The sequence below is a fragment of the Oryzias latipes genome, chromosome 6, assembly GCF_002234675.1.
Source record: "Oryzias latipes chromosome 6, ASM223467v1".
Taxonomy (NCBI): domain Eukaryota; kingdom Metazoa; phylum Chordata; class Actinopteri; order Beloniformes; family Adrianichthyidae; genus Oryzias; species Oryzias latipes.
This window is the reverse complement of record NC_019864.2, coordinates 9,038,091-9,326,448: the sequence shown is the minus strand read 5'-3', so window position 1 is coordinate 9,326,448 and position 288,358 is coordinate 9,038,091. Positions and strand designations below refer to the sequence as shown.

Here is a 288,358-nt window from a genome sequence, read left to right as displayed (position 1 = left end):
CCCTCGTTTACCGAGTAGTCTGGAAAACCACTTTGTTTTTTACAGCTGCTTTACAGTTTGGAGACACCATAATCCACAACAGTTCTGGTCAGAATGCAAAAAAATAAATAAACAAATGCAAAGAAGGAAGTCGCTGGGATCTAACTATCAAATAACAAATAATAAGTGGCTGCACATACTCAAAACACTTGTTTACAGACACTTTTCTATTATTTTTCTGATTCCTTCTTCAGATTTGAGCTATTACCCTACTCCTATGACACCATTCTTATGCCATTTACATGCACAGAAACTCTGTGTGCTTTTACACCAATGCAAACTGCACCGTAGTTTACTGGCAATTAAACCAAGACCCTTGTTCTGTCAAGTTTTGGCTCCATTGTCAACAAATTTAAAGCCACCAAGTTAATCTGTCAGTAGGCCTAAATCTTTTCTTTTTTGGGTTATAGTGTTGATGGATCATTTTACTGCGGAGCGAGCTGTTACTCTATAAACTGACCTGGTTCCCTTTACTTTCTTCTTTTCTTTCCCATTTTTTTTTTCCTTTTAAAGCAAGAACTCCACATTTTAGGTCAAAGGATTGCACCTTGGCAGAGGCAACATAATGACTAACAGAGAACCTTAAACAGGATCTTCAATCAAATCTCGAATAAAATCTAATGGATGTTTTATCTACATTTCCAACAGTCTATGGCAGAAAAAAGCTACTGGTGGATTAAAACTGGGAGACTACTTAGATAGCTTTCCTTACTGGTTGAAACTCTTGATGAGTGGTTTAGCTTTTATTATTTTATTATTTAAATACATCTGTTGTCTAAAAAAAACAGTAGTTTTACAATACCATATAAGTCCATCATACAACATTTTTCTTTCCAGTCAAGATTTTTTGCTATCTTTACATGTTTAAGCATGATTCCCAAGAATTTGCTGTTCTGAATGTTAAACTTGGAGCGCTTAGTTAACATGGGAAAAAGGGGGTGGCCAGTAACCTGTGATAGGACCTCCCTTTGGATCCTGGCTTATGTTGATGAAAACATTGACGGACGTTGAATTAATCCCACTCTATATACTCTGTGGCTGTAACGTGGAAAATCCAGCATCTGTCTGAGCTTTAATTAGAAGAGCCTGGGGCATGGGAAACCTGCCGTGATTCGAATGGCACGAGGCACTGAGCCTGAAATACAACACTTCCCCTGGAGTATGGATCTCCCCGGGTCTCCTTTGTCTTTCTCTTCCCCTCTCAAAATCTCTGCTTAATTATACTTCCTGTCCAATTTCCTCATTTGCTGTCTCTCATGCTCTCGTGGTTTCTCAGGTCCTGCAGTTTTTCATCTCCCTCTTACGAACCCAACAGCCTTTGCTGTTCCAGCCCAAATCCATCCTTTCATCCTCCCCTCTCTGCTGTCACTTGCTCTCTTGCCTTGTCCATCCGCCATGTCTGCTCCTTTAACGAGGACTCGGGTGGATGCATAGCTCTCTGAGGGGGTTTCAGAGCAGCCTAACATTAATAATTAAAGCTGTTATATTTATTGAGTGTATGGAATTATATCTGGAGGGCTTAATTGATTTCATTTTTTTTTATGTTTATAAGCAATAAAATTCAAGCAGTTTTAAAACAAGTGCACATTTTTCTGATTTTTAGTTAAAAAGATCAGAAGCTCTCTATATACATTCAATTGATAAACTTTGGACTAAGAAAGGTCAACATATATATTATGGTATTAATAAGAAGTTCGTTGTCAGTATTTTTTGGATTGCCTCGAGAAGTGTTCCTACTGTTTTTATAAGTGCTAAAAGGAAAACACTCTGGGCCTGTTTATTGTTTTTTTTAACTTAATAATTTGAGGTTGAAAAAAATCCGCCCTGCTGGTGTAAAAGTAATGGTTGGAAGACAGTTATAATAAAAAACTTAATAAAGCTTCATTTTTTAGTAGTATTTTGATTTTTATCAATCAGTATTTTGACATTTTATCAATGTCTCAAATTGAAATGAAAACACCTCAAAATGAGGCTCTTTACAGCAATTATTTGGTTAGAATAAAAATAGATTAATTCAATTATTTTTTACAGGGTCTCGATGAATTAATGGCACAAAAGAATCAATCACATGACAGAACAAGATGTTTGAAACTTTGCTGCTCGGCTGTACCACGTTACTGACTTAGTGCTCACAGGTTTAGGCAGCAACATGAATCCTTCAGGCTCCATTCAAAATGTGGGTGTTTGATGGCGAGTTGTGGTCGGTGGGAGTTAGGAGATAATTTGGAGAGAGTCTGGAGATTTAGTAGAAACTGTTGCTTTAAAAGAAAAAACAATAATGTGTCCCCTAAACAATAATCACGGGCTATAATGCTATTCCCAAAGCAAGATCATTGTCCATAACCCAACCACACTCATCTCATTGTAAATGAACAATGTACATTTTTATTTCTTTTTCTGACAATTTTATTCACAAGCTCTCCGGAAAATGCCACACACTTTAGATAAATACCAACAGATTTTTTTGGTTAGTTTTCCTACTAGAGCAAATCAAACTCAAAGAAGCACTGCGCTACATTAAACCAATTGGATGAAAGGCTTCAATGCTTCATGAAGCTTCATTTGCCTATCATTACTCATTTCCATGACCGGTGTTGCTAAGGTAATTCTGTCATGGTATGTTCTAACTTGACAGACCCAGATGTTGGAACCCGGAAGAAACTGAGGAGGCGAGAGGTAAGTATGAAAGATTTAATTGAAGGTTGGTAATGTTGTTTGTAGGCTTAAATGGATGCATCCGAGGGAATGAGTTTGAATCCTTGGCTTGAAGGTTCGGCGTGGCTGGAGGGATTCGGCAGGAAGATTTCCAGAACGGCGAGGCAGTTGCAGGCAGCTAGACATGGAACCAGAGCTGACCGTGGAGACCAGGTGGGTACCTGAGGACGAGTGACCCTGTGGGCGAGGCTTAGCGAGATTAGCGAAGGCAAAATACATGAAACAAGATCACAAACGAGACCAGACTATGCACCGCTGAGGAACAACGAACTGGCGTTGAATACTGGCGATGGATCTCCTTAAGAAGCAGCGGCTGATGAGATGAGTGGAGTCAGCGTCCGGAGGGAGAAGAGGAGGGAGGGGGGAGGAGTCTGACAGAGGCACCATGACAAATTCATTTGTGCTTGCAGTGGCGTCAGTTTTAGCTTAACCTGACTGCTCGCTGTAGATTTTGAACTTATTGTCATTAGAAAATAAACTAGATTTAGACAAAAGATCCACAAGAGCAAAATGCTTAAACTGAGCCTTTTATTTTATTTTTTTGAAACATGTCACTTTTGCTTTAGGCAACTGTTAAGGGTTAGAGAAAAGCCAATTTTCATTTTAAATTGACTGTCACTGCATTGCAGTCCTCACACAAAGAATCCAACCACAGTGTATGCTCACGGTCATTACTGGGCAAATTTAGACTCCAATTAAACCAAAAGGCCAAAGGTCACTGCCCTGTGGAAGAAAACTGCAGAGGGAAAACATCCGCGGAGGACATTACTATGAGGGGCCGTATAAGACATTATTTATTCTGAACCATTCACATTCATACATTCTTGCTCTCACAGTCATATATACTCTCTTTCGCATACATATATTCTCTTACGCATCCATATATTCTCTCTCTCACATTCATACATTCTTGCTCTCACAGTCATATATACTCTCTTTCGCATACATATATTCTCACTTGCACATCCATATATTCTGTCTCTCGCATGCATATATATTCTCTTACGCATTCATATATTCTCACTTGCACATCCATATATTCTCTCTCTCGCATGCATATATATTACTTTACACATACATACATTCTCACTCTCATTGTCACTCTTAAAAAAGAATGTATGTATGTGAAAGACAAGTATATATGAACGTGTGAGGAAGAGTTTATATGTGTGTGTGAGAGAGGAGTATGCATGAAACGGAAGTTACTTTGCATGAAAAGGAAGGCACTTTGAATGAAACGGAAGGCAGATGATTTCTCGTGCTCTGATTGGACGAGAGGCCGCCACCTCCCATTTTGAACAGACGCTAACACGAACCAATAAGAAGGCCATCGGAACCTTAAGAAATATTTTATCTTCACCTCAAGTGGTCACAAATCTGTCTGCATCTCTAGAGACACAAAGGAATGTCTCAAATACCAATAATGGTAATAGAAGTGCCACCGAAACAGAAAATCCGTATCCACCTTATTCCTAGCCCCCATGAGCCTTTGCGTGAATTATGGGCGACACTTCCTGTAGACGCTGGAACACGCATTTACATTAAAACAAATTCCTCTTGTTTTCGATCCATAACTACATATAAATGTGGGAAAACCAGCTGTCATTTCTTAAAAAAGGCAACGGTGAGGTGGAGATGAAATATTTGTTAAGGTTCCGATGGCTGCAGGATCCCCGTGGCTACTTCTTGCCGGTTCGTTTTTTTAAAAAAATAAACTTTATTAACAATATCTTGCACATACAAAATACCAAACACAAAACTCCACTGTGTGCAAAATACAATCTTCACGTTCGCCATGAGAATGAACAAAAAAACATAATGATAACCATGTAAAACAGGTTATGCAAAAAGAAAACAAAAATAATAAGGCAAAGGAATCTGTTAAAGTTTCAGGAGAGACCATGTTTCAACTGTTCTGACAGCTTTTTTGTTAGTGGAAGATTTAATACTGTTCACATACAAAACCATTTCTTTCTGAAAAACATAAAACACGGTTTTTTTGTTGGCATATTTACACTTGTGTATAAAGTATTTAGCCATAATTATAAGTAAATTAACTACATATATTTTTTCTGCATTAAGTCTTTCTTGTGTAAAATATCCAAAAATAATATGCTCGTAAAATAATCTATAATCTTCACATAGATGAGTTCTTATAAAATGTATCACATCTTTCCAAAATAGTTGAGTGAAAGAGCAAAACCAAAAAAGATGAGGCACAGTTTCTGGTGAGGAATGACAGAATGAACAGTTTATGTCCAGATCTTTTTTAAACTTAGTAAAGAAATGTTTCACTGGATAAAATTTGTGAAGAATTTTGAAAGAAATTTCTCTGATTTTATTGGTGATGAAATACTTTTGTGGCAGGGTCCAAACCTTTTCCCACTGAATTCTACATCCAAAGCTGTTCCAGTATGAGATAACATACGGTTTTGTGGCAATCTCATTTTGAAACAGAGAACGGATACTTTGATTATTACTGCTAGCTAAAAAACATACCTTTCCACAACACAAGTCTGTTAATTTGGGATTTCTTGCTTGTTCATGTTAGCGTCTGCACTGTAATCCCTAGCGAGTTGACTGAACTTAAAAATTATTTTGTAACAGATTACGCAACAGTTAAGTTATATTATTAAAACTTTTAAGTTAACATTTATTAAAATTCATATTGTCAGTTGGCTTACATTTGTATTATTTCATATAAAAAATATTAAGATTCCTCAACTTATAAGAGAGAGATTATTTACTTAAAGTTTTTAATATTTTCCAACTAAAAAACGCTTTAACTAACTATATTTTTATATTACTCAACTCATAAAATATGTAAAATTCACTCAAATGCTTTATAAATTCTTTAACTCATTAAATGTGTAGCATTGAAAATATTTAAAATTCTTCAGCTTAAAATGTATTCTAAACAGAGATATTGATACTGCCCCACTACATTTTAAAGGCTAACATTGATAAAAACCAACAAACGTGAAGGCCACACAATAGTGATTGCTTAATACACTTTTTTTAATTGCTCTTTAAAAAAAAGCACAAATATCAAGAGGATGAAGAAACAATAAGTGCAATAAAACTGCATTATAAGAGTGCCACACAACATATTGACAAAAAGAGTTGGTTTTGTATTTTACGGCAGAAAAAGCAAATGATCACAACAAAACACATTGGTTACATAACACTTAAACCAACAAATAGTCCATTCTGGAAGACTCACTCAACGAAACATTCTTCAGCGTCAATAAATGTCCTTTCAGTGGTTTGCTGTCCTCAAGGCTCAAGACAGCATTCTGAATAAATATGAAGGCAAGTTCAAGTTTTTTGGGGTGCTGTAGGTCCAGAGCATAGATGTCCCCGAAGAGTTAGAAGAGATTAGTCAGCCAGATCTGTGGGACCACTGACGGCAGCATCCGGAGCGTCACCACGACAACTGAGAAGATACCCACAGCAGTGTCTGTGAGGTCTGGTATTCTGGAAAATACAAAACAAAAAACACAGATGAGTTCAGACCCTCAAAGATATTCATCACACTAATGTCCAAAACTGACATTCCTGCCATCTGTCAATAGGAATCTTTTCATGCTAACATTCTGTTAGCTTTTAATCAACTGGCTATGATGTTTTAAGGACCAACTCCAATTAAAATTGTGTTTTTAAAAAGTTCTTTAGCATTTTTCTGAAGGAGGACATTTATAAAATAATTTAAGACTAAAGCTTCATTTTTCTTTATTCAAATAATGATGGATCAGGAGCAGAAAAGGTAAACGAAACTCCACTCCTTCCAATCAGGAGTCCCTGATGTTCGCCTTTCATCTTCCGTCTCAGTTTTAAAACCATTTAAAAATATCACTCAGTTTACAAACTACAAACAATTGCCCTATTTATTATGTCACTCAATAAAATCTCAATCAATATTAAAGGATTAGTGAAAACCATTGACAGGGAGTCGTGTGCACTTACTGTACAGGTCTTGAAGAAGTTGGAGGCATCTTCATGCAGATAAACAGGAAGTGCAAGGAGGACAAGTGCCCGTCTCATGTTCACGTCACGCTGGTCCTAAAAGAATAAAAAGAAATATCCATTACCTTTGAAGCAAATGCAGAGCAAACACTTCCAATATTTACTTAAGGAACTTTAAGAAATAATAAAATGATACCTTTTCTAGATGTCTATTTCTAGTAAGAGGACAATACAGTGTTTATGTCATGATCCACTTCAGGTCAAAGACCCAAAGTCATTTGAAGGCAAGTTACACCGTGGCTTCTTACAGCTGTTTACAAATGATTTGTTATCCGTTTTTGAATTATGCACATTAGAAATTCACCTGGAGGTCATAAATCCTAACCAAGCTGGCCAGTTCCTGTCTGTTTTGGTGGACTTAGTCTCAGAAAAGGGCAGCTTTAAGTTACACAAACATGTAAAAACTGCACAATTTCCTCTGACTGCATCTACTCTACATAAATCCATTTCAGATCTTGACAGATGAGTTTTCATGGTTTCAAATGATGGAATGGTGCTAATGCAACATCATTTTATTATTGTAATATACTGTCATAAAGACATGACAATATTCCAAAGTGTCTCCACATACATGGCAGTGGAAACACTTTGGAATATTGGCTATGTAGTACTGCAGTATTATATGTAGTACTGCATAGTGCCAAAGTAACAGAACACAACTTGCACCTCCATTCCATTGTGCCACCTTCAGCCTGCAATCTAAATATGTTTAGTTAAATTGTAAATAATTTCAGCTCTATTTAGACCTTTGGCTAGTTAAAATGTGCATAAATGTTTCCATGCTGCCGTATAAATCTAATAATGGTAATAGTTCAGGATGAATGTATTAAATAAGTATAAAACTCACCCACTGACAGGTCTTTTCTGGTGAAATGGTGACTTTCTGGTGAACTTTCTGAAGTTCAGTATCTGAAAAAGTCCAAGAGAGATTTTTCAATGTTAAAAAATGTTTCAATTATATTCTGATCAAAAAACATTTATTGCACTACACAACCTATTGCATTTTTTGTTTTTTTAAAATAGCTCTAGACAAATAACTGAGACAAGTTACCTCGCTGGCCTTGGCGTCTATCTGGAGGTGAAACACTGAACACTCTGTAGTTCGGTACCTGAACACAACACGAGCACGTTGATTAATTTATTTTTACAAAAACCTTTTTTATAACGGAGATCAGTGATTTATAAAAGCTTAAAGCTGCATTCAAAACCCAATGCTTCCATGTAGCAACCAGGCTTAAAACTGTTGGCGGTAGCTCCTCCCACACAACCGTTAGAGGCTTTGAGTGACATTTTTGGACAAATGTCCAGCAGCAAACTTTAGCCACAGACAGAGGCCTCCAACGCGAATTTCACACGCGGATCATGTTTAGTGTGATTGCAGCTTAACAGATCATTTCTACCTCTGAAAAAAAAAAAAACCTCACTGTCGTAACTTACGGGCAGAAATGCATTTTGGGTTTGGCTCGCCATACGTCTGCTATGACAAACTAATCATGTATACATTTCCACATTAATCTCTAAAACAATCATAACACACATATGTTTAAACAACAGTAAACCACATTTACGGTAGTATAAGAGCATTTTTAAAGCATTCATTCATAAACCATGAACGATACTTACCAAATTAAATCAGGGCTGAAGACAAGACGGCACCATCAGCGATGAGGCGGATGAAAAAAAAACCGAGGTTGGGGCGTCTTGAAGCGGGACGAAATCACAATGCATTGCAGAATAATAAAATGCTCGACTTTCAATTTCAAACGTCGCATACTCGCATTCGGCAAATCCAACATGGCCACCTGAGCTAACGTAGAGAAAACGAAAGACCCTCCCACCAGTACGTGATGACGTCATGACGCTACTTCACGGATCTTAAAATTTTTGAGTGCCAGATACAAATAAGCTTTAAAATATTTAGCACTGTTAAGTTAAATTTGAAAAAATCTTGATAGAGCTTAATACTTTATAGTTGAATCAACTACAAAATGACATTTAAGTTGTGTAACCTTAATAGTTATGAGTCAGTACAAGTGATAGGGTTTAGAGGGTGTTCAAAATGGGAGGTGGCGGCCTCTCGTCCAATCAGAGCACGAGAAATCATCTGCCTTCCGTTTCATTCAAAGTGCCTTCCTTTTCATTCAAAGTGCCTTCCTTTTCATGCAAAGTAACTTCCGTTTCATGCATACTCCTCTCTCACACACACATATAAACTCTTCCTCACACGTTCATATATACTTGTCTTTCACATACATACATTCTTTTTTAAGAGCGACAATGAGAGTGAAAATGTATGTATGTGTAAAGTAATATATATGCATGCGAGAGAGAGAATATATGGATGTGCAAGTGAGAATATATGAATGCGTAAGAGAATATATATGCATGCGAGAGAGAGAATATATGGATGTGCAAGTGAGAATATATGTATGCGAAAGAGAGTATATATGACTGTGAGAGCAAGAATGTATGAATGTGAGAGAGAGAATATATGGATGCGTAAGAGAATATATGTATGCGAAAGAGAGTATATATGACTGTGAGAGCAAGAATGTATGAATGTGAGAGAGAGAATATATGGATGCGTAAGAGAATATATGTATGCGAAAGAGAGTATATATGACTGCGAGAGCAAGAATGTATGAATGTGAATGGTTCAGAATAAATAATGTCTTATACGGCCCCTCATACATTACTGCTCCTAAGGAAAAACATTTAACAATGAGCTGTTATAAGTGTGAGGCCCTTGGCGGCATAAAAAAGAGAAAATCGGAAAAGTTAGGAGATTTTTACATTTTCTTAGTATTATTGTCAGGAGTTGCCTAGGAAATGAACATCATAACCCTAATTCCAGACATGAAAGCGCAGCTAAACCTTTGTATGCACTTGATTTCCTTAGGACGTTTTTAATTTTCAAAGGAAAAAATGACAAAATGTGTCTTGCATGCATTCAAAATAAAACTCTGTATTTGAAACATTTTAAAATGATAAATAGCGTATTCTTATGCATCGCTTTTCTACCTTCTTAGAAGACTTATAGCGCTTTGCAGTCACAGTCCCATTCACTCACGCACACACACACACACACTGTTCCCGAACACTGGCACCAACCTAGAACCACCAGGAGCAATGTGGGGTTCAGTGACTTGCCCAAGGGCACTGTGCCACATGGGCAGGCAGGGCGAGAAATGAACCTACAATCTTCTAATCAGAGCTCAACGGCCGCACTGTGGAGCAGCAGTAACAAGAGAATGGATGCAGTAAAGAAAATATGTGCAACTTGTGATTGTTCAAATACTGTTTCCTAATTAATTACTCAATAGGAAGAAACACTAAAAATAAAAGAAAAATTCACATAAATTGCATCTCTTTCAAATATGTAAGAGCTTTATTGACATTTTTCTGTTCAAATATCACAGATCCCCTGTCCAACATGAGAGGTTCTCCGCTTCTGTTAACCAGCTGCAGAAGAAGAGAAAAACTTTTTTTTAAAGTAAAGAGACACTAAGGGTTTCTTTAAAAGCTCATGCCTGCATTTTCAGCAGGGATGAAATATTAGCAGTATTTATGGTTGTTCAATCTGTGAAAGGGAATCAATCTGCTTTAACAGTCTGTCAGAAAGAAGAAGTGAAGAAATGTTAGCCACACTATAAAACTATTATTTTTTATTTTTTTTAAAAGTATGGTGTAATTATGGTGTAAGTATTGGGCGATTCTTTACATTTGAATTTGTATATATTTTAAAGAAAACATTTTAAAGGATGTTTTCAAAAACTCCACCGGCACTTTCTTCCGGACTACTTTATAGAACCGTCTGCAGCTCTGAGTACAGTTTAAGTCCCTTTATGGAAATCTTGCTGCTCATTTATGCATGCAACCTCGCCTTTTCAACAAACTACATGACATTCCTTCACAAAAATACTACAGCTGAATAATTAAATAGGCAGAATTTGTGTTAATGCGTTTAATTATCATGTTGTGATGATGGCATAAATAATTCATCCCAGTTTTTGCTTTATCACGAGTATCTACAATTCAAATGCAGTTATTTTCTTTTATCCTTCACACTCTCAGTTCACGCAGAGTTTTTCATGACCGTGGGGGGAAAAAAGTCCTTAAATGACTATTGTTCTAGAAGCTACATTAAAACTAACCATGTTTATTTGATTGCTTCTAGGAACTCCTAAGTAGGGGAATGAAAAGACACCAAGGATGTGTCTGGGGCTGTTCCATAAAACAGCTCCCCTTCTCCTCAGCTGACTGCAGGGCTCAGAACGCATAAATGTTTAACTAAAGTCATGAAATAACAATTCTTTCTTGACAATTAGGAGGCCACCTTTGTGCCACTTCTCTTGCCTTCATGCCCCCGCAAAGTTTTTCCGTGACATTTGTCCAGAGATTCCATGGCAGTAGGTTTGATTGGTTCTAAGGCAGAGAAATTCGAAGATATAGAAAGAACGTATATTTATATAGTTTTTTTTCCTTAACTTGTTTGTGGAAGTAGAGCATGTTTCAATGAATGGTCCAAAAACAACAACAATGTGAATGTCCCAAGGGACATTATTTATGGATAAAAATGCTCAAAAGCCCATCAGCTAAACCAAAGCCTTAAATCAAAAGTTCTGCTTGATGTTTTGTGAGCTCTTAACAAAGTTTTGTCAAAATGTCAAAAATGTTTTGGCACAATGCTTTTTTGTGAGCATGTAATATTATGACAAAAAGCTGAACAATTTAAACCCGAAAATGTCAAAATAATTAATTAAAAACGTTGATGAAAGACAAACTTTAGGATATAATATTAAAAATTATCCAGTCAATAACCTTAAAAGTTGTAAATAAACATGTGAAAACATTGTTATATAAATTTAAACTATCATAATATTTTCGGGTGGTTTTTATTATTCCCGCGTCAGAGGCAATGCTCCGTGGTACGGCTGCTGTATTTTTGTCTAAAATATTACAATCACAAAATAAAGTGCCATAAAAAATGTAAATGTTTTAAAAACAGTTATTGGAGAACAGAAGGATTAATTTGGGAGTCAAGGTCCCAAAACAGGGATGGACAAACTATGGCCTTTAAACAATTTAATTGTTTAAAGGCCCGCCAAACTGGAATAAATTATATTGATAATCCTAAATGTTTTATCATCCCTGTAATTCCTTTTTTTTCATACAGAGATGGTGCACTTCAAATACATTGACCTTTCTGTAGGTGCACAAAGTTAGGTGTTGGAAGATATGTTGCTTTTCTGACATTTGTGTGTTTTTTCATAGTCGGACATTCATTTTCCTGATCATTCCAGCACCAAATGAACGCAGCATTTGCGCCTTTTACACTGGGGGGACACCAACCCAATGGTGCCATTGGCACTAAACTGAGAACAAAAACCACAGTTTTGAAATCAAAACTCCAAAATGTTCTGTTTTAAATTATTTTTCCATTTAAATTAAGCATGTTTTCATCAAAATTCCATTTTATGTCTTTTACTTACAGGGTGGATTACCAAAACACACACATCTGCTCCTGGTCTGGCCTTTCTGTCAAGTTTTAGAACCCTTTGTGGCCCACAAGTCCAAAAAGTTTCCCCATTCCTGGTCCAGAGTTTGGAGTGAGAATACAAAAGCACAGAATCCATGTAGCTGTAACCCTTGTGCTATCCTAGACACTTTAACATTGGGAGTTGGGTCATCTAGACCCACTAGACAGTGCTCTGAACCTTTTTTCTTCAATGTTTTGTGATCTTCACTGGTGTCCATGGATGACATGAAATCTTTCCACCTTTATCCACCTTTGTCATGGTAGGGAGAACACGTCAGTGTAAGGGTAGGGTCATCTAAGATAGCACAAGGGTTAAGCCTGTGGTGAAGTTTCCTCTAATGGTATTGTTTGCTTCTCATTTCCAGATGTTGGTCCGCTGTGATTTCTGAAGTTTCCAGTCCATGTGTAATTCATTTCACGGTGTCCTCTATGAAGTTGCTGGTTTTATTTTCTTTTCAAGCCTTGGCACCTGTACACACTGCCAAATGTGCCAAAAGATGGTTCAATGAACATAATGTCACTGTTTTTGATTGGCTTGCCGGCTGACCCAAAGCTGATGGAAAATCTATTGACAGTTTGTCTGGAGGAGGATGAGAGACACGAGACCCGACAATTCAGATGACCCAAAGGCAACTGCCAAAGCACCCGTGGTTTACATAACCCCTACACAGAGCCACAAGCTGATTGCCCTCGTGCCATTACACACTGACGCAACAACTCAAGCAAAAGAGGCCCAACAGACTACTGGGTGCATTGAAAATGCTGTTGCTTTAGTTGCCAGGCATTTGTGCTGAAAAAGCCCATTTTATAGAAGATCGGTTTGATGTAATATCTTAATTTCCTGTGATACACAAATTTACGTTTCTAACATTCATAGGGTAAAATCCCCCAAATGACAAAACATTGCTTGAAATACTGAATAGTTCGTTTGAAAGTTAAAGTTTTGTGTTGTTTTTTTTTTAATGACTAACAACGTATTTGAATATTTGAGATGCACTGCCTCTGTTTGGATTAATCAATTGTTAAGTGGAATCTTCAGAAAAGAAGAGAAACCAACACAAATGTGTTTACTCAAGAATCAAAAAAGCTGATGAGACGAAGGACAAATACAGAGTCATGCAGTTGAGACGGATGTCACACAAGTAGTCTTTCTAATCAAACATCTGAAGAGGGGAAAAGAAATATAACAATCGACATCTTTCAGAAGCTTTAACACTGTCTCGTACATCCAGCAATAAAAGCAGTTCATTAAACGCTTTTATAACCTCTATGGAACAAATAACCCAATACCCTGCTGAGAGAGATGATGAGCAGTAAATTAGTCCCAAAAAATGTGACTGTGGAGAGGACAATGTGTGAGTTTCATCAGTATATGCTCATTTGCATTTATGCTATTTACTGTAGAAAAAAAGGCTCATGCATGTGATCTCCAAGTTAGACTAGTCTTGTTAATTAGCTTATTGGTAGATTTCATCTAAGCTCCTCTGCCGTTCTCATTTACAGTCGATGCTTCAGATGCAATGTACACAATCATTTGTCTTGTTGTGTTCTGTTTTATGTGACACTTAAGCACAAAAACCAGAAGAATATGTTTTTTAGTTTCCATTTATGTTAATTCATGAAAACAACGGAAATGACTGGAATCCATTCATTCGTTGTGTTCAGCTCAAGAAAAAACAATAAAAAGAAAGAAAAATGCCAGCCAGCCTTCAAAAAGAAAACACTTACTAATGCGTGCTAAGTGTGAAATAACTTGCATACTGTATCTCAATTGTGAACTCAACTATACAAGTATATTTTACTTATGTGATTGATAAAGTAAAATAAATGATTTTTTTTCTTGTGTTTGTATGCAGACTGAGGCGGGGCTGGAAAGGGGGTAATGTTGGGGTGAGGTTCCCGTCCAGTGTTTCCCCCAGGGCGTCAAACAAGCCAGGACCGTCTCTGCCAGCGACGCATGAATAAGACACGCTCTTTCAAGTGCCGTTAATCTTTTACGTCAGTGGTCTGCAACCTTCAACATTTGAAGGGCCATTTCAGTTGATAAAGCATGTAAATGTACGTTTTAGGATTCTGAATTCAATTCTTAGTGTTTCCATGAAGCTATAGACATTTCTAAGACCGTTTTTGGTCAATACATACATAACACACGCATCCACTGAACACAGTGAAAATCACGAGTGAACAGTATCTAAATGCACATGCCCAGTGTGTCCATAGCTTCCACATCTGAGCTTTAGCTCCAGATAACTGTAACTCTTCAACTGTTTACGCTATGAACGTAATCCCGGCGGATTCTGAAGAGGAGAGTCGTAAAGTGCTGACGCAATCCTCGTAATCAGCTCATTCCACCATCACACAACACTTTACGTTAGTAATGTGTTGTGTGCAAAGCCGACGTAAAAAGCCGTATTTTTCCGCATCAGCTGATTCAAGTTGATCACACAACCATCTAAAGATTAATAGTATGTCAAAAAGTGTGTGTTGGTGTGTAAGGGTTAATGGATAAAATATTTAATTGTGCAGCAGTTTTACTCTGTTAATCACCCATGTATGTATGAAGTGAATTTTTGTTTCAGTGCATGAATAAACTCTACATCATTTAGTTTAGTAAGGCATGTTCACACATATACACAAAAACCAGCAAAGGTTTTAAGCTTCCATCCACTTTTCTGTACCGACTAGAGAGAAACAGATAGGAACTTCCTGTATTTCAGGCTTTTCTCTCATCTTTTAGCCTCCTGCTCTCCTCCAGAGCAGTAGCTTAGGTGAGAACTTCCCCCATACACCTACCTTCAGCACTTCCTCAAAGTCCCAATCCAAATCCCGAGCAGGATAATCTCATCCCTCCACTCTGATGTACTTCCATTTATCCCAGCCTTGTACTGCTGCCAGCTCAGTCCCGTGTTAGGGAAAAGCAGAAAGAGGATTTCTTCTGCTTTCGCCTTGCTGGGGCACTTCACTGAAGTTGTAAGTCTCTTTTGCCTCAGAGCTCCAAAGAGGCAGCTGAGTGTCACCCCTGCAGCACATCAGGACACAATAGCCACTTGCTAGTTATCAAGCTACTTCCAGCTGCAGCTTCACCTGAATAACTTAAAGAAAACTGCTGAGAAACATCAGCAGCTCCAGAGAAGCTGTAGTCTTAATGGAGTTTCAATGACCCTTGAATTAGTGAAGATTATACTGAAGTGCTTTTACTGTGAAAGGCTAAGAAAATGGCAGGAACAATAAAAGGAGAGACTATAGAAAACTTCAAACGATTTCTGCACTGATCATTAAAACAGAGACTTGGACAGGATTTACACTGACGTGAATTGATTAGTATTTCAGACTTACAGAGAACCGTCAAATACACACATGATTTGTACTGACTCACAAAAAGTTTTATAAGCAGGAGACTTTCTAACCAATGTGTTTTCCAACAAAAATCTCACTTGTAAACAGGCGTAATTACTGCAGCTCTAAAGGTCCCACTAAGGCGACTTAGTAGATAAAGATAACAAGGAACGATGAAGTGGACAGAGACAGTTTGAGAGATGTGACGAAAAAAACATTCGAAGGTGTAAAAATGATAAACAATGCAGAATAAGCTGCTGTGACTGTTAAAGACCACTTTGAGGTTAGGTGAAAATGGAACATGAAATTGTCATGAAAATGGGAGGTTTTTCATGAAGGATTTGTAAGGCGATTGAGTTGCATGGACTTATGATGCAAGGGGGAAGTTGTACAGTGCCCTAACGCCCCCCTCTAGTCATTAGGAAAGCATTAGTCCCAACTCACCTTATGGTTAGATAAGGGCAAAAAATTGGCAAACTTGAACAGGGCTTTGAGAATGGAAAAAATGAAAACAATGAACAGCATGCCTGCACCTTACTTACATGTTGTAAAAGTGCTGTCTATGACTTGTTGTCCACACTATTGCCTTAAACTAGATTATTGTTTGTCTTTTGATTGACAATACTCAGATATAACAAGTACATTGTATAGTTGTTTTTTTTTTTTCCAAAATCCAACCATTTCTGCTAAAACCTAAGAGATGTACATTTTTAATGTTATCTGGCAAAGATTTTGAATCAAGAATTTGCTTAACCAAGATGGATGATTTCCCCCAAACAAAAGACAGCAACTACACTCCCTAAATTAGACTAAGTATGATTATAAGGAGTCCTAATTTGAATTTCAGAGTAAAACATATTCTGGGATTATTCTGAATGTCATTTGAAGCGTCAGCTTCACTGGAAATTGAAAGCAACATCCAACCACATTAATATGTGAGCCATCTGGCAGGAGCAGCTTGATCCATTAGGGTCTAATGCAACATATGCTTCTTGCAGTTTGTAAGGTTATAGAATGCCTCCGGCCTAAAACGGTAAAAAAAAAAAAAAAACGTTTTGTTTTTTTACTGCTATGTAAATGAAAGTTAATTTAAATTGAACAAAAAGGCATCCCCTCCACTGAAGAGATGAAATGTCTGCATTTAAATAGTACTTTAAGGTTGTCTAAGTGCAGTTGGTCACATCTTCTGGGTCATTTACTAATAAAGAGGTGGGAAAATCAAAGACCGTTGGGGTTTGAAGTTGCGTCAGCTCAGGCCTGTGTTTAGCTGTAAATGACCTGATATAGTAATAATAAAAGGCTAACAAAAGTTCAAGGACAATCAACCAGGTTTTCATGGCTGTGGTGGCACCAGATTATTGGACGTTTCTGGATATGCAGAGGAGCAGAGACGGGCTTCGAGACATCATGAAGACATTGACAAATTCCCTGAGACTTAACCGACAAAGTTCTGAACCAGAAAAAACACAAAGAAAATCCTAACAAAAACTAAAAAACATGAACTGAAATACCAAATAATACCACTAGTTACATTTTTAAACAACGCACAACAAGAGCACAAAATAACAAAGCCCTTAATTGGGTCCAGCATGCACTTGCTTCTGTTTAAAATATACATAAACACCATTATAAAAATAAGGTGAATTAATGTGATACTAGCCTTACTGACGCATTTCATCAACTATGATTTCAGCTGTTGAGGGAGGGGGCCAGAGTGGGAGGGGCAAGCATCTTTCAGACAAAGACTATGAAGGAAAAAAAGACTAAAGACGTTTCTATTTTTGCACTAAGATTTTTCCAAAAATTGCTAAAGCTTCTGTTGATTGATACGTTCATTCTTGCAATAATTATGTGTGACATAAATGCACACACACAGACAGAGGTAGCTTTGCAACAATCTTTTTTTTTTGGTTGGTTTTTAAATATAATAACTCAATGTGTTAAATATTGTTTTTCTTACATTTCTGGCCTTTACCAAAATGTAACAATGAAATATGTGGCTGTCAATGTTAAGATCTTTCATAGACTCCAGAGGCAGATGTTAGTAAAAAGGTCGGTTTATGGGGTTAGAACTAAGATCCAAAGCACCAACTTTCTCTTTGCTTGATCATTTATCTCTTCCGTGTGCAAGACAACTTAGACTTTGTATCTATCTTAAGTCCAGTTTGGCATGGCCCTGCATCTCGACCCACATAAAAACTGTGATATGTCCGGTGCAAGTGGCATATTCTATGCCCTGCAGCCATGATATTACTGTTTTTCTTTACTTCCAGGATTCTCAGTTGATGCTTTTTCATATTTGCTTTTGAGATTACTCACACATTTGTTCACTGGACCCTGAAATCTAACAGGGGGGTTAATACATTTACTCCAACAGTGGCTGTCAAAATCATGCATCAGAAAATATCTTCTGTAAAATGAGCTTCCACCTTAAATAACTCCTACTTTTTACTTGAAAACATATCCAGTCCATTCATTTTGACCAAATATTTAGTTTGGAACATGAAGAAATCTGTTTATTTTGTTCTGTCGCAGAAACATTAAGTTCACATTGACGCAGATACTCTTTTTTTCTTCTTCTTCTTATTTCCCTTTCTGGTTAATAAACTAGAACATTCTGTTCAACATTTCTAAATGAAAAAAAAACTCAATTGTAGAAGAGAGTGTGTGTTTGTAGGGGTCAAAACAAGACAGTCTGAATAAAAATGTCATGTTGTTTCAGTCAAAAAAGAAGTATTTTTGGCAAAACAATTATGTCCCCAAATGACCTACTTTGCTCTTGACACAGTCTGTCAGTTTCCTTTAGTTTTTGAACTCAGTCTTCTGTGCAGCTTGGCTGTGGCTCCTGGAAGACTCGGCCCCTTTACTTATCTGTACCTGGTCGTGGCGCACAGCTGCCTACACTTGAGATAATTTGTTGTGTTCTATTTAAGCTCCCCTGTTTCTGTACTCTGTGTTGCAGTGTGGATTTCTGTTTGGTAATTTTGGCCTTCTTGTTATGTGCTAAGGGCCTGTGGTTGTTATTATGCTTTTGGAGTTTTCTTCTCATTTGGAGAGGGGCCTGTTGTTAATTATTCTCCTCACTCCACTTTGCCTCTTCGTTCCTCCATGTGGGTCATCCTGGAGCTCCGTAACAGCTCTCTGTTCTACTGTGGCAGTGGCATAAAGATCACAACCCAAAATAAAAACAAAGGCAAATTATTAAAAATTTCATTTTAGAAATTGAAACAAAATTCCACAAATGAAAACACAAATCCAAAAAATAAAAATAAAATGTTTCGGAAAACAAAAGTAATTTCCAGAACTCAAAATAGAATGTTAAAAAACGAAACACATTGAGAAACAATAAATCGTAGTTTACTATGGGACATCACTGATTAGATTACAATGTTTGATTTTTGAATTTCCTCTTCCATTTCCACATACTAATAAAAGTTTTATGATTAGTGCGGAGCATATCTAGCCCTTGTGCTATCCTAGGCACTTTAACATTGGGAGTTGGGTCATCTAGACCCACTAGACAGTGCGCTGAACCTTTTTTCTTCAATGATTTGTGATCTTCACTGGTGTCCAAGGATTACATGAAATCTTTTCACCTTTATCCACCTTTGTCATGGTAGGGAGAACATGTCAATGTAAGGGTGGGGTCATCCAAGATGACACAAGGGCTAGTATCCCTTCACGCCAAATACGTTTTTGTTTAACATCATCAAAACATCATCAACCAATCAGCGATGTCCCATTGTACGTTTCTGGTTTGTGTTTTCGCTTCATGTTTTAACATTTCCATTTGACTTCTGGAAATTAATTTCGTCTTCTGAAACGTTTCTATTTTATTTAGTTAAATTTTGTTTGGATTTGTGTTTTGATTTCTAAAATATAGTGTTTGTTCTTTTCTTTTGTATTTGTTTTGCTTTTTTAACTGTTTCAGGGCCACCGTAGTTCCATCTTCTAGCCATTTAGCTGACTCAAGAAGAACATGGCTTTGGACACTGGTCGGAAACTCCTCACAGCATTTCCTAAAGTTGTACTATTGGATCCTAAAGTGGTTTACAGCAAACAGAACAAACTTGTGAAGTCACAGAAACTTTTCCTTCCTGCGGGCTGATCACCTTGGCACTGACCTCACCTTCCTTCATCTGGCTCTGTTTACCCTGAAGGTTCACAGGGTCAAACCAATTGAACATGCTGCAAAACACATTGTGTGCAGCTCCCTAACAGTGATGTTAAATTGCAGACCAAGGTAATTGGAAAAACTTGAAAGCTGCTAACAGCCAAAAGTGTAATGCTGGGGTCTGGCTGAGAGCTTTAAAGGCAACCTCAGGTATCAATTTCTAGCAGCTCAAGACACTTTCAGTGGCACTGATTAGCCTTGCTGTTTCTTTGCGCCTGGTGGAAACTCCTTTTCCATTAAAAGATGACTGTGGGTGCTCGGGATCGAGGCACACTGATGAACAGGCAGCTGAGAGGTGAGAAAAATGATCTTTGTGCCAGACCAATATATTCATATGTTTACTTTTGAGTCTTTCCCTTTTAAAGCCGAAAATCAGAGGAGAGGTTAACTGAGAAGACACTCAAAGGGGGCATTAGATATACCAAAAAGTATGAAAACAATATTCTTTGTTCCTTGAGTTTGACATAGAAATTTACATCTTTGCACTTAATAAATGCTTTTTAATATGTTCGGTTCTAACGTATTTTCTTACACGCAATTTTTTTACCCGCTAATAGGGAACTTGAGCTGGGATCAGACCGTCGTGAGACAGGTTAGATTTACCCCACAGATGATGTTTGTTGCAATGGTAATGCAACAACATTACGTGAAAAAACAGAAAAAAAATCCTCTGGACATGGGGATTAAGAACAGCTTCCGGTTTTTATGACGCAGCCGTGGTGCAGTGGTAGGGCGGTCGACCCATCATCACAGGTTACATTCCCGCCTTGCACGCCCATGTGTCAAAGTGTCCTTGGGAAAGACACTGAACCACAACTTGCCTCTGGTGGGAGGTTGGCGCCAGTGTTCGGCAGCGGAGCCGCCATCAGTGTGTGAATGTGTGTGTGACTGGTTGAATGGGACTGCGACTTTAAAGCGCTTTGGGCCTTCGAAAGAAGGTAGAAAGCGCTATATAAGTACGCCATTTACCATTTTTCCTACATCGATGGTTAAGTATTTATGTCCCTTATGATACATTTTTAATGTTGTTGTTTTTGTCATCAGGAAGGAATTTCTTTCACGTCTAATGCACAGGAACGTTAAAACAAATGTGGTTAAACAGCAGAATATGTGAGGACATACATTGTTCATAAAGCAAGAGTGACGGGTTCACCAAGGACCCAAAAGCAGGACGGTCAGTTTGTTGGCCATAATGCAGATTCAAAAGGTTTTTTTGTAAAAAGAAATAGGCAAGAGAGCTTCTTTTTTAGAATCTAAACGTTCGGTTAAAACTGGTTTTCATGCTGGAACCCAAGAACAAAGGATCAAACAGACAGATCTGTCATTCCTCTATGTTACCTGAAATATTCCCAGATTTAGGACCTCAGAATGACTGATGAGACATTTTAGCACTTCAAATCCTGCTACAATCGTTTATTTATTTTTTGCTCATCTAATTCACTCCATGAGGTGTGTTCAATAATAAGAGTTATTATTATTATTAATAACCAGCACAAACTAGAAGTGTAAACAGAAGCGAGTTGAATGAATATAGCAGAAAAACCAAAGATTGCATTTCTGCATGTAGGGATGTGCGGCACAGCCAAATACTTTTCTTTTATAATTATCTGAGCCAAAGGGAGCACTTTCCGTTTTTGAAGTAAATGCATAAAAAATAATGATTATAAAATATGTGTTCAAGCAAACAATATGAACTGAATGTTCAAGAACTAGAATTTCAGCGCAGTGTAGAAGACTCACTGGACCAGGGGTTGTCCTTGTTTTTCCTATGTCCCTGACCTACTTTCTGAGAGGCAGCAAGGGTAGATTGAGAAGAAGTCCTCAAGGAATGGGATTGAACGCCCACCAGTCCATGCTATTGAGCCTCATGTCACCTTTCTCCTGGTAATCCACCTGGGACTTAACGGAATCCCCATTTTTGAAAGTGAAGGGTCCTTACTGAGGGAAATGGCTGGTAAGTAACTGTCCCCTTTGAAAAAGATGTTTGGTATCAGTAAATGAGCAAGAGAAGCAGGTCCAGGGCTTACTTAATTGTTGCCTTTGCAGAACTGAACCATCTTTTGTGGAAGGAGGGAGGATAATCTACGTATGAGGATAATTGATTTTCTACAATTAAAGCTCAAAAGCATGGAAGCATCAAAGGCATTGACTTCTATCTTGCTTTTGTGCTGCAAAATCATGTTCTGTAAGCCAGCAGTGTACAATAAATGAACTAGGCAGTTATTATAGACTGTTTGACGGACAAGAATTTAGTGCAAACCTGTCTCTTTTTCAGATCTTAGTAAAATTGGCATATTCTATGCCCTGGAGCCATGATATTACTGTTTTTCTTTAGTTCCAGGATTCTCAGTTGATGCTTTTTCAGATTTGCTTGTGAGATTACTCACACATTTGTTCACTGGACCCTGAAATCTAACAGAGGGGTTACTACATTTACTCCAACAATGGCTGTCAAAATCATCATCAGAAAATATCTTCTGTAAACACAACACATTAACTCACAACACAACACAATAACTCACAACACAACACATTACCTCGCAACACCATAACTTACAACACAACACATTAACTCCCAATGGAAGTAAAGCTGTAATGGAAGCGCTTTTATTCTGAAATTTCCACTGAGCAGAGCGGTTAACTACCTAACAGAAAGTAACATCACAGTGACCTCACAGGGAGCACGTTTTTTCTACAAGAGAAGCTAGCAGTAGTGTTGCCAGATGGGGCGGTTTTGGTTCTAAATTAGCGGGTAAAAATGGCTTTGGGCGGGTTTGCATAATTTGGGTGGTCTTAGGGTCGGTTCCGCAGGTTTTTTCCCTCGTGAATATATAATAGCGGACTAGGCCGTGTGGCTGTTGGTGTTCTACGTACTAAAGCTCCGTGAACGGCAGAGACGCTTAATGGACCAAGCTCTGTCATCTAACCTGTTGTTGGGAGTGTGCAACGCCCCGCCTCTTAGAAATTGTGTTCTTAGCTTGATACCTCGGCCGCGTGTGGGAGGAGCTACCAGCTAAAGTAATCGTCTGATCGCTACATGGAGCGGTGTCTGAGTGTCATGGCAGACACGGAGAATGAATAGTTCTATCATGTTTCCATGTTTGAGTTCATAAAATCATCCCAGAGAGAGTCTCTGCTTCAACTCCAGCAGTGAAAGCTGCGTCTTAATCTGACGCCCGTGTTTCCATCTCTCTGAAAGAGTTTAAAGCCAAAGCCCCTCCCCCGCCTCTCTTTTCCTCGCTACCTGTTCACCTGTTCATATCCTCTGCAGCTGAGAGTTATTTTCCCCCCCCGCTCCTCAGTGTATTCTACACAGAGAGCGCACAATACCATCAATACGGTAAGTTATTGTGTTGTGTTGTGACCCTCCTGGGCCACTGTAGGATCATGAGTACATAGAATTCAACAAGATAATAAAATACTAAATTGAACTAACTGAACAGACTAAACTAAACTTGGTATTCCTGCCCTTAGACCCTCCTTCGCGCTAAAGAAAACTCGTAAAAACAACGGATTCCGGAAAAAACGAAGAAACCCCAGGGGTGTCCACATGAAGGAGGGATCCTCCCCCAGGACGGACAGGCGATGTACCAGAACTCTCAGAGAAGAATGAACTTATCTAACGCTACAACTACATATTTAAAGTCCAGCAGATGAACTTCATCCAGATGGAGTTGGGGGGACGGCTGGGGGCGCGAGACGAGCCAGAGGCAGAATCCACAGCCAAGAGTAGGTGCAATGGTAAATACGGGCCTACTTGTCATATGATTTTGTTTACAAGTTTTAGTCTGGAACAGTAAAGTCTCCTTGACGGCAGTCTGAAGACAGACTATACTCAAGGTTCAGGACACGATCAGGACCAAATTAGGCAGACTGGACTAAATGGTGTTCCCAGTCTGAATACACCCTCAGGTTTTAGGTAGAGTGCATCAAATCCACCCATTGCTTAGTCACTGTAGAAAAAATTTAGTTCCGCAAACACAAATACCTCCTTATTTCTTTTCTTTGAAACCTTATTTTCCTTTGATCCATGAAGTTTGCCTGGATTTTGAAGAAAAAAAAAAATGCATTGCAAAAAAGTCACTGTCAGGTAGGAAGGGCTGGTGAGCATGAAGGACCCAAAATGCAGAGACGGGAGGCACACAGTTCCAGGGCAAGGGGTTTAATAACTAACAAAAAGCGCAGAGAGCAGGAAAACTAAACTTACTTTGGGCAAAACATGAAAACATAGCAGAAGACAGCACGGCAGAGACTTTAATGGACCAGCACAACAGGAAGGCAGAGACAAGACTTATATACAGATATGACTGACAAGACACAGGTGACAACGATCAGGAGAGATTGGAACCAGAGAAGTAAAACTCAAAAACATGACATGCAGGAAACCTTCAAAATAAAACAGGAAACAGAACTCAAACATGACAGAAACAAAACGGAAAGCAAAAGCCAATACAAAGAAACCCAAAGCATGACAAGTCACAATAATTCAATAAGTGGTTCCTTCTTTTCTGAATCAGACCTTTCATAAAAGGAAAAATTGTAGTGGGTTAAATAAGTCAGGTTGTGTTAGTGGTGTAGTAATGTGTTTATAATTTCCTTCTAATATGAGAAATACTCTCCTATTAGGCTGTGGTAATTAATAATACACACAACAAACTTGCTACAAGAAGCACAACATATAGGGGTTTGCATGCCTAATGAGCCTAAGGTATGGATTTATGCTGATGTATTCCAGTGACAGAGGCACTGAGGTACAGTCATTGGTCTCAGTGCTGCACATTATGAGTGCTTCAACATCAAAACACATCATTAAACCCTTAAAGTTTTTTTTCTAAAAAGCATCTTTTGTTTACTTTTGTGCAAAACCCTTTGCTGTTTAGTCATCTGTGTCTGCACATTATTTATCATACAGAATGCAAGTGACATGGAATTTATGGTTAAAGGTTCAGCTTCTTTCTTCTCTGCATTTTTTGGGCTGTGGATCTACTGTATATGTCAGACGTACCGTATTTCCTAGACTATAGGTCGCATAGGAATATGAGGTGCACCAAATGCATGTGAAAGCATTTGTAAGCTGCAACAAACTATCATATTTTCATGATCATAAGGTGCACTTAATACATTTCGTAAATTTTGGAGAAAATTTGTGGTGCGGTGCGCCTAATGTGTTGTTGCGTGACTTCGGTAAAGAGGACGTTGGAGAGGACAGCATGAGAACGGTAGGGATGGAAGTGGGGGCGTGAAAGAAAATGCTGTAAAGAGACATGATTATGAAGCACAGTTTAAACTGCAAACTATCAGCTATGACGAGGAACATGGGAATCGAGCAGCTGCGAGAGAATTCAAGATGAATGAATCCATGGTTCGCAAGTGGAGGAACCATGGATTCATGGAAAACAAACTCCGACAGAAGAAGCAGCTGAGTATCCGTGGAAACAAGGCGAGGTTGCCCAAGTTCTAAGACAGACTCGAGCGACCCATCTCCCAGCCCAACAAGTAAAGCAAATTAACTCGGAGCTTGCTGTCACTCTGGGAGGCTTGACGAAGGAACTCCAACCGCTGGACATCGGTTTGAACAGGGCATTCAAACTAAGGTTGCGAACAGCGTGGGAGCAGTAGATGACTTATGGCAAACACAGCTTTACTAAGACTGGGAGGCAGCACCGGGCGAGTTATGCCACACTTTGTGAATAGATTGTAGATGCTTGGGCTAACGTGTCTGCTTGCACTGTTCTTCGAGCTTTGGCAAAAGCCGGCATCATCGCACGGCACGGCAACAAGATGGACTCTGACAATGACAAAAGGCAACCTGGCGTGTTTGATAGAAATTTAGCCCAGCTCTTCATTTCATATACAGAAGATGAGGACTTTGATGGATTTTTGGTTGCTGATTGATGACTGAAAAAAATGAAAAAAATCACAATCAACTCAGTTTTGCTCCTGCTGTCTTTTTTAAAACACACACTAGCATGCATGTTTTACCGGTATATGTTAACGTGTCCACGCCTTAAAACCCGGTGTGTCTTTTGTATGTGTCAAATACAGAAAAAGCACCTATAACTGAAACTGCGCCCTATGTTCGTGAAAATACAGTATAAGGTGCATTGAGTGAGCCAGAAGAGTCAGATAAAAGTTCGTCAGTCAGACCTAATAACTGTGTTTGCCGTAATTCTGGAACTTATTTGTAACATGCTACATATTAGCCGCTTTAGCATTTTAATAAAAATGCCCAACCTTGTTTGCATTACTTAAAAAAACAGACTGATACCACTGAAACGAAGGCAACTGAGACTACGTTAACTGTCAATCTTAGTAGCATGCACAAAAGTACAATCTGCCACTGGTAAATGTTAGCTGCGTTATGGTATTTACAATAACACCCAACCTTGTTTGCACCTTGTTGAAGACCCACACCAATGAAAATTGTGTTTTTACAATTTGGATTTGGAATTGGTTTGTTTCTAGCAATCGAAGCAGAAATAAAGCAAAAAAAGACAAACGACAGAAATGTGTATCTATACAAAAGTGCACCACGTGGATAATTAGACATAAAAAAAACTGATTGGAAAAATGTACATTTTAAGATAATTCTTTACTCTTAATTACAAATAAACCATGTATGTGTTTAAATCCATGTACCTCCCAAAATTACTTCCACACCAGTAAACAACCAGAATGCATCAATATAAAAGGTGCTCCAGATCTATTTTTTTTTCCAAATAAAGTCTATCAGCTGTGCCTTTTCAGTGCATAAAATACAGTAATCCTTGAGGTTGATTGGTAGAATGCAGCAAGCACACAGCTTGCACTATGCATCATGTCCATATGTGTCTGCAATGCATACATTCATCTGCCGGGGGCCTCCCATGTCAGCATGGGGGTCTGTGTGAGCACGACAGCTGAGAGTGTCCTGAGTCACTGGCAGCTTGTGCCGCTGCTGATGTCACCTTAAACAGTACTAACTCCATGACAAACAAGGCTCTGACAGCAATCTAGATGATGAGATGTACGACATGAATCGTTTTTTAAGGAGCGTTCTGCATTAGCATTAGTGCAACAAGCCAGAGTTCTGTGATGCTGGACGTCATAAACGACAACATTTTTGCCAGCAGTCTATTTTAAAAACCAAAATTTAGGAACCCGTATCATGCAAAACCAGCTTTTTTGAGCTTTTAAGTTTACTAAAATGTTCATTCCTTGCAAAAAACAACCTCAAAGCGGTATTTTGAAAAGCTTTGTCTTCTGTCATTGCCAACAAAGGATATATACAGTATATATAACAAAATGTCGAGTTGAACTTTTGTTATTGTTATTGACCAAATACCGTACTTATTTTCCACCATAATTTACAAATAAATTCTTCAAAAAGCAGGCCATGGATATTTCTCTCTCATTTTGTGTCTTACAGTTGAGATGTACCTATAATAAAAATTACAGGCCTCTCTCATCTTTTTTAAGTGAGAAAACTTGCACAATTGGTGGCTGAGTAAATTTGTGCCCCATTGGAGGTATATAAACTGTCTATATGCAGTTTGAGTAATACTCTGCTCTGCAGCCATGGCCTCACCCAACAACAACTTCTTCGCCCTTTTTGTGTGCTTTGCTCTTCTCCTAGGGTTATTGCAGCAAGCACAATGCTCCGTCTTCTTCGTTTTCTTCTCAGCATCAACCCCGATTCACAAACATGCAGGTCTCTGAGTCGCTGTGGTGCTGTCAACGCCACGATGAGTTTTGTGCAGCATCAATGCTGTCCTCCCATTTTTGTGCAGGACCTAGATTGGGTCGCCAGACTGAAGTCCGGTCATTGCTGGGCCTCGGCCCATCTCAACAGCGATGGTTGAGTGCTACCAATCAATTTCTACCCTTGATGGTGGCAGTGGGATGGCAGCACAGCGGCAAGGCAAGTTTATTTGTATAGCACAATACGTACACAAAGTAATTCAAGGTGCTTCACAAAACAGAAAAATGCATTAAAATCACAATACATCATAGAAATAATCAACATAAAATTTACTTTAAAAGAAAAGAAAAAATTTGAAAATTGATTCAAAAATAAAGGAAGGAAAGGAAAGAAAAGTGCAGATAGGACCTTTCAGTCATATCCACGGCTGAACAGAAATGTTTTAAGTCTAGATTTGAACATGAGCACAAAAGAGGCCTGTCTTACGACTTCAGGGAGGCTGTTCCAGATTTTAGCTGCAGAATATTGAAACGCTGATTCCCCTTGTTTAGTTCTGACTCTGGGAATCAACAGGAGGCCGGCCCCTGAGGTCCTCAGAGTACGAGATGGTTCATATGGCACTAACATGTCCGAGATGTACTTTGGTGCTCGGCCATGGAGAGACTTGTACACAAGCAGAGCTGCTTTGAAGTCTATTCTTTCAGATACAGGGAGCCAGTGCAGAGACCTGAGCACAGGACTAATGTGATCATACTTTCTGGTTCTGGTCAGGACTCGAGCAGCAGCATTCTGGATGTACTGAAGCTGTTTTACAGTTTGTTTGGAGAGGCCGGTGAGCAGGCCGTTACAGTAGTCTAACCTACTGGAGACAAATGCATGAATAAGTATCTCCAGGTCTGGCTTTGACACTATGTTTTTGATTTTGGCAATGTTTTTCAGATGGTAAAATGCCGCTGATGTTACTGACTTGATATGGCTGTTAAAGTTCAGGTCAGAGTCCATGATTACCCCTAGATTTCTGACTTGATTTGAGGGTTTAAGAGACAGAGAATGAAGTTAGCTGCTGAGACTTTCTCTTTGTTTCTGTGGGCCAAAAATAATAACTTCGGTCTTGTTTGAGTTTAGCTGGAGAAAGTTGTTCTGCATCCACGCACTGATCTGTTGGAGGCAGTGGCTGAGTGAATCCACCGGCCCATATTCACCTGTTGTCAGTGACACATAGATCTGAGTATCATCTGCATAGTTGTGATAAGATATGTTATTACTGCGTATTAACTGCCCTAGTGGCAGCATGTAGAGGTTGAACAGAAGGGGTCCCAGGATCGATCCCTGGGGCACACCACAAGTCAAGGCCATGTAGTCTGAGACACAACTCCCAATTTCAACAAAATATTTCCTGTCTTCTAGATAAGACTTGAGCCAACTTAGGGCAGATCCAGAGATGCCAACCCAGTCTTGGAGTCTGTGCATAAGGATCCCATGATCAACAGTATCAAAGGCAGCACTCAGGTCTAGCAGGATTAAGACAGTGACTTTGCCATCATCAGTGTTCAGGCGGATGTCGTTGGTTACCTTGATAAGAGCAGTTTCTGTGCTATGATGGGGTCTAAAACCTGACTGGAAAACATCAAATGTTCATTCATCATTCATTCATTTTCTTAACCGTTTTATCCCTTTCGGGGTCACGGGGCTGCCGGAGCCTATCCCGGCCACTTGTGGGCGAAGGCAGGGGGGACACCCTGAACAAGTCGCCAGTTTGTTGCAGGGTAGAATGTCCTCACTCACACACCCATTCACTCCTGCACTCACACCTATGGTCAATTTAGAGTTGCCAATCAACCTATGAAGCATGTTTTTGGATGGTGGGTGGGAGGAAGCCGGAGACCCCGGAGAGAATCCACGCATGCACGGGGAGAACATGCAAACTCCACACAGAAAGGTCCCCCACTGATGTTCTGTTTTTCATGTCCCCCAGCCGGGACTTGAACCAGGGGCCTTCTTGCTGTGAGGCAAGAGCGCTAACCACTGCGCCACCGTGCAGCCCAAAACATCAAATGAATTGTTTAATAAGAGAAAATCAGTGAGCTGTTGGTAGACAACTTTTTCAAGGACTTTTCCTAAAAATGGCAGATTAGAGATAGGTCTGTAATTATTCAGTACAGTGGGATCAAGACCGCTTTTCTTCAGGAGAGGTTTAATAACTGCAGTTTTTAAGGCCTCGGGAAATATTCCAGATTGAAGAGACATGTTAACTATTTGAGTAATTGATGGCAACACACTGTTCAGGACAGACTTTAGAAATCTAGTGGGTAACACATCAAGGCAGAGTGTAGACGAGCTCAGACGGGTGATGGTCTCTTGGACAGTTTGGTCAGTGACAGGTATAAAGTGAGTCAGCTTAGAGTGAGTAGGTGGCCGTTCGATAGTTATATATGTTGTGGAGTTGATGGCTTTTTTAATGCCCTGAACCTTGTCATTAAAAAATACAGCAAACTGATTACATTTAGGTGTGCAAACCAGTTCTATTGGTAGCTGGGTTGGAGGGTTAGTTAATCTGTTTACTGTTCTGAACAGGACCCGAGAGTTGCTGCTACAACTTCCAATGATTTCAGAGAAGTACCTTTCCCTTGTTCTGCATAAGATCTGGTTGTAAGCGTACAACCCTCCCTTACACATGCTGAATTTGCTGAAAAACCTGTCTGTGTTTAGGCCTCCATGCAGTGGCATTTTGGAATTTGTGACCGTAGTTTTAACTCTCCTTTTTTAGTCCACTGGATGTGTGTTTACACTGTAGTGTGGCACTTAAAGATTTTCCTTGTTCAGGTTAGCTCACACCAGAATTCAGGTTAATTCTCACACCTGGCAATTATAGCCAGCCATCTGAGAACACAAGCTGATTTAAAACTCCACATTTGATCATGGACATAAAAATGTTTGCTGTATTTTGGTTTAAAGCTCCGTTATCTGTTTCCTGGTTGGATGACCAAAGCTGCTCATGAGTGTTTGCACATTCATTTTTCATTAACCTGGAACTTCAATGGAAATATGAGGGTGGCGTGTCAAAGGACAAAAACACACATATATACAGATAATTATACATTTTCTCCCGATTTATATATATATATATATATATATGTGTCTTTACATATTTATTCATTTATTGTATTTAATTTATTTATGTTTAGGACACCCCCACCCCTCGCGCGCTACCAAATCCCAGGCTTCTTGGTGGGGTGTTAGGTGCAAAGAGGGAGACTGGTCATGCTCCCAAACTTGTTACTATCACATAAAAAAACACACGGCCACGTTACTGTATTTCGCGTATTCACAATAACACCTAACTTTTTTGCAACTTGTTAAAAAAACAGACTTACATTTTGACAGAGCGCCGTGTACCTTTCAAAATCGCTTTGACATCAGTAAATACACAGAATTCCTTCACATCCTCCATACCCCAGATATATATATGCCCTAGATTATAAGACGCAATGTTGTTTAATTGAAAAAAAATAAGGCTTCAAAGTGTACCATTAGTGTGAAAAATACAGTAAACACCATTTCATTAGGAAATATTGACTGCTGCACACACCACCTATTGATATTGAATCAAATCCAAAGACTTTAAAAAAACATTTTAATTTGTTTTTTTTATATTTGAATCAGAAAGTTAGGGGCTAAAGAGCTGCATGCGGTCCTTCAAATGCCGGTTCCCGCCTGCCGTTCTACCACCACTAAAATGTATTAATGCGCAATAAATGTAGTTTATGGCCTTCAATTACTTGTGACTGGGGTTGAGGGCCCTCACCATGTAGGCTTAAAGGGGAATGAGAAAGGAAAGCACGACTAAAATCCTTCCTTTCTCAAAACGCCTGCATTGCATTATATAATATAAATCATCAGCAACACTTTTTTTTAAGACCAAAAACCTGCTGGTTTTGTGCTTTAACAATACAGTTTAATTTTCAGAGGTTTTGAAATACGGGGGGAAGCAAGGACCTAAATAAAACCATCACAAAATAAGTAACAAAAACCCCGTACGAAAACTGGAACACAAAGTGAGGTTAAAAAGACAGGATGTTTTGGACTGACAGTGGAAATGATGACATGGATATATCCAGCTACAACAGGAAGCAGACTAATACAGAGGGAATGCTGAAACAACCAGCAGCAGCTGTGGTCATTCTTACTGACCCCAGGTGGGAGCAATCAGCTGAACAAGGTGCAGAGCGAAGCACAGCAGGAGAACACAAACCCGCTAACAAGACCAACAGCAATGAAATGGCACCGCCAAAGCCAAAACACATGGGCATAATCACATGGCGAAAGTCTTTAAAGGACGTCAAAACTGACAGGTAACATGACATGAGGTGCTACACTCTGATAAATCACTCAAACTAATGAGACATGATGGATTACTGAGGTGCACTCCCCGGTTGAACTGAAAACCAGCAATCAAGTTACCGTATTTTCCTCACTGTAGGAACACTTGACAGGCTTTTTTATTTTATTTTTAATGATAGGGCGGTTTATAATCTGGAGCGCCTTGTATACAGATTAATTCTGGTTGTGCTTATTGCTATCAACGCAATTTTAAGAGTTACACAGAGTGCTAGCAAAATGCTTAAATTGATGTTTTTGTAAATACACTAACTCAGCTAATGTGTAGCGGTGTGCGACTGTTCTTAATTTGGTTGGGAGTTAGCGTTGTCACAGTAACGTTTTAGCTTTATCGGTCTGTTTTTTTTACATGTGGCAAAAAACATTGGAAGTCACAGGTATCGCGATGCGCTATTGAGGCTAACACTTGTAACGTGACTAACATGTAGCGTGTTACAAACAAGTTCTAGAGTTGCTGTGATTGCAGTTACTAAAGTCTGACTGACTGACTTACCATAGGTGTCACTTAATGCCCCTATGGGAGTTCGGTGTGACTGAAATATGACATATTTTCAAAAACTGTCCAATGCGCTGTGCAGTGCAGAAAATAGGTAGCTTAGTTATATAAATGATTGATCAGTTCTGCTTTGAAAGAATTCTACAAGAAAGCTAAACGGCCTGTTTTGTTTACTATCTTATTAAAAGAGAGGGTAAAAGAACAAAAGTTTAAAAAGGCTGATATTGTTTGCTCTGATTTCTATTTTCTTTTAGAAAAGTGGAAACGTTGATATTGGGCCACATGAGAAAAAAATACAACCTACATGTTTCCATTTTATTTATAATCTGATTGGGATGGAATAATTACTGCAGAATATTCAGCAATTTAAAGTTACGTGGATGCTGCTTATAAAGTAGTACTAATGGTGGACTTAGAAAATAACAATTTAAGTGATTTTTTTTTATACCAGTGCACCTTAAAAGTTGAATGAGGTTGAAGTTGGCATACAATTTCTTTGGGACAGATATGGGTTAAGAGAAAATCGATTTCACATTTTCATAAATACCACACCAAATCTAGAGGACAACTAAAGTTAGAAAAAAAGGGTGCACGCTTCAGCCTCACACAGAATGGTTCGTGAAAATATTGTGTGACAAACTCTTTGGTTAGCTGTTTGACATAAAAAAAGACTTCTTGCACATTGTCTTGTTTTATTTTCAAGCATTCATCCACATTTTTTCTTTGCGATTAAAAAACGCTTTTATGAGACTAGATTTAGACTTTGATTACTGAAGAAAGGCCTATTTTAGGCTCTTTAGGGGCTGAATTTGGCCTTTAATAAACGTCAAAGTCAAATCTATTAAGATATTATTATCAAAGAGATCTAATAAAAATTTTCTTGGGCCACTTATTCAAAATCAGATACTTAGATTGATCTGAATATATTAAATGTGCTCATGAGTCAAAATCAATTTGTAATGTGGAGATCAGGAAATTGCAGAAGAAAAACATCCGTTTCTTTCATGGACCATGTCATCATCCTAATATGTATGCCACATCTTCTAGACCATCTTCGAGTTCAAATTGGGATCATATTAAGGAAGAAAATTGTGCATAATTTGGACAAATTATTTTTTTTCTTACACCTTGGGAAAGAAGAAACATTTTAAAGCTGCTGTCAAATTTGGATCACAGCTGCTCATTTCTGAACACAGAATCCAAAAGGAAAAAAAAATCCCCACAAAATGTTGCTTGCATGAATGAATTAATGGTAAGAGGATTACGTTCAAAGTCGCTAACTGTAACTTTAACTGACATGGTATATTCAGCAAAATGTGGCTTACCTAACACATCTGCCAAATGATTCACTATCTGTTTCGAGAAGGTAAAAACTCTAAATTATTGAATAAGAGTTTATTTTAAAACTAATATGGATAACCAAAATCAAGCTTTCAAATGTTAAAAAGCAGCCCGGTGCTGTAAGTAAGTAAAAAAGTGGCAAATAAATAGAAAAATATCTGCTTCCTCTTGCTCCTAGAAACATCACAGTATTAAAGATCCACTGTGAAGAAAATGTTGGTTTTTGGTATTTTTAACATCTTGTGGCATTTTTCTGATGACGGAGGGTATACATAAAAAAAATTAGGCTTTTAACACTGGATTTCTGAGTATTTCTGTGAATCAGGAGCTGACAAAAAAAATTCTGTTTGTAAAAGAGTTGATTTGTGACGTCACAAATCAACTCTTTTACAAAAATCCAGTGGCTGGGCCACAAGCTCCCTGTTCCACTCTGCAACAGGGAGGTCAAAGGAGGGGTGGGGTTGCTCTAACTCTACCATCCAAAACTCAGAGGTGAAATTATAATGAACAACTGCCACTCTGCAGAAACTATGTCCTAGAAAACCGGTGAGTGCATGATAATCAGCCCCCTGTTTTATCAGATGACATGTTTTGTTAGTTGATTTTCCCATGAAATTTATGCTGTTTTGTGCTGGCCCAGGCTTCTCCCTGAAGTTCCACCCACTCACTCATGGTTTCTATGGAGCAGTGTATATCTGCCTTTACTAAGGCGCCTTACCTGTATGTAGTATTGGCTTGTTTTAGATGTTTCCCTCATTAGTGTTCCAGCATTTTGAGTTTTGGGTTTCAGAGTTCTACTTCTAGTTAGTGTCTTTTCCGCTTTTTTTTGTACTGCTTTTGGTGATGTTTTTTTTCCCTTCTTGTTTTCCAACTCTATTCATCCATTTTCTTCTGCTCATCCGGAAGCAGCAGTCTAAGTGATGCCCAGACTGTCCTCCTCCAGCCCCTTCAGGGGAGTCTGGAGGCGTTCCCAGGCCAGTCTCTAACTGCATGTCGGGGGGGGGGGGGGGGGGGGGGGGGGTCCCAGTGTCTCTGCCTGGTGGGACATGACCGGAAAAAAACTTCCCAAGGGAGGTGTCTTGGAGGCATCTGTACCAGCCACCTCAGCTGGCTCCTCTCAATGTGGAGGAGCAGCAATGACCTCCCTTAGGGGTAATGGGCCTCCTCACCCAATCTAGCCAACCTTGCTCCTCTGTGATCCACTACCTTAATGTGGTGGAGACATTTGGCCGCTAAGGTAGTGCTTGAAGCTAACTCCCTGAACTCTGCCGTGACAGAGTGTTCCAGGAAGGACAGGTCAAAGGTGACAAGCCAAACAAAGAGTGGTTCAGAATCCCCTTGTGACTGCACCACCAACAGGGTTTTATAACATAGCTGCACCACCAGGGCTGAATTTTGGATCCAGGCCTGGGGTTGGAGATTGCAGGTGAGCTGGGTTTTGGACCATGCCAGGCCCAGGCTGAAGGGATGATGTGGGATCACTCCATTGTAGGAATACCACCTGCTGGGAAGCTTAAAAGGGCCCAGTGCAATGCAGGTTGGGCATGACAGCCCATCATGAAGTACAACCCTATCACTTCGGGGTCAGTGGTGCTTCACTGAAAATAACGTGGACTCTGCTGCTTTTATGCTCACTCAGAAAAGATGAAAAAAGAAATACAAAAGAAATACAGTCAGCAAAACGCTAATCACACTGATAGAAAAAATATTATTCAGCTATAACCAAATAAATAAACTCTGATATCATTCAGAGACTCAACTTGGACTTGTAGAAAGTGTTTGCAAATATCTCTGCTTTGCATTCCTTGATGAGTCCCGGGGTCTGATTATGTCTTTCTTTGAAATTACTGAAGGCTCAAAGTGGTGTTTAGTCTTTTTTGGGTCGTATGCATTCATCAAAGAAAGGCTTGAGCCAAATTGGTCTTTCATCTTTGAACAAAATTAAAAAAGGAAAATGATAAAAGCAAACAAAGAGTTGTTTCTTGTTTCCCGTCTGTGGTCCTGAATCTGCTTTGCTGTTTGATGGTAGGACTCCTTTGTACCCCATCTGTGGGTTGACCCTAAACCTGACTGACACATCTAATGACGACTGTGATATTGTTGGAGGGATCCATAGGCAGGAGACTGTGGCTGGAAACTTAGACAACAAAGACAGGAAGTAAGACAAACCAAAACAGACAAAATCAGAAAAGAAAATGGAAATTCAACAACACAGGACGGCTTTATGGGCTGCAGGGTGACCTGGCATGCTCTGAAATGCCACAATGCACTCAACAGCAATGAACAAAGCAACAAAGACTACTGCAAAAACCATACAGATAGCTGGAAGACCGAAATTAAGACCAACCAAAAAAGAAACTTAAGGAATTTAACAGATTAAAAGACTATATGAACAAAAAGAATGAATGAGCTTCAAAGCATTGAGGGGATCAAATTACAGAATCAGAAACATCGGTGAAGGAAGATGGAACTTAAGAGGAAAAAAATGAATCGATCAAAAGTTAAACAAACCAAAAGATGAAACCAAAAGCTCAAATTCTTTGAGCACGCCGTTTGAAAACATGACAGCCAAAAATCATATTTTTGTCTTTCAGTCGAGGTTTATGTGGAAAAGATGCTTGAAACAAACAGCAAGATCTGGTTGGAAATAGAAATACAAATGTTCCTATCGTGTCAAATTAGCGCCTAAAGTATTGCGCATCAAAAACAGTAAAACCGCGCATCAAAACCCCAAATCTGCGAATCAAAATGCATAAATTGAGAACCAAAACCCACAATTTGCAACCAAAAGCTATAACCCAAAGCACAATCCTATTTCTCAGCTGGCGATTTGTTTTCTCGCCATTCCTGTTTTTGAGTTGCAGTTTTATTTTGAAATTGTCTTTTTGAGTTGCGCTTTTATTTTTTGAGTTGCGCTTTTATTTTTTGCGGTTTTGATTCTAAAACCTGTCGACACGTAAAAACAGCGACATGTCAGTCAAGGGGAGGGGAGGCGGGACATCCCTGAAATCCAGAAGCTCATTGGCTGCCGAATAACACCGAGTCTTACGTCAACAGACCAGTTTAGAATGTGCCGGTAAGTTTTTCATGTTTTTCAAATCTTTTACTATATTAAACGATCAAACTTGTACTTTATTTAACCAAAGGACACCAGCACAGTCAGATGAGAAGCTCCACCAGTAGCTGCTAGTGAAAAAAGATGTTGGAAATTTAGATGTTGCATGAAAAACTATCAGCATTGTTCTCTCGTGTTAGCATGCTAGCTAGCTCAATGCTAGCGGGGTATGTATGCGTCTGCACTATGCAGACTGGCAGACTTCTGGTTCAGTGAATCAGAGCAGAGTAAATTGTAGCAGACCAGCAAAAACGTGCTTTATTCCCCATAAAATTATTCCAGTATTAGACATCAATAGAATTATTAGTTTCTTTTTAATTAGGTGGTGGTTTTAAAATGGACTATTGCTGTATGTCTGTTGTTTTCTATAAGGGCCGTTGTTATGCATGCCATAACAAAAAAGGCAGGAATACTGAGGTAGCAACGAAGTGGATGTCCACAACTTCTTTAAGGTAAAGAAAACAATTTTAATCTTATTTTTTCTCTTCTTTTTTTGGTTAATTGACTTTGCTGGTTTTGTTTCTTTCCAGATGCAGGCTCCAAAGACGTCCCTGGTGTGATGCAAAGGCTGTCCAGCAGGCTCACAGACATCTCCTGTTAACTGAAAGAGAAGCATTTAAAATAGTTGTCCATTTTGACCATGATTGCATTGACAACATGCCCAGGCACACTGTCTGCTTCCCATTTCTCAGTGCCACCTGCACGAAAACAGTGACTTTTCCACCTCAAGTCTTTTGAGGAGTTTTAAAAACAGTTATTTTAATTTCTCTGAATTGTGGTTCAGAATTTCACAGAATCTAAAACACTTGACTCTGTGTTTCAAAGATCTTTGCAAAACCATCAGTCTTTTGTACAAAACACATTTAATGGTCAAAGATTAAAAAATGAAGCATTACAAAATACCAGTGGTGATTATTAGCCATTTCTTTTCTTAAGGGGTGCAGTATTTTTTAAGGCAGATGAGATCTGTTCACATTGTTAGTTTTTGTTACATCCTGCTGAGATGACATGCATAGATCAGTACATAAATGTTAATGTCTTGGCCATGGTTTTCCGATGTCCCACAAGGGTTGAACAATAGTGACAGGTCTGAGAGGAGAGAGGACAAGCCACAGAGGGAACAACAACTCCAACAGTTTCCAGGGGCCTGTTTCATAAGGAGGTTAAGTGTAAACTCTGAGTGTGTTAACCCTGAAATCAGGGAAACTCTGGGTTTTCCGTTTCAGAATGGGAGGTTTGTTAAACCAGAGAAAGCAGAGTAAGTCAAACCCGTTTCTGAAAGAGAGTTAACTTACTCGGAGTCAGTGTCCATGGTTACTTACGCTGTGAACCTAACCTGGTCGGGAGCAGGTTTTATTCTCTAAACTCAAGGTTTCTGCCGGTCCCCTCCCCTTTTTCTACAGAACTCAGCGGCACGAGTTCTGACGAGAACCAGAGGGCGGGAACACATTACACCGGTTTTAAAATTGCTGCATTGGCTCCCTGTGCGTTTCAGGATTGATTTTAAAATTCTTTTAATGGTTTATAAATGTTTTTATGGTCTTGGGCCTTCTTATTTAAATGATATTCTTTTAAAATATGAGCCCTCGCGGACCTTGAGGTCTTCCAGTGCTGGCCTCTTAGTTGTTCCTAAGGTGAGGACCTAAACTTATGGTGAGGCTTAGTTCTGCCATTATGGTCCTCGCCTGTGGAACGGCCTTCCGGAGAACCTCAGGGCCGCAGAGACTGTAGAGGTTTTTAAGAAGAGGCTCAAGACTCACCTTTTTAATTTAGCTTTTAGTTGATTTTAACTGCTAATTTATTCTATTAGTTTTAATATACGCTATTTTTTGTATTTATTTTAATTTTATGCATCTTATTCTCAATTTTATGTTTTTTTTTTTCTTCTTTTTTATGTTCATTGCCCAAATTTCCGTCACACAGAGACAAGTGACAAGAATGGCTTGTCTTTTTTTGGAGGACCCAATAGACGAGGAGGCTGCATTAATTCATAGAGAATTACATTTACGTCGTGCGAGGATTTTGAGACCTAGACTTGATTTTCTGTCATTTCCCCATACGTTTTTGTTTGAGCGTTACCGTTTTTCGTTGCAGTCAATTACATATATACAATGAAAACAACATTAGATATGTATTGCTATGTAGATGTTTCATATGTCAAATATTGTCAACAAAGCCTACATCCATGACATGCTCAAATTTGACCTGATTGAATTATGTTTTTATACTTCATTTTTAGCTGCTGCCATGTTCTTTTAATTCCTGCAGGATTGCATCTACATGAAAATGAAATCAGGGACATTGAATTAGATTAATGTAACAATTGCTTTTTGGAAACACAATTTGCTAGTACTGCTTACTTTCTTAATCCCATATAAACCTATACCACTTGATCAATACAAGGGTAAACAAAAGTTCACTTTTAAAAACACAATTGCATGTATTAATATTAAACTGACCAACGTTTGCAAGAGGGGAAGGTTAACAAGAAAGTCCTCTAAACATTACCGACGTTAAATGCATTTTCCCCCAGATTGGTTCTGTACACTATGCAGCATTTCATGCAATTACACCAGGAATAACACTTCAAAAGTACACCTAAATATCGCCATTTTTTTATTTCACACCTTACTCTATTTAAAAAGTTATTACAGTCAATATTTTATAACAATGATTTAAATGCAAACTTAGGCATTAACTTGAGCAGCTATGTTTTCCCACGCTAACTGTCTCTGTTTTGCAGATGCAGCGGTGTTGCTTTTCTTCCGGAATATGTGCTCATATTCACTGTAACTCTGCAGCAGCACGTCAAGTTTAGCTGGCGAAAAATACGCAGACCTCTTTTTTTCACGGTTGCCATGGTGACTCGTAATATCTGCACTCCATTGATAATGGCTTCTTATAGTCGCGGTGCGCACGCTTACCTCCGAATCAGTCCACTCAGAATTGATTGATCTTACTCGGATCAGCTTCTCTGAAACAGAAAACTCAGAGTTGTTAATCTCTCGATTGACCAACTCAGAGTTTAAGTTTAACCTCAGAGTTGGTTGAACCTCCTTTCTGAAACAGGCCCCTGGGGCCAGGGGCCTGTTTCAGAAAGGAGGTTCAACAAGGAGGTTCACAAGACTCCTCCTTTTCTTTTCTCTCGTCTTTCCGACCGTGGTCAGAAGTGCAGAGGAGATTTCCTTCAGGGCCGAAGGGAATTCTCCCTCGGGGTTCACTTCCCGTTCGAAACCCTCAACCTCCAGAGCGGATTAAGAATGACTCCAAAACAGTTATTCTGGGAATGACACCTTCTCTTTATCTAACTAAGTGCTCCGTCCTCCGAACACACAATATATACCAAGCACACACCTCTGCTCCGTGCTCACCCCCCCCCATCTGCACCTGCACTCGCCCCTCCCCTTCTCTCTCGTGGATCGCACCCCGCTCAGCACACACACGCTGCAACACTACCCTTGTATTGATCGAGTGGTATAGGTTTATACGGGATTAAGAAAGTAAGCAGTACTAGAAAATTGTGTTTCCAAAAAGTAATTGTTACATTAATCTAATTCAATGTCCCTGATTTCATTTTCATGTAGATGCAATCCTGCAGGAATTAAAAGAACATGGCAGCAGCTAAAAGTGAAAAAAAAAAATCGAGTCTTCTCAAAATCCTCGTAAATGTAATTCTCTACGAATTAATGCAGCCTCCTCGTCTATTGGGTCCTCCAAAAAAGGACAAGCCATTCTTGTCACTTAGACCGTCTCTGTGTGACGGACATTTGGGCAATGAAGGTTAAAGCGAAAAATACGTCGTTCGTCTTTAAAAAGGGGAGGGGACCAGCAGAAACTTCGAGTTTGGAGAATAAAACCTGCTCCCGACCAGGTTAGGTTCACAGCATAAGTAACCATGGATACTGACTCCGAGTAAAAGTTACCTCTCTTTCAGAAACAGGTTTGACTTACTCTGCTTTCTCTGGTTTAACAAACCTCCCATTCTGAAACGGAAAACCCAGGGTTTCCCTGATTTCAGGGTTAATGCACTCAGAGTTTACACTTAACCTCCTTTCTGAAACAGGCCCCTGCTCTGCCTGGTTTAAGTTAGTCTGTCGTCCAATGTCCACAGCATCCTGCACACAAAGAAAAATGTATTTAAGACAGTTAAAATCAGAATATATATATATATATATATATATATATATATATATATATATATATATATATATATATACACACACACACACACACACACACACACATTAAATGATACTCAGTAGCTGCATATTGTGAAAGTTAACTTCCTTTGTGAACCTGCAATCTTTAAGGTTGAGAATAAAATGGTTTGGGAATACAGTTCAGAATCAGAAAAACTTTATTGATCACACATGTGGGAGATTTGTTCTGGTACCTCAAATAAATAATGTGTTTCTGAATCATAAATTTACTTTTCTTTTTTTTTTAAATAGGGATGAACTTGATCCCAAACTAGGAAAGGTGGCACTTTTCTTACAGAAATATGTTGCTTTGTTCAATCAATCTGTAATCCCTAAAGATATATTGAGAAACCTTATAAATTATACATGAATGTACTTCTTGAAAAAAATCTTTGATTAATCCTAGTGACAATTCACGGGCAATTATTCCCAGGTTTACAAGACTGATCCTGACACTGTGGTAAAAAATGGACTTTGTTTAATCCATAAAAGTCATGAAAAGAGCTGGAAAGCCGCTAGCATTGAGCTAGCTAGCATGCTAACACAGGAGAACAATGATGATAGTTTTTCATGCAACATCTAACTTTCCAACATCTTTTTTCACTAGCAGCTACTGGTGGAGCTCCTCATCTGACTGTGCTGGCGTCCTCTGGTTAAATAAAGTACAACTTTGATCGTTTAATATAGTAAAAGATATGAAAAACATGAAAAACTTACCGGCACATTCTAAACTGTACTGTTGACGTAAGACTCGGTGTTATTCGGCAGCCAATGAGCTTCTGGATTTCAGGGATGTCCCGCCTCCCCTCCCCTTGACTGACATGTCGCTGTTTTTACGTGTCGACAGGTTTTAGAATCAAAACCGCAAAAAATAAAAGCGCAACTCAAAAAATAAAAGCGCAACTCAAAAAGACAATTTCAAAATAAAACTGCAACTCAAAAACAGGATTTCAGAATGGCGAGAAAACAAATCAGCAGCTGAGAAATAGGATTGTGCTTTGGGTTATAGCTTTTGGTTGCAAATTGTGGGTTTTGGTTCTCAATTATGCATTTTGATTCGCAGATTTGGGGTTTTGATGCGCAATACTAAACAAATCAGCAGCTGAGAAATAGGATTGTGCTTTGGGTTATAGCTTTTGGTTGCAAATTGTGGGTTTTGGTTCTCAATTTATGCATTTTGATTCGCAGATTTGGGGTTTTGATGCGCAATACTTTAGGCGCTAATTTGACACCATATGTTCCTTGCCATCCTTGGTAGTAGCGTGATTCAGAGTGAGCTGGACGGATCGTGTCGAAATTTCTGTAGTCACACTACTATGAGTCAAAGGTACGCAACCGATCTACACCCTGCATGAGACATGATGCTCCAACTTTGAGTGGAAACGCTCACTTGAATTTCCTGGACCATTTTAAACTGGACTGTACAGCTCAGTGGAAACTAGGCTTTATTGTCCTTTTCCCTTGTTTGTGTGGAAATTGCTTTAAAATAGCTTGAACAGGCAGCAACTAACTTGTAAAATGATCAAGTAATGAAGAGGCACAAACACTAAATGGAAAAATTGTAATTTACCAAAATTTCTACACATTTAAATATATTTAGTACACAATTTGCCGTTTAGTATCTAAAAACCTGACTTTTTCCGACTTTGGTCTTTTTAAGACCGACTTGAAGATTATTGTGAATACGTTCTGACTATCTTTGAACGAAAGCAGTCATGATCTCAAACTTAACCTGCCAAAAAAAAACTAATAATCCAATGTCAGTTTTTGATCAAACTACCACTGGTACTCCACCTAGCCCTTCTTTCATTAAGCAAATGGTGTTTTGTAATCACTGTGTTCTATCAAGTTTGCTCAGCAAAGCCTGTGTCTTACTCTGCCAGAATAACTGAGTCAGTGATGACTGTCCATCTTAAAAAGGGGTAATTTTTTTCTGTTGAAGTGCTCCCTTAAAACGGCAGGAGAGAGATGTGTTTTACCAGTATCTGAAATCCATCCTTTTTCAGGCTCAGATCACCAGGAACGTTCAGTGTTTTCAATCAGCAGTGACAGTTGGTGAGTAGGCGTATTCCATCAGTACAATGACCAATTCCTGAAGCCTGTATGGTGCAGTCTATGTTCTTTATTTTTATCTGTATTCAATGAACTTTGTGGCACATCCTGTGGGGGGAAAAACAGTTCACACAATTTTGTCCTTGAAGTGGTCACGGCTGGAAATGGAAAGAGAAAGATTTATCCGATTCAACACACTGAGCAAGTGCCGTTCAGACAGAAACTCTATGGAAGGCATTTGAATTTCAGATTTTTCTGTAGCATGCAGCAACCTGTCTTAAGAGATAACATAAGAAGAAACCAGTGAAAGCTATCCAAATAGACTTTTTCTGCATCTGCCGGGCTGATTGAAAGACCAAGACTTCTGGAAAATTGAACATAAAATGGTCACTCGAGATTTATGCTTCTGCGAACATTGGATAATGTGATGTAAATGCACTCTGCCCTGAATTGATTTGTCTCAAGACTGAAATTCTGAGTGAGCACGAAATCAGAATACGTTTCTCCTGAAGTAAGCCACGCTGTCAGTCTGCTTCTGAGACGGAGCCTTTTGCTGTGGAGAAGGTCGCCGCATTTGCACGCATTAATACATGCACTTGTGAGTGAGCAACACCTTGCTTTGGGTTGTGGGTATAATGTCTCGTTCCATTGGTTTGATGGGGCTGAAGGGTGCACTTAAAAGCTTCCTGTTTTGTGTCCCAACAGCTGACAACAGACACTGCATTTTACATGTCAAAGAAGCCTGGGTTGATTCCAATCTGTGAGTTGCTCATGAGATATTAATAACTCACCTGTGTGTGCTGGAGTCCATGCGTGGGTGTGTGTGTGTTGCCAGAGACTAGGAGAGAGAGTCTGTGTGTGGGTCAGAAACACCCACAGCTCCCTCTAGCTTCCCCACTCTGAATAGCTCACTGCTCCTGCAGATGCAAAGGGGTTGAGCTGTGTAGGTGTTCATAGATCCAGCTTTAACCAGCTCATTTGTCATGATTTCCAACTGAAATGGTTGTTTTGCTCTGGAGCAGGGCTGCGGCGAAAGCACCACTTTGCTCAACAACTCCGCCTGCTGCTGTCTCACTATTAAATCGCCAAATTTCGAATAATTCAAATTGCCTCTTATCTCAAACCACATGGTTGAATATTTTCCTGCATTCTTAACAGTTTTTTTGTTTTTTTTAGGCAAAAGCTCCACAGCTGCAGTGGAGGACGAAATGTCTCCGGGAGCTGGACCATTTTAGAGAAGGACCCGATGGAGTGAGACAAAACTTTGACTCACACAGAGAGCCTGCAGGAGAGCTGCTGTTTGGAATGTTGGTCTGTTTTTTATTGTAATGTACTGTAATTCATTTTTACACATTTCAGACATACGTTTGAAACCTATTAGAGTTTATTCATTTTAAAATGTAAGTTTTACGAACCAAAGTTATTAATAACAAAAAAAAACATCTAGAAATAAGACAAAATCCATTCAAAGAGCCACTCCAATCAGTGTTTCCTCAATTGTAAAAGCGTTCCTTGTGGTCTTTAAATTAGGATTACGTCGTTTTTAGCTAAATCAAAAAACCTGTCATTTTCCAGGACATAGTTTTGGCAGAGCAGCAGGAGTTCATTAGAAATTCACCTCTGACATAAACACTCACTTGAGCACAGGTGTTAGCTCACCTTTGCACAAATAGTTTACGTGATTGAATGAAATATTTCACACTAGTTGGTTTGAAGGCATAAGTATGCGTGTGTGAACATTATTTGTATTGTGTACATGTTGACATGTGAACATTTTTGGAGTCAACAGGTATGTTTATAACATTTAAGTGTGTGTGTAGATAGGCCCCGCCCTTATAGACTGAACCTCACTGTAATGATTATAACCATCCACAAACTTGTTGCTTTATGCTGCTTCATGGTTTTACACCCCTCCCCCCCATAATCACCCTCCTATCCCCCCCTCTTTCTAACATCACTCTCTCTTTTTCCCTTCTTTCCTTTTCCGTCCGGTCCACCACAAAAGAAAACGAATAAAGTTTGGCCTCGATTACAAAATGGGTTTATTCAGACATACCTCTGGTTTGTCAGTAGATTTATAACCCCTATTGTTAAAGTAAAATATGTCCAACACAAGAGGCCTTCAGCTCTCATCTGTCTGCCGAGCTGTTGGACAGGACAAGTTAAAAAAAATTTTAAAAAAATAAATAAAATTCACCTCTGAATTGTGGGCAGGACCCTTGGCACTGTAGCAACACCAACCCCCTTCCCCTTCTCATTGCTGAGAGTTCTCTGTTTACATGCGCTCCTACTTTTTCACAGCCCCTCACACCCCCAACCTGACATTACCGGTGCAGCAAAAATGGTGAGCACTATTAGAGCTATCCAGCCGTAGAGTTTTGAGCCAGATTCCAGCTCAGACAAGGAAAATATAGACATAGGGTTCATGGATCTAGTCCTCCCCAGTGGATGCATCAGAATGGGGTGGAGCAGGAAGCTTGTGGCTTGCACGACTTATTTTCTAGGCCACAAACACGGTGTTTTTCAAAAGGCTTTTTTTTTTATTTGAAATACTTGGAAATGGAGTTTTAACCTTAATTTGATTTAAACATGTCCTCTATAATCAGAAAATTCCACAAGAACATGTAAAAAGCACCAACAACACTATTTTCATCAGAGTAATTCGTTAAAGACTTGTACACATAAAACATTCAAAGAGAAGAGTTGGGACTTGACTAGTCAGCAATATAGGAAAAATGAGGATTTTTTGAAAACACGTCTGCATTGTGACATGAGCATCCTGCAACTCCAGAAAAAAAAAATAATAATAATTTTGCTTAAAATAATTTATTAATAGTATATTTCCACTGAATAACCTTCCACATATATATAATATATAAAAACGTACGAATATAAATATGTGTTTGTGTGTATATAATTTGTACTTATGTGCTGAAATCTTAAGAACAGCCCACTATATTGTTGTGTATGTATTGCTATTGTCAGATATTTCAGTCATTGTTAGTTCATATCTATATCTATTTTTATGGATTCATCCCTTCCTGCAGGTGACATACTGTCATACAGAAAGATCTTGTTTTCCTCTGCAACTACACAGCCATTGTTCTGCAGCCAACATCCATAGTGACCAGAAAACAATAAGTAGTGACCTAACCCTGGACAGCTGATATCCTGTGTTGGGCAGCTGATGTCTTGTGATTATTGTTGAATCCCATAAAAGCAGGCCAGCAGAGATGAAACATCACTCCTCCCTCAATGCAGTCTGTTGCATGGCAGATTAACTCTTTTAAGAGAAACAGAAACTACATTATTAAAAACTACATTTTCATGTATCATTATAGTCAACTTGAAGTATCCTGATCTATTATTTTTGCATAACACCAAACACTTAATAATTTTTGATTGCCATTAGCTAGTTACCCGCTGCTATAAATGCATGCAGATGATTTAAATTTACAATAACAATCAATCAGTTTCAAAACACAAATGCATTGGAACACAGTTAGAAAAATAAATACACATAAAATTTATAAAATACCATTGGCATTAAACACTAAAGAAAGCCTATAAAAAAGAAATTGGGATACTGTAAAAAAAAAAGAAGGTAAAACTGAACAATAAGGGTACATTTTTTACGTTAATAATGCATAATTAAGCGTTGATTAACTATGGAAATAAAGTGTAAATAGCCGCTTTATTGCGTTAATATCCATTACTAAGAAGATTACTTAATGCATTAGCTAGCAGTTAAGGGTTCATTTTTCAACCTTACCTAATGCATTACAAACATAATTGTAATGCATTTCAATTGAATTGAAATTACATCAGACAGTAAATGCTGTCTGGTGCAATTTTGTAGCATTATGTATTCAATAACTACATTCTATGTATTATGTTTGTAAAGGCTTATTAATGTCTAAACTTATCATTTACCATTTTTTTAAAGTTATGTAGTAATAAATACGGTTTAACGCTATCTTTTTTCCAACCCTTTATGCATGCTGAAAAGTCTCATAACCATCATTTAAGCATTAATTAATCTTAGTTAATAATATGAATTGATTATTGGAACTCTATTATAAAAGTGAATTGTAAAGTACAATTATCCCTTCGGGAATAAAAAAAGTCTGACAACCTCTTTTAATAATTATATTACATTTAGAGTCTTTTTCAAACTCTTTAGAAGTATATAATGGTGGTAAATAAGCCTTCCCTAATCACTATCATTTTAAGAAATCACACAAATCAGGCATTTCAACTCCAAACAAAGATACTGTTTACAGGTCACCTTGAATCTTAATTGTTTAAATTATCAATTATTTTTAATTGAGATAACCAACATATTAAATAACTAGAATGCTAATAATTTTGGTCATCTTCAGTTCAATTTCATTGCTGGTGTACCTGTCTGTTTATTTAACTAAGATATTAGTCTCTTTATGACAGCATGGGTTAGCGTAAATTAAAATTATTATTACATTTGCTGATACTATTGTGCCCTGCAAAAACAGCCCCATTGGAAACCAGGGAAAAATTCTTACCGCATTGGCAGATTTTCTTTAAAACAAGAGAACAAAATTTAAGCAAAAAAAAATCTGCTTAAATTTTTTTTTTTTACCATCTTAAGGTTTAGTTTTTGCAGTGTGTGCACTTTTCTTGTGGAAAAGACCTAAACAAATGTGCATCATCAATGTAGAATAGTGTTTAAAAATGTACCTCAGAGATGTGTTGTTCCAAAAGAGTAAGGGGGCTAAAACTACAACCTTGTGGAACACCATCAGAGAGTGAATGAGAACTGTGAGACTCAATAATAATAATAATAATAATAATAATAATAATAATAATAATAATTTAAACCAGTAGGCTACAGATTTGTATAAGAGGTTATCAGATAAAAATACAAAGATTCTGTGCAAAATATTGTGATTATGCCAATTTCCATTACTTTAAAATGATAAAAGTGTCCCTATGGAGAATAAATGAGTCACAGTGTGAGGCAAAAATCCAATTACAGCCCAAATGAGAGATTATGCAGTTTATTTTTCTTTAACATTTTATGTGGAAGTTTACACACTTTCAGATGCAGAATTCATGATTAGGAACTCATTCTGTAACCTGCTGCTGTGTTTCAATGTGGTTTCCTCACAGCTATTTCAGGTGGTTAAAAAAAAACCATTTATATATGTTTGGAAGCCATTTTGACAGAAAAGACTATATGCTTTTATTTCTGCTTTTTTTTAAGAATATTGGCCTCCATCATCTTTTTCTATTCCATAAAATTCTATTTATTTCTTAACCTGCACCTCTTAAAACTGCAATAAATTCTACTTAAATGAACCTCCTGGTAGGTATTGATACAAATATGCATTAAATGACCTCAGCTCCAAAATTACCCTAATTTAGCATCTACATTAAAACCAAATACATAAGTGACTTAGTTTTTTTTTTTTTTTTTCATAGCTGGAAATAAATTCAGGCGTCAAAGGAAAAAGTAGATGAACATTTAACCTTCTGAAAGTGAAAAACACAAACTACCTTGTTACATTTTTTTCCTTAAGTTGTGACATTTGTTCTCCACTTTTAGTCTGATTCTTTTCCGTGGAACTTCCAAAGCGTCTCTGCGCTCCAGTGAAGATCTGAGGTTGGAGTCGCATTTATCATCACAGATATATTACTCCCCTGCCTCACACACAGTGCTTAGGCTGTGCCCAATTAATTTGCACAAAAAATTTGTACTTTTCCCTTCCACAAAAGCTACTGTAGTGGTGCCCTTAAATATCTTGCTGTTAACCCCCGACTTGGTGCATTGGCAGTGGAACTTCCAGCTCTGCAGGGTAACCTGTCATCTTAAGTCAGACTCTGTGGAGGATGTTTTTTTTCTGAAAAAGTGCATGTGCGGGGAAAAAAAAGAAGAAACAATGGTTCAAAGAGAGATTTCCCCTCTGAGCCAGTGACACCATGACCTGCTGAGGTTTGACTTTTGCCGGCGTGGGCATCATGGCACTGCACAGCCAAATGGGGAGCGCATTATTCTGTAAATTGAGTCCCTCGAAAACCCAAATTATTTTAAATTATCACTGGAATTAATGGAAAAAAATCCACTGGGATTCTTGTTCTTTTAAAGTTTTATTTATTTATTTATTTTTTGACAAAGCTGTTCACATTAGTAAACAGCAATTTGACAAGATCACACATGGATGCCTCTTTTACAGAATTTCAGACGTGTGTGCACACAGATCGGGTGAGCCTCGGAGTGTCAAACAGGTAGAGAAAAGCTTTGCTTTTAACCTCTCACTTTGGTTTTGTGGCTTCTTCACACATAATGAGGTGCAAAGCTTGTGAGAGAAGCTGTCAAGCTGATTGGCTTGTGGCGCTCATGGTGGCCTGTCAGTGGAACGCAGGACGCAGACAAAACAAAAAGCAACAAACTTGCAAGTGTCGTGCGTGATCAGATCACAAGTGGGCAGCGGCGAGTACAGGTGTGACCAGACTCAGGGTGCATTTAGACGCCATCGCTCAGGCTACGTTTTGGGACACCTGCGGCCCCATTCTCATAACCACCTGAATACAGATGAGCGGTGGGTCACAGTGAAGGACTAATGTGTCTCTGCACGAGCTGCTGCTGTCCCACAGCAACATTTTCTCACTCTTCAAGTTTATGCGTGTGTTGGGGGGGGAGTGCATTTAATAAGAAACTCGCAAGATTTAATATTCACAGAAAAACCTCCTGCTCGCTTTTTATGTAAATTTTTTAAGAGAACAAAGAAGCTGCAAATGCAAAACCAGAGATCCATGCCATCGGTCGTGAAAACTGCCTTTTAATGGGCCTTAAATCTACAGAACTAAACTGCCCTTTTTTCTGCTTCTCATGGTTAGTGTTTTAATGAAAGAAAGCAGAAGTGAGAGGAAATGTGCTGTTCAGCAGCTCTAGCCCTTTGACGAATCAGAGACAGTAAAGTTATTTATCTGAAAAAGTCTTTTAGACTAACGTTCAAATCTTCTTTCTCTTTCGGCTTTTCCCATCAGGGGTCGCCACAGCGAATCATCCTTTTCCACCTCACTCTATCATGGACATCTTCTACCCTAACATTAGCCAACTTCATGTCCTCTGTTAAGACATCCATGTATCTCCTCTTTGGTCGTCCTCTTGCCCTCCTGCCAGGCAGCTCCATCTCCAACATCCTTCTACCAATATATCCACTATCCCTCCTCTGAACATGTCCAAACCATCTCAGTCTGGCTTCTCTGACTTTGTCGCTAACACAGGCAACATGAGCCGTCCCTCTGATGTACTCGTTCCTTATCCTGTCTAACCTGGTCACTCCTAAGGAGAACCTCAACATCTTCATCTCCGCTACCTCCATCTCAGCCTCTTGTCTCTGTCTCACTGCTACCGTCTCTAACCCATAGAGCAGAGCTGGTCTCACCACTGTCTTGTACACCTTTCCTTTGAGTCTTGCTGGCACTCTTCTGTCACACAACACTCCTGACACTTTCCTCCACCCGCTCCAACCTGCCTGCACTCGCCTCTTCACCTCTTTTCCACAATCCCCATCACACTGAACTGTTGACCCCAAGTACTTAAACTCCTGCACCTTCTTCACCTCAGCCCCCTGTAACCTAACGCTTCTACCTTGATCCCTCTCGTTCAGACACATGTATTCTGTCTTACTACGACTGACCTTCATGCCTCTTCTTTCCAGAGCAAACCTCCACCTCTCTAGCTGTTCCTCCACCTGCTCTCTACTCTCACTGCAAATTACAATGTCATCCGCAAACATCATTGTCCAGGGAGATTCCTGTCTTACCTCGTCTGTCAGCCTGTCCATCAGCATAGCAAACAAAAAAGGACTCAAAGCTGATCCTTGGTGTAGTCCCACCTCCACCTTGAACTCCTCTGTCTGACCTACAGCACATCTCACCACCGTCATACTTCTCTCATACATGTCCTGAACTACTCTGACATACTTCTCTGCCACTCCAGACGACCTCATACAGTACCACAGCTCCTCCCTCGGCACCCTGTCATACGCCTTCTCTAAATCTACGAACACACAATGCAGCTCCTTCTGACCTTCTCTGTACTTTTCCATCAACATTCTCAAAGCAAAAATGGCATCAGTGGTGCTCTTACGGGGCATGAAACCATACTGCTGCTCACAGATCTCCACCTTCTTCCTAAGCCTGGCTTCCACTACTCTTTCCCACAGCTTCATTGTGTGGCTCATCAACTTTATTCCTCTATAGTTGCTGCAGTTCTGCGTGTCACCCTTGTTCTTAAAGATCGGGACCAGAACGCTTCTCCTCCATTCCTCAGGCATCTTCTCACTCTCTAAAATCCTATTGAACAACCTTGTTAGAAATTCCACTGCTGTCTCTCCTAAGCACTTCCATACTTCCACAGGTACGTCATCAGGACCAACGGCCTTTCCGCTCTTCATCCTTTTCAGAGCCTTCCTAACCTCATCCTTTCCAATCTCTGCTACTTCCTGCTCCACAACAACCACATCTTCCTCCCTTCTTTCCCTGTCATTTTCCACGTTCATCAGCTCCTCAAAATACTCCTTCCATCTTTTCTGTACACTCTCCTGGGTTGTTAGCACCTTTCCATCTCTGTCCTTAATCACCCTTATCTGTTGCACGTCCTTCCCATCTCTGTCTCTCTGTCTGGCTAGCCTGTACAAGTCCTTCTCTCCTTCCTTTGTGTCTAACCTGTCATATAGCTCATCGTAAGCTTTCTGTTTGGCCTTTGCCACCTCTCTCTTCACTCTACGCTGCGCTTCCTTGTACTCCTGTCTACCTTCCTCAGTCCTTTCTACATCCCACTTCTTTTTAGCCAACCTCTTCCTCTGGACGCATTCCTGTACTTCCTCATTCCACCACCAAGTCTCTTTACCGTCTTTCCTCTTTCCAGATGACACACCTAGCACCTTCCTACCTGTTTCCCTGATAATTTCTGCTGTAGTTTCCCAGTCATCTGGAAGCTCATCCTGACCACCCAGGACCTGCCTCAACTTCTGCCTAAATTCCTCACAAGTTTCTTCATTCTGTAGCTTCCACCACTTGGTCTTCTTTTCTGTTTTCCCTCTCTTCTTCTTCCTGACCTCCAGAGTCATCTTACACACCACCATGCGGTGCTGTCTGGCTACACTCTCTCCTACCACCACTTTGCAGTCAATAACCTCTCTCAAATGACCTCGTCTACATAGGATGTAGTCCACCTGGGTACTCCTACCTCCACTTCTGTATGTCACTCTATGTTCCTCTCTCTTCTGGAAGTAAGTGTTGACTACAGCCATTTCCATCCTCTTCGCAAAGTCCACCACCATCTGTCCCTCCAGATTCCTTTCCTTCACACCAAACCTGCCCATCACCTCCTCATCACCTCTATTGCCCTCACCAACATGCCCATTAAAGTCTGCTCCAATAACAACTCTCTCTCCTCTGGGGAAACTCTGTATGACCTCATCCAACTCACTCCAGAATCTCTCCTTCACTTCTAACTCACAGCCAACCTGTGGCGCATACCCACTGACTACATTCACCATCACCCCTTCAATTTCTAACTTTAGGCTCATCATCCTGTCTGAGACTCTTTTCACCTCTAGAACACTGTTTACAAACTCCCCCTTCAGAATCACTCCTACCCCGTTTCTCTTCCTATCAACACCATGATAGAACAGTTTGTATCCTCCTCCAATACTACGTGCCTTGCTGCCCTTCCACCTTGTCTCCTGCACACACAGTACATCTACCTTCCTTCTCTCCATCATGTCTGCCAGCTCTCTGCCTTTCCCTGTCATTGTGCCAACGTTAAGAGTCCCTATTCTCAAACCTATGTTCCTGCCTTTTCCCTTCTCTCTCTGGCCACGGGCCCTTCTGCCTCCCCTCTTTCTTCGACCAACAGTAGTCAAATTTCCACCGACACCCTGTAGGTTAACAGCATCGGTGGCGGTCGTTGTTAACCCGGGCCTCGACCGATCCGGTATGTCTAAAGTGTTGTGGATGATTCGCATGGTTATTTTGGCAATTTTTACGCCGGATGCCCTTCCTGACGCAACCCTCTCTATTTATCCGGGCTTGGGACCGGCACAGAGGCAACTGGCTTGCAACCCCTGTGGCTAGATTTAGACTAACGTTCAAATAATGTTTATTAATTCTTCAATTTAAAATTTCTGTTTTGAAAAACAAAAAACAAAAAAAAACAGTATTTTCTTCAAAATTTTAGCAATTTATAAATTTGTTTAAAGACCCAATTTGATTGGAAATGTGTTTTTAACAGGTTCTTGTGTCGTTTTACTGATGATGGAGGACATTTGTCAAGAAAATTAAGAATTAAGAAAATGAAAATTGCATTTCTGGGTATTTCTTTATTCAATCGTTGGAAATGATGAAAAATACTGTTTGTAAAAGATTATTTTTGTTACACATAGAAAATATGCTTGGGGGGGCCACAAGCTCCAATATTGCTCACCATTTTTGTTGCACCACTAATGATAGGTTTGGGTGTGAGGGGCTGTAAGCTAGTGGGAGAGCATGTAAACAGAAAGCTTTTAGCAATAGGGAGTGGCAGGAAGTCTTGTCCACAACTCCCACAAGAATACGACACAGGTAAATTTAGGCTAAAAATGGCATAATCATAATCAAAAGTGCACTTTGAAAATAGGCTTGAGGATGATCGGAGTTGATATTTGACTGCAGCAAACAAATAATCAGACTCAAGACTCCTTCAGCATGCGTTCTTAATAGAACTTTAGAACTTTTTCAAACGTTGTCAAATATATATATTAAATATAATTTAACAAATATTTAACCAGAAAAGATTCATTAAGAGCCACAAATATCTTTTTCAAGGGCGTCCAAGAGACAAATTACAACACAACTTAAGACATTACATACAACTAAAAAACTCAAAAGACAACATTGTAACCCTGGATCTGCTGTTTTTCACAATGTTATAGTAACAAGGTATTTTCTTCTTGTGGAATCATTTAACCCTTGTGCTTTCCTAGGCACTTTAACTTAGGGAGTTGGGTCATCTAGACCCCACTAGACATTGCTCTGAACCTTTTTTCTTCAATGATTTGTGATCCTCACTGGTGTCCATGGATTCCATGAAATCTTTCCACCTTTATCCACCTTTGTCATGGTAGGGAGAACACGTCAATGCAAGGGTGGGGTCATCTAAGATAGCACCAGGGTTAAGTTTTATTCTATCCTATTAATTGTTTAATGTCCTTTTTTATATATTTATTTTTTATCAGAACTCATTTGCATGCTTTTCACTTTAACATTTGAATTTAAAGCTTTTTCACATAATTTACACATATATTAAAACACAACATTGTTTTATTTTTTCTTTGCTTGTTGACTTTATTTTATCTATCAAATAAAACAATTACTGACAATTGTTTTCAACAATATTAATAATGCATTGGATTTATCTGCACTTTTCCAGACACTCAAAGCGCTTACATTGTGTCCATTATTTATTCACTCCTCATTCATAATTGGTGATGGTAAACTACTGTTGTAGCCACAGCTGCCCTGGGGTAGACTGACAGAGGCGTGGCTGCCAGTTCGCACCTGTGGACCCATTGACCATCACTGGGATCATTCATACACATTCACAGGTGTGTATGAAGGGTCTTGCCCAAGGGCCCTCACTGGGTGGTGTTAAGTGCTCACCATTGTTACAGTAATTGCACCATACCATTTCTTGCTCATCCCCACTGAGAATTGATTCCTGGATTCCTGCGTGGCAATCCTTCACCTAACCAACTGAGCTACCAAGCCACCAATTGGTTTTTGGCTTACATTGGTCGCTACATTCAGATTAGAGAGATCTTCATCCCACGTGTCCACTTTCACTAAAATGGGGAGATATTACAAAACTCTTAATGATTGCTGCACAGATTGTGTGTGTGTGTGTGTGGGGGGGGGGGGGGGGGTATGTTTGATCTTAAGAGAAACGGAACATTTCAGAAGATTTCCCACAGAACTGACTTTTTATCTTTTAGCCCCTCCTGAATCACCTGACTCTGTTTAACTTTATCCTCTTCATATTCGTCTTTCACATTACTATTCAACCCTCACAAACTCTATAGACCATGCAAAGGGATTAATGGATGCACGTTTTTTCCCCCTGATATGTAGAACAAATGTGATTTTTTTGTTTGTTTCCCTCCTTCTTCACTTTTCAGTCCTGAGTTTTCAGTCTCGGGAGTGTTTTGCTATGTCCTTTTGAATCGGTCCTGATAGTGAACTCTAACATGGGACAGGAAAACCAAAAGAGAGGAGGTCATGGATGAGCAAGTGACTAAAGAGAGGAAATAAGATGGAAGCAGGAATGGATGAGTCATGGACTGTCCGGGGTGTTTTCTGCTTTTGCCCAAGTTTGGAAGATTTAGGACCATGACACTGTAAAAAAAAAGGGGGTCTAGGTGACGTTGGTTTGGTGTCAAGTTGTAATGAAGATGATCAGGTCAGGTGATCAGAGGGTGAGGCGTGGTCCCACTCCCCCGAACTCTGAAAAACACATTAACTGGCAATCCCCAACGTCCTTTTTTGCAATTGTGGTGAAATCTAAAACCCTCATGCTTTAGTTTGACCTGCATGCATTAAATTATTGTTGTTTTTTCTTAAATAGTACTCTTAATATTGCAGTTTGCATTAAGGCTGCAGACACAACAGGAAATCCTATAGGTTAAAAACAGAAACAAGTTAAAGCTACCTCCTCCTTTCGACCGGCCCTCACTGGCTGAGTGGCTGCTACACGCCCCTAACTCTTCCCCGTCTGCTTCTGCCACTCTGGTCAGAGCTGCAAGTGAAAAATGTATTTAAAAAAATACAAAACACTCGTTCCTCCGCATGGTGGCTAGGAGCTCACTTATAGATAGGGCAAGGAGCTCGGTCGCCCAGACAAAACACAGAGTAGAGCCACTTCTCCTCCACATTGAGAAGATCTAGCTGAGGTGGCTCTGTCATCTGGTCCGGATGCCTCCTGGACGCCTCCCTAGGGAGGTGTTTCAAGCATGTCCCACTGGGCGGGGGCCTCGGGGAAGACCCAGGGCACGTTGGAGAGACTATGTCTCTCGTCTCTCTCCTCTCGAGGTCCCCCCAGAGGAGCTGGAGGAAGTGACCGGGGAGAGGGAAGTCTGGGCATCTTTGCTTAGACTGCTGCCACCCCGACCCAGTCCTGGATGAACGGAAGAAGATGAACGGATGGCCGGACAAAACATTTTCTTTCTTTTGGTTCAAAGGTACACAATCTACTACAATCAGCCTTATAGGAGCAGATATTAACTGTTATTGGGGGTGTAACGAATCAATTTCTATTCCTACGATTGAACCAGATTGATGAGTCTTAGGCAAGTTGTTAATCAAATCTAATCCTCTTAAACCATTAAAAAATCTTTTTGAAAATATATAAATCAATATTCGATGTTGTAAAATACCATTTTGATTGAGGCATGTTCTGGATCAGTTTTAGGTCAGTGAATCGATTTGTTCAAAATGAACCAATATTGACTATGAGTCGTATTGGCAACCACAAATTATGGGATATGGTTTTAAAACGAATCGTTACACCCCTAATTGTTACCCATGATGATGCTGATGATTGGTCATATGACAGGCAACCTAGTGACATATCATAGCTTCTCATGTATAGATCACATTGGTTCCCAAAGACTTGTGGGGCCACACATTTAATGCCAGGTGCAAACATCAAGAGTGATGCTCTTGTGATGGAATCAGCCTGTGAGCATGATAATGCTCAATCTGACCAGCCTCTGACTGATTGTGAGGAGGTGCGTTGAATGACTAAAGGCCTCCTGCAGATCCCCTTGTCCATATATAGAAGGGAGGCGTTTTCAGCATTCCCTCACACACATTCATTTCTTTCATCTGGAGAATGTCAGGATGATCATGAGAATGTGATTCACGTTTTACCCCCCATGCCCTTCACACCCATTGATACGTGTCTTCATCTCCTGCTGCTCAGTTAAGTAAAAGGTGAATCCGTCTGGAGTTTGATTCTGTGTCTGCTGAGTTGCATGCAAGTTGCAAGCTGTTGCCTCAGCAGGGTTTCATGCAACGACACAAAACAAAAACCCAAGAAAGGTTGGCATTATGAGTTATTCATTCCTACACAATAACTCCAGCAAGTATGGCATAAACAGTTTGTACTGATATCTGCTCAGCCTAAGCCGATCATGACAGAATATGCTATTAGAAAGCATTCATGCTGGGACCTTTCTGTATGGAGTTTGCCTGTTCTCCCTGTGCATGCATGAGTTTCCTCCATGTGATTTAGCTTCCTCCCACAGTCTAAAAAAAGCTGCTTAGTTGAATTGGTTTGACTAAATAGCAGTAAGAGTGTGTAGATTGTTTGGTGTCCATTGCAGGACAACAGAAACGCACAAAGCCAAGGTGAACCCAGCTTTTGCCCAACAGTTGCTGGGTAGACTCCCGCTACCCCGTGACCTGGACCAGGAATAAATTAGGTTTAGAAAATGGAGGGATGGACGGATGGAAAGCATTAAAGACGACTGTTAAAGTCCAAGCAGATTCACCTTTGTATTTGATGCAAACCTCCATCTCCTGTATGTGGTCAAATCAGTATCAGCTTAAAGTTAACATAAAAAACATTGAATAGACATTGTAAATTGAAACAATAAATTACAATAAAATTCATTTAAAAATTACATTGTAAACTTACAAGAATTCTGTTTGCTGAAATATTTAAAAGTAAATTTAAAAAGCCATCCTCCTAATTTTCCTTGGGGGTGGGGTTTTAACCCTATTGGACCTGGGGCATGATTGCCACTGGGAGACTAGGTTTTGGTGACATAATTTAAGCTGAAGAACAGCATCTGCTGTTTCATCCCTCCTCTGAAGTTTCACACTTTGGTAGAAAACATTCTCACTTCTGTACGCCAACAAAACCAAAAAGTCTGAATTCAGTCAATAAAGTGAGGACTGAAAGTAAAGAGAGAGGGAAATGAAAAAACAGCAACAGTTGAAAATAAAAAAACAGCAGCTGTTCCACATCCACTTTTTCTTTCTAGGTTTGTAGCTTTATTTGATTCTCGTTTTTAGTAATTCTTGATATTCAAAATGCTTCAAAATTACATTTTTTTCTTTTTAAATGTTTATTTTGGTCTACAATGTGTGCTGTCAAGTTTACATTTCAAATTTAGAATCTGTTTTTATCTTTAAGCTGATGCCAACTTTTCACCAAACTTCGGTTTCCAAATGTGATGCAAACCCGGTTGTAAATAACTCAGCCCACCAGAGGCTTGTTTTATTATTTCTACAATAAATTTGCAGAAAATCAGATTCCTGTTGCCTTATTGAAGATTTTTTCATCTATCATTTTGATTTAGGTTGGAGCTCAAATTATTGTTTTTTTATTTACCGGTATTTGTTTATTTATTTGTTTTTTGGAGGCAGATGAACCCAACAAAGGTCTCACTTCATTCTGTCCTTTCCAATTGCCTATTATTGCAGCGCTGTTGAGGTGGGAGGAGCAAACTCCTGTCAGTGTGCCAGTCACATTTCTGGCTTTGAGTTCACTGTTCCGAATATGTTTATTACTATTGGTCCAGTGTATAAATGTGCATGGTATGTGGCCAGCAGTGGTATTGATTTGCAAAGTTGTGTCTGGTGGACTTAAAAATAGTCCAAAAGTCTGAAAAGACATCTGGTTCTTAATTTATGGGTTCAATCAGAACAAATGTTATCATTTGGAATTTGACAAAGTGGGATAAAAACAGACGAGATATGGGAAATTTAGAAACTACCCCGAGTGCAAAGAAATGTCGATCCAATGTGGAGATGGAAGCAGAAATGTGAGCAGAACGTTTGTTCTCTGTCTGTTTGGAAGTTTTCTTTGAACAAATCTTCCTGTTGAGAAAAGTGTCTGCCTGTTATGAGACACAGCTGTCGGTTCATTACACTTTCCCCTGCTTCCCTTTGACTTTACCTCCTCGGCCATTGATTTCCATGTGGGAGGGGAATCAATCGTAAATGTCTGAACCTGACATCATTCTAAGAGATCAAATTTCATGCCCACCACTTTTTCAAAGAGGAAACACCGATCCATGCCTTCACGTGTTTTCGAGCCTCAGCCATGTTCTGCAGCAGGATCATGCAGGAAATAGTGCCACTGTCTCCGTCTAACAGGTTAAAAAGGTAAAAAAGGCTCGTTTTCCCTTTTTTTTTTTAATGGTGGAGTGACCGTGATTCAGATGATTATCATGGAGATAATGGCGAAGATGAGAATAGTAATTATGACATTTTCTCCCGTTTTTGAGAGATCAAACTGTTTTGTGTTAGCTTTAGCACACAGCCATGGTAGGATTGGTTTATAAATGGTTGATGAAAGCCCAATAAGATGAACCATGCTGGGTTTATTATTAATCTGGTGGGAAGTTATCTATTTTTGACCACAATCCACCTATTTGGTTTCTTGGTCATATTCTTTGGTAAAATCTATGGACTTACTGAAGAATGTAATTTACTTGGGTAAAAACCATCTTATGCAGGGATGCATATAATATCATCGGGAGGCTGATCCGCATCTCGCTTGTGGCGTGGAGGGGAAACGCAATTCTTCACGTGCGTGTGCCCTGAAGCACAGAAGTCTATATTTTAATATAAGTAATAACTTTTAGTTTTAGCATGACTTTTTAAAGTTATAAAACTGATGTTGTTACGTATTTTCCGAGTGCTGATGTCGATGACCGGTGACTATTGATGATGTCATCGACTGGGAGTGACGTCCGAATTTGAAGACACACTATTTTTCCATAAATCTCCCCTTGGACGGTTAACCCTTGTGCTATCTTAGATGACCCCACCCTTACTTTCTAGTGCTCTCCCTACCATGACAAAGGTGGATAAAGGTGGAAAGATTTCATGTAATCCATGGACATCAGTGAAGATCACAAATCATTGAAGAAAAAAGTATCAGAACACTGTCTAGTGGGTCTAGATGACCCAACTCCCAACGTTAAAGTGCCTAGGATAGCACAAGAGTAACATAGGGGTAGAGAGAAGCCGTAGAGTTAGGGGATAAATCTAGATCTGGCTTAAATGTCTGATATTGAAAATTCTTGATTTCATATAGCATGACTGTATAAGAATCAGAAATTAAATACTATTAATTCTGTCAATACCAACTGAATTAAAGAACAACCATAACAGGGTTAAGTTTTTTAAAACACAGAATTTTTTATCTCTCTAAAACGTCATTGTGTTCACTAATATTTTATACAGAAGGTCATGTTTTTGTCAACCAGATTGGGATTTTCATGGCATGATCTGATGCAAATTATTTATTTAAAGCCAGATGATCTCCTGCAGCCACTTGTCCAAAAGCATGTGTTTCTTTTGCGATTCAGACTCTTCTGTGAGGGTGGAGGAGCACCAAAACAATTGCTCAAGGGAGCTTGCTTCTTCAACAGCTTTGATGTTTGGAGAAAAAAAATCTTAAGTGCGTAAATGCGTGCAACAACTTTTCATCTGTTGCACTTTTTTTTCAGCCTGCACATCACCTAAGTGCATCCCTGATCTAATGTTGCCTTCTTTTTTCCAGAAAAAAGCAAAACCTACCATCACTTTGGTCGTTTCTTTCAAATTAAATACTTGAACCTTCAGATCTTCTGCTGTGTGAACATTACCTCCTCCTTTTTTTGAGCGGCATGTGAATATACCTGTGGGTGTGTGCATGCAAAATTGTGAGAGCACATGTGTTTGTGTTCACTAGCACATGGGACTTCTATCCTGCCTGTACAGGTTGCTATAGAAACTGTTTTTTTCTCTCTGCAATAAAGCTTTTATCAGCGGGTAACATTTAATCTTTACATGAATAGATGTTCAACTTTAATCGGTGCTAAACTGTATGTTGCATACTTTTTAAAGTCTTTTTTGGTGAGATGACTTAATTGAGGATTTTCTGCTGGCACAGCAGGAGGGAGGTCTGATCTTTTTCTAAAATTATGCTTATTTTTTGCTGCATTTTCATGTCTTATCCCTTTTTGAATGCTGCCTTTCCAAATGTGCTGTTTCGTGCCACCGATGAGCTAAAATAATTTGTTAAAAACGAAAGAAACAGAAAAAAGGAAAATCTACTGCAAACAACTATAATGTCATGTAAGAAGGTCCAGAAGGTTTATGAATTATGGAGCACTCCTGACTAGGTGCAAAATAATCAAACCCTGATGAAAATAATGTAACAAAATAAGCTAAAGTGGAGCCACAAAATGGGTATTTTAGAAAGAAGATAAAAAAGATCACAGGGACTCCAAAAAAATGAAAATCAGACAGTACGATTACACAAAAAGGCCAGCATCAGAAAAATGAAAACTAACATGGAACAGCCATAAAAGAATGGCTAGAAAGAGATACCAAGCATAAACGGATCATTAATAGTTGTGCAGGCAAAAAATGGGCAAATCTTTCTGTGGGCAGGTGCAGCGCATGGATTTTTGAGATGGCAGACAACCCAGTAAGCTGGCAGAGCGCATAGGTTCCTTTTTTTTTTTACGGGCATGCTTTTACAACATGTACGGGTAAGTAAGGGTGAAATAGGTGAGGCGCAGGGGTATTGTATAGTTTTTGAATTTCTTCAACCACCCCCTGCTGTTCAAGTTATAATAGTTATGCGTTCTCCTTTTTTTTTTCTCTTTTCTTTTTTTTCTTTAACTTGTTCTGTCCAACAGCTGAGCAAACAGATTAGAGCTGAAGGCTTTTTGTGTTGGACAGGTTTTACTATCACAAAAAGAGGTTGTATAGCTTCGAGAAACCAGAGTGTAGATTTGTATAAACCCCTTTTTGTCATATTTCTTTTTGTTTTATTTATTTGTTACATTTTGTGTTTGTGGGGAGGGAAAGGGGAAGAATGTGAAGGGGGGGGGGGGGGTGGAAGAGAGTAAAAGGAAGAAAGGTGAAAAGGTGGGGGATACAAGCACCACAATACATCAATACACTGTAGGTAAGGAGGAGGGATGAAGCAGACAGGGAGCAGTGTGGCAGTGTGCACGTGCACGTGGGGGTGGAGATACATGCATGCTGCCGACGTGAACCGTATGTTCATAAGGGGAACCAGATCCTACCCAGCCAGACCAGGAGAGGGGAGGAGAGCCCCCCAGGCCAGGAGTCCCCCCAGCATCCGGACCCAGGCAGCCCGGGATGGGGGGGGGAGGGGATCGCCCACCCCACCAGCCAGGCACAGAGAAGGCCCCCCTACAGGGCCCCCCCCCAATGCCCAGAGGCATAAGCGAACCCAGTGTCCGGCCCCCAGGCCACAGAACAGGAGCGCTTAGCCGTACCAGGCGGCAGCCATGGGGGCCACCGTGCGCCGGACACCGAGACAAAGGCCAGGGACGAAGCCAGGGCCCCCAGAACCCATGAGCCGCCCACCACCCGACCGGCGCCCCCTCACCGCAAGCCCAGGCACGCGACCCGAGCAACCCAGGGATCGCCACGCACTCACAGCCACCCCCCATAACCCTACGACCCTACACCCTCCCCCCCCCCCCCCGCCATTATATCTGCCCTCCCCTCTCTGTGATGGGGAGGGAAAGCCCCAGAGGGTCCCAGCGAGCCAGCCCCCAGGTCTTTCCCAAACATGCACTCACGCACACATACTCACAATCATCTGGTTATCCTCCCCACCCCCCGCCACCACGCAGGAACACCCCCCCCCCCCCCCCCCCCAGCCGGCCGACCCCCAGCGCCGTATGCCCGACCATTCCCGCAGCCGACAGGATACCCATAAGCCCGGCCGCCCCGAGAGGACCAGGCGGGTGAAGACCGGCCGCCCCCCCCCCGACCTGACCCATGTATGGAGGTGTGGGAGTGCTGTGTGTGTGCTGCAGGTAAAATAGGAGGTCTCCAGTATGGGGGGCCCCACCGCTGCCAAGCCGCAGAGCCCCCCACTCCGGGATCCCTCTGTGAGTGGTGTGTATTTGCTGTGTGTGTGCTGCTAACATGCGGTGTGTGTGTCTACAGAGGAAGTTAAAATTGTGGGGGGGGCCAGTGAAAGGTGAACATGGATGTTTCACCGTGCCCCCCTCCCCCAGACCCTCCCCACAAGGCCCTAGATGAATCAGAGTGTCTAATATGCAAGTAAAAAGCGGGGTGGAGGGCGGGTGCCAACGCGAACCCAGAGAGGGGCATCCCCAGTGAGCCCCGCCAGCATACCCCTCCCATCCAGTTCCCGAAGCCCTATGTGCCTGTGTGCAATATTTGTTTGGGTGAGAGCGGGGAGGAGCAGGCGGATAAGCACAACCGGGGGAGAAGGCTCCCCCGAGCGACCGGCCCCCCAGCCGGCTGCGGTAGGCGCCCCCCCTCCCAGGGCGGCCAGGCAGCCAGGAAGCGGCAAGCCAGCCGCAGTCGGAGGCCAGAGCCTCGTAGCGCCGAGAGACAGCCAGCAAGGAAGGGTCCCGGCGCCAGAACGGAGGGGCAAGGGGTCCAGCCCCACCATTCATACCCTGGCCTCCCCAAGGACTAGCACACCGCCCCCCCCAGCCCCCCCCCAAAAAATTAAATAATTATAATAAAATTAATAATAATAATATTAATAATAATAAAATAAACCCACCCAAGTGAACCCCTTAACCCCTGCTGTGAATGCGGCGTCGACCCCCGGGGGGCCAGGCCAATGCGTGCTCCTGGACTGTAGCCTGATTGTTACAATTGAGGAAATTTGACAATCAGAGCGTAGTTTGTGTGGACATCCTATAGGCAATTACATATCATTGTGTGCAGCATTTGCCAGGACTAACAACTAGAGTGTGGCATAAAGACACCGTACAAAGGTACAAATGTATCTTTTTCTTTGCAAATACATCACAATACATTTACCACTGACCACAATGGTACATTCTATTGTCATGTTGACCCTTTAGGCGGCTGCACGAGCCTCAAAGAACTGCAAGACACACCCGTGCGCCCTTTGAGATACAGCCCTTAATCTCTATGACCCTTTATGGTCCAAGCAACCCAGAAACCCGCATCAACCGTACAGGTAAACCCCCAAGTGGGTGCATGTGATTAAGGCATAGGCTGAATTAGATTTTTGATAAATGACATAAAACACAAATCGACAATAATCAGAAAACCAGACACAACAACATTGGCTCTGACAGGATCCCAAAAAAAAAAGTGGATTGTAAATGGACTCCAGCCATCTTTTACAGGTGAACGTGTAACATGTATGTTTGATGGAATCATACTTTACGGCCACAAATCACACGGTGGCAAGACATTTGTTTTCCTTGAAACAACGTCCCCTCAAGATGAATGCAACTTCAGTCTGTGAATTTACAATACCCAAGTCATACAACCTGCACCCATTTTTTTCCTGTTTTGTCACATTGGAATCCCAGACATTCATGAGTGACAGAAAAGCAGAGGGGGATGAGACCAAGCGAAGCAGAAAAGTGAGAGGACACTGGAACGCAAGGCGGTGAACTCCCCCCTTACTTCTTTCTTGATAAGAAATGAAAGAAACCGTGTGACTGCGCGTGCCGTCCCTCAGCTGCACACTTCTGTTAAAAATCGAATGCTTAAAGAAGGTGATGCAGTAAAATCTGGGGAAATAATAGAAACGTGATTAGTGTGACTTATGAGAACAGAGAAGCTGGTCGTTTTGTACAGTTGATGGACAACGATGAGAATACTCGGTTCCTTATGATTGTGTACATTTTTCTAATCGGTCATCTTTAACAGCTATAAAACTAAATCACTGACAATGTTTTTATGATTATAGATAATTATTATTTTGACAGGGATAAACAGAAGTTCTGTTTAAGTATAGTAAACAAAAACATGTATTGTTAATGTACATGAGGACTAAGACAAATAACACAAACTGGACTCTATGATCAGTCTAATTACTTTTATTAATATTCAATAATTACTTACATGAATGAGCTTTAGAGCACAAACTTTCACTCTGCAATGGTTTTTATCTTTTCATAGTTTGCTTTCTCCTTCCTTCAATGAATGGATGAAAAATGATTTAATTTCCAAATGATGATTAATAAATGTAATTTGGTACTTAAAGATCTGTTTGCTAAATCCGTTGATGACACATCAGTCCTTCTGTTTTTCTAATTTATTTATGGTTACGGGTTTGTAAAAACTTTTTTCACTTCATTTTAGTTCCTCGTTGACAGTTTACAGCTACCTGTCTTTTAGTTCACCGGCATTTTATAGCTTAGATTTTTATATTTATTGTTTATGACTTTCATAATGTTTACACCTGAAGGCGACTTAGCCAGAAAACCGTGTCTGTCTCCACACTTAAAGAAAATGAGGGAAACAGTGGCTGTATGGTGGAGTCTTCTATGCTTCAATAATGAGGTTTTGGATCATAAATCTGTACATCAATAAAAGATATTAAGAGTTTGTAGGTGTTTACCTCAGCGGACCCCCCCCCCCCCCCCCCATCCATCTTTACAGTTTTTATTCTCTTCTCTGTTGAGACATTTTGGCTTCTAATCAGACATTTTGCTCAGATTAGCAACACTTTGCAGTATTTTCCACAATACAAGGTGCACTTAAAAGACTTATTTTTTATACATTCATTCTGGTTGTGTTTACTGATGTTGACACAATTTTGAGAGGTACACTCTTAATGTCAGTCTGTTTTTTCTTTTCTTTTTTTACAAGTTGCAATCAAGGTTAGGTGTTATTGTGAATATGCTAATGGAGCGAACATCTAGTGCTGTCGTACTGTGTTTTTTATTTCGTGTTAATAACAAGGTTGGGTTTGTCTGAAGATTCATAACCCCTGTTGTTAAAGTAAAATATGTCCAACAATAGAGGCCTTCAGCTCTCATCTGCCTGCCCAGCTGTTGGACAGGACAAGTTGAAAAAAATAAAAATTGAAAAAATATAACAAGGTTGGGCATCAGAGTATAGTCACAGTACAGTTTGTTTTAGTGGATTACGTGTGGCAAACAAGGTTGGGTGTTGTTGTGAATATCCTAATGTGACTTACGTGATGTGGCGTCAGACTGTTGTTCTCCTTTCGGTTTATCCCATCAGGGGTCGCCACAGTTGTGGAGTTACTGTGAATGAAGTTAATAAAGTCTGACTGAATTCATATCTGACTTTTCCGTCTCTTGTAATGCGCCTTATAGTTCAGTGGGCCTTATATATGACCTAGTTTAAAAAAAACACAAAAACAATAATAACTGACGGTACACCTTATAATCCAGAGCGTCCTAGACTGAAGTGTGGAAAATATGGTCATTCTCCATACGGTTTGGTCTGTAAATATTCCAAACTTTCTTTAAAGTCACCCGAATTAGAAATTAATTTAAAAACCTTTTCTGCAGAATTCTTTTTGCAAGTGTTGGAACCATTTTTGTGTCCATCCTAGCAAACGCTGCAATCTATAAGCAACATGTGTTGATGCTGTCACTTTGCTCGACTTCATCTGTTGTCCCACTGGCTTCATGAAACAGGTAATCACGTTAGCCGAGCTATTGTCTGGGAGCTGCAGCAACCTGCCTGGTAATTGAAAATGAGTGAGTGCGGCGCAGAGAGACTGTGGCAACGTTTTAAATTTGGTGAGAGAAAAAGTTGGAAGACAGTAAGGGAGGGTGTGCGAGGTGTGTGTTTGTGTGTTTTCAGCTAGATTGTCAGGGACGTTGTCCCCTAAGATTCCCCTGCAGTGATGGCTACCGGTGTCTCTCCTCCTTGGAGACCCGCTGCTTTGTCATCCCACGCGCTCACAGCCTCCTGCCTCCCTCATTTTAGGTGTGTTTTAGAGGACACACACAAACATGCAAGCACACAATCCCACAATCCTTCACAGCTGCAGACGCACTACCACATGTGTGAATTTGTTTTGGCAGACATTCACAGAATACTGTATACACACATATGTAATGGCTTTTTGGGTTCAGCTGTTGGCACACCGTGGCATCCATTATTGCTCAGCACGAAGGAAGCAAGGTCAGTCCCTCAAGGAGATCTGCATTTTTCCTAAAGTGACACCGTTCCGCTGCCCCTCTGCCCAGGATTGATGATTCTCTCGCCAGTTGCTCATTCGTGACATTTTCAGCTCAGTAGGTGGCTGGAAATCTTTTCAGCATAACAATGTTGTTTTGAAAGCAGATCATCAATTGATGTTTTTTTTCTGGTGTTGCTGTCTGTTACCTGCAGATGGAGAATGCAGGAGAAAACTCGACGTGATGTGAAATGTATGAACCGGATTTGTAGCACATCCAAAGATGGAGGTGCCACTTGACCTTTAAAACCAAAAGAAACTTTCGGTGATGTTCTATTCAATTTAAAAATCATGCAGTGGTTGAAATTGGTCCTCTATAACCATCAAATCCCGTCTTCTAACACCATCAATCATTCCTTCCATCCTTTTTCACAACCCAGCTATATCTCTTTCAGGGATGTGGGGCTGCTGGAGCCTTTCCCAGCTATGAAGGCGGGTACACCCTGCACAGATTGCTAGTCTGTTCCAGGGCTATACATGCACACGTAGGGCTGATTTAGAGACACCGATCAATCTATTACGCTTGTTTTTGGACTGCTGGAGTGCCCAGAGAAAACCCACACATGCACAGGGCGAACATGCAAACTCCACAAAGAAAGGTCCCAACAGAGATTTGACAGGACCTTCGCGCTGTGAGGCGATCAAAACAGATTTTTCTTGTCTTTAGAAAGGCATTTGTGTTGTCTGACCTTGTCACCCGACAATGACTGTAAATGAAGAGCTTGACAACCCTATTAGTGTGGATAATGAAAGAGGACAGGAATTAGAGGGAATGTCAAAACAACAATGGTGAGCAGTGAGAAAGAGAGTGAGGACCCTGAGCATTAGAATAGGAGGAGAGATTAGTAGAGCCGTTGAGAACACAACATTCTACATAATTGTTTCCCATTGGTCTCTAACCTAAGTCCTGATGAATCTGGCCAGTCTACTCTCTGCAGCAAAAATGAATGGGAAACGTGAAATTAGGTCCTTGGAGGTCAGTTTTAGTTTATAATCTGTAAAAAAAAACTATGTGGATTTGCAGTTGTTTTTATCTAAGTAGCAAATGCTGCAAATATTGCAATGTTTGTGCCTCCAGGACAAAGTGGGTAGAGGGCTCTCAACATTAACCCTTTAGCTCCAGAGTTTACATTCTTTTGACTACTGTAACTCTTTAACCATTGACATAATCAATGAAATTCTGGTGGTAGTGAAAAAAGCAGCTTTGCGCTGATATGCAACACTTTACAGTAGTGACGTGTTCACGCAATTAATGTAAATCAGCTGATTCTGTCGCAGAGAACAGCGGCTTTGTGCCATTAAGCAATGGTGTAATGCAGAATCGGTGCAAAGCCAATGTGAGCGAAGCCGCATCGCATAAGATTTATAGTATGTCAAAGAGTGTCATTTAGGTGTTGCCAGCGACCCATTTGGTGTTAAACGGTTAAAGGTGAGGACAAGTTGACGGCTGGGTCCTGCATGACTCTGTCAACCCAGTGGTCTATTTTCAGAACTGACAGACAGATGGGTGTAGTAAAGTCTGATCGCCATTGCTGCCCTGATCCAGTTTTCAATCATGTGACTCCTATGGGTGGCATCAGAGATCATGAGTCCAGTTACTGTGTGCCTACAGAAGAACTACGGCATTGGCGAAGTCAAAGTCACTGCGTTAAAAAAGTGCACGGCAAAAAAGTCATGGTCCACTGCCGTACCCTTTTTGGGTCTCAAGTATGAACTGTTAAGAATGGACCATTGACGGTAAGAAATTGGTTTTAAATCTATGTTAATTAAGGCCAACAATGTATGTCAGTAATCATCACACGTTGATATGTACAAGGGAAAACTCGACAGCTGGTGAGACGGCTCATCACGAGGACTTGGCGTCTTCCCGCCATTTCCCTCTTTTCCTCAGTCCAGCTAAGTCCCACAAAAACAAAGCAGTGTTTTGGATCGGGAAAGAGAAGGGGCTTTAAAGGAGAGACAGGGGAAAAGAGAAGTCCAGGAAGGGATGAGTGCCAGCTCCGCCTCCAGCATCCATCTGAGATCCCTCAGTATTTCTCTTCATCGTGTCTCTTCATCCTCTCCCTCCTTCCCCTTTTCCAGCAGCTGGCCAGTGAAAGACCTCTCTGATGGGGCAAACTGAGACATCAGAGTGTGTGCCAGCAAAGAACAGAGACTCTCACTAAACTCTCCATGAATTTGTCTGCTCCCTTCTCCTCCCCTTCTACCACATCGCCATCTCAGTCCCCCGTTCCCTCACTTCCCCTCGTCTCTACATGGTCTCCGTTTCATCCTTCAATCCCTCTCATCCCCCCCTTCTATACTCCCAACTTCTCCTTATCTTGTCTCTGTGTTTCTCCACAAATCTCTATCCAACTTTTCTCTCCCTGTTGTACCCCAGCTGTCACTCCACTCCCCACTTTCTTTGGACCAGGCTTTCAGTCTAGTTATAATTGACTTGGAGTGGCATGATGCTGAGCCCAAAGCAGCAGTCCTAGTGGGGAGGTCATTATGTACTGATATGAAGCGCCAGCTCCACACCACTGAGTCAACAGCAGCTTGCAGAGGCTCACTAAGCTAAGGTGTCTTTCCATAGAGCTTTTCTATTTCCAAGACCTGCTGCAGTACTAAGACTGGGAACAAGAACAGGTGCCTTCTACTTTCCAATATTGATCAGAACCCTTAAAGTCCCACTCAGATCACCTTTTGATCTATTTTCAAATCGTTCCCAATGGTCTTTTAGTAATAATGATGCCATTTTTAGCCAAAGCCTGTATCATTTTCTGGAACATAGGTTCTGCAGAGTGGCAGTAGTTCATTAGAAACTTGCCACTGGACCCATAATGGAGTAGACGGTGGCAGAACTTAAGCTTTGCAACAGTTCTTCAATGGAACTATCAGAAAACTGACTGAAAATGCTTCTTGCTTGTACCAAAACTTAAACATTGATGCAAGCTACCATTGTTAGACCTTCCTACATAACTAAACTGAAAATTAGCTCATCCACCTGACTGTGTTTGATGTGAAAGCAGCAAAGTCTAAAAATAAAACAAATTTAAACAATATTTTTTTCAGTGTTGATGTGGAGCAAATCTAGGTGCTCAGCAGGTGTTAAAAAACAAAACGCTGACAAGCGTGAACAACTTTGTCACACTTTTCCCAACACAGAGCTTGGAGAGACGCCTGTTTGAAGGGAACTCTAGAAAACTGTGATAGAAAACATCAGGTGGTCTGGTCATAGAAAGCCAAATTTGAAGCGGCGTTTGAAGGCTTTGTGGGCTTCCTCTGTGAATGCTACTGCAACAAGTCCCCAAATCAGTCACTAATATGATACTGTACTGGGATTTCCAGCTGTGGGGCTTCCTCACTGTGCGTTTTGAAGACTGTAACTAACTGAGGCTCAAACAAAGACAAAAGAAGAATTCTAAAAATGATTTAATTCAACTTGCATTTACCTGTTAACAAATGCTGACTCGCTTAAGCCACATAGACACGTTGTGCCTAATTGTGTGACAAGAACAAACTCCAAAAATGAGTATTATTTCTATTTGAGTTTTTTACTTTTCTTATTTCAGTGCATCTTTTTTTTCCTTGTGTCATGGATATAAAATGATTGTGAAGCTACAATCATTTAATCAACTAAAACCACTTTAAATTTAACGCCACAAGTAGTATTATGTGTCCTGCAGGTGCTATTTGCCCCTCCAAACCGGCCCTCACTGGCTGAGTGTCTGCTAAGCTCCCCTTATTCTCCCCTTCTGCCTCTGCCACTCAGGCCATACATGTCACAAATTCATGCAAATCAAAAAAAAAAAGGTGGCTTTTCTATGGGTTTATCTCCATAGCAACAATTTATGTCTTCGATCTCCTGAAGTTGACAAACCTGTTTATGTAATTTTTAGAACAATTAGCGAAAAGAAAATTTTGGATTTCCTTGGCAATGGATGTTTTTGTTAACCACGCCCACATTCCTAATATGTTCATATTGTATGTCATATTTTTTTCATTCAGCTTGAGTCAGAGGTTCATGTGTTAAATGTTTACGATATTCCGGTAGAAAGTGTCAGAGCCACAGGGCCACATCTCGCCACACTAACGCCATTAAAGATCTGCAACGCAGGTGTAAAAAGATATTGTTACAATTTTGTGAATGTATTTCTGGTTGTGCTCCAAATAGTTCATCAATAAGAACTCATGTTTAGCTTTAAAGTCCTTTTAAATTCTTCTTTGGAGAAAAAATGTTGGTAAAACCTGACTTTTCAGGAGGTGGGTTAGTAGATAATGAGAGAGCTTTAATTTACTTTGTATTTAATATATTTTTTGTATCTTTTTTATCTTTTATAATTCTGTATTTTGTTTAAATATTTCAAAAAGTTTTTAATACTGCTACCCCAATTTAAATGCTGTTCTGATGATGGTGCTGCCCAAATAAAGTGTAAAGCATTTACATTTTAGTATGTTTTTACTTTTACTGTATATCAGTGGTCTCCCATCCTGGTCCTTGAGGGCCATCGTCCTGGATGTTTTAGCTGTTTTCCTGCTCCAACAGATCTGCTGCAGTGGTTGAATTGCCTCCTCAAGTTCTGCAGGAGGTGGTTAATCACCTGTTGATTCAAATCTGGGGAGCAAAGAAACATCTAAACCCTGCAGGATGGTGGCCCTTGAGGACCAGGATTGGTGACCACTGCTATAAAACTACATTCTCTTTTCTTTCTCAAATATATCTCAAATATTCTCATTAATAGCTTTGGTAAGACAGTCAAGACAAATTATTTAGACATGAAAGAGACATCAGACAGACAATGATGAGATGTCTTTTAGGACTCATTCTTCTCAGATTTGTCTCATAAGCGTCTCAGGTTCGTCTCTCCCAATTCTTAATTTTTACTCAAACATTTATGTCAACTCAACCTCATTTGTCTCAGTGATGTCTTTTCTCATTCTAGCTGATCTCTTGCTCTTAAGGGACCTTTAAGAGCAAGAGATCAGAAGCAAATGATCACAGAATGATACGAACATGAGACGCTCAAACTGATCTCAAGAGATGAGATTAAGCAACATGTGAGCAACAGATTTTTCCAATGGGAATTCCATTTCTAGCATTTTACCCAAGTAGCTTCCCAATGATGCTCCAGGATTTAAGAGGCAATGGATTGAAATTACTAGGAGTTTAAATTTGTAGCTGGTACTAAAGGTCAACAAAACTTCATTTGTTGTTGTGGACTTAATCTGGTTGTATGTGTATGAATTGTGAAGATTGCTCAACAATTTTTTTCCCCTTATTGTGGGGAAATGTGAAAAACACCTACATTTCACACTATGCCATAATATGACTGCCAAGCCATTACTCCTGTGGAAATCCCATTATAATTTCAAAAAGTCCTTTGGATATCCCAAACACATGTTTTGTTTGTTTTTTGTTTTTTGGATTAAAGAAAAAAAATTGAGCCCCCTAAGAGATTTTGGCCCCATTCATTTTTTTGATAGTTTTGTCCCCTGAGAATTAAGACCTGCAAAAACAATCTGGTCCTTGCAATCAGGACTGCTGTAGGCCATAATTAATATACCGCACATAGTTTTAAATGCTAATTTTTGTCTTTAAAAAAATATTAATGAGTAAAATGCAAACAAACGGTCTACAGTCTGCATCAACAACCATAATACTTAAATAAGAACATCTTAATATTCTGAAAAGCTCCAGATCATTTTATTTCAGATGCTTCACTCACAACTGCTTTTTCATTGAGAGAATACATGGCCAGAAGAGAAAAAGGAAAACTGTTACCTCAAGGGGAGGTCAAATGTTGCAAATACAATATAATATACATTAAAAAAAGGAAATATTGACATGATACCAGGCTTTCAATGACTGTTGCTTGAATGAGGCAAAGTTAAGCATTAACCGAAATAAAAAAGTGTTATTAGGAAGTGGCACAAGGCACCCGAGGCCATCTCCTATAGGAAAGTCCAGCACTGAACCTATTTACAAGGCCACAGCTTTTCTATAACGAATGAAAATTGACTACCTTCAACTTTTCAACCTTTATTTTATGGCCCTCTATATGAACTCAGATTATCCAAGATTCTTTTACTTCACTTCAGTTCATGTCTGTGTTTCAGATCATAAGATTGAAGGTTTATGTCCTTCACTGTAACCCGTGTTTTGGCATCCAGTCCCCAACATTACAATTTTGAAAATTAGGATTTGCTTATGTGTCTATTTTATGAAACTTTTGATGGAAAATACTTGGTATTTAAGACCATTTGAATTGATTTTGAGATAGGATTTTGGTCAGTACCTGCAGTCACCAATGCCCCAGTTTATGTAATCAAGCTTCATGGCATTCACCAACTCTGGTGAATGCACTATGAGTCGCTACGGTGTATGAGTTGCAGCCTTTAAAAAAAATGCATAATAAAGAAGAAAAAAACGGAAACAAGTGGCACTTTTGCAAGAAAGGTTTTTAACAAAATACGCAAACAAGAACTGACATTTCATTGTGAAAGGTAAAATCATAACGGAATAGATAACATTAATAGACGATTAGATGCACACTTCACTGCCGTAACTGTATTTATCTCCATGAAACATGAGAGAAATCTGGTATTTAAGTGCAACATGTGATCAATTCTTCAGGTAACCATAGCACATATGTCGCACCTGAATATAAGCCGCACCCCTAGCCAAACTATGCAAAAGAACGGAACTAAAGCTATGTACACACCAGGCATGTTTGTACATGCATTTTAGCACACAGTGTTCACACTGGTCTGTCACCACCCAATACTAGTGCGTATACTCACAGTTGGAAGAGGCTTGGTGCAAAATATCGAAGTGGTACGAATCTTGCAAATCTTGTGCCAGTATTTTATTTTTTTCCACAGCTCTATTCTGATATTTTAAAGTCTTAGTTTCATTTAGTTTCAGCCTGGGCACAAACCAAAATTATTAATCTCTCATTCGTGATCGATTTGAACTGGTTGCCAATTCTATGTTTTGAAAAGGAAGTCACTACCAAATCCAAGTCCCTGGTCAAAGTTCAACTTATTTAATTTTTTAGGGCGCGTTCAATTGTTGCACGTTTTGTGTGTAGAGCCCAAACACATGGAATCCTGAAACATGCACATATGCATTTTTACATAGACTTTTCACTGGAAGAGGTCGTTCAAACGGGCGTTTCTGAGCTAAGTGTGTACTTAGCTTTATGCTTCAAAAATATATGCTCCAGCCTTTTTTCACATTTATGTGGTTAGTTTGGCATTTTCTGTGATAACCAAGCTTTTTTTATTTATTTGTGCTGTCAAAAAATAATAAATTGCAGCCATACATAAAGTATTTGGACCTTTTGTGCCCGTAACAAGCTATTTTTTGTTTCAGTGTTGTCCTCAGAGTTGTCATCAGAAGCACACCAGTCTAAGGGATCATTTCCTCACACAACTTTCTGAGTTAAGCCTTTGGTTTGCATTGTTTTAACCTGTATCCTCAATTTTCTTCATGTGCAACCAAAAAAAAAAAGATAAAAGGCAAGCCTAATTTCAGGTAAGTGTCACAAAATGCTGCACATTTAGTAGCGCTGGTGTCTCTCAATCTCTGATTTCAGGCTGTAATCCCACTCTGCAGGCAGGCAGAGAGCCATCTCAGGCGAAGCGGGAAGCTTGAAATGCTTGTGTCTGCACGTTAGATTACTGCTCCCTTCTGTTCGTCTCCTCTTCCGTGTGCACCTTCTGTTTATTTTAGTGCAGCTACTGCATCCAAAGCTTTCGTCAGAAACGACTTCCCTCACTTTAGCGTTGGATTCGGAGCTTGATCCCTTTAGCCGTCCAGATGTTTAGCTGTTTACACAAATATCAGCAAACATAAAATAATAATAAACTGAAAATGTGTGTGCATGCATGCTTTTGCATCTTTGCAGAGATTAATTAACTCAGTTCAACTCATTAACCTCTGAGTGTGTTTTCTTTATCAGGAGGGCTTGTGAGTCCTTCCATATATTGCATCCGCATGCCGTGATCCATATGGAGCAACTCATCTAAAAGAATATCTAATTAAATAATCAGGTTGCTCGTGATTCTGCGGGCTATTTGAAACTTAGTCATGCGTGCACTCGCTGGTGCTGGAGGAAATGATTCCAGAATTAAAGATATGCTTCTTTTTGTTGCTGATATGCTTCTTTTTTATAGTTTCAAGGCAAACAAAAGCAACCCAGTCTTTATGTCACTGTAAGCAGCACAGACTTAGGTACGTTAATCATTTTGGTTCTGCTTGGTGCACTTTCTTTCTCTTGTGATTCCTATTTGCACCTTGTTTAGCGTTTCACGGTTTTTTGCCTTCCTTGGTTTGATGCTCAAGCCGCTCCCTGAGTGCATTTTCCTGGAGCTGGGTTCTTGTAAACAAAGCACATGTTCTGTTCTCCTAACCTGCCTCCTGTGCCTGAATTAAGGTCACGTTTTGAAGTGAACAAACAGCACAAACCACATGTTGCAATCCTGTCACCTCCTCTTACGTCTGATAGAATTCGGCTCTCTGTGGCTTAAGCGAAAGCTGCGCTTTGATTTGCTCGTGGAAGTTTTGTTTCAAAACCCTAAGCTGTAACATACCCTTAAAATCATGTAAAATGATGTTCCTTAAATAGACAATATTCGTTTCATAACTATGCAGTGCAAGTGAATGAGTCCTGTTTTCCAGTAATGATGGAGGAATGTTGGGAAGCAGCGGTTGTAGGCACTAATATGCCAGAATACTTTTAATGTGATTTATTTTGACTAATGAATCTGCTTTCTTCTGTTTAGTGCTGAATGGCTGCACACACTCACATGGGCCAATATAAAGCCAGAGGGAAGCAGTTCATTGGTCTCTCCCCAGTAACGGCGTTTTGTTGTTTTCTTTTCCATTATTAATTAGTTGGGTTGAGACTTACCAGCGGTTCTGTTTTCGATTTTGGCTTCATTAATTTTGTTTCATAGGGACTGAGTTAAAGGGAGCGGCAACAATGTAGTGGTCCACTGCATGGCCTCTTTGAGCTTCTCTAGTGGTGCTTTTTTTTTTAGGACTGTTACATGTTTCCTTAAGCCAACGTTGGAATTTAGGGACTATAACAGTCGCTTATTTGGCTGTAATGGCACCTATTGGTGTGTTTTAAAAAGGGGACTTAATACTTATTGTACAGGGGAAAATAGTTCTGTCAGCGTGGGGGTGGTGGTGGTGGGGGGGCTTAATGAATTAAGTCGAGACATTTTACTCATCGACTGTGTAAGAGAACTGAACCAGTGATGTGCGGTGAGGTTGATGGCTGGTGAGGCACTGACTCCTCTGGAGTGAGATTTAAAATTGCACGAACTGAATATTTCACCATTCATCAAACGGCAGCTAACAGCTTATAAAATACACACAAGAACATATTTGTCCTACAGAGAATATATTTTTTTTGACATGGATAGAACACTCTTCTTGTGTATAAATTATTCATATATACTGTAAACAAATTAAAGTATACAGATGTGTTCAGCACACATTTGACCCTCAGTAACTATTTCTGGTATTTTTCCAACTGCAAATTCTGAAGCTGTAATCAGTTATCACATGTTGTCTGTGAAAATGATCATAAAATAAAATAAATTATATTAGTTAAATTTTTTTTATACCTACTCCCATGTTATTTAAAAAAAAACTAAAATTGAAAAACATGTTTGGCCTTACTTTTTGAGTCCGTGCACTGATCCTTCTCCACAAAAAGCTTGATGATCTGTTGGAAAAGTCTTCTTTATTTTCCTTTAGTTTATTGATTCTCTTCCTCTCAATGGAGACAGACGTCCGTGGTCTGTTCTGTTTCTACGGCACCAGTGTAGCTACAAAGCAGCTGTCAGCTCGTGTCTGCCCCCTGCTGTTGAGGTACATGTAGTACCTTGCAGGTACATGGGCACATGTAGTACCTTGCAGGTACTACATGGGCCCCTCCTTGGTACTACAGGCACATGCAAGGTATTCATGTAACAAACTGACCAGATCAGATGCCTTAATAAAAGTGTGTGGTCTCACGTTGAACGCTTAAAACGTTAGACAGATTGTCCCAAGCCCACTCTTAAGTAGTAGGAAAGCGGACTTCCAACAAGCTTACTCCTGATTGGCTGAGTAGGACTGTTTATTTCTCACTAGAAGGCTATGGGATTTTGGTTTGTACAGCCGTGCAGGCACTTCCTGTTTGGAACGTGAAGGGGGCGGAGTCATTTTGTATGGTTCTCATACACACTCAATGGTTTTACTGCACCGAAACTCGATCAAAGCTCATATTCTTTTCAGTCTTTTTCAAATTCTTAACATTAATGCCAATAATCAAAGTAGGATTTCTTTCCCCTTAGATTTAATCCCTAAAGGATTAAAGAAAGGGAACAAATTAGCCTTTCATCAAAAAAAAAAAAAGAATTATTTGATTTACCAAAAGCAGCGAATCTAAATGTCAGGTACAAAGGTAATCGGAGAAAATTTCATGCAGAACCAATCAAGATAAGCTATTCAGGTAGTCAGGAATGAAGTGGTATCCATGACAACTGCAACAGATGGTCAGCTGAGCTTAGCGTGTGAGTAAGAGAAAGAGTGTGGCAGCTCGATGAGTAAGCCCCACTGAGTGTTGGAAAGTTTGTGCAGCATTCAGTAACCTTCAGTAGATATCAGACCCATTCAATAATATGTCAGGCTGACATTCAGACGCCGCTTGTCGCTGCTGGAATCTCATTACCTCCGTTGGATTATGTTTCTTTCCACACATTATTGGATACGAGATTGTGATGGTTTCTCATATTGTCTCATGCAACAAAGCGCCCTCTGAAGCCCGTGTTTTTTTTTTTTTCATGTAAGACCTGGAGGCCAAATTCAGCCTGACACAAAAGTCCTGCCATCCTCCAGAGAGCTGATGTGTTAGAGGCCAGCCAGGAAGATGGTTCGTTTCATGCATGAAATAGTAAATGTAACCAACATGTCAGACAGCCTCCTAACTCTGTCCAGTTTGAGCATCCTCACATACATGAGGATGGTAGTTCTAACCCTTGTGCTATCCTAGGTACTTTAACATTGGGAGTTGGGTCATCTAGACCCACTAGACAGTGCTCTGAACCTTTTTTCTTCAATGATTTGTGATCCTCACTGGTGTCCATGGATCACATGAAATCTTTCCACCTTTATCCACCTTTGTCATGGTAGGGAGAACACGTCAATGTAAGGGTGGGGTCATCTAAGATAGCACAAGGGTTAAAAAGTGAGACAAGATGAGACAAAAGCTTCTCCCTCAAGCAAAAGGGTTGGTGAATTTTATTTGAATCATACCTTCAAATTGTGAATATTAACGTTCAACATTTGGAATTATCAATATTTTCATTTCTAGCCAAGTCGATTCAGTTGAGTTTGGAAGCATGACGACTACCAGGCTCTGGTAGTCAAGAGAAACTAGCTCTGCACTGTGGAAAGGACAAATGCTACAAAAGACCCAGAATTCAGTCTCCAAATGTCTTGAAACATTCTGGGGGTCTTAGTCGCCTCACCTGAGCTGCAGGGCTTTACTCTCATGTGGTTTAAATTTTTCATTTTTTTGTGAATAAATCGTCGGTAGTCGTAGACACCATGAATGTAAGTATTTTATATATTTACAATAGAAAATGTTGATCACTTTAAACTGGAGTGAACTATTGTTGCTTATTTAGTCATCTTTTTTTTCCTTTCTTTGCCCTTAGCCTACTGTGTTTTTGTTTGTCTGTGACTCCGCCTCCCACTCCATAACCCTTTAAACACCCATTCTGGTTAAATTGGTGTTTTTGGTGCTTTTAACATTTTCTTGTGTCATGTTTCTGAGAGGACACTTTTTAAAATTGCATTTCTGAGTATTTCTTTATTGTTGTGAATCGGGAACAGAGGGGGTAAAATGCCAATAGAAAAGAGTGTATTTTATAAAGAAAATACATTGGACAAAGGTTCCTTGCTCCACTCCATTCTGATTCATCCACTTGTAGACGACTAGATCCATGTACTTCTTTGTTTTCCTCGTCTGAGCTGGTATCTGGATCAAAACAGCACAGCTGGACAGCTCTAATATTGCTCATCATTATTGTTGCACCACCAATACTAGTATAAACCAATTGATGATGAGAAGTAGGGGCTGCATTACTGACCGCAAAACAGTCCTGCCCACAATTTAGACATCTAAAAACTTCCTGCCGCACTGCAGAAACTATAACAATTTTTTTGGTCTAAAAATGGCTTAATCACAATTAAAAGACCACTGGGAACATTTTTTACAATAGATCAAAAGATGAATGGAGTGGGGTTTTAACAGTGGAGATGTCGTCAGCGACACCTAAATAATCAAATTCTGATTCTGACACAATATTATATCGACTTTCTGTTGATATGTAATTGTTGCAAACGGCGAGAAGCACTTCAATGCTGTAAAGTGTTGCATATTAGTGCAAGGCTGCTTTCCCTCGCTTCAGAATCTTCTGGAATTACATCAATTAAGTAAACGGTTAAAGAGGTATGATAGTTGAAATAATTAAAACGCTGAGATGTCGCCAGGGAAATGTCGTAACTCTTCGACCGTTTACGCAATTTCTGTAATTCTGAATTTGAAAAAAAACAAATGTTTTGCTCCGATATGCAACGCTTTAAAGTAAAGAGTTGCATAACAGCGTAAAGTCGCTTTTCTCCGTTTCACAATTCGTTGGTTAAACAGAAATTGCAAAACGGTTGATGAGTTTTGCAGTTTAATCAACATTTATTCAAATAATGTTAATGATTGAAGCAGGTTTTAAAGAGTTAGGTTCCTTCCCAGTTTTTCCCCACATTCCTCTCAACATCTTCCAAGTTTAAACCTCTATTTTCTCCTCAATCCAGTTTGGAACTGAAAGACGGAAAAAAAACAGAATCAAGTCAAACATAAAAGGCATTTAAACAAAAATCTATTTTTTGTGTTATCTTTGGAGCAAATGACAAAATCCTGAGACACAATTCAAATGTGTGATTTTATGATAATAAACAACTTTGTTTTGCAAAAATATTTCCAACCTTGCCTAACTAAATCTTGCTATCTTGAGAGCCAAATATTTTTGCTTTGAATAAAAATTAAATGTTTGCATTGTTTTTTTTTTTCTCACACACGTTCCTGGTTTCTTTATTATCAACAATCGCAATTTCAACAAACTTTTTTAGAGAAATCGTGAAATGTGTTTGGAGCATTTCTCCAACATGATGGTGTTGGCGGCAGCATCCCACAATGAACATCAGAAACTACAACCATCAAATAAGATAAATCACACCAATACCAGGCACAATCAATTATTAATTCTTTTTCTTGGAAAAGTGGAGGCTGCGCTGCACAACAAGCATTGGAAGATAGGCCGCTGCGGGGTTTGTGTGTACGCCGCTCCTCATCTGCATAAGAATTACTGTTCTCTCCTCATCACGTTGTGTGGAAAACATGTTGCTGCCTCCAGCCATGCCCAAAGATGAGGTGTAACATAAACTCACAAGGAGGCCACTCTCAGCCCTGTGATTTCCTCTTCTCATGCTGAGAGAAAAGACTCAAAGGCGATTTGCTGTACAAATAGCACAAAGGCCCAGAGATTCACTTTTATGCAGAACTGAGACAAAGCACTCATTAGAGTGAATCAATTTTGTATTACCCATTGTGTCCCTGTATTTCTAAATATGGGTGGCTATTGTGCTTTAAACCCCATCCTATGGTATCTTTGTCCTGATGCTTCTGTGGCCCAACTGTGATAGGATGCTGCCTTGTTATAATTACATCAGAAGAGGATATCTTGGGGCGGCCGCGGTGCAGAGGTGGGGCGGTCGACCCATGATCGTCAGATTGCAGGTTTGATTCCCATGTGTCGAAGTGTCCTTGGGCAAGACACTGAACCCCACTTTGCCTTTGGTGGTAGGTTGGCGCCAGTGTGTGAATGTGTGTGTGACTGGGTGACTGTTAAGCACTTTGGGCCTTGTAGGTAGAAAAGCGCTATATAAGTAAACGCCATATCTCACATAATCTAAATGCAAGCCAAATCCAAAACTGTTTTTCTGCAAAATAATACAATGCTTGTGTACATGGCAGCAACAACACAGTTGTGAGGACTCGAATGAGTGTGACATCATCCATGGAAAATAGTTTACTTCCAGCTCCAACCAATTAAAGTAAATTCAGTCACCATTTTTTTAATATTTGGACGCCAGCGTGTTGGAGCCAGACAACCTCAGTAAGTGGTGATCGGTCCAAGTCGATCTGAGTCTGATCATTGTTTCCATGGCAACCCCCCTCACCAATCAGGAGTGAGCTTGTTAAAAGTCCACACCCCTACTGAATCAGTCAATCAAACGATTCAAATGTTCCATGTGAGACCACATTCTTTCATTGAGGCATCTGATTGGTCACTTTATAACATGATTAACTTGCAGTAAAGGAAAAAAAACGTGATGAAAATCAAAAACGTCACTGAGTACCCACTTGATGTTGCAGCAACAGTAAAGAGTGACGCTGAAACTGTCTGAAAAGCCTGCAGAGCTTTACAAACAGCAGGGGAGGATGGCAGCGATAATGTATGAGATGAAGGAAGAGGTTCGGTGGGTCAGGGGAGCGGGTTTTCACAAACCCCAGCCCTTCAGATTAAAAGCAAGACGAGACGTAAACACAATAAAGGTGAACAGCTCGTTTGATTGGATATCAAACACTTCAAGAGAATTGAAGTGCAGACTAAATGAGTTTGACTAAAAGTCATGAAAGCACAGCTTTTACATTCACAAATAAATATCTATTAAAAGCTTATAAGCAAATATGTCAGGAAAGTAACCGCATTTACATTGATAATAATTTAGGTTTTAGGACAAAACTGCTTTTTTCCCCACAAGAATATCCAATAATAAGCTTAATTAAGAACAATTACTCATTCCTGCTGTTTTCAATTCCTGAACTAAAATTGCCTCCCAATAAGAAACCCACATTAAGTAATCGATCTGATTCGTATCAGGCTTGCTGTCGGCTCGCTTACAGCTGAATAGAAGCTAAATTAAGTTACTGCTAATGTAATCATTTCCTGCTGCTGCTTTGGATTTAAAGCAATCACCACAGAGAAACACCAGCCTGGTGTCTCCAAGCATGAAAGTGTTAGGCTCCAGCTTGTGTCTCCTCTTGGAATAAAACACACATGATGCTGAACGGTCCAAATAATAGTGGAATAAAGATGTGATTTTTTGTTAAATGTCATGGAGTTGAAAGAAACTAAACTGTTTGGTGAGATCAGGAAGTTTGATATTTGATATTAATTCTGTTGGAAACTGTTTGTGACAGAGTTTCTGCCCCGTGACAGGAAGGTGGTGAGATTCAAATCCACTGCTGAGTCACACTAAAGACTCCAAAAATGGAACCCAATGCCTCCCTGCTTAACACTCAGCATTAACCCTTGTGCTATCTTAGATGCCCCCCCCCCTTACATTGACGCGTTCTCCCTACCATGACAAAGGTGGATACAGGTGGAAAGATTTCATGTAATCCATGGACACCAGTGAAGATCACAAATCATTGAAGAAAAAAGGTTCAGAGCACTGTCTAGTGGGTCTAGATGACCCAACTCCCAATGTTAAAGTGCCTAAGATAGCACAAGGGATACGTTTGGGGGTCAAAGCACCAAATGGTTCCTGAGCTCACACAGTTCTGTCTGCAGCTCTCCGTCTACCCAGGCAATGGGTCAAATGCGGAGAACAATTTTATGGGACTTTAACTTTAACTTTTTAACTGGGTGATCAAATTGTGAGACCCAATGAACTATGGATCCAAACCAGTGTCTGTTTGTTCTAAATGATTGGAAGTAATCCACAAAAGTAGTTAGTTAGTTCTTCATTTACTATTTTGATTTGTAAACAGTACAATCTGAGCTGCATAAAAGAGGACACTGAGTAAACTTGACTTCACTGTACTGACCATTTGACTTCCGGATTGCTGCATGCTGGAAAACGAAATGGAGGACAGCCTGGTTGACAAAGTAAGGACCAGGTGGCTTGTTGCGCAAAACTGTCTATTCCCTCAAATTCAATTCAATTTTATTTATAAAGCCCAATATCACTACACAGCATGGCTGTGTTTCTGTGCTTCAGAATCCACTGGAATTATGGGAATTGCGTCAATGGTTGAAGAGTTATGGTAGTTGAAAGAATGTCAACACTTGAGCTAAAGCTCTGTTGTTAAAGGGTTGAAAGATGATGAGTTAATTATCAGCTCCACTACAACCTCTGGGTGTGTTCCAACAGTTGTCCGCATTGTTTCTAAAAATTTTGTAAATTTTTAGAAATGTACAAAATGGTAAATTATGACATTTTCAAAGATGTTTAAAAAATTGCTTTAAACACAGGCCAAAGCAACACAAACCAATGGCTTAGGACTCCACAATTACAATGTAATGCTTTTCACAGAGACTGTTAATGAAATCAATTCACTACAAACCAATTGGTGAGATCACACTGTATTCAGCCATTATACAGTCATTGGTACCAATGCACTGCCTTGCGTGATTAAATCTACTGGTAATTATTTAAAAGTAAAATAGAAGCAGAAGTATTTCTTTTTAGCCTGAAGGACACCACCTTAAAGAGATGCTACATATGTTTATGTTAAAATCTTTTTAACACTTGAACAGTGAAAAATATATATTAAATTGAGATTTCAAACCCTATGTTTATATGTGCTGCAGCAGCAAGGATTTCACTCTTTATGAATCTAAACATATCCTGAATGATGTAAAATCAATGGGCTGCACGGTGGTGCAGTAGTTAGTGCTCTTGCCTCACACCAAGAAGGCCCCCAGTTCAAGTCCTGGCTGGGGGACCTGAAACAGACCATCAATGGGGGACCGTTCTGTGTGGAGTTTGCATGTTCTCCCCGTGCATTCGTGGGTTCTCTCCGGGGTCTCCGGCTTCGTCCTACTGTCCAAAAACATGCTTCATAGGTCAATTGGCAACTTTAAATTGTCCCTAGGTGTGAGAGTGAATGGGTGTGTGATATGTGGCCCTGCGTCAGATTGGCGACCTATCAAGGGTGTCCCCTGCCTTCGCCCACAAGTGGCCGGGATAGGCTCCAGCAGCCCTGTAAGGGAAAAAACGGAACATGATGATGATAAAAAAAGTGTGTTGATTTAAAATGAGCGAAAAAATGTCCAACATTAAAATTTAAAATGTGAATGTATATACAGGTAAAACATAACAAATTTTTTTTTTCTCTAGAGGTTGTTAGCTAAAGGCTGCATGGTAGTGGAGTGCTTTGTGCCTTTGGCTCATGGCAAGAAGGTCCTGATTTTAAATCCTGGCTGGGTCTTTTCTGTGTGGACTTCTTCTCATGCATGTGTGGGTTTTCTCCAAGCAGTCTGGTTTCCTCCTGCAGTCCAAAACATGCTTTGTAGGTTATTTGGAGAATCTAAATTGTCCCTAGGTGTGAGTGTGTGCCCCTGCAACCGACTGGTGACCTGCTCAGGGTGTACTCCATCTTCACCCAACAGTAGCTGGATCAGTTCCACCAACCGATGACCCCAAAAGGGATTCAACAGGTTCAGAAGCTTAATGGGGTTATTAACCTGGAAGTAGAATATATCTGAAACCCAAAACTGTAGAATCAAATGTCAAAAATTTACTGAGTGCCCCTTTGCTAATGTTAATTATTGCATGAATAAGCAATATTTAACTATTAAATGAAGTGTTAATAAGAGATAATCTAGGTGTTAATAGCCACTGTTCTGTCTACTTTGCATCGCTAATTGTATTACCTATTATATATTATTATATATTATTATTATAATATATTATTATATTATTATTATTATATATTATTATATATTATTAGTATAATATATTATTTTATTATTATTATACATATTATTATATAGTATATATTATATTACCTATTGCCTTAGTTATCAGCTAGTTAATGTTTAATATTCAACCTTAGTTAATACATAACAAAGCATTAATAACTACATGTTTGTTAATATTTTTGTTAAATCATTTACTATGTTTTTTCAATTGTGAAGCAAGGAGGTTTGACATTATGTTTTTTTTTATTAAATTTCAAAAAGCCTTTTGAAACGCTTGATAAATGCTAAAAAGTTTTACATAGATTCCTTACACGTTAATTAATCTTTGCTAATAATTTTTTAATAGCTAATGAACGTTTAAGTATGCATTAACCGACAATAGTATAGGAACTCTCATTGTAGTGTTTTCAGATACGAGTGTAAAAGTCATAGGGCGGTCGACCCATGATCGTAAGATTGCAGGTTCGATTCCCGCCTTGCACGCCCATGAGTCGAAGTGTCCTTGGGCAAGACACTGAACCCCACCTTGCCTCTGGTGGTAGGGCGGGCGCCTGTGTTCGGCAGCGGAGCGGCCACCAGTGTGTGAATGTGTGTGTGAATGTGTGTGTGACTGGGTGATGGGTCCGTGACTGTAAAGCGCTTTGTCCTTGTAGGTAGAAAAACGCTATACAAGTATACGCCATTTAAATCCCCATGAATACACGGATCAAGCTCCAAACAGGCCATTATCAGAGTTCACTCTAATAGCTGAATTCTGTTAAAGGAAAAAGTTCACAGGGACTTTTTCCTTTGACGTTACATCTTTTGAACCTGTCATGTTGATTTCATTTATTTAAATAAGATGATTTATTGTTAAAAATCAATACGTAGGATGTAATAACTTTTGTTATGGGTCTAAACTGAGGCGATGAAGCTGATTGAGCAACCAGGGAACCTGTTTACGTTTTGAGTATCTGTCATTGGCGACTCTTTGGCCGGTCACCTCCAAACAAATATTGGCTGGAATGCCAAGCCAGACTAAAATAAAGCCACCATGCCAAGATAAACAGCGGTGTCATCCCTGCAAGGTCAGGCTCTGATGTTAGTGTGTAATCTTCAGAGCTGACTGTCACAGCCCTTTGCCACAGAGTGCACAAATGATGCATACGGAGCACGAGCCGGGCCGCATGTCTCTGCACGGACAGCGGACATAAGTGATATTAATGGATGCCATTATAGAAATCTTAGAAGCTCGAGCCTTGGAGGAGCAGCTGTGAGTGGCACTGTGCAGGACGACTGACACTTTTTATCGGGACAGCGTTTTCTGCCGGAACGAGGCACGAATAAGCACAACAAATTTTTGTGCCACATTAAATGTCGCATTTCGGCTTTGCCAGGATGACCCCTGTGGCCAATTATAGGGGGAGGTTAATGCTTTGGCTGACATATCTATTTGAATGGATGAGATGTTTTTCTCATTCGCTGACACCGGAGATCACACGCCTATTATCATCACAATGGTCGTATACACAAGCTTATGTAAATGTCTCCTCACGCAGTAGTGACTGTCAGGGCCGCCGCATATTAGCTTTGTGTTCAGAAGAATGGCGAGCATGAAGAGAATAGGAGGGATAAATTCAGAGTTGCTGGGATATCAGTGCCTGAGCTGTAAGGGCTACACACTGAGATAACAAAGCCCCCCTTTTTTTCCAGCGGTGTGTAATCATATTTAATTAGTTCATCTCAAATGGTTTTGCAGTTTGCATTTACGTGCCTAGTGTGTTTTGTTGTGCCTCAGAGGGCAAAAAAAGCAATAAGATTCACATTTGAGAATCAAGAGATATTTTAAACCAAGCGGAAAAAGTACAAATGCTTTTTTTTAACCCTATCTCTAATCAATTCCCAAAGTCTGAAATGCTAAATTTGAACACGTTCCTGATGTCAGACAAAAATTGAAAGTCTCCTTCTCCGTCTCTGGAGTCTTCCTGGTTCGCCCGTCTGCTTTTAGCAGACGGAAAGCACCTTGTGGACCGAAGTGGGGCAAGCACAAAGGCCTGAGGCACAGGAAGAGATGGAAAACAGTGGCAAATAATACAGCTGCTCTCACTCACTCTGTTGGGAAATGACCCTCAATTAGGCCCCTGCATATTGCTCTATGCCAGCACCTGAAGAAAAGGCTCCTGTAGGCTTTTGGAAGATTTCATCTGTAGAGCTTTTCACTGAGCGCCATTGTTTTGGCTGCGATATCGTTGGCCGCCTGCCTCATTGTTTCCTTCATCAGACCTCTTCATCAGACCCCAATTAGCTGCACGTACGCTGAAGGACGAGACAGAATGACCAGGGATGAGAGCAGTGTGTGTGCGCACCGCGCCAGTGTGTGGACTTGTCGGCACGCATTTGCCACACGCATTGTGTGTGTTCGCATTGAGCCCGTGAGCTGCTGTCAGTAGTCATCGCATCTGGAGGAGAAGTTAACTGATTTGCCTGTTTGATCCTGCTGATGCTCAGCCGTAAGCTTGTTTGGTGACCTTTGGCACGCAGATAATAGGACTGTATAGATGACAGAACAGGCGTAGTGTTTATTGAGTTAGAGCCTCAACAGGGTCTCAATCCACACTCAAAAAGCTTAATTTCTCCTCTTGTAATTACTGTATTTTTCCCAGAGTGTAAATCTATGATTTTTGCATGTTGCGTCTTCCGCTTTATAGGGCGCACCGTCTATAAATGATCTATTTTCAAATTGATGTCATCTATAAGGCGCACCAAAGTATAAGGTGCATTAAGTGAGACAAACGAGTCAGACATAAGTTTCTCAGTCAGTCAGACTTTGTTAACTGCATTCACAGTAACTCTAGAAATTCTTTGTGACATTCTAGGCACATGTTAGAAGTGTCAGACACTTTCGAGTAATCACAATACGTGTAACTTCCAACTCTGTTTGCAACATGTAAAAAAAGAAAGACGGACACTGCCAAAACAAATGGCCTTAACCCACAATAACTCCCGGGTTTGCTATTAACACGTAAAAAAAAACACATTCCGACAGAGCTACGCACAGCAATGAGCTGCGTTCGCATACTCATAATACCCGTAACTCTTAGCTTTGTTTGCAACTCATAAAAAGACAGAGTGATACTGCTAAGATAAACTTTTCCGTGACTACTTTAACTCCCAGCCTTGTTAGTAACACGTAGAAAAACACACAGTCTGACACCGCTACACGTTAGCCACGTTAGTTTATTTATAACATTAGCGGACCATGCATTACACACCTGGGCCTTCAGTACTGCTATGTCTGATTCACTCAAACCCTCGTTAACCCTTTTTATGCCTCTAAATAAACTGGATAAAGAAAACAGTAAACAAGTCTCGCTATGAAACTACAACCAGCACAAAATATTGAAAATAACCACCTAAATCTGGAGTATTATTTATTACGATATTTACTATTTCACTCATCAAAAAATCGGATTATTTGAAGGCAAAATCCATCCTCCTCTCTTTCCTCAAAAACAGTTTGATCACCCTGTTATGTAGATGGTCGAGGTTCAGTTCCGTTAAGAAGTCCTTTTCTATTCCATCAAGGTCAGTGCTGAGAGCCGAGTCTCTCCAGTAGTGTTTCTTGGGTAGGTTTGAGTTCGCCTTAGAGCCGAACTTCTTTTCCTTCTTCAGCCATTGTGTGCTGAATAGACTTTTTTTAGCATACTAATAATGCACTTCCAATCAGAAGGTCTGAATACTGTGACGTTGCATAAGCCTGCTAGAGAGCCCTGCTGACTCCAAATCTGATTGGTTGAAAGACATTAGTGCCCGACACTGATTTTCATCAGAGGGCCTGCAGAACGGATAGTGAAGGCCTCTTTAGCTCTGACCCTGCCTGGCAACAGAGGACAGCTGAAATGTGTTTGGTTAAAAGCTCCAATTTGAAAATACGTCTGTCTGGAAGCAGCATGACCATCATAAACACAATAAAAGGAAATGGACAAAGCATTTGGAATTGAATGAGTATGCATGGACAAAATATAATTAACACATGATTCAGATATTTGTTAGGCCTTCAGAGAAGGCCTTGAAGGCCCTGACGGCCCACCACTGATTTATAATAACACCCAACCATATTTTCAGATTCTAAAGACTGTTGTTTTTCGGAAAAAAAAGGGTTTTCAAGTGCACCTTATACTGCGGAAAATACAGTAGTTTGGCCAGGGGTGTGACATATGTTATTTTAAATAAAGAGGATCATGTGGTCATAATGTTCCCACAAACAAAGCTAGAGGGCACTGTTAGTGTGTGTGTGGGTGTGTGTGTGTATGTGTGTGTCAGTATTTGCTACTGACAGCAACACAGAAGAAATACTTCTCAGTCTGATCAGCTGGTGGAGTCTAAAGCAAACATGGAGGAGAATCTGATCGCTTTTCTCCTGAACTTTGAGATCTAAATTGTATGGAGACAATAATAGAAAGGTTTGATGTGAACGCAGCATCACGTCGGGGCTGGCCAAGTTATTCAGAGGCATTGCACTTTTCACCCAGAACCACAACTTATACTCCAGTGCGACATATATATGATTTTTTCTTCATTAATATGAATATTTTTTTGCTATTGGGACTTTTACTCCGGAGCAACTTATATAGCGTGGATAATACAGTGTACACAGACCTGAGGTGGGATGGTCACATTTGCCCTCATTTGGCTGTGTTTTTGTTGAGTGTTAATTAGTTCCAGACATGCAAAGAGCTTGAAAATGCTGTCCTCCTGTCCACAACATCTAAGTGGGCTTTTCCAGGTCACCACTTTGACCAAATCCAGGAGCCTGTGGCACAGGGGGAAGGGACAGTTGTGACGATTTGCGCATTGAGGTTTTGCCCGTTTTCAAGCACACTTCTGTATAGATCTTCAACAGCAGAAATCCTTTTCATTTTCCTGAGTGGCAGGACCTCTTTTTTAATGATACCCACACCACACCTCCACCTCTTCAACATCGGTCCATCTCCTCTCACTCGTCAGCCGATCTCTGGCTGTGATAATAGAAGCAAACTCCCATCTTTGAAGATGGGAAAAGGCTCCGTCTCTGTACCATTTTGTTGTCTTCTCTGGTATTCATCGCTCCACCTGTCACACTGGAAGATTTCTTCAGCCTTCTGCACGTGTACAGGGTGTTTGTGGTCACTGACTGCCCCCCGCTGGCCCTACGAAGTAGTGCATTGCATTTGCATACTTCCCAGTGAGCAGTCTTGCATTGAAAAGGAGATTAAATGTAATGGTTGATGTAGCAGTAATAGTTTTTCTTGCTTGTAATCTTGAATGCAGCCATCTCATAAGTTTGTTGGTGTACTTTGTGATTGACTTAGCTGAGGAAAAAAGCAATCATGAGGCAGAAGGTTCTTAAAGGGCCCACATCCTCATCATCATCACTTACCAGGTGTTGCTGTCAGACTCTGCCGCAAGGTTCAGTGCACTGGACAGGTATGTTACTTTTAACACAGTGAGCAAAAGAATCCCACTCTTTTTAGGGTTATTAGTAGATCTTACATGTCCAGACTCTTAAAAAAAGTATCCTTTTCATCATGTTTAGTAAAATAAATAACCCTTGGCAAATGCCATTTTTGCCTTGTTTTGGGACAAAAACTCTGTCCATTCAAAGCTTGAACAATACTAATACATGTTTTCATTTTAACCCCTTTTAATGTGTAAATATACATGTTCAGAATGGATCAATACCGGGTTAGCCAAAAACAAAAAGGCAGAAATCATCAAATTCTGTATGAAATGTTGACATTTACAATTTTTTTTTAAGTTTGTAGGAGTTTTTGATATATGATTTTTTTTATTATTAAACCAAACTTCTTTTGCTTGAATGCCGTGAAAGAAACTGATTTCTTCCTTTAAAAACAAAAAATAAAGAACTATGTCAACAATGAATGTTTAGATCACCTTTCAGATGAGTTCATCTGAAAGGTTAATTCTTTGTTGAAGCCTGAGTCACAACCACCCTCACAGATGGATGGATACAAGCTGTCTGCAGATGAAAAATGGTCAAACCGGTAGTTCACATGAAATATGAAGCTTATAGAATGCTTGGTAAGCCTGTAGAGCGAAATTGTTTATGCACATTTTATTTCTATGGACATGCTGTGGTCTTTCCGGGACGGTTTATGGCTGAGTGTGAAGCAGCTGGGATGAGGGTCAGCACCGCTAAAGGTAGTTTGCCATCTCTTGGTGGGTGGAGTGATCCTGTCCCAGGTGGAGTTTAAATTTCTTGGGGTCTTGTTCGCGAGTGAGGGAAGACCGGAGCGTGAGATTGACAGGCGGACCGGTACAGCGTCCTTAGTTATGCGGTCGCTATACCGGTCTGTTGTGGTGAAGAGAGAGCTGAGATAGAAAGCAAAGCTCTCAATTTATCGGTCGATCTTCATTCCAATACTCACCTATGGTCATGAGCTCTGGGTCACGATCGAAAGAACGAGGTCCCAAATACAAGCAGCTGAAATGAGCTTTCTCTGTGGGGTGGCTGGGCGCTCCCACATCGCTCGACTGACCTGGGAATGTCTCAGGGTCGCCCCAGAGGAGCAGGAGCAAGTAGCCGGAGGAAGTCTTGGCATCTTTGACCAGACGGCTGCCCCTGCGACCGGTCTCACATAAGCGGAAGAAGATGGATGGATGGATGGATGGATGGATGGGTGGATGGATGGATGGGTGGATGGATGGATGGATGGATGGATGGATGGATGGATGGATGGATGGATGGATGGATGGATGGATGGATGGATGGATGGGCATGCTGTGAGCGACAGGTCACAGCGAACAGTTATAGAATATGCAAGTGTAAGTAAGGGTGAAGTAGGTGAGACATGCATGTATACAGGTTTTTAATTTTCAACCCCAAAGCAATGGTACGTTCCGTTTCCATGACTTCTCTTAAGGAGGCCGCAAGAACCTCAAAGGAACTGAAAGACAAACCTGCACTTCCCTTAGGATGCCGCAACCCCTGTCGATTACCCTCTACGGGCCCGGACAACCCAGAAACCCGCAGCACCTGACTGGGTTAAACCGCTGTGGACATGATGAATGCTTAAACTACAGTCGGGGGGCCACGAACTCCCTGCTCCGCTCCATTCTGATTAATCTACTTGGAGACAGATAGATCCATGAATGTCTTTGTTTTCCTCGTCTGAGCTGGAATCTGTCTCTGAACTGTACAGCTCTGCACCGGTAATGTTAGGTCGGGGGTGTGAGGGGCTGTAAGCTAGCAGAAGAGCGTCTGAACAGTCCCACCCACAAGAGGAGAATTTCTAATGAACTATTGCAGAAACTATGTCTTAGAAAACAACACAAGTTTTTTTTTTTGTTTTTTTTTTTTAAATTGTGGCTAAAAATAGCATAATGATAATTAAAAGACCACTGGGGGACACTTTTACAATAGATCAGAAGATCATCTGAGTGGGACTTCAACGTCATGCTTGAGTCTCCAGATTTCTTCACCGTCTCACAGAAAGCTGGTTTTGTTTTTATCTTGAAGAATACAATTTCTTCTAGGATGAGACGTCACCATTCACAGGAGAGTGTGAACGTTGTTTTTCCTAGGACTGAATCTATTTTGTTTTGGGAACTGTTAAAGAAAAGAAGACATGCAAACTTTGTAGAAGGTCTTTAGATCTTAGGCAAAGTTCAGACAGGCTTGAAATGTGCCGCAGGCGTTCATTTGTATTCTGCCGACGGCGGCTACCGCTTTGTTTGGGGATCCAAGTCCTCTCCAATCATCTCTGCATGTCACCATTTTGAAAATGAGTGGCTTAAAATAGATCCAACCATTTTGGATTTGGCTGGATGTGAAGCAGCTGCCCGAAAGAAAGAAAAAAAAGAGCTTCAGACTGACTGCTGAGCCCTGTATATGCGTGAACACACAATGACAGTTATCCTCCATGGCAGAGCTGCAATCCAGCTGGCCGGAGAATGACTGCACTTCTCTGTGCAAGAAGCTGCTCCTCAGCCCAGAGGTGAGACATGAAGGAGGGACAGCAACAGCCCTTCGACTGAGAGCTCCTAACAAGAACAGGAACCTAGAAACGAAGCTTTCTTTCTCATCCAATCCACAGCCATAATGAGGCCTGGCATCTGATGGATTACCCAGACTTATTTAGCAAAGGCTGTGTCGTTTCGTTCTTTTTCTCCAGTCGCCCTTTGCCACCCTCAGCTCTCCCACTCGGTTGAACAAAGGCCAGCCTCCTCGGCGTCGTGGTGCCATCATGTGCATCTGCTCCCTGTATGTCTCGCTCATTAATCCTTCAAAGAGAAGTGTGACATGATTTCTGCAGAAGAAAAAGTGAAAGACTTGATAACTATACTGCACATACAAACCTCAAAGTATTTTTGAAAAAAACAGAATTTTAACTCACCATCAATATATAATTTGACTTTTTATATAATTTCATGAATTAAAGTCCATTTGTGATCTAAATTCAGTGTTTTTCTTCTTCAGATTTGCACATATTTAAAGCCTCAGTCACAACTACCCCTTGGGGTGGATACAGGCTGTCTGCGGCCGGAAAACGGGCAAACCAAGACAAGGGCATGCAGATGGCTCGCACAAGATTTTAAGATTGTTGACCTCTCTGTAGACAGAAAATGTTCATGCACATTTTTTTCCACGGGCACGATGCGAGCGCAAGGTCATAGCAAATACTTAAACGACATACGTTAGTCTCTACCAGTATTTAAATCTCTTTTAAAAACTTACCTTTATGGGTGTGCTTTTAATGATTTTATGGATTTTTAAAAGTAAACTTATGATATCATTGATTTTAGTGATTTGATTGATTTTAACCGCTATCACTGTTTTTTGTGTGTGCTGTGCTTTATTTTGTCGTACTGCCCAACACCCCAATACTGTTTTTAAATTCTGGTCTTTTGTCTTATTTTAATTGTACAGCACATTGTAATCTTTATTTTGAAAAGTGCTATACAAATAAAGTTTATTTTCATTATTGTTTTTCATTTTTACAAAATTCTTCAGACTGTGCAAGGAGTCTTTAGTGCTGTTAAAGTGCTAAGTGTGCACTCCTTGGTCACTTTTTGCCGGCAGCCTGACTGTTATGCTGCGTTCACTAATTTTGCATCCCCTGCCTCTCTTTTGACAAGCGTCAAAAACTTGACACTCCTGCTGTTTGTGGGAGGAGCTTCTGTTAAAAGGTTTTAGCCTCATCGCCACATGGAGGCATTGGATGTATTTCTCATATTGTACAGTGATCAATCAATACAATTAAGAAAACTATTGTACAGGTCAGGAGAACAATCAGAATCTCCTCCATCAACCCATCATGGGTCAAAGTTGAGTCCCTGATTGTTTGATGCAAAACGAAAGACAGAAACTCCAGCCAAAGACTTCTTCCCCCATGGGGCCATGGAGACACCTGGTTTTTAAAGTCCCATCCTCCAATCACCTGCATCCATCAATCTTCCTCCCTCCAATCCTGAGCACCAACACCAGTCACTCATCCTCCAATCGTGGGCAGCCACAAGGCCTTAGTGCAGCAATCCAGGTCACCTGAAAAAAACAACCTACACACATACAAAAGTACTTTCACCCCCCTACTCAATATACAAAACATCAAATACAAATAAATAAATAAAAAACATAAAAATACGACAAGGGTCGTAACAGATGCAGCCGCTCCTGTCTATAATCCTCTACAGACCTGGACAACCCAAAACTCCTCTGAGAAGGAGGGTCTAAGGGCTGAGATGTCCAGGGTCAGGCTAGTTTAGTTTAGCAATAAGCTATTTTTCATATTTTCTGATTATTGGTCTGAAGCCTGTTGAGATGACTGTATTGTGATGTTGGGCTATGTAAATAAAACTGAATTGAGTTGAGTCAAATTGAATTGGAAAAACACCTATACACAGGTTCACGTAACTAAGAACCAAGTACTACACTCACTGCACAGCAGAAAAAAAAATACATGAAGTTATGAAACATGAAGGATTTCTTTGGATTTTGAGGTTAATTTGAAAACATTCAGTTGTAAATGTCTCAGTCCTCCCAGTTTAAAGGGTGAAAGCCTGCTTTGTTTGGAAGTTTATCAGCACAAAGTGGTGATTCTAAGAAAAACAAATCACTGCTTTAAGAAATGACTTTGACGTCTAAATTAGGCTGTGTCTTTTTTGTTGTTGTTCTTTTTCTCCAGTTGAGAGCATCAGCTCTCGTTTGAGGTGAGACATCATTATGTGTTATGACAGCCTTCTATTATTTGCTTTTAAACCATTTGATTCGTAAATAGCACAAAAAGAAAATAATCGATGGTGAGACACTTTCTGTTCCAACTCACCACCATTAGAGGGACGACAGTGGCAGCACCCTCAAAGGAGTTTAATAAATGATACTCAAACCCTTTTTGCTTCTGTAACAGCTGCCATGTTTGCTCTATTAAAGATGATCTGTTGGATCATAGCACGAAACACGCTATTTCCAAAGCATGTATAATATTTACATCATCATTTATGTTTTCTAAATGCTTCCTGAAAAGAATTAGTTCTCCGGTCAGCTGGGTAAAGCTGGAGGCTAAAGCTCCTGTTCAAAATTTTATCAGCATAATATTAGGCAAAACATACAATAAAACCCATAAATTACATATCCTGTCAACAAAAAACAATAAAAGTCAAAACATGGGAAATATAAATATTTTAATCAAACTGAATGAGTGTTGGTTGGAGTGACCATTAAGGAAAAAGATTTTTGAAATAAAATGAGGAAAGAAATGATTAAAAATACTGAAACGTCAATTGTGCAAGAAATGATCACCTTGGTTATGGTTTAAAGCAAAATAGGGTTAACAAAAATTTCTAAGCAGTAAGAGTATCATTTTGAATTGGGTCTAGACCAACACCAATACATTTTTCATATATAATTGTTAATATTGCTGCAATTATACTTCTTAAGGATTATATTGAATCACACCTGTTGAAATTACTAATAAACAAAAACTATTAGGAACTATATGAAATTTTAACTTGTGTGATTTTTAGGTATTTAATCAGACAAGAAGACTGACAAGAAATGAGAGTAAAAAATATTATTTTATCGTGTATTTAAAGTTTGTACGAATGCATATATATAAATTTTTTGTATGAACAATGAATGCAGTGATATCAAGATCTGTTGCTGCATTTATTGCTGCCATAATAAAGGTACAACAGCCTGCCTCTGGTCTAAAGTTTTTAAAACCAGATTTCTTCATTTCTGTGTATATCATTGACTGGCGTGTGACATCACCCATGAAACTGGCTTACCTCCAGCTCTAATGACATGCAGTCCGTTCTCAGATGCCGCCAAACAAAGACATACATCTTCTAGAAGTGGATGCATCAGAATGGACTTGTGGCTTTCTGTTGAAGGTTCTATGTCACACCTACAAGGTCTTTCCAATGGCATTTTTTTCTTTTGTTCCCGATTCCCAAGGATTTGAATAAAGAAATGTGCAGAAAAGCAATTTTGAGCTAGTTGGATTGGGTTTTGCATAAGGACATATCTAAAAAAAAAGTTTTTAACCTTTTTAGGTGGGCTTTTTAACTATCAACCTTTGCACAGTAACTTTTAAACATTAACTTTGTGTGCTCATTAAAGAATAAGGCTGACATCACTTCAGGCAGAACATTCTTTTTCTTCACTGAAGTTCATATCACTCAAAAAAATAATTCAAGCCCCTCTTTCATGTAACACAATTACATTCTGTTTGTTTTATTTAAATATATTTATTTTAAAATAATGTATCTACATTTAATTGACCTAACACAAAATGTATTAATAGGTTCACCTATAAAATCCAGTAATCCAAAATAAATAAATAAATGCTGTTTTCCTGTTTCTCTTTATTCATTCTTTTTAGTATCTTCTGCCGTTTTACGACTACAATTTTTCACCTATTTTAACTATTCAACTATTAAAATGTTCAACTCTTTCGTCTAATGCCTGCTATGACTTTTGGTCCTTCAAATCCTTCGACTTTTCGAAGAGAGAAAACTTTCGTTTGTGTTTTTCCACGTTTTCCACTGTGGCTCTGAATCGTTTCAACTCGGCTTCTCCCAAAAAGACGATAAACGATGAACCTCATTTATACAAAAAATGATTCTATGTCTTTATACTGGCGGCTGTAAATTGTCACTAAAGTGTTGGCTCAGTGGATCAGTCAGCGGGATTAGCAAGCAGAGATTCTAAGCTAAAGACCGCTCTCAGATGACTTTTTTTTGCCTTGCCTTCCTTGATAAAATTGAGTTCGACTAACTCAATTATATTTCATTACATGGAAGAAATTTCTTTGAGGTGGGGTTACTCATATTTATTGGATGGAAATCCTGCCCACAGTTAAATTGAGTTCATCTAATGAGTTGTTTTTTTTTTAGTGTACTTTTGATCCCCCCCACCACCACCACCATGTTGGAGCCAAATGTCATCAGGAAGCATGATTCATCTGAGTCATCATCAGGGACAAGATGGATGAAAGTCCACACCCCTACCACTTAAAAGTGGCCTCAGGAGAATTTATCAAACATTTGGGACGTTCGGTGTGGGAGCACGTACCATTATTGAGGCATCTGGTAAGTTTATAACTTGAATAAGTTGCACTACAGAAAAAAATATAACTAAACAAATTAGTCATGGCAAGAACATTTTAAGAAAAACATATCAGAGCCAGAATGGTTATTTTGAACAATAAAATGACTGAGTAAGTAAGAGCTGTTTATTTCTCTATACGAGTCTGTAGGATTTTGGCTTCTTGGAACCAGGGGGTACTTCCTGTTTGAAGCTAAGGGGGGAGGATTCACTCAGTTCAATTCTCATATACAGTAAATAAGAAATATTTATTCTATTTTGAAGGTTGCTACCTATTGTGACCATAAAAACATGCCAAACAGAAAATAAAGGTTGAATTCCACTGTTGTTTTTTTCTTTATTAAAATCTGTCTATGACAAATTTTCAAATCAAATGTGACTAAATTTGGGGAATTTGGTTCAAACGTTGTTTATAAAGCTCCATTCAGTCAGAATTCACTTTCCAGCTGCTTTGAGGTTAAGTCATCTTCATCATTACTTATTCAGGAATAAAGAAGAATACAAAGAAGAAACAATCCTTCGGGTTGCACTGTCAAAAATTCCAATGTGTGGAAAAGAGAAGGTGAAGAAGCGCTGGCGCTCTGAGTCTCTGTTCAGCCAGAATGAAACAGCCAGAAATGACTTGCAGGGTCCTTGAACTGGATCCAGGTATTTTCCACGTTTTTATCCAACTATTCTGTGGATCAGGGAAGGGTGATCTCTGCCTCCTTCTTCTTCTTCATGGGTGTAAGGCAAAAAGAAAAAAAGGATGTGGAGCAGTGGAGCAGGGAATAAAGCCTGCCGCCTCCCTGAAGAAAGGAAGAAATGAAGCTTGTTTTTCTGTTCTGGTGAAGGACACTCACCACTGTGTTTCCATCATTCTGACCACAAACGCGACCACACTAAACAATGGGGGTGAAGACCTGCAGCTTGTTTTGGAAGGCATCCCTGCAGGCACAAACAACAACAAAGGAAAAAAAGGCAGAGTTTTAATTGTGTGTGTGTGTGTGGGGGGTGTAATTTATTGCCCGAATCACTTATTAAATTGGATCTCTGACCAACCTCCCAAACGCCATAACCGCACCGTTCGAGCAAAACATCGCCGCGGGGCAGAGAGCGTGGAAGAAGGGATGAAGGAAGCTGTGAGGTGAAAGTGGTGGAAAAAGAAAAAAGGATGAGATAAAAGCGGGATGAAACACATGCCCCGCTGCAGAACATCACTGATCCTCCCAACTGATGCCACAAGATATAAAAAGTTAAAAGAAGTTCACATGTAACCTCCAATTATTGCAACAGAGCTGAAGAGGAGGAACTCCGAGGGGACGGCGTGCCTTTTTTTAGGAAAAGAAGAAAAAGCAGTCAGAAAGTTGAATTAGCTCCCGTATTATCATGCACTCATACCGCTTGATGTGATATTTATTGCATAAATGCATTCATGCATTTTAGTCATCTAATAGAAGTTCAGATGCCGCAGTGAGCATGAAGTGATGGTTTCAGTCCCACAGAGAGTCATCATCCGTCTTCCACAGCAGCTGAACTTCACATCACAGTTTCAAACGGTGAAATTGTCAGCGCCTCGGATATGTTATGCTGTTTCATAAACCCAGCCGAGCGTGCAGACCTGAGTCCATCCATGTGGAGCGCAAAGGCAGAAACTTGTGACATGGCACCGGGTCGAGGAGTTCTGAAAATCCTGTCTGGTGAAAAGGACAAAGTTTCCCAGGAGCCGGCAGTATGTCTTGGCTTTTTTTCCTGGAAGAGCACAAATGCATAAGTGAAGATGCATGTTAAGACACGACCTCTGAGCTTCGGCTGGCTGGAAGGGCTGGCATGTCCATCACTGCCACCACAGGGAGAGGAGCTGCAGAAGACGGACCACTTTTGCCCGGCAGCAGATCGCTGCCGGGACAAACCCCTGCATGTGATCGGGCGCCAAACCCCTGCATGTGATCAGGCGCCATCGTGTAAGGTAGCTGAACATCCATTTGGGGAATTCAGAGATGAACATTGCAAGATAGGTTCCCTTGTGATGCCATGGCTTTCTCCCTCCACATATTGGTCTGAAAGCATTCTTTTGTGCGGATGTTTAATTAAAAGCTGCTGATGGAGCTGTTCTGCATGCAGCAGACGGAGGTATATTCATCGGCGCTCGTTAACCATCGCCCTGCTTCACACCGTGAGATTTTCTTACTTATTGATTTTCTTTTGTCCGTTTGCTGCCAGACAGAAATGATAAACGTGACATGGTTGTGGGGAGAAGGCCCGTCACCGAGCATGAATTTAGATAAGACGCTTAAAGCTCACAGCGGGAGCGTCATACATCAAGTTATTATCTGCTGTCACCTCCTCTCCCCTTTTAGCGCCCCACAAAGGGCAGTCATGTTGCTTTTTTTGACATCTTTTAAAATCGTGGTGGTTTGACAGCAAAGGTTTTTATCTTGACTGGGTTCCTGCAGTTTTGCATATTTGACCCACTCTGATGGGTGTTTTGGGGGTTCTAACAGGTTCTTGTGGCATTTTTCAGATGAGCGAGGTCATGGATAAAGATCATTTAAATTTAAATTTGCATTTCTGAGTATTTTTTTTATTTCAGATTGTTGTGAATCAGAAGCAGACAAAAAAATACAGTTTGAAAAGATCGTATTTGTGATGTAAAGAATACGCTGGGCGGGCCACTAGCTCCCTGCTCTGCTCCATTCTGATGCATCCACTTGTAGACGACTGGATAATCGATTTCCTCCTCTGAGCTGGAATCTGGCTCCAATGTTTCTCGCCATTTTTGTTGCACCAGTAATGTTAGGTTGGGGGTGTATGAAGCTGCAAGCTAACAGGATAGAGTGTCCCCCTCTGGGGGATCCATCGTTCTTGGGCACCACCAGCTTGACCTGTAGGGCGTGCCGTTGCTGTGGTGCCCGTTCTGGTTGGGCGGGCTGGGGTCCCACTCTGTGGTCTAATAGCCATGGATGGGGCCCTGGGCTGCCCTGTGTTGGGCGGGCGCTGCGGTAATGGCCCCTGTGGTCGGGCTGGGCCTTGGAATGAATGGATCCCCATGATATCGTTTCCTCACAGCAGTACCAAGCCAGACCTTCTTCAACTGCAGTTATTTGTTTCTGTTCACTGTTCTACTGGGGTAACTGGGTGGGTGGGGATGGGGGCGGGGGGTGGTGAGGGAGGGGTACCTTCTTTGTGGGATTGTCCTTTGTTCTCTGTTTTGAACAACTTTCATTTTTTATGACTGTTTTATCTGTTTTTATGTTAAGCGCTTTGTGTTTTTAACCAAAATGAAAGGCGCTATATAAATAAATAAAGTTTGAGTTTGAGTTTGAGTTAACAGATGGGTGATGGGAAGGGGGACGGGCTTCTTCCGCACCAGCGCTCCCGCCCACAACTCAGGTGAGTTTCTAATGAACTGCTGCCGCTTGGCAGATACAATGTCCGATTAAAAACAACACAAGTTTTTTGGATTTGGCTTAAAACGGCATAATTATAATTAAAACACAAATGAGAACACTTTTACAATAGATGAAAAGAATAACAGAGTTAGACTGTGACTGTAAAGAAGTCTTTTTCCTGAAAAATCTGCATACCTTTATATCCTGTGTTATGATAGAACTTCCATGTTTTATTACTTTAACCTTTTTAAAATAATATCCCGATTAAAAACAGGATTCCTGCTGTGTTTTCTTGCAAAAAGACTTCCTATACATGTTAAAGTGCAGAATTGTGTTCTGTTGGCAGCTTTGTTTTACTTTTTATATTATTTATTCATTTCAAGTTACAGCTCCTGTTTGTAGGATTTATTTTCTAAAAACAAGTCATTTTATTACAGTGAATTAATACTTATTTAAGTTCTTCGTCTTCCATCAAGTTCATTTGACCCCCCCACACTATGCCACCATAAACATATTACAAAAACGAAATAATTCCTTAAGTGGGATTTTATGAACACACCAGCATTTTCTTTTATGAATCAAGAACTAAAAGTTATAGATATAATAAAATGTATTACAATGTAAATCATTTATACATCCTTTACAGAACATACAAAAACTATTTCATAAGTTCATTTTTTCTTTTATTTTGTCAGCATTTGCTTCCTGAAAACCTGGAATCAGCATCATATAGAGATAGTATTGGAAAAATTTAAAAAGTGCAGACAGAAGCATACATATATGCTGCTGTGTTTGCAAAAATAAGACTTTAGAAAACGTGTTGGGTAATTGTAGTTTCAGTGATTGAAATGACATTAAAACAGGTCCTTTCAATTAAGCTAAGCCAAAATTCTTGGAGGTTATTGCAGTTTCAATTCTACAGTTCTAATCAAAGCTTCTGAGATAAGAAAACTTTTCATGCTGTGTTTCTCACCGTGGATGAATGTGTCATTTGAATTTTTATTCAACTTAATTTAATTAGCCTGTTGCATAGCAACAAGGTGATGCGGCAGCTCTTCTTTTGCATTGTATGAGCTGAACTTGTTGCTTGTTTCAGACCTAGTGTCAGGCAGCAGCGCTCGCCGTTACCTGCTTGTCCCCAACATTTGCACTGATGATTGCGTTTTTTAAGCTAATGACTGCATTACATGTTGACAACTCTTGTTTTCAAACAACACAATGCTGATAATATGAACTCTTTATCTTGCAGGGCCTGAAGGAGCTGCAGCAAATTCTCTCTCATTAATATCCACATGTTTACAGCAAGTTGCTAATCAGCAGAAGCCAATTATCTGCTTATAGAAGAACCGCGGTCCAGACAACACCTTTATTAGGCATGATGTTTGTGTGCAAATGAGCGCATGTTCATCTGTCACGGGTTTCACCATTTATTTGCTGTTCAGTTATTAAACACTAAGTGCTGGAATGTTCCATCTGTTTCACGTCATCAGGGGATGACCGATTACAGAGAGGTGGAAAAAAACAGTTAAATAATGACTTGAGTTATGAAAACTGTTCAAGCAAGTTCAGAGTAGGCACAACAGAACGTAAAATAAAAATAAAATCTTGGTCAGCAGACACCACTAAGCGCAGATTGCATAGCTGTGACATTTATGCCACTCTGATGTCCTATTATGCTTATCCTCAAACAGATGAGCCGTTTACTTTTAGGCAACATCATTAAAAGTGGACTATCTTCAGTATTTTCACACCACCAGAACATTCACATGTGAACAGCACAGCCTTGATACCCTGAGGGGGTTAAGGGAGCCGGATGATAGCTGAGCGTGTGTGTGTGTTTGTGAGTTGCTGCTCACCGGAGCGACAGGCCAGAGTTTGCAAGCAGCCCACAGATGGGACAGTGAGACCTTTCCACCGCACGACTTTTCAAGCCGGCGTCAGATGATTCAGCGTGTCCCGGCAAGCGGAGAGCTGTTTAGGGGACAGCTGTGATGCTGCAACCCCCGCCGGCCTGCTGGGATCTGAGGCGTCTGTGTGAAATCAGTCTCATTTTCATTCACTGTTTTTGCTGAATTGGTGCCCACCAAGCAGAAAAAAAAAAAAAAAACCTGTGTTACTTAATTCAGTAAAACAGACCACAGACTGTTCAAACAAAAACAACATTAGTAAAAATGTCAAGCTCTTCAGCCCCTAACAAGATTGCATGATTTCTGCTAACATGAGTCTCAAAGGGCTGTCATAAATTCCATATTACTTGGAATTGTATTATCCTAGTTTACATTAAATGAATGTTTGGTTTTGGAAGGAACGTGTATCTTGTTTGTCTTCCAGCCTCTCCCTTTAGGGGTCGCCACAGAGCACCATCAGCTGTGGTTTAACCCATCATCTCATCCTCCTCACTAACATCAGCCACCTTCAAGTCCTCCTTCACTACATCCATGAACTTCCTCTGTGGACTTCCTTCAGCGCTCTTTCCTGGTAGTTCCAACCACAGCAACATGTTACTAATATCATTCCTGTCCATCCGCTCCATGTGTCCAAACCGTCTCAATCTCCAAAAAATCTGCCATGATCCGTTCCTCTGATGTACTCATTCCTGATTCTGTCAGTCTTCGTCCCTCCCAGAGAGAACATCAACATCTTCATCTCTGCTACCTCCAGCCTCTGTCCCTAAGGCTCTAGGACCCGGAATTTTAAAACTTTGGATCAGGATTAAAGTTACCCGAATTACCAAATCCCCTGACTCCATGGACCGGATCCAAGACGAGAAAAGGGGGAGCGTTTCCCTGCAACAAGGAAGACTACAACTTTTAACACCAAATGTGAGTGTGAATGGGATTTTTAAATCTTGATGAAAGTTGTTGTTTTTATTTATATATGAAAACTATTACTATAAAAGAAAAACTGAAATAAAGAAAATGTAATTAGAATTTTTTTTTTCCATTTGTCAATATGTGTCTATTTTCTAAACATCCTTTTTTTTTGGAGCGGGGGGGGGGGGGGGTAAACATATTCTAAAAAGAAAAAACCGACACAAGATCAGCCTCAGATGCTGCTCTGAGCTGTGATCAGGACAATCGCCATTTTAAGGATCAAATTGATCCAGTATTCAATCCAATACTGTGGAAATACCCTCAAAGGGCTTTAACAAATTAAAGGTAGGATTTTGATCACCAAATCCGAATTCCAATCCTCAGGATCCATCCTGGTTTCAGATATCCAATTTCAGATCCTGATTCAATCCTGGAGGTTTAATTCTGTGGGTTATTGTTTCAAATTATGGGCATGAACCAATGAGTTACATCGCTAGAGGAGACACGCCCGCTTGAAAAGCCTAGCCAATGGTGGCGGAGCGCGACGCCATCTTGGTGAGGTCATCGGTGCCCACATGACAATGCCTTCTATAGACTTCGGTGGCATAGCTGTACATATATATATATATATATATATATATATATATATATATATATATATATATATATATATATATATATATATATATATATATATATATATATATATATATATATACATACGTTGACATGCAATTTAAGTTATTTAGATAACCCAGACAATAAGTCAATAATAAGTAAATAAATAATAACAATAAGAATGAAAATAATAATGAAAATGATTATAATAATTGTTATTATTATTATTATTATTATTATTATTAGTGTTATTTTATTAATAATATTAGTAGTAGTAGTAATAATAATAATAATAATAATAATAGATCACTAATAAGTCAACAATAAGTTGAAAAGTCAACAATAGATTTACCCTAAAAAAACAGAGAAAAACAGTAGATTTACTAATTCATGTGAGTGATCATTTTGTGTAACACAGTTGGTATGGTGTCGGGTTTCAAGCGAACAGTCTGGCCTCTTATCAAAATCTGTTTTCACAAAACGTTTTGAACTGTATTTGTAGTTGGTACCACAGTGATCCTTCTGGATTAGCTCTTTTGATTGCTAAGGCCCACTTTTTCCTTAAGTCTGAATCCATGAAAAACTGCAAGAAAAGTTCAGTCACTGAATCAGAAGTGTATAAATCTATATTACTACAATAGCCTAGTATACTGTATATAGGTTTAACAAAATAAAGTTCACATTTGTGTCGACAGCAAATTATACGTACATCATGCAGCATATTGATAATAGCCCTGCAGCATCATGCATGTCAACATGTGTACTATTAGTGATGCCCCTGCAGCATTAAAAGGAAAAAAATGACAGTCCTTACCTGTGAAATGTTATGCCTTTCTCTTTCGTGGACTCATTTCTCCGATTTTGGCAGTTGAAACCCGCACAATGAGGTGGCATTTTGCAAAAAAATGTGTTCTCATGCATGCACTGCAGCAGTGACTTGACCTCACTAAGGTGGCGGTGCTCTCCTCCCATGAGGAACCACGTGATGTCTCCTCTGGCGATATAACTCATTGGCATGAACCATCAGCCTGACTGCTCTCACCACAATCTTCTGCCCCTTTCCTCTTATTTTTGTTGACACTCTTCAGTCACACATAAACACATGAACCCTTCCTCCACCTGCTCCACCCGGCTGCACATGCCTCCTCACCTCTTTCCCAAAACTCTCTGTTGCTCTGGACTTTTGACTGGAAATTCCTAAAGTCCTCCACTTTCTTCTTCACTGCTCCCTGTCACCTCACCATTCCACTTGAGTTCCTCTCATTTACACACAGATACTGTGTCTCGCTGCAGCGGATCTTCATTCATCTCCTTTCCAGACCTCCACCTCCCTAGATGTTCCTCCACCTGCTCCCTGCTCTCACTACAGACCCACATCTGCAAACATCATGATCCACAGAGATTCCTCTCTAACACCATCTGCCAGTCTGTCCATCATCATAGAAACAAGAAGAAGCTCAAAGCTTGTTTGTTTGTGCAGTCCCACTCCTCTGTCACACCTCCAGTGTGACTCTCTGACACTTCAGAGCTTCTCATCTAAACCACAGCTCCTCTCTCTTTATCCTGTCATAGACCTTCTCTAAATCTACAGACACAAACTGCTCCTTCTTTGTTCTTCTCCAGAAGCATCATCAATGCAAACATTGCATCCCTTGTTATGTTTGGTTTTTTGCCATGAAAACACACTATTGTTCACAAATGCTCAATAATGACCTCAGTCAAGTGTGCAATATTTTACCATAACTCCATTATGAAAAGGAAACTGTGCATCCGTGCCAATTTTCCAACATATTCACAAAGAGTATTCTTACAATAAGGACACACAAACATTGTACGCCTGTGTAGATTGTAAATAGCTTTTATTTGTTCCAGCTAGGCTACTTTTGCTTGATTTGCCATGATACAAATTTATTTTCCATGTAAATATCAACATTTTACCTCGATTTGTTTCCTTATTTTTAATTCAATTAATTTCTATTTAATTTTTAACCAAGTTCAGGAGAGACTTGTGTTGAAAGTAAGAACTGTTACTATCTTCCATAATGTCTGTAAAATCTGTTAAAACCAAGGCATAACACTGAACCAAGAAAAGGCCTATGTCATTATGACGAATGGAGAAAACGTGTTTTACATTGAGCACATCAGTGTTCAGCTGGTTCTTATAAATGTCTATTCATATGATGATTTGTGTGTGTCATTTGAAAACACAAACCCCATTTTGAGAGGACATAACATTGTTTTGATTGTAAAGTTTTATTTTGCAGGAGAATTGAGGGTTTTAGCCCATTGTGTGTGTGGATTACTGTTATTATTTATTTTTTTTTAAATTGGGGGGGAGTTGTGTGTAGGGTTCTGAGAATATGAGGCGTGCTTTCAGAAAATGTTTGTAAACAGAAAACAGAAAAAAAAAATGTTTGTAAACAATTGAGAAAAACTGTGATGTGAGGATTTATTAAAAAAGCGTTGAGGTGCTTGAGCGAAGGAATCAAGGGTGTATTTCACGGATCCACCGCTAGGGGAATGTCGAGAGTCAAACGTGTCGTGTAGATTCGACACGAAGAAGACGGTGAGAAACCAGGAGCTAAGAAATAGAAGGTACAGAACGTTTTTCATTTTCCAATAATATGCATCAATAACACAGAAAGGTACATATAAAGACAGCATATTAAAGATTAACTGTTCAGCCGAGTTTAAAAAATTGCCAATACTCAGTTATACAGAAAGCTATAATACATCACACTGATCTGTCGATGATGATGCGGTGACGTGACATATTATTATTCTAACGTTTTTTCAAACATACATCTGCAAATATGACGCAGTAATTCTTATGTTAAATGCCATTCATTGATTTATTAATGATATTTCTAGCTGATAATACTAGAGGTTTTGCTATGCTGTATTGTTTGCATTGAATAATTCGGACGGGGGGTTGCACCATCCCTGGTTAGTTTCCACTTTTCAATTCTCTCTTCTTTTTTTGTTTTTGTTTCATATGTTAACATTTAGATTTGTAGACACATGAAGAAAATCCATCATGTAAGTGCTTTGTACATAGCTCGTTGCTATCGTAATGCTAGTGCTAGCTTAGGACTAAATAATGTAGCGGTTAGTTTGACAAATTTAATGTCCCGGTTCTTCACAATTAATGTTTTAATTTCAATAATCATAGACAGTATGGCTCGCAGTAGTTTTTGTTTATATTACATGGACGTTTATAGCCAATCTAAATGTTTGCCTGGTAAGTCAGACTGTCATCAGCTAGCTAGAGATCGTTAGCAATTTGGGTAGGTTATGCTAGCTACGTTTAGCTTTGGCAATTTTGCTGTTACAATACATTTTCCCATCAGTAGGGCGTAAATATGTATCTGACTTTTGTGAGTTTATTATTATTATGAGCTCCAGCTGGATTGATTGCTATTACATTTGCACCACAATGTTCTTATACGAGTCATTCTATTTATTTTTTTCAAATATAAGAGTTTTGCTACTTTTATATTTCGTAGAAACAGTGGGACAACCTATGTTCGCATGTATTTGCAGAGGCGTTTGTTAGACTGAAATATTGCATTGAGAAATCACAGAACTTTGGGGGTACTTGAAGTCATTTCCAGGTGGTATTTTTTAAATAAATAAAGTACCCAATTAAAGCAAAATATATATGTGGATCAACTATATAATATTTTACCCTTTTATCCTAATTTCAAAAACTTCTGTCTTCTCGATAATTTTAAATTTGTGGGATATATAAGAAAGTCTCCAGCACATCTGACAAAATAAATGTAGCTTTGTTTTTAGTTATTTGAGAGTGTTAGATGTAAACTGCAGAGCTATGTTTATCTTAATTAATTTAGTTAGTTTTTTTTTTTTTCAAGCTTTTAACTCTCAATCGATGTTATTGTTTTCATTGTATGTTTCTTTGTGGCTTTGTTGTTGCACAAACTGTCTTTAAAATGATCCTTATTTCTATTGGAAGTTTGACAGTTACCTATGTGTGATATTATAATAGATTACCAGCACAGTTTTACGTCTACATGGGTTTTTCTCTTTGAGTATGTTGCTTTTAAAGAGTGATTATAGTCTTTAAAGAGTTTTGCTGCCCCTCCATATGAATGAGATCATCAGGCCACACAATAGGTAATGTGCAGGAATGATTTAAACTAAGCTCATTCCCAGCAGAGGGCACCATAGCATTATTTTTCTTGGTAACAGAACGTATGATGATGGGAATGCCTATTTCTTTGTACAAAGTTCTGAAGTTTGAGCTTTTTTTTTGGGTTGATAAATTGCAAAAATTGTAAGCAGTGGACTCACTTTATTCAGCAACATCTGTAACAGGTACTCTGTGTTTGTTTTAGAGAAACATTGACAAAAAAGAATAAAGGTTTTGAGAGTCTTTGGGAACTGAACCATGACCTGGACACAGAGAGATTGTTTTTCTGTGTTGAAGTTTGTACATAAGTCAAATGCATTTATGTGTTGTTGATTTTGTTTTTTCCTATGTTTTAAATTCTTTCTGAATGATTCATTTTATCAGTATAATATGACTTGTAAATCCAGAGAGGGTGAAAAGATTCAGGGAGCTTCAGCGATAACTGTTGAGCAGACCGGCTCAAACAGAATCTTTCTTTTCTGTTGTCTGCAGCCTGTTAATGTTATTTACTTGGGTGATACATGACACATGTTAGGTCTTATTTTGACTTGATTTCTTCTCCTTTGCAGATTTTCCTCAGGAATCCCAGAAATGGAAGAACAGACGGGCTCTCCTGCAGCCAACACTGACACCAGCACCCAGAGGAACGGAGATGAGGTACGTGAGGCAGTTCACCAAAAAGATGAGACAAAAAAGGGCTTTTTATGTATTTTAGTACAAAAAGATTAGAGTTACATCCATCATTACACTCACCTATATTAGCAATTTAGTTTGAACTGGTCAAAGTGTAGGGAGGGATGTTTGTACAGGTCCATGAAACGGGTTCACAGAATTTTAGTTCAAAGACCGGAAACCTAAATTCTCTAATTATTTTAATTTGTAGGATTGCTTATGTGTTTGGGTTTGCAGATATTTTTTGTTCCCTATAAGATCAAGTTTCGGTTCTTTGCAGCTTCCATTTAAACCAGGTTTCTCTAATGTTTTTTTGAGCATCAGTCTCATCCCAGAAGGCCGTGCCACAGTAAAGACCATTCTAATTGTTTTTCTTTGCAGAAACCCCGGCGAGGCAGCTGGACCAAAGGAAGGAAAAGAAAGAAGCCGATGAAGGACAGCAATGCTCCCAAAGCCCCTTTGACGGGCTACGTTCGCTTCATGAACGACAGACGGGAGCAGCTACGGGCAGAGCGTCCAGACGTCCCATTTCCAGAAATTACCAGGATGCTGGGCAACGAGTGGAGCAAGCTCCCCCCCGAGGAAAAGCAGGTCAGTGAAGAGCATTTTGAGCAAGTTCAAGAGGTGAGGAAGATTGGATCTCTGAACCTTATTGGTTAAGGCACAGTCATTCCATTTTTTTTCTTATTCTAAAATATATTTTGATGTCGAAATACTTGCTGACTGTTCCCTTTATATATTTTAAGTCACCAAAACAAAAGCACTATGAATTTGCCTGGGTAAAAGCAACTTGTATATGCTTAACATTGTGATCATTAAATAAACTGAATTTTAGAATTTTATTATAATAACAGACGTATTGATATGCAGGTAGAGTTTTTTCTAAATCCTATTTAAAAAAGAAAAAAAGAAAATGTGTTCCGGCACAATATTGGGATACGTATCAAATCGCCAGACTCTTGCCAATACACACCCCTGATAAGCACATTCTAAATGCCAATATCTTTCCTTTAGAATAGCTTTAGAAGCTCTGAAAGTGCCACTTTAAGCATTCCCAGTGGTCTTTTATGATTATTTATTATTATTAATGATAATACTGTTTTTAGCCAAATTAAATTAAACCTTTGTCATTTTCCAGGACATAGTTTCTGCACAGCGGTAGTAGATTACCGTATTTTCCGGACTATAAGTCACTGCGGAGTATAAGTTGCACCAGCCCAAAAATGCATTATAAAGTAGTAAAAAACACAGATAAGTCGCACTGGACTATAAGTCCCATTTTGACAGGAAATCTATTTGACAAAATCTGAGACCAAGAACTAATAACTTGCACAACCTTATATGACACAATCATAGCAGCCTGTTTATCTCATAATTTCACAGTAATTCTTTCTCATACTTATTTATTTATTCCTTTCATGAAGCATCATTGGCCAACTAATACTCTGTTTTCATCCTGTATTTGTAGAAACAGTTGTCATTTTTATTTATTGCATTTCTGAATCTATGAAATCATTGGAAAATAGAATATTATGTTGTTAGCCTTCAAGATCTTACTTTAAAAAAAGGTTTTCTGATTCTCTGAGTCACTTAACATACTCTTAACACTTAACATACCTCATACATCAAATTGACCCAGGAACATCATCTCTGTTCCTCACAAATGAACATAACAGGTGGGTTAACAATGTATTTATTTCAATGTATTTCTAATATAAGTCGCTGCGGAGTATAAGTCGCACCCCTTCCCAAACTATGAAAAAAAGGGCGACTTATAGTCCGGAAAATACGGTATTAGAAATTCACCTCTGAGTTGTGGGCGGGACTGTTGGTAAGGAGCAACTCCGCCCACCTTCCCTTCCCTGTGCTGAGAGCTCTCTGTTTACATGTCTTCCTGGTAGTTTTTTGTCTGCTCCTGACTTGAATAATCAAATACCCAGAAATGGAATTTCAGGCTTAATCTTCTTTATATATATGGTCTCCATCATCAGAGAAATGCCACAAGAACAAGTAAAAAAAAAACCTTTTTCATCTGATTGGGTCTTGGAATACTGATTTTTTTTCTTTTTTTTTTTTTCTTTTCACAAATTTGATAGTAATTTGTAACAAATTGTCCCACAATTCCTTCCTCTTTCTCGTTCCGTCCTGTCAGAGATACTTGGACGAGGCAGAGCGAGATAAGGAGCGCTACATGCGTGAACTGGAGAAGTACCAGAAGACGGAGGCCTACAAACACTTTACCAGAAAAGTCCAAGAGAAGCAGAAAGGCAAGAGACACAGGGGAGGTGAGAACTGGTTCAGTTAACAGTGGGGGGGAGGCGCTGATGTCAACCCCTGAAAATAGCTAATCTGTCAGATAACCTACTTTCCCCCTTTGGGCTTCCTGTTACAGCAAAGAAACTTCCTCTCTGAGATGTTTATTAGAGCAGTCGTCGTTGGTGGTCAGATTCTGTCCACACAGGATGACTCACATTAGGTTCTTCCAGTTCTGCAGACCCCCATTAAAGTTAAACCACTTCATAATTCATTATTTATGGGTGAAAATGGATGAATGCATGTCAGGGAAAATGTCTGTCTGCTAGTTTCACTACATTCTTCTTTTCCTTCCTTCCTTCCACAGATACCGGACACCAAACAACCAGTGAGTCCCTTCATGAGGTCAGTGACGCATCTCATTCACTAAGTTCAAAGTCTTGAAACAGTTCTGTCACTAAATTCCTTCTTTCTGCCTGTTGACATAATTCCCATCACTGGAAGGAATCAGATATTTGCTAATTGACTATAGAAATAGGAGGATGAGAAAATCCTGCTTTTTATAGGATATTTCAGAGTTTAGTACGTATGTAATGATGTTTTTTTTCATACTCTACTGCTGTGTTCTGTCATCCCCTCTGAGTAGCAATCATGAATGAGGATGGATGGATGGATGGATGTGGTTCATCTTTCCGCATATCATAGACAATATATAGTTAGTTATGTAAGGGTTAATGTCCGACGAAATGTCCATTCGGGAATAAATAAATTGAAATACAATAGCAGGCAGCTGCTTGCATGTAACAAAACTCCCACATCAAATACATTCATTACATCCAATCAGACACAAATCTCCCTGTATTTACCAACTAGAATCCCTGCAGTTGCTGCTTCCATGACCTGGAAGCCGTCCTCCCTTCATGTCTCGGTGGACAGCAGCAGCACAGGGAGGCTCTGTGGAAGGACAGACTAGAGCGATCAGGTCCTGAATGGAATCCTCTGAACTGGTTTTCATGTGGATTCTCCGTCTCCCGTGTCCCCCCCACCACCACCTTAGTTTGTACACAGAACACTGATCGTGTTCCTCTGAGTTCAGCTTTAGTTTGAAAGAATACATTTGTGAAACAGGAAATCCACCCGGTGTGCTTTTATTTTGGTGGTATTTGTCTCCCTCCTGGCTCTGCTGTGTTTGCCCTCCTCCTGCACATTAACTTCTCGTTGTTTACTCACAATAGCCGGCTTATGCTTTCAGCTTTAGCTTAAGCCAGTCAAATGCTCGGCTTTTCCTAAGTGTTTAATTCATTTGACTGGCTTCTGCGTGTAATTGAGAGCTTTGCTTACGCCGCTCCTTCAGCGTGCTCTGAAGGTTCCTTTAGACCTTCAGCTTCACGAGATTCTGCAGGAATTAGATTTTTGTCAAGAAATGAAGATGGATGGTTCATCCCTATGATCCAGGGAAACCTGCATTCCGCTGTCTTTTGGCATTTTGAAACACATTTCTCCTACCTCTGGAACAGCAGTAATCAGATTACTTCTACCTCCGCATTTCATGGACCGCACAACTTTATTTCTCTGGTGGCCAGAAATGAAATCCATTATGAACCCACAGAGATGAATGACTGCACGCTGCAAGCCGTCTTCATTTCCTGCTCCTCTTCATCCTTCCTCATCCTCTCTTAACAGAAAGATGTGGAGGGGAAGGACAGGACTGTGTTTGACATTCCCATCTTCACAGAGGAGTTCCTCAACCACAGCAAAGGTGAAGAACTCGCCGTCACAACATCTAAGAAAACCCTGCTGGGTTTCAACTCTAAAGTTCTTTTTTTTTTTTTTCCTTTCTCATCAGCAAGAGAAGCAGAGATGAGACAGTTACGCAAGACCAACATGGAGTACGAGGAGCGCAACGCCGCCCTGCAGAAGCACGTCGAGAGCATGCGGGGGGCGGTGGAGCGGCTGGAGGGCGACGTGATGCAAGAGAGGGGCCGCAATGGGCTCCTGCGCCAACACCTGGAGACCCTGCGCCAGGCGCTCACCTCCAGCTTCTCCTCTGTGCCTCTGCCAGGTCAGAGCAGCCCAGGCCAGCTTCAGTCCTTTCAGAAGTACATTCATTCAGAGGCAGCAGACTATTTCTCTTTCATTTCCCCCCCAAAACAATGGTATTATTTTTCAGCATGATCTGTGTTTCTGTCAGACTGTCTGTTTCCTGTACAGTGTTCTAAAAATAACCCATGATAGGTGAAATCCATGATTGTAGATGTTTGAAAGCTGTCAAACCCCTTAACTACACACTTTTCTCAGACAAACATGAGCGTTTTCAAACCTTCATAGAGAAATAAGTTCAGTGTTATAGAATGATTTCTGTGGTTTTAGTGAACTGAATGCATTCTGTACTGGAGGAGATGGATCAACAATGTCAACTGCCAATCCGGACGCACAACACAGTGCATTGTTAAAAATAAAAAAAGCCATGCAAAGTTCCATTGAAAAAACTCTGCGAAACAGCGAGACGTGAACTGCGACATAGTGGGAGTCCACTGTGTTACACAGGGTGAAGCCCCTCCACGACTTATTTCAATTCTTTGCTTTATCCTTTACTATCATCTATACTATTTTTACTAACTGACGACATTGCGGATTGAAACTCTGACTGTTGCATCTCCTGTAGAAACACGCACACATGCAGACTCGAGCTGACCGGTCAGCTGCGTTCACACCAAACGCGATTCACGCGACTGATTTGTGTCGGCCGTCTCTGTTTCCCCTCCCCTGTTTAAAAATGTGTTTGTGAGCTTGACGCTCTGGCCGCGTGTGGGAGGTTGAAAGATCTCTTTATTTTGAAGGGCTCTACAAAAACAAACGTAACAAAATTAATTGAAGTTCAGGAGAACTATCGGATCGATTCACTATATTGGATGTGTTTTCTACCTGATGTCACTGAAACCGTCGCTCGCCCAAAGTTGAGTCCCCGATTGATTGACACGAGACCCTTTGATCACATCTGTACCATGATGAAGGCGGATAAATATAAGACAGGATTGGTGGGGTAGTAAATGGAACTGGAGTGAGTTCTGGTTCTGTATCAAGCCTGCGTGGAACCTCTCTCCCTCTCAGCATTTGAATCTGTGTAACCAAAACCCATTCATTTTGACATGTTGACATCACAGAATGGTTTGTGTGCACGTCTCCATGGTGGTTGGATGACCCTACCTTCTCACCGCTTCTCATACTTGTTCACAGGCAGTGGAGAGACGCCCACTCTTGAAACGGTTGACTCTTACATGAAGAAGCTCCACACCATCATCGTCAGTAACCCTCAGGAGCACGAGAACCTCATCAACACTGTGAGGGATGTGGTCAACCGTTTGGACAGGTATCTCTCAGCATTTGAACGTTCTCTGGATGGATTCCCAGTTTCCAGAGTTCTAAACTTGTTGGGTTTTTTTTGCTCTTGTTGTTCCGATCAGATAATTGGACCAAGCTCTGCTGAGGCTCATTCCAGATCACCTGTTCACACTGAACCGTTGGATCTTCTCCACTTCACATCCCAGTTTTCCTGAGAATTCGTTCTTCTGCTTTCATTATCTTGGCTAAACGTGGTTTCTACTATTTATTTATTGTTTTTTTAGACATTTTAAACATTTCTCACAATTGATTCCTGAATTTCACAGAGGTTTCCAGTCATTCATCTCGTTTCATGTGACGCATATTCTACATCACTTCCTGTCAGTTATCTAGTTAGTGGGTTTGTACTTTACTATATCAAAGAAACTATTGTTACATGTCTCCTGTATCTTTGCTATGTTGAAAAAACGATGTGCCATCTCTTTTTTTATTTGTGTGATACATTTTTGTCTTTTCAATAAATGTTTTGATGATATGCATTTTAAGTTTGTTAGGAATTTTGGGTACATGTTTGCACTGAAATGAAAATAAAACTAAAAAGAAACCCTGTTGTGAGAAATGAATGGAAATGCTTGTTTTTAAAGTTCTGAGTTTTAAGCAAATGAATAAATGAAGCTCATTTATATACCTCTTGTGGGGTCCACATGACCCCACCCTTACATTGGCGTGTTATCCATACCATGATAAAGGTGTAGAGGATTTCATGGAAGATCACAAATTATTGAAGGAAAAAGGTTCAACGCACTGTCTTGTGGGGTCCAGATGGCCCCATCCCAACGTTAACGTTGGGATGGGGTCATCTGGACCCCACAAGATAGCACAAGGGATAGCAAAGTAATTTGAGCCGGGTCAGTTCACCATGTGGCCTTCAGGGGTTTCTTACTCTAAAAGGGTAACTTCTAATTACTCTGAGGTGTTTTTTTTTTTTTTTACCTTTTTTGAGCCAAAGTAGACTTTGTCTTAAGTAAAAATGGCATTTACTCCATCAACTGAAAATAAGAAAACATGAGACTCTGTAGTCTGCATTACCATTGGTGAATTATTCCCAAAAATTCTTTAACACGAATTTGATTAAATAAAACGCAAAGAAAAATGTATTTCTATGATCTTGTACCTTCCCATGTTAAATCTGGGTCTGTAATGATGAAGACAGAACTGATCTCCTGGCAAAGGTAAGCGTTTTTTAGACCAATTTGGTGAAATTGACCTATTTCCCCACCACACCTGACCGTCTCCCACAGCACGCAGGTGCAGCGGTAGACTGGCCGAAACCTCTGCTCTAATGGACATGGATACACCAGAAATGGACACACACTGGTTCCAACATTCCTCTTTTCTTTTTATGGCTGTTAAATAATCAGAAGAAGTGTAATGGAGTTACATCTCAAGAACCCTGATTTATTAACCCTAACAGGCAGAGGTCAAATCTTTGTCAACAATGGCCAAGACGGAGACCTAAACCAAAAACAGTAGAACTGCACAACTGAAAATGGAGCAATGAAAACTAAAGGGTCACATCTGGTATGTGTCTGTTGTTCAGTAGAGTGATCTAATTTGTAGAAAGTATTTTCGTTTGTGGTTTCACATCGAGTTCTTTCGGGTACCTTTGCTGACTTTGGCTGAGTTCTGTCTTTTAGTCTGTTTCTACAATTTGAAACAGAAACTTAGATCATGTTTGATATTTCCCCCACATCTTTGCCTCTTTCTGACTATATTGACCTAATGGAGATCAGATGGGGGATTTATTTTAAAAGGGTTTGGGGTCTTATCCTGTAATATTTGAAATGTGATTTTTTTTTTTAAGTTACTTCAATTACGTTAGCTTGACGGCCATCCTCTAGAGATGGACTGCAAGCCGTTTTAAAAAGCACATCGCAAAGTGCTGTTTTCCTCCTACAGTTTAGCAAATAAACTTGTGCTGTTGTCTAGGACATAGTTTCTGCAGAGCAGCAGGAGTTCATAAGTAATTGCCTGTGGAGCATCCCCACCCCCCCTTCCCTTCACTCAGAACTGAGAGCTGTCTGTTTCACAATGACTTGAATAAAAAAAATACTCAGAAATGCAATTTGAGCGCCATCATTAGAAAACAGCAAAAGCCCAATTTTCATGGGAGTGGGTCGATGTAGTTTCTAAAGTCTGGTGTACGTCTCCCTGCATTGTGTTTGTAGAACTGAAGGATCTTATTTCCTTGATGATCTAGATTTAGCTTTAACTGGGCCTAATTTATTCATCTAAAGAAGCTCCTCTGTCAAAATAAAGAGTTCTTATTCATGATTTTAAACTATTATTTTTAGAATGAGATCTGATTCATCATTTTCCGCACTTGAAGCCTTATTTCCTTTCTCCGATTTTTCCAGCATGTCGCACACATTCCAGCAGATGTTCTCCACCCAGTAAAGTAGCCGTTAATTCCATGGAGCAGTGCTGCACAGTCAATGATCCGCTGAGAGAATCCAGGCTTTCCTTCACAGGATCGGTCTGGGAGGAGGGGAAATATTCCAGCCTGGAAGAAGACCACCTTACATTTAATATACAGTAGAATAGACAGTGGGAAGTTAATCAAACAGATATGAAGTCATTTTTTTTTATCTTTTATTTTCCAAACGTTGGACAAGTAAACTGGTTTTGAAATTCTAATCGAATTTTTTAAACAGATTAAAAATTGCTTTTCTTTTTGTTCTCAGGGAATTCTTTAATCTACTAAATGGTTTCTGGCTGCAGGGAGGGATGACATGCTGACAGGAAGAGCATTATGCAAGCTCAAACCATTCATTTGTTGCACTTGAACCTCATTATTATCTCGATCAACAGCAGCGCTCTGTATGTATTTGCTTGTTATCACACGTTTGAAGCAAGCTGACAAGTTTACATGCGCAGTAAATCTGAGCTGTGGTTATAGCTGCAGTTAAAGGTCAACTGCGCCGCCGCTTTCCTTCCAGTGGGCAATTGTGAAGGAGGGATGGAGGGAATGAGCGCAATGTTCTGAACTCACTGGGATGTGGTGACATTTCCCCCCCTTTATCCAGTTAGGATGATTTATGTCACCAAATTAGCTGAAACTGAAGCTGAACTATTGACAAAATCACAGACCATTTGAGGATCCATGACTGTCGGCTGTAAAACCAGCTAGGGGCTTAAAAGCAAACAGTCAAAGGCAATCCATCCATTGACAATAATAGTTTCATCATTCCCATTTACCTAAACATTTCTATAAAAAACAAAGAAAAAATATTTTGGGGGGGTGACTGCAGCCCAGTGAGATCATCTCCAAATCTATTGGTTGCAGTTCAAACAAACAAGGTGGATATTTGTATAAACCCTGTTTGTATTTGAGGCTAAACTTTAATTACTTTGATTATGTTTGTATACCTTTTTTTTTTTATTGGATCGGACAGAAAAGTTGTAGAGAGAAGAAGAGAGTGGAATGGTAGAGGTAGGGGGATATGGGTAAAAAAGAAAGAGGCTGAAAGAAAATGAAAAAAGGGGGTTAAGGAGGTTGGAGGATGTTTAAAGAGGCAGGGGGAGGTAGAATCATAATGCAACAAGTTACTAGAGGTTTATCGTCATTACTGTTTGCTGTTTGGCTAAAGGGCGGGGCTTGTCCACACACACTGAAATGTTACAAACATACCTGTTGGCTCCAAAAATCTTCAAATAGAAACATGTCAACATGAACATAATATAAGTACAGACCACACATACATTAGATATTCATACAAACTCATGTGAAGCATTTCAGTCTGTCTCGCAAACTATTTGTGCAGAAGTGAGCTGACACCTGTGTGTCTATGAGTGTTTATGCTCTGCTGAGGTGGATGATGGAATGTAAGTAAAGAAGGGAGCATGCCCGGTCACACCAAGACCCCAACCGAAGCAGCAGCCGCAGGCGGGGCCCCCTCGATGGCTGCACGGGATAGCAGACAGAGGAAATCTGCTCGCCGGGTAATCACGTTCGCCACCCACAGGGACATGGACACCCCCCGGGCATGTGTGATGTGATCCCCGGCTCATGGTCTCCCTGCGTGGAGAGAGGGCCGCCAGGCCCAGGAAGCCAGTGCCCAAGGGACCCGGCCACCATTGCTGAGGGGCCGGTTCTCCCCACCGAGGAAAAAAAACAAAAAAGAAAATCTGCAATGCTCACTCTTTGTGTACTTGTACTACATCTAAAATTACATCACCCACAACTGTAAGTATCTCCTAAACCACCATCAGAGGCTACATTTACCTAAACATTCAACTTCTCAAATTGACCTCATAATTACTGAATTAGACTCCCAACATTTAGACTCGGTAAAATCTTCTACTTAAGTTTTCTAGCTCTTATAGGAAATACTGCTTGAGGCCAGAAGATAGTTGTACTGTGTCTTCAGTCTTCTAAGTGATTTTTGTGTACAGGAAAAATCAACTGGAGCCTATCTTACCCATTGTTGGGTGAAAGAGAGGCACATCCTAGACACGTCGTCAGTCCATCATAAAGCCACACAACAACACACACTCACATCCAATACTTGAAATTCAGAACCAAAAAAGGAATCAAAGTGTGGCGATGTCATAAATGGATTAATCAAGTGTAAAACTTTTAAAAAATCAAGTTTACTTTGTTGAAAAAGGATAAAAGGAAACAGATCAATACTGAATTTAACAAAATAGGCCTTAACATTTATTTGGTATTTATCATTTTATCAATAGAAAACTGTGAAAACAAAATTTCTATACGAGCAAATAGTTGTATAAGTCAGATGGTTCGTTCTTTAGAAAAGAAGATTTTATATCATTTTTAAATTGGGGGTTTATCCTGTGGGTCGCATGTCGATGAACTCTCTGAAGAGACTCCACTTTTTTAGAAGTGCCTATCCTCTAACTTGCAGATCCACCTTTCACATGTGGACTGCTGTGCTCTGCTCATTTATATAACAAGCTTAACTGCAGCCGTCATTCCTTTAATGGTGAACCAAAATCCCCCAAATAGAGAGGAAAATGGAGAGTGACAGCTTATCTCCAACCATTCTGACCCTTTTCCTGGGTTATGTAACTCAAGGTGTCCATTCTGCCCTTGTCAGCCGTGCTTTCAGACGAGACAGCACGGCTACAGTCCTGTTTTATTCATGCCACGAAAACCCTCACAGTTCTCTGAAAAAAGAGGAACACATTCTCTGCCGCCCCAGCAGGCCGTGCCCCTGCTGCTGGCTGGGATCCCGTCCACGGCGCTCAGGGTTGACACGAGGACAGCAGAACCATGCGGCTCCAGCAGAGCGCCACAGATCCTGGAACAGAGGAAGGAGCCGGTGACTCAGAGGAGAGAGGATGAGTCAGGGATCCTGTGCTGAATTGGCACTCGGTGGAATCCTGAATAGCTTCTTTTAGAAAGAGTGGAGCTACCTTTTGTCAGACTGTCAGACTTAATCTAAGCAGCTTTGGCTTCATCACTTGCACATTTGTTTGTAAAATAAAAAAATAGTTTTGACAGACTTTTAGATGGGTTAGAATATTTATCATGCTCTTAAGATTTATTTTTTTAGAACGGAAAAGTTTGATCATTTATCAAAAACATGAGCTGATGCACCCTCAAAGCTTCTTTTAGCTCCATAATAGGGAAAGTTTGCATCATTTCTTCTTCTTTTTCAGTCTCTCTATCCCCTCCACTGCTGCTCCATTTGCCCCCTGACTTGTGCCTCTCTGCTTCTGCCCTGCTGGTGTCAAACATCTGACAGTGAAGCACATCCACAGTTCCTCATCCTTCCCCCTTCTTTCTGTCGCTGGCCTTAAAGCCTGGGAAATGAGGCGAAACAATGTTTGGAATGTGCACAAAAACGCAAGTCATTCCCACACGCTGTGGCGCTTCCCAGAAAGGGCTGAGGGAAAAATTCCCTCAGCCCTTTCATAAATCAATTTCAGTTTCACGCAAACCATAGAATAGTTTTCACTCCAGACGTGATTTCAGGCACCTCCAAAAGAACAGAGTCACTGAAAAAAGGATAGAATTTTTTTCTGCTGACTAATTTTTTTTGAGGCATTGGAACTTCAACCATCAACCTTTGGAGAAGACGGCCGTTTTCCCGAAAAGCTGCAGTTGAAGAAGAATAGGACGCTGTGGCTTGGTAGTGATTCAGTTTCTAACATCATAAGAATATGAATCAAAGAGAAACCACATTGTGTCACCTTTGGTGGTAAAAAGTTACACCCACCATAACCATAACTTTAACTTGGTGAGACATTGCATTAATCAGACTAAAATGATGCAAGTTACTTGGTGGTCAAGAAGGAATTGTGAAACTCTATGTCATGATATTCGAGACTTTGAAACAGACCCAGATGCTGGAACCCGGAAGGATAACAGGAGAGATTTATGGTAAGTATTTTGATTTATTTTTCTTGCAGGTGATTTTCCATCTTGGTTCCAGATTGCAGGTGAGTAACAGGAAGACGTGGCGTGACTGGAGGACTTCTGTGAAGGCTGTGAGGGCATGAACAGCTGACGAGGCGAGCGTGGAATGATCAGACCGTTCCGGAGGGAATCCCAGTTAGCACTCATGGTGATAACTTCCTGGAAGCGAGGCGAAAAGGCACAATTACTAAAACGAGAAATTTTCTTAAGAATAAACATGAGTGACCTGACGAGCACCATGGAGGAGCAACGAACTGGCGACGAATACTGGCTGTGGATCTCCTTAAGAAGGCAGCAGGCTGATGAGGTGAGTGGCAACAGCTGGGAATCCTCCGGAGCAGGGCAGAGAGGGGTGGGACTGACAGAGGCACCATGACATTCTAAAAGAGAAATGGACAGGTTGCATGTCTGTAACAGAGCCTAAATCACACACCCATGCACACTCACACTCACACTTAGGCATGTTTTTGGATGGTGGGAGGAAGCCGGAGTTCCCAGAGAGAACCCACGCATGCATGGAGAGAACACGCAAATTCCACACAGAAAGGTCCCCATTGGTGTTCAGGTTCAGGTCCCCCAGCCAGGACTTGAATAGGGGCCTTCTTACTGTGAGGCAAGAGCACTAACCACTGCACCACCATGCAACCCAAATGTATTATTATTATTATTATTATCATTATTAATATTATTATTACCATCATCATTATTAATATTATTATAGAAATTCGACCAATTTGATACAATTACTTCTAAATGAACTTGTCTGGTTCCAACACGGCGATGTCCGTACTACTCAAAAATGGCGACTGAATTGACTTCATTTTATTCCAGTCAGAAGTAAATCATTTTGGGTGATGTCACACTCACTCAGTCCAGTTCTCTTTTACAGTCAAAGGTATGATTAATGCCAAGTCATGCTAAATGCACCTGGCAAATGGCGGGAAAAACAATAAAACTTTGGTAGGATATAAAGGAAATAATTTATCCTGTGTTTGTCATATTCTTTAATGAGTGCGCTAAGTGTAAGTGTTATTGTTAAAACATTACTGTGCAAAAGTTGATAATTAAAAAGTCCACCTGAAAAGCTGAATGGCTCTCTTTTTACAGATATTTGATCAAAGTAATGAAATCAGTAAAAGACTTTTCATTTGACAAACCTTTCTGTGTAATTTAAGGTTTTGCCAAAACTCCTAGCAGTTTTCACAGCAAATTTTTGGCAGAATCTTTCAGGATGACAGCTCTTTCAATCTAGAGGTCAGAAGATATGGGAGAACCACACCAGGTGTCCTAGCATGCAAAAAAAAGAGACTTCCAGCTAAACCAAACTTTGCTCTGTTCCTGATCTAAACAGACCTGCAGCGTTTATATGCTTCAGTGAACTTTTCTTGCATGCGTATGCTGTTTTCTCTGCATGTTTACGTACTGGAATTATTGCTTGAATTTATAATGTTCTGTTTTTATGAATGGCAATGCTTCTTCCAGCCTTAAAACTGAGATTCTTCCTGTTATGTGGATGAGAAGAGAAGGAACAGAGTCTGGGATTTTGGTAAGAAAGAGGCAAATTTGTGCATTTTCACTTTGAATTTAAAAAATGGCAAGAAATCTATGACAAAAAACAGGATATATAATGCCTCCTATTACCTGAATGTGAAAAATGGTGCTTCTTTTCTATAAATATAATAAATATCATAATAGGATAACAGATGAAAACTTAAAATGAATTCAAAGAAAATGATTCCTTTTACATATTTTTATTCAGATTGAACTGTTTTATTTTTATATTTTTCTGTTTTCATTATAGTTCAGTCTATCAGCAAAGGCCTCCGTGTCTGCACTCTGGGTTTTTCAGTGATCATCATGGGAATCTTCTCACTGTGGCTTTGTTCTGCGCGTTTGTTTACACCCTGCTGATCGCAATCATCGTTGCCAAACACAATCAAATCAGATTGAATGTGCACTCTGAAGTGCGGCCTTACAATGAGTGAGTTTTAGGCTTTTATGGTAAAGATCAATGCAATGCTTTAACATCACAACTCATTTCAAGATTTAAGAACATTTAATCTACACTTTAGAAGTTATGGTTTGACAACAGATTTTATTGAGCTACTATTTTTTTCCACTCTTTTTTTCTGCAGCTAGATTTTTCAAATTTGAGGAATACCATACCAGGTCTGGGCTAAAGGTGCATTACTCTACTGGCGTGTTTTATAGCATAAGATTAAGAGGAATTCTGGGACTATAGGATGTGATAATCCCAAAAATACTGTTAATCCATGAAAGAAAATGTTTTAGAAGAGATAAATATGTGAATGATTAGCTTACCTCATAAGACACAGCCTTTGCAGGGTTTGTCTTTTGCAAGTAAACACTCAGGGAGAAAGGTTTACTTATTTGATAAAATCTCACATCAACCAATCGGGGTCAAAGACAGCTAGAAGTCAAACGCAAAGAGGAAACTGTTTGGAGAGCTCCACGCCATCAGGGGAGGTGGGAAACAGTTCACGGGGGAGAGGACATGTCAATCAATCAATCAATTTATTATTTGTATAGCACTTATAAAAGCCAAGGCAACCAAAGTGCTTAACATAAAATCAACTAAAATCACAAACAATACGATGCAATAAAGAAACAATAGGAATAAAACAATAAAATCAATTGAACAATAAAAGCAATAAAACAATAAAACAAAAGAATAAGATTAATAAAATGAACAATGAACAAGCTGGCCCACTAGATATGCTCACTGGAGTTAAAAGCCTGAGTAAAAAGATGTGTTTTTAAAAGAGTCTTAAAATTACTGACAGTTCTGGCAGACCTCACAGAAAAAGGGAGAGCATTCCAGAGTTTAGGACCTGCAACTGAAAAGGCTCTGTCTCCCCGAGTCACAAGCCGAGTCCTGGGAACCGCTAAAAGCATTTGATCTTCAGACCTAAGGACTCGACAAGGACGATAAACATGATAAACGATAAACATGTCAGTCAAAATCATGTGATACACAGTAAAGTTCCAACTTGCACGGTTCCACGGTTTTCCAGGCAGTGACTTACTCACTTTGCAGGGAAAGATCAAAGAGGAGACAAGAGCTTCCGGTGGTACTAGCAATGGTGTAGAAGGGAAGATGCTGAGGCTGCCAGAATACGGCTGAAGGAAAAACTGTAGCCTCAAAAATGCAAACAGACTGCAGAACATATGGACGGAATCAGACAGGGCTCCAGGAGGGGCAGGCGGGAAAGCTGTAAGCTAAAATGACACAGACACCCTGACATGAGTGCACAGAGAAGACGACAAAAGACAGGCTTTGGGTGTTGAACCCTTCATGTCTAACATCATTTCCAATTATCTCAAAAACTACTCTTCAATGTTTTTTTCCATTCAAGGTGATGCTAAATTACACAGAGTCCTGGATTCAATGGGAATTGGCGACATACCAAGTGAAAGGGTTAAATCCTTTATTCTTTACAGTGACAAGTGATTTTTTTTATCAAAACCAATTGTATACAGGCTAATAGAGTTCAGCACTAAAATACTAAAAGTTACAATGACTGTTAAATAAGTCATTCAGAAACCGTGTTCAGTCACAGTTAAATCATCATTTAAAGTGTAAATGTGTAACAAAAGTGACACACTTAAACAATACACATGGTCTTTGTTGATTTGCAGGGATATGGCATATAAAAGAGATGGAATCATTGGTGCTTTTGACCCAAAAATGCATTGGAGACCTGTTTTAACCCAAATGAATGGAAACAGATGTAATCATCCTGTCTTCAGATGGAAGACACTTGTGCCTCCACCCAAAGCTTTGAGGATGACCTTTGGGTTCTGTTCTTCTCAATTCAACACAAATAAACTAAAAGCATTTGATTTAATGTCTGCCTTACAAGAACATGTCAGGATTTTTGGAAATGCTCAGCTTGAGAAAAGAGGAGATTATGCTTCCTATTATGGCTGCTTAGAATGAGAGATTGAATTCAAACTCAGATTGAAACTTAAATTCTGCACAGACCAGCATTCTGTTTTATCATCACGTTTGCAGATTCGGCTCATGTTGCGTCTTGTTCGTGTGCCCTGGCTTGTGGACTTATAAAACTAGTTGCCAGTTAGCAATTGCCAAAAAAACTGTTTCTATGTGGAAATCAGTTGGTTAGCTTCTATTTTCCAAATGTCAGAGGAGAAAAATCTGTTTATGTCTGGGTCGCTCAAGCAGAATATTTACAAAAAAGACGTCAGAAGCTTCTGGCTGCCTGACTGTTGCAGGATAAGAAGCTCAGAGATGATCCTTTCCACTTCTGTTCTGGGCCTCCTCAACCAGACATTTCTCCTTTTCCTTGCAAACAAATAGATAAATATTTCTGCCAAGTTTTAACATATAGAAGAGTAAAACACCGGGGTTGTCCACAAATCGATACATTAAAGATTAAACTAACTTTGTGGCGATACCATCCAATTCTTTGAACTAAATGGATACAGTCTAGATATTTAGTATTCCTTTAGCATTTAAAACTACAGATAAATATCTTGTATAAAGGTATAAATACCTTTTAATAGAGAAACTCTTTGTTTTTTGAACTGGCACTTTTGATTATAAGCAACAAAAACAAAATGTTTATAACATAACAGCTTCAAACATTAAAACCTGCATTTTGGTCTTTTAGAGACTGTTTTGTTTCTAAAAAAAAAAAAAAGCTTCTTAAATTCAGGTATTATTAGCAGCGCTGTGAAAAAAAAGGTTATCATATATATGTTTAGTGAACACACCTCCCACATCCATACATACAGTACAGACCAAAAGTTTGGACACACCTTCTCATTCAAAGCGTTTTCGTTATTTTCATGACTATGAACATTGTGGATTCACACTGAAGGCATCAAAACTATGAATTAACACACTTGGAATTATATACATAACAAAAAAGTGTGAAACAACTAAAAATGTGTCATGTTGTAGATTATTCAAAGTAGCCACCTTTTGGTTTGATTTTCCCAGATCCCAGAGATGCTTAGCACTTGTTGGCCCTTTTGCCTTCGCTCTGCGGTCCAGCTCACCCCAAACCATCTTGATTGGGTTCAGGTCCAGTGACTGTGGAGGCCAGGTCATCTGGCGCAGCACCCCATCGCTCTCCTCCTTGGTCAAATAGCCCTTATACAGCCTGGAGGTGTGTTTGGGGTCATTGTCATGTTGAAAAATAAATAATCGTCCAACTAGACACAAACTGGATGGAATAGCATGCCGCTGCAAGATGCTGTGGTAGCCATGCTGGTTCAGTATGCCTTCAATTTGGAATAAATCCTCAACAGTGTCACCAGCAAAGCACCCCCACACCATCACACCTCTTCCTCCATGCTTCACGGTGGGAACCAGGCATGTAGAGTCCATCCGTTCACCTTTTCTGCAAAAACACAGTGGTTGGAACCAAAAATCTTAAACTTGGACTCATCAGGCCAAAGCACAGATTTCCACTGGTCGAATATTCATTCCTTGTGTTATTTAGCCCAAACAAGTCTCTTCTGCTTGTTGCCTTTCTTTAGCAGTGGTTTCCTAGCAGATATTCTACCATGAATTCACACAGTCTCCTTTTAACAGTTGTTGTAGAGATGTGTCTGCTGCTAGAACTCTGTTTGCCATTGACCTGCTCTCTAATCTGAGCTGCTGCTAACCTGCCATTTCTGAGGCTGGTGACTCGGATGAACTTATCCTCCGCAGCAGAGGTGACTCTTGGTCTTTCTTTCCTGGGGCGGTCCGCATGTGAGCCAGTTTCTTTGTAGAGCTTGATAGTTTTTGTGACTGCACTTGGGGACACTTTCAAAGTTTTCCCAATTTTCCGGACTGACTGACCTTCACTTCTTAAAGTAATGATGGCCTCTTGTTTTTCTATACTTAGTTGCTGTTTTCTTGCCATAATACAAATTCTAACAGTCTATTCAGTAGGACTATCAGCTGTGTATCCACCAGACTTCTGCACAACACAACTGATGGTCCCAACCCCATTCATAAGGCAAGAAATCACACTTATTAAACCTGACAGGACACACCTGTGAAGTGAAAAACATTCCAGCTGACTACCTCTTGAAGCTCATCAAGAAAATGCCAAGAGTGTGCAAAGCAGTAATCAAATCAAAAGGTGGCTATCCATATACGTAACAAAAAAGTGTGAAACAACTGCAAATATGTCATATTGTAGGTTCTTTATAGTAGCCACCTTTTAAATCGGGTCCTGAATCCTGAGCTGCCAGGATGAGCGCTTCAGTGCTGTCCTGTAGGCCAGCCCTTTCTAGCCATTGGTAGGACTTCTTGATATCAGCCACTTCAGTTATGGTCCGGTGGTACATCCCATGCAGGGGTTTGTCCTCCTATGAGGATCTGTCCTCCAGCACTGTATCCTCTGCTCTCCATTGCCTGAGACATTCACTGAGCACACTGTCAGTTGGGGCCTTGAGCTTGATGTAATCATGCATCTTGGATGTTTCATCCTGGATAGTGGCTTCCACGCTCACTAGTCCTCGGCCTCCTTCCTTGCGGCTAGCATACAGTCTCAGGGTGCTGGATTTGGGGTGAAACCCTCCATTCATGGTGAGGAGCTTTCGTTTTTTAACATCAGTGGTCTGTATCTCCTCCTTTGGCCATCTTATTATCCCTGCAGGGTATCTGATTTTTACAGATAGTAAGTACAAAGGAGTTCAATAGTTCTAAGGTTTTCCTTGTTTCTAAAGCTCATATTTTTTACTTAGTAAATATTTTTTGAAGATAAGAACATGTTGTTTAAACTTAATCTAATAATAAACACTTCTCGCAATAGAGTTCATAATTCAGTCATCTGACGTGTGTGGATTTTGAAAGATTGCTAAAAAACTAAAGGCCTCTTCATTTAGTGTCATGTCAGGAGTGGTTAAATACAAGTTTATTTAACTATTATAAGATCATCCCATTACTAAACAAACTTAAATATGGAAACAAAATGTAACCAACAAACCCATCATTGATGCACAATAAGAAACTAATCAGGTTCATGCAAAAACTTCTGATGAAACATTTTAACACAAAAACACGTTTAATAAACAGAACAACTCAAATTCATGATCTCAACTCCAGAACCGTGACAGAGCCCCCCCCCCCCCCCCCCCCCCCCCCCCCCCGGCTCTCATTCTCTCACCCCCCCCGTTTACGTAAATGAGTCGTTCAAAAGATTAAATTGGTTCGGGAATGTCACATAACTAGTTTTTTAATTTACCACTGTGTGACTTTTATTAAAAAAAACAAAAGAACCATCATAATAAGAGTTTTAAGTTCCAAAAGCATCTCCCGAATTCCTCTTTTGCATTTTTTCTTTTCTCTTTTATTTAGTATACTTTTTCAAACAAAAAACTCATATTTAATGTATTTAAAAGTAAAACATTTTCAGACTTAAAAAATGTACACATGACCTTTACATTAAAATATATTCATTGTGCCAAATATTTCCCACCTTAGTCAGTTTCAAATGCTATCATGAAGACTGGCCAGCAGATGTCGCCACACTCAATTTAAAATGATTTACTCAATTTTAGACATTGTTGAAATACCTATGAAATTGGGGAGCTAATTTTGTCAAAAAAATGTCAAGTTCAAGTTACATTTGATAAAATGTGTTATTTGTGTGTGGCTAAAACTTTTATTTTCTGAGAATGTAAATGACATGTAAACAGAAGTTTAGGTTACATTAACACTTCAGATTGGTGAATGAAAAAAAAAATTTAAATGCTAATAAATTGTTCCCTTAATTGAAAAAATTATGGCCACAAATTAGTATCTGTGCATACACATTAACATTTGATGGTCACACTTTATTATTTGCATTTTATTAGCATTTAGTGTGCACAAATTAGTATTTTTTGGCCACAATTAGTATTTTGTGTGCACAAATTAGTATTTTTATGATCTCAAATGAGCATTTTATTAGCATTTTGTACGGACAAATTTGTTCTGTGTGGGCGCAAATTCGTATTTTATGCACAAATAAATTACTATTTTGTGCACACAAATCAGTACACTAATTATTTGGCCACCAAATGCTAATATGTGCACAAAATATGAATTAATGACAAGTCATTTTAAATTGGAGGGAAGAATCTTTGTGTCTGATGTCATGTCCATGGCTCTATACACTCTAAAGCAGGCATGTCCAAAGTGTGGGCCGTGGGCTAAATGCCGTCCACATTCAGATTTCTACTGAGCCCTCAGGCTCCCGGCATAAAATCAATAAGATGCAAACCTCACTTTCTAAGAACTGTGGATACGATTTTTGTTTTCATTGTGGTTGCTTAAATCATTTTTAAAGCTGGAGTAAACCTGGCAACACTTCTGTGACACTTTCTAGCTCATTTCTACACACAAAAAGCCCTTTCAGACATTTCTGAGAAGAAAATGAAAACAAAATGAACAGATTTGTTTCTCTCATCAAAACCACTGTGTTTCTAAGATTTTTGAATTGAAATGAATGAATTCCAAAAACCTTATTCAGGAATGTAATATGATTTAAATAGCGCAACTATTTCTGTTATTTCCTGTTCACATGACTTACGTTCAGAAGTCTACATTAATAATAAAATAAATAAATAATATGAACCCATATTTAATTTTGATGCAGCATTTTTTTTTCCTGGACAGACTTTTTCTTTGTTTTATGTCTTCAAATATGAAATTCACAGTAATTTGGGCAAACATCTATTTCGACATAGTTCTGTTCTGTATTGAAGAATAGCCAAAGAAGCTCTTTAAACGTCTTTGGCTATTAACCCCCCCCCCTTCGGCCCCCTGCACCCCTCTTTTTTTTTCTTTTTTTTTTTTTTTTTTAATTGTTTTTTTATTGAACTTTTCAAAGACAAAATACAAACTCAAGCCAGCAGCAGATCTCAGATGAACACACCACAAAATACACACTCACTGGGGGGGGGGTATATCATACTCTCAGATGTCATCATCATACAGTGTTGAAACACTTACACAAATAAATTAAGAGACAGAAAATAGAAATAAATAAAAGAAAAAAGAGGATCCAAATGATAGCACAGGACAGAAACTATAATAACAGCCACAAGGAAATTTGTTTACATATTTTTTTTGATTGGCATCTAAAATGAGCGCGATGGTGCCTTCAGGAAACTCTGAAATGAAAGTGTCATTTTCAACAGTTGCTCTTCACCGTGTTTAATCGATAGCCTTGAACGCATCGCTCAAGTAACGTCAGAGAAATGCTTAAGCCGCACCGGAACCGGTCTTTCCCACCGGTTTTTTTTTTTTTTTTTTTTTTTTTTTTTTTTTTTATATAACTTTATTGAAGATATACAAGATACAAATTCAAGTCAATTTTAAGTACACAGACAAAACAAAGAGTAACAAAATGTGCCAGGGGAGCATAAAGAACAAAAGAGAAAGAAAAAAAAAAAAAGAAAAAAAAAAAATTATAAACAAGAGAAGAAAAAGCAGCAAGTTGCTATTCTGTACATTTAAAAAATTCCAGGGTGTCAAACGTTCTTATAGCTTTGGGGTTGGAAGAATATTTTATTGCTTTGATATATTGGTTTAACTCAATCATGAAAAGTTTGAATAAGGGCTTTTTTTCAGAAAATTTGCATTTATGTATGTGGAATTTGGCTAGTATTATCAAAAGATTAATTAAATAGTATTCCCTTCTTAGTGAATTATTAACACAATAAAAACCAAATAATACATCCTTGTATATCAAATCAAATTTTTCATAAACTTTACATCGAACGAAGGAGGTGAAGTCTTTCCAAAAAATTACTGTTGGGGGGCATTTCCAGAAAAGATGTATAATTGTTTCAGTGTCTAATTTACAGAAGGAGCAGTTTTTATCAATGTCTGTGTGTAATGAGGATTTGGCTGGGTAGCATCTGTGAAGAAGTTTAAAACAAACATCCCGGGGTTTATTTGAAATAAAATATTTAGAGGACAAAGTCCAAACTTTCTTCCATTCAATATCTGGGGCAAATTTTCTCCAATAGTGGGTCACATATGGTACAACTGCAATATCTTTCTGAAACAGTGATCTTATTTTTTTATTTCTTGTAGATGTTCTTGTAAAGCAGGTCTTACCAATATTTGTTTCAAATAAAGAGACTGAATGTGAGGGTAAAGGGTGAACAAGACCTTTAAATAACATTATAACACCTTTAGGAATAGCATCCATGACTATTGCAAACTCTTTGGGGGTAACTGGAATATTATAAGTGGTCAAAAATTGATTATATGACATTAAACACCCTCCTGAGTTAAAAAGTTGATTTACATAGAGTATATTATTTTGAAACCAGTAAGGGAAGAATAAAGATTTATTTTTGTACAAAATATTAGTATTATTCCAGATATAAAATCTGTGAGGAGAAAATGAATGTTTATAGATTAGAGACCAGGCCAGAAGCATTTGTTTGTGAAAATCTGCTAATTTAATGGGCAACTTTTGAATGTTATAGTTAGATTGGAGAAGAAAAGGGAGTCCACCGAGTTTAGAAAATAAATAGTTTGGAATAAAATTCCATAAGGAATCTGGGTTGCTAAGAAATTTCTTAATCCAATTGATTTTAAAGGTGTAGTTTAAGGTGGTGAAATCTAAAACATTAAGTCCTCCTGCGTCTATTGTGTTCAAAAGCACTTTATCTTTAATGTAGTGAGTTTTATTTTTCCAAATAAATTTGTAAAGCATTTTATCAACAGTTTTACATGTGGATGCGTTAACATTTAGGGCAAGTGCTGGATATGTCAATCTGGAGATTCCTTCAGCTTTGGATAATAAAGTTCTTCCTCTTAAAGTGATGTCTCTCTGAAGCCAGCGGTTAAATCTCTTTTTGGTCTTTTCAATTATGGGATTAAAATTTAGGTTGCATCTATCCTCTGTGTTTTTAGAAATCATAATTCCAAGATAAGTAATTTGTGATTTTACAGGTATACCATGTAAAACTGAGTGATCGCATTCTGAAATAGGTAAAAGTTCACATTTATTTATATTAAGTTTAAGGCCAGAAGCTTCTGAGAATTTATGAATAAGGTTGATAACAACGGGAATTTGATCTGAATTTTTCAGAAAAAGAGTGGTATCGTCAGCAACTTGACTTATAAGAATGTGTTTATCAGCGACTGAAATGCCATGGATGTTATTTTCCTGGATGAAAGCTGCCAGCAGTTGTGCTGCTAGCAGAAATAAATAAGGGCTCACTGGACAGCCTTGGCGTACCCCCCTACCCACCTGAAATCTTGGAGACGTACCATATTTAAGTTTTATTGTACTGTTAGAATTATTGTAGAGAGTTTTAATAGCTTTTATAAAAAATGGTCCAAACCCAAATTTTTCTAGAGATCGATAAATGAATTCATGTTCTAGGCAATCAAAGGCTTTATAAAAGTCCAAAAACAGAATAAAACTATTCTCATTTATTAGTTCGGAATAATCCAATAAATCCAAAACTAATCTGATGTTATTTGTAATGTGTCTATTAGACATGAATCCTGATTGGGATTCGTCTATAATAGATGTTAAGGTTTGTTTAATTCGTTTGGCTAAAATTAGAGCTAATATTTTATAGTCATTATTAAGTAACGAGATAGGTCTCCAGTTATCAATTTGTAGTTTATTTTTATTAGGTTTGGGTATTAGTGATATAACACCTTGTGTTAGAGTAGGGGGTAGTTTTCCCAGATTAATACTTTCAGTGAGCGTCTCCAGGATAAAGGGACTAAGTTCTGTTGAAAAGTTTTTGTAAAATTCACTTGACAATCCATCATTACCAGGAGATTTGTTCTTTTTTAGAATCATTATAGCATCTTGCACTTCCTCTAAGGTTATGCTGGCATCACAGAGTTTTTTATGTGTTTCACTGATAATCTTACAATGTTTAATAGAATCTAGCAGCTCACGCGTTTTAATTTCTGAGTAATTAGAAGAGTAAAGTTTGTTGTAAAAGTCAGAGCAAAATGAGCCAAGAATTTTATGATCTGTTTCAATTTTGTTGTTAATTTGAAGAGAATCCAGAGAGTTATTGCTGAAATTAGAATTTTCTAGTCCAAAAAAATAGGAAGAACATTGTTCCCCTTCTTCCATCCACTTTGCTCTAGATCTTATAAATGCACCTTGTGTTTTCCTTTTATACATCTCTTCCAGCTTGTTCTGATATTCACCAAGTTCTATCAGCTCATTTTCAGTGATGTTCTCACTGCTTTTATTAGACAAGGCAGCAATTTTAGAGCAAAGTTCATTTTCCTCTTTCCTTCTAAGTTTTGCTAAGTTACTACTATAAGATCTCATAAATTTCCCAATATCAAATTTTAATAATTCCCATTTAGGGCTGAATATTTTTAATTCAGTAGTTTCTTCCCAGTATGATTGGATTATTTTTTTTGTCATTTCTATTACAGTGTTGTGAGACAGAAGACTGTTATTTATTTTCCAGCAAACAGCCCTGGGAATGTTGGACATTGGGGAGAGAGTTAACTTTAGGGTGACTATCATATGGTCAGAAAAGGGAGCTGGATGAGAATTCACATCAATATTAGTGACATTAATTCTTTTTGACGTCAGCCAGTAATCAATCCGAGATTGTTTAGAATAATCTTTGGTGTGCCAAGTAAATGATTTTAACGAAGGGAATTTTGCTCTAAAAGCATCCACAATTTCAAATTTATCCATGAAATTTTCTAAATACTTATTGTTTGGATTAGTTTTTTTAGGAGGGTGTCTATCTAAGGTGTTGTCATTAACAACATTGAAATCACCACCAAAAATCAAAAAGGCCTCAGGATATTTTTTAAGCCACAAACTAATTTTTCCATCCCATAAATCAAATAACTGACTGTTTTCCAAAGGAGAGTTGTAGCCATATACATTAGAAATGATCACCACGTTCTGGGAGATTAACAGCACCATAATAATTAAATGCCCATTAGGGTCACTGTAGTGATGGATGATTTCCCCAAGAAATTTATCCTTTAAAATCAAAACACCAGCCATTTTTTTAGAACCATGAGCTCCCCATATTTCTTTACCCCACTGACTTTTCCAAAAGTTTAAATCTTCCTTTGTGCTATGAGACTCCTGAATAAAACAAAAATCACATTTAAATTGTTTGATGAATAAAAAAACTGCTTTGCGTTTCAAAATATTTCTTAAACCCCTGGCATTAAAAGAAAGAAACGATAAAGACATGAACAGTAGAACAAATTCTCAACAGAGAACAATAAAGAGAAATATGAACTTCAGAAGAGTGTTTCTTACTTTAAGAAACACGTTAGAACTCGAGCTTCACTTACTCAGAATATTAACGTGTTTAAAGCCTAATAATGTCATTAAAAACTAAGTGACGTGAATAGTCACATTTTAACAACCAAGATCAAAACAGAAAGATTTTAACTAAGTTTTGCAGACACCTTGAAGTTAAGTTTTCTACCAGAAAGGAGTCAGATTGGTGTCCCACATCATCCTCGGGATGGTAACATGGTGACGGTTAGGTGGAAGGGGGCAGGAACAACTCGGTGCCGTTGGCGAAGGCGCGTCCAGCAACGTAGTAAGCCGTTTTGCCTTCTGCCCGAGCATCTCTCACCAGCGGCCAAAGGAGGCGTCGTTTCTCCCGGTCAGAAGCGATGAGGTCTTCAGAGAATCGCATGTTGTTTTCTTTCAGGTATCTGGACTTTTTGGCTGCTTTCCAGAGAGCATCTCTCAGGGCGCGGGAGGAAAATTGGAGAATGATGTTCCGTGGCGTGGTCTTATTAATGTCCCTCCTTCCAAGTCTGTGCACGATGTCGAGTCCTTCATTTACCTTGATGTTTTCATCCAGTAGGGTTTTCTGGCAGATGCTGATGACTTTAGCTTTCACATCTTCGGTGTTGTTTTCTGGAACCCCGGCCAGCCGCAGGTTCCACCGTCGAGAATAACGCTCCAGCTCTTCAATGCGACTTTCACAGGACCCCATGCGCTGTTCCCCCATTTTAACTTTTGTGTCCATCTCCTTGATTTTAGTTTTCATTTCCTTCAGTTCCTCCGAAAGGAAATCAATAGTTTTTTTCAGACCCTCAATTTTCATACAGTTCTCCCCCACCATCTTTTCAATGGAGTCAGATCTTGAGTTAATGAGGCAAGAGAGTTTGGAAACAATGCCTTCAGGGTCTTCGATTTCAGAAGCTTTACCTTTTTTCAGAAGTGGGGACTTCAGTGGCGTATCAGGGAGGGGGGTCAAAGTGAAATCGTCAGCTTCCATTGAGTCTGTTGCAGCCGCTTGGTTAGCATAGTTGTGTGCGTCTACAACACAGCCTTTTGTGGGCAGACTTTCTCGCTCTTTCCGTTTATTTTCGGGTTTTGGCATGGTGGTGATATTAATATACGGTTGTTGTTGTCACAGTCTTTTTAATTTTGGCTTTAACAAGGCTTTTTAAGCGGAGCTCGAGCGCGAGTGTCTTACCGAGACGCCATCTTGGCCGACGTCCCCCTTTCCCACCCCCCCCCTGCACCCCTCCCTTCTCGGAGCTTACGTTTTTTGACGTAGCATCTCCTTGTCTTTCGGGGGGGGGGGGGGGGGGGGGGCAGCAAAGCTGTTGAACAGCGCCTCTAGAGTCACCAAAAAACGCCGCGCGCTCACACATTTCGGCGCGGCACCGCCAGTGCTGGCTCGCGGCGGCGCCTCCGTCAGGATCACAGCTCAGAGTCAGAGGACAGTTCGGCTCCACTCTTGGGTTTTCCTCATTCCCGTCGAGGGCGGCCGTCCCCCAGAAACCCGGATTTTACGGCTGTCGAGAGGAACTCGAGTCGGAGGGGAGGACGCGGAGCAACGCAGAGCCAGGCGAAGAAGAAAAGTTCAGGGTTTGTTTCTGTTTAATTGAAAAGTGTCTCGCCAGTTTCCCTCGGCTGCCAAGTTCCAGTTTGTACAGCTGGAGGGGGGGAAACGAGTCTTTTGCCTCGAATGTCAGTGTTTTTTCTGTCCACCTATGAGGATGGTCCCGCCAAGCGAGGCGGGTTCGGTTCGCAGAGTTCGGTTGTTTTCAGGCAGCGTTTACCGCTGTTGTCAGGGCGCGTGCCAGCTCAAATATTGGGGTGAAGAAGTGCCTCGCGGGATTCAAGAAAACTGCTAAAGTTCGGCGTCGGAAGTGACTCCAAACCAGAACCAACCTTTGTCTGCGTTCGCTGAACGGGACAGGCGACGCCTGACTCGGTTCTGACCCAATGGGGGTCCGGCAGAGGACCCAGAGGGTCTTCTGCCGGGAGGGGTGGCTGGTTCCAACTCCCCTGACATGTCGCCACCCTAATTGTTGATGCAACGTGGGTTTGGGATGGGACAAGAGGAAAGGGATGTTTTCTGTTGTGTTTTCCTGCACCCTAAAAAAAAAAGTTTCTGATCGAATTTACATTAAAAAATCTTTTCAAAATAAAATCCATTAATTATATAAAAAAAAATTCTTAAGGCAGTATTTTCCCTGTTTATTTCACTACGACAGTTTTAAAATGAAGAAAGATGTCCCTCAAACTAATAAAATAACCAGTTTTCTAACTAAAAGTTTCATTTTTGAACTAATAAATACACCTGCAGCGGTTGTTTGTAATTATAGTTGAATCTGAATGTGTTAGTAAATAAAATATTTCTTAATTAGCTTCAGGATTTGATTCAGTATTTGTTTTCAAACTTGTTTAAGAAAAATCATAAAAACAAAACCGTAATCTAACAGAAAAACATCATTTGAGGGAAGCTGATGTCTGGATATTATAACATGTTATCTCGTAGTGCAAGTGGAGATGGAGCATCAATAAAGCAGTGGAGTGGGGTTAATGAATTCACTAAACGTCCCCTCTGCTGTTGGTTATTTTTTAATTTAACCTTTATTTTACTGGGAGGATCAGTTTAGAACAGTTTCTCATTTACAATGATGACCTGGCAAAGAGGGTCCAGCAGAAATAAAACCAGGAAAACAAAAATAGACAACAAAATAAATAAATAACCCAGATTAATCCATGACATACATCCAGTATCATGAAATAGTGACTGAGATTAAAACAGCCTATATAGACATACGCCAAAAGGGAGGGATCAGCAGTTATAGCAGCCAGTTTCTGCTGGAACCAATGGTGTGATGGGAAAACGGTGGATTTAAGGGAGTTTTGGACAGAGTTCCAGCCATTTGAAAGGAATTTTGACTGAAAACTGTGCCGACCTTGGGAATGGAAAGTGTCATGAGATCGTTGGACCTCAGATGATGGCTTGGACTGAGGCTGGACAGGTATTGTGGTGTCTTCCCTAGTAGAGCTTTGTGACTAAGAAAAAGCCTGGTGTGGAGCGAAGACCAACAGTTCATACGTACAGTTGTTAGTGAAAGTTTTGATGAACTCCAGCTTTAGTCCATTCAGGGCAGAAGCTCGGATAAAAAACAAAAGAACAATAAAACCCTTTAAGCAAAGTTCCGTTCTGGATTTGACTTCTTCCTCTCTGTCTTTTAATTGCTTTCGAACTGGCCTTTAGACATCTCAGTTATTATGAGTGTTTCACTTTTAATCAGATGAAAAAAATAGTGATTTCTCTGTTGGTGAATGTTGTGTGGATCCATGTCCTCAGGGCTGCATGGGACACTTATTTGTTGGATCGTTGCCGACATTTCTGAATCAGGAACATACCTGGCATTCTTGTGGAGAGCAACAGGAAGGCTGTGTTTAGCAGATGTTTTGTGTTTTGCTCGGTTCTCCATTCAGAAAGTGTTTTACTGATTTGAGAAAAGGCAAAGTTTGAAGTGTGAAGGATCCATGCTGAAGGAGTCTTAAGTCTGATCATTTTCATGCTGCAGTTTAAGACCAACTCCGATCATCTTTTGATCGATTGCAACAGTGACCTCAGTGGACTTTTAATTATTATGATTATGCTGTTTGTAGCTAAAATCTAAAAACCTGTGTCTTTTTTAAAGAGCATAGTTTCTGTAGAGCAGAGCAGGAGGATTTTGCCTCTAAGTTGTGGATTGTTGGCGTGGAGCAACACCGCCCCCCTTCCCCTCCCTGTTGCTTAGGGCTTTCTGTTTCAATGCTCGCCCTCTAGCTTACAGCCTAGGGTTGTGCCGATGGACGATATCATCGTCCATCGTGATGGGTGACTGACATCCCGATGGAGAGACCACCATCGTGATGCCACGCCCCCGCCACGTTGCGCGTCGACACCATAAGCCGCGGTTACATGTACAAAATATCCTGATGGGATCAATGGTCGGATTAGAATCCAACCGTGTACATGGGCCCAGAAAAATGTTTTCAGAATATAAAAACGTTCACTAAGGTCACAATTTCGGTCGGAATAAATCATTCGCACACGCGCAGTATTCGCACATGCGCAGTTTGAAAACCGGAAGGGGATACAACTTCCGCCGAGCGGCTTTTTTTCCAAACTTTATTGAAGGTAACAATTCAATACAAAACGATAACAGCACCGAGCGGCTATATATATTGACATGTCAGCGCGGTAAAATACGAGACGATCTTCTAAACGTGCTTTTAATAATGTTACGGTTATTATGAAACACCTGTTCGCTCATCATTTGAATTTTAATCCGTGTGGTCAGTGCTTTTTCTGAACGAAGCCAGGATTAGCAGTATGCTAACACGGGCTAACAACATTAGCTTTGGGTGGTGCTGCTTGCTGGCTGCACGTAAACATGTAAGAATAACATCAGCCTTTATTTAGTCGGGACACGACTGGAAACACAAATCCACGTGATTGATTGAATGTTTTCTAAGGACTGAGCGACATTTCTGCTTTGAAGCTCAAACCGCTGTGTGTGCTGACGATCCGAGCTGTGCTCAGACACACGTTTAGACCCGGTTCTGAGTTCGGTTGCTTGTACCCCTAGAGCTGCGGGACGGATCGCAGTCTTAAATCTCTCACACATAGCGCTCATGTAACAAAGCGCACCCCCCCCCCCCCCCTTCCCATCAAACATAAAGCTGTAAATCCGCCCTCCGCCGGTCCACTTCGCTAGTTAAGTGCGGGAGCGGACTACTTCTTTTCTATTTTGCTTGTTACTTTTTCTGTTAAAGTCACTTCCCTCAGTTTATACTGGATCATCACGGATTAACCATTAGTTGGGAAATACAATGAAAAAAGCAAAATAACGAATAGCAGTTATATAAGAACGAAAAATGTAAAAATACCCCCCCCCCCCCCCCCCCGACGATGTCATCGTCCATCCCGATGGTTGACAGCAAACATCGTCAACGGCCAAATTAGGGGACATCGCCCAACCCTATTACAGCCCCTCACATAATCCATGCTAGAAAAATGGCAAGCAATATTGGACTTATGCCCAGAGCTTCCCGCTCAGATGAGGAAAATGATCTTTTTGTCTGCAAGTGGATGCATCGGAAAGAAGCCGAGCAGTGAGCTTGTGGCTCGCCCAGCGTACTTTCTACTTAACAAATAAGATCTTTTTACAAATGCTATTTTTGTCTGCCCCTGAATTACAATAACTTAAGTAAAGAGATTCTCAGAAATGCAATTTTGAGCATAATTTTCTTTCTATACATCCTTCATCATCAGAAAAATGCCATCAGACCATGTTAGAAAACCTAAAACATGAGTTTTATCGGAGTGGCTCTTTAAAGAGTTTATCTTTGCTTCTGAAGTTGATATTGATCTAAATTGATTATTTGGAAGGCAGAGAAAGAAGGATCAGTGGCTGTGAGCTTCAGCTGAACTCAGTCTCTGTTGCTGTTTACTTATCAGATATTTTCTAAGTAGATAATAGTGGAAGTTCTCCGCTTTTGTCTTTATGTTCATCCAGATCAGGATGCAATGTTCCTGTTGCAAAAAAAAAGTAAAGAATTTCTCTGCAAAAGATGTAATTCTGTTGGGAAATATTATTTTAAACATAGCAATTTTATTTATTCATTTTACATTTCCAGATAGTGTTACTTTTTAAAACAGGCTACAAATCACCTTAAAGATGATGCTTCCAAGTACTGGAGTATAAAACTTATGACCATGAGACCAGAATGTTTTTATGAATGTATGGCGATCACTTCCTGGTATTTAGTTGTTTATCAAACAGCCGAAAGCGGTTTAAATAAAGTTGGCAGCACAACATGAAGTTTTTGACATGCAAACACAGATAAACACAGTCAGTGTTGCTACATTTAGCAGCAGCTTTCCAGTAACTCTTGTTCTAAACAGCAGCTAGTGTCAAATTGAGGGACTTTTTCTGGTGTTGTGTCACATTTCAGAGCTCAAGCCATGTGTGGCTTTACTGTTCCATAAAGGATGGTGCCTGATGCAGCAGTAGCTGCTGGGCTGTGTGCAGACTGGCCTGCTGTTGGCTGATCCTGATGCCAGCAGGATGTAAACAAACGCTTTTGTTTGGAGGGAACTGACAACCAAACAGCAGAGAACCCAAAGGCAGAACGATCAAAGATCATTCATCCTCCATTAAACAAATCTAAATGGATACAGAAGAGCAAAATACAAATACAAATAATATTATTACATAAAAAACACAAGAGAAGTTATTGATGGAATAAATGTAATTTATACATGTAGTATTTGCAATTTCTTCTTTGCCCCCCACATTGTTAATCTTCTGTTCGGCAGGATTCGGTCAAGTTTTAAGCACCTGTGAGCTTTGTACACACCAGGCACCTGACGCACGTTCAAGAACACGCTAAACGCAAGTTCTTGAACGTGCGTCTAGCCCAGGGGTCGGCAACCCATGGCTCCGGAGCCACATGTGGCTCTTTCATCCATCTGTTGTGGCTCCCTGTAACTTTGGAAAATAATGAGTATTTTCTAATAATTAAATTTTATTTTAGTTTGTTCATTTTTATGGCATTTCAAAGGCGCTGATGGCTCTGTACGAGCCACGTAAAAAACAGCTTCGTAATGAGCTCGTATTTATCGGGGGAGACCTGCAGAGCTGATAGCAGGGAGAGGCACGCGGGGCGGCTTCAATAAACACTCAGATCTTCTGCCGGGAACTTGACGTGCTGCGGGGCAGAGACCAACTCGCTGATGACAGACTGGGAGTTCGCGCCAGCGTTGCCAGATAGAGTCACAGTTTTCCAGCCAAAGTCATCTGAAAACCGCTAGACCCAGCCAAAAACCGCCCAAAACAGCTTTTGTTGATCTTTTTTTCCGTACTGGACTGATAAAATAAAAGATTTTTCTAAATAAAAGATAGTTCAGACTAATAATAAAATGTGTACAATATTGAATATTTCTTCAGCGGAGCGCCTTCTTCCATTCATTTGCTTAACCCGCTCTATCCCCGCTATAACCTGAGTCCAGCTCTTTCATCCTTGTGCGGCGCTGGAGGGCCCCGACTACCGTATTTTGTGCTCTCTGTGTAGGACATGCTGAGGAGCGCGGGGGAAACAAATCTCAGCTGCAGAGGATGTGAAAAGGGTGAACAGGTAGAGAGGAAAAGCAGGTAAAGAGGCGGAGGGGGGGCTTTGGCTTCAAACTCTGTCAGAGAGATGCAAACACGGCCGTCAGATTCAGACGCAGCTTTCCCTGCAGGAGTTAAAGCAGAGCCTTTTCCTGGGATGATTTTATAAACCCCAACATGGAAACATGCTTACCAAGTAGAACTCTTCAAAATAATAAACCTGATCTCCACATTCTCCGTGTCTACCATGCATTGATAAACACATCGCTCCATGCAGCAATCAGACCAGAATCAGTAGCTCCTCCCACATGCGGCCGCGGTATGATCCTTTAAAGAACATAATGTGCATTTGCAGCGACGTATGCTTCAGACGATGTCCGATTGGCCAATCTACATGTCAATCAAGTCCCGTATCTTTTCTGGCCCGCGATCTACACTCATTGAAGATCGACGTGATGAGCACCTTTGAATAATATATACATGCATAATATATATAATGATGTCAAAACGGGTTGTGGCTCCGGGTACTTTCTTTTTTATTAGGGGCGGTCCCAAATGGCTCTTTGAGTAAAAAAGGTTGCCGACCCCTGGTCTAGCCCATATGGTGGAAATCTTGCTCCAGGCTTTTTTTTCACAGCTCTATTCCAATATATAAAGAGTTGGTTTCATTTAATTCCAGCCGGACACAAACCACAATTATTAATTTCTCCTCCATGACCATAAGTCATTACCGAATCCGAGTCCCTGATTGGTCAAAATTTGACCTGGTTTATCTTTCAACAGGCGTTCAATGGTCATGCATTTTGGACGCACAGCCTGAAAATATCTGTTAAAAACTTACTTAGCTATGTGTGAACGTTTTTACTTGGAAGCCCGAAACACACACATACGCATGTCTACATTGAGTTTTCAATGGAAGTGGCCACTTGTTTAAAGCGGAGTGAAGGTATCAGTACTTTGAAAGGCATCTGAGTGGCAGAAGAAAATATAACGGGAACATTTTTAGATGAAAAAGATTTTGGTCTTTGTGTGCTGCTAACCGGAATCAACCAACACAATGGCAATGACTTGAGTGTCTCAAACGTGCACGTTTGTTGGCATTCTCTTCTCCCTTCTTTGGCCTGTCACTCCAGTTTGCTGTATTCACGTGTTCTCCCCATTTGTTGCTATGTTTCGGCTTTTGGCCTTCATCAGCTATGTGATCGCTTCATCTGACATAATATCTGAATGGAGATGTTTAATTCTTCGTTTCCTGCCCTTTTTTTCTTCAATAAGTGGCGTGTTTTAATGTTGAACCCGATAAAGACACATGTGGACACGTCAGTCAAGATTCCTTTGGATCTGCTAATGGAGTTGCTGGGCTTTTGGCCTCTTTAGACCTTTTATTTTTCATTCTCCTTGAAAGGCTGTAGGTGATGCTGTGCCAGAGGCTCCATTACCGCTGCAGCCGGCATCATGGCAGCTCATTTGTAACCGGAGATGAGCGGTGTGTTTAGGCTCATCAGGAGCGGGGGACTGCGTAAAAAGCGCGCTACATGTGTTGGGGCGGGCAAGAACGCATATGTGCAGAAGAGCTGGGACACGTCATGTGACACCCTGACCCCCCCCCATCCGGCTCTTCAGCTGTGGAACAGGTGTGACCCAGTGGTTTTGGGCCACACATGTATGCCTGCAGATATGCACACAAGAAAAGAAATCAATAACAATCCTAGATTCAGATTAGGTAACTCTTTAGCTTAGAAATAGAATCACTCCATCATGGTTTCCCTTTTACTCAAATAGAGGTTTGCTTTTCCTGAAAGGTTTTATTTTTCATTTTCTTCTTTTCTTGCTTTATACTTTGCCATTTTCCTGGCATTGTTTAAATAGACAGCTGTTTAATAAAAGCAATTGATCAAGTTTTACACTTTCTGAACTGGAAGTACCTGCTGGTCTGAGAAAGCCAAAGTCCCATAGAATTCTGTAGAGAAATAAACAGACATTCTATTTGCCACAATAACTATTGTGGCTCTGCTCCCCTCTTTTCATAACAAGTTCTTGAGAATCATTTTTTTTCCCATTTTCATATACACATAAAGTCTTTTTTATAATGAATAAAGTATATTAAAAGTAGTTCACACAAAAAAAGGGATTTGCCATGTGCCTTATGCAAACAAAGGGACGGGTATTGGAAAGTCTCCAAAACCTTGGATGTCGGAGTGTGTTTGGATGACTTTTCTGTCGGTTCTTCAGGTTCTTGCACAGCTCAGATACTTCCATGTTGGATTGGTTTGATTTTTTATAGTTTGTAGGTTTTGTGGCAGCTTGCACTATTGTTTTAAAATACCTGTATAGTCAGTGGGTTTTGTGCAGATAACACAGGCCTGAGTGCTGTTGTGGAGTTTTGACTACTTGGATCATTGGTCTGCTGAGATTTTGGTGGAGCTGCACACACTGCAGCCTCTTGAATGATGGCCTTTTTCTTTTCTTCAAGTGTGTCTCCTTGTGTCCAAAGCTGATGCAGCTGCTGTCCTCTGACCTGCACACCTGCCAGTAGGAACACGAGCCAGAACAGTTTACTCTTCAAACATGCAGCCCACTGAGCTGCAGCCAATCCTGAGGCTTCTTACTGTTGTTGTTTTTTTAATTAAGGGAATTCAAAAGGTTTTTCTCTTTTTTTAACCCTCTAAATCAGTCTGATGTGTTCAGCCTTTCTCACTGTAAGCTCCAGGATGGGCGTCTAAAAATAAACTGAGAACCTTTCATTTTTCTTTCCCTTTTTAAAAAGAATTATGTTGATTCGTTCAAGGATGAACCCAGTTGTGCATCAAACTAGGAAGCTTAAACTCGTCCTTTTCAGTTTTGGCATACTTCTGGAAAACATTTCTATTTGTGTTTTGTGAATAGACGAAACATTTACATTCCTGCAGAGAACTTCTCATCCTCCAAGCCCCCCGTACAATGTGAGAATGTAACATTATTGCCCCATCCCACTTTGAGGCATTTGCTCATGTTTTTGCTTCATAATCAAAACAGTCCAAGTTTTAGAAGGTCAACCGCGCCTGATAAAGTTCAGTTTGGGCTGGGAGCAGTGCCTCAGAAACTCGGCCCTGCCTACAATCAAAACACAACTGAACTTTGGCAGGTTTTTAAAAAAAATAATTTTATAATTCTGCATACACTGTATCCATCACATGTACCTAAGACAAAAAAATTAGAGTTTAGAAAAAATACTTCCAGCCTGTGGACACTTCTCAATTTTCAAGTCCAGGTCAGTTCCTCATCCTGTCAAGTCTCATAAGAACATGCCAGGACAAAGGTGAACAGAAGGACAAAGGAAAGTGGCAGAGCTGATGCTTATGATAAAGTCATCCTGAAAGAAAAGAGAGAACAATATTTTTAGGTGTACAAGTCGCATTCTTTTTGTGCATAGTTTGGCCGGGGTTACAACTTTACTCAGATGTGACTTGCGTGTGATAAATTAAATTAAATACTTTATTAGACATTGAAAAGAAAGAACAAACCATTTTCCAGGCTCAAGCATTTGTTTCACAAATAAAAGTTCTTTAGAAACGTTTTTTTCAACAAATAACTTCTGTACTGTCAAATAATAATTTTAATCATCAATGTGAACAGAAGGCTTCAAATTGCGGAGATTAACCCCGCCCACCGCGACCCGAGTAATTGGATTAAACGGGATAAAATTTAAAATGATTATGAATAAAATTCAAAGTACAGTGGGACAAATAGTGACTCAGGTGTATTTCACTGCTCTACAGACTGAGCCGCTGCATCCTGACTCCGCTCTGCAGTGTTTTTGAAGCCCGCGGTGCAGCTGTGTTTGTTCGGGAGAAGAACATAGTGATAGGAAATTGCAAGAGAATTTGCACGCATGTAATGTAAGTTTGGCAAGCTGTTTTACGTACGTGTACATATTAAACTGCAACGTTATTGACGCATAGGTAGAGAAGAAGCAGAGTGACTTTGTAGCCAATCAGAATGCAGAACACAATGCACGATTGAAATCCGTGAAGTAGCAAAACCGTGAAAGTAAACCGTGTCATAGCAAGGGATCACTGTAAAGCGGAAATGCAAAAAAGGAGAGGAAGAATTCAACGGGACTTGAAATGATATAAAGAGTTGAGTTGACTTGTTAGCATGTTCTCGAAGCTATGGTCATCTATGTTTCATGAAGCATCAATGTGTTATGGTAGTCAACTGTTCATATATTCAGTCTATTGTTGTTATCTATTCTGTTACTGTGATTTGCCTTTCAAGATGAAATGTCAGTGTTTTCCCCTGGATTTTTATTGAATAAATTCCCCCCAAAAGTGATTTTACTCCAATGAGATTTGTGTATGTTTTTTTTTCTTCTTTATTATACATTTGTTGGCTACTGCAACTTGTACCCAGAGCGACTATTACTCTTAAAATCTGGTAGATGCTTTTTTAGTTTGTTTTTATGTTTCTCATCTCATTCTTTAAGCTTTCGTATTAAAGACTAAACAAAAAAATTTAACAAAAGTGAATCTTTAGCTGAGCATTACCAGGGTTTAAAGAATATATTCCAAGTTGCTACAACAGTTTCAAATGGTTATTTTTGGCCTTTTAAAAGATTGACGACTTTGTCAACATTTCTTAATATCTGGGGAATTCATGGCTGTTGTGCAGCTGATAGTGGGTTATTCATATTCTCACTTTGGTTATGTGGATCTAATAAACTATTAGCTTAGCTGCTTTATTGTAATGCCGTTGTAAACATGCTGATGTTTGGTCTACTTTAAGGCACACAGGTAAAGATGTGTTTTAAGCTTCTAAAATCCCATCATTTGGCTTTCTTTGTAACCAGAAGCAGGGTTATAAGGGCATAAATGGGACCCAAAGTTGTTGTGTTGTTGTTTGTTTTTACTCCTAAAGCATAGTCCATGACCCTGACTGAATGCGGGATGCAGCCTTTTTGCTCCTGCTCCGCTCCCAACCTCCAGCCAGACATGTGATTTAGATGCATCCTCTTGTCTGTATGCCAGAGTTCAACTGGATTGTAAATTTGAAGCTGACTTTGTAGGTTGAAGCTGGCGGATTTGTTTCCACCTTTTGAAAACACTCGATTGTAAAGGAATAGGCATCCTACTCCTTTAAACTCAAGTACAAGACCAAGTCAGCCTGTGTAGCCTAAAAACGACAGCTATTGTCTCTTAAGGTTAGGAGAACTCTTAAGATGCATGTTAACTTTCCCAGAAATCTCAATATAAAAAGAAAAAAATGAAGTTGAATAAGACATTCAGTGTAATTTCTGCAAAGAAGTTCAACATCCACAAAGCCAAGATTTCAATAAAGGCATAACTGCCAAGCCTTGTCATTATTAGCAATAAGAAAATGGACTGTTACTATATATATAAATATATATATATATAAATAAATACAAAATCAAACCATGTTGAAAATCTAAAATTATTTCCATATGGATGACCTGATTCTTTCGACACCCAAGAGATGATTTATTTAAGCTCAAATGATGGCCATTAGAAAGTAATCCATTTGAGCTGCCCAAAAAAAACCAATGCAATGATGTTCACAAAATTGTTCTGCCAATGCTCGTGATCCCATTTCATGATATAATGTAGAAGTTGACTTGTAATACACACTTCTGTACTAGTGTTACTGGCATTTCATCAAGTCTTTCTATAGTTAACATCTTTGCATGATGTGAGACAGAAGTAAAGACACTTGCATATCTCTAATTGTATTAAAGTTTAGCTGGAGATGGGCTGGCGAGGAAAGGAATACAGTGATCCCTTGATTATCGCGGGGGTTACGTTCCAAATAGAACCCGTGATAAGCAAAATCCGTGAAGTAGAAACCTTTATTTTTTTTACAATTATTATACAATGAAATACACTATTATACATTGAAAAGAAAGAACAAACCATTTAACAGGCTAAATCAATTGTTTTTTAACAAATAAAAGTACTTTAGAAACGTTTTTTCAACAAATAACTTCTGTAGTGTGCTGTCAAATAATAATTTCAATCATCGATAAGAACAGAAGGCTTTAAATTGCGGAGATTAGCCCCGCCCACCGCGACCCGAGTGGATTAAACGGAAGAAAATTTAAAATGATTATGAAAAAAAATAAAAAAGTACAGTGGGACAGATAGTGACTCCGGTCTTCTTTTTCACTGCTCTTCATACTGAGCCGCTGCATCCTCTGCAGCGTTTTTTCCTTTTGAAGCCCGCGGTGCAGCTGCAGGTGTGATTGTTCGGGAGAGGAACATAGTGATAGGCAGTTGTTGTCGCTCTTTTTTCTTCTTTGCTATAAGATCCTTATACACCGACATGCCCCCATCGATTATGTTGGCGAACTGTAATGAACGGCTCATCAAAGGGTCCCATTCTTGAGCTACTCGCTGAGTGACTTTTTAGCCAATCAGAATGCAGAACACAATGCACAATCCAAATCCGTGAAGTAGCGAAACCGTGAAAAGTAAACCGTGATATAGCAAGGGATCACTGTACATGTACTCTTGATTCAGAATATGAAATCCATGTTGGTACTGCTTGGATGGCTTTAGCCAAAAGCTAAAAAAGAATTTTTATACCTTTGTTTAAGACTAGGGCTATTTCCCAATTCTCTTACTATTGCCTAGCCCTCTAAAAGACTTTATAGAACAGGACTATCCAGGATTTTAATGCAATGTGTGCTCACTATTTTATTTCTTTTTTTTTTTTTTTTTTTTAATCGTCATTTATGATGTTACAAAGACCGTTAATAAATCCGATGTGTTCTGAGGAAGACAACTTAGATCAGCGGTCCCCAACCCCCGGGCCGCGGACCGGTACTGGGCCTTTAGTCATTTGGTACCGGGCCGCACAGAAAGAATAAATAACTTGCAGTACTTCCGTTTTATTTATTTCGTAATCTGAAAGATGTATTATTTTGAAAAATTGCCCGATTATCTGTTCCATCCGTCTATGTCACTCTTGACGCAGGCCAAGGCGCTCTTCTCGGTCATGTGATAGGTTACCGCTAAAATAAAGCCCAGGAGCTAACAAATTGAGTAAAAAACAAACGTCTTTGGAAAGTTTCTTTGCCAAGGGGAAAAGGCCTAGCAAGGACAAAGATGAGGAGCCTTCGACTTCCAAAAAAAAGAAAGCTACATTTAATAGACAGTACTTCTTTTTTGCACCATGTGTGGGAAGGGGAGAGGATGATCATACCTGTGTGATGAACAATGTCATGCGTGTCAAAATCAAAGCTCAAAGTTCGTCTTGTTACGTCTCTGTTCCTCCTTCATCGTAGCGATGCTACAATAATCGTACGCCACATCTTAAAGACCGGACCGTGAAAACTTTATCGGACGTCATACCGGTCCATGGCGTTAAAAAGGTTGGGGACCACTGACTTACCGGTAGATCATTTATGAAAAGATTACATTAAAAGGTAATTTCCCTCGCTGGACTCATCACCGCCTATTTTAAATGACAATACATCCTTGTCTATATCTGTCAATCTAGTGAGCATTGATACACGCGTGATTTCTTTGCAGAGACTTTTTGGGAAATTTCTGGGAAATTGGATTGTGGAATTAAGGGTTTAAGGGATTGGAATTAGGGGTGTAAGTTACACTGTGTAACGATTCCTGTTACACTGGCTCATAGCACAAATACCACAGAAACCCTGTGCTTGCACGACTGTGCACGGCGGGTGGTCTTAAGGGAGCCCTGCCAGTATTAAAGACCAGCGTCTCTAAAGTAACAAGTATTTGTTAGACCCTGTGTTTATTTACTGGCCACTAGTGGAGGATATACGGTGCACAGTCAATGCCTTTAACTGAACACACACTGATTGTTAGTAAATTGTCGTAGGCTCGATTAAACTCTTTTTTTTTTTTTAATTCCTAAAAGACAATTTAAAAAAACATTTGTTGATTGGGGTTTAGGTAAAAGACATTTCCCAGTTCTTAAGAAAGCCAAAATTTTTGTACAAAAAAAGGTTTCTGTGATACCCAATTTCTGGTCCAGGTTTTTAATTTCTAATAATAAATACAAATCCAAATTCTGCTGTTTTGCAGCTCAAACATTATAAAGAAAAACCACAAAAACATCCAATATCAAAGTTAAAGGTGGGTCTGCGGCTTTTTGTTTGTAAATAGATTTTTTGAGCCGTTTAAGGTGTTAATGGTTTCAGTTGGCCGAATAAACTTCCAGAGTAAACATAGTGACCAATTCCCGAAATAAGAGCATACAGTGAGAAAAAAAGTAATCCCCCATGTCCACATAAAAAAGCTCCAACCTTTTAAAGGATCCTGCTGAGTGGATTTATCAATGTCATCAGAACAAATACAAATCAAAAGATGTCATAATCAGTTTTTATTGAGTTGTTTGTATAACTGCTGGTACATTTTTACTACTGTTCTTATTTAGAATGAATCATTTATTGTTTTTAAAATTCAACTGTGGAATTTTTTTTTAATGAGCCTGAAACGGTCTACTCACAATCAATGTGAATATTGTGTTAATAGCCACATATCAAAAACACACCTCATTGTTTTAGTGTTAAGCAATGGGGGCAGGATAGGCTTTGAATGACAGCAGGGTTTGATAATAAGAACAGGCATGGGAGCAAGGTTTTATGTCTTTTATGGTTTCATTCCACTTGAAAGCAGTTTGCAGACTTTTCTGTCAGGTAAAATGAAAGGGAAAGTAAGTCAGTAGTTATTGAGTCATTAAAAGGTGCTTCTCAGAATGTGACCGTTTAGCAGTTGTAACTGGTGTGTAAATGATAATCACCCGTTCAGATCAATCTTCCCAAAGAGGGAGCCTGGAAGTCAAAAGTTCATGTTTCCTTAGGAATAAAATTGAACTGCTGTTTTTGGAAATGAGTTTTAAAGTAATAGTTTGGTCATTATCTACCAATATTTTTGAACAGTCAAACAAACTCAAAAAACACCAGAACCTGCAATATTTGGCCTTAGTCACAACTGGGTGGATACCTACTGTCTGCGGGCCAACCTGTATGGAGCACATGACATGCATATCGTAGACAACTCTATTAACTCTTTTTTACAAGCATGGTGCAGGCAAGAAGTTGTAGTGAACACCTAAACAACACCCAAGGGTAAGTAAGGGTGAAGTAGTTGAGGGGCAGGCACGTTGTACGGATTTTTCCTTTTTCAACCCCCAAAACCCTGCACATTGCGCAAGGGACCTGTTAATGCTGTTCAAGTGACACTGCAACTGTGCGCTCCTTGCAGGCCTGTTGTGCACAGCCTGGCTGTTAGAAAATAGACAATCAGGGCGTAGTTTGTGTGCTCACTCTCCGGGCGTCCTACAGGCACTTTTGTATCACATGCACACCCCATGAGTGCTGCATTTGCAATACTTTCCATTCTTTCTCAGTAAATTCCAAATGTATTGTTATCGCGATATCAAACTTTGCAATACGCATATCACAAAAGTTGGAATTTGTTTTTATTGTTTTAACTTCACACGCTTTTAATTGTTCTGACCTGACTACAGCCTCTTTTACATGCTCTAGAAAGAGATCTGTGGTCTTAATGCTCTTAAATCTCTGAGCAGAAGCAGCATTTCACCACATCCAGAATTAGACACAGTTTAGTAGACTTGTCAGAGAGAATAAGTGAAGTGTTGAGGGTGAAAAAGTTTGCAGTTTTTCAGTCATGAGACTAAAAAAATGAATCGATAGCCTAAAAAAGAAAAACACCAATTTATGTCTGAAATTGGAATCAACACACACAAACTCATCAATCTGTCATGTTGGTTTTTATTTTGATTGAAAAGGCATAAAAGTGACAGAGCAAACGTGTCTACCTCTAGACTCAGAGCATCAGTTTGCACAGATACATGAGCAACTGATCATAAAAATAAAAATTGGCATCTCAGACAAAAATGGGATGGAAAACTGTAATTATTTGGGATTGAGATCTGTTCATGTTGACCAGCTCGGGAACAAAGTAGTTGTTTCTTTTTGCCATTATGGGTCCAGTGTTGGTTTAAAGCCAGAGTCCAAGTGAAAGACATTTGTCTATTCTGACCACCAAAGGATTGGCTTTGTGCCCAGAAAGTTAGTGCTACAGTCGCAGCAGCTCTTTGCTTGTCCAAAGAGTAGTCTGTCACAGGACTGAGTATCACTGCCAGATCTCTTGATTCAAGTTCATTTAGAATCCCTGTTTCATTATTTGATTCAAAACTGCTTCAATTGTCTGCTCCATTGTTCAGCTTCTGGAGTTACCAATTTAACTCGTATGACTAAAAAGAGATGTTCCTGTTGTTCTGACTGTCTACTTCCTGTTCACTCATTTCTGCAGTATAGATAATTTGCAGATGTTAAAGCATTTCTATTTGTCTCTTTGCTGTCTTCGCTGACCTCAGATGACCTGGCCAAATGGTCACCTGTACTGTTCTGCTCATTACAGGAGTTACTCTAAAGAAATTACTCAGAACATCTGACCTTTTTGGAATGATGTTAACGATAGAGCAGTCACATTTTGTAGTCTCAATTAAAATGTTCCCGTATTTCTTATTTAAAATCACAGTAGCAAATAAATATTTTTTTGATATACAGTGATCCTAAAAATAACAGAGACTGGGGATGTTTCTAAGATTTGGCAAACTGAACACGTTCTGTACAGGAGACACAACATGGAAGAGACTGATAATAGTCAACAGCCAATTAGGACACAGAACTAAGGGTTTAGCTATTCATTTTATCAATTTGATTCATATGTTAATTTAAGGTTACTGATAGGATTCATAGCTGATATTGGTCCATTTGAAACTTTTTGATTCAATTCACTGAGCTTAAATCAATCCAGAACATCTTTAACCAAAACATCAACCAGTGTAACAGAGATAAATACCTGGTACTGAACAGTGCAGGTGAAGTTTTCCACATCCCTTGTATTTCTTGCAAGATAAATAAACAAGAATTAATGGCAAATCCATTCACCTTTAGTTTCATAAAGCTCAGCCCAGAAGACAGTGTTCCAAAAAACTAAAACAAACATTCAAAAATGCACCACGAAAGGTGAACCGCATTCTAGCGCTGGGCCAGTGTACAAATTCATTGAAAAAAATATTTTATTCTTTTGTTTTTGTGACTTAGACACAGTTAACCAGAAGGTTTACATCTTCTTTATGATTCCCACCAGGACTACAAACAAATAAGGCAAACTGTGAAAGGGAAAGTGTACATATCTGGCTGATGTCTCACAAAATGCTTATATTTATGTGAGCAATTATTAGCTCTGTTTTATAGGCTATGGCATCTCTGTACTAGTGTAATCATATCAGATTTACGTTTTTCCTGCCACTGTTAAAGCTCTGTCTGTGCTATAGCGTGTATGTGAAAGCTACTTCCTCTCAGTTTATTTACAATGATGTTGATATAATTCAGATTTAAACTTTGCACTCAAACCTGGTAAAGTTGCTGTGCAATATTGGAGATGGATGAAAAAACCTCAGTGTTCACACATCACCTGTGAATAAACATTCATTGGCTGCTCTGCCCCGACTCAGCGAGAGTCTTTCCCACAAATAATTCTGTTGGCCCAAATAAAACCTGTTATCTCACGTCGTTTTTTCAGGTCTCCCTGCTGAGTGTGAGCACATCTTAAATTATCCAACGGATGAAGCATCCTTTGACTCTGTCACACCTAATACACACACATGCCTCATTCATGCTGAGAGCCCCTTAGCCTCTACACTGCAGGCTCAAGCTTAAGCTCCGCCCTTTGGAGTGGAGCTGGTACTTGTTGGCTACATGACACGATCCAGATCACATGGAGATGGAAATGGCAAGTAAACAAACACTCGCATTCCCCTGCATCTTGGCTCAGGCCCCATTTCAAGCCACATCCGTGTCAGAGTTGCTGGTCTGGGATGGGGGTAAGGGGGTTCTGGCTTAGAACGGTTTTTTCACCTTTTAGGTGTAACCCGTGTGATGTACCTGTCTGAAATTGATCTGAGATCATGTTGTGCTTTTCTTAGACAGGGTTTATACATTTGATATTTTTTTTAGCTAAAAGTGCTTTGAAACTTCATTTTCTGCTATATTAGTTTGTTTCTAAATAATGAGATTCAACCACTAGCTTCAGAACATGGAGGAAGAGGCAGATTTGTTTAGAACGCCGTGATCCTAAAAGTTGTTGACTGACAGCAACAGGGACTGCACTCAAAGCTAGAAGCTTGATACGGGGTAAACAAGACGCAGCAAAACAAGCCTGATGATTTAGCTCATTTCTAAGGTTGTCGATAGAGGTTTGGGCAGCAGCTTTCAGGATCAAAGGGAAAAGATGATTTAGGTTCTCCCCAGGTTGCTCTGCGGTGCTAATCAGGAGTGTGGAATGTCGGAGGTGTGTGATTTCCTTCCAGAGGAGAAAATGAGATTTAAATATGCATTATACCTTTGCATGCATTTAAAATGTGCGTTGGCACAAGAGAAATATGCATGCCAGCATGTTTCACTTGTGCCAACGCACACTTTTCCCTCTGGGTCAGTGAGTGAAGCACCTGCATCGACATGTGATTTCTTTTCTTTTTTCTTTTCTGAGGGGGTGGTGGTACTTGTATTAAACTGCACTCTATTTTTGTTCTTTGCTTCAGAAAATCTTGGTGGGAAGACTCATTAGAAGGTCTTTAATTATTGAATTAAATATGATTTTTTTTTTTTCTGAGACTTCTGTTATTTTGCCTTTACAATACGTGCAGCGGTAGGGCGGTTAACCCATGATCGTAAGATTGCAGGTTCGATTCCTGCCTTGCATGCCCATGTGTCGAAGAGTCCTAAACATTTGATTTTATTGATTTAATTGATTTTATTGATTTTACTGATTTATCGATTTTATTGATTCTAACCACTATCACCATTTCATATGTGTGCTGGGTTTTATTTCTCCATACTGGAAACTGTTTTGAATACTGATTTTGTCTCATATTAATTGTACAGCACTTTGTAATCTGGATTTCGAAAAGTGCTATATAAATAAAGTTTATCGAAGAAGGTAGAAAAGCGCTATATAAGTATACGCCATTTACCATTTGACTTTATGTTTCTCTACCATCTATTTATGGACATGTGATGCAAACAAAAAGAAGTCCAGTTTTCTTCTACAAAGTTGGGTCAATTATAATTTTATAATTGGCTGAAGGTGAACCACAGTGTGATGTGTGTACTAAACACGATTTTTTTAAAAATTGCAATTCAAACAATACCTGATTAAATTAATGACCCCCTTTTTTTAACCAAGAAGAACAAAAGTCTAAAGGACCCATAATAGCGGTTTTTAATGTTTCAAGCTGTAATGTTAAAGACATTTTGCTTTTTTTTTGTTTAAAATCATTAGTGTCTTCTGGGCTTCAGTTAAAAAAGGAGTTTCTCGGTTAAAAGGCTTTTTCATTTATAGTTTAAAAAAACAAACAAATGAATAATGAATATCTTGATTGTATCAATTTAGGTAAAATAATTGTACTGTATCGTTTTGCCAAATATTTAGTTGGATCTTTTAAGTATGGAATTGTGAAACATGTATCGCGATGAAAATCAGGTGAGAGGGAAATATGCACACTCCTAATAATAAGCCTTCTGATTAATTGGAAAGTAACTTAATGTTGAATTCGTTGCTGGTCCTTACAGTGTTCACAGAGCAATTTAAAAAGGGAAAAGGCATTATGGTCATAATTAGCCTTCGTATGGAACAAGATCCTAAAAGACGTTCCAAAACATCAGCTGTGTGTTTTAGCTGTAAATGGAAACAGCTTGGATGTTTAAATTTGAATCGGCTTTCCATCTTCTTTGCATGTGGAGTTTGGTTTGTCTGGACGCCTGCAATTAGTGCCAGAAGTAAACAACCGGAACTCAAAAGAGTGTTGCCAAGGGTGTCTGCCCTCATCTTTGCAATCTGTGTTTCCCCTTTTGTTCTCAGCTGTGTCGGATGGAGAACCAGCTGCCACAGCAAGGGATTTGAACTACACTCACACTAAGAATGAGAAAGTTAAGAAGTCTCTAAGGATAGAATATAAACAAAGTGTGTTTTGTAACAAACGTTTGATTTTTAAGGCTAACGTTTAACCCCTTCATTTACTGCCCTGGGGACCTGGAGCTGCTGATGTAATCCAAAAGGCTTTTGGCTTCAGGTTTATATCTGGTATCATTTAGGAGGAAGTAGTTAACATTTTTCACTCATGATGTCATCTTTGACATGGCACCATAGGTTTACAAAGAATATTTTATGTTTTAATAAACATAGAAATCCAGTCAATGAGCGGTTCTTGTTTTTAAAAGGCTTAAATAACAATAATAGTTTTTTTAATTTGAACCGTCTTTGGAACTGTACGTGTTTCCAGTCTAATGCAGTTAATGACAAACGACATTTCCTCATATAACGCAGTCTTTGAAAGTCAATCTTTTGGAAGTTTGCATTTTCCTCCCTTTTCATGATGATATTCCCAGATTTTTTTCAGATGAAGATCAAAGGCGTTGCCCAAATTTTATGCCATAGCCAGTTTAATCTCAACTACCATGTTTACATAGTCTTAGATCATCTCCTAAACAATCCAATACGGAGATTGTTATAACAACAAGCAAATCTGGAACTGATTGATTTAGTGTATCATTAGAACTTTAAAGTCTAGACTTTATTTACTTCATAAATGGGATTAATACACTTGTGTAGGGGGGAGTGGGGTTCATTTCATTGTCTGCTTTTGCACCAAAAAAACAAAAAAAAAAAAAGCCATCCTGTGGTCTTCTTCCAAAATCAGAGGAAGGAAGTGGTTTAAGTTAAAGACAGGGCCCAAAAGTGAAGCCCAGAAGACACTTGACCTGAATCTGCATTTCAATCTTTGCTCTGGGCAAGACCACATTATTCCAGCTGGGAAGTCTTCTCATGTGTAAGGAAACATTTCCTGTCTGCATTTCAGTGGTTTGTGAACATACATGAACCCTACCATCCGAAAACAGACTACACCCTAGTATAAAATAAAATATTAGATTAAATAAATGAAATATAAAATCAGTTAGTAAAATGCATTGACAGTCTGTGACAACTGGATTGAGTGACCCCTCCCTCCTTGCATTTGAAACAGGAAGTACCGGCTGCTTTCAAGAAGCCAAAATCCCATAGACTTCTATAGAGAAATAAACAGCTATTACTCAGGTATTCTATTTGTCAGGATAACCATTCTGACTCTGCTACCTTATTTTAACGTTCTTGCTAATCCCAAATTATTTTCACGATATTTATTCTGTAGTAAAAGTTATTTAACTTATGAACTGACCAGTCAGGTGCCTTGATAAAAGTATGTGGTCTCGCGTTTGAATCATTTTACAGATTCACCCGAGCCTCCTTTTAATGGAAGGGGTGTGGCAAATTCCTCCCTACTGACAATGACTTAAACCGACCTGGACTGAGCAGAATAAAGCTGAGGAGGGTGACAGCAGAATTCCATGCCTGCAGGGATGCATGTAGGGCAGAGGCGTGGGTCATGAATAATATCTGTTGCTTCACTGCTTTTAAAGACCTGGCGGTACGTGACAGTATTGAAGAGATGGAGTTCGGTATGCCTCGTTAGTCTGCCAGCATCAGTAGTTCATGCTGCCTCTCTGGCTGGTTGATCTTTATTATTTTTTTTCGTTGATTTGATGCTGATGATAAAAAGGTGGGTCAGCTTTTTGTGATGTTTTTAAATCATTATCCTCTCAAGACACTTGCAGACTAAAGTTTACTCTCTTTTTTTGTATACTAGGTCTTTTTTCTAGAAAAAAAAACTCCCACCAGTAAACTTTCTAAACTTGACACTCTCGCTAGTAGTCAATGCAAGCTTTAAGCTGCCATCTGCCATTTCATATTTTACTGTCTTTGTCTGCAGGAGGATCATCTGCTGTCTGAAATCCCCCTGTGGCTTTGAAATAGAGGACTGCTACCGTTATTGGAGAACATCTGAGGCAATTTGGAACCATACTCTTGGCAGGTGAGCCAAATCATAACTTCAGTTTCCTTTTTTACTTTTTCTTTTCTTTTTTTCCTTTGGGTAATTTTATATTTGCAGTGGAACAAAAATCCATCTTTTGAATTTGTTTTTGTGGAGATTCCCATTCCTTTTTTTGTGTGGTGATGTTGGAATTTTACAAAGACATCATTTAGTTGAATAATAAAACTTCATGTTTTGAGTAGTTTTTGCTTTGTTCGGTTAATGCTCTTAGAGTAAACTGGATAGATGCAATGTGTATATCAGCGTCTATCAACCATAAGGGCTGATGTTTGATAGTTCTTCTGAAAGGTTTAGGCTCTTTCTAGGCCAAAGGTCCATTTTGACAGACTAGTAAACATTCACACCATCTGCACTAAGTACAGTTATGTTTGAGTGATTCTGCTGATATGGAGAAGATTATTTAGTATATGTTATGCTTTTTTTTTTTTTGGGGGGGGGGGGGGGGGATGATTTCACTCTCCATGACTTCCTGGTATTTGAATGTTGTAGCCCCCAGCCTCTTGAAAAGCGCAGCAGCTATTTCTGGGCATGCTGTGGTAGTTATTGCTAGTTTAGTAGCTGGGACTGTTTTGTACGTTTGGTAAGTTTAGGGAAACATGGTTGTCTCTCTTGTTCTGTTAGTTGATTACGTTCGTTTTTTCACCTTCGTTTCCTGTAAAACTCCTCATTATGAGGATTGATTCTTTGGGTGATTGAAGTTCTAGGTAGGGGCTTGTCACGTTCAGCTCGTAGTCTCAGAGGCCATCCTCATGGTAGAAGCACAGGCGGAGTCTCAGGACTTGGTTTTAGCTCAAACTTTATTTCCAATTTCTTCAACTGGCATCTAACAGTCATGCCCCGAGCTCTAACTGCTAACCAACAACAACCTCCCAATGGTTACAGCTCCCACCTTTATAGGATTTCACCTTTGGGAGCTACCATTCACCCAGGTTCCCACAGATAATCTATTTACACAAAATATTAAAATATGTACATTCAAAGTTTCCCCAACCCCTATAAAAGATAAATAGATAATTTCCCCAAGCAAAAATAGAATTCACCGACTGTTCCTAAAACATTTTAATAATTCACTCCAATAATAAAATTACTCATCTAAATCTCCCCTGTTAACTTTACAATGATTTTGGTTCCCTCCCTGGAACCAGTATAAGGTCCTTGTACCCTTAGGGACCTCTTTTGCTGGCGGACCATTCCTGACACAGAAAACTGAGGTGAGTCACCACCATCAGACAAGGCCAAGACATACATGCAGCAGGTGTAAACAAATATTTAAATCTATGTGCTTTTACAGGTGCTCCTGACCTAGAAGAACATTGCTGCTGCTGCTTAACTTTAACTGTATTAAACTAATAAACTCTGTAAGTTTACCTTTTCTGCCTGTTTCTTTAATGTGACAACTGCTCGTTGTCACAGGGCTGTTGTCAGAACACTCATGTGCTCGTGATCTGGCCTTTACTTTAGTGTGAAAACTTTCAAAATATGTTTGTGAACTTTTGAATCAGCCGAATTTGTTTTACTTGTCATTAAATCCACTTTAACAGTTCCACAGTGACTTTTACCAACTTTTGAAGGGCAAAAAAAAGCTTGAATTAAGCTTTTCTGTGCTGATTTTTAAACGGGAATGAAAAATATGCTTGATTTGGAATATGCCACCAGTTTTTCTAGTGTAAAAGAACAACTGTTATGCTGGTAAGTAAAAAAAAAAAAGATGCACAAATTAAAAGAATTGGGAAAACCTGATCTGTAAACTAGCAGTCAAACAGAAAGTTGACAGTAACACAGGTTTGAAGGCAGGCATCAGTAAATATAAGGTTAATGTTTAAGTCCAGACTTAATTTTAGTTTTTTTTTTTATTGATAATATATATTTTTTGTGTTTCAGTTACTATTTTTCCAGAATCACAATATTAGTACTAGGGCTGGGTATCACCAACAATTTCCAGAATCAAATCGATTCCATACACCAGAGCCTGGATCAATTCGATTTCAATCCACTCAATTCGATTCAATTTTGAATTTACACTATTAACATAGTTAGACTTAATTGTATAGAAATACAATAAGACAATAATAAATAAAGACTCTAGCTGCTCTGCTCAGAGACACGGTTCACTCGCATGGAGCAGCAGGTTTATTCTAACAGCCACAGATCTTTTACAAAGTGTGTTGTGGAAAATTTCTCTATAAACACTACAAAGAATAATGTCAGACACAACTTATGAGGGAAAAGAACTTTGGGTTACAAAAGAAAACGTGAAATGAAAATATGTAGAGCCCGAGCAGATCTCCACGCTACTTAATTTGTCCAAGTCGGGCTACCATAGTGTGGCGTTATCCTCAGTCGAAAGGACCCCGAACTGGAAAAGGAAAAGCCTAAAAGATCGATATCTACTTTTATGGATCAATTATTAATTTATTAAGCTTGGAATGATTCAGATCTATTAATCAGTTTTATCAAAATAAAAAATCTGACAAAATATTTTAGAACAAGTTTGATAAACTACGAAGCTACACAGCTTGATGAATTGGTTGAGCATGATAGTTACTGTAGTCAGGAGCCTTACTGAGTGGTATTGTTTGGTATTTTGTTACATCTAAACAATGTTGCGAGTTACCGTGAATTAAGTTTAATTTATGTGGTGTTGCACTTAGGGTTGTGCCGATGGACGATACCATCGTCTATCGTGATGGGTGACTGACATCCCGATGGAGAGACACCATCGTGATGCCACGCCCCCGCCACGCTGCGAGTCGACACCATAAGCCGCGGTTACATGTGAAAAATATCTTGACCGGATCAATGGTCAGATTAGAATCCAACCGTGTACATGGTTCCAGAAAAATGTTTTCAGAATATAACAAACGTTCACATGGGTCACACTTTCGGTCGGAATAAATCATTCACACATGCGCAGTAGGATTTGAAAAACCGGAAGCGGATATCAGTTCCCACGAGCAGCTATTTTTTTCTCAAACTTTATTGAATGTAACAATTCAATACAAAACAATGTTGCCGAGCGGCTTTATACATTTATATGTCAGCTCGGTAATATACAAGACGATCTTCTAAACGTGCTTTTAATAATGTTACGATTATTATGAAACGCCTGTTCGCTCATCGTTTTATTTTTAATCCGTGTGGTCATTGCTTTTTTTGTTGAAAAACGGAGCCGGAAAGAAGCCAGAATTAGCAGAATGGTAACACGGGCTAACAGCATTAGCTTTTGGTGGTGCTGTAATCTGCATCTTGGCTGCATGTAAACATGTGGGAATAACATCAGCCTTTATTTAGTCGGGACACGACTCGAAACACAAATCCACGTGATTGTTTGAACGATTTCTAAGGACTGAGCGGCCTTTCTGCTTTGAAGCTTACACCGCCCCAAAGCGCTGTGTGTGTGCTCACAATCCTCTGCTCAGACACACACTTTTAGACCCGGTTCTGAGTTCGGTAGCCCGTTCCCCTAGAGCTGCGGAACGGATCGCAGTTCTAAATCTCCCACATACCGCTCATGTAACAAAGCACCCCCCCCCCTTCCACTCAAACACAAAGCTGTAAGTCCGCGCTCCGCCGGTCCACTTGACTAGTTAAGTGCGGGAGCGGACCATTTCTTTTCTAGTTTGTTTGTTACTTTTTTTGTTAAAGTCACTTCCCTCAGTTTATACTGGATAATCGCGGATGAGTCATTAGTTGGGAAATAAAATAAATAAAGTAATAAAGTAAAATAACGAATAGCAATTATATAAGACCGAAATATTAAAAATAGCCCCCCCCCCCCACGACGATATCATCGTCCATCCCGATGGTTGACAGCAAACATCGTCAACGGCCAATTTAAGGGACATCGCCCAACCCTAGTTGCACTCTCTGCATAGCCTGTTTATTACACACAAAAGAGGCTCGCATGAAGAACAATAGTTTGTAGAACTTCCCATCAACCCTTTTGACCAGTCACCTCTCTCTTGGCTTCTCTTGGCATTCTGGGTTGTGTATTCATTCTTCTTATCTTATTGCTCTTTTTTATCTAATTTGCCCCAAAATCAGGTGCATTTATGGTCCAAAAATACAGTATAATATCAGTGTCATAAGTCATGTACAGATTATCTTAGTATTATATGATACACCAGACTGTTTTCAGTTTAGATGCACATGGTCATGATGAGATTCCATTCCATTCAAACAGGTTTGATTAAGTTAATATTGAATATTCAGATTTTAATCCAAGGCTAACTTTGCTTTGTTTTCACATCACATAACTGATTGAACATAAACAAACATGAGATACTTGGAACTAAAAGTGTTTTTTCCTTTTGTCAAACCTACAATAGAAACATTTATTTACCAAAAAATTACAAAAATGGCATCAAAGGAAAATTGATACCTTAACCATATTCAAAGAAAAAAAAAATTCAAGCCCTGTCTACAGTGAGTCATATTCTAAGATCAGGTCCGAAAATCCATGAGACTAACTGAAATTCCATAAAAAATTTTTCTCAATTTCTCTTTAGCACACACCCTGTGCCCTTTGCCCTTTTAGCACTGTGCCCTTTGCCCTTTTTTTTTTTTTTTTCAAGAAACGTTTGAGCTCAGCCAGAAAAAGTGAAAGAGCATGGCTGCATTACCTACCTGTCATCTGATTAGTTTTGGATTATTGGACTAAATGACAGTGGAAGGTAAAATCAGAGTTTCTGCATTAAACCCTCTGTAAAGCTGCTTGGTCTGACCTCAACCAAATTTCTTTAGAACAACCCATCAAGTTTCATATGACAGTGGGAAACCCAAATTGCTCTTGGATATCTGAGCTTGAAATCCCACAGTAAAAAGGAAACTAGGTCAGGCCACTTAATCTGTAGCACAACTGCAATTAAACCAAAGGGTTTACAGTAAAAAGGCTCATAGACACACATGGATTGAATTACAAAAAATATAAGTGTCCATTTTATGGTTTCGTCTCTCCATTAATAATCTCTGCATATGCAGTGTGTTTTAGTACTCAAGTGGAAGCTTATACAGTATGTATGGATCCATCATCATCACTCATCGTTAGCTCAGGAAGCTCTTTCAGTCGTTCTTCTTATTGATTGTTTCATTTCCTCCCTGTGGCTTTCGCTGCTAAATGGATTAGAATGTGTCCTGTGCTCTAGAATTACCCTCACATCAGTTACCAGGGCCAGTTAATACCGTTGTTTGCCCACTAAGATCATAGAAAAAAGGAGGTCAATCAATTATGCCACTTTATGTGTTGAACTTCCAGGAAAAGGTCACGTGAAAGCCGAAACCTGTCGGACCCTAAAGACGGTTATGTCCATAAAATCAGCAGAGGCTGTCAGGGATAGGTTTTCCGATCTCACGGTTTGCCTCTTACCCAGAGACCCGGAGGCTTATTGTTAAGTGGAGTTTGGAAGCAGGCAGCTGTTGGAATTCCCAACAGAAAGCAAACAAAGACTGAAACTTGGAGGTCAAATATTTCTGAAATTCAGAGGGATGAACTGACTAATCTAAAATGATGGCATTGCAACTACTTTAGTCATTCTCAGGAATAGCTGTTTAAAAAACAAATGTGTTTATATTGAAAGGGCATCAAGGCATTGGAAATGTTCTTAAACATACAAATGTCCTGCAGACAATCTTCATCATCTCCTCTTCTCTTCATCCCATGTTGGCAATAAAAGCCAGTAAATTCCCCCTGAAATGTTTTTTTTAGGTGTTTTAGGTACAATAACCTGCTTGATGGAAACAGAAAGGTTGACAGTTTTCAATAAATATCGTTATGCTGTGCTTTTTTTCCCCACGCGTTGTAGTTACCCGAGGCTTGTTTCAGCTCAGTCATGGCTGGAATGTGCCATCGCATGAGAGGAGCTCATCACTCCTTGCAGTCTGCAGAAGTTCTCTCCAGTTCTCGAGTCAGGGATGTCTGGATATGGATACGTTTTTCCAGCCCTGCGAGCACAATGCTGCTCATGATCGCAGAGATTTAGACATGTAATCTGGGGAGTCGTGCTGTACTTTAGCATGACTACCTTAGAAGTGACATTCTCTTTGATAGCTCATTCAGTCTGATTCTTTATCTTTATACTATTTATTTTACTCGTGGTATCACAAGCACTTTGTTTTGCTGGCTTTGCTGCACTTAGAATAACATTGCATTACTTTTCTTTTTTTCTTTTTCTCTTCTCTTGATTTGTGGAGTTGCAATCCTGCTTACCTTTTAGGTAATTTATTTGAAGCTATACGACTGATTTATTTACCAAATAACCCTGAATAGAGTGAATTTTCAAGGCCCTTCTGCAAGAAAACAATACAAAAAGAAACATTAGTAGAGGGTTTTGTGTCTGTTTTCTTCTTCATGCCGGTAGAGTTTGAGGAATTTGATATGGTATTTATGCTTTGAAGGAATGGTTGGGTCACAAGTCTATGAGCCTGAGGAGGAAGTACCATGAACCTCTTTGTTTCATTTGTGTTTTTCCTCACCCTGTTGCTTGTTATGTGGACATCATTTGAGTTTGTACATTTCAGAATCATCTAATGTACCAAAGCTGGAAACATTGCATGCTTACTACCACTGTCATCTTTGTTGTGTTCAAAGCATGTTTTTCCTCATTCTCACATGCACAGCTTTTCATTAGCATAGTGGTAACCAGAATGACTATTTTCCAATGGAAAACTACACGATCAGATGTGACAGGTTTTGTCATAAATTTAGTTTGTGCGGGTGTGATATCATATAAAGAAGCAGTGGTAGGTTTATTTGGTTTCTGATCATTTTTATCCTGTGTCAAGAACATTACCTTTTCAGGACCGTCCTCCTTTTTTTTTATTTAGTTATATCTGTGGATGGTTGAACACAAAGCAGTGATATTTTTTAGCCTTTTAAAGTTATTTATTGCAGAGCTCACGACAGTTTTGTTTATTGTAAAACCACGAGTCTGACAACTTTATTATTGTCTTGTTGTTGTTTATAGCCTGGAAATGACTTACTGTTATCACTTCGACAAATTAATGAAACAATTTCTGCTTGTGATACTATTTTAAAAGACTTAGAAGCAATTTTGCGAAATCTCCTAAAAAATCTAAATGCTGGTATCCTGCAATGGTTGGAGATTTTGGTTGAGGATTGGCTTCAACAACCCTTACAGATTTTATGCTTTTACACAAGTATCATTTTAAATAAAAGAAGATGTACTGTAAATAATGTGCAGGTCTAAAACTAGAGTAGATATGGTGGCGGAAAGTCCCTTCATCTTATGATTTCACATGCTGCTGTGTAGTCTTAGTTTCAGACTTATTGGCCACCAGCGTGCCGAGACGCTTTAAACTCAATCTGCTGTAAATCCTTCAGAGCAGCCACCAATTCTTTCACTGTTTGGTTAGTCGCGTCTGACCGGCCTCTGCAAACAGCCTGATGGTGCAGCTGTTGGACTGCTGCCTGCCTGCTGCCACTCGGGCCTCGAGAGGTCAAGAGTTTGACTATTGCTGCCACAGTGACGGGGATGTCCAGGTAGAAATAATAAAAAAAAAGAATTGTAGTTGTTAAGTATAGTTTATAGCTCTTTGAATTAATCTAACCACAAAGATCTGATTACATTTTAGTTATATTTAAAGTTTAGAATATATCCAGATCTATCAGAAAGTGCCACTCAAATGATCTTTTGATCCAGTGTTTTTTTGAAATTATGATGATTTTGGTTTAGGCAAAATCCATTTTCAAGGACCTAATTTCTGCAGAGTTGCACCTCTGAGTTGTGGGCGGGGCTGTTGGCGCGGTACAACCCAGCTCTCCATGTTACTGAGAGCTCTTAATGCGCTCTCCCAATAGCTTACAGCCCCTCGCACCCTCAACCTATCATTAGCTGTGCAACAGAAATGGCGAGCAATATTGGAACTATCCAGCTGTACAGTTTTGAGTCAGATACCAGCTCGGATGAGGAAAACAAAGACGTACATGGATCTAGTAGTCTATAAGTAATATGCATCAGAATTAGGGGTGTAATGATGAATTTGATTACCTTATCGATCTGTTTGAGGCAAGTTGTTAATTGAATCCAATCGACTTAAACCATTAAAAAAAATATTTAAAAATAAGATAAATCGATAATCGATATTGGAAAATACCGAGCAGATTAAGAAAGAGGTGGTTCATTTTACCATAGCATAAAAACGACCAAAAACATCACAGTGGACAACATACATGTGATGACAGCAAAAAAAAAAAAATCAGTCCATCATTCCAGTCCAGTGTGTGGAAACTTTGAATTTAGCAAAGTCATCTGACCAAACAGTGTGCTAGAATGTTCCCTTTTGATTATTGTGTGATGTGGAAAAACAACAGTGGGTTGAACTTTAGAAAAACTAAAATGTGAATGGATTTGACATTCATTCTTGTTTACTACTTTGCTTTTTTCTACACATTTAATTTACACTTCCTTATCTTGAAGAAATACAAATATTCTGAAAAACTTCACCTGCACTGTTCAGTACCAGGTAGAGTTATCTATCTCTTAGTCACAATGGTTGAAGTTTTGGCTAAAAATCTATTTTAGGTAATTAAATTGGATTGTTAAAAATGAACCGATATCGAATATGAATTGGATCAGCAACCACAAATTATATGAATGGAATCGTTGTGAAAACAAAGTGTTTCTCCTCTAATCAGAGTAGAGCGGAGCAGGAAACTGTGGTTCAGACGTGTGTTCACACGAGCGCCCCAAAAAAAAGCCAACCCCCCCCCCCAACCCCCCCCCCCCCCCAGACTTAAACCACCCATTTCCATGTAAAACAAATGACATTTGCGTCAGGGCGCCCCTACTATCCTGTCACCTTGCTGCTACGATGACCGTATGTTGCGCTGTGTGAAGAACACGCTGGAGCCCCCCTCCAGTGTGCACACGGGGGAAAACGACGAACAGGCAGAGAGGGGGCGGCGGGGGCTTAGACTCACCGCTTATGATTCCAGACGCGAAACAAACCAACAGCTGCTTCATCCATACAATTTATGTAATTTATTGGGTTCATTGGTTTTAAAGAAGAAAAAAAATAAACAGAAAGGAGTCTGCCTCAAAGTGAATTTGTTTCCATCATTTCACTCATCTTAACTCTGAGTGTTTGACAGACGGAAAAGTCTATTCAAGACTGTGGAAAATGGACAGAAGATTAAAGGAAACATCACGCTCTTAAAGATAAAAAAAAGTTATAATAACTAATTTAATAAATATCCTTACAGCATTTTGAATCAATAAAAGTATTGCCAAATGAACTATCGCGATATATCGGCAAAAACATTTTTCTAACACACCTAGTGTTGCGGCTCCCTGTGCCTTCATTTCTGTGGGAAACTGATCCAAATGGCTCTTTGAGAGGTTCAGGTTGCTGACCCCTGGGCTAGACGTTGAATGTCTTCTAGTCTGACTGTTGCCGGTGGTTCTGTCGCTGGATCCTAACTTTAAACTACAGGTGCACTGGGAACATGGACGGTGTAATGCAGCCCTCTGAATGCGGTAAAGGATTAAGCCCCGATCAAATGTTGCAGTACCTCAAAAAACAAACACTGGATGAAGTTTTCAGAAAGAAGCAATTTCAAATTTTGCATAAAGTGGCTTACTTTAAGTGGTCTGTTCTCAAGGGTCCCAAGAGTCTTTTTATGCTTCTTGCTTTATGTTTTCTATTTATGTCAATTCTAGTGCTTCTTAAATTGTTTGTTCACTGAAGCTCAAATCGTACATTATTAGTGAATAGGGATATGTGTGTTTTGAGTGGTGTTTTGAGCAGATGGGTGGATCTATTGTTTGAAAAAGCTCTTCTTTTACAGTGTGCCGTTCCCCTCCAGGCTTTACTTTTGCTGTTCAAATCTGATGGTTGAGGTAAAATGAAGTACGGTAGCTGGATGTATCACAGTTTCCTATTCTAAAAGGAAAAGACCCACTGTTGGATCTCCAAAGACCCTAAATTTAGCAACAATGGCTTTTGACGAGTCCTTTATATTATTTATGTGTTTTGTATGTATGTTTATTTAAACGGCCAACAGACGCGAGACATGATTTTGAGACAGATTTAGATATGAAAAGATTTTAAAAAAGAATGTGGCACATATTAGGTGGTTACCAATAGGGGTGATCCCATGAAAATTGTCTGTTGAATGAGTAAATAATTGTTTTTTATATGTTAATGTGATTAGAATAAAACAACCTGATATTTAACTTGTATTACTGTAGCTTTCTCAACTATTGCAATAAAAAAATCCTTATAAAGCCTGATGGTAGTTCTGAAAGTTATAAACATCCCATTTGTTCAGGCAGAGATGTTGTTTTGGTCTAGAGAGACAAGATGAAGAGTTCAAATGAGGGAGAAAACTTGATACTTGAAGTAATCACAAAGAATGCAGTGACTGATGATAACCCCGCATCATGTGACAGTGCTACTCTCAACTTTTGGTTTTAGAAACATTTCTCTTTCATTCCCTGAATTGAGATACAATTTCCACCTTTGGCAGCAGGTCTAAAATAAATTTAAGGTATTTAAATTACATTTGAAACTTTTTGTCAGTTTTTTAATGAAAAAAGAAAAGTATAAAAAAAGTTTCAGAGTAGAAACCATGAAATCTCATTGCCCCTTGGGGAAAATGTGAAGCCATAAGTCTTTTTGGGAATCTAAACAGATTAGGTGTTAAAAATTGTGGTTTTAACTTTTCTGTTGCAACTCATAAATGTAAATTTATGATTGTTTCCCTCCAGAGTCAAAAGGTAATAACTTTCCTCGTATAGATTGATAATGTTTTCCGTCTCTTTAGGGACGTTGGGTTGCTTCTTGCCGAAGGGCCCCCAGAGGTAGAGACGTCTTCTGCTGCCAGATGCTCCAAATGAAATTGGACTTTTGAAGTCCTAAAGGGACACAGGAAAGAGTCTACAAACTATTTTGGGAAGAAAAGAAAGTGGAATGGGGTTTACAATTAACCAGAAACTCAATACACCATTCATTGCTCTGTCAATGTGAAACAAGAAGACAGAGCAAAGACGGTCTTCACAGCAGAAGTCTTTGTTTCTTTTGATAACTCTAGATTTGAACAGTCTTTAAAATCTGACAACAGTGACAGTGTGTTGGATAAGAAAAAGTCCAAATGAAAGATAAGACTCCAGATAACACTCTCCTACGCTGTAATGTCTTTATGCATCTTACCTTATGGGGACAAGCCACAATCAAATCATTGCAAACTAAGACTAATTTGAACAAAGTTAATCTTTTATTGTGAAACTTTTCCCTCCCAGGTTTCATTAAAGCTGTCTCTTCCTCAGAGTTTTGCATTCATCTCTAAGATGGATGGAAGACCCTCCTCATTATTCACCCCAACCTCCGCTCATCACACAATGCTCAGATGGGCCGAAGCAACTCAAAAGTACACGCCTAATGAAAGCACAGATGTTATAGAGAACAGATAGATATGGGTCCACCTATGTGGTCTTCCAGAGCTCTTGAAGGTATTGTAGACCTTAAACTCATACCTTTTTAACTTTAACTGTATGTATCGGTTCTCTTTTATGATGAGAGTTCCTGCTAACATTCTCAGAAAGCTCCAGCTTCATTATTGGGAATCTGCAAACCTTGCCAGGTTGTGACATGATGTGAAGCCTTTATCGTCCAATCAGCAGCACAGGCTTGTTGTGGTGTCCTGTTGCTGCATGTCCAAGCCAAAGGCTCAGCTGTTGGTGGAATGCAAGGCTGGTTGACTTGAAAAGCTTCTTTGCAGGCTGGTCTAGTGAATTTTGACAGAGTGTAACTACTGCACGTCTATTGAAAATATTGCTAAAAGCTTTGACTGAGAAGAGTACAATGGATGATAAACTACTCTAACAGTTACGTCATTACTGCTGCATTCTTATCTTTGAAGAGTTTGCTGTGGTGTTTTATTGTGAAAAATTTGCAGTAATTTTAGGAATTTGTGTTCTAACTTTGTTATTTGTCTGGTGAGAATCACAATCAACTTTTAGGGGCCAGTTTGTAGTTGAAACCTAAAGGAAAGTGTTAATAGGTAAAAGTCAGTAGAAAACAGCTTTTTTCATAACTATCTATATTCATTCCTTTTTCCACTTCTTTTATTTTTTAAACGGTGTTGGTGAATTTTGCTTTGTCCCTGAGTTTTGTGATGATTAAATCTAACTGATAACAGGTTCAAGTTTTTTGCAAGTCATGTGACTGCAGCTGCTTTTCTTCTTGACTTTTGAAATACCAACGTGACATTTTTGTGGAGATCCTCCTTTATCCAAGAGGCATCTGTTTTCCGTTCTAGTCTGCTATTGCTGGATAAATCATCTGATAGCTATCATGTATCGTCCCTATCTCTGTTTTTTTAATTGTGTCCCCCATTTTTTTTGCAGACCAAATTCCTTACTTCCTGTCTTCAAACATTGCAGTGTTGTAAGAAGCACTGAAATTAGTAGCTTTCCACAAATGTTGTCTATTTCTGAAGTTAGAATATTTTATTCATAAACAATTACCATACAAATTAAAGCTGACGATGAATCTATTTAATATCAGTCAAATCTTGACTGAAAAGTTATTTCTCATAAGGACATTTTTACCTTTATGATAATCATTAATGTACTGACTTTATTAACTTCACTTTGCACATATTTTCACAAAGTTCTGCCGTATGAACAGGGTAACCAAGCAAATACGTTTCCTTGTCCCTGCAGAACTGACAGGCAGATTTTTTTAGTCAGCCTGGACTGCAGCTTCTGACCATTTATGAAGAAAGAAACATTTTAGAGAGATCATCCTCAGAATTTTTCTTTATGACAATACATATGAGTCAGTGTATGCACGAGAAAAAAAGATGGGTGAAATGTTTATAATATTGTATGTACCAGTAAACAAGGCTTAAAAGTCTCCACAGGCTGTAGAGTACAGGTAAACTAAATGCCTGAATGTTGCTTGAAAGAGAAATTAATGGGTGGGATGAATGTGCTTATGTTTCTATTGAATGTTTTGCAGTGGTCAAATTTCAATAGTCACAGGTTTAAACTCGCTTTTAGCACAAAACCTGGAGGATTAAGGGGTTAATGTTGGCAAAAACTACATTTGGAACCCTTTTCCAGTTAGTTGTTATTCACGTGATCTATCTACAAATAATGTAAATTCCGAAGAATAAGAGCAGGCTGATGACTGATGCACAAGTCATGAGCACCCTTTGTTTGATAAAGTCAGTGTAAAACATCATGGGTGGCTACCAGCAGCACAGCTTTTATGAGATCACATACATTACTTGTGTTTTCAGTTGTCTAATTGTGCAAATAAATTAGACATGCCCAAGCACACAATCTATTCCATTGCAAACTCGCAACAGTTGATGCTGAGCCCAGTTTCAAGTCTTTTTTCTCTTTTTTTCCTTCTGTGTTTTAGTTTTTCCGTTGTTAACATGGGCTTTCTGAACAAAACCTCTGTCAAAGAACCATAAACAGTTGGCTTTTGTCGGAAATATTGGGAGGTTTTGAAGGGAACAGAGTGATCTGTACATAATAGAATAAAATGACAACGTCTGTGTTGAGATGATTTATAGTCAACATTATCAGTGGAGCTTATCAGTTTACCAACATGTGATTCTCATAGATGTGGGCTTTGTGGCACTCTGCACTTCAACAATTTATGGAATGTTTATTGAAAAGTTTTTTTAATACGATAAGAAACATGTTTGACTACACTGTGGAAAGATCCCACTAGTAATTCAGCATAAATGCACGTGTTCACCTGATTAAGAAAAAACCCATGTTCATTGTTTGTATTTAAAGCAAATGGATTCCAATATTCTTAAAATCAGTGCCATTACTATTTTTGTCATTTTTTTCATGGAAAGCCAAATATGGTGCACAATGTTCTCTCATTTATTGCAAGAATCCATTCAGTAAATGACCTGTGAAAGGTGAAATCCTTAAAGTATGATTACAGATGTTTTAAGGCTGTACAACCCCTCACTACACAATCAACTCAGTCAGTCAGACATGAACATTTTCACACTTTCTCTCTTGTTTAAACTCTCAAAGTTCAAACATTCATAGCAAAATAACTCCAAGTTTATAGAATGAAAACAAAGATCTGATCATGATCAAAGACTTATGCAGATTTGGCAAACTGAACATATTCTGTACAAGAGGCGCGGCACAGGGGAGATTGATTGACAAGGAAAACAGCCAATCGCTGTACACAGTGCACTGTTACAAAAAGAAAATCTGCTTAATGGTGAGACCCCGAAAGGTGAACCGCAGTATAGTGAACACTGTATTACACCTTTGGGCTTGTCTCAGTGAGTCATGTTTATATTGTCATATGTGTTGTTAAAGTCCCATTACCTCATTTGTTTCCTCACCTGTTCCACGGGGGAGTGGTGAAGCAGGAGGCACAGCCACACTCAAGAGCCATTTGGCGGTTTAACCCCCAAATCCAATCCATTAATGCTGAGTGTCAAGCAGGAGCCATGTGGATTTGAACAAACAACCAAAGAAACTCTGGGCAGGACCGTTGACTGTGTCAGGGAACTGGACAAAGCGACCCCTCCCCAATTTTGTTCCAAATAGGAAGTATAAAAGTATCCACCAGCTCAAAGAAGCCGAAATCCCATAGACTGCTGTAGCGAAATAAGCAGCTATTACTCAATCTAGTTGTCAGAATAACCTTTCTTGCTCTGTCACCTTTTTTTAACATGTTCTTGATAATCCTATTTTTTTTCACGACAGTTATACTTTATCACGTTTTTCAATTAATAAACTGACCAACCAGATACCTCAGTGAAGGCATGTAGTGCCCGCTGATTGATACGTTCTCCTGAGCCCAATTTCAATGGAAGGGATGTGGACTTTCAACATGCTCACTCCTAAATGGTGACAGTAGTTGCCATAGAAACATTGACTCAGACTACTGACACCAATCACTGTCGTCTGGCTCCAATATCCCCTTTTCACCCTTTCTTCTGTGCCCCCTTACCCCCTGTCTCTACCATCCCTCCCTTCTTTCTCTTCTTCTTTTCCTTCCGGTCCAACAAAAACAACAAAAGGAGACAAATGTAATCAATATAAATAAAGTTTAGCCTAAACGACAAAAGGGATTTATACAAATACTAGTGTGTTAGAACAGGGGTGTCAAACTCATTTTCACCGAGGGCCAAATCAGCATAGTGGCTGTCCTCAAAGGGCCAGATATAACTTATACATGTAACTAAATATAATGAAAAATAAACGTAACTACTCATTAATGTTAAATACCTCATTTATTTATTATAACGTTTTAAAGTGACAACTATAGTTACATAGAAAACACATGTTTGCTTGTTACTCTATAGCATAAATCCTTTTACATTTGATTTTGTCAGGATAGGTCATATGGACAGTGTTTAAGTCCTAATATATAGTTGCCCAATCCCATATTTAAAGTCCAATTCTCCCTAGATATGAATAACTACACACTAATTTTTTATTTTTTTAAGAAATTAAAAACTTTTATGCTCTCGCTGGCCACATAAAATGACATGGCAGGCCACATTTAGTTACTGGTTACATCAGTCTGCTGTAAAACCCTATGCAATGCTTGACCAATCACAATCCAACATTTTATGACATCACGAATTAAGAATGTAATTCAGCGGAAATGTTCTAAATCAAAACAATGTTATTTTTCTAAATGGACATAAAGCAACTGCTGCAAAAGCATATAATTAAACATGACAACAACATATGATTCACATATGTAGCATACTAGATTTTTTTTTGAAGGCACATAAGTGATCTCCTTCAAAGAACAGAAGTTGATATCTTCTGAGTTAAACCACATCCTGACTGTACCAGTGGTAATGAAACATTTGAAATATAAATTATGCATTGCACTGCATGCAGAGGCAAAAACAATGCAGTGCTATGCCATTATCCCTTTCAGTCACCCGCCTCCCCAAGCTCAGCCTCACTGGCGCAGAAACCCTTTCATGTGCTTTCATCCTGTTAATGATTGTTTGCTATGCAGCTCCAGAAGAAGGCCAGCATAAAAACAGCAACTGAATGTTGTGAACTGATAGGATGTTTGAGAGAGGGAAGCTTGGTACCGACTGAAATTGTGCAGCTGCCCTATTTTGACTCAAAGGTTCCCTTTATTAGTCTATTTTTGATGCATTTCTCACTTTAATAATTCAATCAAAAAAGCTTTGAAATAAAACGAGTGGTGCAGATATAATAGTGCATCCCTCGCTGTGCTCTCAATCATATTCATCTTTATTTATTCTTAATGAATTTTAAATGGTCTTGCCTTATCTCATCCAAGCTGTCCTGCACTGTTGGAAAACACTCTCCCCCTGGGCCCTCTCCCTGCGCCGACAGGCTTTAGGGCAGAATTAAAATCGGCATCACAGGCAACACTGAACTCCATGAAGGGGGGTTACTGGATCAAGAAACATGAGGAGAACAACTGCTCTAGATTGCTTCAACTTTCTTCATAATAAAAGAAATACCAGAACTAATTTCAGCTCCTTATTTTCTATTCGCCAATTTTTAAAGTCCCACACTTTTGATTTGTTAAGTGTTCCCCTTGATCTTTTATATATGCCATTTTTAGCCTAAATCAAAATACCTGTGTCATATTCTAGGACAACGTTTGTGCAGCACGGCAGGACTTCCATCAGAAATTTCCCTTCTGGGTTGTGAGTGGAGCATGCCTGTGTTCATTTCCGATCTTTTCTTTGTTTACACACTAGAGCTTACAACCCCAAGCTTACATTGGTGGTGCAACAAAAACGGCAATCAATTTTGGAGCTATCTACCGGTACACTACACCAGTGTTTTTCAACTTTTTCTGAGCCGCGGCACACTTTAAGCTTAAAAAAAATCCCGCGGCACACCAGCATCCAGAAATGAAAAAAAAAGGAGAAACTCATAGTCTGTATTGATCTACAGCCCCTCCACAATCTCACATGCATTTTTGTGATAATTATTGCAGAAAAAGCTGGAAGTTGCAGCTGTTTTTCTAAAAGATGTAATAAAAGTTAAGTTAGAAGATTTAAAAAAAGTTTGAAGTGTGTTCGTTGTTTTCAAGACGTTTAACAACAGAACTCCTTTTACGCTGTCACTCTCACAACCCAATGCATCATGGGAGATGTAGTGCATAAAAACGGCCGGCGGAGATCGCTTTTCGGAGCTTCATGGTTTTGTTCACTTGTTCCACGGTCTGACACCGGATTCTGTGGAAAGCTACACCGCTAAAGACGAGCTTTAGCTGCTATTTTTGTTAGAACTGAGCGACTTTACGAGCTAAATCGGGACAAGGAAGTGAAGACTTTAACCACTTCTGATTGGTCAGACTGATGACATGTGATTAAGCCTTCAAGAATGATTGGTGGAGTCGTGGAGACAGTAGAAGCTGCGGGACTTTTCAGAAAACAGTTATAGCTGCAGCTGAATCGCGCTGCCGTCATTCTTATCAAAATGTCTTTAATAAAATAAAATAAACGCAAAGAAAAAGTATTTTACGATCTTTTATATTCCTAACTCCTCAGTGTTTTATCAGGGCCTGTTTGGATGAACACAGAGCTGAAATCCTGGAGATGGGAAATGTTTTTAGATCAGTTAATGAGGGCAATTTCACAAGGCACACTTGACCATCTCCCACGGCACACTAGTGTGCCGCGGCACACTGGTTGAAAAACACTGCACTACACAGCCAGATGTACCCAGATCTAGGCATCTACAAGTGGATCCATCAGAATGAAGCGGAGCAGGGACCTTGTGGCCTGCTGATTTTAGTTTGTTCATAAAAACTACAGGCTTTATCCAAAAGCATTTTTTGTGTGCTCCGGATTCACCACGATCTGAATAAATAAATACTCAGAAAGCTATTTCAATCTTAATTTTCTTCATATATGTCATAAAAAAGCTGTAAGAATTTGTTAAAAACACCAAAAACACAATTGTCATTGTAGTGGGTCTTTAAAGCTTCATGTCTTAATATACTATGTAGGATCAAAACCAAAAGCCAATTGACTATCAATATCAAAACCAAAACTAAACCAAAAGATAATTTCAAGATTACTTATATATTTATGTAAAGACGCACACACATCTCAAACAGAGAAAAGAAACATGAAAGAATGATTAAACTAAAGCAAGTTGTTTACTTGATAATGTTGATCTTGGTGTGCCTTTAAGTGAATGATGGTGTTCAGTAAAGTTCATTAAACTATAGCAGACCAATTATTTAGTCACCTTATAGCCTGTTCATTAGCCATAAACTTTATAGGGTTCAGAGTAATGGTCCATATATAATCTTTATGGACTAGTTTTCTTTTTTGTAGTGTCAACTGCTGTTACAGGTGGATACAGGCTGTCTGCGGGCAAAAAAGGGGCAAACCTGTACATGCCACACAGATGGGCCGCATTAAAATATCAAGGTTGTAGACCGCTTGGTGAGCCTGCAAAGCACAAAATGTTTTTACACAACATGTTTTTATGGACATGCTGCTGGTGACAGGTTGTAGCGAACACTTTTAGAACACACAGGGCTAAAGTAAAGGTGAAGTAGGAGACCAAGGTGTGTCATTTTGATTCTTTTTTATTTTGGGGACCCCCACCCCCCCACCCCACACACACATATGAAGTGGGAGTGGGAGTGCTTCCAGATTCCAGTTGGCTCATCCGTGCTCCTGTACCCGACCAAGTACCTCGTCTATGGCTTGTCTCTATTACTGTTCCTACACTTAGCTGTGGATTCTGTCTCCGGCTCGTCTCGCGCCCCCAGCTGTCCCCCAACTTCATCTGGATGAGATACTTTGCTGGACTATAAATATGTAGTTTTAGAGTTAGATAAGTTAATTCTTTTATATGAGTTCTGGTATATCCCCTCTCCGTCCTGGGGGAGGATCCCTCCTTCATGTGGACACCCCTGAGGTTTTGTCGTTTTTTCCGGATTCTGTCTCCTGTTTAAGTAGTTTGGTGCAAAAGTGTTACTTAGAGGAACCACGGGAAAAAAGGTAGTGATCAACAGAAAGGCACAGACAAGTCAGGCCAAAATTTCTTCCAATTTGTTTTGATTATTTAAAAAATGGCAATCACAGAACCCACTTTAATTTAACAGAGCTCTCACTATAATGAAATTTGTCGTAGTTATGCTATTTGACCACGTAAAGGAAAATAAGTCTCTGGTTACAAGTGTGTGGTTTTGTTTAGAAGTTGTTGGATGACTTGACCACAAGAGAAAAAGTGGCCTATGATGGAAACGTCAAGAATAATGTCACTAAATAAAGTGAAATTCCTGACAAAAAAACTTGGATCTGAAAGCAAGAAAACAAATCTGAACATGACCCAACTGTGGTGACGGTGGCAATGACCTGATAATGTGCAACAGAAATCACAAACTAAAAACAAAGAGGAGGGGCTCTGTTAGCCGAAACAGATCATTTGTAAAGTAATAAAAGTATGAAAATGAAGAAATAAAACCTCAACATGACAACTAAGCCTTTAACTCCATGGATGTCGCCGGCAGGACTTAAAAAAAACGTATGCTCTTTGACGTATTGTTTTTCTTAGTATTTTGATGTGATATACATGAATCAACTAAATCTGATGCGGTGAAAACTGGCAAAATGGCGCAAAGCCGCATTTCTCTGTGACGGAATCGACTGATTTACGTTGATTGCATAAACACTTCACTGCTAAAAAGTGTTGCATTATTTGCATAAACAGTTGAAGAGTTGTGGTAGTTGAAAGAATGTTAACAGTGGAGCTAAAGCTCTGGTGTTAAAGCGTTGAACACTAAACGAAGCAGATAGCCCAAGATAACCAACAATTTATTTTTCTGAATTTCATTTTATGGGTGTGATGTGTGGTTTTAAATTAGAACATTAAATATGTTGTAACGGACTGACAAATATAATATTATGAACATTTTGCTAAGAATAAACGTTGTCTTTGTATACAGTATTTTTAATGACCAAGTTTCAAGACACTAGTGCATAACATACATTCAAACGCAGCAAATCTTGATGGTTTGCTTCCATGGTTCATTCCTTTTATGTTTAAAATAACTTGATGAGGGCTTAGATGTCACCAGTTCCTTCCTTTGGAAATGCATTTCGCTGTTGACATTTCTATTGAATTTGTATTTAGCTGACCGAAGGTCACCTGGGATTGCAACCATGTGGACGAGAAGCTGACAGCTGCGTACCAATGTTGGGTTAAGATCTATCATGCAACTGATACGGCTCCCTGGGAATTCTGTTTTAATGGGGAGGATTTAGCTCGGCCTTATTCTCTCTGATGTTTTGCTTTTCATCCTTTGTCTTCAACACAAGTTCCTAATTGTCGTGGATGGCATGACAGTTGAAGGAGCAGTTCACAGATGGGAACTGAAGGACCTTTACTGTTGAAAGTAGAGTCTGTTTCACTTCACTGTCATGTTTTTTCATGTCTCCATTCTCTTTTTGTGGAAGTCAAGCTAAATGAGATTGCTAATGTTTGTTGACTGCTTTCCCACCATCCTCCTTTCTTTTCCATCTTCATTCAACTACGTTTGGGGCCATCTCATTATAAACCACTCTGAAATATGCTCCCTACCTTTCTACCCCCTCCCTTTTTGTATCACTTAACACCGCTTCCTCTATCCACCGCTCCTTCCATCCACCGCTCCCATTCGCACAGCTGCATTTGTGCCTTATCTTCTCACTCACTCAGTTGGACAGCCTAAAGATTCTTTACCACATTTGTGTGTGTTGTTGTTGATGTGAATTCCTCTCCTCCCATTCTCTTGGCCTTTGTCAAGCCTTCAACAACTGCTGACATTTGCTCCAGCTGGGTCAGGATACCTATGATTCTTTACCTGTTCCTGACCAATAGCTTTTTCCAAACAGATTTAGTTAGTTCGGATCAAAGTTTGTTTCCTCTCATAATCCGGAACACATGTTTGGTATGAATGCACTCAAGCCGACCCTGGTCCAGGAACCGCTCTCTGACGCATCTTTGGAGGTGGTCTCGGTTAGTTTTCCAATCGGACTGAGCTTTGGTTCGCTCTGAGATTTTTTTCAGTCTGAATACAATCCGTCCTTGGAGCGGATCAAGTGAACCAAAACGGCCTCCGTAGATGACGTAAACAGTGTAGGAAAGACGGAACCGATCAGCCGCAGACAAATGTAAAGCAACGATTGTCGTGTTATCAAACAGAAAAAGGGTCAGACTGCTTACTTTTTGGAACGTTTATTTTAACACAGCTGAAAATGCTTCTTACATCCTTTTCTGTGTCTCGTTACGTGGCAGGTGCGCATTACTGCTGTGACGACATCCTAAGAGCTACCTTGTAGTGTCCTTCACAGAATTTGCTTAAAAAACAATGCAATTACACCACAATGATGAGAAATGAATGTGGTTTGATGACTGCTGGCTCATTAAAACAATTTTTAGCGCTACACCAGTGACGTGCAGTCAGGAGAGGCAGGTGAGGCACAGCCTCACCTGTCATTATGGGAAGAAAAGAGAAAAAATAAATTCAATTATTATATTTAATCAGTAAGTTGTGCTTTGCGGTCATTTTCCATTTAAATGTACCATTTTTGGGTGTTTTTTCTTTTCAAAATCGCTGAATTTCCGCATTTGCCGTTCAGATACTAAGTGACCTGCGATGAGGCATCAGCCCGCTGAGCCTCACCTTGGATTGCGCAATACCTATGCAGTCAGACGGTACTGCTGTCTCTCTGTATGTCGGTTCAATCACTTGTACTATATGAGCTGAGTTTAAATAATTTAGCAGATGTATATGATGCACAGTGCTTGTTTTTATAAATAACTGTATGTGAGGGACGTGTTTCTTGTGCTGAGCGCTAAACGACGGCGAAAAAGCCGCTGGGTGAGGCCAGACATTCTCGTGCCTCATGTTGCAGTTCTCGTGCCTCGTGTTAGGGGGCGCCGGTGAGCCCTGAGATTATGACGCTAAAAATACTAGAAGAAGTGATAGCAAGCGGCAAGTCATTTTCTTCAGAAGGAGCGGCGTATGGACTTTATTTACAACTAAAGGTAAGACGATAATAACGTTTGTGCTTTTTTCTATGCTGCAGTTTGTATATGAAAAAAAAAACATGTTGAAATTATATTTTAAACAAAACGTTAACTGTTGTCAATCAAATGGTGAATAAGTTACTCAGTTATTTATATTCATGGTTCATATGTTTGTAAATCTGACTGATGACGTCAGTGCCTCACCAGCCATTAACCTCACCGCACGTCACTGCGCTACACACATTGTTTCTCACAGTTTTCCCGACAGTTATAAACACTTTGCAGCGTATCTTCATACTGAACGTCTCCTCATCACTGCAGTTGCTAGTTTCCTCACACACACCGCCTAGTTCAAAACTTTTAATTGAAATATAAAGTTTTAATAAGTTAACAGTCCCGAAAACAATTGTAAAGCGCAGCACGTCCGTCTTTCTCTTGTTGTTTTGACCCGCCCTCATAGTTCCTGGCCAATGGCTGAAGAGACCTTTAGTCACATGGTTTTGTTTACAAGCTTTGGTTCGCAGCAGAATGGGACGCTCGATGCCAGTCTGAATACAGACCGAACACTGAAACAAATTAAGCAGAACCAATCCCAAACAAAGGATTTTTCCGGTCTGAATTCACCCAAAGAAAAAAAACTTTGGTTTTCATTTGTCAAACTGTTGATTTTTTTCACAATTCTTTTGTTTTCATGCACAAACACTAAAGGAACAAAATGTTCTTAACCCAACAGTCTGCACAGTTTTAATGAAGTTTAGGCAGTACTAAATTAGTAAGAGACAATGCCTGCTGAAGTGTCTATTGTCAGAAATTAATTTATGATGCGGAAGCAACAGGAGGAATTTGCGTTGCCTGTTAATTTCTAATTATGAACACTTCCTTGGGCATTATCCACCTATACCATGATAACTTACAAAAGAGATACATTTTAAATGGAGTATTAGTACTTTAATTGTGCTAAATTCTGAGGTTTTAATCATTTTTCACAAGAAGCAGATTTTTTGCCACGTGGCGCAATGCGTTGTCATTAGGGTTGGGCGATGTCCCCTAATTTGGCCGTTGACGATGTTTGCTGTCAACCATCGGGATGGACGATGACATCGTCGGGGGGGGGGGGGGGGTATTTTTACATTTTTCGTTCTTATATAACTGCTATTCGTTATTTTGCTTTTTTCATTGTATTTCCCAACTAATGGTTAATCCGCGATGATCCAGTATAAACTGAGGGAAGTGACTTTAACAGAAAAAGTAACAAGCAAAATAGAAAAGAAGTAGTCCGCTCCCGCACTTAACTAGCGAAGTGGACCGGCGGAGGGCGGATTTACAGCTTTATGTTTGATGGGAAGGGGGGGGGGGGGGTGCGCTTTGTTACATGAGCGCTATGTGTGAGAGATTTAAGACTGCGATCCGTCCCGCAGCTCTAGGGGTACAAGCAACCGAACTCAGAACCGGGTCTAAACGTGTGTGTGTGAGCACAGCTCGGATCGTCAGCACACACAGCGGTTTGAGCTTCAAAGCAGAAATGTCGCTCAGTCCTTAGAAAACATTCAATCAATCACGTGGATTTGTGTTTCCAGTCGTGTCCCGACTAAATAAAGGCTGATGTTATTCTTACATGTTTACGTGCAGCCAGCAAGCAGCACCACCCAAAGCTAATGTTGTTAGCCCGTGTTAGCATACTGCTAATCCTGGCTTCGTTCAGAAAAAGCACTGACCACACGGATTAAAATTCAAATGATGAGCGAACAGGTGTTTCATAATAACCGTAACATTATTAAAAGCACGTTTAGAAGATCGTCTCGTATTTTACCGCGCTGACATGTCAATATATATAGCCGCTCGGTGCTGTTATCGTTTTGTATTGAATTGTTACCTTCAATAAAGTTTGGAAAAAAAGCCGCTCGGCGGAAGTTGTATCCCCTTCCGGTTTTCAAACTGCGCATGTGCGAATACTGCGCGTGTGCGAATGATTTATTCCGACCGAAATTGTGACCTTAGTGAACGTTTTTATATTCTGAAAACATTTTTCTGGGCCCATGTACACGGTTGGATTCTAATCCGACCATTGATCCCATCAGGATATTTTGTACATGTAACCGCGGCTTATGGTGTCGACGCGCAACGTGGCGGGGGCGTGGCATCACGATGGTGGTCTCTCCATCGGGATGTCAGTCACCCATCACGATGGACGATGATATCGTCCATCGGCACAACCCTAGTTGTCATGGTAACAGCTATCAAGCCTGCACCTACCTTGCTCTGCTACAGCGAAGGAAAGTGGTACCTAAGTTAAACGCCTCTTGCAATATTTCATAGGGAAAGTTTACCCCTCAGATGATTGAGCAAAATTTGTTTTAACAAATCAAAGTCCACAAGTAGTTTCCTGGATCGCTTTTATTGCAAGAAATATCCATCATTAACTTTGACCAGTTAATGTGTATCAACAAACTATTTCTCTCATTATTTAATAATACAAATATTTATAAACAAATGTTTACTCTGTATCAAGTAATAAACTAAGCAAGGTAGAAAGGCTGGCTATGAACTATTTTAAATTCAAGGTAACATTGCCGTTGATGGTAAAATTTAATAGAGATACTGTCATGTCCATCATAGGGACATTTGAAGGACAGAGATCTTTTCTACTGTCTTACTGTTGAGATAAACTGGAATTACCTTTGTCCACCTATGTTCTAAATTCCTGTTGGTCCTGTTACCGACTGTCATTTAGGACAGTGCAATTTCTTTTTATTAGACACCCTACAGCCAATCAGAATAGAGTGTTCACGCCAATTGAGTGTTCCAAGCCAATTGACATACACTAAATAATCCCCTGGGGGCATCAAAATATATTACTGGGTCAAAAAGATTCCTCAGATCCTCAATAGTCTGGAGGCAGTGTGTTTTCCAGCCCTACCATCTGCTGCAGCAGAGGCCTGTTGGGCTGCTGAGCCCAGAGCTCCAGTCATCCAGGATGATCACTCTGGATGCCAAATTCACAGCAAAGCCGACATTCAAACAATTAGCAGTTTGATATAAGCAGTTGACATGAAGACACGAGCCAGTGTGTGCGACACCATCACATCCCATCATGAGAGTCAGGTCTGTGGAGATGAGACTTTCAACACTGACGGGACAGCCTCTAATTAAACAGGACGTGGAGCTTTGGACAAGCCCCATCCCATTTAATGAGTGCTATTTTACACAGACAAGCTGCCTAACTTGTTTTTTTTTAACGTTTATTGTAGTTTGGAACAGCAGTGGAGACATAAGAACACAGAACAAATTACAGAACAAAATCACTAGGTCCTTTACAAAGATAAAATCAAACAGAAATTGGTAAAAAATTAAATTAAAAAAAAAAATCAATTAAAAGCCATTTCAGAATGTCCCCTTAAAACTAATCTAACTTAATCAACTTACTTTCTTATTTATCTACTTTACTACCTTGTATCAGTTCTTAACAATAGTTTTTTTTCCTTTTCCTTTTATAGTTTATGCTAATCAATCGCTATGAATGAAACATTTGAGTTGAAGCTCTTTCTCGAAATTAGAATCTTCTTGAGCCCCCGCTGTGCTGTAAAAAAACACAAAAGAAGCTTCCTGTTTAAACAAATTTTAAAAAATAGACTAGTCGAATTAATTTTGATTTAATTTTGCTCACAAAAAGGATTCTTCATCTTCATCTGCACCTCTAAACTGAAGTTAAAAAACATGTATGCTTTAATGGAAAGTTAACATACTCTAGTGTTTGGTTAAGTCTTGGTCAGTTTAAGCAGAGTGGTATTTCCAACTCAGTTTTTTCAAAGCATGCACCTCATGTAGAATTAGATTCTTTTTGGTTGCTTGTTTTTCTCAGTTTCTGTTGCTTTAGGTTTTCTCAGTTTGTTGATGACATTAGATTTCTCTGGTAAAACTCATTTGTTTCTGTCAAAATAAAAACAGACTGCAGTAAATCTGGTTCCTGACGCAGTCTGATGTGCTCTCACTGTTCCATTATTCTGATGTTTTCAGCATCCTAAAAATAACTAAAGCGCGTCTCAAGCGGGTCTCGCACTGCGTCGTTGGTATTTTTGTTTATTTTACTCAATTGAGAAGTGCAGAACTTCAAAATAAGATCATTAAGTTAGTCTTTTTCACAGTGTTCCCTGTTACAAACATGTTTTCATATTTTTTTTGTTTTTTATAACTTTACAAGTAATCCGCTTAACTTTCTTCCTACTCTTTCTGGTCCATCAGAAACTTAACCACCTGAATGGTTTTGGGTTTAGTACTGGTTTAACTTGGTTTACCTGCTGCAAAGAGGTTCGGATTCTAGAAAATTTTCATTACAGGTAAGATGTGAGGGCATCAAACCACTACACTATCCCACATCTACACACCATGTAGAGGTCCAGAAGAGTCACAGATCAGGGATCTCAGATGGAGTTTCTGTAAAGTTTCAGAAGAGAATCTTTTTGGTGCGAATACAGAGCAAGATTGGCTAACCCAAAAAAGGGTCAACACATTATCTATTTTTGGTTTAACTGTAGGTAGAATCAAGCAGCTATGATTTGGGGCCGGCCGTGGTGCAGCGGTGGGGCGGTCGACCCATGTAGGTAGGGTTGCAGGTTCGATTCCCGCCATGAGTCGATGTGTCCTTGGGCAAGATCCACCTTGCCTCTGGTGGTTGGTGGGCCCCTGTGTTCAGCAGCGGTGTGTGAATGTGTGTGTGAATGGGACTGTTACTGTAAAGCGCTTTGGGCCTTGTAGGTAGAAAAGCGTTATATAAGTAAACGCCATTTACCGTTTGGCTTCCATATAGATGTATATTTAAAATTAAAGACACGTCAGATTAGATCAACTCACAGAGTTGTGAGCTTTTTACAAATCCAGGAAAAGGTTCTTTTTTTTCTTTTTTTTTTTTTTAATGGACCATCTTATCAACAATTTTTGGCTCTGTGGCTATTTTATCATCATGATAACCGTACTTGAAAACTTTTTGAATCCTATCATTTTATTTTTTATCCGACTGACGCATTTCACACAAAAACTTGGAAAATAGAGATCAGCTGATATTGATAGTGAAAAGTAGTTGTCAAGACGACAGATTACTGATATTTTGGGTCAATATTCATTTGCAGTAGAAGTGAAAATACTTGGAACAACATTTAGAATAATACAAACACAGATAATCAACTGTTTATTTGAAAATAACAGTGAAAATAAAAAAGAAAATAAACACAGAAGTACAGGGAGTAGCAGGCCCAGCAGCATCTTTTATAAGTTGTTCTATATTAAAAAAAAGTGAACAGTTCCCTGAAATTTTTCATAGTAAATTAAATAAAAAATGTAGCATATTTAATGTTCTATTTTTCGAAAACTTGAAACAAAAAGAAAAAAACCCAGGGAGTTCCTTGGCACAGTTGCATATTTTATGAGATCATATAAAAATGTAAATAAATACTGTAGATATGAAGATATGATTTTGCATGATATAGGACCTTTAAAATTGACCTGAAGCATTTAAAAAATAAAAAAAGGATAGTTACCGATATATGTCAAAATAACAAATATCTGTGCCGATTGTCACTCAACCACTAGTCTAAAGTCCTCAAAGTTTAGCTCTATCTGTAAATAGTTTGTCCCTCCCTTTTGCTTTTTGTTTATGGTACAGGATAGCAGTCATTGGTTAGCTCAAAAACCAGCTGTAGTTCTGGAAAAAAAGAGAAAAATATAGTTTTACAATTGTTGATAAATACTTGTCATTGTCGCCTTACAACAAAACATAAATATGTGCTGTTGAACGTTGAATGTCAGAGCTCAGAAGAGTTGGGTGTAGAACGTGACGAGTGCAGCATTAAACTCACAAAGCTGCAGAGTAGGTTGGTACTGAGACAGAGATGAGGTGGAGTTCACTGAAAGGAAGCAACATCCCTACAAGTTAATTGCAATCACTGCTTGCCAGTGTGTGTTGTGTTGCTGACAGTTTGTATCTGTGTTTGTGTTTGCGTCTGCGTGTGGCATGAACTTTACCAGGGAGCTCAGGACTGTAAGTGCTGATTTGTCTGTGGTCTTCCACTGAGCCCTGTTGTTGTGTAAATGCTTCCTGTGCTTTTATTTTTTCTAATTTTTGGGCTCGGCCACAGATTAGAACAATACAGAACATGCCATGTTAAGGAAAAAGACACGCTATTGCTACATGCCTAAAAAATTCCTGGTAGGGGAACCCCATAAACCCAAAGAGACCAGGAGGGATCCTGTAAACTGGGATTTGGCGGTAGGGGTGTGGAGTGTCAAACAACCTTTTTGGACAATCCGCCTGGGAAAATCCGTGAAGTTAGCAGTGAAAAAGATGTTTGTTGCTGTAAATAAGTCAATTGACTGTTGTCTGAGTAAAGTGCATTTGTCTGTCTGTGGTTGTTTGGCAGCTCTGTGTGCAATCCGTGGATTTCAGAGTCAGAATACTTTAATCCTGATGACAAAGGAACACTGCCCAAAATCTGTTGACTGTTGTTTGTACCAGACTTACATGTTTTGATTTTGTTTTAGTGATCTTATTGTTTTATTTTATATACGTTTTGTTCATTCAGCTGGTTTTGTGATCCAGTTGGTTTGCCGAGTCTTTATAAGACTGCTTTCATGAGAGTGATTCAGCGAATGAGGGAGATTGGTTATGTATTGGCAGGGTAAAGCTGAGTTCAATAGGAAGATAAATGTCTTTGAGAACATTTTTTAACGATGCTGGCGAATGGGAGCAAATTAAAACAGCCTCTCAAAAAAAAAAAAAAAAAACACCGCTAACTAGGGAACTATTTTCCAAAGAAGACTCATGACTTTATTGATTTTTCGTCCTTCAAATGATAAGTTCTGTTCAGTGATTAGACATCTGGGAGCAGGCCAGCCTCAAATCTGCCTTGGAGTTTTTAAGCCTTTCAAAAATAAAAGCCACAGTGTTTACTAATCGGTTAATTTACTCTCTTAACCTCATCTGTCCTCCGGGAGATTTAAAAAAAAAGAAAAGAATTTGGAAGATGGTGAACAAAAAACTGTGGACTGCATGATGAGAGTAAGTGTGTTTACAGGTCCCACCTAGACTTGGAAGCAGCTGGTGTTTGTGAAGCAGAACAGGAGGATGTGGTCACCTGAGATCAGGAGGAAGAAGGTCTAAGGGGTGACACAGATTAAGTCTGTGCAAACCAAACGGTAAAGCTCTAAAATAATCCTGTGAGGAAAAATGATGCCACAGTAGAGTGGCACTAAAAGGAGCTTAATGGAATCTCTTTGGAAGCTCTTTATCAAAGACAATGCACTGAAATGAAAAAGAGACTGACACTAAACTAAAATATTTGTTCAGGAATGGTACATTTACAACTGAAGGATGGTTTGTTCTGTTCTGGATCATTTTCAGCCATATACTTTGTATGCTAGAGAACACTGGTGGTTTAAATGTCATTTTGTATTTAAAAGACCAAGACATAAAATACATTTTCTTCCTAAAAGTTCTTCCACTTCACTTTTATAAATATCAAAGCTTTTGTGTGCTCTCTGCACAAGCAGGTTGGTGTCTGTTATCGCTCACGGTACTATCAGGTTCTTTCTTTACATTCATAACTGAAGACTAGCGACCCCCTAAGCATGACAGAACTGTTCATCTGTATTTAGATGGATTGATTCAATTATTCTTTTATTCTTGGTTTTTTTTTCTTTATTTAAAAAAAAACAGATTAGGCTCACAATCAAGTAAGAATCCTCAAATCAGGGCAGCATGAAAGAGCAAAAAGGTGGCAGGAGCAACTGACAGATACATCTGTAAACCTGATTTAAGCAAAGCATATGCTCTAAGTTTTAGTCCCATGCACCTGGATGAGGTTGACCCGTGTGGTTACCGTTAGGGCTGCACGATATGAGGAAAACTTGCGATATGCGATATTAGTGATCAATATTGCGATAACGATAAATTTGCGGTAAATAAACAAATAGAAAAATAAACAAAAACATCATTCCCATTTTATTGCAACAGTTTAAAAATTATACTCCAAATGACCCTCATCGACATGGGGGACAAACGTCAGGGTGGCTAACCCTGGTCCTCAAGAGCCTCAACCCTGTCTGTTTTCCAATTCTCCCTAGACTGCTCGATAATCATAACCAAAATCAGGTGTGTTCAGTCAATCAGGATGTGAAATCACTTGAGTCAGCCAATCAACAGCAAGCTGGTTAAGGAGAGCTGGAAAACAGGCAGGGTTGAGGCTCTTCGGGACCAGGGTTAACATAATAGGCCTCCATCTGATTGGTCAACAATGGGAAGGCGTCCATCTGATTGGTCAAAGCATAAAGGGATTTATTTGATTCATTAAATGCTTCAAGCTGCTAGAAGATTGTTTTAACACATTTTGGGTTTGCGATTTATTGCGATATTCGCCGTCTTTTGCGATATGCATATTGCAGAGCTGGATATTGCGATAACGATAAATTTGCGGTATATTGTGCAGGCCTAGTTACCGTGGGTTTTTGGGTTATCTGGGCCCATAGAGGGTTGTAGACCGGTGCGGCCGTACCCTAAGGGAAGCACAGGTGTGTTTGATGCTCATATGGATATTTAATATTCTTAAGGATAATGTAAGTTACACACAGCTGTGACATTTAGATGATGCTGTTGTAAAGTGCTCTTACACCACATTGTAGTTTTTACTGGGGGGGGGGGGGGGGGGGGGTGCAGGCCCGTAGTTGACCCTGTGCAAATTGCATATGCATGGGATGTGTAGGTATCATGTAAGTGCCCTTAGGGCGCCAGTAGGATGTCCACTCAAGTGCTGCTCTAATTGTCTAATTTCCTCATTTCTAACAGTCAGGCTGCACACAAGGGGCACACACTTGTAACATAAACAACACAAATGGCTCCTATTGGTGTCCATAGGGTTGGGGGAGTCGGAAAAATGAGAAATCTGTTCGACACATCTCACCTACAGTACTTCATCCTGACTTACCCTAGCATGTTAAAGAAGTGTTAACAACAACCTGTCACTCGCAGCATGTCCAAAGAAAATAATGTGCTTTACATTTTGGGTGTATGGGCTCACCGAGCGGTCTTCAATCTTGCTATTTCGTGCAGGTCAAATTTGATCTGGGTTTGCCCATTTTTTGTCAGCCGACAATCCATATCTAGCTGTCAAGGCAGTAAGAAAGGTGTAAGTGTTAAAGGGCAATTCCGGCATCAGCCTCGAATGTTTACCAAAAAAAGGCAATGCCCTGTTGAGCTGTGGGGGGGGGGGGGGGGGGGGGGGGGGGGGGGGCTGTGCAGACATATGGAGAGGTTGCACTCTGTTTGTAGAGCTTGTGAGAAATGTTCAGACCAGCACATGGCAAAGCCACTTGCATCTCAAACTAATGAACCCTGACAGTCTGTGGGATAAACACACATCCACCACGACAGTCTGCCAGCAAGAAGATGTGATTTTAATGACCAGGACAAGCAATATTGACAACAGCACAGCCAACAGTTCCGGAGAACTGACAAAACTCTGACAGTCTGGGTTCAAGTTAGGGGAGAAAAAAAATCTAGGAAAGTTGGGGGGAAAAACCACACACCCACTTTTTTATAAACACAATGTGCTGCATTAAATATTTTTTTAAAGTAAAGGTATATGATAGAGATATCCCAATCAAATCATGTGATTGGAAATCAGGCCCGATCATGTAGTTTCAGATTCCATCGGAATCGGATGTTGCATCCTGATCCGAGGTTGGATATTTTTTTTTTTCTTTTTAGGATTTATGCAATAGATTTGAAGCTTATCATTACAGATTAATACTATACTAGACGTTTAATATATCAAAGACATTTTAAAAGAAAAAAAGACCAGGTTTTTGTTACTTTTAATGAAAATGGCACTCTCCTGCTGCCAAGAGACAGACGGCTGCCAAGGGGCCCCTACAAAGTGCAAGCTCCAGGAAAAAGGGATAAAAAAACAAAATCCATAATCTCTCAATGACAACCAAAACTAATACATTTTTACATTGATATGAGCTTGTTGTGAATACTCAGTCATCTTTATGCTACAGCAAAATTTTAAAAGAAAGTCACCTATCGTTTTTAATGGAAATATTATTTTACATCTGATCAAAAATGCCCTGCGACAGACTGGCGAAGCGTCCAGGGTGTCCCCTGCCTTCGCCTACAAGTAGCCAGGATAGGCTTTGATCAGAATGTTCAAGCTACTTCACAAAATTGCCTTAAATGTCTTAAAGTCTTAAATGAATACAAAAAATCCCAATAAAAAAAAATGGGGGACATTCTGGAGCTGTTTTTTTTTTTATATATATTTTACAAAAGTGTCGGATTAGGACTCTGTATTTGCAGATACTCAAATCAAATGACTCAGATCAGAGTGAACAATAACAGCCTGATCAGGACATCCCTAGTTTGTAAACATTTTTAACAACCACAGGAGTTCACTTGTGGTGCTTTATCGATGTTGGCGTGGACTAAAGATCTTTGAAGAGGCGATAGGAGTGTTCATGTCCCTCATTTAAGGAGCCTCACCAGTCCTCGATCAGACGATGGCTGGTTAGCTAAATCTTTTTAACATTGTCAGAATTTATACTTTTATTTAATTTTAAACAAACCCAAAATCAGAATGTTTCCTCTGTGGTGGCTTAGTCTCACCTGCCCTCACAGCTAGAGGAGAGTTGTCTGCAGGTGATAAATGGGCAGACCTGTAAGAGGTATCCACAAAAAAGGAAGGTCGTAGACCACTTAGTGAACCTGCAGAGTGAAAATGTTCAGGCAACAGGTCATAGAGAATACTTGCACAACACGCAAAAGGGTGAAGTAGGCACGACGGACAGATTCTTCTTTTTTGACCCCTCTCCAAATCCTGTGGACAGCACAAACCACCTGGAAGTGCGTGCTCCCTCCGTGTACGTAAATAATATGTAGCCACACGCATGTATCAGGGCAGTTGTGACTAATGCTTTACTGACGACTAGCGTCGCTCATGCATCATTAATGTGTGTGCAACTTACATTACAAATACTTCACAACAGACTTGCCACATTCACAACAATCGTACAATCCATTTTCAACGTGGCTCAAGGGAACTGCAAGACACACTTGTGCTCCCCTTAAGAAGAATAGCTGCTCTTCACCACATGTACAGGTCAACCCATACGGGTGCATGTGACCGTAGCTTTAGCCATTGCAACAGAAAACCATTATGTATTTAGATATAAGCCAAATTCTTCTTCAGTTCTGACCATACCATAGAAAGCTTCTCAGTCAACTAATTTCACATTTCACCTGCTACTGTGCAGTTCTGCAGAACTCTTCTTTAAAGTTTCTGTGTTGTCTTGCTGAGACTCCATTTTCCTGTTTTGTCCTTTATATACTTTTTATACATTGTTGCTGAAACAGAGCAGCTTCATTAAATGTCATATAACAGTATAAGTACTGTCATGTCTGAATGAAAAAGGGCAAAAATCTGTTAAGGTAGATTTCTTTTACTGGCTGTCATGTTGACAGAAGCAGGAATTGACGGAGATCTCAGCCTGACTTTTCCAGATATGAGTCTGAAACAGTTGAACAATAGTACTACTTTCAAACACACCTATATTTACTTGCTAATGTGCTGAGAGTTCTGTCTCGGCGGAACTTCAAAAGTTTCTTTTTTTCTGTTTTTTTCTTTGTTTTCATTTAAAGCATAAAAGGAAGCTAATAAAAAATAAGCCAAGGCTCCAGAGACGACTGCGATTATTTATATCTCGAACAAGACGCTCCATCTGCGCATGCATTAACCCAGCCGACTTCTTACCACGAAATCCTAAATAGGAAACTAGGGTTTTGCCTTTTGTCCCCCCATATTTTTTTCTTGTTGCATAGCAACACTGCAAAGAATCCCACTACTCATGTCTAATCAAAGGATTCTTACAAAATCTAAAATGAAGAAAGATGGAATTTGAAAACTGGGTAGAGCAGTTCTGATTTGTTGACACTAAGTATGTTCTCCCGTCACAGTTGCCATTGAACTCACCAGCTGGATTAGGAGAACCACTCTCCAGTTTATTTTTAGCATTGAAAGGATCAGAACAAAGTGGATGTTCTATTCTATCAAACGCAAAACATGACAAAAAAAATTCATTATTTTCTGGAAAAAAAAAAATCCTGTGTATCTGCATCTTATTAGAAGTAATGTCCTTTGGTGGCATCAATATCTGCTGTGTTTTCAGCTTTTCTATTAGGGAAAATGCATCTATAAATCTCCCATTTTTGTAATGATGCATCTTCAACAGACATTGCTCAAAGAAATTTCCAAATTAAAAAGATCTCAGTGGACCTTACACTTTTGGGTTTGTATGTTTTCTACACAAACTGTACAATTAATTATTTATTAAGTGACCTAAATACTCACAAAAAAGGTATTGTTACCATTTTCCCATAAATTTGTCCTGTAAACTCAGCTAAAAATAAAACTTTAAAACTTCTTGAAACTAAGTTTTATACCTTGATTCATTTGAGTTGAGCTTATGTTGAACTACATGACATTGTCACATCAGTTTCTATAAATTTGCTCTCCTTGTGTTGAAGTCTTACTCTAAAAAGGGGCCTAGATGTTCTCGTGATTTTAGGACATTTCTCGAGCCCTCACAAAAAGCTTCTTTCATTTCCACTCACATAGACGCACCCTTTCTTTGGTTTTCCATTTATTCTGCTTCCTCTCTTTTGTGCAGTTTGTTTACCTTGTCCGTCTCTGTTTTCTGTCTCTGTCATCTCCAGGTTCCAGTGGTTGGTACTCTTCGCTCCTCCAACTAATACTCCATGGCGACCAGTTTGGAACTTTGAGCCATTGCTCTGTAAGTTACTTGTGTCTTCTATGTGTTCATATGTATGTATATCTTGATCTTTATGTCTTTTCTTAGATTTTAGCATGCATATAGCTGATATGTCTCAGTTTAGTTTGTCCTGAGCTGTTTTTGCTCCTCTGTAATTTGCTATTTCGTTGCTTGACCACTAGTGTAGTTTAACTCTTTAACACACAAGCTTTATCCAGTGTTTACATTCTTTCAACTACTGTAACTCTTCAACTGTTTGCGCAAGTACATAATTCCATCAAGAAGCCGATAAGAAAAGCCCCTTTTCTCTGCTTCATCTCATTCATGTTGGTCACGAAAATGGTCAAAGAGCATATGTTATTTAGGTGCTGTCCACAATGGTGAGGAGTTCATTTTCATGCCTTCGTTTAGTCTGGTTTGCTTTTACACATTGCACTCTGTGCATTGAACCAAAGACTAAAGTGGAATAAAATACAAATCCTACAATTTCCCATCTATAATCTTGGAAGACTACATTCGTCTCCTCCAACCAATCATTTTATGCTTCCCTCATTTGAGTTAATACCTTTGTTAGATCTACATTTCTGTCTAGAAAAGTTCTTACTCTGCAGTAAAAAATTATCCAGGAGCAGCATTAAGAAGATCCAGGAGAAGCAGAAAGAAAAGATGAAATTTAGTTACCTATCAGAAAAACATACCAGTAATCTAAAAACAACCTCTTCATACAATACAGATATTGCATTGAAAGACTTGTAAACATGGTGGATTATGCAAGGCTCTTCTCACCAGCACTAATCACATCAAATTGCATATTGTTCAACCCCATTTCTTAATGACATCCTGAAGGATTGATTAGATGTGCATCAACTAAAACCAAATGGGGCTACAGGAGGCAAAAGGAAACGAAATACTTGTTCAAGCTAATGTTCTGTCTTTTAAAGCTTTTTACCAAGAGGGATCTTTATCATTTAATGGTGGTTGCTTTGCTCTAGAATCCATTCACTCTCCACTGAAGAACAGCACTCGTTTCTATTGTATAATGTAATTGCTGCTTATTTTCTTTTCTGGCTCCACTTTTCTAAAACCTTCTTAAAGAAACTGTTCAAAATCTACTAAAAATAGACCTATTCCTAAAATAAACAGAATATGCTGCCTCTAATTCAATCACTTCATATGTCTGTTTCACAGTATTTGCTGTTACTACTGTGTAATTCTTACTTTGTACACTATAAAGTGAGTGTGAGTGTGTGAATGTGTGTGTGACTGGGTGAATGGGTCTGTGACTGTAAAGCGCTTTGGGCCTTGAAGAAGGTAGAAAAAGTACTATATAAGTATACGCCATTTCCCATAAATGTGTGAACTCGCCCACTTGCATCCCCAACCTAACATTAGCGGTGCAACAAAAATGGTGAGCAAAACTGGAGCTATTCAGCTTTCCAGTTTTGAGTCAAATACCAGCTCAGACCATGAAAACAAAGACGTACATGGATCTAGTCGTCTACAAGTGGATGTATCAGAATGAAGCAGAGCAGAGAGCTTGTGGCCCACCCAGCGTGTTTGCAATATTACAAATACAATCTTTTTGTCAATTTGCATTTTTTCATCTCCTCCTATTTTATAATAATTTGAACAAAGAAATGCAATTTTGAGCTTAGTTTTCTTTATATATGTCCTCTATCATTGAAAAGAGATATGTGGCTTGATTGTACCTTTGTAAACTTTAGTTCTGGTCTGATTAAAAGTAGTCATTTTCTGACTGTGAATTGCAGACAAATATCTGTAAAAATCACTATGTTCCCATTACTGTGGAATGAATAGAGGAAACGCTTTTGCCTTTGCTGTGTCTTTTGACAACATAACACAGCCAGAAACACAGAATCACTAGCACTTTGCTGTGAATCTCACAGAGTGATTAGCTGGAGGGAGGATGTTGATGCTTGGGGAAGCTAAATCATTTATTTTGGTCTCTTGATTGACTCCCTCCCTTCTTTTCCATCTTCCATTTCACTCAGCATAACAGACGATGTGTGCTTATGTCATCTGTTGTTTTGCTGTGAACTCATCTGAAGCGAAGTTATTTTGTTTTGCTTCTTGGTTGTGGCAGAAATGACCAAACTCCAGTCTTTAGGGAGAAATAAACATCACAAACAGGAAGGAGAAAATAACTCTGACAGTTGAAAGAACACACCCAGAAGAGCCGAAGGTTTAAAGAAAAATAAATGAATAAAAAACTCGCACGAGGACATAAATATTAGCCTTTTACAAGAAAAAAAATCAAGCGTAAGAATCCGGATGACCACTCACGCTGATCTAAAAGCAACAAAAAAAGCATAATGATTAAAAAGCAGGATAAGGAACAGCTTTACAAATATTTATTGTGAAGGTAATTACTAAAATAGTGATCTGCAAATTTCTAGGACCGTTTTTCCAGCACATCGCAAAGAATATTGCCTCCAAAGGAGGCACGAAACTAGTAAGTAATAAAAAATAACAGTAGAAATTATTATTTATTTGAAGGAAAAAAATGTTTTAAATGATCATTTGCTATATGCACCTGAAACAGGGGTGGACAAATGTTTTCACACTGCAGGGCTTAATGCTCAATTCCGATTTGTTGAAAAAAAAATTTTTTTTTTTTTTTTTATTTTTTTTGCAAGGCCGTTCACATTTCCAATTAAACGCGAATTTTTGTGGTGTCCTGTGTGAACGTGAAATGACCTAGAATTGACCCGCATGCGCAGAAGAGTACTCAACGGTGAACGACGTCACTAGCAAACCTTAACAATGGATGTCAACAACAGTGTTGTCAACAGCGGAGCTCTTTTTGCATCATAACATTTATTTTCACGAAGGAGCCAGCACAATTACATTCTTTTCATTTTAAGAAGGCATTGGAGCCAGGATCGTCTGTACCGTTGTGGAATGGGGATGTGTATGTGCTGGGGCCGCGCCCGTGCAGCGCAGGAAGGAGTGACAGGGGGGCAACGGAACGGTGTTGGGGGCACGAATTCATGTTGTGTGTTACGGAGGAAGGAGAACGGTAATAAAAGAAGGTTTCCCCCAGAATAAATGCTATTGACTCTTTATTAACCCGCTCTGAAGAATCTGACAGTCAGAACGGGGAAGTGAACCCCCGGAGGAGGATCCGCCTTCGGTCCCCCATGCTTTTGACCACGGTCGGAAAAGGAAAAAAAAAATAATCACGCGAAAGGTTCAACACCACGTTCGGCCATTTCGCTGGAAATGTTTTCAAATGATAAGAGCCCTTGAGTTTGGCCTAAATAGAGCCGTCACCCCAAAAATTTAATCCAATCGGTGACCTCGGTTCCCGTCCACTGACTGGTCTCAGCAGCATCGTCCGCCATGGTTGATGTATATGTTCTTGTTCCCGCCTACTTCAGCGCAGAATGATGATGTTTGTAGCGTATCGATGACGTACGGGTCGGATACATGTAGCCTGGCCGGTCAGACGGAGGTCGCATTTCAAAAGATCGGATATGTATCGGATTCAGGACCACATACCCAAGTGGCCTGGGTCGCATTTGAAAAGATCGAATCTGTGTCGTTCAGACTGTCATTAAGGCCGCATTTACACTGCAGGTCTTGATGCTCATATCTGATTTTCTGACTATATCCGATTTTTTTTGACGACCCGCTTACATCATCTTTTAAAAGTGACCCGTATCCGATTTTTGCATTTACACTAAACAATGCTGAAACTATCAAACGCAGACGTTCTGAGGACTATGTAGCAGTATTTCCGCCTTGCGCGGACCTCTTTCGGACTTTTGTGATTGCGGTTGTCATGGAGGCAAGGCGGCGACGGAAGGAGGCGTTGCCTTGGGCGCTTCTGAGGGGATGCGCGGGGGAGTAAAAAGGAGGGCTGCTCGGCTCTCTCTGAGTTTTGAATGAAGAAGTGTTTGCAGACGTGCTGAAAGGTAACACGCTGACAGCAAAATTAGCGCACAAAAAGCACCTTAATAAGTCATGTGATCTCAGTTGCTGGTGTCCTGAGTTGACGTCACTGAGGTACGACTCGCATTTACTGGGGAATATCCGATTTGTCTGCTTACATGGCACACGCAAATGCACGTATCCGATTCGTTTCCGATTTATTTCCACATATGAGAGAGGCCTGTATCCGATCTGAGAAAAACGGAATCCATGCGCTTTTGTCCTGCTTACACGCTCACCGGTCATATCCGATCTGTGCCAAATGAGATGAAAAAATCGGAATTGGGTCACTTGAACCATGCAGTGTAATGGCGGCCTAAAAGATCAGATACAGGTCGCATAGGGGCAAAAATATCGGAATTGGGTCGTTTCAGCCTGCAGTTTGAACGTAGCCATAGGGTTCTAAAATTTTACATAAGGGCCAGGAGCAGATGTGTAGAGTGGTTTGGTAATTAACATCATAAGAGAAGTAATGTCTTATATAGAATCTTTTTTTTTTTTTAACAGAAATTTTTTCCCCTCAAAACAGTGACTTTTGTTCTCATTTTAGTGCCTATAGCATCAACCGCAAACTTAGAGAAATGCTGCGTTCATAGGGTGTAGGAATGATTAGAAAAATGACTGTCTGACTTGGAAAACCCACACAAATGTCAGAAAAAGACAAATCTTCCAACACCCCACGAATACAAAATAAATTTCTGCACCTAAGCAGAGGTCAACATATTTGTAGAGCACAATCTATCGGGAGACAATAGGAATTACAGGGAAGATAAAACATTGTTAAGGATAATCAATATAATTTAATCCACTTTGGCGAGACATATTAAATAGTTTAATGGGCGGCGTATGGACGGCAGGCCGTAGTTTGCCCGCCTTGAAGTAAAAGGACTATTTACATAACAAGATGACATTATTGTTTGCAAATGTAAGACAAGAGTGGAGCCTTCACATTCTTCCATAGAAATCTACTCTAGGATTTTTTGGAGGGGGAGGGGAGGGGTTCATGTTTGAAATTATAGAGGGAGGCTGCGAGTGACCAAAAAGCTGCTGCAAAAGCTTGTCCCACTTTCTTCAAAGAATGAAAGGCTGTTTCTGCTGCAGCTCGCCGCCGTAGGAAAAAATAGAGAGGGGAACAGAATTGATAACACTTCCCAATTACCGCCAATAAAAAGAGACTGAACTTCTTTGGGGGGAGCTTGGACATTGTGAAGCTGGTGATTTAACGTGTCTTTGTTTTAATGCCTGCTAACTGGCTGTTGGGGACTAAAATTCTTCACTTTGGAAGGCATTCAGAGCCGGCTTTTCAGTTTGAAATTGGGACATTTATTCCCAAACGGGACAGGCTTTGGTGAAGACATTTTAACATTTCAAAGAGACAAAGACTTAATGGAAGAAAGTGTTTCTTTTTATACAGTTTCATCATGGAGGAATAACTTCTATTATGCCATGGTCCGGGTGAATACTCGATTCTGATTGGCTGCTGGGTGTGCATTAAAAAGTGATATACCACAGGATAACTGCACGGAGAAAAACGAAGTTCCGGTCACCTAGCTTAAATGTTTTGTATCACTGCGCTGGCTTCTTTAAAACAACCTTTTGCTTCACATCTGGGCAAAAACAAGCGGTAAGAGGTGAACTTTCTCTCTGAACTGATGCTTTATTCAACCCATCGGAAAGATTAGCATACATCTATATTGCTTTATATCGCCGAATCTTGAGTGCAGCGGTGGTGTACGGCGTGAAACGGACTATTTGTTGCGCCTCATCAAGTAACAAATAGTCCGCTTTTTGTGAGAAAAGTGATCCAAATTGGAAAAAATGTATTGCTTTTTTTTAAGTGACCATGGTATGAGTGGGTTAATGGCCTTCGAAGTATGCATTATCACTTTTTAACACACTTCGTGGAAGCAATCGCGTCAGACGGTTCAGACTTCCGCGGCGTGCGTTAAAAAGTGATAATGCACACTTCGTCGGCCATTAACCCTTACATGCTTGTCAGACAAAGACTAACTTAAAGACCAGCTTCGATCAAAATGGTGTTTTTAGCATGCTCCTGTGGCATTTTTCCCATGATGGAGGACATAAATAAAAAATTTAAGATTTCCTTTCTGAGTAGTTTTTTATTCAAACTAGGTCTGCACAATAAACCGCAAATTTATTGTTAGTACGAAAACGAGCTTTGCAGTACGCATGTTGCAAAAGTTGTTGAAAATCTCAATAAATAGTTACCTTAAATGTGCCAAAACAATTTTATGACAGCTTGAAGTAGTTAACGAATCAAATAAATCCTTTTATGCATTTGAACAATTGGATGGACCTCTTTACATCATTGACCAATTGATGCTTGCCTCCTGTGTAGACGAGGGTCATTTGGAGTACAATTTAAGATATGTTGACTCTTACTTAAACTGTTGCAGTAAAATGGAAATAATGTTTCTGGTTGTTTTGCAATTTATTCATGTATCGAAAGTTATATCGCAATTCGCAATATTGATCACAAATATCGCATATCACAAGTTTTCCTCATATCATGCAGCCCTAATTCATGTTAGCGACAAAGTCAGAGAAGCCAGACTGAGATGGTTTGGACATGTTCAGAGGAGGGACAGTGGATATATTGGTAGAAGGATGTTGGAGATGGAGCTGCCTGGCAGGAGGGCAAGAGGACGGCCAAAGAGGAGATATATGGATGTCTTAACAGAGGACATGAAGTTGGCTAATGTTAGGGTAGAAGATGTCCATGACAGAGTGAGGTGGAAAACGATGATTCGCTGTGGCGACCCCTGATGGGAAAAGCCGAAAGAGAAAGAAGAAGATGCAGCCCTAATTCAAACCATTATGAACTGAAAAAGAGCGTAATTGTAATGTAAGAAAAACCCGCTGGGTGGGCCGCAATCTCCCTGCTCAGGTCCATTCTGATGCATCCACCTGCAGACAAATAGAACCATGTATCCTATGTCTTTGTTTTCCTCGCCTGAGCTGGAATCTGGCCCAAAACTGTATGGCTGGATAGCTCCTATATTGCTCGACATTATTGTTTCACCAGTAATGTTTGGTTGGGTGTGTGAGGGGCTGTGAGCTAGCTGGAGAGAGTGTAAACACGGAGGTAATGGTTGAAAGGAAGGGAAGGTGCGGTTGTTCTGCACCAGTGGTGCCGCCCACAAAGAGGTGAATTTCTAATGAACAACTGCTGCCATGGAGAAACTATGTCCTAGAAAAAAACATTTTTTTTTGTAAATTGTGGCAATAACAGCATGAATATGATTAAAAGACCACTGGAAACACCTTTACGATAGATCAAAAAAGGATTGGACTGGGTCTTTAAACTAGTAAATGTAAACTTATTAATCAGTAATACATCTATTCAGTAATTAAGCATTAGTTTCTGGGCTTTGGTTGATGCCTCAAATCCATTGGGCTACTCTTGAAAAAATGAGTGTAGAATATGGATTGATAGAAAATGAGGTCAGTGGAAAGTCTCTCTGTTAGCGGAGAAAGCCGGTGAGTACTGTTACAGTACGGTCAAATTAAAGCCTAACATTTTTTTTCCAATGGCTTTAAAAACAGGACTCATCACACTGTTTACACTGAAAAGGTTTTGACCCAACAGAAAAAAAATCCACGTTCAAAATCTGCTTTCCTGTTATCTCCTTTCTGGATTTGGAAATTTTCATTTTAAACCCCTTCCTGAGGGTCGGTCCCTACTTTTTAAAAGCCAAAATGCATCAGTTGGACACAGTTTACTTACTAGTTGTGTGTTCTGATACCAAAACCTACAAATTGAACTAATTTTATGGCATATTTTTAATGCCCACACAACAGAGCTGTGCAAAAACTTCCCTCAAACATACTTCCATTGACATGTATTATATAACGAGTTCCAGTTGGTGTGTGTGTGTTTTTTTTCAGGATAGATGTTAGTGTGTTGTTCTCTGTGTGTGTTCCTTTTGTGTATTTTGTAGACTCCTACACATCTGGTCATGTCTGCCTGGCCACATTGCTGGTGTTTTTCTGGAAGCCGGCAGGTTTTTGTCTCCAGGGACCTGTGCTGGCTCTTTCCCAGGCCTGGCTGCAGCCACTCTTCCACAGCCTACACAATCCCCCAAACCGTACAGGAATGCAGCCGCTGCACCATTTCCTTTTCCTCTGCCTCCATCTTTCTTTTGGATTTTGTCTTTCATATCTGCTGTTTTATGATCCAGTCAGTTGTGGTGCTTCAGTACTGTCGGCTTCGCCTCAAGGAGAAACTAACCAAATAATAGGCCATTATATTACATTAAAAAAGAGTTAAACCCTCTGTGTTTTCATAATAGATTTTCCAAAATGTGCATTTCGCCTTCAGACTGCACAGGTTACATTAATAGATTTAATCTGGAGTGTTTTCTCTCCATCATTGTATGCAGAGCAATATAATGAGTGTTTATTACCTGCTACCCTGCTCTGTAAATGACAACTAATTATTCATTGGAAACCAGACTGCAGTAACAGCTGAGACTGATCCAGCGGACGTGCCCACTACCTAGCTAGTGACATGTAAAAATGGGTCAGGTTTTGGTTTAGATTAGGAAACTTGAAATTGACTTTTCTGCATGGAGGAACTTGAGGCTTTTTCTCAAGAGACTCGAATCCTGACTTAGACATGAGGTTTAAAACTTGTGGCCAATGTTTTTTCCTTCTGGAAAAGAGATGTCAGTGCAGACATGTGTGTAGCTCGGCTGTTAGAGTTAATATGACTTTTGCCCTATGCTTGGTTGGGACTCCGGCTCTGCGCACTCTCTGTTCCTTTCGCCCCTCAATTGGGGGGCTGCCAGGGTGGGACCCACCTCCGTCCCCATGGTGGGGAATGGGGATCTAGTACACATAGGAGTGGTTGCTCCGGGGCATCTTTCTTTATAGGGGCCCCTGGAGGACTAGTCTAGCCAGACAGCTAGGCTGTCTAGTGCAGGCTCTGTGGGGTGGGGTGGGGGTGGGAGGGGTCTTCCTGCCTTCAATGTGATCAAGCACACGGCAGGAAACACACCACTCATTCAACTCACCTGCTCATTCACTGTGTACGAACACTAGCATGGTGGATTTCCTTTTTTATTTAATTTAATATGCATATCCTATGTATGCCTGTCTTTGTGCACCAGGAAATACCAGTCAGTATGATGTGTGAAATAAGTCCTCTATAAATACTTTAAATCTGTTTACTTAATACTTGTTAGTAGTTTTGTGGATACTGTGGGATGGTGTAAGTTTGTGTATGAGCATCAACACTTGTAATTTACCTATGACACTCATCCTATCCCATGACTTTGTATTATCATCTGCCCCCCCACCCCCTACCTCTCGTCTTCTCCGAGCGGCTAAAACTCAACAAATAAAGTTCAGCTTCAGTTACAAAAAGGGTTCATATTAACACCCTCCATTTATTAAACAACCAGTCTGTAAAGGCGAAACAGAAACATGTCTATCACAAGAGGCACTGCAATGTATCTGTTCATTTGCTGGACAGGAAAAAAAAAAACTACACGAAAGTGTTGAATCTCAGCTGCTTTTCTCTGTTTCAGAATCAGTTGGTTTGCATGGATTGAATTTTGTATTTCATTTATTCATTTGCGTATTTACACCAATATTTGCATAGTTGCGTAATTGCGTAAACACTTCACTCCAGTTTATCAGCAGAAAGCGGTTTTTATTTGCGTCATAATCAGTCAGTTTATGTTAACAGTCGAAGAATTTCGGTAATTTAAAGGACGTCAACACTGGAGCTAAAGCGCTAGTGTTAAAGGCTTAAGAACTTTTTCTGAACCTTTTCAGGAGCTTAAAAAGAAATTCTGTCCCTGAACAGTAGATAACGTAGGCGCCAGCTCCAAGCAAGAGTTCCTGACTCGGAGGTGGTGGGTTCAAGTTTACATTCTGGTCATACCTATTACTTTAGAAAGGGACCAAGTGCGTCCCTGCTCCTTAAGAGATGGTCCCGACCTTTGGCTGTGACTGCATGGTTCAATGCTGAAAACATAACTTGCCTAGTTGGGACAACGATTCAAACGTATTCAAATGTCTTAGGGGAAGGGGGACTCTTTAAGTTTTTTCTCAAAAATATCTTGTAGAATAAGTTAAAAAAGAAAAAAGGAAAAAAAAGCCTGGTGTCTGGAAAAATTCTGTTAGAAGACCCTGAGGCCAAACTTTTTGACACCAGCGGTGTCAAGTTCATTACTAATTTTCTTTCTGCAGCCATGAGCAGTTGCGTTGTCCACAGTCCTGTAGATTTTTAAACTTTGAATTTTTTGTGCAGATGCAAAAACAAGAAGATATTTCAATATGTTCATCATTCTTTTTGCCCAGGTCTGCTGGAAACGTTTCTTTTTAGCAAGGAATTTCTCGAAGGTGGATTCAAAAGCAGTTTGTTTGTTTTCAGAGGGTTTTTTCTTTTTACAATAAAGTTTATGAACCGTTGTTTTTGTCCATTATTGTTTATTTCAGAACATTTGGGCATTTTATTTCTAAAGCAAAAGACAGATGACATGCAGCAATTATGTCAATTTCTTTATTTACACAAGTCTTTTCATAAATGTCATGACTCTTAAAAATGGAAGCACTAAATTCAGTTTTAGAAAAACATACAATTAAACATAAAATGGGCCAAAAGTGCAGCAATTTCAGGTCCAGTAGTTCATACACAAATGTGTGCTGTTCTTGCTATGTCGGCTGCTCTATTATTTAAGCCGGCTGCAACAAAGCAGCTGAAATCCTACATCCCACTTCCTTAAGGCTTTAGCTTTCAGCCTCAATTATTCGTCTTTTGTGTAAGCTCTGTTAGCCTTTGAGAGGATGTACTGTGTGTTGAAAGTGAAACTTTGCCGTCAACATTCCTGTTTTCCCTGAAGTAAAATGATTGCCCCTTTGTAGAGAGAGAGTGTACTGGATTGGGATATTGAGTGAATTAGCCTAAGCTTTTTACCTCAAGTTCTCCTTATTGAGTTTGCCATCAAAAACTGTATCTGCTGCACACTAGTATTTTTGATCAAACAAGCCAATCAGCTTTGCATTTAAGTTTGTCAGAAATGTTTTTAAGGTATTTTTAAAAATATGGCTGGCTATGGTGCAGAGGTAGGGCAGTTGACATTTGATTAGGGGATTGCAGATAAGGTTCCCGCCTTGCCCGGCCATGTGCCAGAGTGTCTTTAGGCAGCAGTGTGTGAATGTGCGTGTGTGCATGGGTTAAAAGGGCTGTGACTGTAAAGCACTTTGGCTTATTTATATATATTAAAATATATATATATATATATATATATATATATATATATATATATATATATATATATATATATATATATATATATATATATATATATTAGGGCTGCACGATATGAGGAAAACTTGCGATATGCAATATTAGTGATCAATATTGCGATAACGATAAATATGCGGTAAATAAACAAAAACATCATTCCCATTTCATTGCAACAGTTTAAAAATTATACTCCAAATGACCCTCATCGACATGGGGGACAAACGTCAGGGTGGCTAACCCTGGTCCTCAAGAGCCTCAACCCTGTCTGTTTTCCAATTCTCCCTAAACTGCTCGATAATGATAACCAAAATCAGGTGTGTTCAGTCAATCAGGATGTGAAATCACTTGAGTCAGCCAATCAACAGCAAGCTGGTTAAGGAGAGCTGGAAAACAGGCAGGGTTGAGGCTCTTCAGGACCAGGGTTAACATAATAGGCCTCCATCTGATTGGTCAACAATGGGAAGGCGTCGATCTGATTGGTCAAAGCATAAAGGGATTTATTTGATTCGTTAAATGCTTTAAGCTGCTAGAAGATTGTTTTAACACATTTTGGGTTTGCGATTTATTGCGATATTCGCCGTCTTTTGCGATATGCATATTGCAGAGCTGGATATTGCGATAACGATAAATTTGCGGTATATTGTGCAGGCCTAATATATATATATATATATATAATATTTTTTTTGCCCCCCGCAGCCTGAGTCCCATTAATAGGCAAATTCCAAGAGGGCTTTAAGTTAAGTAGAAAAGTGCTACATACAGTGGTGGACAAAATTGTTGGTACCCCTCAGTTAAAGAAAGAAAGTCCACAATGCTCACTGAAATGACGTGAAACGTTCAAAAGCAACAATAAATTAAAATTTATTGAAACTTAAATAATTAAAATCAGCCATTAATTTTGAGTTGTTGATTAACAGAAATATTTAAAAAAACAAACTAATAAAATAGGGCTGGACAAAAATGATGGTACCTCCATAAAAGACTGAGAACTAATTGCCCAGGGGGTCATGATGAACTCAGGTATGTCCTTTCATTGACATCACAGCTGTTTTCAAACCCATAATCAAGTCAGTCTGTCAATTTAAAAGGTTGACAAATAGTCACGTTGCTGTTTGGTGAAAAGGTGTGTCCCACACTGAACATGGACAGCAGAAAGCCAAGGAGAGAACTGTCCCAGGACATTAGGAACAAAATTATAGACAAACATAAAGGTAAAGGCTATAAAACCATCTCTAAGCAGCTTGAAGTTCCTGTGATGACAGTGGCACATATTATTCAGAAGTTTAAGACCCACGGGACAGTAGCCGACCTCCCTGGACGTGGCCGGAAGAGGAAAATTGATGACAAATTGAGGAGACGGATAGTTGGAACTGTATCCAAAGAGCCCAGAACAACCTCCAAAGACATTAAAGGTAAACTTCTAGATAAAGGTACATCAGTGTCAGATCGCACCAGTCGTCGTTGTTTGAACCAGAGTGGACTTCATGGGAGACGACCAAGGAGGACATCACTGTTGAGACTGGAATTTGCAAAAATGCATGTTGACAAGCCACAAAGCTTCTGGGAAAATGTCCTTTGGACAGATGAGAAAAAACTGGAGCTTTTTGGTAAGGCACATCAGCTCTATGTTCATAGACTCAAACATGAAGCACACAACCAAAAGAACACTGTCCCTACTGTGAAACATGGAGGAGGCTCAGTTCTGTTTTGGGGCTGCTTTGTTGCATCTGCCACAGGGTGTCTTGAAGTTGTGCAAGATAAAATGAAATCTCAAGATTATCAAGGCATTCTGGATAGAAATGTGCTGCCTAGTGTCAGAAAGCTTGGTCTCAGTCGCAGGTCATGGGTCTTCCAACAGGACAACGATCCAAAACACACAGCTAAAAAACCCCAAGAATGGCTAAGAGAAAAGCCTTGGACAATTCTGAAGTGGCCTTCCATGAGCCCAGATCTGAATCCCATTGAACATCTGTGGAAGGAGCTGAAACATGCCATTTGGAGAAGACACCCGTCAAACCTGAGACAACTGGAGCAGTTTGCTCATGAGGAGTGGGCCAAAATACCTGTCAACAGGTGCAGAAGGCTCATTGACAAATACAGAAACCGTTTAATTGCAGCGATTGCCTCAAAAGGTTTTGCAACAATTAATAAATTTTTTGTTACTTTTGAACATTTCACGTCATTTCAGTGAGCATTGTGGACTTTCTTTGACTGAGGGGTACCAACAATTTTGTCCACCACTGTATATGTAATTTACCAATATAACTTGATTAGCCGTTTTGTTTTTCTTTGTTGTTTGCAGCCAATTGTTTAGCTAAACACAGACTTCCTGTTTTACATTCGACCAAAGGCAATATTCATTGAGGGCTTTACTGTGCCTGTCATGGGATCCAGGTTTTGAGTAGCTACTATGATCTCCTTACTGGATCTGTTTACCAAATAAACTTGTTTGTTTCTTTGAAGGTAAAAACTGAAAGTTGATAGTGTTAAGGGGGGCTTTCTCCATCTTGCATACCAACCCTAGTTGATTTTCAAAGTCAACAAAAAACCTGTCTGGTTGCCTTGTTGCTCACACTGTAAAAAATATTTTTTATACATGATTACATTCTCCTGCATCAGATGTTCCCACCACTTAGATTATCTTGTCAAACCTTATTGAGTCACTCCACACCCTTCTCAGCCATACTTTCTTCCACACGTGTGTCCTCTACAATCAGGATCAGCTTTAAGCATGTGGAGGATGATGTGGAAAAGAGCTCCGGGAGAGATGGCGCTTCACTTTGACTCTAACGGAAAAGAGGCTGAACACACCTTGACATCTTTAAAGTTTGTCCTGGACGGCTACCATAATGTTTCATCTTCTTCAGGGTCAGTACATTCCCAGCTTGTCAGTCCACTGAACTAGAACTGATGGGACACAGACAGACAATAGGAGCCTTGGGTAGAGGATGAATAAAGGAGAAAAAACATTCACAGTTTGGATGTGAAAAAGCTTGGTTTTCTAGACTCGTCCTCTAATCCAATGCTATTTTATTATCGCTAAGTTGTTTCCTCTATTAGAAAGGATTTTTCTTTCTAGCAAATGATAGGAAAATAGAGAATTTACAAGCGGTATACAAAGCAATGTGCAGCATTATACCCACAGTGTGGAGAAATTTTGCCTTATTATAAAAATGTTGCTGCAGTTCATCATTGGAACAATTTTTGTGCTTAGATCAGGTTTTTCCACAATCAACATTCAGTCTGCAGTAGTGCTGGGTTGATACATTTTTTGACTCTATCCAAGTTTAATAGATCAATAATCAATACATTAAAGTAGAAGATCTTGATCTTTTATGCCTTTCCTTTTCCGGTGACCTAACGCATTCCATCAGTAAAGCCAAAATCCGCTAGCTTGATGCTAGCATATGATGGAATTTTCCATGGGCCTTATGCTTACGCTTGGTCGACCCAAACATACAGTGCTGACTAAATGAACAGCTTTATATACTCACAGGCATGGATAACCTATAAAAAAAATTGTTGAGGTTCGATTTTAGTCAGAAATGGCTAATTTAAATTTGTTTTTTGTCATGTTTTATAGCGTCAAATAAGATTCTTTTTCATCCAGGTGACGTCTGACAGTTGAGTCATGGTGCCAGGGCATATGGTCTTCTTTCTTGAAACGTTTTTCCACACTTTCAGAATCAGATTTATTGGACAGGTATGGTTTATATACAAGGAATTTAGCTTTGGTGTCTTGTGCTCTTGTGCAACCAAGCAAGGTATAGAATAGGTGTGAAAGGGTAAAGACAAAAAAGATATATAATAATAATTCAAGAATCTACTTCAAAGAGTTAAAAAAACATTTTAGGTAGAAATACTTAAATTGCATTTGCTTAATAACTTTTCTGCCTGGACAATACTATTGTCTCCTGCAAGATGGTGTTTTATAATAATGGCTTTTGGAGAATGAAATTATTAGGTCATAGTAGAAGTCTGACTCACTATTAGGTGTGATATTGATATGACCTGTGAGTCAGCCTGGAAGTCTGGCACGTCAGATCCTGTACAGTCAGAGGTTACAGTATAAACACTCCACCCAGGGTAAGGCACAATGAAGCAGGAACTTCTAAATGACCCTTTGCTGACCACATAGCTAAGGGTGAGAGATTTATCCTCTTTCATTGCTTAAGCTATGTCCCAGCAGGAAGTGCTGCCTGTAATTTATACGTTATTTTAAACTGGTCAGCGCTGCAACACAAAGGCACTGTTCTCTGTGGTAGACTTCCAAAGCTGTATGGACAACCACACAAACAACCCGAGTCGTCATCGGCCGAAGCAGGGAAACCACAATGTCTGATATCTTGCCTTGTGTTCTGCTGATATAAGAAGACAAATTATGTATGGAATTACACAAAGCGTGAACAGTAGTTGACTTACCTCTTTAACACCGGAGATGTTACTGGTTACACCCAAATAAAACACGCTCTTTGACCGACTGTAACTCTTCGACCGTTTTTGTAATTAACATGAATCAGCCTATTCTGGCACAGAGACAAGTGGCTTTTCATATCAGCTTTGAACCGATATGCAACACATGACTAATTAAAAATATTACATGACTGCTTGTTTCTGCTTCAGAATCCACTGGAATTACATTAATTGCGTTATCAGTTGAAGAATTACGGTAGTCGAAAAAGTATCGACACTGGAGCTAAAGTCTGGTTTATAAAGAGTTAAAATTTAACTCTGGTGCAAAAAGAATGTGTTTCATCTAAGGTGTGACATTCAGTGACTCCTGCAAGGTACCACCATCCTCCATGAAGTTTTGTTTTAATTCTTCAATGCTAAAACTCTCCTACGCTAAAAGATTCTACAGAAAAACCTTCTATGCCAGGGGTCGGCAACCTTTTTTACTCAAAGAGCCATTTGGGACCGCCCCTAATAAAAAAGAAAGCACCTGGAGCCACAACCCGTTTTGATATCATCATATATATTATGCATGTATATATTATTCAAGGGTGCTCATTACGTCGATCGCGATCGACCGGTCGATCTTCAATGACATGAGTGTAGATCGCGGGCCAGAAAAGATTATATAAAAAAAAAGTACTTCTTTAAAATCCACCAGCCAATCAAAATCCTCACTGAGAAGTACGGGACTTGATTGACATGTAGATTGGCCAATCGGACATCGTCTGAAGCATACGTCGCTGCAAATGCACATTGTGTTCTTTAAAGGATGATACCGCGGCCGCATGTGGGAGGAGCTACTGGTTGTGGTCTGATCGCTGCTGCATGGAGGAATGTGTTAATCAATGCATGGTAGACACTGAGAATGTGGAGAGATCAGGTTTATTATTTTGAAGAGTTCTACTTGGAAATCATGTTTCCATGTTTGGGTTTATAAAATCATCCCAGAGAAAGTCTCTGCTTCAACTCCTGCAGGGAAAGCTGCGTCTCAATCTGACGCCCGTGTTTGCATCTCTCTGACAGAGTTTGAAGCCAAAGCCCCTCCTCTGCCTCTTTACCTGCTTTTCCTCTCTACCTGTTCACCTGTTCACATCCTCTGCAGCTGAGATTTGTTTCCCCCGCGCTCCGCTCCAGCGCCGCACAAGGATGAAAGAGCCGGACTCAGGTTATAGCGGGGATAGAGCGGGTTAAGCAAATGAATGAAAGAAGGCGGCCCGCTGAAGAAATATTCAATATTGTACACATGATATTATTAGTCTGAACTTTCTTTTATTTAGAAAAATCTTTTATTTTATCAGTCCAGTACGACAAAAAACATCAAAAAAAGCTGTGTTGGGCGGTTTTTGGCTGGGTCTAGCGGTTTTCAGATGACTTTTCGGCTGGAAAACTGTGACTCTGTCTGGCAACGCTGGCGCGAACTCTCAGTCTGTCATCAGCGAGTTGGTCTCTGCCTCACGGCACGTCAAGTTCCCGGCAGAAGATCGGAGTGTTTATTGAAACCGCCCCGCGTGTCTCCTCCTGCTATCAGCTCTGCAGGTCTCGCCGGATAAATACGAGCTCATTACGAAGCTGTTTTTTACGTGGCTCGTGCGGAGCCATCAGCGCCTTTGAAATGCCATAAAAATGAACAAACTAAAATAAAATTTAATTATTATAAAATACTCATTATTTTCCAAAGTCACAGGGAGCCACAAGAGATGGATGAAAGAGCCACATGTGGCTCCGGAGCCATGGGTTGCCGACCCCTGTTCTATACGCTAATACCTTTAATGCTAAGGTCTACAGTAAAAAATTCTTCATAAACGTGTACGCTAAAATGTTCTACCCTAAAATATTCTACAATTAAGAACCCTACTCAAAACTTTCTAAAGGTTCCACCCTAAACTGTTCTACTCTAAAACATTCTATCCTAAAATATTCTAAACTAAAATGTTCTTCCCTAAAAGGCTATGGACTCAAATGTTCTACCCCTAAAGATCCCATGCCTAAAACGTTCAACCCTAAACGGTTATACACTAAACCATTCTACACTAAAAGGTTTTACTCTAACTGGTTTATGCTACAAGGTATTACCATATAAAGGTTCTACGCTGAAGGGTTCTACCCTAAATGGTTCTACGCTAAAAGGCTTCACCCACAATAGTTCTACACGAAAATTTTCTACACTAAAACGGTCCTACATTAAACTGTTCTATACTAAAAGGTTTTATCCTGAAAGGCTCTGTCCAGTGGTGACATTAAAATACATATCTCCATAACCCTGGACAGTCCTTAACTATAAGCAATCATGTTTGGTAAGGTTTATATAAAACCCTAACTACATATGTCACAGATATACTTAACAGCCAAGCTTATTGGATTTTTTTTTTTAAGTGGTAGCTCTAAAAGCGTCAGAAGTTTAGAAGCTTTGACTGCCCTGAAAACACTCCTGAAAGCAGTCCAAATCAGAAAATACTCTGCAAACTTTCAGGAGGCCTAGATCATTTTAATGTGAAAAACTCAACTGTTAGTGAACAGATTTCAGTGTAAGGGGAAGTAAATGACTATGACCAATACGCCCACAAAAGCCTAAAAACAGGCTCTTGTGGTTTTCTGACAAAAATCCACAAACAACAAAGAATTCACACAGAAGAAAAATGCCTCACAAACCCAAAAAGGATCAAAAGAAGAGACAATAAAAAAAGACCAAAAAGGATGGATGTCTTAGTCTCTGTGGTTGCCCTGGCTGGCGCAGCAGTGGTTGGTCATTCGAGATTCATTGTTGGATCTTGATCTGTGACCATGACCATGAGCTGATTGCCTCTAACACCATCTGGTTTTGTGCCAGGTGAGAGAAATGTTATAACACCTGCTGCTTGGTGCCAAATAGCACCTGGTAACAGTGGTAACAGTGAGTCAGGCCTTTATTTACTGAAACTACTCTAGGGAGACTTACACATCAAACATCAATAGGAGGTAGAGGGTATGTCATTAGAAAAAAGTTAATAACTGATGAGCATTTTGTCCTCCAATGAGGTTTTTAAAATAATAAAATAAAAAAGTCATATAAGCTTTGTACATCCTTGCATGTTGCAATAACATGAAAACATTTCTAAATGACCTTAACAATATATGCAAAAGCCTCATTTCAGAGCATTTTGGAGAAAAAATCAAAAGGAGACTGTGAGGTTTTTTGAAGTGCATTTGTTTACATCTGTTTATCATTAATGTTTTCCACTTGAAAGTTCAACCCTGCAACCAAACCGAATTAGAGTATTTACAGACAAAACCAGGAATCTTCCTCAGCTTATGGATTTATTGAGACAGTTGTTCCCACGTGCCAGAAGCTGCTCTGCTCTGCCTGATTCGTGGTGACTGATTCTCAGATGTTTTTATATTTAGAAAATACCAGTCTTACTACGATTGTGTCACTTTATTTTGCTTTACTCATCCATCACACCTTAAAAGCTAAAGTTACCATCCTGTTGTTAGCATCCACTTTGACGTCTTCATCTTCATCACAAAGCCTGAGTTTTAACCAGCCGCAAACATGTTACAGAGAATTTAGGTTCAATCAAAAAAAGTTGCCAACCTCCTGAAGATGTTTCTGATCTGAGGAAACTTGTAGAAGGAAGGCAGCTGTTAAAAAAACTTTAGCACAAAAAATGCTTCTGTGTTAAAAATAAATATGCAACTAATCAGGATTTATATCTAAAAACAAAATATGAAAAAAAAATTTGGTCTGAAGGTGATCTGAGCCCAAGTTGAGTTCTCAATGTTATAATGGCATTCTATGGAAAAAAACAAAACAAAACTGTAAAGTCGCTTTTATTGAATTTTTAGAAATCAGAAACTTCTCCAAACAACAATTTTCCTTCACCGAATCCTCGTCATCTGCAATAAATAAACTTTTGATGTTTTCAAATTTTTCTTAAACTAAATTTTGTGTAGTAGTATTTTAATGTGATTCTTTTTTTTTTCTTTTTTTTTTTTTCCAGAAACTGGAAGCTAAAAAATATTAAACGCCAACTTCACCCCCATTCAGACCGGTCCGTGAAAATATCGTATGACATTAAACCGGTCAGCAGCCTGAAAATGGTCGGGGACCATTGCTTTATTCCACAAATGGTTACGTAAAAAAAAATGTTTACTTAAAAGAGTTTGGAAACTTCATCTTCTTGCAATGATTTTTTCAAATGAAACTAATCATTTTAAATGAATGTGTCTGGCTGTTTTCCCATCTTATTGCACTTTGTGGATTTTTTTCTTTAGGTCATCATGAAATGACCACAAGAGAATTATTTTTAAAATTCAAAATACACTTCTTTTGCTAAGTATTTTGTAAATTATTTATCTTCATACTAATTATACAGAAATTTAACCCCACCTTTCTCATTCATATTTTAGCTTACTTTACCAAACTATCACTTGTTTTATTTGGGACCTTTTGAGCCAAATAAAGAAGTAACCAAAACTAGATTCATCTTTCACCCTGTGCTTATGTTATCGACTAAAGTGCTTTAGGGCTGTTTAGAGCAACTATGTGCCTTTGAAATTTGAGCCAAGCTTATGATGGATAAAATCCACTCATGTTTGCAACATAACAACACTTAAGTTGTACATTTCTTTTTAAATTATAGAGATAATAGAGATCAAAATGGTTTTTCAGTGATACTGCATGTACTGACACCTGTTCAAGGAAATAAAAACATGAAATAAAGCTAAATAATTGTTTTTCTTATCCTCTTTTTACAATAACCTACATTTTTAACCAAAAACTGTGCTGGTGATGTCTAAATGGCATTAATTCCATGCTTTCATTACTGTTTACTATCATACAGGACATGTCTTCTACTTTTATAACTTCTGTCACTAGCCTTAAAGGTCTTTCTTAACCACCGTCTTTGTCTGCAAAGAATCAGAAACCTATTATTGTGTTAAGAGGATGAGTGCTCACTGGCTGATTACCTAAACAGGGGAATTTTAACAGGGATTACCAGGCGAAGTTTGCCACCTAATGGTGGCTCTGCAACACTGCTTTTTTCAGTCATTGCCTCTCCTTCATACATATTCTGTTTTTCTGCCATGCTTCGACATGTTTACCTTGATTTTATTACAAGTGTAACAATATAAAAGAATTTATCCTTTGTAAATTTTTAGAAAGGGTAATTAAATAGTATTTTGAAGTAATGGTTCATTATAAATAGCTGGTTTCTAAAATGTAAGCTTTCTTTTTCTTTTTTTTTTAGGTCAACCTTTCTTTGGCGATTTGGAGTGGAGAGCCGTTTTTGCCCTTTCTTCTGCAGTACCCTTCTGTGTCGTGTAGCTACATGGAGGGTTTTCCTGTCCTGACCTAGCAGGCTGCCACACAGACCAGCAGCCATGTCAGCCTGCAGCACCTTCACTGAGCATGTGTGGAAACCGGGCGAGTGCAAGAACTGTTTTAAACCCAAGAGTCTGCACTGTCTGGCTCAGACTGGCGGGGGCAAGCCACCTTCTGAACAGAGGCTTCAATCAAATCAGCCCCAAAGTCCACCCCCTTGTGGGACCAAAGCTAACCCTAATCTTAACTCCAGCTCCCATAGGGCTGGAAGCGGAACTGCACGCTCAGCAAACTTCCGTCCACCGGTGGCCAAGAAACCAACCATTGCAGTTAAGCCCACCATGATGGTGCACAACTCCTCACCTGGGCTGGATTCAGATGGGAACCTACAGCAACCACCAAATGTATTAAAACAAAGCAAAACATCAGCTGTTTCTGTACATAATCGCAACGGGCTAGTGTGTAGGAGGCCCGGTGAAGCAAACAACAACAACGAAGGTGAAGACTGCACAGACGAATTTGATGGTTATGGACAAATGAGCCCAAGAACGCCCAGTGGAAATAACAACAGTGGACTGACAGATGTCCTTAAGGAAATCGCCGGTTTAGGCTCTAGCCCCACTTACTTATCTGGATCCAAGGACTTATTTTGGGGACGAATCAGCAGTTCATATAGAAGGTCTTTGGAGAGAGGTCTGCCGGCCTCCAGCTGTCTGGCCATTGGAAGCAGCGTTAGCGGAGGAACATCTCAAAAGCGTGTATCTCTAAGTGAAAGTGCAAAGGTCATTAGTACAGAGGGAGGTCGCTTCTGCTACCCAGAGTTTTCCAGTGAAGATGAATATGATGAGGATGAAGACGATGAAGATACTGAGAAAAATGACAATGAACACGAGAGCTGGGATGAAAGCGACGAAGAGTTACTCGCCATGGAGATCCGTATGCGAGGCCAACCACGATTCGCAAATTTCCGCGCTGCAACTTTGTCCCCAGTTCCCTTTGCTGCAGGGAAAAAATGGAATACTGTCCCACTCCGTAACCGCTCCCTGCAAAGGATTTGTGCTGTGGATTATGATGACAGCTACGATGAGATCTTAAATGCTTATCCCTCTGTGAACTCCAACGGAGGTATACTTCCTTATGGACCTTGTGAAACTCATAACAGTACATTTTTGTCAAATTCAGAGTCCACTACATCTCCAGAGTCTTCATCGTCCCTTCCAGAGGATTCACAAACAACCTCTAGCAGTGGGAGCAGTGCCAACTGTGTCCTCAAGAATGGAATCAATTCACCCACATCTTCTAATGCGCCTATCCTCTGTACTTCTCCTGCAAACCCAGAGGCTGTCATCGTTGCAACAAGCCCACTTAAAGTTTCTGAAACACACAAAGCTGTCCTTGCCATTAGGTTAGAGGATCAGGATGGCAGGGAGCGCATGCCAATGCCCCAAGCTCTTCCAGGTCAACCAGTTACTATAAGTTTTAGTCCCACAGAGGAACAAGCTAAACCATATCGTGTAGTTAACTTGGAAAAATCAATGATATGCAAGCCATACACTGTAGTAGATGTGTCGGCATCTATGGCTAATAAAGATGAACCGACTACCGATTCTTCGCTGCAATCAAGAAACCTTTCAAAGCCTTCCAGCCCAGTATTATTCTGCAGCACTCCTGTAAGCCTACTGCCTTCTCCAAAGTCTCCTGTTTCCTCATCTACCTCTATAATTCCAACATCACCTGCACCTATTGTTCCATCTCCCCAAAAGAAGACCGGCATAATACGCTACCAGGAGGTGTGGACATCAAGCACGAGTCCTCGCCAAAAGATCCCTAGAGTCGATCTGGTGACTGGCAATAATTCTGGCCCTTCTGTTACAACACAGTTTTGCAGTCACAAGTCAGCTCCCACCTCTCCCATTGCCGGATTGTCCTCCTCCCGAACAGTGCCTGTAAAATCCCCTAATTTATCAGAGATTAAGTTCAACAGTTTCAATAACGCAGGCATGCCTCCTTTTCCTATCATCATTCGAGATGAGCCGGCCTATGCCCGCAGCTCCAAGAATGCTGTCAAGGTTCCAATAGTTATCAATCCAAGTGCATATGACAACCTTGCTGTGTACAAGAGCTTCTTGGGACTCCATGGCGAGCTGGCACAGGCGAAAGGGGTCGGTGGCCGGGTGACCAGCCACACCTATGAGGAAATTGGATCCTCTGAGAGTGTCCAGTCCTCTTCAACAGAACGATCTCTCTCTGGTAGAGGCACATCAGCATCAGAGCGAGCATCTTTCGAGGAGCCAAAATATGCACCTGACATGATATCAAAAGCATCAAATCTGCAATCTAGAACCACTACAGAGTCTAACACTGTAATGAGCTCCACGACTGGGCCCTTATCTCTCACTACTTCGACAAATACTCTTGTTACTCTTACAGCAGATCGTACTAAATCCAGCCCGACTGTTACCATCACAACAGGTACGACAGGTAGAGATGCTGCTAGCATTAAGGAAGATGATAAAGACCCATCTTTTTCTACTAGAACAGTAGGAAGCCACAGAGAGGAGGCCAGTGCTGTGCTGTCACAGATTGTGGCCTCCATCCAGCCTCCAAAATCCCCTCCTGAGTTACCCTCTACATATGATAATTCTTCCACGTCTGATGAACTATACGCTCTCCCACCTGACGCAATTAAGGAGACCCTTAATCAGCCTAAGACTCTCTTTTCCTCCACTGATGGTTGCCTCTCCAAACCGAAGGACAATCCTTCAAAAGTTTTATCCAAATCCCAGAGTGCCTCTGCTGCAGTTCCCCTCTCCTGCCCCCGATCAGAGCCTAATGCCCCCTTTCCTCCTCCAAGATCTACATCTTCTCCCTACCATGCCTCCAACATACTGCAGAGACACTTCAGTAACTGGACTAAGGGCGTTGCTTCTAGTTCTCCAGTGCGACCCATTGAAGGGGAAGCAAACCCTCGTGGAGAAGGAAAGCATGTCCCAACAGAAAGCTCCAAACCCAAACGCTGGATCTCCTTCAAGAGTTTTTTCCGTCGACGTAAAGATGAAGATGAGCAGAAGGAGAAAACTGAAAAGGACAAGAAGGGCAAACTGCTTGGACTTGACGGTACCATCATCCATGTGCTTCCACCACCACCTGCTCAGCACCAAAACTGGTTCACTGAGGCCAAACCAGAGGACCCCAGTCAGAAGTCAACCATTATTTTCACATATAAACCAGATGCTGGCAGTAGCTTCACTGAAGGAGAAGGACAACTACAAGTAGAGGGAAGCATGGGCAATGACCTGCTAACACAAGATGGGGGTGACAAACCAAAATCTTTGGGTTCAGAACAGATGCAGTCTTCAGAAACTGTTGGAGGAGACTTCATCAGCAAGAACCTCAGGTATTTACAGATTTTACTTACTTTATTTATTCCAATAACAAATGTATTAACATAGGACATTAACCCTTTAACAACAAAGCTTTAGCTCTAGTGTTGAAATTCTTTCTAATGTTATTCTTCAGCTATTTACGTAATTGACATGCTTCCAGCAGATTCTGTCGCTAAGTAAAATGGCTTTGTGCCGTCATGCAGCACTTTACATTAGTAATATGTTGCATGTCGCCGCAAAGCTAATAGGAAAAGCTGCTTTTCTCCACGTCAGAATCAACTGATTCACATAAACGGTTGAAGAGTTATGGTATGTAAAACTGTATGTGTTGTTCAGGTGTTGCGGCAGCATCCCTGGTGTCAAAGGGTTGATGCTGGGGTATCATTCACATTTTTTTTTCAAGGAAATGAATGACAGTCTATCGGGTTAAGATTAGAGTTGCAAAGGTCAAATCAGCTCATCGTATACATGAAAAACCTGCATTAGTGTTTCCATTAATGACTTCGATGGTGGACTTTCAGTTAAAAAGTAAGGTGAAGTGTCTTTTACGGTAGCTTTTATGGAAAGAATCCATTTTTTCATGTTTACAGGTTTCATATATATTAACTTTGTACTATTTCTCACCTGTCACTGCACTTGTGCTGAGAGTTGTTTCAGTGTGCTCAAATAAATGCCATCTCCTGCTTTCTACCATCCCTCCGTGTTTCTTGAATTTAGGTACTCCTAATCTACTCTCGGCTTCTTCATCTTTCCCCTTTGAGTATGGAGATCTGCAGGCTCTTAAATATTTTACTCATCCTCCCTGTCAGGAGCTCGGCCTCATTCTGTCTCCTTTCAAACTTTTTCTTCTTTTTTCTGTGGCTTCATTTTTCATCATCCTGTCGTTTGCCTGAGGTTTTCTTCTCCTGTCTTGGTTGACGATAGTTGGCAAAAGATATGAGCGTTGGACTGTTTTCCTTAGATACTGTTGAAGTGGATGTCTGGTTAATAGCACACTATTGGGTGTATTACTTATTAGCATAACATGCATGCAGTGGACAACGTGTTTATCCAATGTTAGATACCAGAAATGTAAAACTTATTATTGGTCTATGCGGTTGATTCATCTCCCACTGTAATTAGACTTCAAAGCAAAGCATACCACGTTAAGTTGATTTTTAATACATGAAACATACAAAAGTCAATATTATCAACTATCGACCATTGTAAATAAAATGTTTAGACATACAGCTGGTTGTTGTTAGCGGTAGTCAAACTCCAGTTCTGAATAAGTTTAATAGTTTGAAGACCCACTCTGATGAAAATGTTGTCTTTGGTGTTTTTGTCACACTGGTGATTGAATCAGCTCAATAAAATACTATGCAAAAATGACTAAAAACAATTAAAAATGTAAAAAGGGATTTAATAAATAGTAATCTAAAAACGGCTGTAAATTGGTAAAAAAAAATTGACATTTTAACATGTTCTTGTGACATTTGTCATAAAGAAAATTAAACTCAAAGTTGCATTCTGAGTATTTCTTTATTCAGATCATTGTGAATCAGAAGCAGACAGGAAGCAAAGTTTGACAAAGAACTTATTTGTGATGTAGAACATCCACTTGGCGATTTGCAAGCCCCCTGCTCCGCTCCATTCTGATGCATCCACGTGTGGACAAATAGATCCGTGTATGTTTTCGTATTCCTCATCCAAGCGGCTCAAAACTGTACGGCTGGACAGCTCCAAATATTCTTTGCAATTTTTGTTGCGCCATTAATGTTTGGTTGGGGTTGAGAGGGGATGTAAGATAGCAGCAGAGCACGTAACAGAAAACTCCCTGTTAGGGGTGACGGGAAGGGGAGGTGGGCTTGCTCCACGCAAATGGTCCCACCCAAAACTCTGAGGCAAATTTCGAGTGAACTAATGCCGCTTTTCAGAAATTATGTTTTTTTATTTTGGCGAAAAACAGCATAGTCATAGTTCAAAGACCACTGGGAACACTTTTTAAATAAATGAAAAGATGATCAGAGTGGGTCTTTAATATTCTGGTTCTGCATCTATTAATTAACAATTAAGCCGATCTCTTAAAGGTGATAATTATCTGTTAGGTTGATGTTCTCGGTGGTCGAGAGAAAAGGTATTTAAGATATATTTGTCCTATTGTGTGTTTTGCCATGATTTCCCCAAAGAATTCTACAATTTTATGAAGTTTAATAAAGATTAAAGTCCTGATTCTTCTAAACTGAAATAGTTTATAGATGGAGCAAAATATCACAAGTCCAAGTCACCATTTCATATTTTCGGATTTCGTATTTTCCGGACTATAAGTCGCCCTTTTTTTCATAGTTTGGCAAGGGATGCGACTTATATTAGAACTAAATTGAAATAAATACATTGTTAACCCTCCTGTTATGTTCATTTGTGAGGAACAGAGATGATGTTCCTCACAAATGAAGTGTTAAGAGTATGTTAAGTGACTCAGAAAATCAGCAAACGTTTTTTTACAGTAAGATCTTGAAGGCTAAAAACATAATATTCTATTTTCCAATGATTTCATAGATTCAGAAATGCAATAAAAATGACAACTGTTTCTACAAATACAGGATGAAAACAGAGTATTAGTTGGCCAATGATGCTTCATGAAAGGAATAAATAAATAAGTATCAAAAAAGAATTACTGTGAAATTATGAAATAAACAGGCTGCTATGATTGTGTCATATAAGGTTGTGCAAGTTATTAGTTCTTGGTCTCAGATTTTGTCAAATAAATTTCCCGTCAAAATGCGACTTATAGTCCAGTGCGACTTATCTGTGTTTTTTTCTACTTTATAATGCATTTTTGGGCTGGTGCAATTTATACTCCGGAGTGACTTATAGTCTGGAAAATACGGTAACAATCAGAAAAAAGTAACTGTAGGATTAAGGTTAAACAAATGATTGGTTCAACCAGTTATTTGAACTTATCTTGAAAAAATGCAGTTCATCCCGTAGAAACTGAACTTTTTATAAAACGACTAAGAAATGCCTTCTCTGTTTCAAATAAATCAGCGGCTGGTCAATTATTACTATGGTCTTGGCTTTACAACAATCCAAAAGCACCTTGAGATTGGTTTATTATCAGGAAATGTCTATTCGTTTTAATTATTATTTTTGTTAGTTTCCACTATTTCAGGGACTATTGTGAGGTTTTTGCTTTTAAAAACAGAAGGGTGTTGATGGCTTTGACAGTCTGGGTAAATATTCTCATTTTTAAATACTCTGTCAGCACTGATCTAAAATAAAGAGATTTACCTGATCACTGTTGCTGCATCACTGGAGTCATTACTGCCAAAGGGATCTTCTAATTTTATGAACACACCGTGAATGCATTTCTGTTGTGGTTAGTAAACAAAGGGTTAACTCTGCTGAGCCTCTTTTTTTCTATCATTGGTTAGCAGTAGGCGTGCTCTGTAGAGCGGGCAAACACACACTTACCTTAAACAGGTGAAGATCATACTTAAAGAAGAAACGGAGGAGAGGCATGCAGGAAAAGGCTGTTTTTGTTCTTCACAGCCGACTGTCTCGCACCTTTAGACCTGGAATGGGATTTTAACCCTTGACTTGTATTCAGGGTTTCCATATGGGGAGCTGTGTGAGCCACTACAGTGGGTAAGAACCGAAACCCAACACTCTTGAACCTCAATGTGACCTGTTTGATGCATCTGGGTGGAGGGCGGTTTTCCAGAATGTTTTTTTTTTATGTATATATTTTTTTCGGCTTGGACATTATAAACACAGATCAGAGGGAGAAAAGTGAAACGCTCTGAGGCGGTTCCTGGGAGTCAGAACAAGTCAGGTCCTGACATTAACCATTCAGCAGCCATAAAAGGCATTTCTCAGTCAAGGGCCTCTTAAGGTGTGGATCCACTCTTGATGTTTTGCTCATGCAAAATAGAAGGCTCTTGAATAGCAGTTTTATAGAAAACTGTAAACCATTGACAGTTTTTCTGAGTGCAGAGTTGCTTCCACCCGTTGACATCTTACACCAAGAATCTGAGAGAAACCAAGGTGGTCATTACAGAAAACGTTTATTTTTTGACCCCTTAGAGGTCATTTCTTAGGAGTCTAGGACTTAGTTCATAGCATTGGGTATTTATGTTAGTTCTTGTAATCATAGAAAACATTTAGAACTAGCATACAGTTTATGTCCAGGTGGGGACCATCATTAATATGTGGAATTTGATGGTTTTCAAAATGCCCAAATATTGAGGCAGATATTGGGGTTTATGTTTTTGAGTGTTAATAAAAGCGATGGGCAATGAGGTAGTGGTTGTCCTGAAGCGTATTGTAGCTCTGACAAAGCCACTGAAAAACAAAGTCAGACTTTCAGTCATTAAATCTTCGCTTAACATTCATTTAGTGTCTTTTATTTCTAGACTACAGGTACAAATTCCGTTCCAAAGCTGTGAGTTCTACAAGCTAACAGTTGCTGTGACTTACTTGGAAGAAACTCATTGATGATTTTTAAATGTTCTTTGAGCCTGTCTGCTCAACTGAGTTGCCCTTTTAGGGACTTTTCTTTTGTTTAAACAAAGTCATTAGTCATTTTGGAAACACTTTTTTTTTTTACAAAAACAGGAAATGGTTTGCCACATGACCCATCAGATCAGGATAAATCCAACCCCTTAACTCACCACCAGCCACAATGACCGGCTCTGTGGGCGTGAAACTACATTTTAAATCCTCCTCTACCTCACTCAGTGTCTTTTTGTTGTTATTTAATCTTTTGAAGTTTTTATTTTCAGCCAGCAAGACACATTTAGACAGCAAAGTACTTCTTTACCTTTCAGTACAACCGTTTTGTAGAAATAAATAAACTAAACTTTTGGCGTTTTAGATCGCCTGTACAGGTTATTTATGTATAGCATAGTTTTTGGGATTCAGTATTTTTTTATTTTTTGGACATTGCAATATTTTTGAGTGGATTCTGGCTGCAAAAAACAAAGCTGTTCTTTTGTATGGATAATAAACTATTGTCTGACACTTAAAGGTAGCTCGACAGCTCGTTGTTGGTTTGTTTTTTAAACTGAGTGTAGACTAGGTTCCCAGTATTAATCCTCACAATAACTTTGAGGTGCACAAATTTGTGATATTATAGACACGTCTAGTTAATCAAGTTTTAGCTTACCAGGTATCCCTGCTGTCCTGTTATGAGTTGAACTCGAAATAGTAAGGTTCTTAGTGAACTCATACATTGAAAATATGCATGCACATTTTTAATATACAGGCATGTTATACATGCAAACATGTATACAACACGCAGTAATAAGTGAGGGTGAAAAAGGGGAGATGCAGGCATGTTGTTTAAATTTTCATTTTTAACATGTCCCATAAGAGTAGTTCATATTATGAGTGCGTGCTCTTTGCCCCGTACAGGTTAGTCCATGATTTCTACCGCAGACAGCCTGTATTTAGCTGCAAGGTAGTAGTGACTATTTAGTAACAACTAAAGTGTGACGTAACGGGCACATTACAGCAGTGTCACCCTTCTGTCGTACCTGTGAGCAGTTTGACTTTACCTTAGTCTTACAAATATTTTACAATACAACAAGCCTCAAGGGAACTGCAAGATACACCTGTTTTCTCTTAAAATGCGGCTGCTCCTATCTAAGACCCTCCATGGGCCCAGAAACCCATAGTACCTGTACAAGTCAACCCCCATTTGAGTGCATGTGGCTAAGGCTTAACATTACATTTTGATTGAGCGAGCAGGCAGACGCTTTGGCAAATGAAGGTATTGAACTACCAAAACTTAAGTGCAAGTTAAGTCAGTCTGAGTCACATGATATAAGAAACATGCCTGTGCTGAAAAAAAAATAAAGATTCTTAGTCAAGAAGCTTCAAAGAGTTTTAGCCTTTTTTAAACGTTAGGAATGACTTTAGCTTGTTATCTTTGAGCCGTGCAGGAACGACCAGTCAGAGTACAGTGAATGTGTGTGTGTGTGTTTGGCGGGGGTGAGGGGGGTTTGGCCTGGAATAGAATGTTCAGGCAGAAAAGTAAGGTTAAGCTAATTATTTATTGGCCGACGGGTCAGCAGGCTAATGCACAGAGGCACACGTCGTGCATTAGCACGGCGTGCATCCATTCAGGCTGATCCAAACCTAAAAAAAAAACTTGTGATACTTGGAGAAGTGGGGAAAAAAGGACATTGAGATTTTGACCGGATCATTTCTTAATAATAATCAGGTTTTTATTTTATTTTTTTGCTTTCGTATGAAAGTTCAACTTCCAACTCCAAAGTGTTGTCCTCTGTGAGAAGACTCACAGAGGACAGCTCATCGTCAGAGTTGAGCAATCCTCCAGAGTTTACGTCATTCCAGCAAGTCCTTCACATTTGTTTTGCTGTTTGCTCAGACGGTGTCACTTCCGTGTTCCTTTGCTCTTCATTGATTCTTGTGTGTCAGAATCTTGATGCATCTAAAAAGAATCGAACATGCCAGCTTTCTCCTCCTTTGTTTTTCTTCTCCTCATTTGACACAGAATTGTCTAAATTTAGATGTCCCTCACACACAGACGTGAAGGCGAGAAGGAAGGAACCGTTTGAGAAAGATTGTTCCATTCTGGCTTCTTTTAGCTTCATGTCTTTGGTCCACACCAGCATTGTGTGAATGTGAAGTCAGTGAGGGTTAAGGTGCAGTTGTCTGGAGGAAGTGCTGCATTTACTGCCCTAACAGCAACACGTTATAAAGGTGTAAATCATAGAAGAAGCATCTTCAGGACTTTGACTGTGGGATTACAGTTCACAATCTTTCAAGCCTGCAAATGTTCAACATGGCTGACAAATCAAACTGAATCGTTTCCACCATTTCAAGGCATTCTTAGAGCTGCTTCCTTTATTATTTGCAGCTTGTTTTTAACCTTAAAGTCCCACATGGATCATCTTTTGATCTATTCTAAAAGCGTTCCCAGTGGTCTTTTTATTATGTTTATGCCGTTTTTAGCCAAAATCAACAAACCTGTAACGTTTTCTGGGACATAGTTTCTGCAGAGCGGCAGGAGTTTATTAGAAATTCACCTCTGAGTTGTGGGCAGGACTGTTGCCCCGCCCCCCTCCATTTTGCTGAGAGCTGTTTGTTTTACAGTCTCTCCTGCTAGCTTACAGCCCCCCAACAAGCCCAACCTAACATTACCAGTGAAACAAAAAAGAGCAAGCAATGTTGGAGCTATCCAGCCAGACAGTTTTGAACCAGAAGTCAACTCGGATGAGGAAAACAAAGACGCTGAATGATACAATGATACATTTTCATCTGAGTTGGATCTTTAAGGATTATTTTTCCTTATATATTTTTTAAATGGATAATACTTCAATGGATAAAAATACATGAAATGTGTTGTATGTTGTCATGGAACTTCCATATCTCTTTTTGTGTTGTATAGCCAGTTACCGGTCAGTGGGGGCAGGGATCGGCAGCTGCCTACGATCACCCCTCTGCCTCCCAAAGTGAATCTGGGCCTTGTGTTTGGGGAGCGAGAGGAGGCCTTCGCCAACCTCATCATCAGGGCCGCCGCTTCAGCCAGCGAGGGCAGCGCCAGCTTCGGGGAGCCTGAGGAGGATGGCGCTCGTTCACAACGCTCCGCCTCCCCCGCTTCCAGCCAGTGCAGCGCCACCTACAGCAACCTGGGTAAGACAGACCGACGCAGCAGAGGATTTTTGAAGGTGGACGTAAAAAAAACACTCCGGCTCTGCACTGTGTTTGAAATGGAAAATGGAAATGAGTAGCAGAAAAACAGATTCACTGTTAAAAGAAATGGAAACATTTAACACAAAACCCAATCTGTACAGTTTATTTGTTCAAAAATAAGGAAGAAAAAGAGCAAACAAATATTTTAGCCCATTCTCTTGATGTCATCATGACAAACTAATAAAAACTGATTTCCATTTGAAAAAAAACTCTCGTTTTGATCGTTATTATGTTTTTAGGTACACATAAGTGTAAATAATAATAACATCCGTTGTTCCTTTACCCAGATCTTCTCTTACGTCTGTCTCTGCGCTTTATGTCAAAAAAATTTACAGAAATTTTAGAAAAGCTCCTAAAATCCCACTCTGATCATCTGTTGATCTATTCCACAAGCCTTTCCAGTGGTCTTTTAATCATGATTACACCATTTTTAGCCAAAATTGAATACCATTGAGCTGTGGGCGGGACTGTTGGGCTGGAGCAACCCCCCCCCCCCCCCCCCCCCCCCCCACCACCACCACCACCATTGGTCAGAGCTCATAGCAGGCAGTTGCTAGTCTGTCCTGCATATGGTTGTCTGCTTCTGATTCACAATAATTTGAATAGAAAAATTCTGCGAAATACAATTGTAAGCTCAATTTTCTTTGTCTATGTCCTCCATCATCAGAAGAATGCCATGAAAGTTACAAACATCAAAAGCAACATTTTCATCAGGGTGGTTCTTAAACAGTAAATAACAATCCCATCAAAAATGCTGTGGAAGGTTGTAAAATCCTTTTATTATCTTTGTCTCTTTCTGCATGACATCTGTTTTCTGTTTTGTTACTTTTCCAGCAAAACAATCTACTAGCTCTTCTTGCCTGCGCTGCAGTCTGTCTGTCTTCAGCCTGTGCGTCTGCATGGAAGTGTCTGCTTTTGGCAGTAATTTATGCTCCGCTAAAATGACTGAGATTCCGTCACCCACCGTCTGTCTCCCAGAATAAATGACAAGATGATAGTAAATGGTGGAAAATGCAGCCTCTTCTTCTTTTCCTTGTTCCTGCTTTGGAATGAAGTTCAGAAGAAGGTTCTTGAGGTGTTGCCGAAAACGCTGACCTCTCCCTTGCGTTAAAACTATTTTCATCTAAATGTTTGTTTGTTTTTTGGTAGCTCTATTGCTGTTTTATCATTGTTTCGCAACAAACTCTGAATAATAAATCACTCCTCCGACTTCTGAGTTAAATTTCAATTCAAAACCTTGACTTTAGCTACAGAGCAGCTGCCTGATGCATCATTTATTTGCATAATTAATTTAAAAAACTTGTTTTCCCTCATTAGCCAGATCTATTTTATTTTGGAGGAGTTTGGTAAGAATATATTTACCAATATATATGACCATTTTAGCCTCCCTGAGTTCAGACTGTCAGTCATGTCTGTGGATAACCATCAGTTTCCAGCTTCCATCTGTAGCTCAGTGCTGCAGGTTTGAGCACACAAGATCATGCAGCAGCCCTAGTCGTATAAACTGAGAAACGGTTTGGGTTTGTGGGTCAGATGCGCTGCTGCTGTTTATGTTTTTGTAAATAAATGTGCGTCTATTTACTCGCTGATTCATCAGGGAGAACACTTTTGTTTTTTTTGCCTTTTGGTTTTGCACTAATTAGGACCTTAAGCTCCGAACGTCTTCTTGATTGCGATAAAGCCTCCGTTTGACTTTAAAAAAACTCCCTACAACCTAGTTTGACTTTGCAGCCGTGTGCTGATGAGGAGACAAACATCCTTTTTGCTCAGAGACGAAAACACTTCTCCTTCACATCCTCACAATCTTTTACTTAGACTTTATTGATCTTCTCCATGTTTGGCTTAAAAAGAGAAACAGCAAGTCTTTTACTTGCTTGTGCCTGCTCGCTTCCCTTTTTTTTTTTTTTTTGGTTGGAGCGTGTTGCGGGAGGAGGCTGGCGCTCGCCGTCTCGCCCAGTGAGAAACCTTCAGTGCGGGCGGGAGCGTTGAGCCTTCCCGTTGGCACCAGTAGCTCTTCAGTGTCTCAGAGATAGAAGCAGCTTTGCTGTTCTCTGTCCTGCTCTGCTGCTGCTCAGACTTTAACTAAACAAAATAAGACGTTGGAGGAATTGAGGTAGGTTTCCTTTGTTGTCTGTGAAGTCTTCATCTCCTGCTCATCCCTGCTTTATCAACGCTCTTTGCATCAGTCTTCGTTTGTCACTTTTCCCTGCTGGTCGTTGTTTCTACCCACTTCCTGTTGCTTTACTGCACAATAATGACTGTGTTGTTATAAATCCGCTTCAGCAACCAATGTAGACGGAATACAATGAAGGAAGTTGATATATTCCAGCAAACAACCTACAACAATTGTCTTTTGATAACGATCTGACGTCTTCTTTTAAAGGAGAACAGATGAATTCATGTCAGAAATGACTGAATCGACATGTTTGTCATGTCAGATGGACTCTCAGCCGCAACAAAATACAGTCAACATTAAACACATCCAGTTCTCCAGTTTAGAAATGCGCAGATAGCTTTTTAATCTTCAGCAAATTTCAGAAAACTTTACTTTTCCTCTTCCCCATCTCCCAGAGAGATAAGCCCATCATAAGGAGTTTAGTTTGAGTAAAGCACTGATGGGTTTTTGACACTCCCTGCATCTTTTCTCAAGCTCATGTTTGCTAAAATCCCTTTTGTGGAACAACTTGAAGCTGCTGCATTTTCTAAGCTAGCGGGAGAGCCTGTAAACAGAGAGCTCTCAGTTATGGGTGATGGGAAGGGGGAGTTGGGGTTGCTCCATGCCAGTGGTCTCATCCACAACTCAGAGTTGAATTTCTAATTAAATCCTGCTGCTCTGCAGAAACTATGTCCTAAAAAAAACGACACATTTTTTGATTTTGTCTAAAAACTGCATAATCATAATTTAAAAACCGCTGAGAATGCTATTACAATAGATCAAAAGATGATCGGATGGGACTTTAAGACGGCTCCATCCTCTATTATGTATGATTTATTGTTGTGTTTTTATGTTTTGGTTAGAGTGTTGTTCATCTGTCAGTCATCAGGCATTTCCCAACAGAGATGTGTGACGCTGCCTTCAGGGATGCACAATAGCTCCAATCATCCATATTTGAACAGTGTCAGTGCTTTAATCAATGCACTGAATGGGGTTAGTCTTATGTAATTGGGTTAAGTCGCGGCCACATCGTTGTGACAGAAGATCCTTACCACTGGAAGAAGGAGACGGCTGCTGACTTGCAGGGATTATTGAAGATTGCTGGAGGAAGACGTTCAATATTCTGCGTTTGTTGAAGAGAGGATTACCAGGACTCATTTAGTTCATCCTGTCTGCGCTGCTTAAGGCCTTCCTCTAATTTTTAGGGTCATGGCGGCGGCTCTTGCTCGTTGACGGTTACTTATCCTTTTAACCCTCTAAGCCTATCAATAAATGAACAAAATATTCACATTTGCTTAGGAAATAAGATGTTTTTATACTTTGGAGGAAATGTACAGAAAAAAAACACTTGCAATATCTTTTTTATGAGATATAGATGGTATCAGTTATGGCACTTTTGGTGATTTGAAGTTTTTGCTTGCAACAATGTTAGTTTTAGATGCAGAAATATTGACAAGGGTTTTCAGGAAAAAAAGACCCTTATTTACCCAATGTCTCAAATGTGGTCTACACATTTTTAACATGGTGTAACTGCATTATAAAGAATTAATGATCAACGCATTTAGCTTTTATTCAATACAGGTAGTAGTCGTTTAAAAAAAAAGGATAACATTACATGAGTTCTTCTGACTAGCAAGTTTAGAAAACTAGCTCATCTTTTTCCCGCCAAAAGTGTTTTTGTTTTTTTTTTAGATTTCATGGAAGGAGCCATTTTGAAATGTGCAGGAATTATGTTATATGATGATGATTTAGAGGGCAGAAAACATGGTCCAAGATATACAGAAAGGTTTTTTTAGGAAAGTTTGGACCATGCTAAGACGATAGGGGTCTCAGATTTGTGCGCATCAAATATGATGCAAAAGTAGAATTTAAGGTTTGCATTTGTTAACAAATGGTTTGTTATTAAAGGTTTTGAAGTGATACTATAAACCAATGGAGTAAAAGTCACCATGTTTGTGGTTTTATTTGGATTTGAAGGCTCTTGTCTGTGTGGGTCTCAGCTGTGGATCATCCCCTGAACCCCTCTGTTTCCTCCCACCATCTTCTCAGAAAATCAGGTCAAATCAAGCCTCTGCTGGGTTTGTTCTCCTCCCTTCATCTTTTGCAGCAGTCAGGCAGCTGGATTGTTGGAGGCATAACTTACCACCCGCCCTGCTCTCTTAACTTGAATTACTTTTAGTCGTGTGCTCATGTGCTGCAGTACACACCCTCGTGTTAGTCACTAATCTTTGTGGCAGGCAGCAAGCCAGTGACTCCTGGAAATGAAAAAGCAGGAGAAACTAGAAACCCTGTTGAGGTCGTGAGAAGAGAACATTTAGTTCTGTGGGATTTTTTTAACAGAGATAACACTTAGGCCCCAAAGCATTTTTATCCTGTTCAAAGAATCAAAATCTTGTTCTGTTAGTTTTACTCATTGACTGTAAAAGACTGAGAGATCCCTCCCACCTCGTCTTCCAAACAGGAAGTACCTGCTGGCTCCGAGAAGCCAAAATCCCATCAACTTCTATAGAACAAATAAACAGCTGTTACTCAGTCATTCTATTGGTTAGAATAACTATTCTTGCTCTGATACCTTTTTAACATGTCCCTGATAATCCCAGTTTTGCTTTCATGACATTTTTTCCCTAAATGCAAGTCATTCAAGTTATATTCTGACCAATCAGGTGCATCCATAAAAGTAGGTGGTCAAATATGTGGAATGCTGCGTGACAGATTCTCCTGTGCCCACTATCTAGTGGTAGGGGTGTGGACGTCCAACAAGCTTACTCCTTATTGGTTAGAGTGGTTTCCATCGACACGATGACTCAGACCCACTCGGACCAATCACTGCTTACTAATGTTGTCTGGCTCCAACATGGGGATGACCATGTTGTAAAAAGATGGCAGTGACTTAGGCTACGTTCACACTGCAGGCTGAAACGACCCAATTCCGAATTTTTTGCCCCTAAGCGGCCCAATTCCGATCTTTTCATGACAGTCTGAATGACACAGATCCGATCTTTTCAATTGCGACCCAGGCCCCGTGGATTAGCCGTCCTGATTCCGAATTGTAGCCGTTCTTTTCAATTGCGACCGCCGTCTGACCGGCCAGGCGACTTGATTCCGAACTGTACGTCATCGACACGCAACAAACGTCATCATTTTGCGTTAAAGTAGGCAGGAACGAGAACGTAAACATCAACCATGGTGGACGATGCTGCTGAGATCAGTCAGTGGAAGGGAAGCGAGATCCCCGATTGGATTAATATTTGGGGTGATCGCTCTTTTCAGGCCAAACTCCAGGGCTCTTATCGCAACTGGGCGGTTTTTGAAAAAATTTCCAGATAAATGGCAGAGCGTGGTGTTGAACCTTTCCCGCGATAACTTTTTTTTCTTTCTCCCCTTTGACCGTGCTCAAGCGCGGGGGACCCGAGGCGACCCTCCTCCTCCTCCCTGTTCTGATCCTTAGATTCTCCAGAACGGGTTAATAAAGAGTCCATAGCATTTATTTTGGGGGAAACCTTCTTTTATTACCGTCCTCCGTAACACACAACATGAATGCGCGCACACACTGCCCCCCCCCCCCTATTCTCTATCGCGGCACGCGCTTGCACACACGCGGGCGAGCGGCTCCAACACATACACATTTCCATTCCACTACAGTGGGTACAGACGATCCCGACTCCATTGCCTTCTTAAAATGAGAAGATTGTAATTGTGCTGCTCCTTCGTGAAAATAAATTTAATATTACAAAAAGAGCTCCGCTTTTGACAACACTGTTGTTGACATCTGCTCCGCAAACAACAAGTGACGTCGTTCACCGTTGAGTATTCTTCTGGCTTCTGCGCATGCGGGTCTCGTTTGGGTCGTGTCACGGTTACACTGGAGATCACAAAAGTTCGGATTTACTTGGAAATGTGAACGGTCTAGCAAACAATTCGGATTTTTTCAAAAAATCCGAATTGAGCATTAAGCCCTGCAGTGTGAACGTAGCCATAATTTGGTTGGAGCAGGAAGTAAACCATTTTCTTTGGGTGATGACTCACTCGGTCCTTGTTAACCAGACGTGTCCAAAGTCCTGCTTGTGGGCCAAATGCCCCCTGCTTTCAAACTCTCACCGGCCCACAGGCTCCTATTTTAAACTCAATAATATGCGTTCCCCACCACTTTCTAAAAACTAAAATGTCTTGATTGTGATTGGCTTAATGACGTTATGAGCTGTTTTAAACCTGTGATAACATCCTGTGGTGACTTGACCTTCATAGCCGAGACGAGAAGAACAGATTTACATGTTTCTGTGATCAATGCCACAAATATTTTTACCTCTGAATAAGATGAGATGTGTTTTTCTGTTCCCATAATTAAATTTAGAGCTTTACAGTGAACATTTAACTGTGAATAAACCAAGCATTTCAAATAAAGCCAGATTTTCCAGACAGACTTTTTTATTTTATTTTTTTCTATTTTTTATTTCTGGTCTTCAAATCAGAAAATCCCATTAATTTTGGTAAAATGTGTTTCTGTTTTATATGAAGAAATGAAAAGATCCAATTCCAATAACATCTTCATTAAATAGTTACTTTGCATCTAATGCTGTTATGAGGATTCAAAGAAAACGGACTGAATGTTTGGCCCTCGCACAGTTTTACCTCACCAAATCTGACACCCCACGTCTTCTACAGTCAATGGTTTTACTTCTAGGGTTGGACTTCTGATGTTCAAATGTTTTCAATCTAGAGATGGACTTTCTTTTCCTGGTTTTTCTGCCATCACAGAATAAACGTCCATCGGTCTGCAGTTCATACAATCTTTCTTTTCTTCCAGGTCAATCACGAGCCAACATGATCCCACTGAAACAGCCACGGAACACCAAAGCATCCAATGACACCTTGGCCTCCATTGACTCTGAAGGCTCAGTGGAACAGCCACACCCTAAAACCACGCCGCCGCCGCTGCCTAAGAAGGTTCCTCGCTCGGTCACTGAACCCAGCCTGACTTCTGTCAAACCTCGGGCTGAGGCCAAACCAGGCGGCACTAACCTGAGTGTGGCGAATCCTCTCTATGACCTGGACTCCACCTGGGAGACAGCTAGCCAGAGCTCGTCTCACAGCTCTGAGCCTCATCGAGCTCAGGGTCAGGAGAGCGGCGACTCTTTGGAGAGGCCCTCAGCTGGTAAATCTGCCAACAACAGCCACCTGACAAACAGCGCCTCCTCCCTGGCCTCGCAGCCTGCGCCTGCTGCACCCGCTGCACCCAGCGTCGCCTCTGGCAGAGAGAAGAGAGTCTTCCCGAGCACAGAATCTCTGGGTGAGAGACGCCAGACAGCAGATCGAGCTCCTGCTGGAGCAGCCAGCTCCAAACCGCAGATTCCTGGTCTGTATAAGGGACTGGACAGCTGGGATGAGGTGGTGGGGAGGATCCGGGGGCTCCACATGGACACGCTGCGGAAGCTGGCATCCAAATGTGAGGACCGCTTCATGGCTGGCCAAAAGGATCACTTAAGATTCGGCACAGACAGCTGGTCCCACTTCAGACTGACCACCGGCAAACCTTGCTGCGAGGCAGGAGACGCCGTCTACTACACCGCCTCTTATGCCAAGGACCCGCTGGTCAACTACGCCATCAAAGTGAGTGTTGCTGTGGTCGCACAACAAGTTCTCTTCAATTCTTCAAAGCTCATCTTTTACCAGCGTTTCTACTAAAAGTTAAAACTGCGTAAATATATCCACATCATCGTTTTGCATTTCACCCGTTAAAAACGTTTTAAATGCTACTAACTGAAACCAATGAGGAGACCTGATTCTTATGTCCGGCTCCACTGTCTGATCACAGCAGAGTCTCTCATTACTGGTTACCTGCTTAGATGACACATTCTCTCAAAAGGTACCACACCTTCAAGTTCTTGCAAAGTTTGTGTTTGCTTTGCCTCCTCTTTGTTTCTCCAAAGAGGCAAAGGGAAATTGTTTACGCAGAAATATTGGCAGCAAAACTTTGAGCCTCGGGGGCCTCCATTTCTGCCGTCTAACCCGTCCGTACATGCGTCTTGTCTCGCTGTAATCTTCAGAGGTTTGCAATTAGATCCTCTGCCTTTGAGTGTGTTTGTAGTGACATTAAGAAGTGTTGGAGGAAAATCCTCCTGAAAGAGATTCACAGCACAACAAAACGTAGATGCAATCTACAGTATTCACAGAATTTGAAACTCTTAAGGCTTTAAAGCTATGTTTTATAAAATACGGGTGTAAAAACAGCAAAAGACTGATTTGAGGAAATTCCTAACAATATTTTTTATTGGCTGTTTAATGAAAAATCCTAAAGTTTAGCTCCAAATGAAGCATCAGTGCTTGAACAACGGCACACCTCACATGTAAGGAGAGGCTGCAGGCAGAGGACTCCTGGTTTCAGCACGTTCAGTCTGACAGCAGTGAAGCAGCACATTCCTGGAGTTGCTCGGTGTCTGGATGTTCAGACTCACCCGGGTTACTGCAGCTGGGTCTCAAAATGTTAAACTGGTGTCCTCAGGTGAAGGGAATTGGCTTGTTGGACCCAGAAACACACGTGGGAATCTGCCTGTTTTGTAATGTTTAAGGCTGTCACGGATTTCCCAGATTTTTAGAGCCCTTGAGAGTTTCCTAGACAGTTTGTACCATCAAGTTTTGTTAAAAAAAAGCTATCATTAGCTAATATAAAATCAGTTTTGACGTTTAAACTATGTTTTGACCAAAATAATGACACATTTGATCTAAATAACAGAAAGTGACACAATAGAAACTTCAGAAAATAAAATATATATATTTTTTTCATTTGTGGCTTTCAAAAGTCTAATATAAAATACATAAACTCCATATCCTACTGAATTATCCTTAAAGCTATAATTGCTATTACTAAATTGTAATTGTTAGCCGAAATGGCTTCAGTTACAGAAAAAAGAAACTTAAGAGGCAAAGCACAAAGCTCATATCCAAATGAACCTAATCTAGTTACCTTAATGCTAACAAGTGCCAAATAAATCTACTATAAAATAAAGAAACATGATGAGTTGCTTGTTGCTAGTTTTAAAAATAAATTCAGTGAGAGGGAATTAAAGAATATTTAAAACAGCATTTAATGATTTTAATGTTACAATAGATACCAGCATCTGCAATAAAATGTGTTAAAATTAACCTTTATGCAAAATAGAAAGACAGCCAGAGAAAGTCAGTCACTAAAACTCTTGAAGAAACATTTAGTCTTAAAAGTGTTAAAGGATTGACGGTGCCTTGAGTTCCACCAAACATGCTAGTGAGGTAAAACAAAAGAAGGATTTATTCAGCTTCTGCTTAACAAAAGACTTTCTTCTTGGAACAGCTCATAGTTAACCCCGAAGCTGCCTGTGCACGCAGTGTGGGCATACTAAGTTAGTCCTTATCCAGCTTTTTCTATGACATTTGGAAGAAGCAAAGGGTTTTTTGATGCCTCAGAGAACTAAATGATAGGCCAAGTTTGTGTTCCAACTTTTTTTTTCTTCAATTCTTTGTGAGAAAATGCTTTTTTGCTACATTAACCAGGAGCTACTGAAAGTTCTGCAGGCAAAGCTGAGAATGACTTCAATCACTCTTAAACTGTCCGTCATGATCATTTCTGCCTCCTCGTCTTGATTTTCTGCCTTTTTTCTTTCACCTCTTTAGTTGATAAACATTTCTTACTCATGCTACGTTTGCACAGGACTCGGAAACGCACGTTTGAGCGGCCACGTCAAAGGTCTACAGAAACAATCGGATCTGCCCGTATTTGGCTTTGGAGTTTAAAACTTGCGTGTTCAAGAATCGCTACACAAGTTTTGTGCTAAATGTCCATTTAGCTCGTTATTGAACACAGCACACATGCCCAGTGTGTCCAGAACGTCATTGTTTAGTCCATTTGTGAATGCTGTTCCTCATCTGTTCTGCCTGAATGAATAACAAGTTAAATTAGATAATAAAGCTCCTTTTTTTTTTCTTTTTCCTGTCATGCAGATCTGCCGCAGCCACATGAAAGAGACCCAGCAGCAGTTCTTCCACAGTCTTGCCGTGAGGCAAAGCCTGCCGCTCCATTTCAACATCCAGCAGGACTGTGGACACTTCCTGGCAGACGTCCCCACCCGTCTGCTGCCCTGGGAGGAGGAAGACGAGGAGGAAGAGGCGAAGGGGGGCGCAGAAGGACTGACAGAAACAGAGAAAGACGTGAACACAAAACTGACCGACTCCGCCCCGATCGGTAAACTAGGGGATAGTGCGGCGGCGGCTACGGCGGCTACGACGGCGGGCCGCTTGAAGAGCCGCGTGGTGGTGATCACACGCGAGGTGCCTTTCCAGACGGTGGCTGACTTTGTCAGAGAGGGCGCCGCCAGACATACTCAGAACCCGGAGCTGTACGAACGGCAGGTCTGCCTGCTGCTGCTGCAGCTCTGCTCCGGCCTGGAGCACATGAAACCTTTCCACGTGACCCACTGTGACCTGCGCCTGGAGAACCTGCTGCTGGTCCACTGCCAGCCAGGGAACCCCTGGAACCTGGACTTACTTGAGCCCAACAACAACAGCAGCAGCACTGCGGGCGCCACTTCCTCCAGCGCTGCTGCCAACGCCACCTGCCCCGCCCGCCTCATCATCAGCAACTTCTCCCAGGCGAAGCAGAAAAGCAGCATGATGGTGTCAAATGCCGGGACGCTGCGGGACCAGTCCAGGCTGGCTCCCGAAATCATCACAGCCACACAATACCGCAAGTGCGACGAGTTCCAGACGGGCATTCTCATCTACGAGATGCTGCACCGACCCAACCCGTTTGAGGAGACGCCCCAGCTGAAGGAGAAGGAGTACACGTGGGCGGACCTGCCGGCGCTGCCCAACAGGTCTCTGTACTCTCAGGGCCTGCAGCAGCTGGCCCGGCTGCTGCTCACCGTCAACCCGTCCGAGAGGATCCGCATGTCTGAAGCCCGGGCCTGTCTGCAGTGCCTGCTCTGGGGCCCCCGGGAAGACCTGTTCCAGGCTTTGGGCAGCAGCAGCACCGGCACCATGTCGGCGTTTGCTGCCAGCCATCATGCAGACACGCTCCAAAACTGGCTGGACCTGAAGCGGACGCTGATGATGATCAAGTTTGCCGAGCGCTCTCTGGACTCGGCCTGCAGTGTGAGCCTGGAAGACTGGCTGTGCTGCCAGTATCTGGCGTTTGCCACCACAGACAGCCTGAGCCGGGTTGTGCACATCCTGCAGCGGCACGCTCCACCGCACAACCAGAATCAAACCAAAACACACACCCCAGACCCCCTCCACCTGGCTCCCTCACAGCCTCTCTGAGCTCCTGCACTCAGCTGTTCCCATAGCAACAGATCCAGATTGGTGAAGGGATGCTGGTGGGAGCTTTGTTGTTGCAGCAGCCACAGTGCTCCCATGACAGCAGCATGTTTACCCATCAGGCCTCACAGTGACAGAGCCAATAAGATCTCGCAGGAAGAAGGAGGGATGTTTCATTTCTGATCTCAAAATAGTCACCAACAAAAAAAACGGCACGAAGTTCCGATCACTTCTGCAGTTCCGCTGTCACTTGAAATATACAGAATGTTTCTCAGAGGAGGAATGCAGAGAAATCTGAATTTACAAATATTACCGATTAGTTGACCTTCAATCCCAAACTGATGTTCTGTCACTGAAGGCAAAGATCAGAGCCACGCAGATGAACATTATGAGCTTTCAAAATAAAAGAGTTTGGATGTAGCTGTTCCAGCAGCGTCTCAGCTCTCCTCTGCAGAGGATGCTGTCTGTGCTGCTGAAGGTTGAAAACACGGCACACAGTTGCTCCGGCTGCTGCTGCTTAGCTTCCTTGTTGGAGTTTGTGCAATCAAAGTGTGTTGTTTTCTCCTCCTGAGTGCAACCGTTTTTCTTTACAGTGGGTTAGTACTAACTTTCTCTTCAAGCTGTTTTGTGGCACATAAATGGATCGATTCCGTCGTGCATCTGTCACATCAAACCGTTTGAGCGTAGATGTTTGCACAGACGGAGAGCAGAGAGCAGAAAAGATGGAGAAGCGTTGCTGTGAAATGAGAATCTGAAATTTGTCTTTTTTTGTTTGTTTTCTGACATTTGGACATTTACTCGTCTTCAGAAACATTTTGTTTTCTTCCAAATAAACCACTCTGCATGTTTAACTGTTTGTAGTCAAGACAACCTTGAAGAAAAATAGATTATTTCTGCCTCTAGGATGTGAAGGGTTTGACACTAAATAAGTTACACTTCTGTTGGATTACATTCTGTTTAACAAACAGTTAACTCACATCTTTAAGCACAGAACTCAAACTACAAGATGGACTGTTACTAGTTTACATCAATAGCTCTGAATTGGTTTCATGTCGATTTGCAACACAAACTGGTCCACAGCATGAAAATGAGAGGATGTGGGGGGAATAGTGTGTGTGTCAGCACTGGTGGCTGACATTGTGTCCAGAGTTTTAGGCCTTTTTATTGTATAAATAAATATATATATAACCTTTATTTTAATCCACACTCTATTTTGTCGAGTACAGAGCACCTTTGAGTTTTGTTATCATTTATCCGTGAAAGCCGTACTTGGCTCTCTCTCTCCTCGCATGTGGCGGGGAAAGGGAAAGGTGAGTCGTTGCCACTATCCTGCACACGTCCAGACCAATCAGAGAAGGTTTCACGTTCAGCTGCGTCCTCAGCTCTGCTTAGGAGAAGAACCACTTTGGCTGTGGAATTTCAACGCAGCCTGAAAACAAAAAAAATCCCAAGTGCATCAACTGTCTGACCAGAGGGTTATGTCTGTTTTTAGTCACCACTGGACCCAAAAGCAGAGACTCTTGAAGGTGTTTCACACAGGTGTGTACAGTATGTCTCCCGACTTGTTGCCTGTCATTGTTTAGCAACTCTAACTAAACAATAAATTTATGTTTTTTTATATACTCCTGCTGGTTTTGTGTTTTGACTTCCACACACGCCCCTAGAACTCATCTAAACGAGAAAAGAAACTAGATTTGAATACTTGTTTGGATTGCAGTTCCTCCTTTCTGCCAGCAGATGGAGACATTTGAAAATGTTGATCTGTCACTGCAGTCGATGAGGCTTTTTTAGTTATTCATTTACACGGTGGAATTTGTTTGCTACAATTTATTATTTTCCACCTGAAATCATTCATGTAAATGTCATTTGTGTAACATTTTAAATTTTCCCATTTGTGTTTTGTTTAAAGAAAATGAGCTGATCGAGGCAAGACGATGAACTTTAAAAAATAAACCTACGTTTTTCCTTGATTTCCATTTCAGTTATGATTATGCAGTTTGTAGCCAAAATCAAAAATGTCTCATATTTTTGGGACATTAGAAATTTACATCTGAGTTCTTGGCAGGACTGTTGGTGTGAAGCAACCCCACCCCCTCTTTCCATCCCCCTTGCTGAGATTTCTCCATTTACTCGCTCAGTCTGTGGCATTAGGGATGCAACAAAAATGGTGAGTAATATTGGAGCTATCCAGCTGTTTGGATCCAGATTCCAGCTCGGAGGAGGAAAACAAAGACGTTCATGGATCTATTTGTCTGCAAGTGGATGCATCGGAATGGAGCGGAGCAGGGAGCTTGTGGCCCACCCAGCATATTTTCTACATCACAAATACAATCTTTTGCACACTGTAGTTTTTGTCGGCTCCCGATTCACAACAATTTTAAATAAAGAAATACCACCATCATCAGAAAAATAACATTTAAAACACAATTTTCCTTGAAGTGGATCTTTAAAACTTGTCATGAATGATTTATTTTCCAGAATAAGTAAAAAATAACAGCAGAAATGAAAAATAAAATCCTCTGTTTTCCTGCAGTCCCCTCTGGTCTGTGAACCTAACAGGACCAGCTCTCATGGTGCTTAATCACAAAGTGATCCTCCACCGGTTTTATTACCTCTGATCAATAATCTTTCAGAATAAATCTCTGAAAGGTAGCAGCACGCGGACAGAGATGTGAAAAAGGAAGAAGAGTGTTGAAGGAAAACGTTTGAGTGGATTGTTTTGCTTTGGTGTGGAAACTGTTTCGTGCGCTGTGGAGCAGAGCTGTGATTCTGCCATGAGGCGTTTCTTTACACTGCTTCATCCCTCTGAGATGGGAATGATGAAGAGGAGGAGAGGATGGGGGCGGGGCGTCAGGATGGATGCAGTGAAAGTTTGAGGATGCCCCTGGAACACGCGCGCACACCTCCCACCCTGGCTTTCCCCCCCGCTGGGATCTCGTTGCGTGACGCCGGTGCGTGTGGAGCCGCCCCTCTTCTTCCTCCTCCTCCTCCTCCTCCCCTGCTGCGGGTGAAGCCTCGGTGGTTTGTTATTGAGCGACCCGCGGGCGCAGCTCGCTGCGGGGGTGGGACTTGCTTTCTGCAACAGAGATGCGGCTCTCCAGACGGACGGACGGACGCGCGCCTCTGAGCGGAGGATAGACCCTCATCCCGCGCGCCTCCCGTCTGACCACCGACCATTCCACCTCCAGATGCGCTGAAGCAGCTCCAGTGGCCACCGTCTTCCCTCATCTTCCTCCTCTTCAGGCCAGCCAAGCACCGCCCGAGCCAGTGGATGGAGAGAGGCGCCTAAGACGGGAGAGCGGTGGAGCAGGTCTGCTCTCCTCCTCTTCCTCATTCATCCCCACTGCAGCAAAAGAAAGTCCGGTAAGGAATGTGCGCTCATTCCGATTCCGCGTCGGTTCTGATCCCACTGAGGGGATGGAAAGAGGCGCGTAAAGCTTCTCGCTTCGCTGGCGCCACATTTTCCTCTTTTTTTGGAGCTGAAAGCTGAATCTCCTGCAGCTCCCGCACCAGCAGCCCCAGTGAACTCCTGCTGGGATGGTGGAGCAGCTGCAGGAGGCTGAGGCAAGTTCAGCTGAAGTGATGTTGCAGAGACTCCCCATCTGGACCAAAGGCCAGAAACAGACAGAGGAGGCAGAGTTACCTTAGAATGTAATCAGTTAAGGAGAGGTCAGAAAGTAACTAGTGGGAAAAACTACTCGAGTACAAAAACAGCTGGAACGTGTCCCATTTAAAGTAATGCATAAGGAAAATACGGGAATAAAAACGTTAAAAACCCCCTTTGTTTACCTTGTTTTAAACTAAAAAACAGACTTTTCCTGATTAAAAGAGCAGAAGGTTTATATTCAATGTGCCAGCATTAAAAGATTTAAGTCTTTATTGTCCTTATCTAAAAACCTCGAATTAAGTTTATCCAATTAATTACTGTAGCTTTGAGGGCAAACGGTAAACAAACAGTAAGTTTATCACTGCTTTTGTCAAGCTGTGAAATTAACAATGATCTATAGTTGGAATATTGTTAGAAATCTTTAGAGGAACTGGTAGCCTAAACATTGGATCGATCTACATCTCATTGTATGGCAAAATGTTGACAAAAATAAAAACAAAAGTAAAAAACACAATTCAGTAGAACTAATTTTAGAAATAAAATGCATGCCGAAACAAAGTAAATGGCATAACAAAGGACTGTGGATTTGTGCTTTTATCACAAAAACAAACATTTTTGAAATTCATAAATTTCCTCCTCTTTGTTTTTGCTCCAGTTTTTCCAAGTTGTGTATTTTTCTGAGCCCAATGAGGTTCTCTAACAATTGAATGAAAAGTCCAAACCTTTAGCCTTAAACACATTTTATTTTTAATATTCTATGAGTCATTCAAAAGAAATGTTCTGTCATCTGAGCGTCTTCGGGCAAAGCATCTCAAGTTTGGAGAAATGTGCCTGTTTTTAAAAATCCAGGCTCAGATGTCAAAATGAAGGAAGTTTGTGGAGAAGGTTGTGCGTTTCTTGTTCTGTCATGATCTTTGCAGCATGGGGTAATGGTGGGAAGCTCCTTCTTGTTCACTCTTCAGAGGCTGGTTGCTGTTTTCTGTGTTGATTTGAGAAACTTTTAATATTTTTTCATGATTTCTTTTCCCAGAGACATTTTTTTTCCGATTATTTTAATGAGATTTGTGTCTTCTGCATGTGTGAGCCGTTTATCTGTAGTTAAAAAAGTTCTTCTCCTGACATTCTGAAGTCCCACACCGGTTGCCGGGGGAAACCAGCTGAAATACGACCCCCCCTCAAAACTCAATTTCAACAGCAGCACTTGCAATCATCTAAGAAATCAGTTTAACACTTCACACACACACACACACATACACACGTCTTTCTCCAGACTCCTCCGTGAACTTTATGGATAAATAGCTTTATTGCATTAAGAAAGCTGAGAGCACTTAGAGGACCGCCGCCCCCGTCTGAGCGGCCTCCTCTGGCGTCCTGCAGTGGTTTGTGCCCTCGCTTTAATGCGGCTAATACTTCCAGAGCAGAGCGTGGAATGGACCGCCTCGTTTTATGATGAATGCTCGTGGGCCGAGCCAAACCCCCCCCCACCCGCCCCTACGACCTCCTCAGAGGAACCTGACGAAGCTGGAGAGGGAAGCCCATAAGGAGAAGGAGCTGAATCATATTTATGAGATTAAAGCCCTGAGAGTTTATCAGACACGGGGCGCGGAGGTCAGATTATTCTGTCACTGTTCCATTCATCACATTCAAACGGAAAGTGTTTCGGACAAAAAGTCAAAGAAAAAGGAGAATTTCTTCTGTAAGATGGAGCCTTTCACCTCTTTCACCTCATCTATAGGAACCCAGGCTTTCTGTGCAGCATTAAGGTGGCTCTAACAGACATTTCTGCAGCGCTGAATGCTTTTCCTGCCCCGTATTAGCTTAATTGTGAGGCTGTTAATCTCATAAGTGGTAGGCTTGATTAGTTTGTGTTGTAGGGGAGCGACACATAAGCCTTGATTTATCTCCTGTGCTTCAGTGCCAAGACGCCAGGCTGAAGCTTCAAGATTTAAAGCCGAAGAAGAGTTTTTATCGGGCTTTGAAAGTTTGAAAGGACTTGTGTTTGTGAAGCCGATGAACGGAGAGGATCCTCTGGTTTGTGTTTTACTCTTTCCTCTCAGTAAGGCTTTGCAGTTTTGCATGTATGCTGAAAATAGTTCATCTAATGTTGTTCAATTTTTGAAATCACTGTCTGCTGTATTAAAAGGAAGCAAAAAATTGACGATAATGATCTTTTTTAGAACACATTTAAACCATTTAAACCATGTTAAAATGTGTGGATCAAATTTGAGACAGTAAATAAAGTGATTTTCTCCACTCATGTCAATATTTTAGCATCTTAAACTAACATTGGTGTAAACAAAAGCATTACAGATTACCCAAAGTATCAATAAAACTCATTTAAAAAAATGAAATAGCAATTTTTTGGGGCGGATTCCATCAAAGGATTTAAAATATGTCTTAATTCCAAAAGATGTGAATTTTCTGTCAGTTCTTTGCAGGATCAAACCTGTTTTTGTTGTCTTTCTATTAGAGATGTTAAAGTTTCTGCTTTGAGGATCTTAAAGTTAAGAACAGATTTACTGTTTTCACCCTTAAATTATCTAAAACTAAAGAGTAAAGCAGATACGTTTTATATACTTTGTAACCCATTCTGTGTAAATATGAGCAGGTAGAAACTGTGGGACAGAGTAAAGCCCCACCCACCTGTGAATGTACAAACCACACCCTTTTTAAAAACGCAAAGTCAGCCTCTGATACAATTGGAATTGTTATTTGTATGAAAAATGATAATATCATTCAAAACACAGTAAAAGTGTTTTCTATCCATTTGCTGGACCTCCTGCTTTCTTCTGAAACCAGCCTCTGGTGGTCAATGAAGGATCTGCATCATTTGGTACATCCAGGCTGTTCTACAGCTAAGATAAGTCTGAACAGCTGATGATCAGCAGATCTTCACCCGTACTTCCTCTATTAATCGATACAGAAGCATTGAATGTGGTGGGAAAAACATTTCTTTTAATTATATCACTACAATTACATGATGAATAAGCTATTATATTCCAAGTCTTCTGAGATTGGATTTTCATAATAAAAATAGAGATTTTACATCATTTTCTAACATATTTTCTTTTTTCAATTTTAAAGAATATGTGTTTAAACATAGATCAATATCTTTTGAGAGTGAAATTGCTGCTTTTTTATTTAATTATTGGTGCTTTCAGCTCTTTTAGTCGGATGCCAACCAGCACCAATAGGGTGTGATAATGAAAGAAATGTTTTTGTCATTTATGTCCATCATTTATCGACAGAGAAAATGAGTTAGTACTTCCAACAGAAAAGAACACAGAAATTCCCAGGAGGGAATAGCAGTTCTAGTTGCTGCAAAGCACGCAGGAAACTTTCTCTGTGACCTAAATGCAGCTCAGACGAGCACAACAAATCCACACAGACCTGCTCTGCCAGGAGAAGCTACAGACCTGGATGGAAATCTGCGGCGTAAAAGAAACGAAGGGAAGGATGGTGCTAAAACAAGGTCAATCATTAAGAAAATACACCCTGCTTGACTGCATTTGACTAAAAAACATTCATGTGTGTGCTTAAAAGTAGAAGAGTAGAAGAACAGGCCATGTAGCTGCTCTCCTCAAGCGCTTTCCCATTTGCTTCCCCGAAAGCCTGATCAATCACTTCTGCGTTTAATCTAGCTCAATGCCTCATAATGAAATTAAGTGTCTCCCTGATATAAGCAGTCTGTGTACAGCCAGCACATCAGGGAGCCTCTCCGTCCTTCCCTCCTTTCAGATCGGTTTGTTTTGGAGCCAGCTGCTCTGTCTTTTTTGCTTTTGCTTCTCTTGCCTATGTTTAAGTTTGAACGGCAGCCGCCAGCGTCGGTGTTTAAATGTCAGCGTTGGGGGTTTGGGCACACTGCAGCCAAACCCCTCCATCGCTCAGTCAAAGCCCTAAAAGCTTTTCGAAAAGCCACATCGTCTCTGACGGTCCTGAAGATGCAACAGCACAAACTGACCGCACAAAGTCACGCAACCGAGGACACTGCTGTCCTAGAAAAGGCCGTCGCCTCGTCTCTGCTCGCTAACTTGTTAGCTGGTAATCAATGGATTCTGAGACACGATCACGTCATCATCAACGTCCTTTGAAGAAATGTCAGTTAAAATACGTTACCACCGCCCTCGGCAACACACGTTCAAACGACCACTTCCAATGAAAAGTCCATGTGAGCGCGCGCGCATAGGCATTCACGCTTCGCTACGCAGGTTTCAGCAGCTGTGTTCAGGCTCTAAGTACAAAACACACTGCCATTGAACGTGCATGTAAAGCTAAACCACACCAAACTTCAACCAATCAGGGACACGGATTTTGAAGTGATGGTGTCCGTTTTAATGCACAGAGGTGCCAACTGTTTGAAAATTAATCATGGAAACCGAAACGGAAAGTGCAATGTGGGGATTCAAATAAAAAACGTTGGATACTACAGCAGGCAGAGCGCAAATCAAACCTGCGACATTGTAATCAGATGTCCACAGCACAACAGGGTCTCCAGGTCATTGAATGTTGTGACCTCCAGCTGTCACTAGTGTTGTTATGAGTTTAAATGCTAGTTTGCCTTTTATAACAAGTCCCTCCCCCAGGTGGAAGGACATAATGTGCGATTGAATGATGGACGGATGCAGCACATGCAGTAGAGTACACTCTGTATCGGTCTGATGTGGTTAAGACAGAAATCAGCCATTCTGTGCTCTCACCTCCACCTCTAGCCATGAGCTGTGGGTCAAGATTTAGAGGCTGAGACCATGGATCTAGGAAGCTCTGCAGGGAGGTTGAACTAAAGAGCAAATCTCATCCAACCTGGAAGGAATCCCTTCCATCTGAGACAGTTTGGATTTCATGTGCAAATGTTTCTTGCTTTCCTGTCGTCTGGTTGAAGAGTTCCACTCTAAGCTCTTCACAGCAGCCCATCTCTGAGAGACAGTCAATGTTTCCTGTGAAGGAAACACTTCTCTGCTGCCTGCAACACTCATTTGAGCTGTTTTTTTTTACATCCCATGTTACCATTGGTCACATGTCAGGGTTAGAGCTGAGATTGACTGTTAGCTTAATTCCTTCTGTGTAATTGACAATGTACCATCCTAATCTAGGACTCCAACTTAATTTAGCACCACCTTTAACAGAGAACAAAATGAAGAGAATTATTTAATAGAATTGGAAATAAAATCAGGCATGATGGCCTTAAAGCCATGCTGGACTGGTCTAAAGTCAGCAATAATGTAGACGCCGCACCAAGCAGTTTCAGTCACTTTGGCTCAGAATAAAGCATCACAGCAGAGAAGAAGACTTTCCTTTCTCCTCATTGTCTGTGGGTGAATTGATGCCAATAGTTTTCAATGTTTTTTTTTGAAAAAACAAAAACAGAAATGATGAATTCAGTTCCTAACAAAATTCAAGTGAAGAAAGGATTTTATGTCTCATAAAGTAAAACATCAAAAGCTTCTCTGCATAGAGGCAGAAGTGTGTGCCATGCACACAGGTTCATGCAGGCAGGCTCGTGCACGCAGGCCCGTGCACGCAGGCCCGTGCATGCAGGCCCGTGCACACAGGTTATCTCACACAGGTTCATGCACGTTGGCTCGTGCACACGGGCTTGTGCACGCAAGCTCGTCACAGCATCCAAGATGCATTTGGGGAGCTGCTTTCCATGGCGACGTGAGTTCAAATATACAACTCTTAGTCGAATGAAGATCGGTTCTGCCACTAGAATACAAACAAAGCCGGAAAAGAAAAGGATCAAATGCTTTTATTAGTCAAAACCATTGTATAAAAGAAAAATGTAACCAAAGATGATGAAATAAAACAACATTTGTCTTCTAGTGGTGTATTAATCGCTGATACTGTTTTAGAAAAGTACATCACAGATTTACCAAACTGTCAGCTTAGTGAGAAAGCACGGAATAGTTTAACATCACATGAGGGATCTGAGCTGTGCAAACACTCAAGGGACATGTTCTTTCCAGATTTGAGGTGAAGATGCTCGGCAGTGGCAAACATTTAAAGAAGGCGGATGCAGGTCTGGCAGGGATGAGGAATTTGGGTTTCGAGGGAAGACAACAAATGCAGATGCTCAAACTTCTGCTTCCAGAATAGAGCTGTGAGAGAAAAAGCCTGGAGCTAGATTTGCACCACTTTGACATTTCAAATCAAACCTCTTCCAACTGTCTGTACATGTGCTAGTAGCGGGTAGCAACAGTTCAGAGTGAACACTACATGCTAACAGCACATTCAAGAATCCGCTTTCAGCGTGTTCTTGAACAGGCATCAGGTATGTAGCTTTACAGTTCGGTACACCTTCTATATGACATGAGTTTGAAGATAGACCGTTCATTGACTGTGCCCCTTATAATCCAATGCGCCCTATAGTGCAGAAAAACAGTAACCTATGAGGCGGCATGTTTTTGGACTGTAGGAGGAATGCGGAGTTCCCGGAGAAAACCAACACATGCACAGGAAGAACATGCAAACTCCACACAGGAAGGACCTATGCAGGGATTTGAACCAGGGCTTTCTCGCAGCAAGGCGAGAGCAAAAACCATTACACCATCAAGCAGCTCTCCAATTTGACTCCAACCAAATCAGTCAGAAACAGCGGCGGCGTGCTTTCTCTAATTGGATCCTTCTTCTATCTACCTTCAGAACTCCTCTGCAAACTTCTGTTACCTTCAGCTGAAGTGATGCCTAATGGCATGCGGGGGGGGGGGGGCATAGGGGGGGGCTTCCCTCTCTGTCAGAGATCCTCCACGTTTGTTTGATGCCACATGAGTGGGCCCTGCACTGCGTCAGCGACGTTAATTGGCCTGCATGGTTTTGTTCTGCAAAGCGTTCAGTCGAGCTGTGAAACACACAGCTCTCCCCGCCCCCCCCCCCTTTTTTTCCTTTCTTATATCATTAGTGTAATGCTCCCATTTCCAACAAGCTGCTGAGGTATGGGGAGATTCCACCAAGAGGAGGGGGAGCAGGAGGTAAGGGGGAGGAATGAGTCACCCACCAGCAACTCTGATGTTTTTCTTTTCTCGCAGTTTTGCAAGATGGAGAAAAAGACAAAATACGTAGATGTATTCACCTTTCATTGTCTCATACAGACCATAATCTACAAAATTTCTCAGATTAAAGGCCTTCTTTTTTAAAATAAATACACACATTATTATAACTGCTCAATTTCTGTTTCTTTTTTTTGTTAAGCATCAAAATCGCCTTTTTTTTAATTGTCATCATTCTTCACAACAAAGGCAAGCACAGTTGCTGATATATGGAGTCATGCTAAGCTCTGTGTGGACTGATAATGATCAGTAATTGATGCTTCGTTATTGCTTTGTGTCTTCAGTCTTGTGCTTGTGTTGCATTGTGGGTGTTTGGCGCTGGAATTTGATTAAAAAAACCTTTTCTCTGAAATGTTTATATGAAGCTAAATCCATAAACACCTTCTAAAATCTGTCAGAAGTTGCAACTTCTCAGGGGAGGAGCTATGGGGGGGGGGGGGGGGGGCATCTGCCCCCCTACCAGTAAAAAGCTTTGACCCAACTAGTCCTTCAAATTTTGGGTCAAAATAAGTAAAAGTTTTGACAAAGATCTCATTATCCCTTGTGCTATCCTAGGCACTTCAACATTGGGAGTTGGGTCATCTAGACCCACTAGACAGTGCTCTGAACCTTTTTTCTTCAATGATTTGTGATCTTCACTGGTGTCCATGGATTACATGAAATCTTTCCACCTTTATCCACCTTTGTCATGGTAGGGAGAACACGTCAATGTAAGGGTGGGGTCATTTTGACCTCCCCATATGAGATGCTCTAGCTCCACCACTGTATCTTCTGCTGCACAGACGACCTAATCTCACAGCATGAAGCGATCACTTGAATCTTTGTGTTACTGATGTCTTGGGGTCTAATCAGTGGTTCTTTCCGGAGATCAGTTCAAATGATGCCATTGATGGCATCAATACTGTAAACCCAGATAAAGAGACCCTTCTTTTGCAGAGGTTCGTCATGTAATAGAGCCCGTTAGCAAGGCGGATAAATGTTAATTGTGTCATTTTGAAACTGAAGCCCTGTCAGCTAAAGAGGTTTAATCCTGCAGGGCTGTTATCAGCGGGTCGATGGATCCCCCTGACCGTGCCGTCAGCCTGCCTACTGCTGTTTCCTGGAGCAGCAGGAGACGTCAGGAGTCATTACAGGTTACATTTTGTCCTGTGGGCTTGAACTGGCTCGCACAGCCCCTGCTTTAAAATATGCTGCAGAGAGAAGAGAGTGTGAGAGTTAGAGCGGCGACGTTTGCTGCTTCTGAAGAGGTGGTTCACGTCAAACTTGCAAAACTTGTTTGTGGTTTTCATGTGTCTCTGCAGGCCGGCTCCAGCACCATGTCCTCAGCTCAAAGTGGGGATATATCGAGCTACCAACTGAGTGGTGAGTAGACGATTGCACGTTTGAGACTGCATGTTCCACTAGCTGCTGGTCTCTCTACTGACTGCATGTGTTGGTGTTCATGTTTTCTTTTTCTACTTCCTGTCAAGTTGCGGCCCAAATTCCAAGAATCTGTGCAAAAGACCATTTAATTGGGAATAATTATTTTTTTATCTTTTTATCCAGCTAAATAATGGGGCACACATGAAGTATTTGACAAATTCTTCGAACAACAACTTTGAAAACTGATCCTTACTTTACAGATTGAAAATATTTAATCATGAATTTGACCTGTGACCTCTGCAGAGATGTCAGACTCCAGGCCTTGAGGGCCAGCATCCTGCTGGTTTTTAAAGAATCGTGCCATATACAATGGTGGACAAAATTGTTGGTACCCCTCAGTTAAAGAAATAAAGTCCACAATGCTCACTGAAAAGACTTGAAACGTTCAAAAGTAACAATAAATCAAAATTTATTGAAACTTAAATTATCACAATCAGCCATTACTTTTGAGTTGTTAATTGACAGAAATATTTAAAAAAACAAACTCATGAAATAGGGCTGGACTAAAATGATGGTACCCATAACTTAATATTTTGTTGCAAAACCTTTTGAGGCAATCGCTGCAATTAAACGGTTTCTGTATTTGTCAATGAGCCTTCTGCACCTGTCCACAGGTATTTTGGCCCACTCCTCATGAGCAAACTGCTCCAGTTGTCTCAGGTTTGACGGGTGTCTTCTCCAAATGGCATGTTTCAGCTCCTTCCACAGATGTTCAATGGGATTCAGATCTGGGCTCATAGAAGGCCACTTCAGAATTGTCCAAGGCTTTTCTCTTAGCCATTCTTGGGGTTTTTTAGCTGTGTGTTTTGGATCGTTGTCCTGTTGGAAGACCCATGACCTGCGACTAAAACCAAGCTTTCTGACACTAGGCAGCACATTTCTATCCAGAATGCTTTGATAATCTGGAGATTTCATTTTACCTTGCACAACTTCAAGACACCCTGTGGCAGATGCAACAAAGCAGCCCCAAAACAGAACTGAGCCTCCTCCATGTTTCACAGTAGGGACAGTGTTCTTTTTGTTGTGTGCTTCATGTTTGAGTCTACGAACATAGAGCTGATGTGCCTTACCAAAAAGCTCCAGTTTTTTCTCATCTGTCCAAAGGACATTTTCCCAGAAGCTTTGTGGCTTGTCAACATGCATTTTTGCAAATTCCAGTCTCAACAGTGATGTCCTCCTTGGTCGTCTCCCATGAAGTCCACTCTGGCTCAAACAACGACGACTGGTGCGATCAGACACTGATGTACCTTTATCTAGAAGTTCACCTTTAATGTCTTTGGAGGTTGTTCTGGGCTCTTTGGATACAGTTCCAACTATCCGTCTCCTCAATTTGTCATCAATTTTCCTCTTCCGGCCACGTCCAGGGAGGTCGGCTACTGTCCCGTGGGTCTGAAACTTCTGAATAATATGTGCCACTGTCATCACAGGAACTTCAAGCTGCTTAGAGATGGTTTTATAGCCTTTACCTTTATGTTTGTCTATAATTTTGTTCCTAATGTCCTGGGACAGTTCTCTCCTTGGCTTTCTGCTGTCCATGTTCAGTGTGGGACACACCTTTTCACCAAACAGCAACATGACTATTTGTCAACCTTTTAAATTGACAGACTGACTTGATTATGGGTTTGAAAACAGCTGTGATGTCAATGAAAGGACATACCTGAGTTCATCATGACCCCCTGGGCAATTAGTTCTCAGTCTTTTATGGAGGTACCATCATTTTTGTCCAGCCCTATTTCATTAGTTTGTTTTTTTTAAATATTTCTGTCAATTAACAACTCAAAAGTAATGGCTGATTTTAATTAAGTTTCAATAAATTTTAATTTATTGTTACTTTTGAATGTTTCACGTCATTTCAGTGAGCATTGTGGACCTTCTTTCTTTAACTGAGGGGTACCAACAATTTTGTTTACCACTGTATGCTGTTGATTACCTGATTTAAGTGTGTTTATAAAAAAAACAGCTTGAAGGCAGTTAGTTGGAAATCATTTAAGAAATTGGGCCCTCAAGGTTGGCAACATAGCTGTGATTGTAGTTACATTAAAAAAGCATGTCAAAGGCGAACCGTAGACATGTACACTTAAAACTTAAAATCTCTAAAATCTTCCATAGGGTTCTGAAAGGCATAAAGATCAAAGAAGCCTGAAGTGTGTACGCCCTAATGACTGGAGCTCACTATGCCCACTTAAACGACAGTCCTAAAATGGGCTGAGTGGGCGGGAAACATTTGGTTGAGTCCACCCACCTGCCAATCAAAACCACATCCCCAAAGTATCCACGGATTTGAGGTCCAATGAAATAAAAATTGCCTATTTTTAAAAATTGTTTGATGGATGATGTCATGAGCAGAAACGGTTATTTAATTGTGTTTTTTTTGGGGGGGTAAAAAGCAATATTTTAACATGGGAGTCAGTGGGAAATTGATACCTTCTGAGACCAGCCTCCAGTGGTCATTTGAGGAACTGCAACATTTGCTACCTGAGGCAAGGCTTAGTGCAGATTTTGGCGGCGTGGTCAAATGCAGCAACACGGTCGTGTCCAAATTCACTGACTTCTCACTACGTAGTAAACTACAGGGCATTCGCTGTTTTGTAGGAAAGTCCAAAACAACAATTTCAAAATCCAGTGCCTTGGAAAATTTGTCATTAAAAAAAAATGTAAGTAATTTAGTTTTTATAAATCATCCAAGTTTTTATCATCAGAACCCAGTGGATTCATAAATAGTCTTTGTAAAATGTATCTTTGTCCTCATCATGACAAAAATGACATAAGTTAAGAACACCAAACAACACAACTTTCATCAGAGTAGGCTGTTAAAATCCAGGGCACTGGACAGACTCACATTGTAGTCTTTTAGGGCAACCGTCCCCAACCCTCGGGCCACGGACCGGTATTTGGTACCGGGCCGCACAGAAAGAATAAAAAAAAATTGCATGATTATCTGTTCCATCCGTCTATGTCACTCTTGACGCAGGTCAAGGCGCTTTTCTGGGTCATGTGATAGATTACCACTTAAAATAAAACCCAGGAGCTAGTAAAATGAGTAAAAAACAAACGTCTTTGGAAAGTTTCTTTGCCAAGGGTAAAAAGGCCCAGCCAGGAGACAAAAGAGGAGCCTTCGATTTCGAAAAAAAGAAAGCTACATTTAGTGGACAGTACTTCTTTTTTGCACCGAGTGTGGGAAGGGGAGAGCATCATGACTCCTGTGCGATGTACAATGTTATGCATGTCAAAATAAAAGCTCAAGGTTCGTCTTGCCATGTCATTATTCCTCTACTATCGTAGCGAAGCTACAATAATCATCCACCCACAAAATTATAGACCAAAACTTTGTATTACGTCACACCGCTCCACTGCGTTAAAAAGGTTGGGGACCACTGTTTTAGGGGATAGGGAGTGGTGAGCGAATTCGAACACAGCTCACGTCATGTGATATACTGATGTTCAGGGCTTGGCAAACAAATACAGGCTGTGAAAAACACCTACAAGACCTGCAATAATGTTATGCAACCCATAAAAAACCTTTTACCACAGCATGTTTTTTATGCAACTCTGATTTGTCTTTTCTTTTTTTTTTTGTCAGATGCAGATTTTCTTTACAACTCTGTGTGTCCTGAATATCTCCTCATGTTACACAACAATGTCTGAAAGTAAAGCTGAAGGACTGACAGCTTGGAATCCACCATCCCTCATTGCAGACACAAACAGGCTTTCATAGGTGTCGTGGAAGAGTGCTACTCTGAGGATTTGTTGTTTGTGCATTTTCGCTTTAGTGGTGCGAAACCCTCCAGGCTGGGAGGTGGGAATCTACCTCGTGGGTTTCCTCGTCCTGCTGGGTGCAGCCGGCTTGAACATCTGGAAGTTGTGGAAGTCTGGGACCTTCCCCGCGCCGTCTCCGTTCCCTAACTTTGACTATCGATATCTGCAGGAAAAGTATGGAACGTCCTTCTCAGAAGTCAGACAGAAGGTAGAGACACACTCTGGAAAAAGTTCAGGAAACAATGATTCGTCTTTGTTTTTTACTCTTTCTAAACTCAGTCATGCTGAGCTAAAGCAAACTAATTAGATTACAGAGAAAAGTTATTGTTTCTGATGGGTAACTGTATGAATCCATGTTGTAGCGTGGCCTCATTTTAACCACCTACTTCTCCAGAGATTCTGACCGTGCTAAATCTTTGAGTTTCATCTATAGTTGTCCTCTGCTCAGATCAGATCCTGCCTTGCAGTCTGTTCAGTCTGAAGTTCACACTGGCCTCAGCAAAAACAACCACTTCCAATGAAACGTCTGTGTAAACTTGGGTTTCGGGCTTCCGCGTTTAGATCTCTTGCGTTGAAGCGTAGCTACACAAGTTTCTATGACTGTTTTGGGCACAGCCATTGAACGCACGTTGAAAGTTAAACCAGGTCAAACTTTGACCAATCAGGGACTTGATTTGGGGATTTGGTAGTGACGTATGGATGGCGTTCCTTTTAATTCACGTAAATGGTAACCGTTTGAAAACTGATCATGGAGGAAAAATCAATAATTACGGTTTGTGCCCGGCTAGAATTCTATGTGTCTGTAGCTTAAGACGTGCAGAGTGAAAGGACAGGAGGTTTCTCTGTGTTGAACTGTTTGGTTTTTGTTTTCCTGCTTTTTCCTCAAGCGAGTGGCTGCCAGCAACCACCGCCGTACCTCCACCACCTCTAGCCGTAAGCCCAGCCTGGCATTGGGTGATGCCCCAGATGCCTTCAGAGACCTGGGCCACCTGGAGCTGATGAGCAGGGAGCTGGATGCCACGGGCTTGGCTCAACTCAACCGATCCGTCTCCACAGACTCCCTCAGCTCCATCTCCTCCATTGCCCACAACTTTGGGCATGACTTCACAGTGGGCCAGCTGGAGGTGACGCTGGAGTTCGAGCCGTCACGGCAGCCGGGACACGGGCCGGGCCTGCTGCACATCAGCCTGCACCAGGGCAAAGACCTGCTGGAGAAAGAGGAAGGGGACTTCCCGGGCTGCTTCATCAGAGTCTCTCTGGGGCCAGAAGAGCTCAGTGTGGGAGTGACGAGAGTAAGAAAAGCTTTTTGTCTTCCACTTCGTGAAAGTTTGTTTTGCACCTGATGAGGACCAGATTGTTTTTGCAATTCTTTTTTCCTACTGGGCCTTTCAGTGAAGGTTTTGCCCCTGCCATATGCACTCAGTGAAAATAAACTTTGGACACAGTAGTGAATGCCCCCCCCCACAAACACACACACCCCACCCACTGAAAAATGATGACATCACAACAGGAGAAACCGTCAAAAAGATTAATGGAGCTAAAATCTCTTGGGGCTCAAAATATGAATTTCCCAACCCACTAACAAAACCACGACACGTCAGGGAAATCTATGGGAAGTTGTGAAAGTATTATGGGATGGCCAAAGGACATACAACTTGGCGGCCATTATGTGACAAAGTGTGAAATTAGGTGATTTTCCCATTTTGGCACAAGATGGGAAAACAAAACTTCTGTTCAAGCAGTCTTTATAATATTTGACACACATATCGCCATCGTAAGTCAACAACCACAACCGAAGTTTTGTTGACCTTTGACTTCAGGAAGAGTTCGCCATTTTGAATAAAAAAAAAATCCCCTTTAGTAGCTTCTACAAGAACAAACATGGATTTTGATCTATCACCTCTTAACTCCTTGAGCGTCATTGGGAAGCTACTTGGAACAAAATGTTAGATAGATTTTAAACTTCTTTAGCTTTGCGAGCTCCAAAAGTGGCATACCCCTGTTTTACAAGAATATTGTAAAAATGTAATACATGAATCTCCGGCTCAAGCGGAACCCAGCTATATAGCATATGATATGAACATACAGTATTTGGAATGTGAGCCTGGTTAACCAAAAAATCTCCATTGCCAAGAAAATCTAAAAAATTGTTGATATGAAGATAAAACCATTTTTTACTGAATTTGTTACGTACTCTGACCAGGGTGGCAGGGGCAGAAGGGGAGAGTGTGGAGCGTGTATGCGTTTTCTTAGTAACAAACAATTCTACAATTATTATTCTCTTTGTTTTATTCTACAAATTAGAAAAATCTTACATAATATTTACTACTGTAAACCACATATGAAAACATAAAATTTCAATTTCTTGGGTTTGAAATATGTTGATATAAGTTTGCCTAATCAAAGTTATGCATCACTTACGTAAATGGTCAGTGCTGTAGAGTTTGGGATTTTGTTGTAAATTCCCGAGGTGATAAAACTGAATGATCACCATAAAATCTGTTGCTTTAAACCTCTGGAGGCCTGAAGGGAGTCTTTGTTGAGTCTCTAATAATGAAGAACTTCTTTTTTTCTTTTTAATTATTTGGCCTCAGAATCAAATCTGAGCTTTTTTCTCATCTGTTTTCTTTGCCCTCTGGGCCTTAGAGCAACAGAGTCATTCTTCCCCTGTCAGAGAGAATAGTGCAATTTATTTGGCGGAGTGTGGCCTCATGGGAGCAGCAGAGGGGCTGAGGCTGAAGTCACCTCTTCCTGTCGCAGAACCACTCAGCCCAGTGAAATGATGAGGAGAGCATCTTGATGGAAAGACTTCCTCTCAGTTCTGAGTGGAAACATTAAATCACTTTGTTTTTTTCTAATCAATCATTTTGCAGTTTTTCTGAGTGTTACAGACGTTTCTTTCAAACTTTAGATTACAATATAATGGACACAGAACAAATCTAGAAATAACGTCAGACACCCACCGGCAGTTTGTTTTTACCACCTTCGCCGCCTGCCACTCGCCTTCTGTTCTTTGCTCACTTCTGCCAGGAAAGCAGTGAATCCTGGTCATCAGTGAGTCATCAGCACTCTGTGTTTCTCTGCTTTTGCTCATTCTCTGTGGGGCTGACGGCGTGCAAAGCCATCCCTTGCTGTTTTAGTGTGTGATGACAACAGAGAAGCGGTCGCTGCAGCGGCAGGGTTGGCATTTCTGAAGGAACTGTGATGGGAATACTGACATCAGCACTCCCCTCTGTGGCGGTCCGATGGGACCGTCTCCTTTTCCTTCCCCTTCTGTCCACGTTCTCTTGGCTGTTACTTCCTCCTGCCTTTGTCCACTCTGTGATCAACCCTCATCATCACTTCTTCATCGCTCTTCTCACGTAGAGGAGTCTTTGTTGTGACTGCAGAAAACAGAGATTCTGCGCCACTTCTATCCTCATGAGAATTTTCACCAAAACATTTTTTTTGTTTATTTTAAAATGACGCTGCACCTATCTACTTTTCTACATTCAATTTTCAGACACGTCATTTTAATTTTAAGTTCATTTTAAACTCCTTAAGCAGGATATAAATCTAGAGAAAGTGTCGTTATTCTCCAAACAGAAACTCAATTGTCCCCCGTAATTCTATTTCTAGTGTCGGCAGATCTATTATTAAATCTGCTCTCATCTGCTGGTTGCCTGGTAACTTCAGGGTGGACGGACTCTGTCACACAACCATGAAAATCGAATTGATTTAAACCTCTCTGTCACTTTATAAAGCCATCATGGCGGGCTTTGATGGATGAACTCCCTCCATCCCACTTTCACCCAACCCCACCCACAACCTGTTTTTTCCATATAAACTATCGATGGGGAAAAACCTCCATATTCAAGGCTCACTTGAACACATTTCTGAAGTTAGTGTGTGAATGTTATGTTTGTTTTTAAGCATTCCTCATCATAAAAGAGGTTTGAGCTTCTTTTGTGACCTTAAACCAGTTCATTCTTACTTATTGATGTCAGGAGGATCTGAAGATCTTTTATCCAACCAGTTTTTCTCTGTGTGTGAAACATCTTTAACAAAGCATGTCCTCTCTGTGTTTTAAACTTTGAACTTTATCTTGGCTGTTAGAGCAGCACCAGTGAGGATTCCGGTTTGCTTGCCAGTGAAAACTCATAAGATCCAACAACAACGTGAACCTTGACAGACTATTTGGAGGACTAATAGAAGTAAATGCTGTGATTGTCTGTAGAGGTGTTGAAGTGGCTTATCTTAAAAATACAGGATGTGTTCAAAAGATTCACAATATGAATCAATGCACTAGATTTCCTTTGTGTTCAGTGATGGTTTGGACAAACCTGACTTCAAACTAGCTGCTGTTGTAACTTCAGGCTGCTTGCTGGTCTTCTCAAGTGGGAAACTAGCTCAAACTAAATGAAATGTAAAAGTTTCCCTGTTTAAATTAAGTCTGTTATGTTCAAAAAGCACTATTTGATGTTAAATACAAAAAAGAAGGAGGCATTTGAGTTTTTTGTCCTTTTTGATTTTATATAACTTTAATTTTCAACTTTGCACAGTTTCCTACGATGACTTCTTGTGAAGACGCTTTTGCTGACAGTTCATTGATCTTCCTCTTGTTGTTGTTCATCTTTCGACATTTCCCTGCAGGGGCTGCCACAGCGAATCTGCTTTCACTGATTCACACAGCTGGTTTGGCAGAGATGTTTATGCTGGAAACCCTTCTTGACCCTAACCCTGTATTTTATCTGGGCCAGGGACTGGCACAGGGAGACCCAGACTTGGGGTTCCTTGTGGCTACATAGTTGGGCAGTAGCATAAAGGGTCTTGCCCGAGGACCCACACTAGATGAAGCTCATCACGCCCCCTGGGAAACGAACCCTGGTTTCCAATGCGTCAGTCCAACATGGCACCAACTGAGCCATCCAGCCTCTGAATGTGCTTTTAATTAGCTTGATTTCAAAAGTCTCTCCATTTTAATCAGATCCAGTCAGTTCCTACATGCTCCAACATGCAGGCCTGCATTTTAGTTCCTCGTGTCCTGCTCCCCCTCAGGTCCAGACCAATGCATTCACCGTGATCTTTGACGAGCGCTTCTCCGTCCCCATGGACCTGTCCTCCCTGGAGGAGTACAGCCTGCGCTTTGCTGCATTTGGGATTGACTCTGACGAGAGAAACATCAGCGCAGGCGTGGCCGAGCTCAAGCTGTTGGACCTAGATCTCACTATCAGACCTTTCAACGCCTGGCTCTACCTTCAGGATGTCAACAAGGTGCGTTTCTGGAGACACAGGGACCAGTCTCCCTCTAGTGGGCATTTGGAAGAACTGTTTTGTTCAATGTTTCTCTGCAGGAAAATTGTTGTTTTACTGGAAAATAGTAAATGCAGATGTTCAAAAAATATTTAGAGGCCAACTATATGTCATTCTTCTTCCCTAATATTTTTCCAATTATCATTTGACCTTTATCCAAACCCACTGAAATAAGAGAAGTCCTAATTTAGTGAAATTCAATAAGTAATGATGATGGATATAAATGGGTAAAGTTTAGAAAATCTATTTTTCCCACAGTAAATGTAACTCTGACAATTATGAAACCAAAAGTTTGCATTATTATTTTATATTTTTATGTTTTTTACTATATCAAGTTTCCATTTTATTGGCTCCATTTAATAACTTGAACAGCTGACCTTTAAGGGATTTTTCTGTCGAGTCCTCATTGCCATAGTTATAAAAAACGTCTCAGTCTATGAGAGCCTAACTTCCTATGTCAAATGTATCTCCTTTCTGATGCTGCAGGCTGTTGATGCAGTCGGGGAGATCCTGCTGTCTCTCAGCTATCTGCCAACAGCGGAGCGCCTCACTGTGGTTGTCGCCAAGTGCAAGAACCTGGTGTGGACCAACGAGAAGAACACAGCAGGTCAGGAGCTTTCAGGGGGTTTTATGCTGTATATGTTTATGTGTACGTCTTCCTCTAAAACACGGGACTCTTAACTCCGTCCCCCTTCTTCTTCTGAAGAAGACTTTAAACCCACCACGCTCTCTTGGTGGGTTTAAACTCGGCCCAAACTCTCAGACGTGGTACCATTTTTCATTCTTCTCTAACCTGTTAGGAGCTGGTTTCCTGAAAACATCAGACACTGACTTGTCTCGACAGCAACATTGTATTTTCTTCTACATGGGTTTAGTCAATGAGTTATATAGGCTAGAGTCTCCAGCTTATTCCATATGCAAAGTTGGACGCCATATTGGATATGTTTACTGCTGTGCTACAATTGCACAAACAGAGCTGGAAAAAACAAGAATGTGACTTTTCACCAGGAAATTATTGTCATCAGTTAAGTAAGGGTTAATGGCCGACGAAGTGTGCGGTTATTACTTTTTAACGCACGCCGTGGAAGCCTGAACGCGGAGGAGGGTTGCTTCCGCGAAGCGCGTTTAAAAGTAATAAAGGCACACTTCGAAGGCCATTAACCCGCTTATACCATGGTCACTTACAAAAGCAATACATATTAACCAGGTTTTAGTCCTTAATTCTTGTTTTTGTTCCGATTTGATTCGCTTTTCTCACAAAAAGCGGACTATAGCGGACGATGGGTTGGATAAAGCAACAGTTCATAGAGATGGTTCATCTCTTACCGCTTGTTTTTGTCCAGATGATGAAGCAAAAGGTTGTTTTAAAGAAGCTGGCGCAGTGATACAAAATATTTAAGCTAGCTGACCGAACTTCTTTTTTCACCGTGTGGTGGTCAGGTTTTAATGCATACCCATTAGCCAATCAGAATCGAGTATTCAACCGGACCATGGTATCATAAAGGAGAACTTATAGAAAACATTTTAGAAAGATCTGAGTTGAGTCAATTCTGTTGCCATTTTGTTGTGATACAAACGTCGCCATGTTTGAACCAAACAACATCAGTAAGCAGTCAGAGGACTCATTGTTTCCATGACAACCACTCTCACCAATCAGGGGGGGCTTGTTAGAAGTACACATCCCTACCACTTGAAAGTGGGCCCCCGGAGAATCTGTCAATCAAACGCTTCAAATGTTCGACATGAGACTACATACTTTTATTGAGGCATCTGATTGGTCAGTTTACAATTTGAATAACTTGAACTACAGAAAAATATGAAACAATCAGAATTAGCAAGAAGATGTTAAAAAGAGGAAGAATGGTTATTCTGACAAATAGAATGACTGAGTCATAGCTGTTTATTTCACGATGGAAATCTATGGGATTCTGGCTTCTATGACCGGGTACTTCCTGTTTGGGGTGCAACGGGTGAGGGACTATTCATTCCAGTTCTAATATGCAGTCAATGGTGGCCACCTGTCTATCAAAATCTAAACTATTGTCTTACACGGATGTTGTTTTCCTCAGAAACTGCCAAAGACAGTTTTTTTTTCTTTTTTGGCTCGAAGGAATAAAAGGAATAAAAAGTGTTGTTAAGGTCTGCACTGGTGCACCATCTCTGTGCTGACCTCGCTGCTGTGTTCATTTGGCTTTGTGTAGCTGTTTGGTCACAAGCTTTCACTTAAAAATGTCCACAGTACAGCCTCCTATTGGATTAATGCGGCGCAGGTGACTTAAAGATTGACAAGGACATTTCCAAACCCATTAAATCTATTGACTTTTGGCTGAAAGTGTCACTGTCAGCAGAAAATATTATTAAATGATTTATGTTGATCACAAAAAGTTTGTAATTTTTGAGTTGCAAACATTGAAAAGGTTGCATATTTTTCAAAATGCAACACTTTGTTGTTCCTACAACGAGGAAGTACTTTCTAAAAACACACTGGGGGTACAGTTTTCTCTATAAGCTTCAATATCCATCATTATTTATTTCAAAAAACAGGAACCTTCTCTCTATTTCCTATTTTATTTGTTGTTCAAAGACTATTTTGGATTTCAGTTTGAGATAGTTGGTTTACATGCTGAAAATCTAGCCTTCATTTTAATTATTAACAATAAAAACATAATTTTTTCCATGATTTTGCAGCTGCAGTTTGCATACTAGTGCGAGGCAATACAGCAATGAAGAATGATGACAAAAAAGAGGGGTTTCTGTGTTGATATCCATGGACTTGAGTTTAAATTGAAAAACACAGACCAAAAATCTAGATTTTGATGTTTCAAAAAACGTTTCAAAAAGGCCCTGAAGGACAACTGTGACCTTGTTTGTCATTTTTCTTCCTCAGATCCTTTTGTTAAAGTTTATCTCCTACAAGACGGCAGGAAGATCAGCAAGAAGAAGACGTCGACTAAAAGGGACGACACAAACCCCATCTTCAACGAAGCCATGATCTTCTCCGTTCCGTCCCTCGTCCTGCAGGTGACCAACTCTTGCAGAATAAACTGGAGAGATAGAAACAAAGCAGGGAAAGGATGAGTGACAGAACAGAATACCAGCAAGTGGAAACCTGTTTTTCCTGACTCTCTCGTTCTGTGTTTAATGTTGACACTTACATTGCTCCTGTTTTCTGTTTGCTCTGCTCTCATATCACTTCCTGTTTTGATAAAAGCGCAATAAATTGAGGAAGTGTTCTACAGTTTTACAGCGTGGTGCAACAAATATTTGCATTTACTCTGAAGGAGCAACAGCCTGAATCAGAGCAGGTTTACAGTAGAGATCTTTATGGAAATGGTTACATCTTCTAAGCTGCCAGAGATCCTGGTGTTCATGTTTCAAACATATTTAATGGCTCAGCAAAGCTTTTTAGGTTTTCCTTCAAAATAAAGCACCATGGATAATTATAAGTGACACCCAAGTCTGCAGAAGAAGCCACACACTCGTTTACTGGTTTTTCAGAAGCAGCTGAGTGACGTTCACTCAACCATGTTGTGCCGTCTGCAGGAGCTCTCCCTGAGGGTGACGGTGGCAGAGGCCACGGACGACGGCCGAGGCGAGAACCTCGGTCACGTGATCATCGGCCCCGAAGCCAGCGGGATGGGGATCACCCACTGGAACCAGATGCTGGCCACCCTGAGAAAGCCCGTGTCAATGTGGCACCCTCTGCGCAGAATATAGCCGCCCACTTGCTGCACATTCGGACGACTCCGTCTCCAGTTGATCGTCTCCATGTGAAGATGTGTTGCCGTGTTCCAATTAGATATGTGATGGTCGTCTATTCTGTGCCATAAGCACTTGAGACCTGAATGTTTAAAGCCTCATCTCGCTTCAGGTACAGGTTTCAGGTGACGCTGGTGTTTGAGATGCTTGCAGGTGATTGGTGAGTCCAAAAGTGGTGTGTCTCTTTCATCCTCACCTCACTCCTATAGCTGTTTGAAACTCAAAAGGCAGGAAGAAGCAATATATGAACATTTTCCCCCTCACAAATTTAAATGAATCACTTCAGTTCTGGACATTTGGGCGATTCATAACAAACAAAAACAAATGACCCCATTTCTGCATGGTGCCCACTCCGGCTTTAGCCTTCCATGGATGTAAATGGGGTGAGCAGTGGAAAGGCTGGGGTTCATTCTCCTTCAGGACAGCACTCCTCTGTTCATTCGGTACCAGAATTCAGTTCAGCCTCTTAGATTTGCTTGTGTTATTTGTTAACGGTGACACTGACAAACAGTAATGATTTGTTGGTTTGTTCAATATTTATTGTGCTTTTCGTAAAAACATCCAGGTACTCTTATCCAGGTGTAAAAATGTAATTTGTAGCAGTTTTTTTTATTTTTTTTTTATTTTTTTATTTTAAGCCAAAATTAGCTGCAGCCCTTAACACTGTAAATAGTGTTTTTCAACAATGTTCCTTATTTTCTTCAAAGTACAGATTGAAAATCATCTTTTTCAGTGTATTACTAACTGTAAACACCAAATTTCACTCAAAAATATACATAAAACAAATTTGTGATGACTGAATATTCACTTATTTCTGGAACAATTCTGGTAATATTATCTATGATCTTAAAGACCCACTTTGATCATCTTTTGATCCATTTTTAAATTGTTCTCAGTTGTCTTTTAATTGTGATTTTTGCCATTTTTAGCCAAAATCAAAAAGCTGTTTCATTTTCTAGGACATAGTTTCTGCAGAGCAGCAGTAATTCATTAGAAATTCACCTCTGACTTGTGGACGGGGCTGTTGCCACAAAGCACCCCCCCCTTCCCTTCCCCACAGCGTTGTTGGCAAAAGCATCTTCTTCCTGTAAATCTGTATTCAATATTCTTTTCATATAAATTTTTAGGAGGTGGCGGTGGGATAAAAAGAGAAAAGTCAGTGTAGTAGCTCACAAAGTGTTTTAACTGTTCTTTATGAAAGTAAACTCATTCATTTTCTATGCCGCTTTATCCCTTTCGGGGTCACGGGGCTGCCGGAGCCTATCCCGGCCACTTGTGGGCAAAGGCAGGGGGGACACCCTGAACAAGTCGCCAGTTTGTTGCAGGGTAGAATGTCCTCACTCACACACCCATTCACTCTCACACTCACACCTACGGTCAATTTTGAGTTGCCAATTAACCTATGAAGCATGTTTTTGGATGGTGGGAGGAAGCCAGAGACCCCAGAGAGAACCCACGCATGCACGGGGAGAACATGCAAACTCCACACAGAAAGGTCCCCCATTGATGTTGTGTTTTTCATGTCCCCCAGCCGGGACTTGAACCGGGGGCCTTCTTGCTGTGAGGCAAGAGCGCTAACCACTGCGCCACCGTGGCCCGCGGTGATAGTAAACTATCAGGCAAAATACCCAACTCATGGTTATCAGTCATGTAAAGTTTCATAACGTGCCAAGTAATAAAGCAATATTTTCATTTACAATCAATGTCTCCAACAACAACTGTAGCCTACATAAAGTCATGCATGAAGTTAGTTAGAATTTGATGTGAATGTGCCTCATGAATACAGTGTACCGCGTGAATGCTGTTTCAAATAAAAGCAGTTCAATGATAACACTGGACACATGTTTATATTTTGGCAAAGGCAACAGTATGAAATAAAAGATTAAGAGAAACCTGTTTAAACCTCATTATTTTTCCAAGATAAAGAAACCTTCAAAATAAAAGCTTTCTTTACAACACTTTTGCACTTCCAAATGCAAAAACATCAAAAGTTTGTTGTGTCTCAATTTATTTATTTTTAAGTATTTTTTCTCAAGTTTTGGGAGTAAATTATTGATCTTATAGGAAATTTGGACTACCTATCCACTAAGACACAGGTGTCAAAGTGCCAGCCTCAAGGCTTAGTGTCTTGCATGTTTTCCAACTAACCTGTCATTGTAGCTTCTTTCTGGCAAATCCAACCTGATCTTTTTTTCTTCCAACATCAGTAATTTCCCTCACTCATGTTACCCCCTTACCTGTTCAAACACGTTTTCAACCCAGTCACAAGTTCAGTCACACCTGAAAGGCAGCATCTGGTAAAACCACATTTTTGAGTTCTGCACATCATCAGAGAGTTCATGTGCTTTAGACAAAACAACTTGAGTACTGAGTAAAACTTTTTTCATATCAGTCTTAAACTTATGGAACAAGGCAAACAAATAACCATAAATGTGTAAAATATGGTTTGCAAAGAAAGTAAAATAAAAATTTGGATCAAGTGAATAAAAGGGACTGATGATGTCAGGTAAGAATACTGATTTTGAAAGGGAAAAAAATACTATTTCAGTGACAAATACAATGAAGGAAAACTATTATCTTTCTGAGTAACAAGATTGAACTAAGTAAATGTAACTCATTACTAATCACCACTTTTTATCAAGATATAAATTAGCCTTTGCAGAATACTGATTTTTTTTGTTTTTTTATATATAATAAAAGTTTTATATAAAGTAACTGTAAACAGCAGGACACATGACATGAATTCCAGCCCCTCTTTGAACTCCATCTGAAAAGTAGGTCAGATCACTTCTGTCAGCCAATCAGAAAAGAGGGGCGCCGAGGGGGCGTGGTCACCCTGAACAAAGTCCATAGGGACAAATATATAGAGTAACGCTTTCTTGCAATACATCCCCTGAAGGTTGAAACGGTTTGCATACTCGAAAGGCGCTTTCTGTCAAGATGGCTGAGAACAGAGATAAAACTACCGACCAAATGAAGACATGGAAGGAGAACAGAGGCTCTCGGGTTTGTACAAACTCCGAATACGAATTGGTTGGACTCGGAGTTGTTCCGTTCTGGTTTTGTTTTGTTTTTTTGCTGCGCAGCGCTAGTCCTTGGAATAATAAGTAAGTAGGTGAGAGGTCATGTGGGGTGGAAGCTGGTTGTTGAGACAGTTTTCTTTTGCTTTTTTTGCTTTTTTTTTATAGTAATGTCATGGTTTTGCAGAAGTGGTAAAATCCTTTGCAGTGTTGTTTCGTTGCAGTTTAGCTAGGTTGCTAACGTTTCATGTTAGCTAACCCGGTTAGAAATCCCGTTACGCAGCTATAATAAACTATTGTTATTTTTACGAACATTTTAGCAAGAGTAAAAGCACATTTATGCTTTCGGTGTGAGAATTTATTCGTAAATACTTAAAGTTGGTCATGAACCTTGACCTTAGCCGTTATGTAATGGTGATTTTCAACAAACATCTGGTGTTGCCCCTAAAAACAACCTTTTTTCATTGCAGATTTGCTAAATTTCCTCAGTTTTTCATTTTTATTTTTTACATTTTTTTGGTCACAATCACAAAAGGACACTTTAATAAACCTCTGTTTTCCCAAAAATACCACATCAGATGTCAAATTGGGGTTTATTTTAATTAACAAAAAATGAAACCTCATCTCTCATCAGAAGCCAGACGTCCTGACCACTGGGGCTGGACATCCCATTGGAGACAAGCTGAACCTGCAGACTGCTGGTCCCAGAGGTCCTCTTCTGGTTCAAGATGTGGTCTTCACTGATGAAATGGCCCACTTTGACCGGGAACGGATCCCAGAGAGAGTGGTGCACGCCAAAGGAGCAGGTCAGTGCTTTATCTAAACATGACAAAGCGGATTCAGTGGTTGACTTGATTTCCTTTCGCCGAGTTAATCGTCCAGTTTTTTAAACATTTATTTCACCTCAGATCCCTGTTTTTGCAGGTGAAATGTCTTTTAAAGATGCACAAGACAAACCTTCAGAGCATTAGTTAAAAAATATGAAAACAAACATAGAAAAGTCATGCAAAAACTGCTTAATAAAGAGTTGGCATCAAAATTTCTAAAATCTGTTCAAAGATTTTAGCAGGCTATTTTTTCCCGTTTTTGTTTTTAATGTTTTCTGTAGTCAAGAAATAAAGCAATAATCTGGTTTCCATGTTTATATTTGTTCTCTTCTGTGTTGTAGGGGCTTTTGGCTACTTTGAGGTCACTCATGACATCACCCGCTACTGCAAAGCCAAAGTGTTTGAACATATTGGAAAGACGACGCCCATTGCTGTCCGCTTCTCCACCGTGGGTAATGATTACCATGTTTTTTTCCCCCCAGCTATTAATTCGGGGCATATCTCGGCAGAAGAAAGGCCTCCTGGGCAGACCTGGAGGCCATTGGATGAAGCAATACGGCTAAGATTCAACTTTGGTGCTTATATAACCAAAGTACAATCAAACGGCTTGTTGACAAGCTGTGCCAAGGTCCACATCCTTGCAACAGTTCATGTTTGCATAGTTTTCTGTCCCTTTTATTTCTTTAATGTGATAATAGTTTCAAAACAGAACGACTGTCCTCCTGCACAGCAGAGTATTCTCTTGTTTGTCCCAGTCTGATCGTCTTTTGATCAATTTTAGGAGCGTTCCCGGTGGTCTTTTGATTATGATTGTCGTCTTTAGCCAACATTAAAAAAACTGTTTTTTTTGTGTCGTTCTGGTGTTTTTTTTTGTTTGTTTTTTGACATGTTCTTGTGGCATTTTTCTGACGATGGAGGACACAAATAAAGGAAGTTGAGCTTAAAATAGAATTTCAGAGTATTTCTTTATCAAGAGCAGACAAACAATGTTGTTGGGGAAAAAGAGCACATTTGTGATGAGGAAAATGCACTAGGAGGGCCACAAGCTCCCTTCTTCAAGCTCTCAGCAACAGGGAAGGGTTAAAGGGTGCGGCTTAGCTCCGCACCAAAAGCCCCGCCCACAACTCTGAGGTGTGTTTCTAATGATCTACTGCTGCTCTGCAGAAGCTATGACCTTGAAAATTATGCAGGTTTTTTTTTTTGTGGTTAAAAACGGCATGATCGCAACTAAAAGGCCACTGGGAGTGCTTGGAAGTAGATGATTGGAGTGGGACTTTAAGCGGAAGAGGGAGAGCTATCTGGAAGTAGTTCTTGGAATTGGTTTTGGTGATGCTTTTGCAGGGAAAGAAAGGCAAAGAAACAGCTGACACTTGTGTTTGTCTCACTGTCCAGCTGGTGAGTCTGGGTCAGCAGACACCGTTCGAGATCCCAGAGGATTTGCTGTCAAGTTTTACACAGATGAGGGCAACTGGGACCTGACGGGCAACAACACCCCTGTTTTCTTCATCAGGGACGCCCTACTGGTAGGTTAGAGAGATCACTGGAGGGTAAACGATCTGCAGAGTTTGTGGTTTATGCATTATGAGTTTCAAATACTTTATGAAAATAAGCTCCTAATCTCCACCTGCAGTTTCCGTCCTTCGTCCACACCCAGAAGCGCAACCCCCAAACTCACATGAAAGACCCTGACATGGTGTGGGACTTCTGGAGCCTGAGGCCCGAGTGTCTGCATCAGGTACCTGCAGCTGACGACGTGAATATTTAACTCTTGTGTTGTCTTGTGGGTAAAAAGTGACCCGCTACCATGTTAGTTGTAGAAGAAAAACCTTAAGTCATCAGTTTCAAATGTGAAATATGACTTTTTCTCATGACTTCCATCATGAGAAAAAGTCTAACTTTGTTTTCTGTCGGTGTTTACATGTACACCACTAAAAGCATTTAAACACCAGAAAAAGTTTAAAGGCTTCACACAAACTCTTTAATTTTTGGGTACACGCCTACAAGCACACACATCTACACACACCTACACTTCTACACACACACACACACACACACACACACACACACACACAGACATCTAAACACACACAGACACACACTTGTATACCTACACACAGCCACTTCCTAAAAAATACTATTGACCAATAATTTGAGTTTGTCTGATTTATTTCCATTTTAATATAATTATTTCAGAAGTTATTACTTCACATTTCTATAATAACGATATTAACTTTACTGTGTAAAAAAAAACTGCTGTGACAGTTTGTTAGAAAAAGTGTAATAATGTTCACTGCTGGTTGTCCTTTTGTATTGTTTAACAAAAAGTGCAATAGAAATTGAATTGAATTTAAAAGTTCTATCAGAGGTAAAGTTCATTGAAGTGGTTTTATTTTGGGGTTTTGGTTGGATGGGGAATTGCAGACCCGTAAGAAAAACGGAGTAAACTATGTTAGGAGCGCAGAAGGGTTGAAGAATTGTTTTTCTTTTCTTTTCACGATACTTTATTTTGTGCTAAAGAAGCTTGACAAACTTGATCCCCGCTGCCGTGTGCAGGTGTCTTTCCTGTTCAGTGACCGCGGTCTGCCTGACGGCTACCGCCACATGAACGGCTACGGCTCCCACACTTTCAAGCTGGTCAACGCTGACGGCGACCGCGTCTACTGCAAGTTCCATTACAAGGTGTGTTGGCCGGGGAGCTTCTCACTTTTGGTTAGGAATGGAACTTTCATCGATGCCACAATAGGGAAATTGATTAAAATGAGTTTTTTTATTCTATTTAAAGACTGACCAAGGAATAAAGAATCTATCAGTGGAGGAGGCAGAGCATCTGGCTTCCACCAACCCAGACTATGCCATTGGAGACCTGTTCAATGCTATTGCCAACGGAAACTACCCATCCTGGACTTTTTACATCCAAGTCATGACTTTTGAGCAGGCGGAGAAATTCCAGTTCAACCCCTTTGACCTGACAAAGGTAATGCAGAACTCAGATCTGGGCTTTTCTGGTCCTTCTCTTAAACTGAATTGATCCGGCTCATCGCTGAATATTTTTAATTGTAAACTGTGTTCACAGGTGTGGTCACACAAAGAATTCCCACTGATCCCTGTGGGAAGAATGGTCCTCAACAGGAATCCCGTTAACTACTTTGCAGAGGTGGAGCAGCTGGCCTTTGACCCCAGCAACATGCCCCCGGGCATTGAGCCCAGTCCTGACAAGATGCTGCAGGTGTTTGGTTGTTGTTGGATGCTTTTCTCATGTGATCAGTGAACCGCTCAGTTTCCTGTGTCGGTACAACCTCCGTCTTGATAGATTTAGCTAAAGCTTTCCCTCCGTGTCTCTGTTAGGGCCGGCTCTTTTCCTACCCCGATACCCACCGACACCGGCTGGGGGCCAACTACCTGCAGATCCCTGTGAACTGTCCTTTCAGGACCCGGGTCGCCAATTATCAGCGAGATGGCCCCATGTGCATGTTTGACAACCAAGGTAACGTATACATTGGAATGAATTCACAAAGTGGTTTAAATTTGAGTATTTTATTACCATAAAAGAAGGAAAACAAACATAAGAGGAGAAAGTTTACAAATTATGAGAAGAAAGTGGTAAATTATAAAGAAAACTCAGCGAATTACGAGAATGAAGTTATACATTTTTGCTTCAAAAAATTGTAATTAAAAAAAAAAGGAAAAAGTTCTTGTTTTTCAAAAATAAAATGTCATGTTAGGCTTTGAAACTGTCATCAAAGATGCTCAAACAACCTGTTTAATTTATGTTCTAGACTATTCAGATAAATATGATGAACATCAAAGTGCTCAATCATCTCACTGAATCTTATGTTCTGTTGTAAATGTACAACTCTATTTTTCATAAAATGCCAACATTATTTTTGAAAAAGCAGGACTTTTTTTTCTTGTAAAATCACGTCTCTCTAAATCTTTCATTTACAATTTTATTCTTGTAAAATGTTGACTTTTTTTGCTGATATAGTAAACCTTTTATAATTTTATGTATTTCTCATAATTGTACACCTTTTGTTCTCATTTATTCATTTTCTTTTAATTTCATCCTAATACTTCTTCGTACTTCTGAACTTATGAAAAAGAAATGTGTTGACAAGAGAAACCTGGCAGATTTATAAGGACTGACATTGACCAGCAGGTGGAGGCAGTGAGCTCATCTCTAGAGTGTCGTGTACACCATCACCTTTAGGCCCGCGGAACCCACAGGCTTAAATTTAGCTGCTGTTTTTATTTAACTTATTTATTTATTTTTATGGTTGCAGTTAAGTGCTGCTACTAAAACTACAAAAATAAAAATTAAAATGACTTAACTTTTTCTGGGGGTTAAAATATCAGATAAGCTTCATTTACCAAAAAAGACATTTGAACAAAAACAAATATCCATACTTAACAGATCTATGGACATTGAGCATCCATATGTGGTTTGGACATCTGAGTGTTGGAAGCATTTGTAAAAACAAGCAGCAAAGTCCAGTGAAGCAGTTGCAACATCCTGCAAGGATTTATCCATCCCATTACTTCCAGGTTCCTCTTTAAGGAAAAAAGTCTAACATTTCTGTTTGAGATGTCACTTACTTTTATAAAAACGAATAACCTCTCACTGCCTAGTCATTTTGTCTTTTAATAAGCATCTTAAATATCAAATGAGGATTTGTTGTCATCTTTTAGTCGCTTTGGATCAAAGCATCTGATAAAAAACTCCATGCAAACAAATGTTTTCCATTTATTGTTAATAATTGGTTGCAGTAAAGTCAGTTTTACAAGCAGGAGACACATTTCCACCTTCTGTTTCACCTAAAAAAACAATAAATGTGGAGTAAAACAAAAAATTGAAAACCTTTTTTTAAAAGTGTCAATTCGTGCAAGTCAAATATTGGCATTTAATATAACTTACATTTACAAATTAAGACAACCTAATTGTCATCAGTTACTATGACTCGCAGTTTTGAGTTTTAAAGCCACAGGAATAAGTTTGCATAACTTAAAAAAATAGGGAAAAACAACATAATTTTATCTTAAAAGAACTCGATATATATTAGTTACCTTCTTGTACAGGAATAATCAATTTATTTCAGTCAGTAAACTCAAAACTATGCTTTTCAAAACTTATTTTTTTAGGCAAATGATTGCCTAAAAAAGAGTAATGGTAACCTAAAACACTCTATAAGAAAAAAAGTTGATCCAACTTAATTGAATTACTTCAGTTGGTAACACCTAATTGAACTGAGTTCATGCAACTTAGTTTTTTATGGCTATTCAACTCTGAACTGCACATATCAAAGACATGAATGACCCAGCAATGTCTCATAGTTCAAGACAGGAGCTCAGGTGTTGTAAACTCTGTCTTTAAAAATGGGACATACAATGTTTTCTGCTCTATGTGGTCGTCATCTTCTACCAAACTCTAACTTATGGTGCAGAAAGAAATAAAAATAATAGCTTAAATTACTAGTTAAAACAGAGTAAAACAGCTACACAACAAAAACCATGGACAAAAACGCACACTTAAACCCCAATCTGCCCAGATATGACGTCATGGTGCATTGACACCAAAGTTACACCAACTTAATTCAATTAAGTTGATTGAAAGTAAAATAACTACATCAGACAACTACGTGTTATTTTTAAGTTGAATGAACTAAAAAAAAAAAGATTCATTTTTCACCAAACCAAATAATTAAGTTAGAACAATGGAAAAAAGTTCATCTTTCCAACTACAGCCTAAATACTCTTTTTAGATTGTGCAGCAAAATGTTGTAAACAGCTGCCTAACAATATTATTGACGCACTCCTTTCTTTGCAATGCCTAAATAATACTAATAAAATACTTTTCTCTATATTTATGAATTTAAAAAAAGGAATAAACTTTTAAATACATGTTTAAAATTTTAATCTTACTAGAAGTATACAATTAGACAATATCTTTTGTCGTAAAAAAGGAGCCTTTCCTTCTGCCCGCTTCTTTCATTAATTTGAACACACACAGACAGCCAAACAGCATGGATGTCACTTCTGCTTCCAGCCCTCTCACTCATGGTTTTCACACCAAGATTCCCCCTTCCCATGAGTCTTAGGGGCTGAAGGCGGGACTAACCCCCAGGATGCTACAATATTTAGAAAAATAAAAATTTGAGAGCATGCGGGGCAAGGAATTGTTTAATCCACCTGAAACAAGAGAGATAAGAAATCCAGGACGCAATACTTAAATCTATATATTACACCTTAATTATCCTTTTAAGTTTAATTTACTTAATTTAAACATATTTTATTTTAAATTAAAAATTATTAGTTACATATACTCAAAACAGGGGATGTGTTAAACAAACTTTATATGATTGAGTTAGAAGAGCTTTTTTGAAAACTTTGAGTATTAGCTACTCATTATATTTAATTACTTTGAACGTTCGGGTTTACAGTGTTGATGTGGTTGCTTTGCTCTGTCTGACCTCTAGGTGGCGCTCCAAACTACTATCCAAACAGCTTCAGTGCCCCAGAGACCCAGCCTCAGTTTGTGGAGTCCAAGTTCCAAGTGTCTCCTGATGTGGCGCGGTACAACAGCGCAGATGAAGACAATGTGACTCAGGTGATGAAGAGTCCGGCCTCTGCAGAGCCTTTTCCCTTCAGTCTCTCCACGACATGAATGAAACCTGAATTTAGATTTTCATTTACAACTGATTTATGATACAGATTTTGAACTAAAGTTTCCATGAAACAATGAGAGTGAAACAGCAGAACCTAGATCTTCAGATTGCAGTGACGGTGGTTGATCTGTGTGCTGCAGGTTTGTACCTTCTTCACCAAAGTGCTGAATGAGGACGAGCGCCAAAGGCTTTGCCAGAACATGGCGGGGTCCCTGAAAGAAGCCCAGCTCTTCATCCAGAAACGCATGGTGAGTTCAGGCTCCATCAACTCTGTTAAACTGTGAAAAGAAAAAACTGAAAAAAGTTAAGCAGCCATTTTAGCAGCTGCATTTGTTCACTGGGGGGGTTGTGGTTAAATGTTCCAGCAACTCTGTTTTTGTGGTTGAAGGTTTACTGTCGGGTTTGAAAAAAAAAAGAGGGTCTGTGACACACAATGAAACTGATGTGGCTGCATGAACACCAAAGTATTGAAACAAGAGTTTTAAAACCATTTAAACTTTATCCTAAAGGAAAGTAAAAAATAAATTTCTGCCTAAAATGTGTTGAAGCATAAGTGTGGTTAAAATAAGAAAAACGAAGGAAGTTTGACCAAAATTATCAGTACGTTTACTTTTTAATTCTCCTTCTGGGTCTGCTGCTGTTCAGCTGCTGCAGCTCTACATGGGGATCTGCATCACCGCTGAGCTGTGGTGGAGCGGTCCCCGCCTGAGATGCTGCTTCTGGCTGGTTATGCAGCGATTCACTGAGAGAGAGGTTCCAAATATGAGCCTTTCCAAGAACAAACCTCTGGTTTCACGCTCAGACTATTTATCATTGTCTATCCCCATCAGTTATGGGGTGGGAAAGGGGTGGGTGGTTGTAGGTCTGGGAGGGGGCTCTATTTTATTTTTTGTGCTAGTTTTTAATTATGTTAATTTAGTTTTGTTTTAATGTACAGGAATTGGTGTTATACTCTGATAGGAAAAGTTATGAATTAAGTTTGATCTGATTTGAAAATGAAAACACTTGAGCTCACAAGAACATATTTGTTCTCTCCTCTAACTGCTTAAATTTATTCATGCTTCGTGTTCAAGTCAGACCTTTCCAAATACGCACTCACTAAATTACGAGTCCTTTTTCTTTTACTGTATTTTTCAGAAGCTGTAGCAGCCAAAAGATGAATAAAAACAAATTGTGTACAAGTGGTGTCTGAGTATGAGTCGCACTTCCAGCCACTATGCAAAAACTAAAACATGATTTATTCTCTGAACAATCTGGTAACCGCTTCTGCTGGAGGATCAAAGCTCAGTGTTTCATTTCAGAAGAAATCATGAACTTCCTGTCTGTGAACCACTTAGTCTCTTGGAAGACGTGCAGCCTGCTTTCAGGCAGCAGGGCTGTGGACTTCAACAAGCTCGCTCCTGATCAGCGAGAGTGGTTGCCATAAACGCAGACTTGGACCCATCACCGCTTACCGACATCCTCGGGCTCCAACATGGCGGTGTCCGCATCCCTAAAAAATGCAGACTGAATTGTCTTCATTTGTTTGAAGCTGGAAGTGAAGCGTTTTCTACGGGTGACGTCACTAACTCAGTCCAGGTCTCATGAACAGTCCGTGATTCCAGCCTTACCTGTTATTTTCAAGGGTAGAACATAAAGAAACGTTGTGCCCCGGGTTTTCTTACACCAGTTTTTTAGACTTGAATTTGTAGACCTGAGTCTGTAGACCCTGCTTTTATTTTCAGTGTTTCTAAAATGTTAACGTTATGGTTTTGATCAAAAAGACAAACGGTTCATAAAATAAATGAGCAGCAACAAAAATGAAAGAACCACAGAAGCTTTTATTCTTCACTGTTCTCCGTCTACATTTCCCATCTATTTATTTTTTGTTTTTGTGTGTTTCTCTTGCAGGTGGAGAACTTGAAGGCCGTCCATCCTGACTATGGAAACCGTGTTCAGACCCTCCTGGATAAATACAATGCACAGGCAAAAAAGGTACTTTTTTATTTTCTCTAATAATAATGGAAAAGGATAAATATCCCGTGGCTGTTCTGCATTCATTGCTGAATTTTTTGTTGTGCAAAAATGATTTATCCTGCTGCATTTTGAACATGTGATCTGTTTATCTCAGAGCGCCAGTGTGCACGTCTACAACCGTCCAGGAGCTTCCGCCATCGCTGCTTCCTCCAAAATGTGAAGCTGCACCTCCTCTTCCTCTAACCTCAGAGGAACTCAGAATCACCAACTTCCTGATGGAACGAGATTTGAATGAACCTGCTAACAGCTACGGCTAATCACGTGTGTCTTTGCTAGCAGTTGATTGTCTGTGCAGCTCAATGCTGTCAAATACAAGATGATCGGAATCCAGGCAAATGTCTTGAATTAATCCTGTTTCAGTGGATCTGTGGACGTCATCATGTCGTCTTCTAAAACAACTTTCTTCAACGATGCGGCGCTTTCATGGATTGGATTGTGTTCTACTTTGTGATGGCAGAAAGATGTGCGCACACGCATGTGCTCGCCTTAAAAGGTTCTGCTGGGAATGAATAATGGGATGAAAATGATGCCGTCAGAGCTGTGGGAACCATCTGGAAATGCCACGCCCACTTAAGGCGGGAATATCTGATCAGAAGCTTCAATTAAACAGATTTTCTTTGTACTCAACTGTCAGTGATATATTCTGATGAAAAACTTTTTTTCTAATTATTAAAAGTTATAATATATTTTGCCTGTTTTTTTTCCCAAATCATTTTGATCTGTTAGACATTATGGTAAAAAAAAACTATTTCAATTCAAATTGAACTTCATATAGCACTTTACCTGCTACTTATTTATGTAAACCAGGGGTTTCAGACTCATTTTCACTGAGGGCCACATCAGCATAGCAGCTGTCCTCAAAGGGCCAGATATGACTTATATATGTAACTAAATGTAATAAAAAATAAATGTAATTACTCCTTAATGTTAAATAACTCATTATTTATTCTAACTTTTTAAAGTGACACTCATAGTGGCACAGAAACATATGTTTGCTTGTTACTCTATAGCATAAATCCTTTTAAATTTTGTCCGCTTATTGAAACCCACATAACTTCATTAAAGAAGAATCAAACTTTTAAGTGAATAAAGAAATATAACATTAAACTGTGCTAGAAAGAACATGTGTTACATGTTTTACATTTTGTCTGCATACACACATAAGACCTGCAAGCATTGAATGATTACAGCAACTACACATAAATAAAATGTAATCACCTAAAGCAAAATTTTTATTTAAAGAAATTAAAACCTTTTGTGCACTAGCAGGCCACATAAAATGACATGGCGGGCCACATTTGGCCCCCAGGCCTTGAGTTTGACACGTGATGTAAACCATCAAAAAGGTTTACATAAATAAAAAGAAGTTTAAAAAAACAATTATTATTACAAAAAAATAGAAAATAGTAGTCAAATATGTGACAGACTGGTGACCTGCTCAAGGTCTCCCCAGCCTGTTCCCGCTAGTGGCTGGGATAGGCTCCGGCAGCCCCGTGACCCTGAAAGGGAACAAACAGATTAGAAAATTAATGAAAAGTAGAAATGACAATCATAATAAAAACAAAACTCATTCACATCTCACAAAAACAAATGGTCCATAAAATACATTAAAACAAAATATTAAAAGCTAAACTAAGAAAATGAGTTGTAAATTTGTTTTTTAAAACCACAAGCGAGGTCCTACGGCCCCCCAAAAGGTGCATTGAAAAAAAAACTAACTGGTGAGCACCTGTTAGTAACGGGTGCACACAAGATGCCTAGATAGTGTCTGGCCATTTGTGGTCATTTGCGCACAGAGACCTTTTACCCAAGTTCGGTGCAGGGGGTGGGATCATCTAAGATAGCACAAGGGTTAAGGTCCACAGTCCTGGAATATTTTTGGGCTGACCCTTGGGACCAGCATCCTCCCTGCACTTGAGGACCTGTGTGCTGTGGGAGGGTCATACACTAAAAGCAGTTCTGTTAAAAACGATGTTCTAATTCAAATAAGACCTCTATACAATAAGTAAAGAATCTTAAAACCAATCCTAAACTGACTGGGAACCAGTGCAAAGAGTTCCATGGTAGAGTCATGTGCTCCTGTCAGGTCCTGGTTAACCCTTGTGCTATCTTAGATGACCCCACCCTTACATTGGCGTGTTCTCCCTACCATGACAAAGGTGGATAAAGGTGGAAAGATTTCATGTAATCCATGGACACCAGTGAGGTTCACAAATCATTAAAGAAAAAAGGTTCAGAGCACTGTCTAGTGGGTCTAGATGACCCCACTCCCAATGTCAAAGTGCCTAGGATAGCACAAGGGTTTAAAAGGCATGCAGCCGAGTTTTGAACTAGCTGTAGCTGATTAACAGTAGTTTTCTTCACACCAGTAAAAAAGGGCTTTACTACAATCTGTCCTAGATATTATGAACATGCGTTTTAATATTGCAGCACTGGCTTTAGAGAGAAAAGGTCTGACACAGGAAATATTTCTAAGATGTTAACAAGGTTTGTGTGTTGCTTCATAGTTAAGATCTGCAATTAAAACCACAACGAGGTTTCTGACTTTCCTGCTCACATTCACATTTACACAGTATTTTAACTATTTTGCCTAAAGACATTTTTTTGTCTTTCTGGCAAGAGGGTTCAAATCTTCCTCAATAAAATTATTTAAAATTGATTTCTTGATTTTCTTTACTCTTCAAATGAATCAACCTTTAGGTGACAGACTGTCAATTTCAATTTGACTTTCTGGGGCAAACCTACTAAATTAGCAAGGTATCATGTCAGGGTTTTGACTCATTCCTAACAAAGAAAACAAGGAAAAAATAATTTTTGTTTAACTTTTGCAGAAGGTGAAGCCCGTCTGTCACAATGCAAACTGCGACAGAGAAGTTCTGTCTTTGAAGTGCATGGAGTCTGTTTTCATATTAGGCCGGGGTTGATCACATGAAAGTGGGTCATTCAATAAGGGCAGGAACATCATATTTTATATAATCAGCCCTTTGCCCGTCAGTGTTTTCTCACTGAAAGACAGGAGTGACATTCAATTATATTAAGGTGAGAGCAGCGTGTGAGCAAATGATAACTGCACAAACTCCATCAGATAAAATATTTATTTTCTTTCACTTTACCTCCATAATTAAGGAAGTTGCTTATTTGACAGGAACTTGAGGTGAGCCCGAAGTTTGAGCTGGTTACTCAAATGTATGAAGTTTTTTGTTCTTTTTAAACCCATCAGCTTTAGCTGTGTATATTCTGTCAGGACTATGCCCTCAGCTGATCATGCTAGACTGTCATGTTTTTAATTTGTACAAAACTTTAAAAAGTATTTTCTTTAGAAAATGTTGATTTTGTATTTGAAATTCGTTTTTTGAAATTATGTAAGGTTGGCAAATCAAGGCTTCATTATTTCCTTTTACACAAAAGCGAAAGTTTTCATTTGGTTTAACCAGCAGCAAAAACTCATCCTGTAAGCAAGCTGGTTCCAATAAAAGCCGCTCTTGGGTTATGTGGGTTTTGCAAATGTCAGTTTGGTTCATTGCACCGAATGCCTTCGTGGTTTTATCTGCCACAGCCAGCACTGAAGAATTCTCCTCTAAACTAACAAAAACTAGTCTGCAAGGATTCTTGTTTTTCCAAAACAAAAAAATTAAGAAGAAAAACTAGTTTTCAAAGTACTAAAGGAAATATAACTGTGATGTTTCTTCAACTAATGTGTCTTTTGGCTCCTACCTTTAGGGGTTGCCACAGCGAATCATCTGCCTCCATCTAATCCATCCTCACCTACACCAACCCTCAACCTTCCTCCAAAACATCTTTCATGATCTATTAGATAGATGGACTCTTGATTTTATCCATCCTTCTCTGTCCCAAAGAGAACCTTTTTGCTGCTCTCATCCAACAAATAGGATGATTTTATCGCATTTTATGCACCTAAAGTCCACCTCAGACCAGGTCTTATTGAAAAACTGCTGGACCTGGACTGCTCAGACCAGAATTAAATTATGCATTAGATTATAAAGAATACATGAAGCACAGCCTCTGATTTGTGAAAACTTTATTTGATTTCTGAAAATGAGGAAGGAAGAGATGCGGACGGCGGAGGAGGGTAGGAGAGATATGGACGACAGAGAAAGAGATGGATGAAACTGAAAAAAGGAAGAGAATAACATTAAAATGTCAGGTGTCTCAAAAGAAAGGTAGACAGAGTTTTTAAACCAGAATGGATAGACTTTCTTCCTTTTTAATTGAATTATTTTAAAATTAAGCACTTCATTTAGACATTTTTATTTTTTATTTTGAAAATAAAGGTTTCACAAAACAGAAACTGTGTTTAATGTATTCTTTACTATCTAAATCCAGGTTTGAGCAGTCCATGTCCTGTGGTTTTTGAACAGGACGCGGTCTTAGGTGGTCTTAGAGTAAAAAATGCAGTGGATTGTTCCTATAGTGCCCTCGCGAATCGGAAGCTGTGAATAGCAAGCCAACTTCAGCGTCCTGTATTGAGCATGACTTGAGAGTTGCAGTAAGAAACCTGTAACCTCATTTTGAAAAGATGTGTAACACAAAGCAGGCACAATGCAGCCATTAACACAACATTTTGTTTCTTTTTGCACATAGGTTCAATGTTATTGTTCTTGTAAAGTGAATGATCCTTTATTTAATTTTTCTAGTTTCTAGCAGCAGTAATGTTTAAGATTATGATATGGTATTAGTTTTGAACATATTTGGCTCATTTTGTCACAGTTTTTTTGAGGTGTTTGTGTGTGGGGGTGTGTGTGTGTGTGAACATGTCTCCTCCTTCTAAGGGGGAACAAGAGAAAAAGTTTGAGAGCCTCCGGTTTAGAAGGTGATTGAAAATAGAAGGGGGTAGAGTTAGGCTCTGACCTGAATCTTTAAGACTCCCTCCAATCATTTTGATCCATTTGAAAGTGCTCCCAGTAGTCTTGGATTTATGATTATGCCCTTTTTAAGGCAAATAGCTGTGATGTTTTCATGGACATAATTTCTGCAGAGCGGCAGGAGTTTAGCAGAAATTCACCTCTGAGTTGTGGCAGGGACTGTTGGCACAGAAGTAAGTCTCTGCCTATTTCCCGTTATGCCTTTATTTGCACTATCTCCCGCTAGCTTAGAGCCTCTCATTTCTAAATAAAGATAAGCAAAAGCAGAATCCCTGAACAGCTGATACAATTTATAAAAATGCATAAAAGTGTATTACAAAATGATCAGGGAATTCACAGCAACCTCACACCCAATAGCGCTTTAAACCGATGAAGGTGTTTGATGTACAGAACAGAAACAGGAAAGAACACTGAGTGCTTGATGTTTCTTTGTGTAGATTTCTTGTAAATCTTGAGAAGTTGTGTGTGAATCAGGGATTAAACAATGTGTTGCCATTAACAACATCTTATCTCCGTCCAAGAAACGCTACTCGTTCCTACGGTGGCCTGTTGGGGAACATTTGTAGTGGAACCTTCAAGTGAATGATCTGCGTCTCTTCGCTTTAGCATCTGCTTTTCTTGCAAAACAAAACCAAAACTAAAATGTCGACCAACTTAAACTAGGACATCATACCAATTCAAGTTTGTGACCAAAACAAGATAATCAACCAATCAACTTTATTTATGTAGCGCTTTAACATCTGCCAGACATCCAAAGTGCTGCACAATTGTAAAGATAACCATTAAGACACTTTAGGTAAAAACATCCAAAGTAACAAAGTTAGGTTGGACACTTGTGTTATTATTGTGTTTAAACTGTGTTTAAACAATTGGCATCTAAGTAATCATTCCACAAATCTCGGGTTTGGTTAGCAGACACACCCAAGGCGTGTCATGCGATGAACACTTGCAGGTTCTTTCAGGGCAGATGTAGCAGGTGTAGACTTGGCAAAGGTTCACACTGTGACTGTGGTAAGCATGTGTCGCACTTCACATTGGAATCAATCTGATTCACAAAGTGTGAGCTGTCTGCAGGGTGAGGAGCCGTTGTTGCAGGAAGGATGTGGTTTCTTCAGTTTTCTCTTTTTCATGACTTGATGTTGCGTCTTTTTTTGAATAACTCCAAGTTGGTCATGTCCTGAAGTGGTCTGACAGGTTAAAGTGAGCAACTTGATTTGTAGTGATGGTTAGGAGCAAACATCTTATGATCTTCTCTTATCTTATCTTGTCTTATGGGCATATAGTCCTCAATCTTTACTATCCCAGTCTTGCTTCTCTTTCTCATGTGGTCCAAAAAGAAAGACATTCAAATTATTTAATATAATTAAAGATTAGCCTCAAATAGAAAAGGGGTTTATTCAGATATACACCTTGTGTGTCAACAGCTTATGATGGAATGGCCCTCTTAGCTCAAAGTATGTTGCAGGTTTGGATCTGCCCTGCCACCTTTAACCCTTGTGCTATCCTAGACACTTTGACATTGGGAGTTGGGTCATCTAGACCCACTAGACAGTGTGCTGAACCTTTTTTCTTCAATGATTTGTGATCTTCACTGGTGTCCATGGATTACATGAAATCTTTCCATCTTTGTCATGGTAGGGAAAACACGTCAAGGGTTAAATCGTTGTGAAAATACATTTGTAAAAACAAGGAAAACACAAGGACTCAGAGTTCCTTTGAGATGACACTCTGTCGAGAAATTTATATCATATTTTTGCTAATACTTAACTTTTATAACATTAAAACGGTGTCAACAACCTTAAAGGACTGACAGATGTTTTACATAAAGGAGAGTTCTGAAATCTTTTGCAATTTGTTTTTAGATGCCACAAAAGTCATCCAGGATGAGGTTCAAAAAGTTTGTCACCCACTGACTCTGGTAGCTGTTCCACTTAAAAAGACAAGGTTGACCTGTGATGTTCATTAATAAAAACACTTCAACTGTGAGAGACAGAGTATAAAAAATAATCCAGGAAATCGTATGAAAGAAATTGATCATTGTGTGAGAGACAGAGACTGTCAAACAAATGTGATGGTTTAATGAAAAGAATTAACAGTTAAAAGTTGCCACACAACCAAAACCTTTTTTTATGGAGTTTAAACAGTTTCAGTCTTTTTTTATTCATGTCGACACATTCTACAAGGCATATTTTCATTTTCAATTAGTTTTCATCCCCACATAACCCCTCCACTAAAAGTGAAATTCTTTGCAGTACCCTTAAGAGTGTTGTGTTTTTGCAGGTATTACAAAAAAGAAACTTAAACGTATTATAGGAGTCATGTTAAGCTTTATAATTCTAGGGATTACTTTTGAAGAATAAAAACAAGTCATTTGAAATGTTTTACAGTTTGCAAGTAAGTCGCATAGTAATGATCTTCGAATCCCCCTCCCCCCCACTTTTGGTGTTTTCTTGTTCTTGCAATGCATAAACCTCAGACGTCTGGAGGAAATCAAATCTCAAAGGCTGCCGTGGACTCCTGGAGCTCACACACACCTGGAACTGCTGCCAAACCAAGAGCCATGAATCCTGTTTACCCAAATGCACCTCTATCTGCCGAGGATGTTCCATTGCAGGGAACACCACAGCACATGTACCCCGGACAGCTTCATACCACCACAGCTGCAGGGGGTCACAACACCATTGTCCTCCAAGCTGAGCCCCCAAAGGACCACATCATCTGGTCCCTCTGCTGCTTTTTGTACTCCAACCCACTGTGCCTGGGACTGGCAGCTCTCATCTTCTCCATCAAGGTGAGTTCATTTTAACGTTTCAGATATTTTCCTCAGAGACTTATTTTTCACATTCTTTGTATGTTTGTTACAACATATAATGACAGGATTCCATTTTGGGTCACACAACTAAAATCAGTTTCCTTGTAGATTTTCTTTGACTCTGTAAATGTGATTGTGGGGAATATTCATGTCTGGAGGTTTTTTTCTGGATGCTGCTGACACGTTTCTATTATTTTCTTGTCTTTTTAGTCCAGAGACCGGAAGGTAGTCGGAGACCTGGAAGGCGCCCGTCACTACGGCGCCACTGCTCGCTGTCTCAACATTGCAGCCACCATCATAGCGTGCATCACAGTTATCATTGTCATTATTGTCGTTGCTGTTATTGCAAGTCAAGTGTCATCATATCGATACAGTTATGGACAGTATGGTTCAAGAAATTATTGGAAATGAGTGTTGTCTTTAACTCTAGCTTGAATTTTGCTCTGAAATTAGAGATGCTGCTTTGAGATTTCACCGTTTCACTCCCATTTTTGAAAAGATCAAATGCAGAAATGTACTTTCAAACCTGTTTTACTCTCATAATCACAAACTAAAACTTTTTGTTACTATTTGCTAGATTTTTTCTTTGAAATGCTGTTTTGCATCTGAATCACTTAAGATTGTTTTTACGTCTGACAAAATGCTTTCAAGAAGCTCATGCAAGAAGATTTATAACCAAACGCTCTTACAGTTTGCTTTTTTATGACAAAACTGAAACTGTATTTTAACTCAAAATTAAAGACTATGAAACAAAGTCACGTGTGCTGTATTATTAATTAATTAAATCTGTTTTCATTTTTTATTTTAAAAAGCTTAAAGAACTGACAATCTAAGAATCCCACTTAAGCAGAAACACAGAGATACCCTTTGGTCTCTGTAATGCTGCCTCTGTGTTCCAGGCTTTCGTCAACATTTTCTGTGACATGTTGCAACGCTCCTTTGTCGTTTACATAGACAACATCCTGGTTTACTCTGACACGTCTGAGGAGCCCGTTGAGCATGTCCACCAGGTGTTACAGTGGATGATCTAACACCATCTGTGGAACAAAGGGGATAAGTGCCAGTTCCATAAAACCTTGGTGGTCTTTCTGGGCTATGTTATCAGTGCCGGGGGCGTGGCAACGGACCAGGGCAAGGCGGAGGCAGTGCTGCAATGGGCCCAGCCGACCACAGTGAAGGAACTGCAGCGGTTCCTCGGGTTTGACAACTTCTACCGGCGTTTCAATCCTGGCTTCAGTACAATGGCGGCTCCTCTCCATTCTTCTTCAGGCCGCACCCAAACTACTAAGGACTCCAGCTACTGTTCCAGACATTCCAGATGCTGAAACAGAGCTTTACCCATGTGCCCATCCTCCATCACCCGGACCCAGCCATGCAATTCATCGTGGAGGTGGATGCCTCCAACACAGGAGCGTTGGAGACTAAATTAAGCCGTGTTCTCACAGTGTCATGGTCAGGCAACCAAGATGTTTCCATGCACCTAAAAGTAGGTGCATGGGAGCAGGTTAAAAATGGTTTGGCCCAGCACTTGAGCGCTTGTGTTTGGTGCTCATACCCCGCCCATTTCCTGGTGGCTAACCCTCTGTGCTTCCTGGTAAGTGTGGTGATGCTGTCTCCCTGTGAATCTGCTTTGGGTTTTTAGACAAATTGCTGTTTTAGCTAGAAAAAGAGCTCTGGCATCTGGAGCTCCCCTCTTTGCCCCAGTGAGCTTAAGGCGTGGATGAGTTTCTCCACACTGATCAGGTGATCCGTTTGTTTGGTTTGAGCCTCTGCCTGTTTGGTTTTAATATTTATTAATTGGGTTTTAACAGATTTTTTTTGTATTTAGGAGCAGCAGTCACTACTGCTGTTTTTGATTGGCTTCTCTAATTTTATTGCACAGCAGTTATGTGGGGTGCCAGCTCTACCCCTCTACCCCCCCAGGATACTCTCCTCTCTGCAGCAGGGCATTGAGTGTCTGAACAGTCTGAGCGTGTCTGGTTACAACTGCATCTTATGGCTGCCAACCCCAGGCCACGGTGCCCCAGCTCCTGCCAGTGGGCTTTAGGCTGCACCCTGAGCTCGGACTCTCTTCTTCCGAGAAGTGCCACGCCCTTCCACCGGACCGGTGCTAAGTTGGTTTTATCCTGTTTTTACCTTTTGGTTTTATGGTGTGTGTGTTGGTGTACACTGTAAAAATAAAATGGTAGTTTTTAGCGTAAAAACGCCGTGGCAGCTGTGGTTGCCGGAAAAGTAACATTAAAAATTACGGTAAAACAATTTTTCATTTTTACTGTAAGAACGTATTTTTTTAGTTTTCACGATAAAAAAACGTTGTCCTTCAATATCTCACTTCTGAAAAAAAAAGTTTTTACTTGAAGAAAAATCAATGTTTCACCCTAAAATGAACAAAAAATTACATTTAGATAAGCAAAGGAATTGCTAACCATTTTTGTGTAACTTAAAAGTCTTAACTTTCTATTATCTATTGGGATGCCTGTATCAACTAACTGACAGTTTTAGATAGTGAAGGAACGAAGACATCTGTCGCTTTGAGATTTCTTCCATGCTTGTTCTTAAAGTCCCGAGAATGACCAGTAAATGCGAACGGAATAAAATTAAGAGTTTTTATTGTCCCTAACAAAGAGCTCTAAACAAAATAAAACAGATCGATCTGGGTTCCCAAATCCAAGGCCTGCAAGACGTAAGAAAACTACATGCGAATTTACATGCAGCTTGTCTGGGGACAAAGCAACTTCCTTGAGTGAAGACTTTTAAACATGTGGTCAGAATCTCCTCCCCTGGAAGCATGATGGCGGCTGAATCTCCGCCTCTGTCCGCTCGGATTGGCTGACAGAGGAGCCCGCCTACTTCCTTCAGTCCATACTTGGAATCATAGCATCTGGTGTCCGCTCCACATGTGGTCCTCTATAGGTGGAAGAAACTTTCACCGCAGGGAGTCGATCCTAGAGCTTTGTTCTCCACACATGAACGGACGCCTGGGGCCTGTTTCAGAAAGGAGGTTCAACCAACTCTGAGGTTGAACTTGAACTCCGAGTTGGTCAATCGGGAGATTAACAACTCTGAGTTTTCTGTTTCAGAGAAGCTGATCCGAGTTAGATCAATCAACTCTGAGTGGACTGATTCGGAGGTGAGCGTGAGCACCGCGACTATAAGAAGCCATTATCAATGGAGTGCAGATATCACGAGTCACCATGGCAACAGTAGAAAAAAAGAGGTCTGCGTATTTTTCGCCAGCTGAACTTGACGTGCTGCTGCAGAGTTACAGTGAATATGAGCACATATTCTGGAAGAAAAGCAACACCGCTGCATCTGCAAAACAGAGACAGTTAGCGTGGGAAAACATAGCTGCTCAAGTTAATGCGTAAGTTTGCATTTAAATCATTGTCATAAAATATTGGCTGTAATAATTTTTTAAATAGCGTAAGATGTGAAATAAAAAAATGGCGATATTTAGGAGTACTTTTGAAGTGTTATTCCTGGTGTAAATGCATGAAATGCTGCATAGTGTTCAGAACCAATCTGGGGGGGGGGGGGATGCATTTAACGTTGATAATGTTTAGAGGACTTTTTTGTTAACCTTCCCCTCTTGCAAACGTTGGTCATTTTAATATTAATACATGCAATTGTGTTTTTAAAAGTGAACTTTTGTCTACTGTTGAACCTTTCGCTGCGCGAAGACTTCTCCTTTCTTTTCTCTCGTCTTTCCGTGGTCAGAAGCGCAGGGGAGATTTCCTTCAGGGCCGAAGGGAATTCTCCTTCGGGGTTCACTTCCCGTTGGAAACCCTCAACCTCCAGAGCGGATTAAGAATGACTCCAAAACAGTTATTCTGAGAATGACACCTTCTCTTTATTTAACTAAGTGGTCCGTCCTCCGAACACACAATATATACCAAGCACACACCTCTGCTCCGTACTCAACCCCCCCCCCCCCATCTGCACCTGCACTCGCCCCTCCCCTTGTCTCTCGTGGATCGCACCCCGCTCAGCACACACACACTGCAACACTACCCTTGTATTGATCAAGTGGTATAGGTTTATATGGGATTAAGAAAGTAAGCAGTGCTAGAAAATTGTGTTTCCAAAAAGTAATTGTTACATTAATCTAATTCAATGTACCTGATTTCATTTTCATGTAGATGCAATCCTGCAGGAATTAAAAGAACATGGCAGCAGCTAAAAGTGAAAAAAAAAATCGAGTCTTCTCAAAATCCTCGTAAATGTAATTCTCTACAAATGAATGCAGCCTCCTCGTCTATTGGGTCCTCCAAAAAAGAACAAGCCATTCTTGTCACTTAGACCGTCTCTGTGTGACGGACATTTGGGCAATGAAGGTTAAAGCGAAAAATACCGCTTCGTCTTTAAAAAGGGGAGGGGACCGGCATAAACTTTGAGTTTGGAGAATAAAACCTGCTCCCGACCAGGTTAGGTTCACAGCATAAGTAACCATGGATACTGACTCCGAGTAAAAGTTACCTCTCTTTCAGAAACGGGTTTGACTTACTCTGCTTTCTCTGGTTTAACAAACCTCCCATTCTGAAACGGAAAACCCAGGGTTTCCCTGATTTCAGGGTTAATGCACTCAGAGTTTACACTTAACCTCCTTTCTGAAACAGGCCCTTGGAGAGGTTCCCATAGCTACAATCAGTCGCAGAGATGGTAATTTATGGTCCATGTCAGACCTACAGCCCAGCCTTCCAAATGGCCTTAGAAGTGTCCCTGCAGGGGGTGAGCTTGGAGCTGAAGTCAAAACCTTCTCAAATATGCAACTTAAGGAAGCGTCTTCAAAGGACGTTAAAGTACGCACTTCAGCACAAGACTAAGATTCAATGTAATAAAAAGTAAGAGTGAAAACCCTAATAAAATGAAAAAATATATAAATTCATTTAATAGCTATGGGAGCTCTCAAACAGGGATAGGTTCAATGTGGACAAGTTGAGCAGCGGTTTAGTTACCTCACACTTGATCCCAGCATTTCCCAACCTTCAGTTTTAAACATAGACTTGACACTGTAACAACATGAACGTCACCTCTCTTCACAGCTCCCTAACTCATGGTGTGGGAATCAACACTTCCCATGAGTCTTAGTGGCCATGGGTGGGGCTAAGTCCCGGGTCTCCACAACATTGTTTACAAAACAGCTGAAGCCTCTTTAAACTGCTGGGGCCTGTTTCAGAAAGGAGGTTCAACCAACTCTGAGGTTAAACTTGAACTCTGAGTTGGTCAATCGAGAGATTAACAACACTGAGTTTTCTGTTTCAGAGAAGCTGATCGGAGTTAGGTCAATCAATTCTGAGTGGACTGATTCGGAGTTAAGCGTCCGCACCGCTACTATAAGAAGCCATTATCAATGGAGCGCAGATATCACGAGTCACCATGGCAACCGTGGAAAAAAAGAGGTCTGCTTATTTTTCGCCAGCTGAACTTGACGTGCTGCTCCAGAGTTACAGTGAATATGAGCACATATTCCGGAAGAAAAGCAACACCGCTGCATCTGCAAAACAGAGACAGTTAGCGTGGGAAAACATAGCTGCTCAAGTTAATGCGTAAGTTTGCATTTAAATCATTGTTATAAAATATTGGCTGTAATACCGTTTTAAATAGCGTAAGGTGTGAAATAAAAAATGGCGATATTTAGGGGTACTTTTGAAGTGTTATTCCTGGTGTAAATGCATGAAATGCTGCATAGTGTACAGAACCAATCGGGGGGAAAATGCATTTAACGTCGGTAATGTTTAGAGGACTTTCTTGTTAACCTTCCCCTCTTGCAAACGTTGGTCAGTTTAATATTAATACATTCAATTGTGTTTTTAAAAGTGAGCTTATGTCTACCCTTGTATTGATCAAGTGGTATAGGTTTATATGGGATTAAGAAAGTAAGCACTGCTAGCAAATTGTGTTTCCAAAAAGTAATTGTTACATTAATCTAATTCAATGTCCCTGATTTCATTTTCATGTAGATGCAATCCTGCAGGAATTAAAAGAATATGGCAGCAGCTAAAAATGAAGTATAAAAACATAATTCAATCAGGTCAAATTTGAGCATGTCATGGATGTAGGCTTTGTTGACAATATTTGACATATGAAACATCTACATAGCAATACATATCTAATGTTGTTTTCATTGTATATATGTAACTGACTGCAACGAAAAACGGTAACGCTCAAACAAAAACATATGGGGAAATGACAAAAAATCGAGTCTAGATCTCAAAATCCTCGCACGACGTAAATGTAATTCTCTATGAATTAATGCAGCCTCCTCGTCTATTGGGTCCTCCAAAAAAGGACAAGCCATTCTTGTCACTTAGACCGTCTCTGTGTGACGGAAATGTGGGCAATGAAGGTTAAAGCGAAAAATACCGCTTAGTCTTTAAAAAGGGGAGGGGACCGGCAGAAACCTTGAGTTTAGAGGATAAAACCTGCTCCCGACCAGGTTAGGTTCACAGCATAAGTAACCATGGACACTGACTCCGAGTATAAGTTACCTCTCTTTCAGAAACGGGTTTGACTTACTCTGCTTTCTCTGGTTTAACAAACCTTCCATTCTGAAACGGAAAACCCAGGGTTTCCCTGATTTCAGGGTTAACGCACTCAGAGTTTACACTTAACCTCCTTTCTGAAACAGGCCCCTGGTCAGGAGCAGGTTTAGTTGAAGGTTAGTTTGTTTACAGAGAGGTGAAGCAGCATGGCATGTCCATTTGAAGATGATTTAGTGGATGAAGAAGCTCAGATAATACTTTTTCCACCGTGAGAGGATGATAAGATCACATATGGATGTTGGAAAATTAAACTTTTTTACTTTTATCTAACATAGTTATTTGCTTCAGTTAAGATAAATCATTTGTTTGTTAAGTCAGTTTTAAAATAACACGCAGTTTTCAGACAGTTATTTTACTTTCATTCAAATTAATTCAATCAAGTAGGTGTAACTTTGATGCTGCTGTTAGATCGGCACCGCAAAGGATTGTAGATATCATTCCCTTTGCCTGTCTGGACGGATTATGGTTTAAGTGTTGCTTTGTGACCAAATGTGTTTCGTTGTTTAGCTGTTTTACTGTGTTGTGCCATGTTTTGCTGAGTTGTTTAGTCCTACTGTGCTTATGTCTCTGCACCATGAGTAAGCGTGAAGGAGAGGATGATGACTGTAAATAGCACCCCTTCAGGCAAGAACTGTAATGACAGTGATGAAACATTCTTTAATGAATTTGTGCGCAATGTGCATTTTTTCCCGTCCTCTTTATTGTTATAAAAATGAGCATATCTGCCGGCTCATACTTAGACATATGAGAGATCAAGAAATATAATTAATTAAGATGGAAAAAATATTAATTGAATTGGAGTAATATGAC

The 288,358-nt window shown here is 40.0% G+C and overlaps 5 protein-coding genes and 2 long non-coding RNA genes across 12 annotated transcripts in view; 6 read left to right on the top strand and 1 right to left on the bottom strand.

Moving 5' to 3' along the window:
• Positions 1-36,777: 36,777 nt before the first annotated feature.
• On the top strand, positions 36,778-37,756 carry LOC101158940. 2 transcript variants are annotated; one of them, XR_177392.4, is made up of 3 exons: positions 36,778-36,821; positions 37,233-37,312; positions 37,391-37,756. It is a non-coding gene; the product is annotated as an uncharacterized LOC101158940 (long non-coding RNA). The 2 variants fall into 2 exon arrangements; XR_002873389.1 differs by having other exon boundaries at positions 36,792-37,312; positions 37,391-37,755.
• Positions 37,757-106,839: 69,083 nt separating this feature from the next.
• On the top strand, positions 106,840-115,387 carry hmg20a (high mobility group 20A). 3 transcript variants are annotated; one of them, XM_004069463.4, is made up of 9 exons: positions 106,840-106,942; positions 109,070-109,157; positions 109,554-109,763; positions 111,325-111,457; positions 111,793-111,830; positions 113,109-113,184; positions 113,272-113,487; positions 114,663-114,795; positions 114,890-115,387. In XM_004069463.4, the coding sequence occupies exons 2-9, from the start codon at positions 109,092-109,094 to the stop codon at positions 114,891-114,893; spliced, it is 876 nt and encodes a 291-aa protein (XP_004069511.1). In that variant the 5' UTR covers positions 106,840-106,942; positions 109,070-109,091; the 3' UTR covers positions 114,894-115,387. The 3 variants fall into 3 exon arrangements, with proteins under 3 accessions (XP_004069511.1, XP_023811397.1, XP_011474142.1); XM_023955629.1 differs by having other exon boundaries at positions 106,907-106,931; positions 109,079-109,157; XM_011475840.3 differs by lacking the exon at positions 106,840-106,942 and adding an exon at positions 107,165-107,293.
• Positions 115,388-121,170: 5,783 nt separating this feature from the next.
• LOC110015197 lies at positions 121,171-123,795 on the bottom strand. The gene is made up of 3 exons (XR_002290329.1): positions 123,535-123,795; positions 121,450-121,592; positions 121,171-121,371 (listed from the first exon to the last, which is right to left on the bottom strand). It is a non-coding gene; the product is annotated as an uncharacterized LOC110015197 (long non-coding RNA).
• Positions 123,796-135,776: 11,981 nt separating this feature from the next.
• peak1 (pseudopodium enriched atypical kinase 1) lies at positions 135,777-237,532 on the top strand. 2 transcript variants are annotated; one of them, XM_023955628.1, is made up of 7 exons: positions 135,777-136,045; positions 157,463-157,564; positions 192,338-192,414; positions 213,310-216,780; positions 224,166-224,410; positions 231,430-232,232; positions 234,597-237,532. In XM_023955628.1, exons 4-7 carry the CDS (start codon positions 213,443-213,445, stop codon positions 235,911-235,913), a joined length of 5,703 nt encoding a protein of 1,900 aa, XP_023811396.1. In that variant the 5' UTR covers positions 135,777-136,045; positions 157,463-157,564; positions 192,338-192,414; positions 213,310-213,442; the 3' UTR covers positions 235,914-237,532. The 2 variants fall into 2 exon arrangements, with proteins under 2 accessions (XP_023811396.1, XP_023811395.1); XM_023955627.1 differs by having other exon boundaries at positions 135,777-136,052.
• A 1,223-nt stretch (positions 237,533-238,755) lies between these two features.
• Positions 238,756-262,681, top strand: syt12 (synaptotagmin 12). Its single transcript, XM_004069462.4, has 8 exons — positions 238,756-239,273; positions 247,862-247,922; positions 251,753-251,946; positions 252,626-253,030; positions 256,776-256,991; positions 257,517-257,637; positions 259,918-260,051; positions 260,574-262,681. Exons 2-8 carry the CDS (start codon positions 247,877-247,879, stop codon positions 260,745-260,747), a joined length of 1,290 nt encoding a protein of 429 aa, XP_004069510.1. The 5' UTR covers positions 238,756-239,273; positions 247,862-247,876; the 3' UTR covers positions 260,748-262,681.
• Positions 262,682-263,617: 936 nt separating this feature from the next.
• On the top strand, positions 263,618-273,995 carry cat (catalase). The gene is made up of 13 exons (XM_004069460.2): positions 263,618-263,795; positions 264,444-264,615; positions 264,978-265,088; positions 266,029-266,159; positions 266,267-266,371; positions 267,190-267,315; positions 267,419-267,610; positions 267,710-267,862; positions 267,982-268,120; positions 271,107-271,237; positions 271,436-271,543; positions 273,186-273,269; positions 273,406-273,995. The coding sequence occupies exons 1-13, from the start codon at positions 263,730-263,732 to the stop codon at positions 273,469-273,471; spliced, it is 1,584 nt and encodes a 527-aa protein (XP_004069508.1). The 5' UTR covers positions 263,618-263,729; the 3' UTR covers positions 273,472-273,995.
• A 6,673-nt stretch (positions 273,996-280,668) lies between these two features.
• LOC101166847 (dispanin subfamily A member 2b) overlaps positions 280,669-288,358 on the top strand; it is a 21,372-nt gene continuing 13,682 nt past the window's right edge. Inside the window, exons 1-2 of one of the 2 annotated variants that reach the window (XM_011475837.3) lie at positions 280,683-280,985; positions 281,217-281,760. In XM_011475837.3, coding sequence (XP_011474139.1) covers positions 280,755-280,985; positions 281,217-281,417 — 432 coding nt within the window. In that variant the 5' untranslated portion in view covers positions 280,683-280,754 and the 3' untranslated portion in view covers positions 281,418-281,760. Of the gene's footprint in view, positions 280,986-281,216; positions 281,761-288,358 lie in introns of those variants that run through there. The other variant, XM_023955626.1, reaches the window with a different exon arrangement.

What these genes read in the sequence shown, in the direction of transcription:
- syt12 (XM_004069462.4), top strand. Translation starts at nt 247,877, where the DNA reads ATGTCCTCAGCTCAAAGTGGGGATATATCGAGCTACCAACTGAGTG. An exon ending in CAACGAGAAGAACACAGCAG is followed by an intron (nt 257,638 to 259,917) that starts GTCAGGAGCTTT and finishes TTTCTTCCTCAG; the next exon opens with ATCCTTTTGTTAAAGTTTAT. An exon ending in TTCCGTCCCTCGTCCTGCAG is followed by an intron (nt 260,052 to 260,573) that starts GTGACCAACTCT and finishes TGCCGTCTGCAG; the next exon opens with GAGCTCTCCCTGAGGGTGAC.
- peak1 (XM_023955628.1), top strand. Translation starts at nt 213,443, where the DNA reads ATGTCAGCCTGCAGCACCTTCACTGAGCATGTGTGGAAACCGGGCGAG. An exon ending in TTCATCAGCAAGAACCTCAG is followed by an intron (nt 216,781 to 224,165) that starts GTATTTACAGAT and finishes TGTGTTGTATAG; the next exon opens with CCAGTTACCGGTCAGTGGGG. An exon ending in TGGTCAACTACGCCATCAAA is followed by an intron (nt 232,233 to 234,596) that starts GTGAGTGTTGCT and finishes CCTGTCATGCAG; the next exon opens with ATCTGCCGCAGCCACATGAA.
- hmg20a (XM_004069463.4), top strand. Translation starts at nt 109,092, where the DNA reads ATGGAAGAACAGACGGGCTCTCCTGCAGCCAACACTGACACCAGCACC. An exon ending in CCCAGAGGAACGGAGATGAG is followed by an intron (nt 109,158 to 109,553) that starts GTACGTGAGGCA and finishes TTTTCTTTGCAG; the next exon opens with AAACCCCGGCGAGGCAGCTG. An exon ending in GTTCCTCAACCACAGCAAAG is followed by an intron (nt 113,185 to 113,271) that starts GTGAAGAACTCG and finishes CTTTCTCATCAG; the next exon opens with CAAGAGAAGCAGAGATGAGA.
- cat (XM_004069460.2), top strand. Translation starts at nt 263,730, where the DNA reads ATGGCTGAGAACAGAGATAAAACTACCGACCAAATGAAGACATGGAAG. An exon ending in ATGAAGACAATGTGACTCAG is followed by an intron (nt 271,238 to 271,435) that starts GTGATGAAGAGT and finishes TGTGTGCTGCAG; the next exon opens with GTTTGTACCTTCTTCACCAA. An exon ending in TCTTCATCCAGAAACGCATG is followed by an intron (nt 271,544 to 273,185) that starts GTGAGTTCAGGC and finishes TTTCTCTTGCAG; the next exon opens with GTGGAGAACTTGAAGGCCGT.